The sequence below is a fragment of the Populus trichocarpa genome, chromosome 16 (assembly GCF_000002775.5).
Source record: "Populus trichocarpa isolate Nisqually-1 chromosome 16, P.trichocarpa_v4.1, whole genome shotgun sequence".
NCBI classification, from domain to species: Eukaryota; Viridiplantae; Streptophyta; class Magnoliopsida; order Malpighiales; family Salicaceae; genus Populus; species Populus trichocarpa.
In genome coordinates, this window is record NC_037300.2 from 4,242,840 (window position 1) to 4,469,030 (window position 226,191).

Consider the following 226,191-nt stretch of genomic DNA (forward strand, 5'->3'; position numbering starts at 1 on the left):
TAACCCGTCAAACTCGGGATCCGTATAATGAAAGTCTAATAACTAAATAAAAAAAATTTACCATTAACAAACTAAATTAAACAAAATAATTCATTAAAAGAAAAAAGCAAAAAAAAAACCCATAAAGGTATAAAAAACAAAAATAAATAAATAAATAAAAACAGAAAAAAAACGAAAAAAAGAAGAAAACGAAAAAAATATATATATTATAATATAATACTATAATTATAATAATAATTATTATTATATATAAGTATAATTAAAAGGCGTGGGGAAGCTACAGTGCTTTCCCCACGCCTTTTAGTATATTGTTAATTCTATGGTCTTCAATTCTCACCGTCTTCACTAACTTCAATGTGCCATATTGAAAAATTATTCATAAAAATTCCACAATTTTGGCTGTCAATTCAAAAGTTATATGCCAAGTAATTAAATTCAACCGTTTATTGGATGGCCCTTTTTTTTTTCATGTATAGTTATTTTATATAAGATACAAATATTATTAAATCTGACCTAAACATAATTTAAAATATAAATAATATATAAATATATGCACATGACATTTTTTCAATCCAAAATTGTGTATGTACACTTCATTATATATATATGTCATGTACGAATAAGATATAAATATAAATAAACTTAAGTACTGGTGGATAAGCATTATGATTCCTATTCAATGACAAAGAAAACGAAAGGGGAGTAAACTGAGTTGAAGAACATCATAGATGAAGGTGGCAGTGGCAATTCTGTAAACATCATATGTCTAGTTGCAAGTTATCTTGGAGCAACTTGCAAGAGGGGAAATCATGATCTCACAAGGCGGAGTAAAACAAAGTCTACTTTATTAATTAATCAACAAGCCAATGAGGATGAATAAACAAGATGATGTTGAGCAATAACCTTAAATTAGCGAACAAGAGGGGCAAAATCAAAGACAAAGAACAGAAGACGCGGGTAAACGGAGAAAAACGTGGAAGGAAAGCATGACTGTGAAAGACAGCAATTGGGCCAATATTTTAGCTGCTCAAGAAGCGGATCATACGTCTATAAAGAAATAGAAAATGGTCTTGCAAGGTGACTCTCTGAGGCAGGTATCGTCGGCGGAGAAGGGACGCAGAGGGCAGAGCTCCGGTGATGAAACAATCAGATAGCGTTTTGAAACTACCTCTTACTATTATTGGAAAAACACATCTGCAATGATTACTCTTTTTATGTTCAGTTTTTTTATCCCATCATCAGCGAAACGCGAGCTAAATAAATAATGATTGCTGAACTCGCTTTACCTTTCCAAAGAATCCACTAAACTAAACGCTGATGGGTTGAGAATTGGGTTAGCTGTCAGTAAAGCTCTGTGGTGGATTATCAGAAAAACAAAATTGACTCAAGGAATACTGATAAAAGGAAATTCAAGTAAATAATCTTGCGAGAGAAAAAAATAGAAGAGTTTATTCTCAAAGAACAAATATAAATACCAGCAATAGGAAAGCTGGCAAATCCTTATTCTGTATAGAATTTAAGCTACTATATTAAAAGATTTTTTGTTTTCGTGATTCAACCTTGTTTTTTACAAATTTTGAAATATTTTTTTTGTTTTAAATTAAATAGTTTTAGATTTTTTAAATTTTTTTATATATTGATATTAAAAATAAATTTTAAAATATAAATATAAATATTATTTTAATATATTTCTAAATAATACTTGAATCTAAAAGGCATGACTTAAGAGAAGAAGGGGGACTCACCGAGCCTCTAATTGACAATCTTGACTTTATTTTAGCCGGAAAAGATTCGCAATAGGTCCACGAGCTGGTATTTGGATTAGTGTTACCAACTCATAAGGCCTATATCTATTTTTTTTTATTAATGTAAGTGTCCGAGCTATATCTACTTTAATATCCTGTACAATCAATACGAAGCTAATCCAGCAATAATATATATATATATATATATAATGTTTTACTATAGAGTGAATTATTATGGATCATGAATGTTTTTACTATGGATTGCACTATTTGGTACTGTAGCGTGAGTTACTGAAAACTGTGAGTGATTTCATTGTGGATTGCACTGTTTAAGTTTGCTATTTGCTAAAAGCACTGTGAATTGAAGCGGTGCAATGACAAAGTTGTCCTTGCCATATAGAGTTGCAAAGATTACAAGGGGGTGGGGTTATCTTTTTGGTTATGGAGAAAATGGTCAGTTCGGGTTTAGGTGGGGCTAAAAGCCTCAGGCTGCAGATACCTGGCGTTGGGCTGCCCAGCCTGGGCGCTAGGGCCAGACCCGTTGCCTAGGGTCTGCAGAATCGCGTATTGGATCCTATGTCAGGACTCAATTCTCTTGGGCCCAGTATCAGAACTCAAGGTTCTTGAGTCTTAGTTTTTTCACATTATCGGTGCAACTTGGGTCAAAATTAACAAAATAAAATAAAATTATCTAAACCGTAGAAGATTTTTTAATATTGTCATTAAACTAAATACAATGGTTTTAATCTTGAAAACATATTACCTGACTTTTTACTTAGCCTAGATTTTAAATTAAATTATGTGAGAGTTTTGTTGATGTGACTTTATTGACTAAGCAAATTCAAAAAAAAAATCAAAAGAGAAAAAAAGAAACAGTCAAGTTAACCCAACTCAACCCATAATTCAGGTTATGTATTTCATTGGATTGAATTATTTTAAAATATTTTTTATTATATGATAAAAAATATAAAAATTGATTTATTATCAATTCAATATTGACTGATAAAATTCAATAAAATTTTTATCTAAAATATTGAATTGGAAAAAAATCCAAAAAACAAAAGAGCCAATGATAAACAGTAGCAATTATCCGTTTCAATTTCATTTTCAAACCAAATTTATTTATAGCTCGCCAAACATACACGTCCCCGAAAGTACCCATTTTCTGAAAATACTATTCAGACCAAACTAAATGCCCTTTCCCCAATCAAATTCAACACCCACAGGCCCATGAATTTAACACTGAAATTTCAGCATTATTAGGCCCAACAAAACAAACAAAACCCAGAAGCCAGAAGCCGCAACCACAAACCTAGTCCAAAACCACCTATAAAATTCCCATCTAGGGTTTTAACCCCTTCTGAGCACTCTTCCCCTCTATCTCAGAGCCACCGCGCATCCTCACACTAACTCAAACACAAAATGCCGGCTGGTCACGGTCTCCGGTCTCGCACTAGAGATCTCTTCGCTCGTCCCTTTAGAAAGAAGGGTTACATTCCATTGACAACCTACCTCAGAACCTATAAGATTGGAGACCATGTAGACGTTAAGGTTAACGGCGCCGTCCACAAGGGTATGCCTCACAAGTTTTACCATGGACGTACTGGCAGAGTCTGGAATGTCACCAAACGTGCCATCGGCGTAGAGGTCAACAAGCAGGTATATTTATCTACTTATTTCATTACCTGTTTTTGGTAATTATTTTTAGTGTGCTTGATGTTTTGTCTGTTTGGAAATGATAGGCTTTTTTTACATATAGTTTTGATCGACATAGATAGCTGCTTTATGGTTGATATGTTTTTTTTCCTCTTGTATCTTAAAGAAGCCAGTTAGTGCGAGAGTATCAATTTACGATGTTGTTGACTTACTGATGAACTTGAGGGTCTATTTATTTAGGTTTTTGGCTGTTTTTCTTATTGATTTTGTTGCTTTTTTTTTTTCTTTCTTAAAGTGCTATTTTCGTTATGGTTTTCGTTGCTTATTTGAGCATATGACTGTGCCAGTGAAAGGTAGAATCCCCCCCCCAAAAAAAAATGCTAGTTATCTGGCATTTGACTGAAGCTGAAATAACATGATGTGAGGAAAGGTTTTTGTTTTTCTTATTTTTTCGTTGACAATCTTTGTTTGTTGTTAGCTTCTGAATGGTTTAATTTTGCTTTTTGCATGAGATTGAGCCAACACTTTGTTTGTTGTTAGACTTCTTGATTCCTGTTGCACCATCGAAGGTGTTCTCTTTTTAGCTTCAATTGTAGATAACCTTAACTGATGATTCATGGGAAACAAGCTAGAAAATCATGTGTATGTTTTAATTGGGTATTTCTGAGCTGCTATCTGACATTATTTCTCCATTGCTCAACATGGCCTAATATTTTGTGCTTTGCATATCATTGTAATGGATTGACCTGCCTGTTTGTTTCCATGATGGTTGTTTGTTCTGCATTAGTGATTGTTGCTGTTTGCTGTATTTTATATTTTTTGTGGGTTGGAGGACTGCCATGTAATCCATTTTCTTGATCACAGGTGGGTAACAGGATCATCAGGAAGAGGATCCATGTCAGAGTGGAACATTTGCTACCCTCAAGGTGCACTGAGGAATTCCGTCTCAGGAAGAAGAAGAATGATCAACTAAAGGCAGAGGCTAAGGCCAGAGGTGAGGTTATCTGCACAAAGAGGCAGCCAGAGGGTCCTAAACCTGGTTTCATGGTGGAAGGTGCTACATTGGAAACTGTTACTCCCATTCCATATGATGTTGTTAACGATCTCAAGGGAGGTTATTAGGTTTCCTCCCAGCGTTTTGTTATGCAGTTTGTTTTATCGTTCTGCAGTCTTTGTGGACTGGTGCAAATCCATAGGATTTTCAATTTCAGTTTTAATTTCTGTCAGTGATTAAAGACATTCTCCTAAGCAAGATCATAACATATTTGAGGGAATTTGGAATTCATTTTATCCAGTTTTCAAATTAAATGTTTGCCCTCCAGTTTTGCATTTCATTTTACAGCACTCACTAGTGGGTAAATTTTGAAGATGCAGTATAGCTGCGTTCTTCAAACCATTCCCGCTAATTCAAGCATTGAATGTTAACTAGTAGATAAGTTATCCTCGTGTTTTTTTTGGCTGTCGGCATCAACTTGATAATTTACTGTTAGCTCCAATTTACTTGTGGAGTTGGAGCGAGCATGCAAGTTCTAGGCGTTGTGGAAAGAAACGAAGTATAAGTTTTGTCGGGCAGCATATTCGTGAACGAATTAGAATTGTAGTTTCTCAGGATTCCTTTCCACTTCTGTCGGGGTGTTTGATTGTGGTCTCCAACCATTTTCAGCCATGCATCAGCATTCGGCACTCCCTTTGTATTCTTTATTTCTGCTCTTCACCTTGTGTTGGAGAGGCAACTATGGTTGTGATTTGTAAATGTTTTTTTTTTATTTAGAAATGTATTAAAATAATATTTTTTTAGAATAGTGTGGAGAGTCAAAAGTTGGTCTAAATATATATAAAAAAAGATTAAATAGCAAAAAGAAAAAAAGAAATTATGTAATGTCATGGAAAACATTTTTTTTCTATCTTTTCGTTGTTTTTTTGTTTTCCTGACGACGTTTGCCTCGCATTTTCGTTTTTAAGATGGTTAGATATTCAATGGGAAGTAAATTATCCATTTAAAAATCAAATTGGATGCACTAGTTAATATTATTATTAAAAACTACTCAAAAAAATAGAAATTACGTATGCACAAAATTGTTAGTACATATATAAGCAGCGGTCAGCAAGCTAGTTGATAATTTGACAGATCTCTGTAGTCGTGGTATGCTCTCCCTGATGTCATCTTAACGAAGCATGGAAAAGGTTGAAAAAGATGGTCTCTTCAAAGAAAAGAATATATGCTTTACAGCAAGCTTGTCACAAGGACTACAGAAGTGACTTGGGGATCTAAGATACAAATTATTCTTTCGAAGAAAATATTCAGTAGCCAGTGATTTGATATGATTTGAACCCTTTATTTACGTTGAAAGAATCTTAGCTACTATATAATCAAGGCATTATCATCGAGGCCCCTCTCTTTCAACCAAGAGGAAGCTGAGCTGCAAGACCAGGCTGAAGCTGAAGCTGGAATATGAGGATATCCTACGCGCTCTTCTCTCTTCTACTCCTGCTAGTCTCAGGTTATTCTCTTTGAACCCTACAGATAATGAACCAGTTGCATATGTTCTATCATTACATTGTGTGTGTGGCAGAATTAATACATATTAAACCTGAAATAATCCTTAAAATTAACGAATCATATTAACATGTCGTAAACTGGACGGGAAGTATGATACTTAGTAGGTTAGGAAATTACATGCTTCATGGTTTCCCTCAATCTTTTCTTCCATATTGGCAGCCAAGTTTAGCCAACCCCGGGCAATCATCCACGAGGTCAATGCGGTGAGGATTCCAGAGCACACATGCCACAAGCTGCTAGACATGAACAGCTGTGATTCGCAGAAATGTAACCAAGAATGTTCCAAGGAACCTCTAGGAGTGGGAGAGTGTAGGAATACCTTTTGTTCTTGCACATATTATTGCAAGCAACCTCCAATGTAATGCATTTCCATCCTGCTTTGTCATAGAACAGGAGTCCGTATTCTGGCATGTACAAAATGCATATTTAGGTCTAGAGCATCATCAATGTGGGCATAAGAGATGAGTCTTGACTATTGTATACGGATACAGTATTTTAGTACAAAATCAGTGAATGCTATTTGATTTTTCTCTTCCTATCATCCATTGCCATCCATAGGTGTTGTCTTACACAGAGCAAGAGTACTAATTGACTCGGAAGGCAGTGTGCAGAAGGACTTGGGATAAGATCAAGTCATCACTTCCATGCGTTTTGTCTCTTTCGGTTCAATCATCTATCCTCATTTCTTTCTCTTATCGTTCAAGATGTTAGCAGACTGATGAAGAAACAAGGAAAAAAAAGCATCTGTTTTTGCACTTTTAAAAGATAACACACATTTTTGACCGTAAAGACAACACTCAGTGAACCTTGTAGGCTACGTTTTCCATCCAACCATAGAGAGAGATGAAAAACAAGACTTCATTCAAAATCTATTTTTGAATTCTTCGTTTATTCATGATGATAAAGTGCATCATATATATTATTGAAGGGGATTAAATAAATTGAAAGTACGTAGTGCTGAGTGAAAAGTGCTAGAGGTACAGAAGGGCAATAAGAAGAGCAAACACAAAGAAGATTAGGACCCATGTATGCTCATTGCCCATGGCCATTGTTGGGATCCGACTTGATTTCACATATTTTACCTTAAGCTTCTGCTCGTAGTTATAATACGTTAAGATGGCCCCGCCAAAAAAATTCTTGAAAGATAAATTACGCGAATCTTTTATCATCAGAAATTCCAAAACTGCTTTAAGCCGACTCAATACGAATTGAACATTGTTATTTCGATCAAAATCAAGCTTGTTAAGCTCTGAGCAAATCTGTCAAGCCCAATGTATGATCGCTTTCAGCAAATTAATCTTGCTTGGAATACATAAAACACATTCATAAGTAAAAAAAGGGTTCTTGAATAAACCTGATAAAATGAGGACAAGGACGAAGAAATTATTGTAATGAAGCTGACGCTTAGCCATCTAAACTACACTACAATTTAAAGCTGTTGGCGCCTTTAGTGGAAAGCCATGTTTTTGCTGGCCATCTAGCAGCTTCAGTATGTCAATTCTGTAAAGGGGTTAAGCAATTCCTATGTATATATAGCTGAAAACTATATACAACGCAATTTGTAACATGATCAGCTCCAGAATTTATTTGGGATTTAACCAGTTCCAGAATTAATTTGTGTCTCTTTTCAATATTTTATTATAAAAGAAGTAATATACACATTGCTTCCTTGGGGGAAAGGAAAAGTGGTTTTATATTCGTTAGAAAGAAAAAAAAGGACCAAGCTATGTTCCAAGGAGGTTGGGGCCTGGGTTGCAAGGGTACAAATTAATTCTAGCATACTACAGTACCTTGTATTCCAAAAGAAAAACAGAGAATTAGGCTATAAAGATATAAAGATAAAGTTTGGTTATTGTACCAGTACGTGCAAAAGAGACATAAGCAACGAAGATAACAGGAAAAAAATAGAGAAAAAATTATATTCGGTACGTAGCAATGTATAATATAAAATGATAGTTTTTATATCTTCTTTGTTTAGATAAACAAAACAGAATAAAATACGAAAAAATCTATTTTATTCTTAATATATATTGTTATTAAATTTATATATTTAAAAAATAATTAAATATATTTGTTTTATTTTAATTTATATTGAGTGTTGAAATTAATAATATTATAACTTTAATTATAAAACCAAGACTGACTTGATGAGTTAACTCAAGACCTAGACCAGTTCGAGTTTAAGAAAAAAAAAATAGAGGAATGATTGATTCAATTTACTTCGATCAAAAACTCCAGTCAACTCAAGTAAAAAGAAAATGAATTTTTAAAAGAAAAAAAATTGATCAAATAAGGTTGCTTTTATTATTACTATTATTATTTTAAAAAAATTTGGTTCAGGTGACCTGAACTTTGCCCCGGGTTGACTCCTGAGTTGGGTTTTAAAACTATGATAATAATCATCTTTACCCATACATTAACACGGTTCAACTCGTGTTGACCCTCCCAAACCGTGATCTGGGCCTTGCCTTAGTTGACCTGCAAGTAGGGTTTTAAAACTATGATAATAACAATTTTTATCATTATATTAACCTGGGTTAAAGTAAGTTGACCCTCTTGATTCGTGACTTAGGCCTTACCCCCTAGGTTGACTCCCGAATCAAGTTTTAAAACTATAATAATAACTATTTTTATTTTATATTGACCAAGGTCAACCCGAGTTTACCCTCCTGACACGTGATCCTGGCTTTATCCCGGATCGATCTTTTAGTCAAGTTTTAAAACTATGATAATAACTAATGTTGACTCGGGTCAATGATCAACCTCACACATGATTTGAATCTTGTCCCGGATTGACCCTCGAATCATCTTTTAAAACTATAACAATGACCATATTTATTTTTACGCTAACTCAAGTCAATCCCTATAACCAACTCAATTTCCATTTAAATAGTAAATGTTCCTTAATCTATAATCACCTCAATTTCCACTTAACCTTAATTTTTAAGGAAAAAAACTATTTAAATTTTTTAAAAACAAATCCATAAGAGTGTGGTTTTGGGTGAAAGGAAAAGGTAGGTTCTTGAATTCATGGATTCCCTCACTAAAATTATTTTAAATCTCTATTAAATAGTAAATGTCCTTCCATCTATAACCAACTCAATTTCCATTTAACTTTAATTTTTAAGTTCATTAAGAGACACGTGTCACATTCCAACTTAAAAAAATTGATTAAAAAAATGTAAAAAGAAATATAAAATCATAAGAGTGTGGTTTTGGGTGGATGGAAAAGGTGGGTTCTTAAATTCATGGATTCCTTAACTGAATTTCTTTTGAATTGGTGTTATTGGAAAGTGTAGGAAGGCTTCTCTTAAATCAATTTCAATGTTTGTTGTGTATGTGATTTTCCCTAATTGTTAGGTTATTAGAAATTTGAGAATTTGTTGGGAAAATGTTGGTTTGATTTAATTTTTAGAATCTTGTGTTTAAAATGGTGTAATTAGTAGAAAAATGAAATGAATTTGAAGCCAACCATGGATTTTTAAACCATGGGTGGCCAGCCATGAATGTTTATGTATAGGAAGTTTCTGATTTTGAACATGACTTTGTGTTAATGGTGTGTTTGAATTATTTTATTTATGATGTGATGATAAGTACATGTTTGAATTAATTATGTTGTTCTTGAAGCATTTTATAATGATTAGAAATTTGAGAATTTAATTACTAAAAAAATATTGGTTTGATTCAAGATCCAATATTTAAGATTTTATATTTGGAATGGTGTAATTAGTAGATAAATGAATGAAATTGAGGCCAACCATATGGATTTTTAAATCATGAGGATTGAATGATAATAAAATTTAGCAATTAAAAGAATGAGGATTGAATGATAATAAAATGATGGGACAACTCTAAAATTTGGAATGGTCAACGCGAATTTCATGGAGAATAGAGCGAACATAGGGAAAGAAGAAACAAAAGGTGGTTGGCAACTCATCACCATAAATCACCCTACACACGTCATCCTATATGGAAAAGAACATCGTGACACATCTAGCGCCATCCTAGAAGGCTAGGTGTGGTCATCAGAGGAGACCATATAAGTCGTCAGAGCTCTACAGCCTCCCTACTACTTCTAGCACGTGCATTGCATTTACCAACCTTTTTTAACCCTTCCTGCTAACATTAGTCACCCATATTTGTTTCATAATTCAATTTGGTTCATGAGAACCTAATTGCTCTAAATCAACATAATTTAAATATATTTTGACAAACCAAGCATATGAATATCCCATCGACAATACAAGACTTGTATATCTAGGTAAAAAGAAACTATCAATTCAATTCAAGAAAAAAAAATTAGAATGACCAAATTAAAAAAAAAACAACTTAAATAAAAAAAATAATACATAAACATTTTTCCTATCCAAGCAAACCAGGTCCCAATGGAACAAAATCAAAGCTGCCCAAATTTTTTCAAAGCCTCAAATTTAGTCCCCTAAGCTTTAATTGTTCTAAAAAAAAAATTAAATTAAATTTTATTAAAACTGAGTATCAATCAAGTAACAAAGAATTTCCTTGACACCTCGAGATCTGTATTTGTAAGCATGTAAAACAACATGCGAAGTCCGAACCTAATCTATTGCAATGTTAAAAGATCAAAAAACAATTTAACGGATCAAACAGTAAATTTATGAAGAAACAAAAAAAAATTATGAATTACTATTATAATCCACGATAATTTATTTTTTAATAAAGAATAGGTTTTTCATTTTTGTTTTTTTAATATGTGAACCCAACATGCCTTTTAATGCTGGCCAAATCCTTCAACTTGTTGCTAAGACTGAAAGACATGCAAAATATTTTCTTTTTTCGAAAATGACAAAACAAATAAAAAATGCTAAGATATGCAAAATATTATTTTGTAGTTATTCCTTTTCCTTTTAAAAAGGGGTTTTTCGGTATGATGCAAACATATGCTAAAATGATTTCTTTAAAAGGAATTGGCTATGAAAAATAATAAAAGAAGATTTAAATTTATATAAAAAATTGTTCTATCCTTTTTCGTTTTTTTAATTAGTTGTTTTTTTCTTTTGTATTATTCTCTTCCGAATTAACTGATGCAACCCCAAAAAAGCAATGAACAAGGCCTCAGCCCAAGCAGACAAGGAGAAGAAAAGAGAGCCTATTACATAAAATAACAACCCAAACCTAACATCATGGCCCATGAACACGTAAAAAAATTGACCCAGCCCGAGGGTCCATTCCAAATAAGGCCTCGAAAACCCATGTTTACACAATAGCCTATTATGGTATCAGCCCAGGAAACCGTGAATAAAAAAAAACCCAAAATTCTATCTCCAGATGTTAAGGGTGTTTTTGAGAACATGGTGCAAACTATGTTTTTAAAATTTTAATTTTTTTTTTTAAATAATTTTTTTTATATTTTTATATCGTTTTGATGTGTTGATATCAAAAATAATTTTTTAAAAATAAAAAACACTTTATTTTGATATATGTCTAAACAAAAAATATTTTTAAACTGTTACTGCTACCACAATTCCTCGTGCACCAAAAAAAAAAACACAAGAAAAGGCTATGGCTTTTGACATCTATTCCCTAGCTGTGAACGAAAACTTGTAAAAAGAACAGAACTTCACATGACATCAAAACAGAAGAGGAGGAGGTCGCATGCCCCTACTATATCAAAACTACAGAGAGCCATCTTGCCCTGCCCCTAGTGCTATGTTATGCTACCATATAAAGCAAAGCCAACAGGTGCTTTCCTTCTCTCGACAGTAACAAAATAGATTTTGAAGGGAAAAGAAATACACCTAAGGTCCCTTGATTCCTTAGCTCCTGATTTGATGATGCTATGCCACTCCAAGGATCGTCTTTGAAGCTTGAAGGATGTATTCTCGAAGGTGACTTCCCAAAGCTAGCGGCTTTAATAATGGTGATGCCCAGGGAACTTCTTGCTCTAAGAAAAGACTTGATCTCTCCCCTATGAAAGTTAGTAGCTCAGAAAAGAGAGTGGCTTTGCTAGACTTGCTGCTTTGAAGCCACAAGCAAGAGTAGAGATAGAAGTAGACCTGTGTTTATGTTCCTGGTATCCTATGTGATTGGGACTGATGTACATGAGAGAGTGGTTGGAGTTCGACGTGTTTTCAAGGAAAACATCAAGGGTTTTTCGGTGAAATCAAAGACTATTACATCTTGAATCTTATTTCTTGACTATTAAATCTTTATAAAATTTTAAATTAATTTTCTATATATAATTAAATTCAGAAAATATGATTTTTGAAACAACCACACGCCTGAGGTCAACAAACCAACACGCTGGCTCTGCAGACCAACACCCCTGGAGTCTGCAGTCACTTAGATCCTCCTCCAAACCAATTCTCTTGGGTCAGTCGTTCGGACTCAATTCTCTTGAGTCCGGCCAAGAGTCCAAGTCTTATGGGTCCGAATGAGGACCCAACTCTTTTGGGTCATGCGTCTGAACTCACTTCTATTGGGTCCTAACACGGGCCCTGCTAAGAACAAATTTGGAAAAATATATAATAATAGTTGTTATTATTATTATTATTATTATCGTTAATGATTATTTTAAAAAACTTATTACTGTAAAAACTTTGGACTAACAAGATTAATATTATTATTAATATGATAAATATTATTATTTGTATTCTAAATATTATTATCTTTATTAAAATTAAAAGTATTAGTATCAAGAATATTACTATTGTGATATAAATATTATGATTTTTCTTATTATTAATATTAACAATGCCACTATTTTTATTATAAATATTATAATTTTGATTATAATTAATATTATTCATATAATAAATAAATAATTTGTAGAAAATATTATAGATATTGATTTGAAGAGTGAAATTAAGAATTAATATTACTATTATTGTTGTTATTATCATTAGTAAATTTTTAAAAATAATTATTAAAAAAAAAGGTTGTTCAGCCATACCAAGGATATTAATTATATTTTAATTATTAATATTATGATTTCTCTTATAAATAATTTTATTTTTATTCATATTAATAATGTTAAAAATATTATTATTTGTCTTAGAAATATTTTTATTTTTAAAATATTATTAAACATATTATTAATATTGGGTTTTGTAGGTCGTCTCACCTAACTCTCTTGGGTCATGCGTCGGACCCACTTCTGTTAGATTATGAGTCCAGACCCAACTCTCTTGAGTCCGAACGAGGAACCAACTCTTTTGGGTCATATGTTTGGACCCAACACTCTTGGGTCCGGAGGAGGACTCAAGTTTCTTGGGTCCGGACAAGGACCCAAGTCTCTTGGGTCCTGCGTCCGTACCCACCACTCTTGGGTCATGCGTCCGGAACCAATTCTCTTGGGTTAGTCGTCCGAACCCAACTCTCTTGGGTCGTGCGTCCAGACCCAAGTCTTTTAGGTCCGGACACAAACCCAATTCCCACGAACCCAATTCTCTTGAGTTTAGACCTAAATCCCACGAACCCATTAGCTGAGTGGGTCATGCGTCCGAACCTAAGTTTCTTGGGTCGTGCGTCCGGACCCAACTCTCTTGGGTCTGGACGAGGACCCCAGTGTCTTGGGTTCGGACGAGGACCCAACTCTCTTAGGTGGGTCATGCGTCCTGACCCAAATCTCTTGGGTCAGGCGTCCGGACCCAACAATCTTGGGTCCTGCGTCCAGACCCCACGGAGTTGGGTTCAGCGCCTTGACCCGACAAACTTGGGTCATGATGCAGGACCCAAGAGAAATTAAAGGGTGAAGATAAGAACATTTGGTCTATAAACCTGCGGCAGTGCGCGAGCATACCACCTCGTATAATCTAGACAAGCTCATACCCATGAACTACTAACCATCCCTAAAAGCCTAATGCCCATCTTTTCTCAAAATGGGGGTTAGGCCGTTTTCATGTCTAAATTCAAAACCACCATTTTAGCTTGAGTTTAAAATAAAACATGTCTATTTAGGTAATCCCAGTCACAATAAACACATTTTTTAAAAAAAACAAACAATAATACATCTTATCTAAGATATGATGCATGAGTGATTATTATCTTTCCTATTACTTAACTAGCCCATTACATATAAATTCTGAAAACTAGTTAGGGTTTTCTAGTTATAATAAAACTAGATGGAGACTTATTTTTTTTTTACTTTTACCCTTCTTACATATAGCTCACTTTGATGTCTCATGCCATACTTGACATGATATTTAAAAACAGATTAAAATTATTAGGTGACCAATTTCGAGAAAAATGAGTCAAAATTATTAAGCCAACATCATCGACATGAGAATTTAAAAATGATCAAAATTCTTAGATGACCAACCTTGACATCAAATTTTAAAGGGGTCAAAATTATAAGGTGACTAACATTGACATGAGAATTTAAAAATGGGTCACTTGATCAATTGCATGAACTTCTCAGCATCATCTTAGACTCTTGCCTCAATTCATTTCAAGATAGTAGGCTCACTTGTTTGCTTGAGTTCAACTTTCGAGTAAATGATCTAGTTCTGAACCTAAACACAAGGCTTTAATAATGGTGATGCCCAGGGAACTTCTTGCTCAAAGAAAAGACTTGATCTCTCCCCCATGAAAGTTATTGCTCAGAAAAGAGAGTGGCTTTGCTTGACTTACTATTTTGAAGCCACAAGCAAGAGTAGAGATAGAAGTAGACCTGTGTTTAGGTTCCTGGAATCCTATGTGATTGTGACTGATATTTATGAAACTGGTTGGAGTTTGACGTGTTTTCAAGGCGAACATTAAGGGTTTTTAAGTGAAAGGAAGGTCATTAGATCTTCAATCTTATTTTTTGACCGTTAAATCTTCATAAAATTATAGATTCTTTTTCTATATATAATTAAATTCAAAAGACATGATTTTTGAAACAATCATTATTCTCAATAATAGTTGTGTTCAACAACTATTTCCAATAACGGTTGTGTTCAACTGCTCTTCTTAATAACGGTTGTGTTCAAACTATATTATTTTCCTAATATTTTTTTAACTTGTGTTACTTTTCCAAAACTTTTATCAAATTGTATTAAAATTCTAAAATACCCCAATGTCTCTCTCTCTCTCTCTCTCTCTCTCTCTCTCTCTCTCTCTCTGCTACCCTCTCTCCTTAGTCTGCTTTTATAAAGGGCTAGGAAGATTTCAGACCTTTATTTTCTAGCCGCTGATATCAATCTTTTGTTTTATCATTTCTTATGTGTTTTTTGTTTAATATAATTGTGTATCAACTATATTTTATTCGAGAACCCAACCTAGGATTAGAGGACTGTCATCAGCTTCTATCCTTGTATGTTGACTATCAAGTAATAGAATTAGTGAATATATGTTTGCATTTGTCATGTTGATGTTTCATGTTTGTTTTTGTTTGATATAAATGTGTATCAATTGTCTTTTATTCAAGAACTTAACTCAGGATTATTTTCTCCTATCATTAGGTGGTGGCTATTGAGTAATATAATTAGCAATATATGTTTATATCTTTTATGTTGGTATTGCATGATTTTTTGTTTGACGTAAATGCATATCAAATGTCTTTTATACAAGAACTCAATACAAGATTGGAGAACCCATTGTCGGATCCTATCTTTGAATGTTGACTATCTGAGAAAGGAGAACAACACAAAAAGGACTGGTGAAGCTAGCCATCACATAGAAAAAATGAAATTCTAACAACTCTTTGATCAATGAATTTGCCTGTACTGGAAAGGAGTCCGATTAATGTCTAAGGATGGTACAAGGAACTGACTGGAAAAAGACAGGCCTTATGGAACAAGAATTTTGTATCCTCTTTGCCTTTCAATTCTTATCAACAATAGAATTCTGAAAACAAGTTTTGTTTCAAGGCTGAGAATTTGCGAATTACGCCAAGGCTTTATGGACTTTGTATGAAAAGCAGGATTCCTATATTCTAACTGTAAAGAAAAAGTAAAGTACTGATGATATATAGGTTAATCAAGAAGAAAGGAATCGGTTTAACAGGAAACACAAAGAAAAGAACAAAACCACAGAAAGATAGTTGTAGAGACATTGCTTCTTCTTTTTTGGGTACATTTTAAAGGTTGATTGTCAATATTGTCAAAAACAACAAGTTCTAATGAACATTTTTTAGCTTGCAAGTTAATGAGCCTAAATTAGTAATTAACTAATATAAATCCAATAATAAAATAAACTTCTAAATAATATCTAATGTGTCATAATAAACCCAAAGTAAAAAAAAAATTTATTCAACATTAAATAAATAAATAAAATATGATAATAAAAACAAAGTTTTCATGCCAAAATTCCTCCATATATCTTGAATCTCTAATTTTGGCATATTCTTGGTAGATTTTTGTCCTATTTCAAACACGTATTTCTCTCTCATTTGGATGCATTACCGGGCCTATCATATATAATTTGAAAGCTTTAGATGTCTAGTTTTCAAAACAACTTGAATTGCATCAAAATTCCACCTATAGTTTCAGATATGTTCCAAACAGTACATGAAGATTTAGTTTGACAAATTTCTTAAGATTTGTCTAGTAACTTCTATCATCTGAAATAATATATTCCTGAATTCTATATGACCTAAAAATTTACCACAATATAGTTTCATGTGTCCAGTACTTCCCTATAAAATTTCAGCTTGACCTGATGTACGATTTGAGAGATATGTCTAATCTCGCAAAACTGGTTAACAAATATTTTAAGTCTAAATTCGAACCTAACTTAGTTCATATCACAAATTTAGTAGACTCGTAAAATCGAGCTGATTTTACTGATTTTTAATTTTTTTTTATCTAATTATATACATTAAATATATGTTAATTTGTAAAATCATACGATTTATAAATTAACTCATGATTTTAACAACAATAATAATTGTTTATAAATTTTAACAAATGATGCACAAATATCTTATATATCTTGGATTCGAGTAGTCTTCATGGTTGGACGGAGGGTCGATGTTAAATATTGAAGTTTAAAGGGTGTTTGGGATTATATTTCAAGTGGTTTTTTTTTAAATTTAAATTTTTTTTATTTAATTTTATTTAATATTTTTAGATCTTTTGCTTATATCAAAAATAATTTTTGATTTTTATACCATCACTGCGGCGAGTAGGTTCACGAGCCGCCGTAAGAAAGTCCAAGAAACAGGGGACCTAAAACGGCTCCCTCCCCTCTTCACTTTCCTGCCGACGGTGAGGATCCCCGTTACCTGTAAAAGGAGAAAAATACACAAGCCAGTTGATTTTAATTTTTCTTTCTTTTTCAGATCTGTTTTGGTCTTCTCCTTTTTAGATCTGTTTCACTGCAGATCTATTTTTTCCTTCTTCTTCTTCTCTATTCCAGGTAGCCGGCAGCAAGGAGGAGGAACGAACGAGAGAGGGGTGTCACTGCTGGAAGAGTGGGGAGTCACGACCTGGTGACTCGTACAGTCGAAACCCGCTAGAACGGATAGATCATTGACCCCTCCTTCTTCTTTGGTCGGCGGTAAGGCAAGCAGAGGTATAAGGAGAGGGAACAGGCCACATTAAGCGTCAGCTTCCTTCTCCTCTATTTCTTTTTGGACCGGCGGTGAGGCAAGCAGAGGACTGCTGTTGAGAGGGAAATGAGGACTCCTCTACCTGTTTTTTTCAATCTTGGCGAGCTGGCCGAAGATAGGGACGGAAGATGAACAGCTGAGATAGGAGAATGAAAGGGGGGTTGTATTTGGGGTTGGCACCTTGCAGGGAAGATGGAGGATGATGGGGACAACTAAGAGAGGGAAGATCTATTGGCTGAGGGGGAAAATGGGGGGTTGGGTTATAGAAAGGCTGAGAAATGAGAGGACGATGGAGAGGCTGGGAGAGTGGAGCTGAGGGAAGAGGGAGACTTGTCCGACTGAAGGGAGAAGAAGCCGAAAATTCAAAAGCCCAAAGCAGGGTTTCTCTGGTTTTCACTCAAGGGAGGGGGCAACGGCTTGTCTGTAGATGAGTTTAGGTATAGGTTTCTTTGTGTTTTTTATTTTTGTAAAATTGCCCCTTTTCTTTGTGTGTCGTGTAAACTGTTATTTATAGGAGAAGTGTGGCATGGCCACAAACACATTGTTCTCTCAATTTTTATTTTTTTTATTATTTTTTGAATTTAAATTTTTTTTTAAAAAAACCGATCAATATCAATGTTTACTCAATAAAAAAAATTAATAATTTTAAAAATGACACGTTAAAAATCAAACGCGTTCAAAAAACTTTTAAAAAATTAAATTTTTTTTAAGACGACACTGAAAATACTAAAAATAATACAAATATATCAAGAACATATATTTTTTGAGTTTTTGTTACTTTTTGCTGTTTTTAAATTTTTAAAAAACTTATAAAAGATATGGGTTAAAAATTGGATAACCACGTAAAAATTACATTTTGAAGAACACCTTAAATAAAACTTAGTTTTAATTGACACGCAATCTAATCTAAAAATACACATTATTGTATAAAAAAATAGTAATTTGTTTATGCAAAGCCCAAAACAAAAACCGTTGAATTGGACAAGAAATGGAGACAAACATAATCAAGCACCCATTTTTATCTCTCGTAAAAAACAAAATCCCATATAAAGTAAATGTTTTAAGTATTTGGGCCAGAATTTGACACAAATAAACGAGGATATAACCTAAACAAACTATATGGATAGTTTTAAAAAAAAAGTACAGATTAATAGGTTATGTTTAAGCTTAGAAGAAGATCAAATCACGCTAAATTAAGTAGTTGGCATTTTAAAACTGAGTTAACAAGAGATTTGATCATTAGATCAAGTTTATATTTATCTAGGTAATTTTACACACAATTTTTCTATGGATACTCCTCCATCACTATTTAAATCGTTGGATCTCCAGGAATTAGACTCAAAAGTTTTTGTTTGGGCAAATTTTGTTATTTTTCGTTGATATTTTTGGATTTATTATTTGTTTTTGAATTCTATTTTAATTCGGTTAAATCTTGTTAGAGAATAATATAAATTATATTTTAAGATATCATCTAACAGTTTAAGCTTTTGGGTTGAGATGATTTTTTAACATGGTATCAAAACCTTGATAATTAAAGCTTCGAACAAATCGATCACATATGAAGAATGTAAGCTATAGAAAACAGGTTTGTATTTCTGTAGAATAAACTTTAGCAATAATAGTGCCTTCGATGATAGAATCCAAACCGATGCCAACAATGTGTTTAGGGAGAACTTGGAAGTTCCAGACCGTCTTACATGAAAATAGATGCACGTTTAAGCATAAAAGAAGAAACAAGAGAAAAACCAAGCGTCCAACCCTACTTATCAACCCTGTCTTGATCACACAACTTCAGAATTTGGTGAGAGAGCATTCACTTTGGAACCTGAAAGGATAGTAACAACGTCGGACATGCTAGGCCTGAGAGTAGGGGACAGTTTGATGCAATCCATGGCCAAATGCAGAAGAGTGAGAGCCTGCTTATTATCAAATCTGGATCCTAACTTCTTATCAACCAAATCCCGAATCCTTCCAGCTTGGTGTAAACGACCAGCCTGAAATTGCAAAACGTGATTAACTTACAGCTTTAGAACAAGAATTGTCACTAGGGAGTATATAATCCTGCCAAAATTCACTTACAGTATCTAAAAGGAAGTCAGCTTCCTGGTTTGGAATATATTCAGTATTACTTCTCCCACTGACTATTTCAAGTACTACAACCCCATAACTGTACACATCTGCTTTAACTGTTATGGCTTTCCCCAAAGCATGCTCAGGTGCCATATATACTCTGAAATAGTTTGAGAGATTAATTAATAGTTAGAGCTGAGGAGAACGATAAATAAGACTAAAACTTTTGAGGATGTAATTTGATGCCTACCGCGATCCCCTTGCTTTGATGGCTGTAAATGGATCTTCCTCGTTGTAAATTGTTGCCAATCCGAAGTCTGATAACTTTGCGGTATGAGTGTTATCAAGCAAAATGTTCTTGGCATTTATATTCCCATGAACAATCTTGATCTTGATCCTTTTTTCTTCTTCTTCGTGTAGATACTTCAAACCTTTTGCTATTCCTAGGCAAATATCATATCTAGCTCTCCAAGGAAGTTCTGTTGCAGAGTTTGTGATTTTTTGTTCTATAAATTCAAGGAATTTGTAGCTGTTAATTTTCCTGCTTAAAAAAATTATGTAATTGACAAACATTATTTCATTCTCACTAGTCTATGTCAAAGAATCATCTCAATCCAATAACTTAAGCTATTAAATAAGGCCCCAAGATATGATTTATATTATTCTCTAACACACCCTCTCAAGTGAAAGCCCATTGAAACTTGCACAGACCCATAATACCTTGTGTTTAATTTTTTTATCAAATAAATTAGGATGGTAAGATTCAAACTCGTGACTGCTTGGTCATTAAAGCTTTAATACCATGTCAAAAAACTATCTCAATCCAATAACTTAAGTTGTTAGGTAAAGTTTCAAGATATGATTTATATTATTCATGATAGTGAAAATATTACCAAACAAGGCTTGATGAAGGGAGCCAGATTCCATGTATTCATAAATTAGCAGATGCAGTTCTTTATTGGAATAGCCACCCAACAATTGAAGAAGATTCTCATGACTCAAGGACATCAGGTTGCCGATTTCACTTTTTATTTCATCTTTGCCTTGCTGTTTTGATTGGGGAGAAATCTTCTTCACGGCTAGTTTAATCTGATAGGGCAATTCAGCCTGCAAATTGATACTCAAAATATAAGATACATATATTTGTTTCATGGCAACTTCAAAAACAAACTGATTAGCAATAAACTTAACCTTGTATACTACGCCGAAACGTCCTCTACCAATCTCCGTTTTGGAGCTGAAATTTTTTGTACCATCTATTATCTGTTGTATGGTGAAAGATCTTTTCTGGACTTCTATTCGTTTTTCTATTTGCAATGAAAAAACCATCAAAGAATTGAATTAACAGACACACTACCCAGTAAGAATCTTTCAAGCAATAAAACGCAAAATGGATTTAGATTGGCATATAGTCTCACCACGCAACTCTCTATTCCCGAGAAATCCCATTTTCCATATGAAAAGAAATAGAAGTAACGGGAGAAATGCACAACCTATGGTGATCCCGGCTATTTGAGAAGCAGACAGTTTCCCATCATGAACATCGAAGTCTGTATATAGAAGACATCAAGATGTGATTTTTTGGCAGATGTGAAGGGATAAAATATATTTGAGCTGAAACAAAATTAAGAAAAAAGTGTTTTTTCTTTTTACTTGGAGTTACAGAAATGGCAGATACAAGAGGTCCATTCAGAGCAGGTGGGTTATATAGAGATCCTTTGCCAGCCCAGAAAAAATGAATTTCCAATGGATGGTCATCCACAATTACAGGGAACTTTTCTATCCACGCTTCATTTGTACTGTTGGCCTTCTGTTTTATGTTGAAATCCTTCAGTTTCCTCTCACCCTGTAAAGAGAATGAGTACCTTACATGATGGAAATTGCTAGCACAATGAAGCTGTTGCGCAGAATACTTACCTGAATATATACATCGAAAATACGAGTCCCTAAGCTGCTATAGTCTTCATCCTGCGTATAAACAGTTTCAGCAAAGTGAAGTTCCACCGTGTAATTTCCTTTATGCAGACAGAACCCGTAATATATCAGAGAGACAGGGCAAAGCCGAGCTGTTTTATATAATGATTCTTCTGAAATAGAAACTCCACAGGTCATCTTCTTTACGTAATCGCTTGAATTGCTGGTTGTTGAGATGAAGTCTCCAGAACAAGAATAAGCCCACTTTCCTGGAATGCTGTAAAAATTTGTTGTTGCATTATCTTCATCGTATTGATTCCCTTCAGCAAGAGTTTGTGGGCCACCGCAATTTATAAACAAGGAATGATCTGCAAGAAACATTATTGCAAGTGGCTTTAATGTAAGTTAGAAAACGTAACTGAATCTGAATGGCTCGGATTCTATAAAAATAATCTTAATGTAAACTCTATATGTAGACTTGGATTGAGATGAGACCGTCTATGATAGGATAAATCCAAAATCGAAGATCCATGTTGATTTGAATTCTTTCCAACTGCTATGTGCAGTTAACAAGATATATAATAAACTGACATAGATATGTACTTAGACTAAAAAGAGAAACATAAAGCATAGAAATCTCTCTATTTAAAAGTTCTAGCATTTAAGTGGTGGAAACTAAGTTATTTCCACTGTGATTTAATGGTTGACTCGTTGTTACATGTGTTTCTACTTGATCCGGATAAAAGCTTCCACCATTAACGAGGTAACTCGAACTTACCTTATATTTTTTTCCGTCACTATGGAGTCATAAAAGGAGGAGACTGAAAAGCAATAAAAAGAAGATGCTTTTCTTTTTTGATAAAATTTTTTTTTTTGTGAATTCAGGGTTCTCGCTCATTAAATTATCCATGCTTTCTGTGTTTCTTTTCGCTATTAACTTCCACCCGCATTTATTAGGATTCCTAAACTAAATAAATTCTTGTAAATGTTAACAATTAAATAAATATTATAAAAAAAATATGCCATAAAATAAAAAATGCGTCAAATAGACTTACTGAACTTACGTTTTGATTTACATTGGTTGCTCAACGCAAGTATAGAGCCCCTAGAAAGAAGAACTGATTTGTTAGAAATACCTAATTTATGTATAATTCCATTAATAGAGTACAGAACATATCGGCATACCTATTTGGTTCAGTCCTGGTTGAGCAGCAGCATGCAAACAAGTGTACAGAAAATTAATATGAAGATATACAAATCCACAAGAAGTTGATATTGAAATTAATGCAATGAAATACCCTGAGGGAACAAAAAATAAACTCCTTACATGTTTAGTTTTTGTCGGTTCTTGTTTTTTGTTGAATTCTGTGGATTTGTGAAGTTATAATTATACGACAAATCCCTGCAACATAATATTTTATTTGAGAAGAGGCGTTTTTCATTTATTTTATTGGACAAAAGAAATTGAATAGCTTCCTCTATATAAAATTATATTACAGAGTAACAGGAAACTTACACCTTATATATGTCACGAATCCAGGAAGGAATTGGCCCGTTAAGCATATTGCTTGCGAGACCCCTGTTCATAATATCCACAAATTGTAAATATATCGACGACATTTTAATGGATTCCCAACAAAAAAATAATTATGATGAGCTCGATTTGCTTGAGTTGAAGAAATTCTTCACTTACAATCTATTAAGATATAGTTTTTTCATAGAACGTGGGATCCCACCAGTTAAGTTGTTAAAGCTCAAGTCTCTGCAACAAAACCATCAAAGTATTTTAGTTTTTCAAAAAAAGAAAATAAAAAACTAAAAAAATGCATTTATTTATTGAAGATAAAATTTGTTTTTTTTTCTTTCAAACACGTATTTTCTATTTCTCAACTTTTTTAGAAAAATAAAAAAATCAAAATAATTGTTTTTCAAATTCTCATGGGTTTAATTTGTTTGTTTCACCAAATATTTTGAAGTCATTTCTTTTATAACTTTCAATCTAAAGTCAAACAAGCTCCTTGTTTTCTATTTTGAAAATTGTATATTTAATAAATATTTTTTAAATTTTTATTAAAAAGATATTTTAGAATAAATAAGAAAACTATATATATATATATATATATATATATATATATATATATAATTACTTTCTAAAAGTATACGCAACCTAATTATCTAGAAATTTGATCTATGTACATTAAATACATTTGAAATCGAATACAAGAGAAATCTCAATAGGTTGGCCCGGTAGTTTAGGAAGTACACTTTCTTGGCATTCTGAGTTCAAATCCTTAGACCATTAAACAATACTTTTCTTTTTAGAAAGTAGTTTTTATGAACTAGAAAGTAAATTATATTTTTATATTTAGCAGTTTTATAAAAAATAATTTGGAAAATACTTTTTGGTATTTAGCTATATCATGAATAATTTTTTAATTTTTTTTTAAATTTATTAAAAAAATAAGAATCAAATCTAACAAATGAAAAAGTTGAAGGATAATGAAATTAAAAAATAAATTTTAATTTTATAAATTATTTCAAATAAAACAATAGCAATCTAATGAATGACGGTCAAATGTGACAGATAAAAAAGTTTAAAGATGATGAAATTGAAAAAAAAAATCATTTTCATAAATTATTTCAAATAAAAAAAATATATAGCAATAAAAAAAATAAGGTTCAAAGTTGATATAAAAATCAAATAAAATCAAATTCTAAAGAATAAAATTGAAAGAACATAAAAAATGATTCAAAACAAAATATATTATCACCAAAATATTATGAATCCAATTTGATATAATCTATGAATAACATGATATTTTTTATTTTTTTATAACTTTTAGAAAGTATATTTCGTTCAAAATAAAACTCTTTATATAAACCAGGTTGAATTTTCCATTTACTTGAAAGTATTTTTTGCTTATTAGCTTTTTAATTTTAATAGTAAACAAACATAAAAAATTTTAAAAAATAATTTTTAATAAACTATTTTTCATAAAATTTGTAAGCATTCTTACCTTCAGTTCCTTTAATTTATTTACCATCTAGTGTAAAACATTATAAAAAGCAAAATAACCAACTAGACATGATAACCAAGTCAACTCACCATTCAAGCTAGTTAACTCTTGGAATTAATTAAGAACCTCAAAGAGTGGCCTAACCCATGGAGTCCAAAGAAAATAAAAGGACCAGAAACAAGAGCTTAGAAGAAGATGGGATTAATCCAAATAAAAGTTAAAGAGTCGAGCCCAACAAGAAACTCCCTAAACCTAACTTATCTTAAAAGACACCTTCAGGGATCGAGGATTGCCCATGAGTTTGTAAGTAACTTGGTATTGTTTGTAATTATTCTATGTGGGTTCTAACAAACTATATATAAGATATACATTAAAAAAAAAAATTTCCTTAAATGGTAGGATTAGAGTGGTAAGGCTCACATCTTTGTATCATTTCTTGTAATTGTAGGATTATTACGATTGCACAACCCTATTGGTCGGATCGTCTGGTGAAGCATGGACTGAATTATTGGGTGAACAAGTTAGAAATATGATGAGATTTTATGGGTGTTCTAAACTTAGATTTTAGAAAGGCAAGGGACTCAGATAAAAACATGTTTAAAAATTAAGAGATTAAAAGTGATTTTTTGTAAAACTAAATTGGGGGACTATGTTCCTTGACTCCTATCTGGGACACTGACTTTACTGATTCTACTAAATTAGAAAGACTAACTCTGAGGGGTGTAGTTTAGCTGATCAGGACTTAAATTTGCTCTTTAAAGATCACTAGTTCGAGTTCCACAAATCTCAGAGTCACTAGAAGCTTACATGATCGTTAACTTTAGGGTCCATAGGAATAGTCGAGGCATACGCAATCTGACCCGGACACCCAAATTAATCAAAAAAAATAATTGGAAAGACTAACCGCCGGTATTGAGCTACAAAGAAAAAGAAAGAAACTTACAGGTACATTAATGATGTCCAATTATCGCCAATGTATTTGGGGATTTGACCGCGAAGTGAGCAATTCCTCATAATCCTGTGGAAACCATTGCATAAGTTGGAAATTGAATTTATCTAGTACTGTGCATGTGAAAATATTATGTGTAGAGTGTAATAGTCATGCCAAGAAGGTATTTTTATAAAGTTTCAACCCTTGATTATACAGCCATTATCATCAGCATAAAACAGATCACTTACAGGTAATTTATGTTTGTCATATTTGCAAACTTTGGGAATGAGAAACCAGTGTTGTTAAGATCACTTATCCACCTGGAGGGGTAAAAGAAAAAAACACTTTGTTAGGGACAATTTTGGGAAAGAAAAGAATGCTTGCTTCTTTCATTGATGTGAATTTGAAAGTTGGAATCTTCAACAAAACTATTTTTTTTATGAATTTATCAGCCTGAATGTGAGAAATATTCACAATATTCTACCACATAAGGTTTGTCTCAGTACACAAAAGCAAAGTCAAAAGAGACGTAAATGTGTTTGGTTAAAAATATAAAAATAAATATATTTTAAAATTAAAAATAAATAAATAAATGTCACATTTATTTTTATTTTTTTTATTTTTTTATCCCAAGATATAGTAACCCTAACTGAAAGCTACCAAAAAGTATTCTTTATCTCTGTGAGACAAAAAACAACATCGAAGGACGTAAAAGAGATAGGAGCACTTACAAAGATTGAAGACCGGGCATATTAAAAATCTCAGGAGGAAGCTCCCCTTCAAAATCATTTCCCATGAGGTACCTGTCATTAGTAAACTCCATTTGCTGACTTATCTGAAGCACTAAACTCAAAACATGTCTGCTTTCGATGCTTGCAAACTTCACGACTTAAGAAAGCCCAAAACCACAAAGAAAGGTTTCTACAAATTCCCTTTTCCAGATGAACATTGAATTTTAATGAAGCACCAATACTCTTACAGGTCAGTGAGGTTGGTCCATTTTGCAATGAATGGTGGTATCCTACCACTCAACTTGTTCCCAGCAACTCTACTGCGAAGACCAGTTAAGTTTCCATTAACAACAAACAACGCACCATGGATACAGATTGAGCCTTCAAAACATGGATTATGAATAGTTTCACTTACAATAAAACCAGAGATCTAAGATTGGCAAAACTTCCTGGCAACCCTCCGCTCAAACTGTTGGAGTTCAAATAACTGCAACAACGAAATGACTCCTGATTTTCTTTAAATGTTTTCAATTTTAAACATTGGATGTATTAATGGAAAAAAAGCAAACAAGTATTCTTTTAAAGTACCCATTAAACATTATTTAAATGTATTTATTAGACTTCATTTATATATTATTTTAATTGCATTGAGAAAATGAAACTCAAATATTAAAATAAAAATAATTGTTATTTTATATAATAATGTTTTTAATGGTGGAAAATTTGTTTAAAACATGTTAGTGTATACATTTGAAGAAAAAAATTAGAAGTAGAGTTTACTTCATTTTGCAGTTAAAACATTGTAAGAATTTAATCTTTAATATAAGCTGATCTTTAACATTTTTACTTTAATATAGTTTAAATAAATTGTAGGTGAATAAAAATCTAATCTCTAAGAATCTTTAGGTGGCATGTTTTGAAAAAACTCAAAACTTTTACAAAAAAAACTTTTAAAATTACTTACAGTTCTTCAAGCTTGCTCAATTTTCCAAGTTCTGGTGGGAGATAACCAGAAAGTTGATTATCTTCCAATCTCCTAATTAAATCAAGGAAATGATGGGATTAATACAGAGCAGAAATGAAATAATAATACAAGATGAATTAAAGGGAATCGGGCAGACTGAGTTAAGAATATTTACAGTGAAGTGAGATTTAAGAGGGTGCCCAATTCCTTAGGAATTTGACCTGATAACATATTATTACTCAAAGACCTGCAAAAAACAAAAAAAACAAAAAAAAAAGAGCCCCGGAATTGCAAGATCATGAAAATATATTCCAACAACTAAAACCATCTTTGGGTCGTAAGTAACTGAAGAAACAATGATGGCGGTTTTACTTACAGGGTAGCAAGGTTCATCAAATTCCCTAAAGATGGAGGTATGGCTCCATTCAGGAAGTTCTTTTGCAGATCACTATTGTCAGTAAACAGGAAAGTTATAATTAAGCATCCCTATTGAGCCTGAACAAGTAAATTAAAAGAAGAGTAGACAAATTATAATAAGATCGCTTACAGCATTTCCAGAGCTTTCAGCTTCCCCAAGGTAGGTGGAATTGGCCCAGATAGGTGATTTTGTCCAAGTATTCTGATCATATTTTGTAGTTTGTTTTTTACTATCACAAAAATGAGGGCAAAAAAAACAAAACAAATGGAGGCTGACAGCTAAAAGTACAATGCTTGAGGACTTACAAACTCGTTAGCCGAGTTAAGTTCACCAGGTTTGGAATGCTACCACGAAGCTGATTCTGGGAAAGATCACTGTTGGGGTAATTATGTTTTCATTTCAGCCAATTTCACGTGAATTAGACTCGATTCAATTCAGTAATAGAGCACAAAAGCTAATGCCAAAAGAATACATAGATAGATATGTCGTTATCTATTATTTAGCGACGTTTTGCAAATAGTTGGGGAAATAATTAATTGTGGTATTTTTATCTTGAATATTTGTCAGGTGTTGAAGAAAATAATTTGTGCATGGACCTTTTAGATCAATACCAAGAGACTTACATTTCCTTCAGGTAAATGAGTTTCGATAGCCACTCATGGACGTGTCCACTTACGCTTATGCCGTACGTAGCTCTGCCAGCCAAAAATTAACTAAGTTAAAAGCTTAAATTGGAAATGATTACCTAATATAATGTGTGATGCGTGCCCTATGTTATGTATTAAGTTTGGGAAATATTTACATAGTGGTGATGTGACAAATGGTAGTGGTATTATCGCAGTCGCAGGTGGTGGAAATGCTGTTGTAATAGAAGCTCTTCTCCGAGCAGTAAGAACGAGAAATTTGTGGCACTGGCAACCCCAACGCTGATATGACTGCTCTCAGAGCATACACTGCAAATATTTAATAAGTGAAAAATTGTTATTTTTTAATAAGATTAACAACCCCAATGCAAGAGTACTGTGTACGTTTGTGTTTTTCAATGAAAATATATTGAATTTTTTTAATTTTAATATTAGTATTTTAAACTCATTTAAAAACATATTAAAACATATTAAAGTAATGTTTTTTAAGAAAAAAGATAAAAAAAAATTGAAAATCAATTTGTAATGAAAAAACAAGCACTCATTATACATCTATATATGTACAAAATCCATGTATATTAAGTAAATCAAGTAACAATACAAAATAAAGCAAAATAAAAAAGCCAGTCAAGTCCTTAACCAAGTATAGTACTAGCTACTAATAGAACAAATTACTTGAATGTTGTGAGTTGTCCCACAAGCTTCATGTGTTTAACAAAATCAACCAATCAACTTGCGAAAAAAAAAAAAACCTCCTTATTTTCTGATTAAGTTTTCGAAAATTAAAAAATAAATAACACGGCTTACTTTTTATTTGCTATAATGAAAAAAAAAGGGTGTAACTAAATTATTATCACCTTCATCACAAGGCAAACCTCCATCTGCACTACAATTGAAATTTTGATCTGCACAAGCATAATAGGTTGCTCCTCGTCTAGAACAAGGAACATTGTTCCTTTGGAGCGCCCCGTAACTTACATATCGAGAATCAGCACTGAATACAGAACCATGTTGACAAAGAAGAAGAAGAAGAAGAAGAAGAAGAAAGGGGAGAGCAGGAGGAATATGCATTTTATTTTTGCTACTGTTAGTTTTCCATTCACTTGATTTTGCTAGGCAGATATATAGGAGTAATATACAAGTTGAGATATGTTGTCGTTAAAAAAAAATATATTCCAACTTTTTAAAAGTAGTGCCCTCTAGCTGTCTTTACTTTTTCCATGGAAAAAAGAATATCATTATTTTATTTAAATTTACCTGATTTGGTTTAATTAATTTAACTAAATTGCTAGAAATTTAGATGAATGAATCAAGTTTTATGAAGTGAATACTTTTTTCAATTCAACATAAATCTCAACTCAGATTGGATTTTAAATTACAAGTTTTTCAATATCAATCTAATAATCTACCCGAGGTTTCATAATTATATTATAAGATTTAATCTTTGTCTATTTAGTATGTTGTTTTTTTTATTAAATTAAAATATTATAAAAAATGTACTTTGGAAAAAAAAGAGTTTTGGAAAAGTATTGAAAAGATTTTTTTAATATCTTAAAAGATTTTCTAAAGACTTTGAAGAAAATGCGGATAAAAAGTAATGTTAGAGAAAGTGAGAGACTAATAAAAAAACTCGGCTTTTTCTTAAAAGTGAACTCATGCGATTTCAAAATAATTGGGTAATCTATTAACAAAATATTATTTTAATATATTTTAATATAAAAAATACTTTAAAAAATTACCCTTATCTACATCTCAAACATATTTTTAGTATGGAATTTGTACATTTTAAATAAAATTATCTTGACTTATCAAAAAGTCATGGCAACAAGCAACCCACGTAACTCATAGGTGTGATTTGTACATTTTAAATAAAATTATCTTGACTTATCAAAAAGTCATGGCAACAAGCAACCCACGTAACTCATAGGTGTGATTTGTACATTTTAAATAGGTGTGATTGAACTTGCCAGGTAGTATCCGGAACGAAAGTAATGTTTGTAAATATAGTAGTTATTTTGTTTTAAAGTACATTATTTTTAAATATATGATAATCATTATTTTTTCTCGGGTGTTTTTTTTAAGTTGTCTAAGTTTTTTTAGCTGTTTTTTATGCTTTTTGGGATTTTTTTGCTTCTTTGTTTGTTTTTTTAATTAATTTTTTTTGTTTAGTTTAGTTTGTTAATGTTAAATTTTTTTTTTAGTTATTAGACTTTCATGACACATATCCCGAGTTTCACGGGTTAACCTGGTTTCATGGGTGAACCCAGTTAATTCTTGGTTGACCTGTCAATTTTTATACAGTCTACAGTAAAACACTGATTCCTTAGGCGGTTTTCTTTTTTTTAAGTTGTCTAAGTTTTTTTAGCTATTTTCTTTATACTTTTTGGGATTTTTTTTGCTTCTTTCTTTATTTTTTTAATTAATTTTTTTTCGTTTAGTTTAGTTTGTTAATGTTAAATTTCTTTCTATTTAGTTATTAGACTTTCATGACACATATCCCGAGTTTCACGGGTGAACCCAGTTAATTCCGGGTTGACCCGTTAATTTTTTATTATTATTATTTTCATAAATATTTTTGTTTAATTTAGTTTGTTAATGTTAATTTTTTTTTATTTAGTTATCAGACTTTCATGACACAAATACTGAGTTTAACATGTTAACATGGTTTGACGAGTTAATCCGGATTTTTTTTTCTTTTTAAATAATTTTTTTTGTTTAGTTCAGTTTGTTAATGTTCACTTTTTTTTATTTAGTTACCAGGCATTCATGACACGGATCTCGGGTTTAACGGGTTAACTTGATTTAATGAGTTAACCTAAATTTTATTTTATTTTTTGCTTTTTTTTCTTTTTAATTATTTGTTTCGTTTAGTTTAGTTTGTTAATGTTAAATTTCTTTCTATTTAGTTTTTTTTCTTCTTATAGGTTTTTTTTTATTTTTTCTTTTCAATTTTATTTATTTAATTAATTTAGTTTATTAATATTAAATTTTTTTCTAAGTAGTTTTCGGCTGATGCCTTTAATTTTTTTTTATGCCTTTGACTGTGAACTGCACACAGTGCAGTCCACAGTAAAAAGGCTGATGTCTTTTGTTTTTTTCTTTTTAATCAATTTTTTTCGTTTAATTTAAATTGTTAATGTTAAATTTTTTTCTATTTAGTTATCAAACTTTCATTACACGAATTCCGGGTTTAACAGGTTAACCTGGTTTGACGAGTTAGCCTAGTTAATTCTGGGTTAACCCATTAATTTGTTTTTTTCTTTTTAATTATCAAACTTTCATGATGCGAATTCAAGGTATGACGGGTTAACCTGGTTTGAAGGGTTAACCCAATTAATTCATATTTTTTTCTTTTTTTTCATTAGTTTTTTTCTTCATGTTGGTTTTTTTTTCTTTTTAACTAATCTATTTAATTATCATATTTTTATGACACAACCTTGCAGTCAAACTCACCTCCAATGCTATTGGGTCTGGTATTGCAGTCCAGACACTTTTATGCTAAGGGTTAACCCAAGTTTAATGTTATTATTAATATTATAAATATTACTCTTGGATCGGGTATTGCAATTAAACTTGAGACTCTTGAATATAACTTTATAAAAAAACTTAATATTTTTAAATTTTAGTTACTTTTAAAATATAAAAAATAATTACCCAACAGCATTGGACGAGGCATTACTAGTAAATTCTAAAGATGCTATCACTTCTCATGTTCAGATTCCACGATGTATCAAATGATTTAGCAGAGCCATTAGCTGGGCATAGAAAAAACAAAAAAACATGTCAAGTCTTTAATCTAATAAGTCCCAAGGTGCAGATGCCGTGGGTCCAATGTAAATTAAATAAGATAAAAGGTTTTAGTGGCGGGCAGAGACAATTCGTGGACGGATACACGCCCTTATAATTTAAGTCAAGTTGTCAATTCTATTTCAATAAATGTTTTGTTTTTTTAATTAAAATAAAATATTTTTGTTTTAGAATCTTTTAGTATATCATTTTAAAATGGTACTGTTCGTGTGTGTATGTGTGTGTATATATATACAATTAATAAATATAATTCTATAAATTATACAATACAAATATAATTTTAAATTTTAAAATATTTCTAAATAGTCAAAATTAAATAAATCAATAAATATAATTCTATAAATTATACAATACAAATATAATACCAAACAAATATAATTTTAAAATTTAAAATATTTCTAAATAGTCAAGATTAAATAAATCTTTAACTTAAAGTAATTCAATTTAAACAAAATATCAAAGTATTATGAAAATAAAATGTTTTAACACAAATATTTTAAATATAAAGTTAGATCAATGTTATTAAAGCTAATAAGATCTAAAACACCCATTGTTTTGCTCAAATTCCTACAAAGCATAAATATGAAAAAAACAACATAAATATAAATTATATATATTAGTGATAAATCTAATTTTTAAAATTAATATCATTGTTATTGAAAATAGTAGTGAAAAAAAGTTTTTTATACTTGGGTGGTTTAATTAATTAAATTGAACCAGGTTCAATTTGATTCAATGACTTTTCAAGACCAGAACGGAACATATGGAATGAAACAGGAACATTCCGGTTGAAATTTGACCAAAAAAATCAGAACAGACCGAGATTTAAAATGAGATGAAAATTGTTCCGTTTTGTTTTGTTTTTTAAATTGGTATGAAATGTTTCGGCCATTCCGGACGAAATGAAACGGAATTGACAACCTTGCTTTAAACCCTATTTATTTTTGTATTTAATAAGTATTTTAAAAAAAAATTATATATATTTTTTATTTTAAATTAATATGTTTTTTTTTTATTTTTAAATTATTTTAATGTGCTGATATCAATAATAATTTTTAAAAAATAAAAAAATATATTTTAATATATTTATAAATAAAAAACACTTTAAAAAATAATATTAAAATAAAATTTTAGTATTTTTAAAAAATTATTTTTAACATCAGCATATCAAAACAATATAAAAATATAAAAAAATAATTTAAAACAAAAATAATTTTTAAAATTTAATGGGACGCGGTTTAAAATTGAAAAATATAAAAATTAAAAAAAAAGAAAGTATTTTTAACATTCTTGTGTTGATTTTGGTCTTTTAGTAGTTTTAACATTTGCTAATCGTTTGCAAATTGATGAATTTTCAAAATAAAGCAATTTCGAAAAATCAAAGAAAATCTAAAAACCAAATCTAAAGAGCATGATGATAATTGAAAGAGGAGTAAAGAAGCAAAGACTAAAGTTGATAAATAAATAAATAAATAGAATAAAGTGATAAGATGGAAAATGTGTAGAAGGTTCGAGAAGGGAATGAGATAAGAGAGAATAAGAAATACAATAGAGAATATAGGAGAAGAATAAAATAATTTTGGAGTGAATAGCGAGTGCGAGAGAGCAAGAGAACAAAAATTTTAAGTTGATTTTGTTTAAAAATGTGTATAGAAAAATAGAAAGAAAGAAAGAGAGGAAAATTAAGAGTGAAAATTTGGCTAGGAGAGAAAAACTTGAGAAGGAAAAAAAATCAAATTAAGAGAAAGAAAGAGAAAAAAAAGAGAGACTGGAATAGTAAAAAAAAAAAAGAAAAAAAAAATCCTCTCACTCATCACTCCACAATCAACGTCATCTCTAACATCCCCGATAACAATATCGACCAGCCACGGGCACCGTGGATAGTAGCAAGGCCACCGTATAAAATAACAAACAATAATAGCCATGATGGAGGATGGAAGAAGATAGACAAGAACAGCCAAAAGTCATTTTTTATATAAATTTCAATGTATTGCTCATTTCCTTGCATATTATTATGCAAAATCTTATGAATATTTAAAATGATGGACTCACATCTTTCTGCTGCAACCCCAAGATTATGATGCCATTAAATATTTTTTTAAAATGGAATAAGATTGTAGTCGATATCCTGTAATGGGATTAGATGGATTGGGTTGCAATAAGTTATCCAAGATGTAACCGCCGTCAATTGATTAATGATAAATTTTTTTTTGATTATTTTAGAGTTATTATTTAGTAATTAAAAAAAACTAGACATCCTCAAATTAACATTGATTTATTCAGAGATCAGATATCAGATTAATTATGCTAAAAAAAGATAGACATCATTCTTACTTTATCCTTTTAGATGAAAGATTACAATTGTTTTTTTTTTTCTTAAATTTTCTATTTTTTAACTTATTTATGATTTTAAAACCTAATATCAATTTTTAAAATATAAGACTCGTTAAAAAATAACATTAATCCTTAAAATTAGAGTTATTTTAAAAAAACTTTGACATCAAGTCCAACATATAGGAAATTTCATCGGTGAAGGAGTTTTTTGTATATATTAAAATCATGACATTAACTAATATACTAAAACGTGTGGGGGATTTACTGTTACCCCACACACAAATCACTGTGGATTACAACAGTAATCCACAGTGATTCTTCTCCCTCTTTTTTTTTTTTTTTTTCAATTTTCTTATTTTTTCTTTTTTTTCATTCATTTTTTTTTCAAAATTATTTTTGTTGGTTTTACCTTTTAAATATTGACCTGGTTAAAATTTTTGCTTAGTCATTTTTTTCTTTAAAATACTGTGAATTGCTGTGATGTTTTCTCTCTATTTTATTTCTTTATTTTTTAAAATTATATTTATCGATTTTTTTTTAATATTGAGCTGATTGAGAATTTGGTTTTGTAATTTTTTTTCTTTAAAACATTGTTGATTGCTACAGTGTTTCTCCGCATGGTTTTTTTTCTCCAAAATTATCTTTTTTTTATTTTATTTTTTAATATTGAGCTGGTTAAAAATTATAGTTATAATATGTGAGGAAAGCACTGTAATTTTTTTAAAAAATTATTGTTCATTCCCACATGGTTTTTTTTTTAATTTTTTTCAAATTATCCTTTTCAATTTTATTTTTTTAATATTAAATTGTTTGTGAATTACAATTACAAGTCATTACAAATAAGGCTAAATCATGTGGGGAAGCACTGTAGCTTTCATCACAAAACACTGTGAATTGCTACAGTGTTTCCAACATGATTTTTTTTTCCATTTTTTGGTGTTCGTTTTTTTTTTCTAAAATTGTCTCTGTCGATTTTTTTTTAATATTGAGCTGATTAAGAATTTAGCTTTATAATTTTTCTCTTTAAAACACTGTGAATTGTTGCAGTGTTTTTCCAAAATTATCTTTGTCGATTTTTTTTTAATATTGAGTTGGTTAAGAATTATAATTACAGTAAAACTAAATCATATAAGGAAAGCGTTATAGTTTTTCTCACAAAACACTGTGGATTGCTACAACATTTTTTCTCATGGGTTTTTTTCCTTCCAAAATTATCTTTGTTGGATTTTTTTTTTAATATTAAGTTGGTAGAGAATTTAGCTTTGTAATTTTTTTTTCTTTTTATTAACTGAAAAGCTAAATCATGTGGCGAAAGCACTGTATCTTTCCTCACAAAACACTGTAAATTACTACAAATCATTTTATTCAGTCTCTAAGTTTTGGATCACCTACACAACTTTTTTTTTCGTCATGAAATATTTGCTCCATCATACCTTTAATTTCTATTACTTATCTAGCGCTGGTTCATAATTATAACACTATCAAATACATTTGTTTTATAAGCCCGCGGCAACGCGCGGGCATGTTATCTCGTAAATATGTATTTGTAGGATATTTTTTCACAGATAAAATGCTATCATTTTTTTGTTTTTTTTATTAGTTTTAATATGTCAACCCAACATGCCTTTTAATGCTGGCCAAAACCTTATATGCAAAATATTTTCTTTTATCGAAAATGACAAAACAAATAAAAAATGCTAAGATATGCAAAATATTATTTTGTAGTTTTTCCTTTTCCTTTTATTTTCCTTTTAAAAAGGGGTTTTCCGGTATGATGCAAAAATATGCTAAAATGATTTTTTAAAAAGGAATTGGCTATGAAAAATAATAAAAGAACATTTAAATTTGTATAAAAATTTTGTTCTATCCTTTTTCTTTTTCTTTTTCTTTTTCTTTTTAATTAGTTGTTTTTTTCTTTTGTATTATTCTCTTCCGAATTAACTGATGCAACCCCAAAAATGCAATGAACAAGGCCTCAGCCCAAGCAGACAAGGAGAGGAAAAGAGAGCCTATTACATAAAATAACAACCCAGGCCTAACATCATGGCCCATTAACACGTAAAAAAAGTGACCCAGCCCGAGGGCCCGTTCCAAATAAGGCCTCGAAAACCCATGTTTACACAGTAGCCCATTATGGTAGCAGCCCAGGAAACCGTGGATAAAAAAAAAAAACCAGAGTCTATCTCTAAAAAAAAAAACATATGAAAATAGTTTTGAGAGATTAGATTTTAAATTTATTCTTCAGAGATCATCAGTTCAAGTATTATAAACTTCAAGATTATTAGAGATTTATTTTATCGTTAATTTTTAGACATTGAGAAATAAGTTAAGGTACGCGTAAACTAATACAAACATTCATGTTTTAAAAAAAATAAAAAATAAAAACACAAGAAAATGATATTAAAATTCATGCTAAAGTCTTTCAAAGCCACAGACAATACATGACATCAAAACAGAAGAGGAGGAGGTCACATGCCCCAACTATATATCAAAACTACAGAGAGCAATCTGGTCCTGCCCCTAGTGCTATGTTATGCTACCATATAAAGCAAAGGCAACAGGTGCTTTCCTTCTCTCGACAGAAACAATATAGATTTTGAAGGGAAAAGAAATATACCTAAGGTCCCTCGATTCCTTTGCTACTGATTTGATGATGCCATGCAACTCCAAGGATCGTCTTTGAAGCTTGAAGGATGTATTCTCGAAGGTGACTTCCCAAAGCTAGCGGCTTTAATAATGGTGATGCCCAGGGAACTTCTTGCTCAAAGAAAAGACTTGATCTCTCTCCCCTATGAAAGTTAGTAGCTCATAAAAGAGAGTGGCTTTGCTAGACTTCCTGCTTTGAAGCCACATGCAAGAGTAGAGATAGAAGTAGACCTGTGTTTAGGTTCCTGGTATCCTATGTGATTGGGACTGGTGTATATGAGAGTGGTTGGAGTTTGACGTGTTTTCCAGGCAAACATTAAGGGTTTTTTACTTCATTCCTTTTCATTCATCAAGTTTATGTAATCAATATCAATATTGTTCATGCAGTGAACTATGATTGTAAAGTGGGAAATCAAGGTAGTTGGGAATACGATTGGGAAACAAGGTAGTAGTTGCGCTGACAATCATGATAAAAATAAATACTTTGAATAAAATTTGGCCAAATTTGAACTTCTTAATGCATTGGAAGAAACAAGTATAACTTTAAGCATGATATTTTTTCACAACATCTGAATTTACATGCTTCGACAATTCTAGTCTATTGATTATGGCTTGGATAAACTAAGAACATTCCCAGTTGCAAATGCAATTGAATCGATTTGTAAAAGTTTGAGTGCATGCTCCTGTTCCCTGGTTTAAGCTGGAGCACTGCATCTGGCATGTTGAGGCATCACAATTCCCATTTCCAGGAATTAGATTGTGGCACATTTCTTGTGCAGCGGCATGATGCACCATCAAGGCTGCAGCATATGTGAACCGGAAAAAAAAAAGGGCGGAAGGAATTAGTTAATCCTATCAAGAATATATTAAAAATAATTGTAATTTGTACATAAAAGTCATTGCTTCTATGCATATTAAAAGCAGTTCTAAGCTAGAAAATCAAGGTCATAATGCAAGGACTTGCAAATTAGCAAAGGATTTCGTAGTTCTTTTAATTAGATGATGGGTGCTGTTCTGACTGATGAAAAAAAATAGCTAACAGATCATTATCGGTACCCAATCAGCAAAGGAAAGTTGCCACAGAAATTTTACAAGGCAAGCAAACAAACAAACCTGAGAAAACTAGGAAAACAGCACAGAAAAGACTGGTGAAGCTAGCCATCACATAGAAAAATGAAATTCTAACAACTCTTTGATCAATGAATTTGCCTGTACTGGAAGGGAGTCCGATTAATGTTTAAGGATGGTACAAGGAACTGACTGCAAAAAAACAGCCCCTATGGAACAAGAATTTATTATCCTCTTTGCCCCCCAATTCTTATCAACAATAGAATTCTGAAAACAAGTTTTGTTTCAAGGCTGAGAATCTGCGAATTACGCCAAGGCTTTATGGACTTTGTATGAAAAGCAGGATTCCTATATTCTAACTGTAAAGAAAAAGTAAAGTACTGATGATATATAGGTTAATCAACAAGAAAGGAATTGGTTTAACAGAAAACACAAAGAAAAGAACAAAACCACAGACATTGCTTCTTCTTTTTTTGTCAATATTGTCAAAAACACTTTTTTTTTATATGATACGAAAAACATAATATAAACTTGAATTATAAAATTATAAATAAAGTATTTTTAACTAGTTATATATATTGAGAATTTCAGCCAAAAAATTATATTACATTAAAATATGATAAAGAGAGTCAATAATATTATAATTAATAAGTAATTTAAATAAAATAAGATAGATAAATAATATGAATAAAAAAATTAATGGCATGAATAAGTAAAATGTCTGAGAACAAAACTTCTCAATATAAAAGGAATCGCTTAATAGTAGGAAGTACACAAGAATCTAATAACAACTTGATTGTTCCCATCACAACAAGTTCTAATGAACTCTTTTTGTCTTGCAAGCTAATAAACCTAAACTAGTAATTAACTAACACAAATCCAATAATAAAATAAACTCATAAATAATGTCTAATGTGTCATAATAAACCCAAAGTGAAAAAAATTATTCAACATTAAATAAATAAATAAAATAGGATAATAAAAACAAAGTCTTCATGCTAAAATTCCTCCATATAGATTGAATCTCTAATTTTCGTATATTCTTGATAGATTTTAGTCCTGATTTCAAACACGTATTTCTCTCTCATTTGGATGTATTACCGGGCCTATCATATATGATTTGAAAGCTTGAGATGTCTAGTTTTCAAAATAACTTGAATTGCATCAAAATTCCACCTATAGTTTCAGATATGTTCCAAACAGTACATGAAGATCTAGTTTGACAAATTTGATAAAATTCGTCTAGTAACTTCTATCCTCTGAAATAATATATTTCTGAATTCTATATGACCTGAAAATTTACCACAATATAGTTTTATGTGTCCAGTACTTCCCTATAAAATTTCAGCTTGACCTGATGTACGGTTTGAGAGATATATCTGATCTCGCAAAACTGGTTAACAAATATTTTAAGGCTAAATTCGAACCTAACTTAGTTCATATAACAAATTTAGTAAACTTGTAAAATCGAGCTGATTTTACCGATTTTTCACGAGTTAATCCTGATTTTATTGATTTTAAATTTTTTTAGTTTGATTATGTACATTAAATATGTGTTGACTCGTAAAATCATATGATTTACAAGTCCACTCATGATTTTGACAACAATGATTATTGTCTAGAAATTTAAACAAATGATGCACAAATATCTTATATATCTTGGATTCGAGTAGTCTCCATAGTTGGATGGAGGGTCGACGTTAAATATTGAAGTTTAAGGGGCGTTTAGGATTGTGTTTCAAGGGGCATTGTTTAAAAATTTAAATTTGTTTTGCTTAATTTTTTTAATATTTTTGGATCTTTTGATGTGCTGATGTCAAAAATAATTTTTTAAAAATAAAAAAATTAATAAAAAATACTTTGAAAAACAATCGCTATCATACTTCCAAACACCTCTAAGGGAAGGTTTGGGAACGCAGCTGCGGCTGCGTTCCCAAAAAATTTAATTTTTTTTTTTACTAAAATTTAATATGGTTTGTACGTTTTGAATCGTTTTGATGTGCTGATATCAAAAATGATTTTTAAAAAATAAAAAAACATCGTTGGCATGCATTTTGACACGAAAAGTTATTTGAAAAGCACCCGCAACCACACTGCCAAACACGCTCTAAGTAAACAAGATCCAAATTAAGAAAATATATATCGATAAGGGACTGCTTCATGAAAATTTTGAAAATACAGGATATGCAGTTTTAATTTTTTATGTATTGGCTTGCACAGCTAAAGGAAGTCATTCCTCCCCCTCCACTAATCTCGAAATTGCTTAGTTAAGGTCTCTATCTTTCCACGATGTCAATTATTCAGGAAATATAAAGAACTTAAAGACATTAAAAGTCAGCAGGTCCAAAAGCAAAAGCAAGCATATTCGGATATTGGCCCGTTGGGAACGCATTTGCCAAATTGGTCACCTATTTTTGCATGCAACCGACTCCTTGGATGATTTTCTCAATTCAGTATGTATCCGATTCGATCCGATCGAAGTTTTTTTTTTTTTAAATGAATTTTTAAAAAATAAAACTTAATCTTATAAAACAAATTATATCTCTAATCAATAAAATATAGTCTAAACTTCATATTCATGCATAAGACTATAAAATTCCTCTATGAATTTTAAGATAAATATCCATACAAAACCATAAAAAAATAAAATTGCAACTCTACAAAATAAAAAAAAGGAATTAAAAGACCAGGTTGTGGTGGATCGAACTTTCCCTATGTTCAATTTAATCCTAATCAAACCCAATAAAATGAAATACAATTTTCTAGAAAAAATTCAATCACAGCCATCTTTAAGTCTTTATGCTCATGATCAACAGTGTATGGAAACAAATGGTGAAGAAGAAGGGATATATAGAGTTCGGATGAGGATTGTATTAATACAAAATCCAAAACAAAAAATGGGTGATGTTAATTATTTTTTTCTGCAACTGGGAACCCAATTTTCGAAAAACACTTCAATATCCAAGTATGCATCGTTTTTGGATTGACAAGTAATTTTATGGAAACCCATTTCTCTAAAAATACCATAATTTCCAAAGTATGCACCGTTTCTTGATTGACCTTCCATTAATAATAGGTAGTCTTATGGATGTGTTCAGTAATAGAAAACAGTTTTCTTTTATTATTTTTATTTTTTTTCTTTTTCCAATTTAAGACAAATTTTTTTCATCGAAAGAAATAAGAAATACATCAAGATATTTGACGGTCACATTGGAAAATATATTAAAAATTCATATTGGAAAAGTATCAATTTTAAAATACAAATAACAGAGTATTTTTAAAATAACAAACTAAAAATTTGTATCATGATATTTTTTAAATTAAGAAAAATACTAAATCTAAAAAAGTTATTGCAGCTTCTCTCACAGATTAATGTGGAACAGATTTCTTTTTATTCTGTTTTGTCCTTCAGTCTTTTACATTTTGGTCATTCTATTTCTCTTTTTTTTTTTTCTGTCTCTCTCATATTGCAACTATATTGGTATGGGCTTTGCAGGTTATTTTGTCTGACCTCGAGGAGGTGATTTAGCAATTAAAGTTTTGAGGATTGAATTTGAGACAATGGCGAACATTGCATATCATCTAAATAAGATAATTGAGAAATATGGTGAAAATTTGATAAAAAAAAAAAAGTTGATAAGAAAAATATTAAATAAGATGTCAGGATACCTTAAAAGTTAACCCAAGGATATGAACAGTGTGAGCATTAAATTGTAAACCCCCGGTTTAAACTCGATAAATCCATACTTGAGAGGGTAAGTATTAATTGAAAAAGAAAATTGTTGGTGAATCGGAATGAACATTCTCGGATGGATGAAACAAACAGCTGAAAACTTGAGAATTTTATTCCTTTCAGCAACCAGAGTAAAAGAAAGAATTGTGAACAAAGAGGGGACCACCATTAAACCCAAAAAAAACTAAGGGGCAATACGCAATAGCATGCCACTAACCACTTGCTTTGCAGGGAACTTAAGAGTACAGGATGATGGCAGACTAAGCCGCACGGCATTCTATTAGCAAAGAAAAAAGCGATTGAATAAGGCATAACTTTTCTATGAGACAAAGGTGAAATGATACAAAGCAGATCATACCAAGGATCCCCACTGGGAGACATCTGGAATAGAACATATTGACCATGATCTACCATTCTTACAATGACATAAACCCATCCATATCTCCAGGTCGGTCATTCATTGCCTTGGGATCTCTAATCCTGCCCACATCATCAGCAACTCGCATTAACTAATCGATCCTTTAACCATCATTCAGAGCAACAGCCACATACATGCACACACAAGAGAACGTGCATTTCAATTCTCACTAAAAATATGAGATTGTTAGCTACCTGTTATCAATTCTCACTAAAAATATGAGATTGTTAGCTACCTGTTATCAATTCTCACTAAAAATATGAGATTGTTAGCTACCTGTAGTGTTAACGTCTTGGTCTAGGCTTGCAGCGAAATTCAGCGAGAAGTGCTATATGATCAGAGGACCACTCTGGAGATGGAAGGGCTGTGTCTTTCCTCAAGCTTTCCTCATCCAGGAGTTCCAACAATGACTCCACCGTTAAAGAGTCCGCTGAAAGCATTCAAAAATATTCACTAAACTTTGCATCAAAGAAGGATCAAAATTCAAATAGCATGACCAAATTAGAACAGATGACAACATCATGGCAAAAGATGTGGAGAATAGCATGTTGCAAAGAAGTTAACCTGTGTAAAATATGTAATCTAGGGTGCCAATGAAGTCTCGAGTGCAGTTTGTAAATAAGGGTTCATTTGTTGTGGCATCCATTCTCCTCCTCTGCTGATCCGAACCAAGACCAACACCCACTCTTGCAAACGATGAGTATGCACTGACCTGCAATACTAATTGTATCACTACCAACACAACCCACAACAAGCACCAAAAACAAGAGACAAGCTTTCCTTTCAGCTTTCATTTTCATTTATTAAAGATTAACCAAAAGTTAAAAGTATTTTGGTTTCCCTAAAACCACTGAGACACATTACCAGTGGCAGCTGATGTGTAAGCTTGCTGTGAGGCCGTAAGATTCCAAGAGGATCTACTACCAAATCCGGATGCAACTGATCCACCTTACCCATGGCTAGAAGAGAATGAGGAGCACTGCAACCAAGTTCAACAGTAACCTTAGTTATAGAATATACCAAACATGCACGAGGTAAATGTTAAAAATATTTCATAACAGCAGACCAACCTTCCAGGAACTGAATTGAAATCTCCACACACCAACATAGGAATGTCAGCACTAGCAGCTATTTTCTCCAATCCTTTCAAGAGAGTAAGGACCTAGTTCACAAACCACAAATCAATCATCAGTTTACAAACACAAGCCAAATCAGATTTGCATATAAAATGGAAAAATAAATATGAACCTGCCAAAGCTTGACATCCTTTAAATCCTGGTGGACATTTATATGCGTATTTGCCTGTATTGCAAGAGAAACAGAATACAAAAGCAATTACAAACAGAATGACATCCATCCTTAACAAATTGGAGCCATGACCTTACCTATTGCACTAAGTTTGAGGTAATTTAAAACATGAAAAAAATCAGCAAACAGACACCTAATAAGAGATAAAGGTATCACACATCCACACCATCAGCTTCATCAATTAGGGACCTCATAAACAAATTATGACAGACACCACACAATTTAGCATGAAGAACTGTGATTTTTTTTTTTATGAGAAAAGCAAGGCACTACTGCAGAAACAAGTTTATACAAGGACGAAAATGGCATAACTATTTGGAGAATATTAGGCACAAGATCACTTACAACACAAAGTAGCTGCCGCTTTCCAGGATTATCAGCTCCTTGATTACTAAATTTTGCTTCCAGAACAACTATTAATGCAACATTATCCTATTGAGTAGAAAAGAATTTAGATGAGAAAACCAGGTTAACATAAAAAGAAAAAGTTCCTCATGCACCAGCAAAACTTCAACAAAATCAACTGCAATAAACTAACCTTAACTAATCGATTTAGAGCAGTTTTTCTTTGAGCACTTGGAACCAATGCATCAGTCAAAGACTGAGCAGCCTTATTAAATTCAACCTGCAAACGAGTAAACCCTTTAACGCATGGAAAAAGAAGAACAATACAAAAGCATAGCCCCACATCCAGAACACTTCCAAACCTCATATTTTTTAACATGCGAAAATCTATCTCTGCGAAAAAATGTTGCACAACCATCAATTGTATGAGTATTTATATTGTAAACCTGCGAATAATAACAAGACCTAGTATTAAGTAATAATATTGTAATTGACACATAAATAGTTATGACAATGAGGAGAGGTAGTTTTAAGAACCTCATTGGTTTTTCTCTTATACAGGGCTTGATAGCCATGCTTGTCCAGCTCAGGGGCGAAAAATTCCTCATAATGATCACTTTGTACCTGAGAGCATGGAAAAAAGCATTGTATGAGTTGCCCTGAAAAGGAAGAAGACAATCCCCTTGTCCAATGATGAGGATAACCCATCAACAAAGAATTAGCTTTCTGAAGAGCTAGATAAATCTTGTTATGTTCATAATATATAATTGTGAGAATATCATGTATTTTTATTTAAGGTCTTCTAAGAAAGCTAATTGCCATTTTCATCTATAACATTGCTAGAATAAATGATCCAGTAAGAGTCTCACTATTTAACCCAACCAAACCTAAAGAAACAAAGCAATAACATGGCCGCCAAAAAGAAAATGAAAAATCTCCAATCATCTTTCCCCATCATGTCTTTCATTTTCACTTGCATTTTCTGATGAGATTAAGAACTTCAAGGAAAAAATGAAAATAAAAATTCCCACTTGCTATCCTGATTGATAGATAAAATTGATATCCATTTCTTGTCTTACCTCCTGAAGGCAAACAATGTCTGCACGATAGCCAACTATTTCCCGTAGTAAGTTCTGTCGGCGATACGGCCAAGAAAGGGCCCATGAAGGACAATAACTGTATGTGTCATTTGTAGCATACACATCAGATAAAATGTTGTATGAGAGCACAGTAAAAGTTCCTGATGATGAGATACGACCATCTGAATCTAAAGGTGCCATTGCATCAAGTCCACTAACTGAGATCAAACGACGAGGAGTTGGAGAGGGGGCTGGGATGACACGGGAAGTTAGTAGTGTGTTTGAATGTCCTACAGGGAGTTTAGTTTCTGCATCTACCACAACGCATTCAAACTTGAGAACGTGGCCAATATCATCAGCTGATGGTGTATATGTTTTAGAACGCCCAACTTCAAACCAAGTTTCACCACCACTCCTTTGTGTCACCGCCGCCGGATACAACGGTGTGGAACCATTTGTCAAGCTAGCACTAGATGCGGAACCAGATAAACTAGTATTCATAACTCCAGATCCTGAGCTATTGAAACGCCCAAACAACTCTTCTTCTTCGTTTCCATTTTCATTTATAGCACTTGCAGCACGGTCATGTAGAACTCGATGATGCTGCCATGCATCAGAGAAGCACTTGGGGGAGCAATGGTAACTTTTGGCAACAGGTAATTTGGCCTTAACACAGCCTAGACACTGCAGTGTGGCTTGCTCAGATGGATGTACACTACATATAGCAACTTTTCTATCACTTTGTATCCGATACCTGCAAACAAGCCCAAAAACAGGGCGATGCATATCAAACTGAGTCAACACTAAATTATATGTTCCAATGCAATGATGCCCAGTCAGAGGATGCAACATGAGTTCAACTGAATCACAAGCATGCAACAGCGCGCTTTCATATAAGACTAAATTATATGTTTCAAACTGTCCTGCAACTAAGTTACAGGTGCAATGATGACCTGTCAGAGGATGCAACATAAGTTCAACTGAATCACAAGCATGCAACAGCACTTCTATCAGAAAGCTAAATTTTAAAACATATGTAAACAACTAAACATACTGAATTAAAATACTGATGCTCGATTGGTTTTGTTAGGCTTAATTTTGCTCAAATCAAATAGGATTCAGTTTGATCCATTCATAAATTATGTGTAAATGGCAACCACATTAACTTTAATTATGACATTCCTATGACTATTCCAAACTGCAACTCCCATCTTTTTAAGTTTCCTTGTTTCTCCTTTACCATTCGACAACAGGGTAATCTTCAAATGTCCTCTGCACCGAGCACACCAGAACCATAAAGTCATCATGTTAATCTAAAAAAGGGTATATATTTCCAAACAGCTAGCAGTAAAATATACAACAAGGTCCACCTGGCTAAGCATACTTACGAGGACAGCTGACAATAATCTTACACAAATGTGTCACCAGAAGTCAATAAAGCTAACAATACAGGTCACACGCCTTTTCTTCAAACACACAACTCCTAGAAGGGAAAAAAGGTGGAAAAAGTTCCTGATCAAAGAATCCTGACCCTTATTATGTTCTAGGAAAAGTAAGAAAATACACATTTAAGTTGATGACAAAAATCTTGATGCTTTTCCATTGACCCAGTTCATGCAAACATTTATGAGAACTAATATCATGCCATGTTGGGAAATACCCCAATGATACCAAGGTTTTATTCCAAATCATATGCCAGCTACAGAAGAAAATAGAAAAACATGTGTTGAGAATACCTGTGCATAAAAAACATGTGTTGAGCATACCCGTGTATTATCACTCAATCTATCATTGCATACACTACTGCCAAATAGAAGCCACACAGCAGTAGAACTGAGATCTGGCAGTACCCAAAACAGGTACAGGGCACAGGCATGGATCCTCACCAGATGCAAAGGAATGAGAACATGGTGCTGCAATTGTCTATGTCTGGGCCCATGCCAATGATCAAGGCCAAGTCATGAGGCACATAAATTAAGGAAGATAAACAAGTGAACCTAACACCTCCAGGATATTAATTTCCCTAATTGATGAAGTAGAGGGAAAAAAGGGAATACTATATTCCTTCGAACTTTTTTACTTTGCCCCATACTGGATGAGGCACTTTAAATTGTAAATCCAATTGGACCATTAAACCAGGGACATTAAATTCTGACTTTTTAAGTGGTACAGTAGAAAGTTTATACACATTGGTGAGCACAATCCCACCACACATAACCATAATACTAAGTTGAATTACCAAAATTGAAATATAACAATCAATAATACCGCTTTTTAGGGCTTCAAGTCTAGAGGCCTTGCAGCTCAATCTGTTTTAAGCATTAAGTATGGCAGTATAGCAGTTCTATCCAATTTGTGCTATCAGTCTCATAAAATATGTTTATTCCTATTAAATCATCAATATGTTCAGCAAATGACTCTGAATCAAATAATCCAATAATAACTGACCAAGTTAAATAATTGATAAGACACATTAGGATCTATTCAATTAACCACCCTACAGAAAATTGCAAAAAATGCATGACCAGAGGACAAGCATGACTCAAAAGCCAAGACACATGGTCCAACTACCAATTATGTTGAATACATAATGATGCAATGAAATTATGATGCTTCAGCCCTAAATTACTGCTTTGTATTAAAAAAAAAGGATTCCCAATGTTTGAGATGTATGATGACCTCATGAAGCTATAAATGCCAGTCAAGTGTTACAGCTCACAGCCAACATAATTTTATGGTGGCAACACATATAATATTTCAAGATAATTACTAGTCACTCACCAAATTAAATTTATAAATACATAATGAAAAAGCTTCAATCACTAATCAGCAATTCAATACCTAACTTTCTAGTATAGCCCTTCACCATGTGGTGGTACAATGTACCTAACATCCAGGAAGGAAAAAAAAGAAAAAATAAAAGCTAGAAAGATTTCAGTTTACCATAATATGCGTTACGAGTTTTTGTCGTATAATAACACAAGTCACCACAAGCCGCAACAACATACTGTGCTCATGGAGTCTAGTTCGCCAAGCAATTTGATTTATTTTAATGTATTGATAGAAGTTTCAAGCCTTCAACGCTTTAAAACGAAAACAACAAACATTAGAATGACACAGATTAAAGCAGGCACTAAACACCAAAACAAGGAACAATTTAAAACACAAAGAATATCATTTAAAAAAGCACCAAATTGCACAAGAAATAATCAAACAAATCCAAATATTCCAAGAACCCAACATTAGCAAGAACATAAAAAGAAAAAGGAAAAAGGAAAGGAAAAGGAAAAGGAAAAGGAAAAAGAAAAAGAAAAGGAAAAAGAAAAAAGAAAAAATCACTTACCACTTGTATCTCAAGAAATGACCGTCAAGAGGGGCAGACTCGGGCACGTCATCGGTAGTAGCATTCGTATCCGGTCGCCGTAAAAGAACATACGGCGTTAACTCACAACCAACAATAGGAATATCCGATGGAAGATGCACACGTATCACGCTCAGCATGCTTTTATTTTCTTCTTCAAAGTCTTGGTTACACTTCACTTTCCTCGCCACACTGTAGCCCTATCAATAATAAAATCAGTCGGCGGATCCGCCATTCACCTGACCCAATGAACCGCCAGCCTTAATCAATCGATCAATCAATCAAAAACCCTCGATTTCTCAATTAAAACAAAAGTAAACAACAGATCTTGAGAAATTAACAGTGGAATTCAAGTTTGGGTTTGGAGAGTAACTGAAGTAACGGATCGATTTGGGAAATGATCGGAAAGATTCTAGAGAGGGAGAGAGTTTTTGAAATTTTTTTAGAGAGAGAAAGGAGAGAATTCGACAATTAGGGTTTTACAGAGAAAAGGGAAGAGTGAATATTAATTTATATAATAATAATAATAATGAGAAATGAAAAGACGACGCGCGTGGGTGTGTGGGGGTGGTGAAGGAGGTATAGATGGTGGCGGTCTGCGATGTCTAAATTAGCTACAAAGTTTTCCCCTCGGAAATTGGAGGTATTATTTATTGACCAGAGAAAATGGTTATATAGTGCCTGCTTTCATTTATAATTATAACATCTGCATATTATAATTTATATGATTATTTAATTTTAATATTTAGTTTATAGTCATGTTATGTACTATGGCATCAACCATGGAACAATATTATTTTGATTTTATAAAATATAATGAGATTGATTTGAATTAAAATTAAAAAAACTCAAATAGAATCATATCAATTCTTAAATTAATTTAAAATAAAATTTAATTTGAGTCATTTAGCAGGTTATTAAATTCATCAAACTAAACTAAATTTAATAATTATACTAATAATATGAGGTTCTTTTTAATGTCAAATAAAATGAAAATTAAATAAACTAAATTTAAAATAAAATGAGTCAGGTTTTTTTTATTAATTCATTTTCCTTTTTTGTTTCCTTTCAAATTTGGTTATATCTTTGTGCTTAATAAATTTAATGCTGAAAAGAAAAAAAGATAAATCTCCTTCAACTAATTAAAGAAAAAATGATTTATTTGAATGTATCTAAAATTAAAACTATATATTATTAAACATACTTGTATAATAATTAAAAATATAAGCATGCCTTTTTGTTTATTGGATGAAAAGAAATTTCCATTAATTCACTCTGAAATTTGAGAAAAAGAGAAGAATCACGTTGAAAAGGAAACACATATTTAGATAAGGAAAATAAAATAAAATAATCATGATAAATGATATAAAATAAGAGCAATTTTATGTAACGTTAAAAGAATATTGTTCATGACAAGATAGAACCATTAACTGATATAACATGTCATCAAATCTAAAGAAATCACTCCATGTCATCAAATCTAAAGAATTCATTAATCATGTCTAACTTTTTTAAATAGATAAATTAATGTAATTATTGCTTTTTAATAAGGATTAACATTGATGTTGATTTTAAATGAATTTTTCAATTAATCTGATTATTTTTTCAATGTAAGTTACAAACCTAAAATAAGATTAATCTAACTTATGGAGAAGGTAAATTAAAATTGATTTATTTGAAATTAAAACAAGAAGTTAGCAATAATATAAGTAGTAGATGATATGTTTATTCTATGATTATTTAATTATAAAGAATAGCATATATGTTTACATAATTCAATAATATAAAATAAAAAAAATTTGATATGAAAAAAATAATTTTAAGGTCATGAAAAAAAAACCTTATAATAAAACTCAAAATCTCTCTTTTCAGTTTATTATTTCCACGACTCAAAAAGTTTCTTCTAATCTTCTCATGTTAATAATGCATTAACCATTAAATAAATATGATAACGTGTCCGAATAAAGTTATAAATGACTTCAAAAGGCAACCCGCAGCAATTATATTAATTTGACTATTTAAAAAAGTGATTGTTTACATTTAATTTATTAACATAATTGATTTTTTTTATTTGTTGACATGGGATGATTACAAATTATAGCTTGAGTTTCATAAAATTTCTCGAGTATCAACACTTAGTTGATTGTGTACCTAGAAAAGCTTCCATGATCGACCTTTGTCGCTCCAGAGCTTTAGTTTTTTTTTTTTTTCTTGATAATCATGCCCGGCTGTTTTAATCTTGTATGGGACAGTAAAGTAATAATAAAAATAAAAATAATAACAACAACAATAATAATATTATTATAGTTTTTCACAGTGCAAGACTTCACTGTTCATCATCTCACACATTACTATAGATAGGTTACGTAAAACTTTACTTCTTTTCAATTTGGTACCCAAACTTTTTTTTAGCGATTTAGTCTTAATTGAAAATCAATTGATTTTGATTTTTTATGAAAAGTTGGGATTGAAAGAAGAAAAATTGAAATGAAAAAGGTGTCAAAGATGGGTGGCATGTTGTAAGTTTTGCAAAAGATACACTTTAGTCCTTAAACTTTAAAAATCACATAAATTATAAAATTTCAGTACCTCGATATTTTTTCAATTCAATTTTGGTAAAAAAAATCATTATAGTGTTTGGTTGAGAGATAAGAGAGAGAGAGAAAAGTCAACGAATTCCAGCGGCATAGAAAGAAAAGTATCGTTGACATCGATTAAAGCCACCAAAACGGATGATATGCGTGTCAAATGGTTCCATTTGATTATGGAAGTTCATATTATGTGTTTTTTTACCTTTAAAGATTGTAAAAAAACAAACCTGAGTTTGAGTTGATTTTAGTTTTTTAGGCGGTTTTTTGAAGCTGTAAATAAGTTTATCATGGTTTTTACAGTGTTTTATATGTGTTTTAGGTTAGAACATTGGTTGAAAAACAGGTTTTTTGGTAAAAAAAAACCTAAGCCCCGATATATAAAAATAAAAACTTAAACTAGGGCAGGCCTGCGCGTGGTCACTAACATTGGTCAAGCGGGCTACCCTGGCTAGCCAGGCTCAACAACGCCTAGCCTTTACTTTTTTATATAATTTTTTTCTAATTATTTTTTTTGAAATTAATGATTTTTTATGGTTTTTTTCTCTAAATTTTTTTAATTTATATTTAAATCAGTATCCCATCTATTTTTCATTTTATTTAGAGAGCTTCTACTATATAACGATTATTTTTTTAGTTATATATTTAAATTTGAAGAGTTTTTCTAATTCATCTATAATTGTTTTATCTTTTGTATGGATGAAGTTTATTTTTGAAAATAGAAAAATTATTTTAAGATAATATTTTAAATATGTGCAGCCTTACATGATGTTTTTTTTCCTTTTATTTTATTTGATCAATTTAATTTCTGTCTCCATTTCTATTATTGTTTGCTTAAATAAAAAAATTATTATAATAAACAAATTTATCAAACACAACCGGGTAAATGTCTTGTCTTTCAAAATTAAATATCTTGTCTCTTAATTTTTCAAATTTTATTTTTAGGTATCATTAATGATTATTTATTTATTTATTCATGCACATAGTTCTTGATTTATTTTATTACATGCATGTATAAATTTTTTGAATTGAACTTAGATTTTTTAAACGATAGAAATACATTGAAAAAACATGCATATACAATTTTCTTATAGAAAATAAAAGTATTTGACCCGTGGTGAAACGCGAGTCACATAACTAGTTATAAACTAAAACAGAAGAGCATTTCACTATATATACATTGTTGATCCTCTTACATTCTTATATTCACTAGACTGTTAATAGCCAATTTGTTTTTTCATTCTAGATCATCGCTTTTTTTGTTGTTTTATACTTGGATTACTCAATTTTTCTAATTTTCAATTTAGTCCTCTGAAATTATATTACCGTGATTTTATATGTTGACATCTATTTTGGTTTGGTTTCTTTCACTTATGTGATGCATTTTTAAATATCTCGACATTAAATAAATGATTAATTTTACAAAATAGATTTTTTAGCTTATTATAAAAAAACCCTAAAAGATGAGGCATAAAAATTAAGATAAAGGAAGAAACAAAGTCCTTTTCCATAAAATGAGTGAAAAAATTTCATTTGATCCCCCAAGTTCTCTTAGATTACTATGTTTTGGTCTGTTTCGTTTCTCTCTTGATGTGTTGTTAAATATTTCGTTTCTCTCTTGATGTGTTGTTAAAATGAGTGAAAAGTCAATTTGATGAAACAAAGTTGTAGCTTATTATTAAAAAAACAAAAACAAATTGAGAGATAAGGAACCAAAATTAACACAAAAGAAGAAATAGAGCTATTTTTCCATAAAAAGCACACAAAATTTTCATTTGGTCCCTCAAATTTTAATTTCTTTATTAATTGATCATGTTAGTTTAGATTATTATGGTTTGATCCTACACTTTATTTTTTTCACGTTTCAATTCAATTCTTAGAGATTGCGAGAGGAGCGAGAAAATTGTCCAAAAAGTGCAAAAGAGAAAAAGTTCCAAGATGGTCGAATTTCAACCAACAATAGCTCCTATTTTGGTGTCTATTGATTCATCTTTAAGAGAAAAATTCAATGAATATAGTTTTGAATTTTAATTATGCTAAATTAAAACATAGATTAGGCATGAAATTATTCTTAATTTGGTGTTTTCATGCAATTACTATGTGTTTTGTGGTCGATAATAGGGTTTTATTGGTCCATATAATGTTTTCGGGAGGGAAAAAAGGCTTGAAATATGGGTTTTAGAAGTAAAAAAAACTTAAATCCTAATTTTTCAATCATCAAAACTATTTTTAGTGACTGAAAATGATTAAAAATAAATGACATGTCGTCTATTATCTATAAAAAAGAATTGGTCTAGGCTCAAGTTGAGAAGTGCCTAAGTTTGATTTTCTAGGCCTTTATTTTTTTAATTTTTTTTTAAGTAAAAAAACAGTCGTTCTTGTAAATTAGAATATATACAAGGAATACCTAGAAATAAATGAATACTCGGCACATTTATGGATATCCATCAACTAAATAAATAGTCTGAACAATTAGTCTTCTCATCTTCTTGAATAATTTATCAAAGAAAAAAATATTTGGTTGTAAAGATAAAAATCTATTAGGTTTTTATTCTTTTTTAAAATGGGTAATAAAAGCAAAGCGACCAGAATTAATTATAGTAATTTTTTATTATTTTTTGTTCTAAAAATCAGTATAAATAAGCGTTAAAGAGAACATATTTTGCACACCTTTACAATAGCTCTCTGGCCTTCTCCCTTGGCTCCTTTTGCTCTGTTACCCGTTTTCTTCTTTAATTTAGTGCTTAAGTACTTGATATATAGTTGATACCATCCACGTTAATAAAATGTGTAATGCTTATCTTAGCAAATACATAGTGTAATTATATCACTCTTTCAGATTTGCAAGTGATCTAAGTTACAGGCTCTGAACTTTTTCTTAGCAATACATGTAAGAATCTACAACTTCAGTGTCCAATGTGTCCTGAAAGCATTCAAAATTGTTCATTTGAGCGTCTCCTGACCTGAAAAATTAGGGAAATGGATAAGGTCCAAGCAAGACTAGTAAACACATGAAAGTAGTAGTGAACTGACAAATGCATGATTCAATGTCAACGGAGATTTATAATTGTTGTTTATCAATACGCATATGCTAACCCTAATCCTATTAATCTTCGTCACTAGCAAACTTCGTTAAAGTAAATAAAATGGCTTACAATGTGGGAAAAACAACTTGATGGGAAGAGGTAATAGTAAGCAAATATCCACTCAACTATGTCAGCTGTGCACTTTAAAACACCTCAAATTAGCATGTCAAATTTGTGACTTGGTTGTGATATTGGGATAACCTCGTCAAAAGAAAACTGAATAAAACTATAAAACTCAATTATCAAACAACCCCATGTTGAAGAGTGGAACTAAAAAAAATTTAATTAAAAAAACAATGAAAAAAAAGATCAAAGTCAACCCGTCCCTGTTAATTTCGCGACCATGGAAAAAAATTGAGATAACCCCATAGAAAAGAGATTGAAAAAAAAAAGAGTATGAAGACCACCTCTGAAGGATGAAATTGAAAAAAAAATTAAAAAAGACCTAAAAAAAGTCCAAAGTCAACCTATGTTAACCTTCAAAACCCTTGATCCTAGTTATGAGTAGAGACTAACCCCACAAAAGACAAACCCTAAAAAATAATAAAGCAAAATTCCAAATCATTAAAATACTAAGGGATGAAATTGAAAAAAAAAATGCAATAAAAAAAGTTCCAAAACAAAAGAAATAACAATTAAAAGAATAGGGATTAAATTTGATATAAAAGTAATTTGAAATCAAATGCTTAGGGATGAAATTGAAAGAAAAATTCAATTAGAAAAAGGATTAAAAATAAACAAATAAAAAAAATAAGAATCAAATTTGATATAAAACTTATATGAAACTAAATGATGAGGGGCTAAATTAAAGAAAAACATCATTAAAAAAATATTAAAAAAACAAAACAAAACAAATGACAATCAAAAGAATAAGGACCAAATTGAAAAACAAAAACAAATTAAATGACACTTTTATATTTTGGCAAAGGGAAGAGAGAGAAAAGAGGGAGAAGAAGAAAAAATCATTGGAGCCCAACCGTCACAGTATCGCCATGAACATGCATAGTATCAATGAAAAGAGGATGGCGAAGTGCTTCCAACGCTACCCCATAAGGCGGCATTTGGTGGTGAGGCGATATGCTGCCTAAAAGGCACAAGAGTCGCCCATTATTGTGCCTTTGTTTTGCTTATGCAATAGCATCGTTGAGGCACAAGCTCATTGATAATTCTTCAACTTTTATCTTATAAATACACAAAATCCAAAAGACATAAGACATTTGCAATAACAAACAATAAAATACCTTTTATGTCGATACATCCATTTATATTGAGACACTTATTCGTCTCACCAACTATTTCAAAATTAGAAGACTATAGCATGAGAAGATGTAACAAATACAAGGCCTTGATTTTATTGTAATTCTATCACTTAGACAACTATGAATGGATCATCTTAACCCAAAAATTTAAGTTGTTATGTGAAACACTAAGAATAGTTCTATATTAGTCTTTAACATACCCCTTAAATGAAAACTCTTTGAACTTAAAACTTTTACAAGCCCACCATTAACTTCTATTTAATTTTTATAATTGTACTTAGTCATTAAAACTCTTATATCATGTTAAAGAACATCTTTACCAAAATATTTAAGTTATTAAACATAAGAATGATTTTATATTATTTTCTAACATTTGTTGTGGCGACCATAAAAAGAAAAGAAAGAACATATATCTGACTTCATGTTCTTTAAGGAAAAATGTTTTATTTATAGAGTCGTCACTTAATGTTATGGTACTAGAAACCTTAACTGATCAATAAAGATTACATGGTACGGGACTGGTTACACTAAAGAAAAGATATTATCACCCATAAAACATCCTACCTAAGATAGGTTGTATTGTTGTTTTTCCCTGAAATTGCTAAAGGTCTGTTGTGTTATGCTATCAATGGTCTTCCTATAATATTTCTAATTCTAGCGTCAGTAGATATTCAATTGAAAGTACTTTCGACTCAAGCACTGGTAAGTACTGCATGTATGAGATATAATATTCATGAATTTGATATCAGTAAATGTTTTGGCTAAAAATATTTTCAATTCTGGAATTAGTGAATATTGCATCGAAAATATATTCATAACTCCAGAATCAGTGAATATTACAAAAAAATATTCTCAATTCTCGCATTGAAGAATATCAAAAAATTGATATTCCCGACTCTAGCATCAATGAATATTAAAGATTAGTATTCTTGACTCTAGCGTTATTCAATATTAAATATAGCAACTTGATATAAGTACATTTACCTCAAATAATTTTTTAATGAAATTTTAAAAGTGAGCTTTGGCTCACAAGAATGGTAAAAAAGGCCCTTGGCCCTTTTATTAAAGAAAACATGTCATTTACCAATTAAAAATTATTCTTATTGTTTATTGAAAAAAAAAAGTTTTTAGTTTTTTTAGATTTAATTTAAGTCATTTTATTTCAATCAAGTTTTTAATGAATTTAATAAACTTGTTATGAAGTTTAAAAATACATGCAACAAATATTTCAAAAATATACCAAAAATATTTTTTTATTTTTTATTTTTTTAATGCTAAACATGGTGTAAATTATGCAAAGAGATATTTTTTTCTTTTTTTTAAATGGTTGGTCATGATGCAAATTAAAACATTTGCTTTGTTTTTTTTGCTTTTTTATCCATTTATCTTTTATTTCCGACCACGATGCAAATTTGTAGGAAAACAAATTAAAACATTTTTCTCTTTTGTTTTTTTTTTTACCGATTTATCTAACACTTGTGAAAAAAAAATGCATCACAAACACATCCCTTCATGATTCAACTTACACAATCATCCCATAATCAACCATATTTTCACAATAACATCAAGATAAATTAAGGAATCATTCCAAGCTCCAAAATCCACCTTTAATGGAGTGGCTGAGTCAGGTGAATCCGTCATAATCGAGTCAATGGACTACTGAAACAATGGTGGCGCCTCACAGCGGCACGTGGAGGTGACGTTCTTGCGACCTGGAGTACGCGTGATGGTCAGGATCGTGTAGCTTTCCTTCTCCTCATCACTCTTACACCAACAGTGTCAAAAACGGCGACCTAAAAAGGGAGAAACAAACGCCAGATGTTTTGGGTTCTCTCTCTCTCTCAGTCTCTCTCGATTTTGTCTATCTCTCTTCTGTTAGATCGTTGCTACTATGAATGAGGGAGAAGATGAAGTGGTTGTCCATTGTGACTGCTTTGGCCGGTGTGGAGGAGCTTGGTGATGATGGCTATGACAGTGGCTGACGGGTCTGTGGTGTTTGGTTTTGACTAAGAGAGAGGCTGGCGGTTAAAGATGGTGGTTGGTAGAGGAGGGACGACGCAGCTGCTGTAAGTGCATGCAAGGTCATCGATCGGTGGTAAGCGGCGGGGTGCTGCTCGTACTGGTAATAGAGCGTGGCCAAAAGAAAAATGGAGAGCTTTTTTTTTCTTTTTAATACGCAGAGGCATTTTATTTAAAGAATGAATATGGTAAAAAATAATATATATTATATTTTAAAATTTTATTTAATAATTTAAATTATTAAATTAAAATAATTATTTTATAAGCTATCTCAATTACGTTTGTCCCTTCCCAGTAGTTATGCTCTCTCTTTTTGTCTTCTCTTCGTTCTTTTCCTTCATTATTTCATTGTGCCTTCAATTACTTATGACCCTTAAAAAACACTTAAGAACATGTTTCTTTCTTTTTTTTTTATCCTTTGAAAAGGGTTTTGACAAAAGACAAGTAAAAAAAATGACATAAATGAATGATAACACATCTTTTTAGACTTTTTTTTTTATTTTTTTTATCTATTTTGAAAAATAATTTTGACTATTTTTCCATTCACAAGCTCATTTGATGATTTCTCCACTATTTTTTTCCTAGCTTATTTAAAGGAACAGTCACACTTATGGATTTGCCCACAAGTTTGGCCTTTTTAATATATATTTTTCTTTGCAAAAAGAGCAAATAGCATGTTGTTTATCTTCTTTTTTTTTTAATATAGATGACATGTTATCTTTTTGTTTAATTTCCAACCATATAAGGGGTGGTCGAAAAATCAAGTTGAGTTTTTCGCATCCAAAAATTTTTTAATCTATTTTTATCTAAAGACACCTAATAAACATTCTTATAATATCAATAAACCAATCTCTTAACTCAAAACATTATTAAATTGGTTCAAAAACACAAAATCAAACCCAAAAAAAATATCAACCTTGATCTACTTTTTTCATACAACATGAAGCGTAAAAAAATACCTCAAAGAAACTTTTCTTGTCTAATGGAACCTTTTAACATTAAGAACAATTTTTTTTTGTTGCTAAAATATGATCAATCGATGACTATCTCTTTTTTGTTATTTTTTAGAAAAAAAATTTCTTCTCCCTCAAACCGAGAAACTGTCAAAATAAATAAAATGAATTTTTAGGATAAAATTTAAAATTTCTCAAACTGTAGGGATATTAAAAGGAAGAAAAAAGAAATAGGTTATCATAATTCACCAAATGTTTTAGTATAGTTTGTAATGTACATAATAATATAATTTGAGAAAAAGAGAGAGGAGAGGAGAGGTTATCATAATTCATACATCCATGAAATAGATTTCAAAGCTATCTGCCAATGTGGAAACTTTAAAGCAGCTATTGTGCTAGATGGTTTGAACTCCAACTTTATATCCTTACCAAACATACATAATTATAGCCATGCATGACAAGCTAGATGAAGCCTCAAACAGCCAAGCTAGATTAAGCCTCAAACAGCCAAGCTTCTTTACACAAGCAGTCACTTTAGTTTGTCTTTGGTTCTCATTCAAAGCCACAAGGATAAGTTCTAGCATATATGCAGGCACGCAGCTTCTTCTGCCAGAAAACATAATGTAGGGCTTTGATTTCCACGTAGCATCAATGATAAGAAATGATATTCAGAAACTAACCTGCACACAACAATAAGAAATGATATTCGAAAACTACCGAAGCTTTGTTAACAACTCATGCAAAAGAAGAAAATGAAGGAGAGGGAGAGAGAGAGAGAGACTTCACTAAGATCCAATAAAACTCAATTAATTAGCCCATAATGCTAACATTAACTACAAGATTAATTCGAAAGAAAAACTACATCCCATGGTCATAAAAATCCTAAACAAAAAGAAGAAGACGAAGAGGAAGAAACTAGAAAAGGAAAGCTTAAACTAAAGAAGGAGAGGGAGGGAGGGAGAACATCGAAAATCCTTATGCCTGGTCTCGTCCTGCATGCCACAAGGATAATTGTCATTGCAAGCTTAAACTCTCTCCATGCCTTGCATCTTTCTGCAATTGTTCAATTTATAGAACTTAAACTTAATTGTTCTATGACACTTTGACATGATGTTTCATAGCTAGGGCTGACCTCATATAGTACAAAAAAAAAAGAGTACTGACCAAACCAAAACCCTTTTTCGTGAGTGGAATAAAAATAGTACTATATAATTAACTGTGTCTTTTTCATTGTACTGATAACTTTTTAGGAGTTTCTTTTTTAAAAAATAATTAGCATTTAAAATAATAATAAAATAATATACATTCAAAACAAATAGGTGAAATAACATAATTTATACATATAACACAAGATTTAGAGTTGTCACTACTTTGAAACGCAACATTTCAAAAAATAAAAAAATTTAAATGAATCGACAAAAATTACAATGTAAAGAAAGGAGAGAGAGAAAAAATAAAAAGACTCTAGGGGTAATTGAAACTCCATTTACAATATCATCGAAAAAATTTTAATAAGATGAATCTAACGACACCAAGAAAAGTCACTAACAATGACAAGAGTGGGTCACACTGTTTTTTCAAAAACAAACAAGCAATTATAATGAAGAGAGATGAGGGAAAAAAAAGAAAATAAAGAAAAAATCTTGAAGGCACACTGAAGTTTCGATTACAATACTACCAGTACTATAAAAAAAATCTTGACGAGACAAATCCAACAACTTCAAAAAATATCATCAAAGTTGACTGGAGTGGGCTACACTTGCCATCAAAAGCAAGTGAGTACCCACTGGACGATAAATGTAGCCTACTTTATTCACCATTAATATTTTTTCTTGATGTTGAATTTGTTTCGTCGAGATATTTTCAATAATACTAGCTAGTAGTGTAATAATCAGAACTTTGATGTAATTTCAAAATCTTTTCTTTTTCTTTTCTTTTTCTTTATCATAATTTTTCACAATATCTTTAAAATGTTATGTCTTTAAAACTGTACTATTTTGTTAATTTTTTTTTAATAAAAAAAACCGTACTAATAAGCGGAAAAAACCCTTGTTAAGAAGGCATAGGTTCACTTGTGATGCTATATGGATGGAAACACAGGATTTGGATACTGTTAGGGCTAGCAGATTTGGCGCAACAGTAATAATGATTACAGCTCTGTATTTTCTCACACAGAGGTTCTGTGGATTCGTAGCCAAGTGCATTCAACATTTGCTCAGCAGAACCAAGTTGCAGGAATAGTCACCCTCAAGCGCAAGCTTGGATCGAGTATGATTTTGTTAGATACTGAGCTCCTTCTATCTCACACAGTCGCAACTACAAAACTACAGTGATTTTATCAGATACAAAGGTCCCAGTTGCGCTATTATATTAAGAGACTGTTTTAGTGCGCAGTAGCTTTTGTTTCGTTGTTAAATAGTTTTTTCTGCTTTTTGTATTAGATGTAAAATGTAATTATATTTTAAATCTTGATTTTATAAAAATTAAAATTTGATTGTAGTACGGATCAAGATTCACTAGCACTTGTATGTGGTTTATGTTCAGTTTGCCGTTGCTCTTGCTCTTCTTCTTTGGTCTCTTGGGGACCCTCCTCCACCACCGGAGCTGCCGCCGGAATATCTGTGCGTCGGATCAGAGGCTGGGCAACATGGCCATCGAGACAAGAGGAGCTATTTTCTTTCTACCCAACCCTCAAAATCATATTGCCCATGACCCAAGATCCGACGACCTGAACAGAGGCTGCCAATCATTGACTCCCAATATTGTGATCACTGCAAGAACTTTCAAATTTGAAAATTAGTAATGGTCACAGGCTATTAAATGAAGAACAGAACAGTCACAGGCTATTAGTTATGCTCACCTCAATTTCAGTGCCAACAGATCATATGGGGTACTCGTACTACATAAGAGGACAGGGCTGTAATGCATCCATGTGAGGGTCTGGTCAACAGAGCACTAAAATTGGAGAAATTTTGAATTCAGGGTTAAATTTTTGTTCGGGTTAAAAACCTCTTGGAAAAAAAAAAACAGTTAAATTATAGTTGAATATATTTGGCTGGAAATATTTTGGAAATCGAAACACTTTAGTTGTGACAAATGCACTTTAAGGAATTAAATTACATGAAATTAAATTAAATATTTGATTTTTTTTTCTTTTTAACATTTTTTAAAGAACAACACTAATAAATTATATAAAACAACACTAATAACCTATATAAACCAAAAATAAGAACTAGGCATTTATAATCAAATTAGCTCTACTCTTGTTAACATGACCAAGCTCATGTTAAAAGTTAGATGATAGATTAAATAGATTAACTCAAGTTGAATTATATTAATTTAAAATAATATTATTTTAAAATATAAAAAAAATAAAACAAGGTTGTTTCAAGATTTACTATATATAATTGGGCCAATTTTTTTATGATTTAATTTAAAATTTAATTCAAATTAGACTAGATAAGTGAGTTACTCGGTTTACCGAGAAGTTAATTTAAAACTCATAATTCTTTTATTATATTAAAAACCTTATTACAATTTAAAAAAATTAAAAAAACCTCAAACAACAAACTTTACTACTTTTTCTCCAAAATGGGTTCATGGTAAAGGCTAGGCTTGAAAGGGTGAAAAAAACGATCTGTAGAGCATGTAATTACGCAAGCTCCACCAACAGCTACCTATAGAGTCAAAAAAGTACCCGTGTTACACAGGGGGCTTGTAGCTCAGTGGCATTGGCAGGCTTTGCACTTCCTGAGTGTCCTGGTTTGAGCCCTCATATGTACCCAGCACTTGAGGGTCACTTCCTGAGTGTCCTGGTTTGAGCCCTCATATGTACCCAGCACTTGAGGGTTTAACTGCTGTGGTCCATCGTGGACTTGTTCCTCCCCCCCTCCCGGGTTCGACCCTCTATGTGCACGCCTGTCACCTCCGCGGTGCCTTACCTGCTCCTGGGCTTGCAGGATGTCCAGTGGGCCGTGGGGAATAGTCGTGGTGCGCGTAAGCTGGCCCGGACACCCCACGTGAATCAAAAAAAAAAAAAAAAAGTACCCGTGTTGATACAGAGACTGATCTTAAAGCAGCTTGTCTTTTATACAAAGGTCTCCAACTGGATTTCTCCCTGCAAAGTCTGTCTCTGTATGGCAAAAACTTCATGGCCTGCTGTGCCTGTTTTACGTTTCATGAGCAGGTATTGCCCTTTTTGTGGTTTTTCCTTGTTCTAGTGGTTATTTGACAGTGTAGTTTGTTGGGTTATAGAAATGGATTTGTGAATTACAAGTTTGAATCTTTGGTCTGTTTCTTAAGTACCCATATGGTAATTTCATATGGGGCTTTGTTGATGACAGACTCTGTGAGAAATGGATTTTGAGTAAATCAAATCACTTCCATGGATTTACAAACACCTGCTGCATGAACTTCCTTGTGTTCAATTACTTCAATGGCTTATTTGAACGATAATATTGATGATTATAGGAACGGTATTTTTTACAATTCAATCCGTCAATGTGCAAATTTGCCTTGTTTTCTGTGAATGGACACTGCGCTCTTGCAAGATTCACAAGAACAAACTATCCATCAAAATTATGAGAGTGATACCGTGGAAAGGCTTTTTAGAGTGCTTATGATAACGAAAGGTAGAACGGTGCCTCTCCAATCATTCTATCCCTTGAAATCAGATCTAGATCTGGGTTTGCCTAATAATTCGGAGAAGATATTGACAAAAAAAAAACCTAAAGGAGAAGGAGAGGGAGAAGGAGAAGGTAATGTGGCTATAAGAACAAAATCAATATTCATTTATATAATGCTCAAAAACCGTTTCAACTATGTATTGGTTGCAAGTGATTTTTTCATCATGATACCATTACTGTTTACAAATTAAATAGAATTAGATTAGTTATTTTTATTTTTCTTACAGAAAAATTAATAATTTAATTCTAGAATATAAAAAATACAATGCCTTTCACTCATGGGCTTTTTGACCTTTTTAATTTTTTAAAAATAATATAAATACATTATTGTCCTTTAAAATAACATCAAATAAACTCTATTAAAAAGGTTTTATGGTTTTTATATTTTGTTATTATCATGTTAATTTAGAGGCATTGTTGTATTTTAATAAATATTAAATATTAAAAAAATTTCTTGGAACATGTTAGGCCGTTTGGCCACCAAAAAACCACATTTACTGACGATGTTGAAATCCACACAGCGCCCCCTACACGATGGGCGGCGTGTATTCCAAGATTCTCATCGGTAGTGATTCCCACTTTCTTCTCTCTTTGAAAATTCTAGAACAACACTTTAATTTGCTTTTTTTTTTTCTTTTTGCCTTGGCAAGTTTTTAAAGATTTGGTCAGGTTTAGAGTGTTTATCAGAGTTTGCTTGGTTTTTCATTTTCCTTTTTCTAAGTTATTTTCTTCTTGTTTCATCTTTCAGTCTTTATTTAATTGGAGAATAAGTTTTATTTTTTTAACTTGCTTTTTATGACTCAGTTATCTCAAGTCTTTTTATTTATTGTTTTTTGTTGGGTTTTTTTTTTGTTAATTTTTTAAATTGATTTTTTTTATTTCATCCTTCAATATTTGAAATGATTTTTTAAAATAATTTATAAGAATTGAATATTTTTTTTCTATTTCATTCCTCTTTATTTTTGTTATTTTATTTTAGTTCACATTCTTATAATTGCTCTTTGTTTTATTTAAGATAATTGTTTTTTATTTATTTGTTTTCTCTATGAATTTTCACTAATTTTAAAAATGACCTGGTTTTCTCGGGTCTTTTTATTTGTTCTTCTAGGTATTTATCGGTTGGGTCTATGCCCCGAGTCATATTTTTAAAACACGCTTGCATCATAAAAGTACAAATCTTATTCAATTTCAACCCTTTTCATTTTTATCTTTCAAATTTTATTTTTATTTTTTTTATTGTTGTTTGTTTTATTTGAGATCATTGTTTAGAATTTCATTTTTTTTCTATCAAATTTAATCCTAATTCTTTTTACTAATATCTTTTTTTCTTTGGAAAATTTTTAAATTTTTTTTTTCACGATTTCATCTTTCAAAATTAAATTAATTTGAAATTAAGCTTCTTGATTCAACCTAAATCTAGGATTTCACATGTTGCAAGTTTTAGAGATTAAATCAAATTTAGGAGTTACCCGGGTTTGCTTATTTTTTTCTCCTTTTTTAAGTTGATGTTTTTTTTTACCAATTTTTTCTAGAGTTTTGCTTTGTATATTTTACTATTTGCCTTCTATGGGGTTAGTTTCGGGCTCATGAATAGAGTCACCAATTTCAAAAGTTAATGAGGGTTGACTTTTGTTTTTTTTCTTTTTTTAAACTGATTTATTTTAATTTTATCATTCAATATTTGATGTATTGAAAATTAGTCTTCGTGCTTTTTCTCTCTTTCTTGTCTATTGTGTAATCTCGATCTTGTGCCCATAATCGTCAGGATAACATGTTAACTCAAGTTGATTCAAATTTTTTTGAATTTTTGAATTTTTATCCTTTAACATTGGGTTGCTAGATGATTGAAATTCATGATTTTATTTAGTTTGTTTTCAAACGTGGTCATCCTAGTATCACCACTAGATCAGAGAGTTTACATCTTGACTCGAGTGAACTCAGATCAATTTTTTTTTAGATTCTTCTTTAATTATATTTTTTTTTCTTAGTTTTTTCCTTCAACATTTTATTTGCTACAAATTGAGTTTCAACTTTTTCTTTTTATTTTGCTTTTATGAAGTTATCATGTTTTCATTTTGATTTGTTAGGAATTGTCTTTCAAAAACAATTTCTTGCTTTCTTTTCTATGAGATTATTTCAATCTTATATTTATAGTCACGAAGTTTGCAAATTAAGCTGGTTTAACTGGGGCTTTTTTGTTGCTTTTTTTTAAGTATTTTTTTTTAATTTCACCCTTTAACATTAGATTATTTAGTAATCCGGATGGGCTCGGGTCGGTTTCTTTTTAGCTTTTTTTGTTGTCAATTTTTTTATGAGTTTATATATTGTTATTGTATTTTTTTTATTTATATTATTTAAATTACCAATTGAACCATTAACTTAAGTCTCAGATGTTTTTTTCCTTAGTCTTTTTTATGTCAAAAAAAAAAATTTAGCCGCCACAAAACATGAGATACAAATCTAGTTAAAACTAACACTACAAACTACAAAAAAACATTGCATTGTTCATCATCTTATATTATCTTGTTTCCTTAACTATATATATTCTATCAAGGTCCTTGAATCTTTCTTCTATTTGGTAATTGAACTTTTTTTTTTTGTAATTTCATCCTTACAAGTTATATTGACATTATTATATGTATTATAATTTGTTTTGCTTTGCATGCTCTCATATATACGAAGTGTCCGAGAATATCCTAATATTAAACTAAAGATCGAAATTATGAAATATAATTCTAGGTTATAATTAAAAAAAAAATTGATTGAGCAAGTACCAAAATTAAAATGAAAAGAGACCCTTTTCGTTTCAATTGTTAATAAAGGCATGGAAAGCTTTGATTTGGTCCTTGAAGTTTCAACTTATTCATTATTTGGTCCTCAATGTTTAAGAATTTTATATATGTATCCTAAACTTTATTTTATCATGTCTTAGGGAAATGTTGAGGGGGTAGAAAGAAGACCTTGAAAAATAGAGGAGATGAGAGAAAGGATCAATTGGCTATATTCTGATTATAAAAAAAAAAAATTAATCTTGATATCAATGAATTCATCTTAGAGGGAGAAGTTCAAAAAACGATAGTTATACAATTTCAACATGTTAGAAAAGGTATATTGGGGGTAAAGTTTTTTTCTTCGATTTGGTTTTAGGTTTTTACATTGATTAGAGATTTTTTTGGTGTTAAAAATGTATTTATTTGGATTTCTAGGATATTTTTAGGTGTTTTTGGAGAAAATAAGTTGAAATTTGAGTTTTTGAAAACCAAAAACTTAGATCTCAATTTTTCATTAACTAGAGATGATTGGAAAATTTACTCGCGAACATGTCGTCTACTCAAACAAATGATTTGTCATTCATTTTGTTAAAAACAAATATTGAACACAACGCTTGACTTTTTAAAAAAAAAAAAAAGATTATATTTTTAATTTATTTTTCATTAATAATTTCTCTTTTATTTTTTAAATTGTTTGGTTAACTTTTTTATAAATAATTATTATTATTTTTTATTGTTTCTATAATTTCATAATAGCTCAAAGTAATTATTATAATTTTTTCTATCAAATTTTAGATTGATTAGTTGTATCTACATGATGCATTCATAACATTAAAAATTTATGTATTTAGTAATTAGATTGAACCACCAGGAAAACAAAAGAAAACGTTTATCTTTTATTTCTTATTAGAAATATAATTTTATGTTTATCTTTTATTTCTTATTAGAAATATAATTTTATGTTTATCTTTTATTTCTTATTAGAAATATAATTTTATGTTTTATTTTTTAATTAGCATTAACAAACGTGGAAAATTAGTAAATCCACATCCTCATTTAAACTTACCCGACCCGACTATTTACAATTGCTATCACCAGGGATGTTTTCCCTCTCGTTGAAGTGTAAGACAGCAACTGTTGCTCTAAGAGAAGGTTACAAATTAACGTGGAAAATTAGTAAATCCACATCCTCTCTCTGGTCTAAGAGATAAGTTCTATCATGTGATGAGCACAGAGCTTCTTTACCGCAATAAAGGTGTGAACATGATTCCTCTGGAATCCTTTTTTTTTTTTTAATTAATGTAGATGTCCGAACCAGCTTACACGTACCTCGACTAATCTCACGGATCTTAAAGTTTATACTATATAAACTTTTAATGATCCTGAAATTTATGTGACTCAAACTGATAATCTCTAGAAAGTAAAATTTGACAAGTGATGTGGAGGATGAAACCGGACAAGAAGAGTCTGAGGAGGAAGAGGTTGAAACAGGTGATGACTGCTCTGAAGAAACCTCTGAAATTAATGGAAGTGCTGCATTTAGTTAAGTTTGTGTTTGTGTTTGTGTTTGTGCTCGTTCGCATGCGTGTGTTTTGTCTTCAAGATGACAAGGTGGAAAAAGACAATTTAAGACAAGTAGGTTCACCATTTGAGTAATGTCTTACCTGATCAAATCAAGTAGGTTCACCATTTTGAGAAGGCCAGGGATTAACCCCACAGCAACTTCTGCATAAAAGACAATTTAAGGCTACTGGAGGATAAAAAAAATTGATCCTTGAATTGTGAAAAGAACGTTATATACGCATGAGATCTGAATCCAGAAAATGGTATGATACTAATCCCAAGCACTGGCCACGGCTGGATTGTACCCCCCACCATAACCAGCAGGAACCCCATATCCACTGTTACTGTTCCCTCCATAATATTCTGTACCCTTGTTAATAGAACCCTCTCTTCTGAAATCACGACCACCAAAACGGGCTCCCGCAGAGCGCCGATTCTTGCCACCACTATGCAAAACCCGTGAAGCATAACGAGTGAGCCACGCAGGTACTACTTGATTTGCTTCTTGCATTAGATCAGCTAAAGGTCTTGCTAATGACATACTATTTTCGTTAAAGAAGGCAGTAGCCATCCCTGTATTTCCAGCTCGTCCTGTTCGTCCTATCCTGTGAACATAATCATCAATGTCATTTGGAAGATCAAAATTCACCACATGAGCCACATGGGGTATATCAAGACCCCGTGCTGCCACATCTGTCGCTACTAGAATTGGCGTCTTCCCACTCTTGAATGATCTAAGTGCCATTTCTCTTTCCTGTACACCAACATAAAGGAAGTCATATTGAAGACATAACTGGTAATAGCATAGTGCAAGCAAACAACAACAAAAAAAAGACAATTAAACGCTTTGGAGCAAGTCTCTACTACCTTCAGAATTTTTGTTTTCTATCCAGAATGAAGAAAGCCATCTGATCTTTATCCTAAACTGTAATATCACTTTCTCAGTTTACCAAAGAAAGGAATCTAAACTAACTACCTTATGCCATTGAATCATCGTTATAAAAATAAAAAATAAAAACAACATTAAGCTCATCAATGCTGTACAATATTGCATAAATAGCAATCCATAGAAACAAAGTAAAGAATACATGCCCAAATCTGACAACTTACCTGTTGTGTTCTATCACCATGAATTGATGTAGCAGGAAATCCATTGACATGTAACAAATGTTCCAGTGAGTCGGCTCCCTTCTTTGTCTCCACAAAAACTAATGTCAGAGAATGCTGCGAATTTAACAAAAATCTGTTGTCATTGCAGTGCTAAGTATTAACGTACACTTTTAGAAAAGGTTTTTCTTTTGGTGGCTGCCAATCATTCCTCTCTTCTCTCTCATTCACATATTTTCCCTCTCCTGATAAGACCTGTCTCACCTTTTCCTCAATTTACTCCTTTTAAAAAGTTTTAATCTTTTTTTATGAGCCTGTTTGCATCCTTCACTTCCTCACCTCTCTCTTAACACACTCGTTTCCTCTTCTGGTAAGGCAGGTCATCATCCTTTTTCCTCAATTTTATCCTTTTAGAATATGAATTGTTACGCTTTACCCTTCTTGTCATTGGATAAATCAAATAGTGTAAGTTTTTAATGAGGTTGGAAGAGACAAACTCCTTTCCCTTGATCAATATGAATAAATCAAATCACCAGTAATTTTGCTAGAGAACAGATTAGGTCATATAAAATTGCAAGTCGGTAAGTTGTTCACTGTACCTTGCTATTAACTTCAGTTTCTCTTTGAGCATGAAGAAGGTCCATGAGATGACTTCTCTTATCAATCTCTTGAACATATTCAACTCTTTGAACAATTAAATCAGTACTTGATCCAACCCTTCCAACAGCCAAAAATATGTAATTTGAAAGAAAATCAGATGCAAGTCTCTGCATGTCAACCAAATTGCAAATATCAGTCAGATGCAATTGAAATTGCAGTTTTCAATGGAAATCAACAAGCAACCATCACCATGTGAATGGTTATCACCCAAAAAGACTGCAATAACTACGAGATAGCAAATAGTGTTTGCCTATCTGAGTAGGCAATTATCCAGACAGAACCAAAGGTGCATCAAGGAACAGAACAATTAACTTTAGCGGTCAAGATACTTTATACCATAATTTAGCAACAAAATAGATAAATACATATGCACACTCACTGAAAAAAATTACTTCCAACACTATGATAACCAACATAGAATATCCAGACATATTAGTATATCAATCTCCGAGCTTCACAAGGATAAGAGAGGAAACTAACACGAACACCAAAAGCAACTAAAGCAAACCTGTATTTCTTTAGGAAAGGTGGCACTGAACAGCATTGTCTGCCTCATGCCGCATGGGGGCATGTCCATTTGTTCCACTATCTTTCTAATCTGAGGCTCAAACCCCATATCCAGCATCCTGTCTGCCTCATCAAGAGCCAAATATCTAATCATCTGCAATGATACTCTGGCCCTCTCAAGCAAATCCACTAACCGTCCAGGAGTGGCCACAAGAATATCAACCCCTCTCTCAAGTTCTCGGAGCTGACCAAGCAAAACAGAGCTAGTGAACAATTAAACTAGAAGACAAGTACTCCTTTGAAACACTACAAAGGCAAAATAATGCTAAAGGGTGGTCACAAAAGGAAAAAATAAAATGAAGAAAATCATACATCCTGTATTCTAAGCAATGCAATTGACGTTGATGCTGTAAAAGCTTGTATAACCATTTCCCTTGCAATTCCCCAAATCAAGTAAGTAGCTTCGTAGTAAAATTTTATGAAAGTTTTATGATGGTCTCTTAAATATTGCCCTACCTACCTACCAGCTCCCTTGTACCATAATGTTCATGCTAAGGTTGAATTTGGTATGGAGATAAAATGTTACAAGAATAAATTTTAAGGGTATTTGGCTGTGTTATTGGCAAGATAGAGGTACGATGGTATTGCTGGTGGTGCTATAGCAGTTGAGGTGGTCATAGTGTGGGGTGGTAGTAGGTGGCAGCGGCATGGTTATAGCAGTTTGAATCAACTTTAACCTTGACCTCTTTATTGTGGCCATATCATCTATTTTAACAACCTCCAGAAATCACTAACACTGAGGCACTTGCAAATCATAGTTTCCCCACAAAGATAAAAACGATCCAAAAGTCGAATGAGCATATTGGACCCCTATGACACTAACTTCCTCACATCAACCAATTACAAAGAGACATCTAATTCTAGGAAAAGTATACATCAATAAATGAATGAATGAATATCTGCAATGCAACAGCAAAATGGAGCATGCAGGATACTAAAAACAATGATAGGTATGAAGAGAGTATCACCAAAACAAGTGAGATAATAGTCAAAATATTTCAATGAGAAGCACCCCCAGTAAGCTAGCATGTACAATAACAAAGCTGTAAGTGTGCTTAGAAATATGATGCAAACAAGGCCATAAGGACTAATGTTTCAATTGTATGAGACATTTATTATCACCCATAAAATTTGTGACAAAAAAACGAAGCACATAATGACAGACCTATATGAAGATTCCAAACATTAGTGCAAGCCTGCATGCATGTTCGCATTTTTGAAATAAATCATTTAAAGAAATTGTCAAATCAATGCAAGTCATGTGAGAATCATTAGAAGAATGAGCAATTTATCTTAGTCATTTTGAGCATGGTTTAGACTGGAAATTTGGGGGATGTGTCAGTTCTAGTACATCCAGAAATGAATCCAAGCTACTGGTCCGAAAAAACAACTGTGCTGCTAAGGAGAATGTTTCTTCATTTTTCTAATATTAGTGCCACAGCATGTTCCCAAATTTACTAGTAATCCAAACAATTTCCAGTAAAGGAGATAACATTCAAAATGATAACGCAGAAACAAGCCATAGCTATCACCAAAAAGAGAGGGAAACCCATCCAAGCGTTTCCTTATTATGCCCCATGTTGCCACATAGGAGGGACAAGGGGCACAAGTGGACTCTGGTCACATCTATCTCCCTCTATCATAGGATAGATGCAGGAGATAAAAGAAAAGCATCGATGATAGAATAATTTTAAATGAACAAAAACATTTTAAAGCTAATGGATGCAAGAAGAAGAAAACCATACAAAAGATATTCTGTAGTGATAGAAAAAATGAATTCCACATGATTTAAACCTGTTGGTTGATTGGTGCGCCTCCATAAACAACCACCACCTTGACACCAGTTTGATAGGAAAACTTTTTGGCTTCATCATGTATCTACAGTCATATTGCAAGTAATAGGATAATAAGAAAAACAAGTCATGTAAAGACATTGCATGTTCCAGAATGCACATAACTAGCCTGAAACAGAATAACACCTGACTCGAAAGCTCCCTAGTAGGAGAAAGAATAAGAGCCAGAGGGTACATTGTCCTCCCTCCATGCGGTCTCTGTACATACTGCTCCCGCATAATTCCAGCAATAATTGGAAAGCAAAAGGCAGCTGTCTTCCCTGAACCCGTCTGAGCACAAGCCATCAAGTCTCTCCCAGCAAGCAATATTGGGATAGCATTACGCTGAACTGGAGTCGGTTTCACATACTTACACCTCCGAATATTCTGATTCACTGCCTCACCCAAGTCTATATCCGCAAATGTATTCACAGGCGGTGGCACATTGTGCCCACTCGTCGCCACCGGAATATCCTCATACGCGTCAAAGTTAATTCCCGTATTCTCTTGTTCACCAAAAGCCGGCTCTACATCACCATCATCACCAAACGGATTCACCTCACGCTCCCTCCCGCGGTCCCGCCCACCACTTCTATTATTCCAACCACCACCTCCTCTACCACCAGAACCATAACCGGAACGCCCATGATCCGGTCTCGAACCACCACCACCACCCCATCGAGAGCCACCCACAGGCCCACTATAACCTACACGATCATTTCCTAGTGAGGGAGCAGCAGGTGGTGGAGCCAGAGAATCAGAAGATGGCGGCTGGTTACGAAGGTGTGGAGGAATGTAAGTAGCACGGGTAGGACGCGGACCAGACGAACCAGAAGCTGCTGCATTCTCGGATGCAGAGTTGGCCACAGAATCTGACCATGAAGTTCTCATAATTGCTTGCAAATCACAACGAAATTACAGCTGAAAAAAATATCCAATTCCAAATTCCCTAAAATGAACATCAGAAACTTGATCAATCCCAATTGCAAAAAAAATTAACCCTCAAATAAAAATAAAACACAGATGATAAAAATTAGAGTACCAAAGGTGGAAAAGAAAACTAAATGGAAGGCAAGAGAGAAATACCTGAAGAGGTGTTGTGTTAATTGAGTTTAAAATTCAAATTAAGAAACCCTAGTCTGCTCTTTCTTTTACTTTTAATTTTTTTTTCCAATTATAATAATATCGGACACGGAGCTAAAATATCGCTACGGATGTTTTCCTATTTTATAGTTGATTCTAGATTGAAGGCTTGCGCTTCGCTGCGTTTTGGTTTTTTTTTTTTTCCAGTGTAAAAAATGATGTCAAAATGTAATTATTGAATTTAAAAAAACATAAAAAAAAATTCATGATTGTACCATTGAAAGAGAGCTAAGAAATAATAATTGCCAATCCCCTAAAATAAAAAAAATTAATGAAAAAAAAATATTAAAAAACAAAGCACCAACAAAACCAAGTGAGGTTGTCAAAACCTGCGAGCAAAACATTATCATTGATAGGAGGCTCGCGCAACACCGCGGACCTATTACTTTTTTATCATAGAAAAGATATTGAGATTATGCATGTTTTTTTTTAAATCCAAGATTATGATCATTCACTCGAGATCCAAAAATATTAAAAAGCAATGAAAAAATGATTGAGCCAAACCTGTGAACCTGTGGAACCCATGACTCGAGACATGATACTTGAATAACTAAATAAAAAAAATAAACATAGAATACTGATTTAAAAAAACAAATTCTTCAAGTATTGCCTTAAATTAAATTCCAAAGACGCAATCAATAAATTTAATAAAAAAATCAAAATACAACAAACCATATTTTTTATCAGAGAAAAAATATCAAAACGATGCAAACCTTGTAAACCCGGGTTAAACTCTCAATCTCGTAGTCCATTAAATTCTTGACCCGGCCTCAACCCAGTTGCTCAACACCTAAAAAATTAAATGTTGGATGATAAAATCAATTAATTTAATTCAATTCAAAAAAACAATTCCTTTAGAAAATCTAAATTTAACAAAGCCAAGAAAACTAAAGGCAAGGCTACTCATGTTATTTTTAAATTGGCCACAAAACTCTCATAGAAAGCGACTAAAAAAATTAACAGAATGATAAAGGATGGAAAAATTAGATTACAAAAAAAACAAAAAAAACCACGAAAACCAACTAAAAAAAGCAAATTAAATTAAATGCAGAGAGGGATGAAATTGAAAAAAATAAACTTCAAGAAGCATTAACATCAAAGCAAATAGAAATCAAAAGAATGAGGACCAAACCCAAAACAAGAAAAAAATAGAGAACATAACTAAATTTTTCAAGGCCTGGCACGAAAATCAAGACTCAAGAGAGAGAAATGAATGGCAGGAGAAAAAACCCCATTGTCGCTGAACCGCCGCTTGCCTTGACGCAATTGCCACTCCAGCAGCTGCGTCATATCCTTGCGCATCGGATGAGATGGTGATCGATTTTTTTGCCATCGTAATTGGTCACACGCGCCTCTGAAATAGCGCAAAAGACTCAGACGCACTGACGCATGCGTTAGCATATTTTACCAATTTATTCATATTTTAATAAGGCAAATTACAAAAAAAAAAAAAAAAAAAAAAAAAAAAAAACCATGGTGCAAAGACCAAAACACCCTTGGAAGCTATTTTTAAATCCAGAAAGTTAAAGGTCAACAACATAATTTTACTGTACAAAAATAATGCAAAGACAAAAAAAATCTTCCTGCAATGCCATTTTTTTTAGCACCCAAAGGTATAAACGTTATTTTACTATGCAAATGAAAAGAAAACGACAAAAAAAACCCCTAGCAGAAGACCATATTTTATCAAATTTTAAGGGCAAAAGAGTATTTTCATTATGCATTATAAATTTGAATGACAGCTTTGCCCTTGATCAATTCTCAAATGACATTTGGATCCCATGAAAAATACGATTTTGCCCCCAGTGCTAAGGCAATTGTTAAGACCAACGAAGGGCAAACATGTAATTACACTTCTTGAATCCACAGTAAATGATTCATTGAGACCTTTTAGTTTTTTGTTAAATAGTCAGGTGACCCGCGTTACGTCGTGGGCCTGTCCAAATTTTCTCGATGCAAAAAAATAATATTTAAACGACGATAACCTGAGACAAATCAGGTTAAATTTACCACAACGCGACTCACAATATAAGACCGAAATAACCCGCATAAAGAAAAGCGAAAAGAAATACTAGAGTTCAAGACCTAATAACATAATGTCAAAGATGAAAAAAAAATCTAAAAATATAATGTCGAAAAAGCAAACATGAGTCAACTCGACCTAACTTGATAAACTCACAGCCTGCAATATGAGATGAGGATAAAAAGAAGAAATTCAAAAGAAGCACCTAGCTAACAAAACAAAGTTAAAAAAAAAAACTTCAAAAAAACACTAAGCTAACCCAGGTTAACTTTACCAACCTATCATCGTAATAACCGAACAAAAAGAAAACCGAAAAAATAACAAAGTTCAAGGGAAACTTATTTCATGCAAAATGATGAAATTAAAAAAAAAAACCATAAAAAATCGAGAAAAAAAACCAAACCTCGAAAATAAGCACTTGACAAAAAAATACCAAAATTAAATAAAAAAACTTAGTAAGCAAATACAAGTTAACTTGGGTTAACTTTATCGCCTCGCACTTGGGATAACTCATCATGTGTGCATTTGTTTTAAATGATATTTAATAAAAGACACTCAAGGTTCAATAATTCAATGGCAAATTATAAAAACAAAAAACAAAAATTAAAGAAAAAACAAATCAACCCAAGTTAATTCAACTAACTTTCGATCTGAGATATGGGGCAGTGATAACTCAACAAAAAAAAAAAACAGAACAAATCAAGAAGCTCAAGGCCCAACAATTCAATGTTAAATGATGCAAACGAAAAATTAAATTAAAAGACCCTGAAAATGATCGAGCTTAAACCGGGTTCGTCGTCAAAAATGGTGAACTAGGTTATGAAACTAAGATTACCCTGTAAAAGATAGATATGAAAAAACCACAAAGAGAAATTTCAAACAATAAAAAAAATTAATAAAATAACTAAAATTAAAACAATGAGGACTAAACAATACACAAAAATAATTGAAAGAAATTAATTAGGGACTAAATTGAAAAACAAAATAAATGAAGAAAATGATAAAAAAAAAAGAGCAATAAAAAAAATTAGGGCCAAAATTGGAAACCAAACAAAATTAAATCAAACTCCCAGGGACATAATAAAAAAATAATAATGAAAAGGATAAAAAAAATAGCAACCAAAAGAATAAGGACTATATTGGATAAAAAAATCTAATTAGATTAAATAATGAGGGGCGAAATTAAAAACAAAACAAACTTAAAAAAGCATTAAATCTAACAAAAATAGAAATCAAAAGAATGAGGATTAAACCCAAAACAAATATAAACTGGAGGACACAATTGAATTTGTCAAAGCTCTGCACATATACCAAGGCATGAGAGAGAGAGAAAAGGAGGAGGAAAAGGACCAATCGTCGTCGAACCACCGCTCAGATGACAACATGTGACACCCTAAAAGATTTCCTACCACCTTTCGCGTCAGGTGAGTAAGCCATCGACCTTTTTTACCATCGTATGTGCCCCCACGCACTGCCCGAATAGGGTGGGGGTGACGATACGCCTACATATGCGTGGCATGCCTAGGCCAACTGTATCGATTTATTAATATTATAATAATGCAAATTACTAAAACGGTTTTAAGGACATACGAATATTATAAAAAAAACCATGATGCAAATATGAAAACACCCTCCTAAACAACCTTTAATTTTCCGAAGTCAAATGGCAAAAATGAAATTTTACTGTACATAAAATGTGCAAGACATAACAACCCTTCACTCAAAGGTCAGTATTTCTCAGACTTGATGGGCACAAATGTTATTTCACTGTACAATCCACAATGAATCTCTTTGCATACCACAGTAAAACACTAAGTCTTTTTAGTTTTTTGTTAATTAACATTTTTTTATATAAAAAAATTGTGCCTCGAGACGTTTATACGATACACATATGCATTGTATTCTCTCACGGTGATTAGAACGATTCTTAATTGAGCATGGCTTACGATTTCACGAGTTGCGAGTTTTATATATTAACCCAAGTTTAGAAGATTTACCCGAGTTTGCTTGATTTTTTTATTTTTTTTTTGAAGATCATGTTTTTCAGCTTCAGGCTTTGACATTTATTCAATTAGAAATTGAGCTCTGTTGTTTTTTTTTATATGCTTTCTATATAATTTTTCACTATTTTTTAAAATGACTTGGGTTAGCTTGATTCATTTTATTTGTCGTTCTTTATTGAATTTACTTTGACAAGTTTCTTAAATTAATATTTTTTTATTTTTTCCTTCAATATTAAATTGATTGAAAATTAATTTTCCTTTTCCGTTCCATCCTTCAAGGTTTGAGTTTTTTGACATGGGGCTTCTTCTTCAATTTCCTTTCTATTCGTTTATCCAAATCCCATCAATTAGACCACATGTTAATAATTTAGCCCGGGTTGACTTGGGTATTTTCTTAAGATTATTTTTTTTAAATTTAATATTTGTTACTTGCATCTTTTAGCATTGGGTTATTTTGGAATTAAACTTCATAATCTTTTCTAGTTTGCCTTCATAATCATGTACCCCATTAGGTTTTTTTTTAAAAAAAATAGATACCCTCATGTATGGGTCCCTTCCAAATAGGCCACGTTTGCTGACCTGACTTGACTGACCCAACAATGTTTGATCTATTTTGTTTTCTTCTATTTTTTTAAATTGATGCTTTTTCTAAATATGTATTTTTTAAATGACTTTTAATTTATATTTAAAATAGTACCATTTCTCTTAATTTTTTATTTATCCTTTTTAAATAACAATTGTTTTTTTAATTATTCATATGTATTTAATTTTTGACGATATTATTCTAATTCATCAATAAGTTTTTTATTTATATGAATGAAATTTAATTTTAAAAACAAATATATTTATATTTGGATAATGCTTTTAATAAATGTAACCTTGTATAATAAATGTTTTCTTTGGTTTTGCTCAATCAATTTCATGCATGTGCATATTTCTACTCTTATTTAATTAAATAAAAAATTAATTTAAATCAATAAAGTTCCTAAACACAACCAAGTAAATAGTTCGTGTTGCAAGATCAAATATTTTAATCTATATCTGTCTCTCAATTTTTCTAGTTACATCTTTAGTTATCATCAATGACTCTCTTTTTTTATTGATACAAATGGTTCTTAATTTATTTAATTACATGTGTGAATAATTTTTTTGTTTTACACTTAATTTTTTATGGAAAAAAAGCATCAAAAAAGCCTATATGTTCAAATTTTTTTGTTGGAAAAAACATATCCAGCCCACAGCAGGGTATGAGTCAAAGAGCTAGTTAACAAAAACTATAAAACACATAGGAAAATCACTGTACACCCAGATTTAATTAACTATTCATTATAATAATGAAATTACTTTTTGCCATTGGAAGAAAAAAAAGATGCCATGGTGTTGGGGGTAAATTGGTCTTTTCATATAGTTCATTGGTCATTAAAAGATTTTTTAGAGATATATGTGTCTTTTCTAAATTTTTAAAACAATAAAATGGCTAAATTACCCCCTTAGTCAACAAAATCTAAAGTTGTTGATTAATGATATTTCTGTCTTTTTTCTTTTTAAAATACAATAAAAAGATATTTTTACCTTTAAATCCAATAAAAAATAAGCCATGCATCTAGGGGCATTTTTATCCTTTCACGTAAGTTTTTTTTTGTTAATTATAGAATCATTATAGGCAATTTGGTCATTTTCACTTGATTAGTTAATATTTAAATTCAAAATATTGTTGTTGTGTGCTGTTCAAATGCCAACATGGGGGAGGTGCCTGCGCCATTTGGATAGTGCGTCCTAGTGGCCAAACTTGCCCTTCTACCATGTTGTTGGAAGTGTTGTCGCGTCCTTTTTCTCTTGGTGTTGTGCGTGTCAGCGACGATGGGGTGATTTTTCACCAGTGGGTCTCTCTTTTTTCTTTTCTACTTCTTTTCTCTCTTCTCTCCTAAGAATTATAGGTTGACCCTTTTTGTTTTTGATACTTCAAGTTTATTCCTTAGTCTTTTGATTTTTGTTCTTGTTCTTTTTATATATAAAAAAATTATTTATTTTCAACTTAGTCATTTGATTCCAATTTATCATATATATATATATATTTGGTCTTTATTCTTTTCATTTTACTTTGTTCATTGATCTTTTTGTAAAAGTTTTACTGGTTATCAATTTCATTCTTCAATCCAAGTTCTTGTGTATTTTTTTTCTTCTGACTTGGTCCTCATTCATTTGATTTGTTTTCTTTTATTAAATCTATTTTTCTTTTCAATTTAATCCTCCAATCAAAGATTTTTGTTGCCCTCTAATTTATCTTTTGTTTGGATTTTCATCTCATCCTTTTAATTACCATTTTTTATTTCATATATTTTGTGTAATTGATTTTTTCTTTGATTTCATACTTTAAATTTGATTTTATAGGGATCGGCTCTGTGGTTTTTTCCATGTATGATACTTCTGAGTTAATGACCTAGGTCACGAGTTTGAAAAGTTAATGAGGGTTTACATCTTTTTTTTTTGCTTTTTTTTATCTCATCGTTTGATATTAAGTTTTTTATTTAACAAAATATTGGCTTTATGATTTTCTTCAAAAAAACATTTACCTAGTTATTCTAATTTTATAACTTGGGTCATGAGTTTTGCCAGTTAAAACAGGTTAGCTCGCCCCTTATTATTCATGTTATGTATCTATGACGTTATCTCAAGTTGACTTAGGATTTTTTTTTAAATCTAGTTTTGGACTTCCAAATAATTTTTTTGAAAAAATTATCCATTTACTATCATTGCAAAATTTTTTATCTAATTAAAATATAATTAATTTATTAAAATTGATAAGGGCTATAATCTACATTGTTTATTTTTCTTATTTATTTATTTTATTTAAAATTTTTATATTACGAGATCAAATATCTTAATCTATATTTATTTTTTAATTTTTTTAATTTTATTTTTAGTTATCATTAATAATTATTTATTTATTTATTTAAATAGCTCTTAATTTATTTAATTAGATAGTTGCATTAGTTTTTTTTTAAATATATAAATGAGCTATCTACCTCATTTCAAGTTTTCTATGCAAGGTTTTATGTATTATGACACGACTTTTTGAATACGAAACACTATTTTCAATTAATACCGAGAGACCATTATCATGGTATTCTCTTAACAGAGAACTAATATTCACGTAAATTCATTTCAAAAATTATGTTTTAGATTTTCATAATTTTTTATTTTATTGTATTGAACGGCTTTTTTAATACTAAGAGCCTCTTATTATAACTTTTAACAATATTACTCTAAATCTCATAAATACAATTTTCAAAAAAAAAAAGAAAAAGGGAAGGGAAATTATTTTTCTTTTCAGCCTCTTAACCAAAGTATCAGACTGTGCTGTCTCGTTCACTACCCTTCCCGAAAGAAAAACTGCGAAAAAGAAAGACACGAGGGAGTAAAATTTGCTTGATTCAATCCAGGGTTAGGGTTACCCCTCATCGGGATATCGGCAAACCCGATTCGGTGCTAAAGATCGATCAAGATGGGGACGAATTCGTTATCTTTTGAATCAATCACCGATCTTGATCAACAGATCGAGCAACTCATGCAGTGCAAGCCTCTCTCTGAACCTCAGGTTCTGCTCAATTCTATTTCTATTTGATTTATGAAAAAATCGAATCGAATTGCCTAATTTAACATTTGATTAGCGTTTTTAATTGTTTTTTTAGTAGTTGGATTCAACTGGATTGAATTGTTTCTCTGTTTTTTTTTTGGTAGAGAAAGAAAAGAAAATATTGTGGTTAAAATATAAATGATCTCCAAAATAAATACTGTTTGCTTTTACTGATGCGGTCGCACAACGCGGGAAAGATTTAGGGTTTTATTTATTTATTTATTTAGACGCGTTCTTTTCTTGTTATTTATGTTAAAGAATGGCGCGAGTTAATCTTTTTTGTTGATTTGTTTCGGTGTAGGTTAGGGCATTATGCGAGAAAGCTAAGGAGATACTAATGCAAGAAAGCAATGTTCAGGTTTAACTTATAGTCCCTTTTTTTTTTTTGGTTTATGAATTCAACTGGTCTGTTAGTATGCGCTGGGATTAAAAGATGTTGAGTTTGTTGAATTGTTTTTGGATGACAGCCTGTGAAAAGCCCTGTGACAATATGTGGCGATATTCATGGGCAGTTTCATGATCTTGCAGAACTTTTTCGGATAGGAGGGAAGGTATCAGTTCTGACTATGACACCACTTTGTAGTTTTTCAACTCTTCTGTTTCAGATGAGGGCTTTGTCTTAAATAGTTTACTGAGACCCGTGCCAAATGCTTTTGAAGATTCCAGTTATTCTGAGGTATAGTCAAGTAGATTGTCATTGGTCAGGAAACTGCTTGTTTTTGTTCACTGTGCTGTGGATTCTTTAATTCATGTCATTTAAAGTACTAACTACTGGTTTTCACCTTATGTTTCGAGTGTGGTCTTTTGGGTACATTTAAAGTGGTAACCATTCTTTTAACAATTTGGATAAAGTTATCTTTTGATTAGTCTTTTGGGTTCATTATGAATGTATTGACGGTCTTTTTTTTTTTTTTTTGCATTCATTTGTTGCTTTTGTGCCCCATATTTTGTTTCTATCTAATTCCCACATGAGACTTGTGAGTTGTGACTGTTTTTAAATTTATTGACAGTGTCCTGATACCAATTACTTGTTTATGGGGGATTACGTGGACCGTGGCTATTATTCTGTTGAAACTGTGACGGTATGTACACAATCCATCCTGTCATTTGCTTTTTGTTGCTTCATTAATTGATTAATATTTTAAAGGGTGTAGAACATGTCACTCCTTGCTTACATATAATGACAGAAAGAAGATCTTATGTCCATGATAGACTAGCAGCCCTGATTCCATTACCTAACAGTTTTTTTTTTTTAAATAAATCTGTTAGGTAATGTAATCAAGGCTGCTAGTCTATCATGAACATAAGGACCTTTGTTGCCGAGGCTTGTTCTTCTTCCCGCAATATCATGATAGTGGTTGAAGCAGCCAGAGAAAAAAATTAAAAATAGTTTACTGGCACATTAAATGATATTAATGTGTTGCAATTTCAAGTGTTGGGAATCATTTTTGAAAGATGGTCCGTGAATTTCAGATTTGGTCTCCTATGATGTTTGGTTCAGCTAATATAAACTTAGATTGCATGCTGACATTCTTTGCCTTCTGTTTGACTTAATTTTAACAAAAACTTCCTTTCTCAACTCAATCTGAGGATATAAATGGTCTGACATTTGGAAGGTCTTAATTCATGACACTTTTTAATAATTTTTCCAGCTCTTGGTGGCATTGAAAGTGCGCTATCACCAGAGGATTACCATTCTTAGAGGAAACCATGAAAGTCGTCAGGTACTTCATTTTGTCTGTCATGCTTTCATTATGAGTTTTTATGTATTACCAACCACTACGGTAATGCTTGGATCCTGAAGATTGTGTGGGTGATGATATTTCTATTTCTTTTACAAACGCTACTGTGTGAACTTGTAAGTTTGATGTATAATTTTAAATAGTTTAGTGTATGATTGACATCTCATCAACTATATTTATGACCAAATTTCAGAGAGGTTGATGTTCAATGTAGACTTATTTAAGATGTGAGACTTAGTTTTATTTGGACAGTTGAAGTTAAATTTTAAGTTGCACTAATTGTGTTTACTTCACATTGTGGGCCATGTGCTGCATATGGAAACACTGATTGCTTTCATTATTTTTCCCCTTGCAGATTACTCAGGTTTATGGGTTTTATGATGAATGTCTACGAAAGTGAGTTTTCTGTTTGCAACCTTTTTTTGTTGGTTATAGGTTTTCATAGTTCCAATATTTTCTAATATTGGCACATTTGAACATGCAATCTTTATAATGCACATGGAGTATATGCTGACTTTCACTAGAATATTCTTTTTTCTCCTTTAGTTTTTCAAAATTTTTTTGATGATTTTATCCGTTGAAATTTATCAGCATCAAAGTTTGTAAGGTTGCATTGAAGTTTATTTTTTCTTGTTCCAGTGATGACTTTTTGATAGCTGCTTAGGTGTTAATAATAGTAGTGTTGAAGTATTATATTCAAGTTATGGCATTCTACCCCCCTATTTGGATTAGCATGCAGCTCTAGCTTGTTTATCTCTATTCTTCTTCTTTTTTTTTTTCTTCCATGTATCAAGCTCGTTTGACTACTTGCTCAAAGTATATAGTAACTTATTAATGTGCGTCACCTTTACTTTAACTGATCATGTTTTGCTGTAGTTGGACTTGTCTTAATCCAAATTAAACGCTCCTTTCGGAATTCTGTTGCCGGTTTCTTACATCTTCATTGCTTGTGAAGTTTCTTGATTATCTGGTCGAAGTTAGGTGAACTTTTTCATTACTGTTTATTCTTGTGCATTCCATTCTGCTTCTGTATGCTAATACAGAACACTTCTATCTGTTCATACATTTGACATGAATTTATTTTTTACTACAGATAACTTCACTTCTTAAAATATGGAATTTAATTGGTAGCACTTTGGTATAATTTAACATGCACTAATTTAGTGATGGAAAGAGTTAATTAATTTATGAAGTATTGTTAATAAGTAGTATTAAAGTGGGGGACTAGTTTTAATGTCTGAGCTGCTGGTGGTATACCCTTCTAGATTCTCTTCAATGATTTGACATGCTTAACACACTATCATGCAGAACTTTTGTAAATTTTTCTAGTTTCTTGCAAATATCTGATATTGCTCTTTTCTCATGACATATTACAGGTATGGTAACGCTAATGTTTGGAAGATCTTCACGGACCTTTTTGACTATTTTCCATTGACTGCTTTGGTTAGTAAGACTTGCTATATCTGGGGCGTACTGTTGATTTTCCTGTAAAAAACCCTGGGTGTGGGGGAAAAATAAATAGGGAGACATTAACCAGCCTACTCTAATCCCTAGCTAGATATAGAAGAGATGCTTTGTAGCTGATTCATGTCCTTTTTTATTCCACCTTTGAGTTTCACCATTATTACTGCTATTCTCACTTTGATAATGTTTTTGTTAAATTAGCTTTTTGAGCTTGTATCATTTAGTAAATCATGACTGTGTTTGCATTTCCTAGTATTCTGGTCTTTGGAAGCTCCACCTCACATTTCTCCATGTTCAAAATGTTCCCTCTAAAACAGTCTTAATGGCTATTTACTAACATGGTTATAACTTAATTTTGCATTTCTCACTGAATATATCACAGAAATTGTTTCATATTATATTGAGGAATCCCTTGGGCGAGTTTTTCGGCTTTTTATGGTGTTGTAGAAAGCTAGATCAACAACAGTGTTGGGACAAGCCAGTGCAGTAAAAACTAATGGTTTGATGGAAGTTGAAATGAATCATTGTTTATTGGCTATGTTTAGTAATTCCTGAAGTCCCTTTTTTCCATATTTTTTTTTGTAGGTTGAGTCTGAAATATTTTGTTTACATGGTGGATTGTCCCCAACCATAGAGACCCTTGATAACATAAGGAACTTTGATCGTGTTCAAGAAGTTCCTCATGAAGGAGCCATGTGTGATCTGTTGTGGTCTGATCCAGATGACAGATGTGGTTGGGGTATATCACCTCGTGGTGCTGGATATACCTTTGGTCAGGTAACTTAAGCTCCATGTTTTCCACCTCTATTTGTACAAAGAATGTCATTTTTATCCAAGTTACCATGGTGATCTCATTTCTCCTGAATTCTCTGGATCTACTTATGTTATTTTATGCAGGATATATCTGAGCAATTTAATCATACAAACAGCTTGAAGTTGATTGCTAGAGCACACCAGCTTGTCATGGACGGATTTAATTGGGCCCATGTAATTATCAATCTTAAAATTCATGGATGTTATCTGCACTTTCATGTGTGGACGAAATCTCAGGTTTGGGGATGACATTGTTTCTTTGGCACAGGAACAAAAGGTGGTTACCATATTTAGCGCACCTAATTATTGTTACCGCTGTGGAAACATGGCCTCCATATTGGAAGTTGATGACTGCAACGGGCACACATTCATCCAGGTATATTTCCCCAGCTTATATTCCTCACATGATCATACATAATTTTAGCGCGTGCTTCTCATTATGGATTTCTGGTGCATTACAGTTTGAGCCAGCTCCCAGGAGGGGAGAACCTGACGTCACCCGTAGAACACCTGACTACTTTCTGTAAGCAGCCTTTCGTAATACCACTTCCACTTCCTCATCCGCAGCTCTCCTCATGCTCTCACATACAAGTTTTATTATGGAAGTTTTATTATGCCCAGCTGAAGGTTATGAGACGAGAAAAGCTTGTATTATAATAGGCAAGTTGAATGCCTCTTCTTTCTTGTCTTGTACTTGAAACCACGCCGGATTCTTTGTGGGAATCGGCTAAGCTGATGCAGACAGCGGTCTAACATTTGAATGTAAGATTCCTGTTTAATTTCCAACTTTCTTGATGCTTTACGCTGGAGTTTTTTTGAATGGTGCCTTATCTCTGTGCTGTGATTGTGCATGTGGATGCTTTGTTGAAAATCTTGCTGGCAGGATCAGTTGCCAAGCAAGAGATATAATCATCGATGACAAAAATTATACCATCATATACAAGAACAAGATATGTTACATTCTCGTTAGAACACGTTTTCGACCATATGCCTATAATGACACGCACAACAATGATAAGGATCATTACAAATTTACAACCTCAGATACGAGAAGAGAGAGGGAACAAGATCCACCACGGACCAAGCGAGGCCCGAGTATTGGAGGAATCTAATACCTGTGTCCACGTCAAATGTGTCCTGAGATGAGAAGAAGAAAAGCTTCATAGCATAACCTGTTGGCTTATTCTTTTCCGATTTCTTCCCAGTAACCGATCCATTTAGCTTGGGGATGTAGCTGGTTGATTTTATAGGGATGCCCAAGGTGTTTGAGACGACAGGAAGGATCCATTTAGCCAGGGCCTTGCTGCAGTACTTCACTACGAGTATTGTTGGCAAGCCCACGAGCACTCTTCCAAAAAAAGCTGGGATGGTGAGTTGCGGTGTAAATATGTGCGGCACTGCTTCATGGTGGAACTGGTGGTAGGTTTGCTGGACGCCAGCCACCTGACAAATATTACAAAAGTTTGCTCACGAAAGTTATTTACGTAGCTTGTTCCATAACAACAATGAAAAGCTACTTCAGACTTAACAAGTGAAGTTTAACAAAAACCTCAACGACATGTGCAACTTGAAAAAAAAAAAAAATATCAACGACATCCATGTTCTGCTTCTTGAAGTTCAAATTGACATGAATCTTCCAGCAGGCCCAAAGCATAAAATGCAAGACTATTCTTTGATTAACCTTTATTTATGGAAAAACCATAGCATATGGGGGATCACACTACCACGCTGATAAGTGGCATGCCCATGCGATCCCAAACTCCACCTATGCTCATCAAGAGGCAGATTAAATCAGAAAATTTCATTTCAAAGGATAAGACAGTGCAGTCTGCATGCAGTTTCAGTGTGCCAGCAACCTCTATCTACTAGCGGGGAAGATTTCATTAAGAAAGAACGATAATGCATGAGAAGATTTCATCATGGCGATACAGGAGAGATGCACTATAAACAATTTTAGGAAGTTGATACTTCATATTTGGTGCTTCATTGTTGAACAGCAGGACTAGCCATATTCTATTCCCTACACATTCTACTTGCTGTCTCTTTGATCTTGGAATTCAAATGCCTCAAGCTTTTTCCTCTATTTTCTTCCCACCACATGCAACCAGACATGTTCTCACTCTTGTCCATATCCTAAATGACTCTTTGCTTGCCTTTAAAGAATTTACTTGGAGACGTGCATGGCACTAATTCCCAGCTTATCCTTGGCACTATGTGATTGCCGATATGCATTAACAATCTTTTATATTGTCATCATGGATGTGGGAGCAACGTAGATTATCCACTTACCTTATAATTTGTCCATTTTTGTGAGACCATTTTACCCCCTTTTCCATGCTTGGGCAATTAAGTTCAGACCACCTCAACCCCCCAGCTCTCTTTTCCTGTTCCTCCTCTCTTCACTATCCTATTCTCGCCTTTTTGTTCTATGCCATGATAAGTAATGGTCTAAAACCTTTTGCCTTCCCTTCTACAAATAACGAGCAGAAAGATTATGGTAGAGCTAATTAGCTTCCTTCGCTAAATGTATTTTCTTCTATACATGGAACATGGGTTCACCAATGAGATTTATTTTTCCAATATTTATCAAGGTTAATCAAAATGCCTCCAAGTTTCCATTATTTCTCCTTTCAGATGTTCTCTCGAGTCTCAACAATGTAGGCTTTCATTTCTCCCTATTTCAAAGAAAGATGAGAATGAAACATATAAAAGGGCAAAAACATCCCAGTGCACATGATCTTTGATATATTTTGGTGACAGAAAAAGGCATACAAGCTAATACTATAATCCAAAGTTAATTGGGTGAGTGATTGCTTACTATTCCAAATGCAACACCAGTGAAGGCTGCATGGAACTCAAAGCTTGGAGTTGGAAGTTCTGGAGTCGGATAAGCAAACAGCAATAAAAAACTTAGGACCACCCAGAAGGTCATAACTGCAAGTGAAATAATATATACAGAATGAGAATACAATTCTTGTGAATTTATCTAGATTAAAAGTTTCGATGCTAGATATCCATAATCTCAACCAGATCCCACCTTATGTTAAACAATACTGCTAGTATTTGAACAGGGATCATGTGTTCATAATATACCTCCTTTGAGCAAGGCGAGGTTAAAGTGAACACAAAATTCATAATTCAAGCACTAAGGAATCATCCCCTGTAACCTAAACAATCCCAATCAATTATTAACAATATCCTGAGTCATGATTCAGTAAAAAGATGTGTGTCCTAGAGGGTAGATAATTAGAACTCTCAAACAGCCTTCCTATGTCAAAAACTTAATGTCCTGCTCACCAACTTCAGATCTGATGTGCTATTAGGAAATTTCGACTGGCATTCAAAGCCTCACAAGAGTTGATCCCATGGAAATAGGAATCTGTTCAATTGTGAAAAGACCAGAAGAGGGAAAAGGACTTCAGAATTTTGAAAACATGGAAAGGATGGAAAAGCCTCCTGTGAAGGCTTCGCTTAATCGCACTCGCCAAACACACATTTCTTCCATGAATTTGTGACACTTGATTGGTCAGGAAACAATTTAATATTTATAAAAGTAGCTTCTGCAATTAACTCTTAAAAAATTTGAAAACCATGAATGCTAGTACCATGAGATTACATACCATTTTGTCCTGAGACTATGAAACTGTCGACATAATCATGGACAGATAGCCAAAATGCAAGGATTGCAAAACCAATGGCAAGACCAGCTATGATATCGATTACACTGTGCATTCCGAGGTAAATTCTTCCTGCCAAGGAATGAAACAAATTTCATTTTGGAAATAAAAACAAGGAAAAACAGATAATATGTCAACAACTTATGAAAGACAAAAACACTTACCCAAACCAGTGAGGCAGACAATCAAGCAAAAGATGGAAAATCCCGCAAATTTCAAGGAGGCATCTTGATTTGGGGTATAGGATAGGACATAGTGCAATAGGTATCTGGCAAATTATTTGAAGAGGGTATATTTAGGACAATAAGAAACATGCTGCAGATTGTTCAGGTGAAAATTCAAAACAATATAATAACCTCATTGGAGTTTTTGAGGAGACAACAACCAACTAATTAATATTATACTCATACAGCTAGAACCTTGACAAAATTCAAAATACGAGAGAGAAAAATAAATCAGCTTTTTACCAATAAGCAAGAATCAGGAGCTTATCCACGGAAGCATACTCACTATTCTTGACTAGGGAAAGAAACAACTTCACTACTTTCTCGGAATATGCAAAAAGTCTAAAAAATTAGCTGCAACTATTCTTCAATTACTAGCATAACAGTAACCGGTATGATGAGTAAATCCTATGACACAGTTCAAAAACCACATAGCAAAGATGATCACAAAAGGAGGAAGATGAATACCCAGATAAACAAATTGTGTTAAGAGTGTGGGAAGAAGGCAATCCATATTCCAAAGCATTCTCCTCCTCATCTTTCGTGGCAGTCATTCTCTTAACAGGAGGACAACTTGGTCTAGGAGCTGATACCACATCCTATAACAAATAAAACATCAACAGCGAACCAATAGAATTTATTAAAAAAAAGAAAGAGCCTGTAGCCTTATAGTTCATCTTCAAAATCAAAGAACACAACAGCAGGGGAAATGGCATGGATCAGGTCTGAAAGAAAGCAAATAAGTACCTTAATGCAGTTTCCTGAATAATCACAGAACGCCATTAATAGGGTCATTTGCCTAGCCAATTTGCCATGTCCACTCTACATGGTAAACCACCCAATTACCACCAAAACTACCATACAAATCCAAAATAACCACTAGACAAAAAGAAATAAAGCATACCCAGAAGAGCAAAGGAAGAAAAGCAGTGTAGAAAGGCACAGAAACAACACAGGACAATCCAGAGAATAAAGCATCCAAAAATCCATGCTGGTATTTCTGCAAACAAAAGCAAAAAGAGAGAGAGGGAGGGGGGGGGGAAACAACGAAAATGAGAAAAAAAAAGTGAGAATAAAAAGAACACCTCACACACAGAATTCAAAACAAAAAAAGGGTTCTTTTTATGACGATGAAAATTGATAGAAACCTGGATCTGGAGAATGATAGGAGTTCCAGTGATGACATGGTGAGAAACCCAAGGCTGGACCAAATTTCTAAGTTTTTGAGTGACATTAAGACATGACGATATAAAAATCCATGAAACAATCCCACAAAGTGTCAAACCTTGCCATAATGCTATGCTCTCCATTAATTAATCCCTCTCTTAAATTCCCTCAAAACGAGGGATCAGAGAAAGCAAACAGAAAGGAAAGAAAACAACGGTAGCAGCGGCAACAAAGACCTTGGACTTAGGAGGTCTCAATGTTTACTTTTCTTTGCTTAATTATTTATTGAAAATAATGCATTTGGGGTTTGTGAATTTTTCCGCGCAAGTAGCCGACAGGGCATTGTTGGATTTGGGTGGCAAAAGTACGAACGGCAAACACGGAAAAGGAACATTCCACGGAAGCCAAAGTCCAAACGAAAAAAGTTCGATAAAAAGAAAGAAATTAGCAACACTAATAGCAATTTATTGGGTATTACTCCGTGTTTGCTTAAAATCTCAGTTATGGGTTTTAATCAGGTTATTTGGGTTAATTTTAATTTTTTTTATAAATTAAAATAATATTATTTTAATAAAAATAAAAAAATAATCAACAAATTACAACTAAATTTTTACCCGAATTTTATAGGTAGCCGGGTCAACCCACTATATTTTTAACTATCTTTATTTTTCTATAAACTCAATCCAATTACAGCCAATCAATCAGTCCCAGGTCGACGCCAGGACAGATTTTAAAGCTGTGGTGATATGACTTTGAGAGTGTTTAAGAGAACGTGGCTTGTACAGTTTCTCCCGAACACCTTCTTATTAATGTTTGGTTAAAAATTAAACCGTGGTTTTACTCGCAGACTCCATTGTTATCAAATTCATTTTGTGGTACTAAGTACTAAATTTTTTTATTTTTTTTTAGTTTAATGTGGGTGTCCGGACCAGCTTGCGCGTAACTCGACAAATCTTTTGGGTCCTGAAGTTAACGATCATGTAAACCTCCAGTGGCCATCATATGAGCAACCACATGGCTCGAACCTGAAACCACAGAGAAAGCAAACATTTTAATCTCAAGTTTTTATTACTGGACCACCACTTGGGTCACTACTTAAATGGTTTATTTATTATTTTTTTAATCATATGTGTAATAGCTCATCGCACACTATTGCAAAGAAGCCGAACTAATCTGTTTTATTAGTTTAGCTAATTAGGTACTATTTGGTGCTTTGCTTTTTGCATAATTATCAAGACTTATTAATTCTATTTCTATAATTTTTATTATTATTATTTTGTAAAAAATTGACTTAAATTCATTGTATAGATGATCTAAATAAATAATTTGACACGATGTCGTTATTATGGAATTATGTGAGATTGTGATGTAAATGATAATAAGAAAATTATGAATAAATAAATTGGGGTATACTTGAGACTATCATGTGTTGATAATGAAAAAAAAAAGGATTTAAATTTTATATATATTATTAAGTATTGAAGAACTGAAATGTCAAAAATTAATTGGAAACTGTATTAAAATCTTATTAAAGTATAAGAATTCAATGGGTCCTTTGAAAAATAAAATTGTGGAAAATGAGATAAATAGTTTAAGATTTATATATAAAAAATGGCCTTATTTCTTGTATATAAATGTTTGGATAAAACTTCATTGCAAATAGTGGGATGTTACAAAATAAATCATGGAAGAGTAAAGGATGAAATAAGTGAAAAGGAGAAACAAAGAAAACAAGGTCAAAAGTTTCTTTGTGTCCGTATATTCTTGATTTTATATGGGTTGTCATTCTATTTTTATATGGACTAATATCAACTTTTTTAATTTCAAATTTGACTTTGTTTAGCCCATATATTTTTTTTTTTAGTTTAGCCCATATTTGATTAGAAGCTCGGTTGCTCTTAAATTATCAAGTTACATCATACTATATCATGATATGTGTCAAATAAAAATAGATTTGGAACATGTTTCATGATATGATTCGATTTTGGTTAAGGGTAATCTGATTAACGTGTTTGGCCAGACTGTGGTTGCGGTTACTTTTCAAAGTATTTTTCACTCAGAAATATATCAAAATAATGTTTATTTATTTTTTAAAAATTATTTTTGATATCAGCACATCAAAATGATCTAAAAACACTAAAAAAATATATTAATTTGAAGCCAAGAAAAAAATAAAAAATTTTCAACTTTTTTCAAAAACGCTTTTGAAACGCAAAAACAAACAAGTTAAAATCGAAAAAGAACTAACTATAAAAAATACTTGTAAAAGATGAATCGTTAGGTTTGATATGAAAATACAAAAAAAAATGAAAAGGAAAAAAGTGAAGCTCAATCTCTAGCAAATAAAATATTGAAAGATGAAAATTAAGGAAAAAATATAATTTAAAAAAGTAAAAAAAACTCAATCCAAGCTCACCCGAGTCAAGATGCAAAATCTCTGACCCAGTCGTAAGGATGCAAAATCTCTAGCAAAATCTCTGACACAATCGCATTACCAGGGTGAACGCGTTCGAAAGCAAGTTGAATAATATCATGAAGCTCAATTGTAAAAACAAAACTTAATGTTAAAGGATAAAAATAAAAGAAAAGATGTAAAAAGCTCAATTGCATCCTTACGACCCAGTCGTAAGGATGCAAAATCTCTTACTTAGTCATGATACCAAAGTGAACACGTTCAAAAGCAAGTCGAATAATATTATGAAGCTCAATTGTTAAAAAAACTTAATGTTAAAGGATAAAAAAAAAGAGAAATTTAATTTAAAAAAAGCAGTGGAAAAAAATGAGTCAACCCACAAACTTCGCGACCATAGAAATCGTGAAATCCTTGAACCAAGTTCATTAAAGAAGTTTAATTCTTAACCAATTTAATTTTGAAGGATGAAATCATGAAAAAATATCAATTTAAAAAACTTGACAAATAAAAAAAGATAACAATAAAAAGAATGAGGATCAAATTTGATAGGAAAAAAACTTATGAAGGATGAAATTATTAAAAACAAACGATCGGGATAACCCAATTAAAAGAAAATTAAAAAAATATAATAACCAATTTCCAATAAATCAAATATTAAAGGATGGAATTGAAATAATTCAATTTTAAAAAAGGTCTCAAAATACAAAGTCAATTTGTGTTAACTTTTGAAATCAGTGATCTTGGTCCTGAACCCAGGACTAAGCCCACAACTACAACAAAAAAACTCAGTTAACTTGAGTTAATCCACAGACCTCGTGATCATGGGAAAAAGATCGGGATAACTCAATAGAAAGGAAAGAAAGAAAAAGGTAGGAAGATCGATTTTAAATAAATTAAATGTTGAATGACGAAGTAAAAATAAACAATTTAAAAAGGACCTAAAAAAACAAAAATCAACTCATGTTAGCCTTCGAAGCTGGTAACTTTGGTCATGAACCCAAGACTAATCCTATAGAATTAAAACCGTTAAAAATAATAAAACAAATCTTAAAAAAAAGATAAAAAAAACATTAGCTTTTTGAAAGAGGAAAAAAAACCAGGCCACCCCGAATAAACTTCCTAAACTTGTCTAATCTTTAAAATTTACAACTTGTGAAATCATTAAACTGGATTCATTCAAGAAGATTAATTCCCAATCAAATTAATTTTGAAGTTGCCAAAGGAAAAAAAATATAGCAATAAAAAGAACGGGGGATCAAATTTGAAAGAAAAAAACTCACGGAGGATGGATTTTTAATGTTAAAAAAAAACAACCTAAAAAAGGATTCCAAACAAAATAAATAACAATAAAAAGAATAGTGACTAAATTTAAAAAATAAAAAAAGGGCTGAAATTAGAATTTTTTTTTTGTAATTTTATAGCTTATTAAAAAAATAGTAATCAAAAGAATATAAATCAAATCTAAAAAATTAAAAATGAAATGACAGGTGAGATTGAAAAAAAATTAAAATTTGATAGCTTATAAAATATAAAAAAAATAATAATAAAAAGGACACTACCTTAAAAAGCAGTGTTTGATAGTCAGATAATCTTTCACACCCCGACCGAACAGCATGGTGGTCATTCACATGTAAGTGTTATAACAATACGCATGTATTTTTTGAGAATTTACAATGAAACCAATGTAAAATATCAAAAAAAAATTGATGTGTAAACGTTTTGTTCAATTTGTCTTTAATTGTATTAAAATAACTGTACTATTTAAAAAAAAACTTAAACTGCAAAAATATTCCTGATTACGTTAGATTATTTTATTCTAGAAGTTGAAAAGGTAACAAAGCATGTAAGGACAAGTTATAATCAGGCAGAATACCATAAGATTATTAATATATATGAGACTTGACTGACTATCAATAATAGAAGAAGGAAGTTAGTTTATTAAATAAATAAATGACTGTTTAAGACAGCTTTCCCTCGAAAAAATTCAATTAAAGAAGCTGAGAACAGATGTAATGCCCTTACGATATGTAACATACTATAATACAAATGTGATCTAAGTAAGGGTTGAATTGGTCCAAAGTAAACAAAATATTAATTAGAATACATAATTTTGATGAATTTTGTAATGAATAGTTGAAATATAAAAGCTTACTTTTTTGGTCCAGTTAATTAAATGAATTTTACGGAATAAAAAACAAATTCTTATAAAACAAAATATAAGAAAAAAGATGGAGTAAACTTGGATCAAATGTACTAAATAAATAAGGTTATTGAGAAAAAATTGAACATTCACATCAATTATGTAACAAAATCAATTTAATTGAACACAATTTCAAGATCCTCTATAAAGTGAAATAAACTAATCCAAACCCTTTTAGTTCAATGAATCATCTCAGTCCAATAGCTTAAGCTATTAGGTGATGTTTCAAGATATAATTTATATTATTTTCCAACATACCCCCTCAAGTGAAAGCCCTTTGAGCTTGAAACTTGCATAGGCCCACATTACCTTGTACTTAATTTTTATCAAATAAATGGGGATGATGAGATTTGAACTCGTGACCGTTTGGTCATTAAGGCTCTGATACCATGACAAAAAATCATCCAAACCCAATAGCTTAAACTGTCAGGTGAGATTCTAAGATATGATTTATATTATTCTCCAACATTATAATACTGTTAAATATTAATTAAAAAATAATTAAATATTATTTTCTAAATCGTGGAATATAAAATTATAAGGAATAATATTTTATGATTAATAATTAAAATTAAAATTTAGTAAGTTTAGATTAAAAATAATTATAAAGAATAACACACACACACACACACACACACACACACACACACACACACACACACATATATATATATATATATATATATATATATATATATATATATATATATATATATCTTTCTGTGTATAGAAAACAAAAATAAAAAAAATAATTGGATTTCTAAGTGGCTTTCATGTACAAGTTTATCAAATTTGTTTTGTAGTTATCCTCATTTGATTACAATTTTTTATGGAAATCATTGACTATTTTGTAATGATAGATGTAGAAAAATGTTCTTTATGGAAATAATTGAATATTTTATGATAATCAATATTTTCTCTGTCAGAAGGTCAAATGAGGGCTATAGTACTTGTCAATGCTAGTATGATGAGGTCTTTTTCTTTTTCTTGTTTTTTTATTGGGAGCGGGCTGGGACGAGGGGCGGAGGAGACGACGGTATTTAAGAGTTTGATCTACTAGTTTCATGCCAGCCCCCCGTAACGCAACAATATTATTAACTATGGTGGTTGGCTCTTAGGATAGGGTGGTTTTTGCCAATTCTTTTTTCATTTTCAAGCAAAAAGCAGTCAATTTTATCTGGTAAAAGAGAAGATAATTGTGAGATCTGTGAGAATCTCATGTAAAAAATTCAAAAGATCATTATTCAGGGCCGTTTCAATTTTTCACTTTTTAAAACATAGTACATTTAAAATCAAAATTTCTTTAACTAGCATCTAATAGCTTTTTCGTGTTTTTATCATGTTTATTTTTTGTTATAATCAAGTTAGACGAGGAAAAAATTAATATTTTAATTAATATAAATATTATTTAAATAAAAAAAGAATTAACGCGTTCAATGCATACTCCAACGTGGGAGAAGTTTACGTACCATTTGACCAGCACTTAAGGAGTTGTTTGATGGCCAAACAATGACTTTTATGGTGGCATTAGAATCATCTTGGCAACCCCTCCATCCTTGGACAACATGTGTGACCGATGGACCTCTGATCTAGCGCCGACAATCTTTTCTTTTCTCGATTCTCCTCGATTTTCATGTTTGACCCTATAATATTTTCACAACAACCCTTCATATTTTTTTTCTTCAGATTTTGCCAATGTTCTTTTGATTACTATTGGGCTCCTTTTTTAATTTGCTTTCTATAGTATTTTTCACTAATTTTGAAAATAACATTGGTTATCTCATATTTTTTTAATTATCATTCTTTGATAAATTTAATTTTTAAAAATTAAATTAATTTATTAAATATAAACATGATATGTTCATTTCATGATATTTTACTAGGTTTGCTTTCTAGATCGTTGATTTAAAGTCGCGTGCGATCTTTTTTAGTGTTGTCGTGCAGCCTTTTATATTTGTGTTAGAATCGTCTTAATGAGTTTTCTTGGATAGTAGGTGATGTTCATGATAAGGTAACAATGAGTCTTCAATGAACTTCTCTTCATTCTCCTCCTGAGTGTGATATTAATAACTTATTTTTATAATTAATTATTGTTGATTTTTTTATTTGTTTTATTTATTATTAATATTTTTAAAAATTATACTATGAAATTAATTAAACTTATTGAAATCATTGAAATGAGTTACCTATGTCTCGGATCTTTTCCAATAGCAAAGTAAAGAGTGCTACGATACTCATTATATATATCATCATTTTGCTAGAATAGCTAGCCAAGTAAAAAAGCAACAATACTCTACTTTTTCTCACTCACGCTAGCTAACTATAGCCAAGTGTTGGGTTTGGCTGACACGTGTATGGATGCTCTTATAGCCAGGCTTAAAAAATTCCAACTTTGACTTGTCTTGATATGTTTGACGTCATTTTTTTCAATAAAAGAATAAATTAATATTAAGAAGAGAAAAACAAAAAACCTCCAAATCTCTCTCTCTCCAATGGTTTTCTCTCCCTTTTTTCCAATGAAATCCCCCACTTCCTCCCTCCTCCTCTCCCTTCTCTATATAAGAAATCCACTTGCTTGAAAATCCCGATGGGCTTGGAGTTCATGTAGCTTAGACTGGGCACATAATTCAACTGTAATCTAAATGGAAATCCAAATATTGTTATAAGCCTTTATAACCGCGAGTCATGACGTGGGCCCACTGGTACCTTACTAGCCCAATGATCCTCTGTTGGGCCTTGGGGAGACTTGGGTCTCCCGATACTTCCAAAGGTGTGCTATATGCGCGAATAATACTTTCTGAAAATTATGAAAAATTTAGAAATATCATATTATTTACTGATTATATGAAATTTGGTCCTCAAACTTTTGATTGCTATATATATATATTTTGTTTTGAATATTTATTTTTCAATTTCATCCCTTATAATTTAATTTTTATATTAATTTTGGTTTTTATTTTTATAATTGTTATTTGTTTTTCCCTTATTATTTTTTAATTGAAATTTTTTATCTATCAAATTTGGTCCTCATTCTTTTGATTATTACTTATTTTATTTGAAATACTTTATGAAATGTTAATTATTATTATTTTAATTTCTTCATCTTTCAATTTTTTTTATTTTTTAGATTTGATCTCTATTATTTTGATTATTATTTATTTTATTTGAGATAATTTATGAAATTATATTTTTTTTTCAATTTCATTCTCATTCAACTTTTTAATTTGTAAGATCTGTTCCTCATTATTTTAATAAACTTGAAAAAAATAAAACATTAATAAGTTATTTTCCAGCTCATTTTCCAAGACATAACCAAATACTGGAAAATATTTTCCAACTTATTTTTCATTACACTACCAAACATCGAAAAATAATTCACTTTTTCAAAATTCATTTTTAAAAAAAAAACTACTTTCTAGCAAATAAACAGGGCATAAATCCACTCATGATTTTTTTTTTAATTGAACATATGATGTGTCGTGCACTGGAGACAGATTTTAAGATAGATTTTTAGTACATGTGTTTTTGTTGGTTCAAATTTCCATCATTTTCTGTGATCAAAATCAAGATTCCGATTTTAAATTTTTTAAAATTTAATTTTCAACTTGTTTTAACTCAAAAACATAATAGAAACCTTAATAATTCTATTTTCATATCTAAAACACCCTTTAATTAGACTAGATACCTAAAATCAAACCAAATAAAATAAAATAAAAATTTAGATTATGATCTATTTTTTCTAATAAAATTAAAGGTTAAAATCACTTATATCGAATTCCCTTCTCCAAGACAAACTTATCAATGCCAAAATCAATTTTTTATTATGGTCAGAAGCTTTTTATCTCCTCTCCCTTTCCTACGGGTCCTCTGTAAATTCACAATGATCAAAACGTGAGGAAATTAAAATTTAGTACGAAAACACAAACACCAAGAACTACATGAATCAAATATGAAAGTTCTAACAAATTGAGGGATCAAAACATTTTTTTTTTCTCGTAAAACATAGGCGCTGCAATGAATGACATTTTATTGTAATATTAATTGGAGTTATTATAATTGAATCTAACATGCAAAATTATTATAAAAAAAATTTATCATGAGTATTCAATGAAAATAAAATATATTTTTTATTATAAATAAGTTTTTACATAATTTTCTTATATTAATTGTTTTTTCTACAATCGCATAAAACTTATTAAGGCATTAACTTTTTTTTTTATTGAAACTTGTTTTTCAAATCCTAATAAGTTTTTAATTAAAAAATAATATTTCTGATTAAAAAAAAAAGTGATGCACGAATAAGTAAAGGGAGTTTGGATTAAAGAGATACATTTTTTCACTTCTTAATTGAAATTATTAAAAAAAACTTCTGAATATTTATTTTAATTACTTTTAGTTTTTATTAAAAAAACAAGTTGCTAATAAGTAAAAAATATTTTCTTCAACAAAAAAAATACATGAATAAAAAAATAACATTTTTCTAACAAAATATATTTTCTCAGAATTTAAATTATTATTTTTCTTATAAATATCTATTTTAGTTACTATAAAATTCAATAAAATTAGATTTCGAAAACTGACTCGCACATCTATTTTAAACTTGAAGGGAAAGTCTATAGTGCTGAGTGGTTCCCTTCGCTACGATGTGGTACATGCTAAGTACTTTCTCTGCTTGCATTTATGGATGCTGGCTGCATGTTTGCCCATGGAGCAGCACTCCCGAGTGATCTAGCCACTGTTCTTATATTATGATAGTAAAATTAAAATAACCTGATAAAAAAAATATAAAACATTATAAAATTTTATAAAAATTATGATAGTTTTTCAAATTTATGATTCGGGTTATTAAATTCAAAACACTCAATCTGAACAAAATATAAAATTTAATTTTTAATCAATCAAGTATTGAATGATGAAATTGAAAAAACATTAATTATACAAAAGGATTAAAAGAAATATCAATTAAAAGAATAAGGATCAAAATTAAAATATAAAATATATTTTATAATTAATTGAAGAGTAAAATTGAAAAAAAAATCAATTTAGTAAAAGGACCCAAAAAAATCAAAAGAATGAGAGTCAAAATTGACATAATAAATACAAACAATGTTTTGATTGAATGATGAAATTAAAAAGATTAATAAATTCTACAAAATGACCAAGAGAAAAATCAGAAATCAAAATAATAAGGATCAAATTGAAAAATATAATGTCATCAATTTGAATTGAAGAATGAAATTAAAAAATAATAAAACTTTTACAAAAAGATCAAAGCGAGAAATTAAAAATACAAAGAATGAAGACCAAATTAGAGAATATATTATTCTGTAAATTGGGATTGAACGATGAAATTAAAAACAAATAAAACTTCTACAAAAGAGCCAAGATAAAAAACAAAAAAAAAAAACAATAAGGACTAAAGTTAAAATATCAACAATCAAGAGGGTCAAGCTGTAATTTTTAAGGAATAAGAGAGAAAAGAATGGAAAAAAAAAGCTATTGGCAACAAACTGGACCCCTCCTGGAGACACGCAGTGCATCAACAAAAAAGAACATAATGGTGCTTCCAACAACACGGTGAAAGAGCATTTTTGAACGCTGGGAGACGTCGTACGCACCGCTAAAAGGGTGTGGCACCTTCCACATGCTTGTTCATTTTTGTTTTGTTCTTTTTATTTATTTAGTCAAATATCAAAGTGTCCTTGAGCTAACTTTATAATTGAAAAAAAAAATTCTGAAAAGACCAAGAAGCTCCTTGACTTCAAGTTTAAAATATTTGCTTTTAAGGGTATTTTTATTGTTTCAATGTACATTTTAATTGTTTATTGTTTTTTTATATTTGTTCAAATATCAAATTTACCTTTATAATAATGAAAAAACCATTATGAAAAATACTAAAATATCATTTGATGTCAGGTTTAAATTTTTTTTTTTTAAGGATATCTTGGTTGTTTTACTATATAACTAAGGAAAAGACTCATTTTTCCTAGTGAATTTTGTAATGATTAATTGGTCATGTAAAAAAAATTTAATTTTCTAGAAAATTAGTATTAAATTTTTTTTAATGGAGAAGCAAAATGATAGTTATACTAGAAAGGGAACAAAGCAAATAAGTTCAAAGCTAAGTAATTTTTCAAGGCCAATCAGATTTCGTTAATAATGGATAATGTGGATATTGGAAAGGATACAGCAAATTTCAATATGCTGTTTGGTTTACAGTGATGATCTTACATGTAAAAAGGAACAGTTACCTCCCTTTCATGATACTCTCCGTTTCATAAGAAAAAAGAAAAGAAAAAGGAATGCTAAGAAGCTTATTATTACAATTAGTTGCAGTGAGTGCTTGACAAGGTTTTGACAAAGTTACATGGTATTCAGCCACACATTCCTCTCCCCTTCATGACATGCCTCCTCAAGCCTGGGATATGAACATTTGTAATATAATCTCTCCAGTCAATACTTCCCACGTCGAATCCGAATATCCCCTTCTCGTTTTCTGACATTCTCTCCATCAGTTTCTGAGTATTGCTATTATCAAACCTGCATTTATACATTTGTTTTCTGTTTTCAAATTGATAAATCTTTAAGGTAGAGAGTTTCTGTAATGTCTATGAGGGTAAAGCAAAGTGAGTGGCTCATATATATCCTTACCTTCCACCATAGAAAGTGTATGGCTCATATATACTGGCCAGGTACTTGGCTTGTTCCACTGATTTTCTGCATATGTTTTCATGTTTTTGTGACAACTTCCTGTCCGATGTGGCCATTCCCGCTAGCCGACTTCGCTGAGTGACATATCTCCATAGATGAGCAGAGAACTCTTCCATGGAGCTGAAGAGCTTCATTGAGGGAACATGGATTGGTCGGCCATTTGAGTCCATGTATGGAGAGGAATTGTAGTGTTCATGGAGCAACGTAGCCAGGTCCTGGAAAACAAGTGGATTTACAACAGATGAAGCGATTTGGTAGACATTGATGTCCGGTTTTTGCTCCATTCCATGCCAAGCCATTGCTGCCAATGTTGCATTAACCACCATATCTGCTGGAACCTTCAACCGACAATTTTGACAAAGCAGCAACTCTCCGTGAGTACTTTCAATAACCCATCACAAAAACAGGAAAAAAAAACAAAAAAAAAACCCTAATGTCTAGCTACCTTTGATTTCATTTACCAAATAGGCAAGTCATTTGTAAAACTTAAAATAACCTTAATCATTTTGAGTTTCTGAATTGTTTGCCATGATCACATGAACTAAACTGTCGACCCAGGCCGATAAGAGAAACAGAGGATTAATTGTGAGATTGAGTGCTAATTACCACATCAAGGACCCCATTTGGGTCTACTAAAAAACCTGTGAGCTGCCCTTTCCCGTAGTACAAAACAATAGGATCCATCATCCTGAGACGAAATGTCGAAGAGAATGAATGAGACAATTAGCTCAGAATTTTAAATATTGAAGCATTCAAATTGATGTGGTGCTAATGGGTTGAATAAAGGCTACCTATTCCCTTCCATCCATCCAGGGAATGGCTCTTTGCAAGTGCTTTCAATAACACTAGGTCGAATGATGACAACTGGTATGTCTCCTCTCATGTTATCAACCACCATTTCCCCCATAGCCTTGGTGAATACGTAAGTGTCTTGCCACCCATATTTTCTTGCCCTGTTTTGGTGTCAACTATCATACTTCAAGTCGCAATTTATTCATTTCAACTTACCATTTATCCAATGATTAGATGGCCGATGGAGTTTATATTCTCCTTTCAAAAATTGAAGAGAAAAAAAAAACAAGAAGATGGAATCGTTCACCTTTCTAAACCCAACTCTTTCATCTTTTGAGCCACTTCATTTTCTTGAAAAGCTTCCTTGGAATCCAAGGCCAGATTCATTTCATGCTCGATATCCAATGCGGGTGCAAATCTTGGCGTGCTCTCAGAGATGATTAAGTTTTCCCTTGCTATACAGTCTCCAAAAAGGAATGGCTTCTCCATAATTCTTCCTTGTCTTTGTCCATTAACATAAGCTGTAACAAAAAGAAAACCGAAATGGAACAAATTCTGGAAATTAGAAGCTCAGCATATTACTTGTCAAACACAAAATGAAAGGCTATGCAAGAAATTTAGATTCTTTAGGCAGGCAAGGCCATTAAGGATTGTCCAATTCATAATTAGAAATCCCTTCTGAAAAACAAATTTAGTACTTGACCTGTTGATACTTGTAAGAAAAGCTTGAGTTTCGGGCACTTCTTCGCAAAGCTCATGAGGTGGCAAGTTCCTCGTGTGTTGACATCAATAGCAACATCATACCTGCATTTCCACAGCGTCACAATGCAATAGCGGAATATATACATATATATCTTGAAAGCATATGGTAGTATTAGACAAGATTATCTTTGTAGAAATGGAAGGAGGCCATAACCTTTCGTCAAAAGTTGTATTAGCTGCTGAATTGACGATTATGTCAACTTCATTAGCGATCTTGTCAGCTAAATCTTCTTCTAACCCGAGATTGGATTCGCAGACATTTCCTACCACGGGGACTAGTTTGTTCAACATGAAAGATTGGTAGGATTTTCCATGGGTTTGTCTGAGACACTTGAATAGCTCTGCGTTTATTATCTAATTACAAACCATAAATTAAATTCTGATTCACCATTTGGAAAAGAGCCTCTGCAATTTGATGAAAAAGTTGGTGACCATTAGGAGGCATTTCCTGATCAAGAGGAACATACCTCGTTTTTCAATCTTGTAATTGCAGCTTCCTTGCTTTCTGCCTTAATCAGAACATATATCTTGCCCACATCAGGCATGGTCCTTAAAATCTTCTCAATAAGAACTGCAAGTTTTAGCATAAGCTACATTTTGATTATCATCAAAAGAAGAAAAAATTGAGGGCAAAGAATAATTTAATTATAACACTATACCTTTGGCTAGAAAGCCAGTTGCACCACTAATGAAGAGCCCTTTCCCTCTAAGAAATTTGACAATGCCAATACCATCTTGCATCTCCAACAAAGAAGAGCTAGTTGGTCCACCATAAGGCACAAAGTCCTCAACAGCAATTTCAGGTTGCCCTTTTTCATTTGGAGACAAAACCAAGCTTCCTGCATCCCTAACAGAAGCAATATGCTCCTGATCACTAACCACTGCTGATCTTTCTGTTAAAACAGAAGGAAACCCACTAGACCTTATCGCCTTTCCTCCACCACCTTGGCAATATACAACAACGTTCCTCTTCCTCCACCTCAAAAAGCACCAGTCGCACTTACTGGACACTCTTATCAGTTTATTGGATGCGGGTAAAGGAGAATTGAGGAACATGGACCCCATTTTTTCTGATCAAGTAACAAGAGAATTTGAGGTGGACAAGTAAAGGTGACAAACTAAAGATGTTTTGCAGTTAAAGAAATGGTTGGCTTGAAACCTTAGCTAATATCTATCAAAGCAAGAACAGAAAGAAAAACTAGTAAACTAACTAAGCTCTATAACATAAAGATGGCATACGTTTTGGCTTGGTTTGGTTCAAGGGAAAAGGAGAAGAGGGTTAGGTATATATATTTCAATAACAGTGTTTTTATAGGAGAAATTTTCCACGAGAGCTCTCTTTTTGCCACCCCTTCACATCTACCACCATTGGACTAACATGGCGGGAGTTCTCTTTGATCCCTCATTTAATTAGTAATTCTTGTTCAGAAAATGTAGTTTTGCATTAATGTTGTTTTGGTTAAAGTTGGTCATAATTAAGTTCTTTATGAAAGAAAATAAAGAGAGGAAAGGGTGTGTATATGGGCAGTGAACAAGTGCTAGGCTTAGATTAGACCCACCATTGAAATTTTTGAGTTTTTTTTCTTCATTATACCTTCTAATCCAAGTCCTTGATGGTTAAATTAATGGTTGAATACGAAAATCTCAATATTATGGAAATTGTATTGAGCATATATAGGTCCACTACATTTGATATATTTGTTTAGTTCTATAGACCATAAACAACGGGCAAAGGCTAGACCGCTGGATTGTTCAGAATTCCATGCCTTCATTGCAGCATAGCTATTTGGACGCAGAAACTGAAGGTAGCTTTTCTGAACCCACATTGCCATTCAATCATTTCTTCCAAGCAATAGAAACAGGGGACATTTCAAAAAATATTTGCCTCCATATAGCAGATCCGAACCTCTTCATCTGCAAAATACCAACAGAAGTTTGTCGATGATTTTAATGCTGCATGACTAGTTTGCCAGATTTTCCTATGAACAGTCAAGCCAAACCCATAAAACTCCAGTCGTATAACTGAATTTCAGGCATGATCTATGGAAAAGGTGTTATTATTAAAAAAAAATCCTCGTGAGTTCAGTAGGGTGGACATAGTATTATTTATTCCTTGTCAAGGATAAATATGATTTTCCAATCAGTGACTAAGATTTCTAGATTTGAGAAAAATAATCAATAATATCAATGAAGAAAATACTGCGTAAAATAAACTGCAGGCTTGCAAACCATAAATTGACTATGAATAGTCAAGCTTCCACAAAAACTCTAGTTACCAACAAAATCCATTAAAAGTGAATTAATCATCATCATTTTATAAATTAACAAAGTTTTCCTTTATAATCCAGCCTAGCATATGCCAAGAAAAGGGATAACTTGCCACAATCATGATTGTACATGGAAGGAAGCATGTACACAGCATTTCCAGCAGCAGCAGCAGCTTCAGTTTCTATACAGGCAGCAGCTGATGACAGAAGATCATCAGATGATCCTACTGCCAACTCAATACAAAATGCATATATATGAATGCGTGCCAGTACACTGTTGTACCATTGCTTGGTTAGAACTTATAATGTCAAAGACAACTTCTCAATCAAAAGCTTCAAGAACACGGCCACTTAAATTAAAAGATAGCGATAAACTATCCAGGATACAAGCCATCTGTTCAACTGAAATATTGGCCTTCGCAAAGTCATTCCTCAGCAAAGCAATGCCCTCTTCCATCTAACAATCTTCACACAACTGAATTGTAGTTATATCATCAACAAAGGGAACAGAGTAAAATATACCAAGTTATTATGAATCAGAAATCATATTTGAAATCAAAATCATTGTAGTTATAAATTAATATTTGATTTTTTTTTTAATTTCATCATTCAATATCGGGTATTTTTGGAGATTAGACTTCATAATTTTTCTATTTACTTTCTATAGAGTTATTATAGTCTCATAACCCAGCATGCGGATTGATAGGTTAATCGAGATTAACCCAAATCGATCCAATATATTATTGTCTTAATATTTATAAAATAAATGTTATTTTCAATATTTATTTTGAGTCAAACTATGTTTTTACTAGTCATCCGAGTTGTTTTTGGACCGGTCAAATAGGCTTTGTCACATGGGATCAATCCGCACATGGTTTGAAAATATTTTTAATTAAAAAAAACATTAACAATGCCTACATTTTTTTAATGTTAAAAAAGCTTTTGATGTAAGCAGCAACATAGAATAAGCTAATAAATATTATTTATTAAAATAATGATATGATAAATTTGCTCCTAGCCCTAAAAAACAATGAGCTAGGATTTGGAGGCACGATAGCCTTTTTACCATGATCAATATTATTTTTAAATTGTTTGGGGGTAAATTGGTTTTTTTAAATTTTTTTAGAATAATTAAATTACCTAAATATCTCGGGAAGAAAAAACATGGTGGCTTAAGCCCAGGATCTTTTATGTCTTTTTTATTTTTTATTAAAGTTAAATTACTTAATTATTCTTGGATTCAAAATTAACAAAATCATCCTCCATGGATGTTTTGTTATTTTCATCATGGTTTCTTTGTTAATATCAAGTTAACTCAATCGTTTTTTAATATCAATAAATATTTAATATTTTTTTAAAAAAATTATTGACACGTGCGAGATCGTTTCAGTCATCAAATGTCGCCTTTCGTGGAGGCATTTAAAATTTTTTGTCATCCCCTCCACGATAAGGCAACGCGTGCACGAAATGTACCTCCAGTTTAATGTTTGTGATCATTTTTTTCTTTGCCGCCTTCTCTCTCTCCATATTGAATTTCAAATCGACCCCTTTAAAATCTTAGACAAACCCCATCAATTTTTCTTCCTTAACATTTAGTCATTATCCTTTTGATTACTATTTTTTTTATTTTAAATAATCTATAAATTCAAATTCTTTTTCTATTTCACCCCTTTTCTTTTCTTTATCTTTCAAATTTGATTATTATTCTTTTAATTACTATTTGTTTTGTTTGCGATAATTTTTTATTTTTATTTTTACAATTTCATCCTCTATGAAGTTTTTTCCTAACAAATTTGATCTTCATTCTTTTAATTGTTTTTTTTTCTTTGGAAATTTTTTTAAATTGATTTTTTTTTCATGATTTCATCATTCAAAATTAAATTAGTTGGGAATTAAGCTTATTGATTCAAACCAAGTCAAAATTAAATGGTTTTTTATTTTCTTTTGTTTAAGCTTTTTTTTTTCAATCTCATCCTTCAACATTTATTCAATTGGAGTCTAGGTTCTGTTTTATTTATTTATTTGTTTTCTGTAAAAAATTTTATTGGTCTTGAAAACGACCCTGGTTATCTCAAGTTTTCTTATTTATCATTCTTCTGGATTTTTTAACTAATTCTTTAAATAGGTGTTTTTTTTTAATCTAATTCCATCCTTAAATCTTTGGAATAATTTTTTAAAACAATTTTTAAAATTAAAATTCTTTTGCAACTCTATCCCCCTTTAATTTTTTAATTTTTCAAATTTAGTCCTCATTTTTTATTGTTATTTGTTTTATATGAGATAAATTTTTAATTGTTTTTAATTTCATCCTCTTTAAGTTTTTTTTCCTGTCAAATTTGATCCTCGTTTTTTTATTACTATTTTTTGTTTTGGCATATTTTTTGAATTAATATTTTTTTTCTAATTCTATCATTTGATATTATATTGGTTGTGAATTGAACTTCTTGTCTCAACCTAGATCTACAATGTCACGAGCTTTAGGTTTTAAAAATTAATTTAAGTTTGGAAGGTTCACCTAAGTTTGCTTAGATATTTCTTTTCTTTTTTTTAAGTTCATGTTTTTAAGTTTCATCTTTCAATATTTATTCAATTGAAGATCAGGCTCTATTATTTTTATTTATTTTCTTTTTATAATATTTTTCACTGATTTTGAAAATGATCTGGATTTTCTTGGGTTTTATTTATTTGTTGTTCTTTGTTGGATATAATTTGGTTAATTAATATAAAACTGATTGGGAATTGAGCTTCTTGATTAAGCTCGGGTCTAGGGTTTAATGGGTTGTGAATTTGAGACCTTAACCCAGGTTTAGAAGGTTTGTCCGGGCTTGTTTGGTTTTTTTTTTAAGCTAATATTTATTTTTTAATTTCATCATTTATCATTCATCATTTATATCATTCGCAATTAGCCTCTGTTTTTTCTTTATCTGCCTTCTATATATGTTTTGTGAATTTTTAAAATAACTCAGGTTATCTTAAATCTTTTTATTTGTTATTTTTTGTTGGATTTACTTTTGCAAGTTTTCTAAATTGATATATTTTTTTGATTTTATTCTTTAACATTGTATCTATTGGGAAATCTTTCTTTTTTTGTTACATTCCTCAAGGTTGAGGGTTTTTTATATTAGGCTTCGTGATTTTCTCCGATTTTCTTTCTATTCATCTATCTCAATAACATCTTTTAGACCACGGGTTTTGCGGGTTGACCTAGGTTGACTTGATTTTTTTTAGGGTCACTCTTTTTAAATTTAATATTTTTGTGCTTCGTCCTTTGATATTAGGTTGTTTTGGAATTGAGTTGTGTGTTGTTTTCTAGTTGCCTTCTATTCAATTGTCCATTTCGCATGATTTGGAATTTGGATCACAGGGTTTGGTATTTTTTTTTTTGCTTAATTGATTTTTTTTATTTCATTCTTTAATTTTTTTTTGAATTTTTTTATTTTATTTGTTTATTCTAGTTTCATAATCTGACTTGCATATTTTGCATACTTAATAAAGTCTTATTTTTTAATGTTTTTTAAGACATACTTGTGTTGTTCAAGCATATTTTTTCTAATAAAAAAATATTTTAACTCATGACACAACACAAGCCAGCAAATCTAGCATGTACCACCAACAAAAGGAGAGAGATCACGAATAAATGCAAACTATTTGGTCTCCAGAGACTTCATTAGTGTGTGTGTGTATTTGAAAGATGAGGTTAAATATAGGAATGAATACTAGCGAATTAAGTTTTATTTAACGCGTAAAAAATTTAGATAATTATATCATACAACTAGGATTAAATTACACCTCCAAAAGAGTCCAGTTTATAAAAAGAAAAAAAAAAAGTCTTAGAAATATAACGAGTTATTAGTAAGAGTTGAAGTTTTCGAAAGTCATTTATTGAAATTAATGACATGTTAAAAACTAAAAAATTCAATTATAGTTTTGCCTAGGAAATTAATTAATTAAATACGACCAAATGAACATTAAATTGGATTTCCTTTTCTCCTATATATTTTCAAGCACTTTACCTTCTACTGTAATTACAAAATCGCCACTTTTTGTTAAAAAAATCTTTAAAATTAATAAAATAACTCTTTCCTAATCTAAAACTCAAAATATATAGCATTGTATTTATTAAATCCATTCTTGCTTTTTCCCGTAAAATATATCATGTTATCCATTTGATCTCCATTTTAGTGACATAAGGTAAAAAAACTCAACAATTAATTTGATTCAAAATTGTTTTTTCCATAGAATATAATTTATTATTTATTTTATTACATGTCATATTAATTTGTGCTAATTACATGGGTTTGATTTTTTTTTCTCTTGTGATATTAAGATGAATTACTACTGTGGATTGGGTTTATAATTGATAGCCTAATGTTCTATATTGATTATCTATTATAGATGAGGGTTTCTAAGCCACCCTGCTGAAAATAATTCCACCTGCGCCACTATATATATATATATATATATATATATATATATATATATATATATTCCTTAGAGGATTTCATCAGGGATATATATAAGAGCTCAAGCACAAATAAAAGAAAAGAAGAAAAAAAGACATCGAGGACTCTCCGTCGAGCAAATATGTATACAATTGTTGGTGTGACTTACAGTCTGCGTGACAAGAACATTCATTACCGGTGGACCTGGATATCGAGTTCTCCTTCAAGGAAACAAAACGTGTGCTTAAAAGTACGTTACACATTATGTATTTACGCACATATTAAAAATCATCTCTGCTATGCTAGTCGGAGTTAAAGAGTGTATATATATAAACCACACTTGCAGAAGTACTTGGCTCTGCCATGGCGTAAAAGATGATGATCATCATTGTAATGGCGATCTCCAATCAAGATTCTCCTCCGGATAATCCTTCTGAACTTCTTTAGGAGGAATGAAACAGTCCATGGAGAGTCCAGGTACATCAAATGCAAGATCATCGATTGTCCATGTCTCCTCCATCCGTGTGGTCGAAAGACCTTCCTTTAAGTTATCCCCAAACCTTGAGATCATTACACTTGATTGACCACCATGTGCTATCATCACACCCTCCACTGCCCGATAGTCTTCTATTTTTGTTGCCATTGTGGTTTCCCAGTATGTGGGGTAGGTTCCTGGAGACTGAATTCTGGTTAAGTACGAGTCTTCTAGATACACCAGGAGGCCATTTTTTTGGCTAAAGTAGCCAAATATTACGTGCTTGATCATCTCTGCTGTGCTATCGCTTCGGTCAGCAAGGTCTGCTTGATCAGCAGACAATTTCAGTACAAAACAATCCATGCCTGAGATACACTTCTCTCCCATGTATTGTGATGGAGAGAATACAGCTGATATTGCCATAGGATCTAGTCCCTGCATGAGTTTTTCCATCTTGAACGTCAACAAGTTGGGAATTTTATGGCGCTTTATATATATATATATTAGTATATATGGTGTTTTAATTACCAATACAAGTAATGCATTAACTTTTAATCTAGAGAATTGAAAGCTAAGAATATATACTTTCAAACGGTAACAGTCAACAATATGAATCTCATGAACGGTTCGAACCATTTAACTATATCTGCTCCAAGTTACACTCAAAACTTCAAGTAAGAGGCCATCAGCTCTTAAATGACTGTCTTAGGAGGAAGAATTTTGAATACAACCCTAGCCTTCATGCATTTACTTAGCTATGTTAATACTAGAACATGAACTACGTTTCTTTTTAGATTCCAAGAAAAAAAAATATGATGAAGAAAATGGGTACTTGTACTGTTTCCATGATGATCTCAAATGAATCACGTGCAGGGTGTTCGTTGGTGCCTGCAGCTTGAGCATCATTGTCAAAACCTACCGGTGTCTATATATCGTCAATAAACAGCTAGCATTGGTTTCGTTTCTGACAAAATATGATTTAACCGACTCCATTATTTGACAAAGGGGAACCAAGATCCGGCATCTTGGGGTGGTTGGATCTTGGTTCTGGTAAAATTAGCAATGATATTGAACAGAGGCCATCTATAATCATCTAGTCGCATATATGCTGCACATGAATAGGGACGCTCTCTGTCTGATAACATCCACATGATGTTATAAAGAAAATCACATAAAATAATAAACTGAAGTAATTAACACAGGATTATTGTACTCTTTTTCATCAAGCAATTCAATGTGTTCACACTGGTTTTTTTATATTTTTTTAAATTGTAATTTTAAGATATTAAACGTGAATGAAAATATTTAAACCTGGGATAAAATAAAGTGAAAATTAATTTCAAAAATCATACATGAAATTTAATGTCACCACTCATATTTATATGGTTACCGTATGATATCTACATAAACAAAGACAATATTATAGATAGGATCGAACTGGTCTTCCTAAAGATATATAGTCACGAGCCAAGATTCAAAGTTAGGTCACAATTTATTAATAAATAGCCAAAAGGGCATCGATAATTATTACTCTTATTTACTACCGGTTGGCTAGACATGCAAAGCAAAAATGAAATAACTCTTGATTGGTACCACTTGCCTGAAGCGCTCGGCGTAGAGGCCGAACTCCACCTTTCGCAGCATGAGAGCCAAGCCAAGGAGTGTGGCGCCAGGCCACATTGCCATCACTACCAGCTACAACTTTATGGCCATCAACGACCAGCTCAATTAGCCACTTGTTAGGGGCCATTTGCCACATTACAAAGCACCCTTTTTGTGCAGCTGTAGTGACTCCAGCCATAGCTGAGCCACCAAGCTCATCAACCATGGCCATTGTAACCTTTCCTGTAGCAAAAATATTTTTCACTTTGCCTTGTAGTTTTCGGCAACCGGTTGCTGCAGTGAAGTGTTGTATAATGTATTGAGCTGAGGAGGATACCTGTTGATTAAGGACATTAATTTGTTATGGTTGTCGCTACTTAGTTTAAATTAATAATTATCAAGTTTATTTAAACTAGCACCAAATATGCACTTGTATATTAAATGTTTCCTTTTATTTCTTGATTTTCTTTTTCAATATAGCATATCTCAAAAAAAAAATCTTCAAAATTTTGGAGTGACGTAGTATTTAAAAAAAAAAACTTGTTTTTTCATGAAAAAAATTGATTTATAATTTTAATTGGAAAAAACTCTCATACTCGAGAAATACTCAGGATTTTATACTTTATTTATTTAAAATAAATCATATGCATTGATGGATAGGCGCCATAGTAAAAATACATGATATATATATTTTGAAAAAATAGAAATAATATAGTAAAATGAAAATAGAAAATAGATTTTTAATTAGTTCACGTGGCTAAATTAGTGGAGTGTTTCCATTTTATATAGACGTAGACGAAGACCAGCTTATTAATATAAAATAAATCCTAATCCTTATTTAGGTTGCTGGGTAGACTAAAACCACATCAATAATGGCTGTGCATGTAATTAAACCACTATAAATTAATTATTAACCCACTTTTCTGTTTTCTTTTTTTTTATTATTCTCTAAACTTTTTTCTTGTGCCTTGAGAGGAAAATGACTCAATACTTTCTTTTGGACCCTCTTTTAACTAGTTTACAGCCCTTCTGACTTTAATGTAAAAGACTGAGACCCACTTTTAAATCATTAATTCTCACAAAAAGTCATCCAAACCTAATTAAATAATTAATTATCGGCTTAAACCCTAATACTTTTCCACATGTACTTGATAGCTATATTCATTACTTGACCCAGAAAATGCTGGGCGTAGTGTCCTTTCTAAGTTATTGTTGAGATGGCAGTGGTCCCACGAACACTGGGCCTGAACTTTTCTTTTTCTTTTTTTTTCTTTCTGATTCTTCTTCCATTGGCCTAGTGCTTGGTGGGGACTTTGAGGAATCTCAGTGGAGAGCCAGTGAGGGCATTGATCATCCACAAACCAAATCACCATTCATTGGTTACTTTCCATAGGCCCAGTGATTCCAACTTTGGTTACTTAGGCTTGGAACTCCTAAACAGCAAGAACAAAGCGAAAGGACCAAGAACAAATCTAGAAAACCGATTACAAATTCTTTGAGAATATATAGAGCAAAAAATCTAGAGAAACCAGATTTTACTACACGTTCCTTGAAAAAGTGCACCAAGAGATCAAAATGGGCTAGATTTACTTCCTTATATGCCAAAGAAATCTAAAAAGACATAGTTTTACACATTCGCATGCATGACATACCTCATTGACGGGCGATTTAGAATGGATGGAGACAGGAAAGAGAGGGCACCCAAGAACACTCAAGAGGACTTTAAGGTCAGATCTTTTGTTGAAAACAAGATGGAAATGAGTCTTCAGCCAGTTTCTCCACGAGTGAACTTTCTTCTTTGAACAGTTTGTGCTGTACTCTTCATCTTCGTTTATGGGTTCTTCCGATAATGGTGCAAGACGACTCATTTGCTCTCCTTCTTCTCGTTTCTTTACGGGGGAGAGAGAGAGAGAGATGTGAGAGCGGTGGTTATTATGGAAGGAGAATTGGAAAGACGAGAGGAAGTTTACTTAAAGGCAGTCTTTCTTGAAGTATCACCTTTATGCACACGCTGTTTTGGTGCGTGTTGCTCAATTCTTTTAATTTTGGGATAAAATAAAGAATTAAGGATGAAAAATGAGGCCCCCGGAGAAGAATAATTAAAATGAAGAGAAACACGTGGGATATTAACAGGAAATTAAAATGCAGTGGGTTTTTTAAAGTGTTTTTTATTTAAAAATATATTAAAATAATATTTATTTTATTTTTTAAAATTTATTTTTGATATTAATATATTAAAATGACTTGATAATATATAAAAAAAAAAGGGTCATCATGAACTGGTTGAATTTGCATACGCTATATATAAAAAAACAATTAAGGTAGCTTCTTATCTTGGTTATATTAGCTACATTAATTAATATTTAATGTAAGTTTTTCTGTCAACACTCGCTGACGTTGGTTAAGTCAAGATGGAAATCGGATTTTCGATTTGGATAATAAAGCCACCTAATTATGTCTGAACTACTTTTGTTTTTAATCGATTGCATTGCTTCATATGCAACTAACTCATTAACTAGATCACTTGCTTACAAAAGGAGATTGTGAAAAGGAACGACATTCGCTCCTGTAGTTCTAGGATACTCAATTTGAATTATTATCTATTAAGGATTTCTACTTGTGTGTCATTACGTTCAATCATGTTTTTTAAAATTAAAATTTTTTTTAATGTTTTTCATTATTTTTATATTCTAATATCAAAAACTAAAAGGAAAAATTAGAAAAATATTATTCTAATATATTTTTTTATTATTTTGATGTGCTGATATTAAAAACTAAAATTTAAAAATAAAAAAAAATATTATTTTAATACATCTAAAATAAAAAAAATATTATTTCGATGAATCATTTCTTTGAACAGAAAAAAATTATATAAACACTTACTTGAAATCTCACTTATCAAATTTTATTGTGTTTTTTAAAAAAATTTCTGAAGAATTTGCCATAATATATCTTACCCATGCATAATATTATGAAAAATGGACATAAATTTTTATATAAAAAAAATTATTATGATAGTTTTGATAGAAAATTCAGTTTGAAACACGTAAATGATTACCACTTCGAAGAAAAAGCAAAGACGTGGATGGTGCATTGCTCTTTGTTGTTTTCCCTGAGGGTACCTGAATTAAAGATATGTCCTTTGAATTGTCATCATCATATATTGTTTGGTGTCCATTTCCCCCCATTGACTAGATATTTACAACTTCTTTTATGGGATTTCAAGCAGTGCTGAAGCTAGGGGTTAGGGAAGAGAGACAATCTCCCCCTCCTAAATTTTCATGCTTCCCACTTTAGTCCTTATACTTTTGATCATACATTTTCAAACAAAAAAAACACTTTAATCGCCTCCCGTAATTGTTTTATTTCTAATCTATTGAAAACATGTTGCTTATGTGCTCAAGAATATGAAACTCTCTTTTTTTTTCCACCGAGTTTCATAATGGTGGAGGGGGCAAGCTCTGTGTCACAAGATTAAATCCATAGTTTTAAGACCCGGTCCGGTGACCAGCTCAGTCTAAATTTCGGGTTCTGGATTTTGACCGAGTCAGTTTTTTTTTAAAATCAAAACGACGTTACTTTAGAAAAAAACAAAAGTCAACCGGGTCACACCGGGTTTTTTCTTCCCCTGTTTTTTCTTCAACCCGGCCCGGTTCCAGCCCCGGATCGACCCGCCGGGCCGGGTTTCAAAACTATGATTAAACCATCATTCTAAGGATTCTTCTAGCTGATGAGGCGTTCATTGGGTCTTCTTCTTTTTGTTCTGTTTTCATATTTTATAAATGACTATTAAAAATTAAATTTTACTCAACTTGGAATTTAATTTTGAGTGAAAAGATTAATTCTTATTTCTAGTTTGTTATACATTAATTGGTGTTTTGATAAATAAATAAAAAGATATTTATCATCAATTTAGGGAAACGAAGGATTGAACACAAAAATAGTCGAACAGTTGTGCTCGAGAGACAATGGAATGAGTATAATTAGAAGATGGATAATGATTTTGTGCTAGGAGTTTAATTGAATTGAATATCAAACGTTCGACTAAAATTAATTTCCATCAATGTACTTGTAATTCATTGGTAATCTTGTAAAATACTAGGAGTTAGGATTCAATTTAGGAATGATAATTTTATTCGAATATGTTGTATATTGATCCAAACTAACTAGAATTGTTGAGTTTTGTAGATAATTATCTTATTTGATATGCAATAAATATTGTATAAATATTGTCAAACCCAATCCAAACATAACCTATTATATATATATTATTTTATGTTAAATAATAAATATTACAAAGATAATAAATGCCTATATGAACACTTGAAATCTGACGGGTAGGGTATAATTATCTAAATTATTTAACATTTGAATAATAAGTATAATATAAATATTTTACTAGTTATTTGACATGTGTTTCGTTACAGGTTAAATAATTTTTTTTCTCAATACAACAACATTTTCTAAGTGTTTTCTAATATAAAAAAAACTTCAATTGCAAATCGAGAAATTTATGTAAATATTTTAATTAATATATAGAAAACTATTTATGCAACCAAAAAAAATTATAAAATTGAATTTCTAACCAACCAAAATTAATCAACTAAACTCGTGACCTGAATCATAAACTCAATTGAGTTAAACAATTTTTTTAACAAAATCTATCTAAAATAGACACTTATATATTGAGATTTTACCAATTATCAGGGCAATTGAAAAAAAAAATATCTAACCGAAATAAATTACGTTGTCCGATTAATAATTAATAAAATATTAAACGATGAAATTATGACTAAACATACACTTTAGTCCTCCAACTTTTCATATTATAAGTTTTCGGTCCCTAACAATTTATAAATTTAATTTTGGTCCCAAACTTCAATTTTCTTATTATTTTGGTCCCTAGTTTGAGAGAGGAGAGAGAGTGGTCAGAATCCAATGGTAGAGAGAGAGAATCTCAGTTGAGACCGATTTCAGCTACAGAAACGGGTGATTTTGTTTTTAATGAGTTTCTTTTAATGAGTAAAGTTTAAACAAAGTGTTGTGTTTCTCTTGAACTTGCCTACAATGATGGATTTGAACCCAAAAAGAATCTTTGTTTTGGGTTGATCATGGGTTTTCAAGATAATTTATGGGTTGTTAGAGGCTATCAATATGTTTTACAAGATGTTTAGGGTGTTTTTATGATTTTCACGGGTCAAAATATTATTAAAATATGTTTTTATTGGTCTGAAACATATTAGCCCGGATTTTTTAGTAGAGGCGACATTTTGTTTGCCTTAGCTAGATTGGTGACATGTCGCCTCTATTTTTTTTTTCCAATCACTTTGATATCTTGATTGTTCTTAATTTTATAAATATCTATTTTAGATTAAAAAATTATATATAAAAAAATTATTGAACCAGGTCATAGATTTAACTAGTATACTTTGATTGAATAAGGATTGGGCTTGATAATTTTATTTGATTAAATGTGTGCATAAACTTTTTAAATTTTAGTTGGGATTCTTTTATATAAAAAATATATCATAAAAGTCTGCATATATATTTTTTTATAAAAAAAACACCCTCTTCATTTATTGTTTTAGCTGTCTTGTTTTGAGTGATACAGCATAAGATGGTCCTTCCTCATCTTTAAATCTCCACCTTACCTCTCATGACTTTCGAATATGAGCCTCTCATTTAGAAATCCCAATTTTAATCTAAAAAATTACGTAGAAATGACCTATGTTTTAACGAAATTTAAGCACATAAAGTAGAGTAAAAAACAATTCCAGTTTATAATATTGTCTAAAAAGTAGAGGGAATCGAAAATTAATTCCCAAGGTACTACCAAATTATCAATCAAGTCCCATAACAAACAATTTCATCAATCACATCCCAAATATCTTAGAGATTTCTCAATTGGGTCCTTTTGTCCATTGTTGCTAATATTTCTATCAAATTCTTATTAAGATTACACTTTTTGTGGCATAAAATAGGAATTTTGGATGGAAAATAACCCGACTACAAAATCCTTGAAATTTCTGGAACTTAATGGATGAAATGCATTGTTTTGTGACTCATTTGAGAATATGTAAAGTACAAAATGTAAATATATACATGTAAAGCGTTATTTGTAAGACTATGGGCGCGTGGACATTGTAATGTAGTTAGTAGCAAGGTAGACTTGGGGTCAGGAGAAGGAGCTTTAAAGGAAGGCAAGGCGGGCGACGTGTCTACGTCTGTTTCCTATATGCAATTATAGATTTTCTTGCAAGTTTGGTGCAAATTTAGGCACTCTATTGCTCTCTCTAGAGTCTAGAGTATTACTACTGCATATTGCTTTTCAACTTTCAAGTTCTACCAATTTTACATACAACTATTAGTAAACTACATGTCATGTCTTTGTTCTTTACAATGAAGTTATTTTTTGGTTGTTTTTCTTATGGAATTTCACAACTTATTTAACCACATGTGCCTTGAGGGTCATCAACGAGGTGCTTGCTCTCCTTCAAGAATCAAGTTTAAAATTTTTCTTAAGATTGTTGAATTTAAATTACAAAGAAAAATAAAAATAAACAAACAAACAAACAAACTAGCATGCCATGAAAAAGATACTAAAGAATCAAAATACGAACAAATTATATCACACTTACTTGTTAAAACGCATAGAAAACAATATTACAGAAGGAGATGATCATTGCAAGAGTTGTACAAGAAAATGAATTTTGCTTGCCAATTGGTGGAGGCAGTAGATGTAAAATATCTCTCAGGACTTAACAATTGCACTACTTAGTATTGATGCAATTCAACACTAACCTTCAGCAAACTTATAAAAAAAAAAATGGGCTTACTTCTCTCTACATAAAAAATGAAATAATTATAGAAGATAAAAGTAAAGAAAAATAACTGAATTGGATTCTCTTATGATTGTGTGTTTTAAGTTGATAAATTAGGCTGTTCAGATTCTGAGATGATTTTTCAATCATTATGTACTTGATATGCCAAAATAATTGCTTGTAAATATTCAATAAAAATAAAGTTTCCTCGTGTGTTTTTTTTAACTTGCTGAGATCATGATAAATTTGTATTTAAAAATAATGCTAATAGTTAAAAACATGTTTTTATTAAAACAATATGATTTTACTAGATTGAAAATGATAATTTTCTCCTTACAATTCTATTTATTATTTTTCAAGCAAATTCATGAAAAATATTTGTTTTTACAACTATTTAATTAAGCAAAGCAAGGTTATTTAACAAAGCTAAGTCATTGATTGGGTGGATTAGATAATTTGACTCACCTAAATCAATCTAGAAAGTCCTTTATTCAGTACATTTTTTACAAAAACAAATAATTAAATTGACATAGTATTTATTTTTATTTTTAATAAAACTGAATTTCAACTTCACAAGTGTATCAGCAAGATAAGCTAAGTCAGACTAGGAGCATGTTTGGGAACGCAGCTGCGGCTGCGTTCCCAAAAAATTTGAAATTTTTTTTTTCGCTAAAATTTAATATGGTTTGTATGTTTTGGATCGTTTTGATGTACTGATGTCAAAAATAATTTTTAAAAAATAAAAAAATATCATTGGCATGTATTTTGGCTCGAAAAGTTATTTGAAAAGCACCCGCAACCACACTGCCAAACACGCTCTAGGTAACTTACCAAGTTTACTTTGGAACTCAGACCCGGCCTAGAAGTTGGGTTAAGTTCTCATTTAAAATTACAGCCCAAACAAAGATTAACTAAAATTAAAAAAAAAAATTCATTATTTTATATTTTCAGATTACTTTTTTAAAAAAATATTTTTTTAATATATATATATATATATATATATATATATATATATATATATAAAACACTTTACAAAATCAACTGCCGCCGCTATTCTAAACACCCTATAAATAACATTACCAAAAATTCCCAGCAGCTGCAGGCCAAAAAGCCCCCCTAAAACTGGAGGATATTTCTGTACATAGAACCATTTAACTTTCGTCTAGTGTAGTTTATGCGAAACTGTGTATTGATCTACAAACTTGTGAATAGCAAAATGTGTAGAGCATTGGCATACCACATCTATAGATATCCCTTCACAAACCATTAGAGAATAAGGGTTAAAAGGCATATAATCAGCAGTTATCATTGCTTAAACTGAGTTTATACGATACATCTGATAAAACATTATTCTATCTAGTTGCCAACTCTACAAACTCCACAATCAGATCATACTGACACATCACTAACCTCCACTAGTAACTCGCGAGAGGTCATACTCGCTGCCAATGTTGCTTATCACCTAGAGTACTCCAGGCTCCGGCTACGGTTCCTAATTGGGCTCCTGCTATAGCTCCTTGAACCATAAGGAGACCTTGAGTAGGATTGGTCTCTATACCTTCTATCTCTAGGAGAAACAGGTCTGTATGGATTACCAAAATATATTATATTGGTAAAAACTGCTTTTCCAAATCCATCACACATTGCAGGAAAAAAGGTCCAACTTCATTAAACTAAATTGATAAAGAGAAGTGGGAGCTGACCTTGAATAATGTCTTCGCCTGGAGGAAGGAGAATAATACACAGGACTACGAGAATAACTCCGTCCATAGCGTGGTGATGGAGAGCGCCTGGGATCATTGTACCGGCCACCAATTGTGCACAAATTAACAACTCAAGACCTAGCTTTGCAGTCATCAAAACTGGCAGCAACACTAACTACCTTAACTGTCATCTCTTTTTTCTTAAAAAAAATTTGAATTGGCACTTTATACGCCCACAAAAATGGGCAACCTAAAATTCATGGTGTTCGGTGTTTCAACAACAGCAACCATATAAAGTATAATAATAATAATAATCATCTCTTGTATCAGTCTGCGTGAAAAGAAGGCTCAAATCCAAATTTCCATACAATGCATCAATATTCAATGAATGCGGACTCAGCTAAATAACCACAGTTACCTCACACGATCTCTTGCCCTCATTTCTGCAGGCTTCTTCCTATTTTCCTCAGCAAAAACAACTGTCAGTTCCCGTCCAAAAAGAATTTCACCATCCATATGATGCTTAGCATCTGCAGCATCAGCTGGTTCTAAATATTGGACAAATCCAAAGCCACGAGGTTCCCTACAACCAAATACATAAAGACGACACAACAAAGTGAATTCAGACAGATGAACATAAACAGGTGTCCTGACTGCCCAAAGACAGGATCCAGACTCCAGGCTTGATGTGGAAGATCATGATAAGCACTTGCTGACACTCATGTCATGGAAATAAAATGATCATATGGCTGCTAACCTTGTAGAAGCCAAATTTTAAATTGAGTTGATATTCTTCATCACTTGAACTTCTTCAGAACGTATTCAAACCCACCTTCCCCACAACCTTGATGTACATTAACATGCACAGTACTCTCATTACTTGAATATGTCTTCAAAACACTCTCATTACTTCCTTCTTGCCATCACTCTTACTACTTCATTCTTGTCTTCACTCTACTTACTTCATTTGTATCTTCACCACTTTCAATAAAAACAACCAAATTCCCATAAACCAATAGCACATAATAAGAAAAAATCCCAGACTAAATAGTTTTGAGATTCATGAAGATCAATGACACGCAGACCAAAATTGAACACAGAAATTGACAAAATTAAAGACATGATTACTGGATTCGCTATATCTTATAGGCAAACTATTTAGTTCTTCTTTAGAACTGCCATGGCCCGGAGTGAAAACGAGTTCATCTTACCCGGTATAATAATCTCGGGGCAAGTAAACGTCCTTCAGAGGGCCAAACCGACCAAACGGTCCACGCAAATCTTCAGGCCTGCAAAGAAAACGAGAAAAAGAAACCGCTCACACATTTTGTTGACATAAACTGATGAATAGCCCCACTTTCTCTTCATTTTGACCAGCACAAATACAGCTGTAGATAAAAAAAGGTAGCTTTGGCTACAATAATTTGAAGGCAGTGTACATGTTATACACATCTCATCCTAAGTGAGGCCACTATTACAATAATAACGTGGATATAATTGACAACATTTACAGCGAGAAAAATTGAAGCAGAACCAAATTTGCGCAACCCATGAAGCAACAGATGACTACATGAACATCAAGAACGTGAATTCAAACAGCAGGAAATCAATGAGAAAAGCCAAACCTGCAATCAAGACGAAGATTGCGAACCAGAAGACTAGTAGGAAGATCCCTACCACGACCTCCATGCCGACCCCTAGGGCTAGGACTCCTATGTTTCCTCCCATAACCCCTTGGGGGTGAGGGACTGTAACTGTAGCTTCTTCCCCTCATTTTCAACAAATATCACTGCCTGCAACAAGCAAAGAAAAACCTTATTTTACAACCACTAAGATTAAATACAAAAACCAATAGTTTTCAATATTCATAAATCTCCAATTCCTTAAAAAAAAAAAAATATTAAGCTAAAACAATTAAAAAAAATAGTTCAAGCTTTTCCTTGGCCTCTCCTCTCATAATTTATAATAAAATTAGACTATAAAAACACAAAATGAAAGATTATTTGAAGAATTGAGAGATAAAGATCGGAGAAAATATCAAAGATCAAGAGAAGTAGAAGCAGAGAATGAGAAAAGTACCTGAAACGATGCCGGTTTTGCTTCTCCTTCCAGAGGTTTCCACAAGAAAGAATGTAACACGGGAAAGCAAGCTCGATGAAGGACGATGGACCCTTTAAAAAATCGAGATTCGAGAACCTTCTTTTCCATAGCCTATGTTAACATGCATCGCAGTGTTGTAAGTCCGCAACCGGTCTTCCAAAATCTAGCCGTCAATAGACGGTGTTGCTTCTCTCTTACTGTTTGGATTACTTTAGACATCGTGAAAGACAAGGTTTCATTAGGGCCAGTCCATAGCTCATTAATTTAAATCGTTCAAAAGTAAAATCTCTTAGGCTCAGCCCATTAAAGAACACCCTGGGTTCATTCAGACGAGACTTCAAGGGTATGTTCGTCGCAGCAATTAAACTACTATTTTATTAATTTTTTAAAAAACAATTATCTAAATTAATTTTTTATGAGTTTTTTATTATTATAATGTATTAATATTAAAAATAAAATTAAAAAAATTATTTTAATACATTTTTAAATAAAAAACAATTTAAAAAAACCATGGTACAAAACACCCCAAAATTTACCACTTATCTGTTGATAGATATCAAGACTCCCTGCTTTTTTATACACACATGGAGTGAAATTCATGCTACTCAATCTCTTAATGTTAGATTGATTGAGATTTTAACTAAATGAATGATAAGACTTAATTAAACTACCAGAGCATCTTTTTTTTATTTTCATTTCGAAAATATTTTTAAAAAAATTATTTTTTTATTTTTTATTTTAAATTAATATTTTTTTATGTTTTTACATGTGATAATGTTAAAAATAATTTTTAAAAAATAAATAAATATTATTTTAATATATTTCCAAGCGAAAAACACTTTGAAAAACAACAATTACCACATTTCCAAACACCCATAATGAGAGTGTGAACATAGCGATTATTTTTCAAAATATTTTTTACTCGGAAATACATTAAAATAATATATATTTTTATTTTTTAAGATATAATTATTTTTTATATCATGGTATTAAAATGATATAAAAATATTAAAAAAAATAATTTGAAATAAAAATATTAATTTTTTAAAAAATATCTTTGAAATACAAAAACAAATAAATTTTAAGAATTAACCGTAATAATTTAGACCGATGGTTTATTTTGGAAAGGAAGGAAATGTTTTCCTCCGATATATATTCTCAAGGACTCAGGAACCTATACACCATCGTCCTTCTGGTTGTCGGGAGAGTTGAATTCAACAAGTGACCATATTGTTTTATTTCTTTCGACCGCTTATTATTCTGCAACCGAACACAAAAATAGCCAAGATTTTAGAAGCTATAAAGCAATCGATCGGATCATCGATGCAACCATATGGAGATGGGTCATGTTTTATATTTTCCATGCAATTTAGTTATGGAAACTTACAAATTCTTTTTAAAATTATTCATCCTTCATGAAAAGATGAATTGTTCTACATTAGCACCTAATCATTTCAAGCACGTCCAAAAAAAATGATATGGCTAGGCGATGATGGGTTTAGAGAGCTAGGCTTAGCGCGTGGCCAACCCATAAAGAGCACACGCACGGGAGATTTTATTTTTTTTCCGGTTAATGTCGTCCAACCCAATTGTCTACAAAAAAAAACAAATGGCAACGTGTCCTCTATAAATGCCTAGAATTCGGTCACTAGTATAACAAAAAAAAAAGGTTTTTTTTTATCTAAAAACTCATTTCCAACTTATTATTTACCAAAAACACCTAAGAAATACTATAAGAAGCTTGTTAGATCAATCAATAGCCTCCCAAAACCCAAAACCAACACAAAACAAAAAATCTTCCAAAACTTAAATATGTTTTTTCTAAGTGTTTTTAATGTAAAAAATATATAATTTTAACTCTCCTCATCATATAAAATCATTAAACACAAAAATAGACCGTTTTGTGCCCAAAATCTTCCTTAATAGCAACCCCTTCTCTCTAAGCCAAAGTCCGACAAGATCCTCTCTCTCCTCCACCAAAAAAAAAAACTAAAAATAAAGGACAATAAAGTTTGTACTAAAATGTAATGTTTAACAATTATAAGGACCGAATATTTAATAGCTTAAAAAGATAGGGACTAAAATAAATTTTGTAAACAATTGTAGAGATGCCACTTATTTTATTTATGCTTTTCACTTAAGTTTTTTATCTTCTAATTCAACCCTTTAAAAACAAAAACACACAATTAGACTTTAATTTTGACTCAAAATATCTTAATTGTGCAAAGAAAATTTAAGGATCAAATTTAATTTTTTTAAAAAAATTTGCCAAGCAAGAGCAAAAAATAGTTTCATTGTGCAATCTACATTGAAACACTAAACTCTTTTAATTTTATATAGAATATAATAATATTAAACAAATTATATATATATATATATATATATATATATATGGATTCCTAATTAAATTTCATCTTCTTGATCTCTTTCAATAATTTTTAATTTTGATTGATTCTTCAATTTATTTATTTCTTCATTTGTATATTCTTCTGCTTTATTTATTAGTCTATAATCACTTTATTCATTTTTCTCTCTTTCTCCTCGGTCCACTCCTTTTCTTTTCTTTTTTATATTATCACAATTGAATTAAATACCAAAAATTAAATTAAATTGAAAATATAATTTTTAAAAACACATAGAAAAGACTTAAATTCATATATTATTATTCGTGAAAACACGAGCTTTAGTTAAAGCTATAAATCATTGTTCTATAAAATAAAATAAAATAACTTAAAAATTGGGTAAAAGTAATGGAAGAATTCATTAAGAAACCAAATTTAGGTGTCCTATTCGTATGAATAGTTTTTTTATATATTTATTTCAATCATTGAATTTTTATTCTTTGTAATTTTAATTTACATCAGCATAGTTTTATATGTTTAGTTTTCTTTCAATTTATATGCTCTTGTATATACAAAATGTTGATGAATATTATGATGATGAATTAAATATCAGTTTTACAAAATAAAACTTTAGGTTAAAGTTAAAAAATAAATTAAAAAAAATGACGATTAAATTTAACAACAACAAAAAAACCATTTAGATTTTGGCACACAAAGCTTCACTTTGATGCATGAAGTTTTAATTTATATATTATTTGACCCCATTATTTCATAAAATTATATTTTAATTTTAAACTTTATTTTTTTTATATTTTAGTTGCTAGATATTGAGTCAGGGGGTCGTTGAAAAAATATTCGGGAGAAAAAAAATGCTTAATAAAATGAAAAATCAATAAAACTTTAATAAAATGGTAAAAGAAAAAAAAATCCAAAATCCAAAGAATAAAGATGAAATTGAAGAATCTAATATTTGATAATTTGAGTATGAAAGATAAAATTAAAAATAAATAAAACTTATACGAAAAAGCCAAGACAACAAATTAAAAATAAAAAGCATACCAACAACTAGAAGGGTCAAGCTAAAAATTTTTTAGAAAAAGAGAAAAGAAAGGGAGAAAAAAAAAGACACAACGATACTTATAAACCGGACCACTACTGGAGACACAAGTTACACTAACATAAAGAGGATATGACAGTGCTTCTAGTAACATGGTAGAAAAGCATTTTTGGATGTCAGGAGGCGCCTCCCACGTGCTCCTATCCTTTTGTTTTTTTTGCTAATTACTAAATTGCCCTTGGTTTGATATGTTAATATAAAAAAAAACTATTGTGAAATGACAGAAAAGCCCCTTAAGGCCATGTTTATTTTTTTGACTTCCAATAGCAATTTGATCATTTCACTATGTTTTTTATTTTCTTATTATTTTTTTTATTATAATGCAATTATAAAATTATCCTTTGCCTTAAATGATAATCATGGAAAAACCAATTTAAAAATACCAAAACTCCCCTAAACATTGAATTTTTTGCTTTTAAGGGCTTTTTGGTCTTTTTAGTACGCTTTCAAAATGGAAAGAGACACATGAATTTAAAAATATTTTAAAAAATAACCTCTACCATACTCACAAATAGTTCAATAATTGCCACTAATTAATTTAAAAATAACTGTGAAAAGATATTAATACTACTAATAGATAGTTATAAGTTTTTTGATGCTAGGGTAAAGAATGTATCCAGTAAACAATGCCAATGAATTTATATCTGTAGGAATTTCACAACCAGTTTTTAGCTTTTGTTAATGATTAATGATACGAAGCTACCCGACTCGAATTATAAAATGAAAATGGGATGGAATAAAGCCCACTAACTTAAAGTCGACCAACTAACATCCCACGGCCCATTAAAAACCACGCCATGCCGACCCGACCCGACCCGTAGGCAATTTGCTAGGGCTTAGTAATAACTAGCATCGTCACTTCGAAATCCAAAAACCCTTTCAAAACCCTGATTCTCTTATCAGTCACCGTCTCCATTCCAACTCAATTTCGAAAAACCAAAAGGAAAAGCGCTGCTGATTATTTTCACGCAAGTAACGGAAAATGACAGCTCCTTCGAAGAAAAAACAACAGAATCCAAAACAAAACGACGGTCCAAAATTCAACAAAGCATCACAGAAGCAGTTCAAAGCGAAGCAGACGAAAAATAAGAAGAGTTTTTCAAACGACGCCGTCGTAAAAGATGCGTCTATTGCTTTGCAACTTGAAGATGACGTCCCTGACTTCCCTCGAGGTTTTTCAACAAAGTCTCTCAATCTCCTAAAATTTTCTGCTTGGTTCCCGAGAAAAATTGAACGTGTATTTCGAAAGGAGATTATTGAATAATTAATTAAGCTTTGAATTGATTTTTTTTGGATAAATTGTTAAGGAAAGAAAACTATTTCTGTTTTACTGATTTTTGACCTCTTGCCTTTTAAGGTGGTAAGAGTTCGTTGAGTCAGAGAGAAAGAGAGGAAATTAGAGCACAAGTTGATGAAGAATTCGAGGGGGAGGAGAGGCGTTTGAATAAGAAGAATAAGAAGGGGAAGAAGTTTCAAAACAAGAGTAGTCAATTATCTGGAGATGATTTAGGTTCCCTTTTTGGCGATGTTTTAACCGGAAAACTGCCTCGTTTTGCTAATAAGATCACAATGAAGGTATGGACCGAAAATTTAATCACTGTGAAAGTGGAAAAAAGTTATTTGTTCATATTATAGGTGGTGTTTAAGTTTTTCATGTTTAATTTGTGCACAGAACATTTCTCCTGGAATGAAGCTTTGGGGAGTTGTTACTGAAGTAAACGAGAAGGACCTTGTAATTAGTCTTCCTGGAGGATTGCGTGGATTAGTACGTTCTGTGGATGCAGTTGATCCTGTTTTGACTGATCAAATCGAGGTATTATAAGCTTGTATGAATTCACAATTATTTTCTTTTTTTCTGTTTTCTGTTTTCTTTTTCTTTTTTAAATCTTAGTTCTGGTATTATTATGCTTTTATTCAATAATTTGCTGTCATTGTTATTCTCTTCTTTACTAGGATGGTGAAGGTAGCCTTCCAAGAGTATTCCATGTAGGGCAGCTGGTTTCATGCATTGTGTTGAAGTTGGATGATGATAAGAACGATAACAAGAAAAGAAAGATTTGGCTTTCTCTGCGCCTTTCGTTATTGCACAATGGCTTCTCATTAGATGCTGTTAAGGAAGGGATGGTAAGACAACTCAATGATTAGCATGGACCATGATAACCTTTCATTGCTAGATATTAATATCATTTTTTTAAATGAGAGTGCTTTCTAACTTAAACTGGATTTGAAGCAGGTTCATTTAGGATATGAATTTACTTAAAAATATGTAAAGAATAATCATTGATATATTTGTTTAGTGGATTACATGTTATAGATGTCTCACTAAGATTTATCTGCTCTCTTGATGCCGGGTGGGCCTCTAAATATTTGTTCTCATACCTGGGACGGTACTGTTACTATCTCAACAATCTAATCTGGCTAACTGAATCAGCAGCGGCAAAGGCCTGGCTGCCTGGTTTAGTCCAGATTTAATTTAATTTATGTGTTGACGAGGGTGGATACTGGGGCCTAATTACCTAGTCTCATATAACTAGCATAACTGATATAAGCTTAGAGTGACTTGGATAGCCCTACGATGTTTCTCTAAGATGATGTCCTGCCACAACTATGCAACAATTACAGTGATACCCAGTCAAACATTCCATTCAATGAGCTCTATTATCACCCTGCAGCTGTTCTGATTAACTTGGTGTTTCTTTTTTCCTTAACTTGAAATTACTAGTGTCTGAAAATGGAGTGGTAAAACTAGGATTTACATCAAATTGATATATTTCTTGTGAAAAACTTATGTTTGCTAACTATTGTCCATTACAAGTGATCCCCCTTTTAGTTGGGTCTGTGTAGGGAACAAAGATCTTGAGCAACAATGTGTAATCGGAAAGATGGAAAAGATATCGTTATCTTTTGTGTTCATCCCAATTGGGGCCAAAATTTGTACTGATAATTTATGTACATGTAATTAGATATATATGATCTATGGTTCAATTACCTGGTACATTTTCTTCAACTAGAAACTATTTATTGGGAAAAGATCCCAGGACTCAGAATCAGTCTTTTGGGTACTATCCACTCAGGATTATCATATTGTTGGATCAATAACCAATCATTTTGGCATAGGGCTTTGTAGCGTGGAGTGTCTGCAGTTCATGGACTCCTTAGTAAAATCTGCTTGAGTAGACATCATGTCATTATTTTTGGTGCTACTCAAGCCAAAAAGAAAAAGAAAAGAAAAGAAAATGATAGCTTGAACTACATTATAATATTCTACGAAGATATTCCTGAACCAAAATTTTGTCTTTGAACAAAGTGATCACTGGCATCTATCTCTACTCGTAGGTTATCACGGTATGCATCTTTCAAAGGTATCAAGGATGTAATGAAACAGTGTTAACTTGTTTGCTTGTAAGTCTTCTGTAGATTGGTAATCCCATCTGCCCACCATTTTATGATTATAGGTCCTCACCGCATATGTCAAAAGCATTGAAGATCATGGTTTCATCCTGCATTTTGGTTTGTCATCGTTTATGGGATTTTTGCCAAAGAACAGCCAAGCTGGTAAGTACCAGTCAAGTTATTCTGCAGCATGTTACATGGTTGCAAGTCATTTGCCTCATGCTTCTCTATTTCCCATAAAATGCATACTTTACTGTTTTAATAATCTTTACTGCGACATCTTATTCTTCTTTTCTTCTTGGTTGTAGAGAGCAGGGATTCTGAAGTGAAAACTGGGCAATTTTTACAGGGGATTGTTACAAAGATTGATAAAACTCGGAAAGTTGTTTATCTGAGCTCTGACCCAGATACAGTGTCTAAATGTGTGGTATGCTAAAGTTATCCCATCACCTTCAGGTTCTATTATCTCTTTTTTTCCAATGGATTTAGTGCTGTTTTAACATTTATTTGTTGCACTCTTATGCAGACTAAGGATCTTAAGGGCATTTCAATTGATCTTCTCATTCCAGGCATGATGGTTGATGCCCGTGTACAGTCGACCCTTGAAAATGGGATAATGTTATCATTCCTTACATACTTTACTGGAACTGTAAGTTTGCTGCTGTCTATTCGTAAAGGTTATTATAACAGATGGATAGGACAAGGACTAGCCATGGCTACTATATTTTTATATTTTTATCCACTTGGTTATGCATTAATTCTGACTATACATCCTATATTTTTATATTTCATTTTCGTTTTACAGGTTGATATGTTTCATTTACAAAATACTTTCCCTACTTCAAATTGGAAGGACGATTATGCCAAGAATAAAAAGGTGCGTATTCGAAGTCTTCCTTCAACTGATCTGGACACCTTTAGCTCTGTTGATTTTCACAGTATTGACTTCTCACTCAATCCGTCAGTGCTTTTGTTCAGTACCCAAGTTCAGTATTAATCTCCTTTTGCACTGCCTTCATGCTTTGAGTCATCCAATGGACAGACCAACATAGTAAAGAGTACATATTACCATAGTGTATTGATTTGTTGCTTTGCATGAAGAGTATTGTGGTTTCTGTCAAGTTGCACTTTTTTTTTTGCTACTTGTATTTCAACATAATGTGCATGGTATTGCAGCTCTAATTTGTATCTTCATGTAAGCCAAAAATGTTTCTGCCACACCACCATCGTTTCTTTTTTCTGTTTGTTTTTGTTAATATACAGTGCTATTATTTTGGTTTAGGTCAGTGCTCGTATATTATTTATCGATCCCTCAACTAGAGCTGTTGGTTTGACTCTCAATCAACATCTTGTTCACAACAATTCACCGCCATCTGTAAGTCTCTTTGGACGTATGATTATTATTTTTGCACTCACAACTTTGGAATTTGAGTTTTTTTATTAGAGACTTTTACTATATGTTCAAACTCTTTGTTTATTGTTTGTTGCATTCTTCAACCTTTTCTGGGACTGAGTGAGCTGGGATGTCCAGAAATAGGGGTCCGCTTATAGGCATGTGAACCAAATGTAATAGATCTTAGCACTGCTTCATATCTGGGCTTTGCAATGCTAGAGGTTTTACAAGTTATATTATAGGCTTGCCTTGTGTGCGTTTTGTCTGCGGCATCAACATTTACCTTCCTGGTTCCATTGATAAAGCAATAAAGTTGAATATCACTGACTTGAAGGCTGGGCATGATAATGCATTTTTTGTACTTATATCATCTTGATTTCATAGTGGAGCTTCTCTTGATAATGGTGGCACATGCAATTATGCTCGACTTGCTCTACTTGGTATTATAATGCTCATCTTCTGATTGCTGCCTTTCTCCCTCTAGATCTAATTTTTGGTTTAAATGCAGAGTGTTAAAGTTGGAGATATTTATGACATTGCAAAAGTAGTCAGGGTAGATAAAGGCATGGGACTTCTACTTGAAATCCCATCTACTCCGCTGCCAACTCCAGCATTTGTTAATGTATGTTCTTTGTGCATTTATTCACATATTCAATGCCCTTTTCTTTCATGATAAATATATTTATATTGTTTACTTATCATTAAGTTCTTCATGGTGGTAAATGCATTAAAATTATGTTGATACAGGTATCTGATGTGGCTGAAGATGAGGTACGGAAGCTTGAAAAGAAGTTTAAGGAAGGAAGTAATGTTCGTGTTCGAATCCTTGGGTATAGGCATTTGGAAGGGCTTGCCACGGGGATTTTGAAGGTTGCTTTTCTATTTCATAAAGTTATCTATGTTTTTTCAAATGAAATGAATGTATATTGCCTGACTTGCACTGCTGTAATATATTTTTCTTGGGAGCAAACTGGGTTGCTTTCTATTTGCATTGAAGTTATTTGTAGTTATTTATTAACGAAGTGCATTTGTGATATTGCATAGAAAGGCGTCTAGCTTTCTTCTTATCTTCTATATGACTATATCTGTTACAGCTCAAAATAAGGTTGCCTTAAGTGACATGAGAACATTTGTCATATTGTTTTTGTATATGCAGGCTAGTGCTTTTGAAGGATCTGTATTCACCCACTCTGATGTCAAGCCAGGCATGGCAACAAGGGCTAAAATCATAGCTGTTGACAGCTTTGGGGCTATTGTGCAATTTCCTGGTGGAGTGAAGGCACTTTGTCCGCTTCGACATATGTCTGAATTTGAAATTGTGAAACCTCGGAAAAAATTCAAGGTCACACTCTAACCAGATTTGCTTTTTAAGGTGTTTTTGCGAATTGGATCTTAGATTAGACATGAACCATCTTGTCCATTGTTTGTTGGTTCATGGTAATAACTTATAGTTGACCTGTGTTATTATGCAGGTTGGAGCTGAGCTGTTTTTCCGTGTGCTGGGTTGCAAGTCCAAGAGAATAACTGTGACACACAAGAAAACTCTTGTATGTTATATGACTTGAAACTTATTTTTCATCAATGTGCAGCACTTTCAGGAGTGCTCAAATGTATTGTCATAGGTTGTCTCTTTCACTGCAGTGGTCTTTGTGACTGTCAGTTTACATATACATACCACGTGCTGTCTTTGCTACCATGTTTGACGTTTCACATGCTTCCTTGCAATCTGTTGTTAATAGTTGCTTTTTCATTTTTTTCAATGATTTATGTAGTTAATTCTCTGATGGACATTGTTGGCTTATGGTTTGACAGGTTAAATCTAAACTTCCAATTCTTAGTTCATATTCTGATGCAACTGATGGACTAATAACACATGGTTGGATAACAAAGATTGAAAAGCCTGGATGCTTTGTCCATTTTTACAATGGAGTCCAGGGATTTGCCCCCAGGCTAGTCTTAAAAACTCAAGATTGCATTTTTTTATTATCTTCTTGATCTTGCCAACATGAGAACAGCACTTTCTGTTGAATTGTTATCTATATAGTCCGTTGTTTTTTTCATTTCCTCAATATCCTGTATTCACTGGTGTTTTTCATCACAACTTATTCAATCAACCCGGGAAGGATAATTTAAGAATCTAGATGTTTTAGGCTCAATAAAGATAGAATTTAGTGTTGTAAAACAAATAGGATTAGCAGCAAGGATGTCCAAGAAACAACTGGGATTACAGGTTTGAATCTTGAATATGTTTCTTGCAGAAAAGGTTTGGAGACATTTCACTTTGAATTGAATACTTAACGAGATGATAACTTATACAATATTTTGTGAAGGGTTTGACAAATAAGGAACATATAGAAATGGTAGTTCAGCCAAAATGAGGATTAGGATAGAGACAATATGAGGGAATATAGAATAATGAATTAATGTCTCTTGAGATGGTACATTTATTCTTTCCTGACTTCTAAATCTTAGATATAGACCATACAACATTGAGAATATTATTGGCGTCCCTGACTTTCTTATGCGGTTTATCAGCTCATGCATGTTTGTTGTGCATTGAAGTCAAATTCTGCTCTGTGAGTGCAAGCCCTCATCCATCTTCTGACTAATATAACTTTCCTCTATGTTTTGGCCTTAGATTTTGGATGTTGACTATGGCTGTAGTTGTTCTTACTCTGCTTTGTGATATATTTTCACTGATACTCTGCTTCAGTGATGTATCAATGTTTATTAACGATGGCTCTATTGGGCTTGAGGATCAGGGTGAGAGCTAAAAGAATATGCTAATTTGGAATTGGATGGCCACTGCTTAGCTTTTGCTTGTCTTTTTTAATTAATCCATTGCAAATGCTGTATACTCTTTTCTTGTGTTCTTAAGTCCTGTTTGATCATTTTTGGGATATCTTTTGCCCTTCTTATTTTCTTGGATCTCTTCTGTGGGAGCATTCTGCTTTTAATATAGTGAATGGCCTTGTTGGTCTATTTGAACTATATGGCTAGGATTGCTTTCTTTTTTGGTTTGATTGTAGAGGATGCTGATTGTTTGCTCTTCATTTTAAAGCAGATCTGAGCTTGGATTGGAACCAGGAAGTGATGCAATTTCAACTTATCAAGTTGGGCAGGTTGTCAAATGCAGAGTAATAAGTTCTATTGCTGCTTCACGCAGGATCAATCTTAGTTTCATAATGAAGCCTCTAAGGTTTGCTAGTTGATTCATCTTTTCTATTATCCTGTGTCAAAATTAAAGCCATCATGAAGTAACTTCTTCATTATTTTACCTGCAGTATTGTGCCTCAAGTTGACTGTTAAATGGGTCTTTAGGGGAGCTCTAGGGTTAACTGCAAATTTGCTGTTTCATATTTGTCTGATAGGAAGCAGTATCCAAGTCCAATATTGTGTGCTTTTTTGAAGCTGTTTTCTCTTCACCCTGCAAGAACAACTTATGAATTGAGTTTCATTTCATAAAGCAATGAAAAAGGCTATTGAATTAATTTTCTATCATTATCCCATCCCCCATGATCCTTGGGTAAAAAGATAGGAGTAAATTGGCAATGGAAGATATCATATCAATTTCAATGGCAGTTGGAGTCTCATTAACAAAGAAAATACTAGTCTTTCTGCGAAATTATTCAAGTATTTGCGATTTCAAAATTACAGGTTTTCTGAAGAAGATGGCATCAAGATGGGTAGTGTGGTTACTGGAGTTATTGATAAAGTTACCGCCTCTTCAGTAATAGTTTATGTTAATGCAAAAGACTACTTGAAGGGGACAATTGCTACCGAGCATTTGTCAGATCACCATGGTATTGATCTTTGCTTTGTATACATGGCAAAAATAGCATTTCATGTTTTTCAATTATACCCTTGTTTGTCTTCAATTATGCAGAACATGCTGCCTTGATGAAGTCAGTCTTGAAGCCTGGATATGAGTTTGATCAACTACTGGTCCTAGGTATTTTTTTAGCTGTTCCATTTGAATGCTTTACCAGATCTCTAAAACTTTCTTTTTCCTGATTATTTTATTTTATGTAGTCTAAAAGGGAAAGGTTCATTTAAGATGTTCTCTGACTGCACATGCTTTTTCAGTAAAAACCAGAGGTTTTTTGGAAGACATTTTCTGATTATTTTATAGTCTAAAAGGAAAATATTTATTTAAGATATTCTCAAATTGCACATGCTTCTTGAGTAATAAAAAGAGGCTCGTTAGAAGATAAGTTATGCAAAGCTAATACCCTAGCAAAATAAGCGAGTTACTGCATAACGTGAAGCTATGTAACTTGAAAAGGGTCAGACTGAAAATTTGTAGCTTTGCCACCCTTTTGGACAAATCTTCCCAGTCTACTGCATCTTGTCACATTTTTGGGGCTTTGGGTGCTCTGACATAATTAGAGTCTGGCCGATCATATATTTTGTCAATGCAGTATGCAAATTTGTTAACATTAATTATGAACTAGCAATTGATTACCTTGAATTTGTGTTGCTGTAGATATTGAGAGCAACAATTTGGCTCTCTCTGCAAAATATTCTCTTATCAAGTCTGCTTCTCAGCTTCCTTCGGATCTAAGCCAGATTCGTCCTCAGTCAATAGTCCATGTAAGCATGTCTTGCATCCTACTTGCATGACCAGTTTTATAAATATTTTTTTTGGGAGAGCTCTTGCAGTTGTGATGTGGTTTGAATTTTGACATGATCTTCGGAAAGTGTAGTTGTTTCTGCTTTTTCATGCATCTGAACTTGTTTTTGCAAATCAGGGGTACATCTGTAACATGATTGAAACTGGCTGCTTTGTTCGCTTTCTTGGGAATTTGACGGCTTTCTCCCCTAGAAGCAAGGTAAACTCTTAATATCTGGCTTTTAAGATTGTTGTCTAAGGATGCTTTTAGAGTGGTTTTGGAAGAGCAAGTACTGCCAGAACCTCTAGAACCATATTTTATTTGCATTTTAGCGGGTTACCTGGAAGGAACAGAAGTCCACTTCTTTTTTTTCATCTTTTACTGGAACTTTTATGGTATAGAATGTTCTTTAAGCTTCTCTCTCATCTCCAGTTCATGGGGCCTACAAAGGAGTCTCTTTGTCTGATACCCAAAGAGACTGGAAAGCCCCATTGTGTTTTACTTGTTAGAAAGTCGAATCTCTTCCTTTTTTGTGCTTCTGGCATTTTTCTTCTTTATTAATTCTCTTATACTTGATGTCAGGCAATGGATGACCAAAGATCTCAGCTTTCAGAAGCCTTTTACATTGGACAATCTGTTCGTAGTAATATACTCGATGTTGGTGAACTATCCGAGACTAAAATTTCTCAGATTGTTGTCATTGGACTATTTATTTATTATTTATTTATGGCTGTTTCCAGGTTAACAATGAAACAAGCAGAATAACAGTGTCTTTGAAGCAGTCATGCTGCTCATCTACAGATGCATGCTTTCTTCAAGAATACTTTCTCTCAGAGAACAAGGTAAAATTAAATGTGCTATATTTAATTTATTGTTTTCTGTTCCCTTCAGTTTCAAAGACAAAATATTATTTTGTTGTAGGATCCCGTTAACATCTGATTGCCATGCAAATACATAGTATTTCTCACATTCTGCTTGATTGTCTAATCCCCCCCCCCCCCAGATTGCTGATCTGCAATCTTCAGATTCTAAAGGTCGTGACTTGAAGTGGGTTGAAGGATTTCATATTGGCAGCACTATTGAGGGAAAAATTCAGGAGTCAAAGGAATTCGGTGTTGTTGTCAGTTTTGAGAAACATAATGATGTTTTTGGTTTTGTTTCTCATCACCAGTGTAAGTTATTTATTTCTTTTCATTACCATGTGAATGCTTTTCTTGATGTGTGTTGCTTTATTAATATATACGAACTACTAATCCTTTCATTATAATCACTTCAGTAGGTGGAGCAATGGTGAAAGCAGGTGCAAATGTTCGAGCTGCTGTTCTTGATGTTGCCAAGACAGAACGCCTTGTTGATTTATCTCTAAAGCTTGAGTTTTTGGATAAATCAAGAGACAAGAGTTCTAACAGCCTAACTCACAAGAAGGTTGAGTCCTGCTTCAAATTTCTTTCTGGTTCCGTTTCTTTGCACACCCAAATATGTACTAAAGAAGTTTAAAGAATAAGCTTTCATGTCATCTCCTTTGCATTTCCATTTGTGGTTGGTTAAGGCCTGTATATGTGTTTCTTTCCTTGCTTATTTTTTGTTTTTGTCATGTTTGGGACTAATACACAATATTCCTGATTTTAGAAACGAAAAGGAGAGATGTCTAAGGACTTGGAGGTGCACCAAACAGTAAATGCAGTTGTTGAGATTGTGAAAGAAAATTACCTGGCAAGTACTGTTAAATCTGATGATATATTGTGGTCAATAATATTTTTATTTTTACTTATTGCATTCCCACTGATTGCAGGTTCTGTCAATTCCTGAGCATAACTATGCCATAGGTTATGCGTCGGTATCAGACTATAATACACAAAAGATATCTCAGAAACAATTTCTGAATGGACAAAGGCAAGTATGATTTTGGCGATTAATCCTTACAGTATATATTGGCCTGTCATCATTTTTCTTTTTCTTAGAAGTTTGGGCATTTGAATGGGTGGAAGCTCTTAATAAAACTTTGTAAAGCTTGACAAGTGTATAAAATTTTATTAAACTTTTTAGCTGGAAAATAGTCTTCGAAACTTGGCCGTTGCCTGTAAGATTCAACATTTGCATTTATTTTCTAGTTTATACTCTACAGAAGTATTATGATTGCTTTGTTTAAACTTCATGATCTGTCATGGCTTATGTGATGCAGCGTTAGTGCCACAGTTATGGCTCTTCCAACCCCTTCTACTGCCGGGAGGTTGCTTTTGCTTCTGAAATCTATTAGTGAGGTGACTGAGACATCCAGTTCAAAGAAGGCCAAGAGAAAGTCTAGCTGTAATGTTGGATCCCTGGTTCAGGCAGAGGTACTTCAACAATAAGACTGACCCACACATGATTCTATCGTTTATGGTGGTGGTTTTTTTCAAATGCACTGTTTATATTCAACCCTGTTCTGATTGTGTAGGCTTAAATATATGTTTTACTTATTTGATATTGTTTTTTAGATTACTGAAATCAAGCCTCTTGAAATGAGATTGAAATTCGGTATTGGTTTTCGTGGAAGGATTCATATAACAGAGGTGAATGCTCTGAATAATTTGATTTCAACATTTTTTTTTTCATTTATTTGGGCAACCTTCACATGCAGCTTGTTTTGGTTGTTCTCTAATTAGTGGGCGAATTTTAATTTGCTTTTCTTTTTTCTCAATCTCATGCACAGGTCAACGATACTTGTCTTTTGGAGAATCCATTTAGTAACTTCAGAGTTGGCCAAACAGTGTCTGCGAGGATTATTGCTAAGGCTGGTCAATCTGATAATAAAAAAAGTCAGCTGTGGGATTTGTCTATCAAACCAAAAATGCTTGAAGGTAGAATGATTTCTGGAATTTTTTTTCTTAAGCGTGTCTCCTTTGAGCCTGCCACTGGCTTGCACTAAAATGAAGCTGTGATGGGAAAAGGAGGGGTTCGTGTAATCTAATAATGACCTTTTAAGTAAAATCTTGATTTTGAATAAGCTTAAGGCACATTGGATTCTCACTGCTTGGCATTTCTAATGTCAAGGCCAACTTTCTATGGTATCATGTGCATTGCATTGTTCCTTGTATTGAAATTTCTTAAAGGTCACAATATGCTTGGTTTTTGTCTGATTTTTTTTGGAGAGGCTCGAATCCAAGACCTCTTACTGGGGCAGGGGTCATGGATGCCACTTGAGCTACAAGCTCATTGGTATTGTTTTCTTGACAGATTCTTTTTTGCTAATCAAATTGTCTAAATTTGATCATATCAGCTACAGCATTACAAGGACACATTTCTCAATCTTGCAGCTCTGTGTACCAAAGCATTCCGTACCATGTGTCAAACTTTAAACAAATTACTTTAGGCATGGGTGCGTGCGTGTGTTGTTTTAGCACACCATTCCAGTTATCATGTGAAAATACGCGTTAAAGCAATTAATAGCCATAGTGCCTTCAGATCACATCCTTTTTCTCAATCTTATCACGAATCCCTTAACTACTGCTTCCTTCTGCTCTGTTTCATTGAATGACAATACCTTGTGGCTTCAATCCAAACATCAACACTATGGTGCTGATTATTCTTGAATAGAGTATTTGTGAGGCTGCCTAGCAACATTTCATTGTTAGATGGAATTTTCTATTTTTATTCTTTGTAGATGCTTTGATACCCATGGAATTTTCGGGGACTTCAATCAGTTTCAATGACTGTTTTACAACCACTTTGTTTGCACAAATGTCACTGTTCTAACTCCACTTCCTTCCTTTCCTTTTAATTCCTTTTTTTTTTTCATCACATCTTTTTTCTTGGTCTTGCTACTCTCTGAAGCTTGAAACTTTGGTTGGGTGAGTGATTTGTTTATATCTATTGATTAGAATTGTCTGCTTAACTGGCTAAGACTGCTTCTTTTTTTTTTAGCAGTAGTGCTTTGGAGAAATATCTGTAGCATTAGCTGTACTTTTTAACTTTGTTTTATTGCTCTGTTTGTAATCAAACCTACTCACCTCTCATGGATCTGAAATCCAATTGCATTGCAGATTCATGCATGATAGAGGATAAACTTGTGCCCAAGGAATATGAGTTTTCATCTGGGCAACACGTCTCTGGTTATGTATATAAAGTGGACGGTGAATGGGCCTGGTTAACAATATCTCGACATTTGAAGGCAAAGCTTTTTGTTCTCGACAGTGCTTGTGAACCTAGTGAACTTCAAGAATTCCAAAAAAGATTCTATGTTGGGAAGGCCGTGACTGGTCATGTTTTGAACTATAACAAGGAGAAAGCATCACTACGGTTGGCACTCCATCCATTTGCTGCCTCTCAAACTCTTGTTGATGGGGGAGCTCCAATTATGGATGACCTACAGGGTAATGCTCCCTGGGACAATGTTACTGCTCATATTCGCGAAGGAGATATTGTAGGTGGTAGAATTTCCAAGATACTGCCAGGTGTTGGTGGATTGCTGGTGCAACTTGGTCCTCATATACATGGCAGGGTTCATTTTACCGAACTTCAAGACTCGTGGGTTCCTGATCCATTGTCTGCATACAAAGAAGGTCAATTTGTCAAATCCAAGGTCCTAGAGATAAGCCATCCAGTCAAGGGTACCATTCACATCGATCTGTCATTACGTTTATCTTTGAATGGCATGCTTGGTCAAAATTCAGCAGAGTTCTCGAATAATCAGTAAGTCTTGGAGCTTTATGAATTCCTAATATTGCTCTCATCTTGTTAGTATTAGTGTTGAACAACTTATTAGGAGGGGGCTGCTAAACTATTTTGTAATTTTTTCTGGCTTGTCTAGGTGTTGAGGTGCCTTTCACTTAATGAAAATGAAATGATGAACTCGGTACTTTTATTCCTTGCAAAATAGGAACTCGCTTTGGCTTGACTGCTGTATCCAATCTCTGCGTGTTAGTCTATTTAGAAACAGTGGGTCCATGTTTGCATGCATCTGTAGGAAACTAGGAATAATATCTTCAGCTAGGTTCTATATTTGATAGGGACCACTTTGGTTGATTTTAACACAGAAAAATACTATGTAATGATATTGTCTTTGATTGAAGCTGAAAAGCTTTGTGATGCTGCTACAATTAATATAAGAGTACACACATAATTCTATAATTCTTATTCTATCCTCGTCGTTTCCTTTTGTTTAAAGTTGAACCTAGTGCATACCTCAACCCTGCTCAGCTAGTAGCCTACATTTAAGTTCAGCCATTTCTCATGCTCATAAATTTCAACACTCAACGCCCTAGCTGCTGAAATTTCGGTGACTGGAACCTAGGACAAATGTCAGCATGACAAACCACAAAAGCTTCTGATTCTGTAACACCGCCAAACAAAAGTTTCTGTTTAAATTCACTTATGTGACTAAACATGCAGGGGGACTAGGCCTTTGTGATTTTAGATTTCTTAATAAGCTCCTATTCTGGTCTTCTCTGCAATCTCCTGTTTTTAATACTACATTACATGTTTGACAGGGATGCTCCCAGCAAACATGTGGATAAGATTGAGGATCTACAACCTGACATGGTTGTGCAGGTAAGAGATAGGTTCCACTTCTTAATATGCTCTTGTATTATGTTCTTTTTCTTTTTCGGTCTCTTGATTCTTTTCATTGATTTGTCCAGAGAGTTCATCTTGGGCATATTGCTTGGTATCATGTTTGTTTAATCCATTTTCTAAATCTGGCAGGGTTATGTTAAGAATGTTTCATCAAAAGGATGTTTCATTTCACTTTCAAGGAAACTTGATGCAAAAATTCTCCTCTCAAATCTGTCTGAGGGATATATTGATGATCCTGAAAAAGAATTCCCAATCGGGAAACTTTTAACTGGCCGGTAAGTTTTTCTCCTTTCTTCCTATTTTGTTGGCTGAAAAAATGTGATGTTTTATGATGGATTGTATGCGAGGAAATGTACTAAGAAGCTTGATTGCAGGGTACTATCTGTGGAGCATCTATCAAAGCGAATTGAAGTTACCTTGAAGAAATCGGGCGTAAGCAACGCGTCAAAATCTGAAAACAGTGATCTGAGTCGCCTACATGTTGGGGAAATAATTTCTGGCAGGATTAAACGGGTGGAATCATATGGGTTGTTTATCGCACTTGACCACACAAATTTGGTAATTACTAGCCCATTTCAAAATTTCTTTTATGGTGGCCCAATAAATGGATTTAAATTGTCCCTATTTGAGGGGTATCTTCAACTATATCTTGCGTGTGTTTGCTGGTTCTTATTTTGTTTTTAAGAAAAAAACAAGTTTCTTTTTAAGCCAGCTATGATGCTTTCATCTCTGTGTATGATCTCTGACCTCATATGCTTATGGTTTTAATTTTATCCTATTCGTTTGCATAGGTTGGATTGTGTCATGTGTCACAGCTTTTGGATCATATTGGTAACATTGAATCGAAATATAAAGCTGGGGAGAAGGTTACAGCAAAGATTTTGAAGGTAGATTTCCCTTTTCTTGTAATAGAAATTGTTGATAAATATTTGGGTTTTTGTTAATTATATTCTAGTTAGACCGGTAATTACTGGATCAGTATTAATATCATTTCACAGATTCATATGACTGATATAAAAAGTTTCCTTTCCAGTTAGATCATGCAACTTTGCTACGCACTTCCAACAAGCTCTTTTAATAAATTATTTTAGTGTAACAAAAAAGAATTGTCTTATTAAGCAAATCCCACTGTATTTTTGTTTGGAATGGAATTTTCTCGGTTGACATTCTACTGTCCATATACTGCTTTCCTCAGGTGGATGAGGAAAGGCGCCGAATCTCTCTTGGAATGAAGAACTTAGATGTTCGGGATGATATGAACTCTTCAAAAGAAGAATCTGATGAAGAAAAGAGTGAAAATGAATCTATGGATGACAGCAATGCTCAAATAAAAATAATTCCGGAGAGCAGTTTGCTTGGTATCCATAACATTGATGTTGAATGCCAGAATGAACGTTCAATTCTTGCCCAAGCAGAATCCAGGGCCTCAATTCCTCCGCTTGAGGTCGCACTTGATGACACGGAGCACTCTCATCCAGATGATGTCCTTCTTCAAAACCAAGGGCATATTGACGAGGCAGACACTATGGTTAAGAAGAATAAACAAGAAAAGAAGAAACCAAAGAAATTGAGGTCCATTTAAATGACACACTAGTTCATTTCCCTTCCATAATAAAAGGCTAGTTGGCTGGATGTTTATCATTTTCTTCTGCTCAAATTTGTCTTTATTCTTGAAAACCATCTGTGCAGTGAGCAAGAAATTAGTGCTGCTGAAGAGAGACGGCTAGAGGAAGATGAACCAAGGACTGCTGATGAATTTGAGATGGTGATTCGAAGCTCTCCCAATAACAGTTTTCTTTGGATAGCATACATGCGCTTCATGCTCTCTTTGGCTGATATCGAGAAGGCTCGCTCTATTGCTGAAAGGTATTACTGAAAAGCAGATGCTGACTTCCCTTCTGTGCATTTATTTGATTATAAATTTCTTTTCTCTTTTAATGAATAGGGAAAGGTTTCTAGAAGCTTATAGGCAGTGAGAAACTGGAGATTAATAGAAAACAAAATTTTAGTGAAAATGATCATTGTTCTCATATGAAATGGTATTTTTAACTTTTGTGATGCCTTCTTGCTTTTTGAAGGGCTTTGAATACAATTAATATTCGAGAAGAGGATGAGAAGCTAAACATTTGGGTGGCGTACTTCAACTTGGAAAATGAATATGGAAATCCTCCTGAGGTATTCAAGAGAGTTTAATTTTTTCTTGCTAATTTTATTATATATAATCTTTAAGTTTGACAATTTGGAGTTTCTCTTCAGGATGCTGTTAAGAAAGTTTTTCAGAGAGCATTGCAATATTGTGATCCAAAGAAGGTCCATCTGGCACTCTTGAAAATGTATAAGAAGACTAATCAGAATAAATTAGCTGAGGAGCTTCTTGACAAAATGATCAAGAAGTTCAAGCATTCATGCAAGGTATATTTTATGCTTTTATGAATCTTACCTTTATTTTTTTATTTTTTTTGAGATTCTATCCTGGCTCTTTATTGAACATTTAAGCTATGGAAATTCTAGTTTTGGTTGAAACGGGTAAAGTGGCTTCTCAAGCAAAAGCAAGATGGGGTTCAGTCTGTTGTGCAACGTGCTCTTTTATGCCTTCCTCGCCATAAGCACATCAAGTTCATCTCGCAGACAGCTATCCGTGAGTTCAAATGCGGGGTCGCTGATAGAGGGAGAACCCTGTTTGAAGAAATTTTGAGAGAATACCCAAAGAGAACAGACTTATGGAGTGTTTATCTTGATCAGGTAAGATTCTTTAGTTATTTCCAAATATAAGAATGGATTTTTAGTCATTAGGTAAAGGCCAAAGATAAGACTTCTACTACATCTTTAGCACATCTTTCTAGTGATAAAATGCTGGACTGGATACATATATTGGGCAGTTGCCAACCACTACCATGTTTTTCAAATTAATTCGCAAGTAACCAGGGTATCCAGGGTTTGAATTCTGATTGCTTCGTCAAATAGGCTTCCTTATCATTTTGATTTTTATATCTTAATTAACAATATTATTTCACTGTACACACCTTACATCCTGGTGTCAAATTGACAGGAAATTAAACTTGGAGACGCGGATGTGATTCGTTCACTTTTTGAGAGGGCAATTAGTCTGAGTCTTCCACCTAAAAAGATGAAAGTATGTGTTATTTGCAATTGATGGACTCCATTTTGCATAAATGTCCTGGTTTTTCCTTTCATGTCGGTCCTCATTCATGTATGCTTCCTTATCTGGATTTGCAGTTTTTATTCAAGAAATATCTGGAGTATGAGAAGTCTTATGGTGATGAAAAACAGATCGAGTCTGTGAAACAGAAGGCCATGGAATATGTTCAGAATACCCTGGCCTGATGATACTGACTCTTGTTTCCAGCCTCAGTTTCAATTTCAACCTAACATGCACTGGGTTCAGTTCATAGGTCTAGGTGTATTCCAAAGATGCTACCGAATACGTGGTCTGGTTTTGCTGCTATTTTGATGGGGGAAAAAGGGCACAGGTTATATGCAGCTAATTGGATCTAACTCGGGGCAATGATGTCGGTGAGGTCATGCTAACACAATTTATCATAGCGCCATTTTTCCACTGCACAATAGAGTTGCAGGTGGCAGTGCAGATGGGCATTGATGTCCAGATTGGTTATTAATGAAGGGTGTTTCGTTATAGTGATTGAAATTATTTCGGCTGCAACAGTACACTTATTCGGGATCTAGCCCTTTTTGCACGGGCTACTTTTCTGTTAAGAGGAGTTGCATTAAGTAATGTAAAACTGATGGGGAAAAAGCTGTCCTATTATTAGCATAGATTTTCTTGATTTTCCTTTTTTTTGTTTAATTTTATCATTTTTTGTTTATCGGGAAGTTCGCACCCGAAAAATATAGGCCTTGTGGCAAGCAGCTTCGATTAATGGAGGTAAAATCGAAAAGAGAGCCAAAAAGAACTATTTTGGCTACCATCAGAAAGTTTTTAAATGGGGAATACTCACTGTAAATTCCTATCAACAAACCGCAGAAATCTCTGGAATTATTTCTAGCAAATGTTTTCAGAAAAAAAATAATCGAAAGCTGTTTTTTATTCCCTACAAAACCAGAGATTTCAGCTAGTCGTTCACAAGAAATCTTTTCAGAACTTTCAATAGCAAATTGTAAGCTGTAAGCTGAGGAAAATGGCCTCCAGTGTCCAGAATTTTAACCCTGGCATGCCCGTTAAGATTTCTCTTCATGTAATAGGCCACGGAGTTTGGAACTATAGGATCTCTTTTGGACTGGATTATAGTGCAAGGCACCAAAACTTCTGGAAGAATGCTTCTCCAATCACTTAAAAACACTGTTTTAGCCACACTGAGCGCAATCCTGGGTTTCATTCTCCTCAGGCTGTTTTTGAACTCTGTTGTTGCTCGAGTGTTGTTCATACCAATAGCTGTTGGAGCAAAAGCTTGAACCCAGCTCGTGTAATTCTGATGCATGTGCTTAAAGATAGCGTTGATCTCTGATCTCGTAAAGCCCCCATTGTATCCTTTTTCATCAAGGTACCTGCAAATCGACAACATCACAGTTCAGGCTACGAAGAACAAAAGATTGTGGTTGAAGGAAGAACATATAGCTCTAGAGAAAAGAGAAGACACCTCGGAGAGCCACCGAGTAAAACAAGGTGCCGGAAGAGTTCAGGACGCTTAATTGAAGCAATGCATCCGATCATGGCAGACATGGAATGGCCTACGAAGATTGTCTCGTTCACTCTCAGTTCATCAAGAAGGTTCACCATGTCACTTGCATACCCTTTGAAACTCGAGTATTTCTTTGGATTATAAAGGCCTGGGCTAACATTTGCAGAGAAAACCAAGTCAAAAACCACCACCTTGAAGTAACAAGCAAGATAAGGTATCAGGTGGTACCACACGCTCTGGTCTGCACCATAACCATGAGCCAGGACCAGGGTTTCAGTGCCATTGCCGTAGATCCTACCATTTAGGGCTTCAAAAGTACCTCCTCCATAACCATGCTCATGATATAGCACATCCATTTCTGTGTTTTTGGATGAAACAGCGAAGCAATGCCTAAAGACTAGAAAGATTTGTCGAGGTGTTTTGTCTTCAATTTCCTCTCCAGTATAAATACTAAAATATGAAGTAGGCCTTGCCAATTACTTCGAATATTGCGTGCGAGTTATTATTTATTTACCCTTTGACAAGCCTGCTTTGTTGTTAGTGTGGGATGAGAAAGCTGAACTTGATACCCTTCATAACATAGGATTCACCATGTATCAAATTTATTTTTCCCTGCAAAAATAATTGTACATGCACGCTTTTCTGATATTTTTTTGTACATGCAAAATTCTAAGGATTCATCGAAAAAATCATATAGAGAATCACGTGTTAATAAATAAATAAAAATTATTAATGATAATTAAAAAATAAAACTGAAAAAATCAATAAACAAGTATAAATCAAGATATTTAATCTCGTAAGACGGGATATTTATTTAATTGTGTTTACTGAATTTTTTATTTATTAAAATCATTTTTTTATTCAATCAAATGATACTAGAAATAGATACACATATTAAATTGATTGAATATAATAAAAAGAGAAAAAATATTATACAACACTACATATATTAAAAATATTATCTTAAAATAAATATTTTTTATTTTCTAAAATAAAGTTTATCTATATAAATTTATATAAAAAAATAAAAAAACAATTATAAAAGAATCATAATAATCTTTTCAGAAATTAAATTAAAACTAACACTGTGTTAAAAAGTTTTTATCTAATAACTCTCTTATCCATATATTTCTTTTCTTTAATATAAGACTAGGTTCTTCATCCATAATTTAACACTTTCTATATAGCATAAGTAGGATTTTAGGAATGCAGTGATAAAATGGAATTTAATAAGATACATTGAAAATAACATCAACTGATAATGGATAAATAAAAAAAGTTAATTTTTCAGGGTGTGAGGCGTAAATATTCTCTGACAAGAGTATTAAATTCAAGGGTATATTTAAAATGTTTTGAAAGTTTGACTAGCATGTTTAACAGTCAAATTTTGGGAAGTGGGAGACCCAGGGCGCTGGCCACAGCGTGAATCCGCCACCAGACGCACCATGCATCCACACTCGGAATGCCCTGTCTCTGTAGATATTTCTTTCCTTGCATTTAACCTTCGAATCTATTCCAGTCCAACGAGAAATAATAACATAAATCAAAAGGTGTAAATCTAATTTGTTTATAATGATAATAACCATTGGTATGGAAGATTCAAGCTTTCAAAAATTCTTATCGTCTAGGGTTCAACTCCCCACTCTCGATGGGAATTAAGCCTTGCTCATGCGAGGTGTGAGTAATGGCGTGTGAGCTTCAGGGGATGCTAAGATCCTATATCATGCCCTATAATCCTCACAAAGTCATCAAGTTTTTTCATACATATGGGATGAAATTCAGGCTACTCGATCTCCCAAGATTAGATTGGTCGAAATGTTGACTAAAGGAATGATACGAATTAATGCAGCGATCCCAGATGATTATGGACTAGCTAATTAGTTTTGGTGAACTTTTGTCCAACAGCTACTCCATTTCTTGCTTTAATTTGATGTTATGGCAGTTTCATTTTCCCTGCAACTGCATGCACCACCCAAGAAGACAATGTTCATACAGTGATGTATACTTTTCTCATGCACAGGAGATACCTTCGTCATCTCTTATTCCACAGTACCAGGACAGAAACATAGAGTCACGACACAGCAATTAAAGAGCAAAGGAGTTCGCCAAATTTATTGGGCTAAGAAGTTCCATCTGCCCAGAAATATGACTGTTGAAACTCAAAATGCAAATGAAAATAACTTATGGATGCTTTATGCAGCATATCAGTTGCAAAGGCATTATGATCCACCAGAAAGAAATGGAGTTTTTCTTCTGGGTTGTTTCCTTTCCCCATTTACTATATATCCAGCTTATCTGCACCAAACAACAATTGAGCTGTGAAAAGTTTTCTTCTGAGTTTTTCTTCTGAACTGAAAACCATGCCTTAACGAAATGATGATAAGGACGTGTGTGGACTGATTAAAATTGCGAGTGAGTGACACAAGCAATGCTGTCAGCAATAAGCAGTAGTTGTGCTTTTATGGGCATAAGAAGAACACCATAAATACAACTCAACGAACTTGCCGCCCCAGGATTTACTGCTGGCTGTTGTAAGAGCTTTTTGAATTGAATGACGCTGCTAGTAAAGGGCCGCTTTCTGCTACTACTGTACCATCCTCATTCAATATCTTGGGTATACAAGATCTTTACATTTATTTCTTGGTGGCTACGTGCAACAACCAAGACAAATTGGGCAACTAGTATTCAAAATGAAAAGAAATGGAGAGTTAATACTGCAGCAATAACATACTTTTAGATTTTATGTTTCTCAACAGTGATATTTAATTTATTTAATTAATGTTGATGTTGATATTAATTAAAATTTTACTAGTGAGGCTATTATTTCTCATAGTAATAATTAAATTTCATGACATGTCGCGTTTATAAAGCACGATATATTAATTAGATTATAAAGTACGACAACTATTTTGTCGTGTTTAGAAATAACGATATTAATAAATATTGTATTTTAGAAGTATTAAGGTAGAAAATATGTTATTTTACCGAATCTTTTTCAAATAATATTATATATTCATGCAAAACTTTTAATCTAATTAAAAAAAAACCCAACAACCAACCTTAACACTATTTCTTTCTTTTTGGAAATGATCATCAATAATAAATAAGATTTGCTTCAATGTTAATGTCAAATTTGTTAGCGGTTTGGCGTTGTCAGTTATCTTGATGGAAGGAGAAAGCAACTTGAAAGAAGCCACTCGAAGCTGTATCTAGGTAGGAAGATTGGTCTCACCTGTATCCATATATACAGGTCTCCAAGACTCCAACTGTCTTTTATGGCATTAAAGTGTTTGATGTTTTAAAAATATTTCTGAAAAAAATTAATTTTTTTTAATATTTTCAGGTTATTTTGAGATGCTTATGTTAAAAATAATTTTTAAAAAATAAAAATATATTATTTTAATGTATTTTAGATTGAAAAGTAATTTGAAAAGCAATCATTATCACACTGTGAAGCACCATTTTATATATATATATATATATATATATATATATAAAAATTAGATGACACAAAATAATTTTGTACAATTTTTAATTTTTCAATTTTTATGTTTATTTGTAGATGTTTTTTTAAAATATTATATATTTTTTATTCATTCTGGTTATCATAATTCAATTTTGATCTCCTATCAAAAACAAATAAAAGGAAAAAAATTTCTTGTCTGAAGAAGGAACAAAAATTGCTAAAAAAAATGTTTTTTTTTTAAATCACGCTTAAACTTTGATTTCGGTAATTTTTCTAAATTTTTATTATTTGGAGTGTTATTATAACTTTTGCATGTTCTTATTCTTACATAAGCAAGCATTAATTAAAAAAAACCAATAACAAGAAAAAAGAATCTGAAAAAGAAGAAGCACCAAAACAACACCGTTTTAAACTGAAAAACCAACAAGCTTGGAGGAACAACTTTTTTTAAAAGAAACTTCCTCCTGTAAGAGAAATGACGGTGTTTTAAAAAAGAAGAAGCACCAAAACGACACCGTTTTAGTGCATGTCCAGCTCATCGTCTTCCTTTTTCTCTACTGCACCCGTTCCCAAATGATGGAATTTTATCCTTCCGCCCACACTCCCTAACATGGCCAAAAAAAAAAAAACAGCCATTCCCTTCCCTGGCATCCCCTCCTCCCTCGTCAGCCGTCACCACTCTTTTCCATGCTGAAATGATGAGTGAAACCATTGCAAAATGAGGCTAAAAATGGCTGGCCGGTCATACTTTTTTCAATGGGACAAGTTACATTAAGGGCTGGGATTCTTCCTCATAGACCAAGGGTCCTAATCAAGCCACCTAGAAGAGTTTCTAGAAGACTTTCCCTATATATAAATAGTGAAAGAAGAGACAAAAGAAGGGGGCCTGAGATTGAGAGAGGGAAAAAAGAGAGTTTTGAGCTTGAGATTTTGAAGTTTGTTTGAAAAAGAGCTAAGAGAGGGGAAACAAAATAATTCACATTATACTATGCACGAATAGTTACTATTCATTAATGTATTTTTGTTTCATTTTTATAGGTTTCGTATTTACATTAGCTTCCTTTTTATAAAATTTAGTTTCTTTTCTTTTCACGTAGTGTAAAAATTTATTTTTAAAACAAGTTATTATTTAATAATGAAAATAATGTACATTATTCTGTTCATTCATGATTACTATTTCTTTTGACTTCACATTCATATATTCTCGTTTGTTTGCTAGAAAGTAGTTTTCTTTCAGAAAGTGAATTCTGAAAAAGTGAATTATTTTCTGATGTTTGGTAGTGTAATGAAAAATAAATTGGAAAATATTTTCCAGTGTTTGGTTATGTCATGGAAAATGAGCTGGAAAATAACTTATTAATGTTTTATTTTTCTCAAGTTTATTAAAATAACGAGGAAGAAATCTTACAAATTAAAAAGTTGAATGAGAATGAAATTGAAAAAAAATATAATTTCATAAATTATCTGAAATAAAATAAATAATAATCAAAATAATAGAGATCAAATCTAAAAAATAAAAAAAAATGAAAGATGAAGAAATTATAATAATAACAATTAACATTTCATAAATTATTTCAAATAAAATAAGTAACAATCAAAAGAATGAATACCAAATTTGATACATAAAAAATTTCAATAAAAAAATAATAAGGGAAAAGCAAATAACAATTATAAAAATGAGGACCAAAGTTAATATAAAAATTAAATTTTAAGAGATGAAATTGAAAAATAAATATTCAAAACAAAATATATATAGCAATCAAAAGTTTGAGGACCAAATTTGATATAATCAGCAAATAATATGACATTTCTAATTTTTTCACAAATTCCGAAAAGTGTTTTCCGCCTAAATTTTTCAGGAAAACACTTTCCTGAAAACCAAGCCAAATTTTCCTTTGACTGGAAAGTGTTTTTCGTTGACCAACTTTCCTAATGACAAACAAACACAGGAAAGTTTGGAAAATGATTTCTCGGAAAGTGAATTCTGGGAAACAAACATAGTCTTCATTTGGTAAAATTGTGCTTTAATTTTTTTATGTGCATGTACATGTAAAAAATTATTTTATGAAATAGGTTAATATTCACCTATGCATTTTTTTTTTATTGTTTTTGTGTCAATGTTAGTTTTAGTTCATCTTTTTATAAATGACTATGTGTGTAAATATTTATTAAAAAACAAATAAACCTATAATATACGAGTTTTCATAATGTTAATGTTATGTTTTCATCGAGCTTGGGTTTTATCATTTAGGTTAATGTGTTTTATAGTTTTTAGGGACTGATATAGATGTTTTTAACCTCAAAACGAGTTCAGAAATGAATTTATGAGTTTTCATAACGTCATTTTTTAATTAAATTTAGATTTTAATAGTTAGAATAAAAAGACTCAACCGCGGAGACCGCTCATGAAACTTAGACGTGTTTGGAAACACAATCTAAATGATATTTTATAAAAAAATTATTAAAAAAAAATTAAAAAAACAATCATTTCCATAATTCTAAATAATTTATATAAAATACTCAACCGCGGAGACCGCTCATGGAACTTACCATTCCACGGGACAACAGCAATATCTTTGATTGTGCCGAATAAAGGTTTCTCCTACGTTGCCTGTACAATCCCATCTTCCCCTATTATCGCCAACTCCATTGACGTCTCCAGCAACAAAAATATTAATATAGATAAATAAATAATCCAAACCCACAGCAGCAGAAATTTAATTCTATCTTCATGATTAAATAATAATAAAAGAATACAAAAATTAGCAAATTTAGTTCATTTTCCTTGCACTAATAAGCTAAAAAACAACTCAAAATTCAAGTGACCTAAAAGAAAAGGTCTAAATAATGTGAAATTAGTGTCTATTTAGCATTTAATTACGAGGCAGTCACACAGTTAATTAACTAAATAGAGTAAAGGAGAAGCAGGTAAAACCTGAAAATTTTATCAGGAAAACACAAAAAAACTAAATTTAAGTATGGTTAAAGTTGATCAAATGACTACTTAATTATTTTGTATACTATAAGAATTAGGTTATAATCCACATGAAAATGTCAAAATAATTTCTGAAAAAGAACAATTACTCTACTTCCTTCTTCAAAATATCATCAAAATTTAATTTAAAGTGATCGAGAGGGTGTGCGTGTGTTAAAAAATGTCTAACTTTTTTAATGTTTCAATCGAGTCCAAATTGAAACGAACATTAAGGTTTTGTTCGGTATCATTAGTTAACTATTGGCTCTTCATAACTGGGTTTAGAGAATCTAAGATTTGATGAAATGTTTGATTGTTGACATCAATGTCAATGCCTTACTGCAGAAGAATTAAACGCTTCTCGAGTCAGTGAAGGCAATCTTTTACTTGTTAAAGCAGCTTTCTTTAGTTGTTAAACTACAATTTCACACGTAGTGCAGAAACTAATCTGTTTGCGAAATGGAAAATGAAAAAATAAATGGTTGTCATTTGAAGAGAGCCTCTTGAGATGCCAGTTGAATCTGCAATCTACGAGCCTTTTGGAAAACTTCCACGAGCAGGGCGACCCAACTAACAGGGTGGGCAGCACATGAACCCTAAAATCCATGCTCTACTGCCCAGCTAGGGTTCCGAGAGCCTCCTTGAGGAGTTTCTGCGCCTCTTCTCTCTGCCTAGACAAGTGAAGGAAGAAGCGGTAAGGAGATGTTTCAGCATATTTACAATTTAAATATCACTAACGTGAATAGAAAGATCCTTGTTGGTCAATAACAAACAATATCATAATAGGAAAATAACCAAGCATGGATAATACCAGCCTAGATAAAGATAATCCACCAAAGGTAAAAAACACAACCAATTTAGATCTAGTGATTTATGCAATCTTGCTTTTGGAAGAGGGCATTGTTGCAGAGTGACGCTATAGTTCAGACTTCGATACAGGTCATCAAAGGAGGAAACCAATATGCCTAATACAATGTGGAAACATTTTTCCACCTTGATAAATGTTTCCTTGCATATGAGATAGAAACCTTCCAGCCACGGTAAAAATTGCTCAAATATTTTTCCAATACTGCCTGCCAGATCCAGATCACTTTTCAAGAAACTATACCAGCATGTTGCTTCCCCAGTCTCTCATGTTCCTCAGTCTCAAAAGGATATAAGGTGGTTATGTTATTCAGGGTTAACCATGAACTAAAGATGTTAAAAGAATGAAAGAAACTCATTCAAGATGCTTTGGCAATTAATTAAAAAAAAGGACTATTATTTGCAAGAAGCTCCAAACATTAAATAAGATATTCAAGAAGATACCTCTTTATATCCTCCACAGCTTGTTTACGACGTTGTATCTGAAGCTCTAGAATATGTATCAATGTGGCCCTAGCCTGTGGGGAAACCATTCACACAGTGAATGTAATTCTCAGACAGAATCAGAACAAAGTATGCAAGATACCTCAAAAGCACTTCACCTGATGGGGACGCAAAGAATTGAGAAGGTGATGCAAATTCTTGAAGATAAGGGAAATGTCTTCCACTCTCCTAGCATATTGTGAAGGTCTCTCAACAAGAACATCGGCAAGCTCCAAAATGTGAAGCTGCAATTCTCTATTAAGTGACCTCAGTTCTTTCTTGAAATCTACAGTAAACAAGAACATCAATCAGCCTGCAGCTTTGCATATCAAGAGACCAAAATCATTAAAAAGAAAGAAAGAACGAAAGAAACAAAGAGAAGAAACAATAACATCCATTTATGGGGAAACAACTGGATAAGGAGCGGTTTTACATCCATTTCTTACCAAGAATGTCTTTTGCTGTCCCTTTGCAGAACATTAAGCAAATCCTAGACCATATAAGGAGCTCGATATGAAAAGGATAATAGCAGGCACAATACATCCCCATACATTTTATTTTTTTTGGTGAGTCTAAGTAGAATTTTTTCATTTGGATTGTCCCTGTTGTATTATCAGGAACTAGAGTACACAATATAGAATGGTTATGCGCTATGCAGTGGATTTCTAGGTGTAAGTTTTTAGCATCAAAACTCCATAGAAATCACTCAAACAGCCATGAAAAGATTCCGTCGCGCAACGATCAAACTAATGGCCTAACATTCACCTAGTGGCCTTACAAGCTTTCAACCTTCAATAGAGAAATCTTTTTAATTAAAAACGAAAACAAACAATATTTCGCAAATACAGCAGGCATTAAAATTCCTCAATTGTATCATTATTATTGTGTACTTTCATAAAAAAAAATACAATCAAGCAGCAATGAAGTAGATGCAAAACATACCAACATTTGGTCCTTTTGGGTACAGTTGTCGCACTCCCTGCTCTTCTAAGCTTGGAAGCACATCATCAGTCTAAAATAAAACAACAAAATAAAACCACCAATGAGAAACCCTAATTCCCAAAAGTACAGAAACAAGGAAATCCTCTAGGCACACACACAATGTGCAAAACCGGAACCCCAACATCTCCATAAACACTAAAATCACCTTCTTTTTCGTTCCCTTTCGAAGCAATTCCAAAACTGGAGCAAAAAATTCGAGAAAAATGAGAGGGAAAGAGAGATTACAGTGTAACTGCTAGCAAAACACACATAAGTGCCTTCAATAGGAGGAGGAGGTTCTGGAGCTGATTTAGGGTTTTCAATATAATCTTTGTACAGTCTGTAAAACGGTGGCGGTGGTGGAAATGTAGCTGTTGCCATTGCAGAACTCTACTCTTTTCAACCAAAAAGCACCACAAAAAAAAATTATTCTTCGAAAAAGTTTCTCTGAAAAACCCCAATTCCTGTTTGGTTGCCGAGAAAAATTCTAGTAAAAATGTTACGGAGAAAATTCACCTTAATTTTAATTTATTCAATTTCAATCTGGACCGGCCACATGCATGGTCCCGTGATAGGAAATGTCCCTAATGCCTTTCTTTTTATGGAAAGCAACCTCAGAGGCTTGCCCTTTACAGCTTAAACGTGAGGGGTATAATAGTCAATTAGAAAATACGTGGTCAGCAACTAAAGGATCGTTTATAAACAGTTGACAACGTATATAACAAAAGAGAAAAGGAGGGAGAGGGAGAGGGCTAAAAACTCTGCCACATACGGTGCTAAAAATAGACAGATGGAGAAAATAATCCTAAAATTTTAAGATCCCATTTGGTGATTTTCTCTGTTCAGATCTCTAAAGCATCATATTTGGAAAATAAATCCAGGTAAATGCAAATTCTAGTGTTTTTTATTCTTTGAAGTATCTTACTGTGTATGTGGTAAAACTCTTGATGTTTTTTCTTCTTAACTCATCACGAAAAGTACATTAAGGATTTATGCATAGATTTTAAAGAAAGAAGAGGTGATTTGACAAGAGTGTGAAGGTTTTTTAATGGGATTTTTTTTGTTTTTCAAGTGGTAAAGTTTGTATCTTTCTCAAATGCCAACAATTTTACAAGGAGATTTGCAGAAATTCACATTTGATTGCTTGAAATTAAACATGATATTGATTCTAGCATTTTAACATTCGTTTGGTACTGATTGGTGGGTGGGTATGATAGTTTATTGGCTTTAATTCATGGTTTGTGGAATGAACTTTAATGTAGGTGAAATCATAAGCATGGATCTTCCTACAAATGATGTGGAGCTTGTGCGAGAAGATGAGAAAGAGAGAGGACTCACATTTCATTGTGAGCTCTATGACACAGAAATAGTTCGCAAGATAGCTCAAGCTTTTCTCCCTGGATTATCCTCGGCTTGTGTTGATAACACAACTGGGGATATGTTTAGGAACCCTGGTTCTGTGGCTGCTGATATTAGGAAAGAAATGGTTGATTATCTGACCCAGAGAAGTGAAAGTTTTGTTGCGGAATCAGTTGTACTAGAAGGTGATCTAGATGGGGAGGTGTCCGACCATCCATATGATATCATTTCTAACATGGTTGATGACTTTGCGAGTTTGAAAAGGAATTTGTTTAGTCGGGTTTCAGGATGGTTACTGAGTGAAAAGAGAGAAGATAAAATAGATGATTTCGTGCAAGAGATGGAAATAAATGGGTTTTGGTTGTTGGACAGGAGAGAAGCGGTTGCACAGATTTTGGTTAAGAATGTTGACTTCAAGAACATTTTTCATTGTGACAAGAAGTTCAACACTGCTGAAGAGCTTGTTGAGCATGTTGTCAACTGTGGATTTAGGACCATGAACTGCACAAATGAGGGGTGCTCAACAGTATTTTGTGCAAGCCATTTGGAGAAGCATGATTCAGCTTGTCCATTCAAAATAATCCCTTGTGAGCAGCAGTGCTCAGAAAACATCATGAGACGTGAAATGGATCGGCACTGCATAACTGTCTGTCCTATGAAGATTGTGAGCTGTCCTTTCTATGCAGTGGGTTGTCAGTCCACTATGCCTCATTCTATAATTCAGCAACATCGTTCCGACAATCTCCATTCACACTTGCTATATACTCTTAAAAGTATTCACAAGGGAGGATCAGAGGAGGATCTGAAAAAACGTGTTGACCAAATAGTGGAGGTGAGTCTTAGTTGATTATATGATGTTTTGCTTATACAATTTTTGAACATCCATGGTGCTTTGCGGTAGCTTCCCATGTTTTTGTTTCCTTATTAACTCAAAAGGCATGATCAAGAACCTTTGTCATTCCTCTTTTTCACTATGACAAATCTTGAGTGGCTGTATACACCAACTTGTACTGCCACTAGTTGCTATTTTAGTTTTTGAACGCATGTCTTTAAGCAAAGCCTTGCCCATTCTGGTCTTGTGAATGGACTTGAGGACATGAATCGAGGTGTGCATTCCCACACTCATACATAATTTTTAACATTTGTTGGATCAATGCTTAAAGCTTTTGAGAATTGGTTGTTTTTGTTGTTTAGAGCTTTTCCACATTGGGTAGGGTCGTGTGGCAGATGCTGTTATTTTCCAAGCTACTTTGGTATATGGGTTTTTTGCTTGTTGTTCATCAGTGGGTTTGATTTGTTACGAGGGAACTGCATGATGAAATTTATTTTGATCATGGAACACCTACTGCAATGCAGTACACAATTTGTTTTCTTTTATTGTATTTGTCAAATGTGGCATGTAAAATTCCTGGCAATACTTAACCGGCAGCAACATTTTTCATGTTTTATGACAGTCATCCCCTGGTCGACTAGCAGATGCTAGGGATGCGAGATCTCTAATCCTCAAAGTCAAGGATGTTGAAGCAAAGCTTGGGCCTTTGGAAGTTAAAGCTGCTGAAAAGGTTAGTGAAGAACCCAACAAGGCTGGAGAGAACAGTAGTGAAGAACCCATTGAAGCTTTCAACAAGGGTGGTGATGAATCGACTGAGGTAGACAAAATTGGCAGTGAAAAGTCCAATGAGACCATAAATAAGGTTGGTGAAGAACTGTCGAGCATTCAAATTTAAGGGCTTGCATGAAAGGAAGCTGGGATGCAAGTTGACACCTAATACACTTCTGCCATGCTGAAAAATTGTTTTTGCATTCATTAAATCCTAAGCACTGTGGAACCATCCTAGTTCTGTTGAACATCAAAAGCTGATTCACAGGAAATCGTGCTCCTCATTGCCGCTTGCTTCATCCGCTTTGCACATCATTATTATAGGTAAAAAAAATCTGCTCATCATTCTTTAGCAGTTCACTCTGGCTGATTTCCAGAGGCAAAACAATTTTCTGTGATTTAATCCTCACGAAGAATCATTAATGTATGATGGTTCTCTCCTGTCTAATAACTCCCAAATAGAAGGTCGACTTGCAGTTTCGTCCGAGCTACCAAAATTTTGCTTTAATAGGAAAAAAAAATGGTATAATTTCCAAGCGTTTTGTTCAGATTGTCAAATATGCTTCCCACGATTAATATATAAAGCTACATGTTAAACAATCGTATTACCTTGCATCCACTACAAAACCAAATTCTGTTTCAAATTCAGGAAAGAAGAGCTGAGCACCTCCTCCGAGAGGTGTTACCCTCATAATCACAACTTCTTTTTGTATGATCTGTGACTAAGAAAGAACACAAGTTTATACAAACTAGTTACATTCCATATGAGTAACAGCCTTGCGCAGTCAACAAAGCAATCAATCACTAGATTTCCAGTGAAAGTTAAAATACAACCCGAAAAAAGGCAAATATATTTCAAGGGTGTGTGGTGTAATTCACCCACCATAAGCACCTATTATTAAAAAAAAATATCAATACAGGTAGAGAGAGAGAGAGAGCGCTTCTGTGCCATCATGTGGATGTAGGGTTAAACCCACAGCATGATAGCTAAAGCTCGGCTGTTCAAATGGGCCTAAGGGTTGATGGAGAAGCCGAAGCCTAGTTTCTTATCGTTGCTCTGTCCTCCACATCATGAGCTGAAGGCTGCTGGAGAAATGGACAGATAGCAATAAAATATAGATGGGGTAAGAATGAAGTTCTGAGCGCACTATAACGTCCAATCTAGAAGCAGGGACTGTATTTCTTGAGAGTTCCAGGCAGAATCCTTTAAGATTTTGACAAAATCTCTGCCTTTGAACAGATTCAATCCTTCATTATTTTAGCTCTTCCACTTTCTCAATTATCAAATCAAACACATAGAAACTGAAAATTCAAGGAAATTACAGAGTCCTTGTGGAAGAATATTTAATCTCTGATGGAAGGAAAAGTATCTAGCCCGTGACCAAGTCCTTGTGGGAAATCCAGGGTTCATATTGCCTGAAGACCGAATTAAATTTGTTGTGTAAATATTCCACAATCCACGTTAAAAGTTAAAACCCACTTCTTATAAAAAGAAAAACTGATTTGACTGCAAACAATATCAAATGTTCGATTCAAAAGCAGTCAAGAACGTTTGATGCTACATTTTAATATTAAAAATAGTTTTAAATCGAGTAAAAGTGAACTAAGCTATTAATTAAGTTAACTAGCTTATATTTATTTTAAATAAATAATAATTAATTACTTGAATATATGCCCACCTATAAATAGACAAATGTGCTAAGATTATTAAACATGTGAACTAAGAAGATTTTGTCCACTCCATCCTCGTGAATCAGATAATGCAACTCCTAATGAGTTTTTTTTTTTTAAAAATATGAAAATCTTTATTTAAAATTAACTCTTAATGACATGTATACTTGAGATTCTAAATATTAATATTAAAAGCTTGTTTTGGATTTTTGGGAAAGCAGTTGGCCTCACGTTTTTAAAATTTTTGGTTTTTTAAAAAAAATTATTTTTTATATTTTTGGATTGTTTTGATATATTGATATCAAGAATATATTTTAAAAAAATAAAAAAATATATTATTTAGATGTATTTTAGAGGAAAAAGTATTTTGAAAAACAACCGTTATCATGTATTTTTAAAAAAATATATATATTAAAAAACAATTGTTATCATGTATATCTAAAAACGATGGTTAAAAAAATATTTAAAAAAATTATATTTTAATTTGAAAGATATCATGAATTATCATTTGACGTTAAAAATGTAAAGTTATGTCTCACACTTATTTTATATATAGACTAAATAAAAACAAATTACATTGATCATCAATGACTTGGCCACCGCATCAATTCAAAACCCATAAGAACACGTGTTTAGTTATTATCAATTTAAATCAATATTTATCACTTATATTATAAAGATTAGATAGAATTCAAAGACTTTCCTCTTGAGATTTGATGGGCATTGAAAAATGTAATTTACCTAATGATAAACTGATGAGTGATTTGATACACCACCTACCACTTCCATGCAACAGCAGTTGGGAGTACGAGTATTTTTTATATGAAAATATATTAAAAATATAGTTTTTTAATTTTAAAATAATTACTTTTAATATTAAAATTATCTAAATATATTTAAAAAATTAATTTTAAAAACAATATTCAAATTTCCACACAGGTGCTTCGAGAGACTGAGAAGGGATGTCGGTGCTTGCTTTCTGATAGAATCTCTGATTGCCTACGTTCTGTCAAGATGAGTGGCAGCATATAAAGCTGTGAATGTTACCTAAAATCCAACGCTCTCGTACGCTGCATGCTCTATTTGGACTTGATCATGTCGTTTTATCACTTTTCAATGTCCTCGCCTTTCTATCATGCTTTCCAGCTGCACTTTGTTTGGAGTTTTATTTATTTATTTTGGAATTTGATGGTTTTCCAATATCAATATAAATGTATTGACATACGTCCTATCCATCATGATATATAATGTTTCAAGATTTGCCTTATCTTTGCATTTAGTGAGCTTCTTGATTCTTAACTCTGAGAACTGTAAATTAATTTTTACAACTTTTCATTTTAAAACAAATCTTAAAATTCATATAAAAAATATTGTGATGCTGTATCTCAAGATTTTTGATATATAATTTAACAAAAAATAACATAAATTAACAAGTCACATACGATATTTATGACTTGTGAATCGCATGCCTCATATCTGAGTCATGAGTCGTACGAGACTCAAAACGAATTAAAACCACACACTTCTTTTCTTCGTTATTTCCCCTCTCCTCCTCTGCTCCCAGCTACCACCACAACTCGTGGAAAACCTCTACCCACACCATTCTCCCTCTCTTTCCATCGTAAAACATCTTTATTACCACAATGACACCACCCATCTCTCCCTTTCTCTCTCTCCAACGTGACGTGCAAGTTCCCCCCCCCCCCGCAGGCTATCCTTGCAATCTTGGCCACAACCGCCCAGAGTATATTACACACTTCTCCTCTATCAATTTAATAGAATTTAGGCTAATTTGTGCTAATTGTTGATTTTAATTATTTTAAGGTTAGAATTAGGGTTTTTTTAAAAAAAATAGGTTTTTTATGAATTAGGTTTAAATTATGTTAATTAGCTATAAAACACATTAATTTGAGTTGTTAATTTTGTTATTTGTGATGAAAATAAATGATTTTGGGTTGTTGTTGATTGTGAATTAGAGTTAGGGTTTTTTAGGTTAAATTAAGGATTTATTGAAATTGATTTTAAAAAATATGTTGATTATTTGTGAAATATATCAATTAGGTTGATAATTTCATTATTTATTGAGAAAATTACTGAATTTGAGTTTTTACCGATTATGTCATTCATGGTTAGAGTTTTTCTGAATAATTTTTTATCGAAATTATGTGCCTCGATTAATTTGTTATATTGCTAAATTAAGCTTGGATTTCGTTGTATTGTTTAACATAATGTCTTGTGATATTGGGATACTATGCTTTTATGGTGGTAGCTTTTTCTATACCAACAATGATATTACTTATAATGGAGAAAGCAATAAGTTCCTAATTGATGCATTAGATATGTCTCTTACCAAGCTATCTAAATTGTTATTATAGATGATGGATGATAATTATTTTTTTAATGTATTTATTAGATGCTTCACTTATTACGGAGGCCTAGAGAGTAGCAATTGTTGTCCATGAAGGAGTTGATGATATTGAACGTGCCAGTTGATGAGATTGGACGTGCCCTGACCAACAATACACTTAATTTTGTGTTATGGTGGAAAGGGATGACAATTTAATCCAAATATGATGGATATCGACCTAACCCGAATAAGTAGGTTTTTTTAATAGTTATCTTATCCAATGGGTAATAGATAGGATATGGATATTGTCAAATCCGACTTGACTCAACACAAACCTAACACAATATATATGTGTGTGTGTGTGTGTAGAACATTTATAATTTTTTGAATCCAATATAATATTTACATATCTCAATAATGACATAATACACACATATAAGTACACACACACACACACACACATATATATATATATATATACTAATTTATTTTTTATTGAATATTAAATAATAGTCAAATAATAGATACCCATGTGGCTTTGAAATCCGATAAATATGGCATGAATATCTAAATTTATTATCTAATGTGTCATTCTTATTAGTGGACTTAAGGAGTTTGAGGAGGTTGAGCGTCTCAAAGTAACCTTAGCGGAAGATAAGATTGCTTATGTGACGGGGACATGTAGTTAGGGAGGCAAGTTTGTCCATGAGTGATCCAGGCTCGTCCACAAAGCTTTTCAGACCTGTCTACAAGCTGAGGTGATTTTGGTGTTGCAAGCTTGTCCTTGAGTTGGACGGGTTAGGGTTGTGCATGCCTACACACGAACGCTCCACTCACCCACTAGTGTTTCGGGCTCGCTTACAAACTAAGATAATTTTTAGATGTAATTTGATTATATACTTTAATGTTATAAAAATTATTAATTACTAATTATTAATTTTGATGAATTATGAAATTTATTAATTTTTTAATTGTGTTGAGAAGATGGAAGTGTTTATAAATTATAAATTGTTGGGTTGGTTATTTATGAAAATGAACTGAGAAGCTAAAAAAATTGCATTGGGTATTTTTTTTATTTTTTTTTTGGTCGCAGATATAACATTTAAATAGTCAAATTATATTATTTTTCTAAATATTTTTATCCTTGTTATTTTCTTTTTTAACTTGCTAAATTTTTTTTTTAAAAAAAAAAAACGTGTCTCTGAATTGAGTGTCCGTAAATAACAAGTACCACAGCTGTTGCATGGATCCCGAGAAGCAACAGTAGGCTAGCTGTATATCATCACATGTCTACGTTGTTTGACTTTCAAAAATAATAGCTCCCACGCTACCCAGTATCGCGTGCATACACTCTCACACGGAGCAACTTGCAAGTTCTCGGAGCGTGGCAGTTACCTCAACGGAATGCGAGAAGGGCAAGAGACAGCACTGATCGTGGCAATCTAGGTTTCGATGAAAAATGTAATTTAGGGTACCATTAATCAGCGTACTGTGACGGTGGAGGTAAAACTTTCCGACACCATTTTTTTTTTTTTTTTGCTAATTTTTATTAGTATTAATTTGCTTTCTTTCTGCTCACAGATGGGAGCAGCTATTTCTTTCTTTCTTTCTTTAAATCCTTATGGTTGGCCTTAGAACTTTTGAATTTCAAATGTTCTTTACCCGGAATAAGAATTCGAGGAGCTTGCAAGGAAAAATGCCCTACAAACTAGTGGTATAAATAATGTGTGGATAATTAAGAAAATGTGTTGGAGAGTATGACAGTGAATACCTTTTCAAATTGTTTTTTATTTGGAAATGTATTAAAATAATTTATTTTATTTTTTTAAATTATTTTTAATATCAACACTTCAAAACGATAAAAAAATATATAAAAAATTAATTTCAAAATATAAATTTCAAAATTTAATTGAAAGGCAATTCTAAACTACCATATCATTCTCGGAGAAAAAAGACACTAAACATGGTCGGTAGGCTTCTCTTAACTCCACGTGAGTCACATCAACCTTTGTGATGTGAAAATTACCACAAACAATGACTTGGTGTGTGAGAATTACTATAAACAATGACTTGGCTTGGAATTTGGAATACAAATTTGGTGCTTCTAGCACTAAAATAAGGAAGGCAATCGACTTTACAATTAAAAATGGTAGGTAATTGACTTGATTGATTTAGGGTTGACCAATCCCTTGAGCACATTTTTTAGAAACGTTACAATTAATTAAGAACATATTTCTATCAATTTCCTTTCACAATGCACTTAATTCAAGCAGGTTATTGGCTTTACAATTAAAAATGGTAGGTAATTAGCGTGATTAATTTAGCGGGCCAGTTCCTTGAACCCAATTTTGAGAAACGTAACAATTAAAAAATATATTTATATCAATCTCCTTTCACAACAATAATGTCTTGATATTCAACTCTGAAGAGTAGCTCAACTAGTTAGATCTTGAATTTGTTCTCCAATGATCACCCGTTCGAGTCTTCTCAACGCCACTGAAGACTTATATGGTCGTTAACTTCAGGACCCGTGGAATTAATCAAGGCGCGCACAAGCTGGCTCGGACACCCACATTAATTAAAAAAAATAATGCCCCACATTCTGATTTTTCAAATAGAATTATGAATTAAATTAGTTCCTGAAATCATTTTTAGACTAATATATTGGTATTATGATATGCATGCAATATCATATCATGTCATTCGTTCAGTGTCTCTTTTTATGACTAAAATAAAAATACTAAAGCTAAAATTTCAAAGAAGAAAAAAATCCCTTTTGGTCCAAAATTAGAAATATTAAAGAGAATGAATGAATAAAAAATTCAATTAAAATTGACTCAAGATCTAGAGTTGACAATTTACTAGACCCACATTACTTTAGATTCAGCTAATAATTAAACACAAGTGTATTAGATCTAACATATTGTTTTATCTTGAGTTCAATTAACAGCTAAATCTAATTGTATTGGGCTATTCTAAGCTCTTTTAAACCATAAAAATATTAAGTTAAAAATATTGAACCATGCCATTGATTCCTAACTTTAACCCAATCTAATCACATCCCCTCTTACGAGTTAAATTAAAACACCGAAGCTAAAATTTCAAAAAAAAATTCCCATTAGTCCAAAATTGGAAATACGAAAGAGAAGGAATGAATAAAAAATTACTCAAAAGAGAGAGTAAAATATAAGTTGTTATAAAAAAAAAAGTGGTTGAAGTCAGCACACATGGTTGGAATATGTCTGCCTGTGCTGTGACACGGCCATAGCTCTCCATCTCTTTTCCTGTTTTTTTTTCTCTATATATATAAAATTCACTGATTTGCATTGCAAGAATAGCACAGGAAGCCAACCTATTAATTTGGCTAGCATTGAAAGAACAAACACAACAAATTCCTTTGACAAAGCAAGAGAAAGAGCCATTCTGTAAACAGTCCTTGGAACCTGCTTAAATCATTAACAAACCCACATTGTTCGCTCCCTCTCACGTTTCTTACCAAATCCCCCATCTTTTATTATCCCTCCTTCTCTTTAACATTCTTTGGTTCTCCCCGTCTAGCAAAACATTTTTTTGTTACTCTGTCCTGCCTCAGATTGAGGTAACCCTGCAACGTTCCCTTCATTTCGTTCTTATGCTGTTGTCTTTGTACTTTGATTCATTGTTTCTTTAAGACTGTTGTTTTTGTTTGTTAAGGTTAGGAAATGGGACATTATGGACGTTTTCTTTGTATGAAACTTGCCCTGATATTTTTTTATTATGGATTTTTCCTGTTTATGTTGTTTTATTGATAATGGGGGGCCATGGAACGTAGCTGAATGTTTTTTTCCTTGCCAGTGTACTGGGCTAAAGCTTTGTTCTTTGTCTGTTTACTCTGAAAGCTTCCACTTCTTTTCGCCTCCAACCTTGGAATTTGTTATATTTTGGTCACTGCTGCCTCTGTCAATAGCTGTCTAGTGTCTAGAGAAGAAGTAGAAAAAATGGTGTTTATGAACTCTCTCTCTGTGTTTTTTTTTTCTTAATTGAAGGCGTGGGTGAACATTTGAGAACGCAAAAAAAATGGGTCTTGATATCTCTAACATACCATGCCTTTAGTCCCATGTATTTTTATTTTGAATCATTTCTCCTTGGTTTGCTTATTTTCTAACAGTTATTGAGACCCATAGCTCTTGTTTGTTTGGAGTTTGAGAAAGAAACCTGTGTTTCCTTTCCTAAAATGGGAATGGCCTTTTCATGTGCCCTTGCTGTATTCGATGGATTGGATAGTCCTTTCGACACTGTTCTTATTAGATCAATTAGTTTTGGGACTGCTTCGCAATCTGTCGGTTTTTGTCTGTGATTCAGAATCTCATTCCATGAGATCATATGTTACAGGAAAGATGATACTTGAAGAATGCCTTAGCTTTAAGGAGAGGGAATCCAGTACCACATTCTCCTTCAAAAGTACCGCCTCGGATATGGATGTGCTCGCTAGATCAATCATTAGTCCTCAAGTTGGAGAAAAGGGTAATCAGTTGACAAGGACAGATAGCTTGCCTGACAAAAAACTTAACTTGTCATTGCTTGAGTCAGGGAACCAAAGACACCAGGCCGCGGTGACATTGCAGAAAGTGTATAAAAGCTTCAGAACCAGGAGGCAGCTGGCTGATTGTGCTGTTGTTGTCGAGCAGAGATGGTTGGTATTAGTCTAAAGTTGCAATTCCTTTTGTATCTATTTCATGAACACAAATCTTTCTTTCGCTTTCCTCTCTGTGTAAACACACACACACACACATATTTCAAAAGGTTTCTCTCTGAATTTCTTGTTGTAGGATTCTCCTTTTTGAAGATTAATGTTCTTGTTATATGTTTTGTAGGTGGAAGTTGTTGGAATTTGCAGAACTCAAGAGAAGCTCCATATCTTTTTTTGATATTGAGAAACCTGAGACTGCAATTTCACGTTGGTCCAGAGCAAGAATGAGAGCTGCTAAGGTTCGTTCTAAAGAAATTGATGTGTGTGTGTGTGTGTTATCAAATTTATTGTACAGAATTTCTGAGTACCAGAATTTTTATCCTTTGCAGGTAGGAAAAGGCTTGTCGAAGGATGCAAAGGCTCGGAAGCTAGCTTTACTGCATTGGCTAGAGGCAGTAAGATACAGTCTTGAAATAAAACTTTGGAACGGAGTTACTGGTTTACTTTACCTCATATTGATCTTATTCTTTCTCTCTAATAGATTGATCCACGGCATCGTTATGGACACAACCTTCAATTTTATTATGTCAATTGGCTTCATTGCCAGAGCACACAGCCTTTCTTCTATTGGTAAATTTTCTTGAAATTGAAGACTTGCATACGACAATGTCATCTTTGCTCCAGGAAAGACATTATTCACAGTTGATCTCAAACTCTTAAACTTGCAGGCTCGATATTGGAGCTGGGAAAGAAGTGAACCTTGATAGATGTGCTAGATCCAAGCTTCAACAACAATGCATCAAATATCTTGGTCCTGTAAGTATCATCACTTATTATCAATCTTTTATTCCAATAGTCATGAGAGGACTTGCAAAATCTGGTGGTTGGTATAGTTACAGCAGTTTTCTGCTTCAATTTGAAATCTATTCCAAAGCCAGAAACTTTAAATGGAACGTCAATATTTTTATATATTCGGCCTTCTTTTTTGGCTTACCCAGCTATTAAAATCTGCTTACAAGTACTGTGTCCATCTTTCAGGCTGAAAGAGAAGCTTTTGAAGTAGCAGTGCAGAATGGGAGATTATTATATAAACAAAGTGGGAAACTTCTCCATACAACAGAAGGACCGAAGGATGCCAAATGGATTTTTGTTCTCAGTACATCAAAGACCTTGTATGTTGGTCTGAAGATCAAGGGAACGTTTCAACATTCAAGTTTCTTGGCTGGTGGAGCCACTCTATCTGCTGGAAGATTAGTCGTGGAAGATGGTGTTCTCAAGGTAGCATAGAAACTGTCTTTGGTAGCTTCACGAATTTCCTCCTTTCTGCCTAATTTTACTTTCTCTATATATTTACAAGGTTCTTTCGATTTGACAGGCAGTTTGGCCTCACAGCGGCCATTATCTCCCAACAGATGAAAACTTCCAGGCATTCATGTCATTCCTCAGGGAACAGAGCGTAGATCTAACCGATGTAAAGGTAAGAAACTATTAAGTTTGCTCTCAGTAACATCAATGAAGTTAGCATCTGCTATAAACCCCGTGAAACAAAGATTTTTCAACAGTACACTATCAGCTGACAGCATCCAAATTAGTACCATTTTCCATGAATTAGGGTTGTTCTGAATATGGTGGTCTCTACAATTGACATTGGTAACAGTTTCACCTCTGTAGGAAGCCAAAGGCTCATGCCTTTCTTTTATGTGGAAACTTTGTGCTCCAGGGTTCATAGCAGATCAGTTATTATTTTTCAAGCTGTCATTTATGCATTTTCGGAACTATAGTGGCGAATCATTGATGCACTTCTCTTCTTCTCTTATATATTCAGGAAAGCCCAACTGATGAAGAAGATGAATCTGTTATAAAGAAGGACATTCGTGGTAGCCTCCGAGACCAACCTGATGCAGATTTACTTGAAGACACCAAAGCAACAAATGTTGAAGTCTTGGCTCTAGAGAACACAGTTTCAAGGAAACAAGATTGTAACGTGGCAGAAAATGCTAATCTGCACACATCAAAGTTGTCACGTGGATTACAATTTAAAATTACTGAACTTGAAATACCAACAAGAGGAGATGTGCTTGACACTTTCAAAACAGAACAACTTGGACCAAGCTGCCAGGCTGAAGATCCTGATTCTTCTGGAGAAGATGGCTATGAAACGGCAGAAGATTCATTTTTGACGGAGGAAGATTTCATGATTACTAAACTCAACTTGTTTGACGAAGATAACGAAGAAGAAAATGAGGAGCCCGTCCCCAAAGAAAAAATCCTCCAAAGGATAGATTCTCATAAAGGAATGAAGTCATATCAATTGGCGAAGCAATTACCATCATCTAAATGGACTACTGGTGCAGGGCCACGGATAGGATGCATGAGTGATTATCCATCAGAGCTTCGATTCCGGGTTTTAGAGAATGCAAATTTGTCGCCAAGAACAAGAAGTGATAACTCATCACCACGGACCGCACCTCGGCTTAGCCCGAAGGTTTCATCACCAATGGTTTTGACACAAGCTTCATTATTGAAAGAAACATCATGCAGAAGTCCCCTTGCTCCAGACCAAGTGTTATTTTCACGAACAGCAAACCTTTAGACTCTGTTGGATCAAGAATTTTTCTTTTGCTTATTTACTGGGATAGAATAGAAATGATATAGGGCATTCTTTGTATACGCCATTATCAATACCTCTCTTCTGTAGACACACAAAAATGAAATGAAAAGGAAAGGGTTAAGCAGGCACTTAGCTGTCCCAATATTTGAGACAAAGGGTTTCTATATCATTCTTAAAGTTTCTTGAAGTCATCTGCAACATCTAAAATACCATTAGCCAGGGAGGACGAGGGACATCTCGTCTTGCGAGGGAGAATGTGAAGTCAGTCCTAGCCTTCCAGCTTTATCAGGAGAAATATTTTCTTTCAGAACTCAAAACATGTACCTGGTGATCGCAAACCTAAAAACTGAACCTGGGAATCCTGAGATCAGCCCTTTCAAGCAAAAGAGCTGCAGAAAATCACCGTGTCACCAGGTTCCACGAGTTCCGATATACTTTTTATAGTTTGGTTAAATGCAAAACCGTCATCTTTATTGAACTCTTTTTTTTAAATGAATTTATTAACATCATAATCAATATTTTTTAATGAATAAAACATGATTGGCTGGATAAATTCTCCCTTCTCATTCTTTTATGATGACTTTCTATCTCACTTAATTTTCAGGAACTGAAAATTAATAAAAATAAAGTTCACATTTATACTTCACAGATATTGTACCTTTAAAAAAAACCACCACGGTTGCTCCCCAATTCTAGGTAATTGCCCTTTTTTTTCTTCTCAGTTTCTTCAATTGTAATTTGTCATTTATTTTGCTTGCCCAAAAACTTATTTTTTGCTCTAGCTTCATCTGCTCCTAAGACACCTGTTGTTTTCCTTTTTCTTTCGTTGTCACCTTAGTGGCATGTTTCAACAGGATTATTACATTGGATTTACTTCGATTTCCGGATCTCTTCCCTTCTGTCTGTGGCTCGCTGGGCATCTACAAATATAGCTTTTTGATTTTCATGGTATTCAACTCCTCTCTGAAAATAAGTTCTTTTAAATTTTCTATTGCCACTTGCTTAGATAGAAGTTAACTAGTTTATTGGACAGCTTTATATTTATGGTTGGATAAAATTAATTTCAAAAAATAATGTTTAGGCTTCAGAAATTATTTAATATTGTAATTAAACACGATGTAATTATTTAATATTATGAGAGTTATCATGATATGATTCAGTTGACTTTATGAATTTAAAAACAAACCAAATGAAAGTGTGGCATGGTTTTAAAAAATTTTAAAATTATGCTTTTTAATAATAAGATAATGACATATTAGATTGACATTACCTTTGCGACTTAACCTACTAAATCCGCAACTCGGATCATAAACTCCACTAGGTTTAATAAAAAAAAATTAAAAAAACTATTATTTTACTTATGATATGATAATAAAATTAGACGCTCGTAAAATTGAGCACCAACCAAATAACATGATGTTTGTTTAAAATTATGATAACTTCGTAGAAAGCAAACCGAAACAAATTATGAAGATCAATTAAAAACCAACCAAAATATTGAAGAATGAAACTGATAAATAAATTAACCTGCATAGTTATTAAACCAGACCGAACAAATAAACTTTGAAATCTCTTAATCTGATTCTTTACCTAGCTCAGATTTAAAATTAACTTGCATAGTTATTAAACCAGACCCAACCAAAATTAGACGCATTGTTATTAAACCAAACCAAACAAATAAGTTTTGAAATCTTTTGATTTGATTGTTTACCTAGCTCACATTTAAAATTAACTTACATAAGAGTTTACTCTACATGATCCAGTTGATTTGGCATGTCCAAATGCAACCTGAAAAACCAGTAAAAGCATTGTTTGACTTTTAAAAAATCTCAAGGTGATATTTTTTTTAATATCGAGACAGTAATATATTGAATTGACCCGGACTTTCCAGCTTAACTCGCAAAACCCGCAATCCGAATCATGGACTCCATTAGGTTTAAGAATTTTATTTTTTAAAAATATATTTTATTTAATGATATGATAACAAAAATAAACGCTTGCAAAAAATATATATATCAACCAAACGTTGAGATATTTGTTTGAGACTGTGATAATCTCATAAAAAACCGAAGCAAATTATAACAATCAATTAAAAACCAAAAAAATATTGAAAGAAAAAAAATAGAAAAAGTAAAATTGAAAAAAAATAGAAAAAGGGAAAAAAATTTGAAAAATTTAAAACAAAATTGAGATGGTTAATTGTTCATATAAACAGTTATAATGTTTTTCATTTTTGTAATGGATCTAATTCCACATCTTTTAAATCATTATATATATATAAAGCAAGTTTCTCGACTTATAAATATTGTAAGCAATTTGGATTGGGTCTGTAAATTAATTAATGATACTTAACTCTCAGTAACTTTTCATTTTACCTTCACTTTGAGCTAAATTATCATCAACAATATTGCATTTATCTAATATGCTTTTGTTGGTTTAGAACTACCATGCTTAAATAAATTATTTTTATACAAGATTACATAATGATCACAATAAGAAAAAGATTTAACATCTGAATCAATAAAGAGAGTTTATAACGAAAAACAAATTATGGTGCTTCAATTGTAACTAGGAAAAAGAGAAAATCACATTTTATCCTCTAAAAAAGTGACAATAATTCCCTTTCTATAACATAGGTCTTCTTTTAATATACTTTTAATAAATAAAATTATTTTTAAAAAATATCAATCTATCATAATATTATATACAAATTTAATCCGTAACAAACTCAATATTCCTATAGCATAGGTCTATTGTCCATTACCCCTTTTCGTTTTGTGAATTGGTATTTTTGAACAATTTATTAAACCTAAATTCCTAATTACATAAATACCCCAAACTAAGCCTACTCTTCTTAACACAACCCTAACTCTAGGCATTCGTATTTTCTGCCTTCCACTTTGCAAGAACCAGAAAACCAGCTACAGGCGGCAGCTGCGTTCCTCTCAGGTTCTCTTATCCGCGGTTCCTTACATTATTTCTTGTATTTTTTAGCCATTAAATCTTTGTTGATGACTGGTTTGATCACAGTAGATCCCTTGAAGTATCTACGTCAATCGATCTCTTGTTCATGTATTTACGATTTAGTGAATTAATCTTGTTATTCACTTCTCTCTTTTGCTTTTGAAGTATCGTATGTTTTACTGGGAAAATACATATAAAGCAGGTAGGTATGTTTGGTTTCTGGGAAATTCTGTAGGAAAAAATCTCAAGGTGCTTTATATGAATTGAGTTTTCATTTTTTTTGTTGTTGTTACTGTTTGTTCTTGTGCGGGGCAAAGAGTAATGCCATGCATAATGTATTAGATAGATTATATGCTTTATATTTACAAAAGAAATTTAGGTTGTGGTTCTAGCTTGATAGTTAGACATATCTTTCGTAACATCAGATGGCCGATGTTACATGGCATATGCTGGATTTGGGTTATTTTGTGTTGGCTGATGATTTGATTGCTTCCCTTTTAGTTATTTTATCAATGGGAATTTGTTGTTGCTCTTTATTAACTCATTGCTTTACTGTTGTTCTATCTGGTGGATGTAATCCGGTAATGAACATTGAGCTGGATTCTTGCCTTGTACAAGTTTGGTCCTCTTAGCCTAACTCCTGGTTTCTTGCAGGATGGATTCTCAGATTAAGCATGCGGTTGTGATGAAAATTATGGGTAGGACTGGATCGAGGGGGCAGGTGACTCAGGTTAGAGTCAAGTTTCTTGATGATCCAAATCGGTTCATCATGAGGAATGTGAAGGGACCTGTGAGAGAAGGGGATGTCCTCACTTTGCTTGAGTCTGAAAGAGAGGCAAGGAGACTCCGCTGATCTGCCAATGGTGTCATGAGCTTTCTTTTAATTGAAATATAGAAGTATTTTCTGTGTGGTTGATGTCAAAAGACTTGAAAGTTTGGTTCTTGAGTTGCTCCCTGATGTTTTTTTTCTTGCTTCAGAGTCTTTTCTGTTTATTGTTTTCAACGCACCGCCCTTGCTGAGGAATTTTGCCTTGTTGTGGGATATATGGGTCCAATGTGCCTTTGTCGCGCTACTCTGCTTGCTTGATGCAGTAAAAATTATTGTTGCAATTTATTCTCCATTCAACCTCATTCCATGTTCCTTGAAAGCCATTTTTGAGGTTGAACATTTTGTTTAAGATGCACATGATCCTGTTGTAGAGAGATTGATTTAGGCGGTTTATTTATTATAATTATTATAACACATACTAAAACGCCAATGACAATCACTGTAAAATGTTTTTTTTTTCAAAATTTTTTTTTCAGTTTCATTCTTCTAAACTAAATTGATTTTCATTTTGTCAAATATTATTAAAAAAGGATATATTAAAAGATAAGGGACCAAAATATTAAAGTCAGAAAAATAATGGCCAGCCTATTCTGAAGCAAATTTCAGTTTGGTTTAATATTTTATTTTTCTTATTTCTCATTCCTTGGTAGGAGAGAAGAGAGAAATTCTTTGAATTTTAGCGAAAAGATGAAATCATCAGCTAATAACGATCCAGCCATGAAAAAGATTGCTATTGATTTCAATTGATTTCTCTTAGGAGTTGGATTGGGGTGTTATTTGATGTATCTATTAAAAAAAATCTTTTTCTGGAAAAGTTTTTGGGATAGAGTTGAGTTTTGTTTTTTATAACAGTTTTTTGGGTTTTTTTTTTTTGGCTATAAATGAGAGTATTAGGGTAAGATGTTTTGTGTGTTTTTGGATAAAATGGTTTTAAAAAAATGGGTTTTAGGGTTTGAAAGTTTTATTTTCTTCTTTCACAGGTGACTGGGTTTTAGAGTTGCCTGCCTTTTTTAAAAATAAATAAATAAATTATTTGCTTATATAAGAAAACTAGGCGTAAAAGAACAATAAGTGGCCAAGTGCTTAAGGAGCTGGATGATTCTTCCTTGGTTTATTATTATATATAAAGTTAAAATATTTAGTGTTTTTACTGCTCAAAAAAATATTGTTTTTTCTAATATATTATTTTATTGTGGATTATAATAGTACAATATTTAAAAAAATTCAATTTAATTCTTTTTTTTTGGACACAATTGAGCCCTTTTGAGATCAAATTAGAGTTCACTTGTATTTTTTTTTTAAATAAGGGTTAGATTGAAAGAAAAGAAAATAAAGTGAAAAAAGCAGGTAATATAGGTGGCAAATTAAAAGTTTTGGTCAAAAATTCATTTGAGTCCCCTATTTTTTAACTACTAAATGACTAGTCCCTTGTATTTTACAAAATTCAATTTTGATACCGAACTTCATTTTACTTATTTTTCAATCTTTTTTTAGCTTGGAGAGGGAAAGTATCCGTTGCTGAGAAATCCAGCCACCAAAATGATTTTTTTATGTCAAATGGTTCTATTTTAGGGTGGTTTTTTATTTTTTTTCCGTAGCCATGGATTGATTTAATATGGTCTCTAGAGTGTTTCCTAGGTGCTTTAAGCCAAAAATAGGTTGAAAACGAGTTTTTCAGTAAAAAACAAAAGACCCTGTTTTTTTTTTTTGCCATTGTTTTGGGATGAACAGATAACGCGTCGTCTACTGATGCAGGCGACGCGTCCTTTTTTTTTCTTGATGCACGTGTCGTCCACCCATTAAACTTAAAAAGAATATAGGCCCACGTGATTGGGTCTAGCCTTGCAGGCCCACGCGCAGGCTGTTGCTTGATTGGGTTATACGCTAGGCCTGGCTTACCAGGCCTAGCAACGCTTGGTCTGATTTTTTTATTATTATTATTATTTAAAAAAAATAGTGCATTAGTTGATTTTTTTTACAAATAAAATTTGGGTTTATGTTTTAATTAGTTTGTGATGATTTTTTTAATGATATTGAGTGTATTTAATTTTTAAAGATACAAGTAGGATTCATGAATTATTTTTTCTTAATTTTTTATACAGATTAAATTTGTGTTTTTTTAATATTGATTTTTATATAAAATTTTTAATGTGTGCAGCCTTGCATTTTTATTTTTATTTAATAAATTTTATGTGTGTGACAATATCTATTACAAATTTTATTTTGATAGAGAAATTCATTAAACACTACAAAGTAAATTACTCATATAGCAATGTTAAATATCTTGATTATCATTTGTCACTTAATTTTTTATATCATCTTAGTATTAAGTTGGTATTTTATTTTACGATGGTGTGTGTATATATATATATATATTATCATGTAGTTAAATAGAAAAACAAATAGTCGTGAAAAAAAATTATAATCCTACTCGAATCTATAACCCGGTTCACAAGTTTGACGTGCTAGTCCTAGTTACCCGGTTTATATGTTTAACGAGCTCACCCACTAGCTGGATATGTTTTTTTGGTTTTTGGTTTGTTAATTGTTTTTAATAGTTTTTTCTCGATTTTATCTTTTAATACTGGATTGGTTAAGAAATAAACTGCATGATTTTTTTTTTCTTTCTTTAGGATTATCACTATCTCAAGTAAGTTTTTATTTTTAGGTTGGTGTTTAATTTTTTTACCATGTATTTTTATCATATAATTAAAAAAATATTTTATAAAAAACAAATTATTAAATTCAATGGAGTCCATAACACGATTTGCTTAGGACTAAGATCAATGTAATTTGTCATAATCTCAATAGTTTTTTGTGAAAAAAATTATTATCTTTAATTAAACCATGTTTTTACTAGTTATCAAGATTGTATTTTGATCAATGAAATCAATCAATTTAATTCGGATCAACTTACGCATGATACAGTTTGAAACTCGAGTTAAGTAAAGAGTTAGGTTGTGAGATTTCAAGATTGACTTATTATGTCAGGTTTATACAATCAAAAAATTATTCGCGCTCTTAATTTTTTTAACTTCTTAAAAAATTTAGTTAACATGGAGCGAAGCACGAGCCAATAAACCAATAAATAATATTTGTTTTAAGTGAACAACAATTCCACATGGCTGGGGAGATGGGTGATTTTTATGTTGAAAGTTCAATTCTTAATGTAGGTGTTTTTCCATTTTACCCGGGTGATTTAAAGGATAACATTGGAACATTATGTAGACTTTTGTTTACAGAGAGTTCGAATCCCTCTCTTTTCGCGCCTTCACCTAATTTATCAATATTACTTAAATGTTATCTTTCTTTGATATTAATTACTAAGGTTGCGTTTGTTTCTCGAAACGTGGTTTTCAGAAAATCACTTTTCAAACTTTCATGTGTTTATTTGTCATTAGAAAAGTTGATCAACGGAAAACACTTTTCAGTCAAAGAAAAACTTGGCTTGGTTTTCAGGAAAGTGTTTTCCTTTTATTTTGGACGGAAAACACTTTCCGAAAGTTGTGAAAAATTTAAAAATGTCATATTATTTGCTGCTTATATCAAATTTGGTCCTCAAACTTTTGATTTCTATATATATTTTATTTTGAATATTTGTTTTTCATTTCATCCCTTAGAATTTAATTTTTATATTAACTTTGATTTTTATTTTTATAATTGTTATTTGCTTTTCCCTTATCATTTTTTAATTGAAATTTTTTATCTATCAAATTTGGTCCTTATTTTTTTTATTACTATTTATTTTATTTGAAATAATTTATGAAATGTTAATTATTATTATTTTAATTTCTTCATCTTTCACTTTTTTTATTTTTTAGATTTGATCTCTATTATTTTTATTATTATTTATTTTATTTGAGATAATTTATGAAATTATATTTTTATTTCAATTTCATTATCATTCAACTTTTTAATTTGTAAGATTTGTTCCTTATTATTTTAATAAATTTTAAAAAAATAAAACATTAATAAGTTATTTTTCAGCTCATTTTCCATGACATAACCAAATACTGGAAAGTATTTTCCAATTTATTTTTTATTACAATAACAAATATCAAAAAATAATTTACTTTCTCAAAATTTATTTTTTAAAAAATTATTTTTTAGCAATAAGGTTAAATAACTAAACCAGTTAATTAAATAAAAAGAAGAAGCCCAACAAGCTAGGGCCCAAGATACCTCAACCCACACCCGCTTTCACGTCTGACCAAAACCCTAATTCCATTTCGAAGCCGCTATATATAGCTAAAAGCCTTGGTCGTTCTAGCTTTTCTTTAATCCCCAGCACCGAGAGCTCAGTGCCGCTTGCCTCTCTATCTCTTCGATTTCCAGGTCTGCAACTCACAGTCTCTTTCTCTATCTCTTAAAGTATAACAAACAGTGTTTCCTCTATGAACGTATTTGTTTGTGCAGGTAACCAGCAAAGATGGCAGAAGCTGTGGTGGCTCCACCAAACCCAGAAGCTAACCAGGCTATCTACGATGTCAAGCTCTTCAATCGCTGGTCTTTCGATGATATTAATGTATTTTTCCTTCCTTTTTCCCTAACAGGCTCACCATTAACTGATCTGTAATTCGATTCGTGGTTGATTTATTAAGTAATTATATTTGACCTATCTTTTCTAGGATTTGAATGTTTGGTCGTGTTGGGCTTACTGCCTAGTGAATGTGATCTCTTAAGTAGTAAAATTTGAAGAGATTTGTGATTGTTTTCTATTGTTTTTGCTTTTGTTTTCTTGTGTATTGGATTAATAGAAGAATCCTTGGTAGACTGATGAGATTAAATAAAAAAATTGTACTAAAAGTTTTCATAGTTGGGGAATCATGTAACGTTTTTGTGGTTTTTATGGTGTGTAGAGCGGCAGGTGAAGTTGGTTGACTTTTAGTTAGTGATGATGGTTCCTGTGGGTTAGTTGTTTTTGTAGCTAATTGGATCTGAAGTGTACATATTTTCATAGTCTTTAAAATCTTAGCTTGTCTATTTCATGGCTTTGTTTGTTGAGTAGTTAGTCTCGGTCATTCTGATCAGTATTTGCGTCTTAAGTTGATGGCTAATTCATTCATGATATTTGGAACTGATGGGTGCCATTGGGATCTCTGAAATTGATAGATTAAACATCTTAGAAATTGCCTTATAAATTATTGGGCTGTATAATGCTACTCCTTAAATTTGGATTTGGTTTGATGTTATTTTGGTGGTCAGGTAAATGACATTTCTCTTGCTGACTATGTTGGAGTCCAAGTTAAGCACGCAACATATGTCCCCCATACAGCTGGAAGATACTCTGTCAAGCGTTTCAGGAAGGCCCAGTGCCCAATTGTTGAGAGGCTCACAAACTCTCTTCAGATGCACGGCAGAAACAATGGGAAAAAATTGAAGGCTGTGACCATTGTCAAACATGCCATGGAGATCATTCATCTTTTGACTGATCAGAACCCAATCCAAGTTATTGTTGATGCTGTGGTCAACAGGTCTGTGATCAAGTACATAGTTTTGTTTCTTATAGATTGGTCACTGTTAGTTATCAGCGGAAGATTAGTATTTATTGTGTTCTTATCTTGACATGGTATTTTTCCGTTATTGCTCCCTTTCTGTTAATCTCACAACTTTTTTGTTGGTTTATAACAGTGGGCCTCGTGAAGATGCCACTCGTATTGGCTCAGCTGGTGTTGTCAGACGTCAGGCTGTTGATATTTCACCTCTTAGGCGTGTAAACCAGGCCTTGTATCTCCTTACCACTGGTGCTCGTGAGGCAGCTTTCAGGAACATCAAGACCATAGCTGAATGCTTGGCTGATGAACTTATCAATGCAGCCAAGGGTTCCTCAAACAGGTGGTTTTCCTTTCTCCTTGATTGTTTTTTCTTTGATAATTGCTTTTCTGTATTTTTACCGAGTAGTTTTTTTCCCTTCAGCTATGCCATTATTGAGTAGTTTTTTTTTTTTTTTTTTATCTTCAGCTATGCCATTAAGAAGAAAGATGAGATTGAAAGAGTTGCTAAGGCCAACCGTTGAGGAATTCTTTCAGAATGGTGGAAGGGAGTTTTGTTATTTTCGGACAATTTTTGTCTTTTGTTTGTTTTAAATCTTCAGCCAAGACATGATACTTATGTTTTGTTTGTTGTACGACGGCAGGAGTAACTCTTTTTATGTATGGAGTTCCATTATAATGTTAAGAATGTAGTAACTTCAGTTCCATTACTCTTTACTCGCTGGGTTTTTGGTTTTATTCGATGGCTGGTTGTTTATCTCTAATCTTCTTTCAGCTAAACGGGTCTGGTTATCTTAGGATACTGCCTTGTTAATGTGTCTCCCGAGTGTAGGCCTTTGTTTTACACCCTTTGAATTCCAAACCCTTCCTTTCTTAGTTCAACTGCTGATTTGAAAATCCGGCGTTTTACTTTACTTATGATAACATTGCCAAGCTCGGCTGTAGCCTGTAGGACTTTAACTCTGGATACCGCCAACAATGCTAGGGTGTTTACCTATAAATATTATTTTGTTGAACTATTTGGTCAAGGATTTCATACTTAACACACTTTAGCAAGGACCAGCAATGGCCTCTCTTCTCTCCCTTTTGGAGGACAAGGGATGTTTCTGGATGGAGGACAGATGAGTGGCTTCAATGACTTTTAAGGGTAGAAGAATTGGAGAAGTTTGGAAAGTCTCTACCCTGGTTAATCTCGCTGCTCTGTCATTACGTTTATGGTGTCAGAATTTGCCGTTCTTAATTGACTGTAATTTGCCGAAGGATCATGCCAATTGATATTATTAGAGGCATTCGATCTGATGGAAGTTGGTAAATGGAGCATGAGATTATAATTGTGAAAAGGTACGATGCTGCTTGATTATCAGAATTCTACTGTACTGCGAGGTTATTTTTCACATCCCATGGACCTTCGTTGAATGATTCTAAATTATAGCCCACATTGTCCTCTCCAGACGGTTATTTTTTCGGGGCACTGGATCTCAATCGGCAAGCGATTATGGAAAATGTGTTGTGCTAGTATTTTTATAAAGGTTAAATTTGATGACTCCTGGCAAGTTTTGATTTTCAGATGAGTCCTGTTAACAAGTATTTAGAACTCTTTCATCTAACTATAGTATTTATTTTTAATTTTTAATTATTTTTATGATGAAATCTTCATTGTCATAATTAATATACAAAGTCTCCAAGATTTACTAATGATAATGCTACATTTCTAGTTTATAACTAGATTGGTAGTAAAAAAAGATATTCAAGTGATGGTAGGGTTTTAAAGAAGCAAAAAAAATCTAAAACTTATATCAAGTCAATTTGATTAATTTAATAATATAATAAAAAATAGAGGATGATATAAGATAAATTGAAAAAATTGCAATAATAAACTATCAATTTCATGGAAATATATTCTCCAATATTCTTAAAAGAATTTCATTACTAATAAAATAAAAATTAAATGAGAATAAGATAAAATTTCCTAACAAAACATTAATTCAAGTCCCTGATTAACAAAATCACCATTAACAAAATGTTATTTTCATTGCCAGGCTTGTTTTTCTAATTAATGTAATTTGTTTTATTTTGAAAATAAAATATATTTTTTGTTAGCATCTTGGTTCATAGATAAAAAAAAAAAACAACAATTAGAAAATGCTTTTGCAAAAATATAATTATTTTCACTAAAAAAGAAAAGAAAAACTATATTTTTAATTAAAAACTCAATATTCTTATTTTTTTTATTTCTTTTCTATTTTGATAAAAAAAATACGATAAAAATTACTTTTAAAAAAAACTTATTGTAATTGTGAAAGCAAATTTTAATTAAAAAATTAAAAAAATTGTTAATGGATCATTTCTACAAAGAAATCTAAGAAAAATAAATGTGAAAAAAATATATAAAAATAAAAAATAAATATTTTATTCTCACTAAATACTAATGAGCTAATATTTTAAAAATTATACCTGGACCAATATATAATTTATTCATAAAGTAATCGATAATATTATTATTAAAAAAAACCCTAATTTTTTTAAAATAATCATAACAAGATAATTGCTTAAATGCAACTCAAATATGTATATATAGACAATCGAGGCGTGGGCCTTGCTTTTCAACCAATGCACGCATGGCAGGCACTTAGAAGGCCAAGTTCATACACCTGGTTGGTTTGGTTTTTTTTCTTTAAACGGGTATAAAACACATCATCTATTCATTTTTTATATCAAAACACTCGTTGCCCAACCCTTCTATAAACTCATTTATAAATTTCAAAACACACTTAAACGTGTTGAAAAACAAAAGATTAAACCAAACCAATCAAGAATTCTTAATTCCATATATATATATATATATATATATATATATATATATTGGGATATCATCAATAAATCTGCTTTTGTCAAAAGTAACATTAAAATTAGCTTTTTTAGAGGTTGAAATATAGTTCATCGATTAATTTCTCTCTCCTTCTTATTTTCAATGACCCTCTTTTTTCTATTAAATTTCAAGGACTAGAAGATAAACCAAATCTAACTAGTCTTTTTGAAAATTAAATATTATAATTTCAAGTCCCTCCATAAACCCATTTTTTTTAAGTATTATAATTTTATTTGGAAATTAAATCAAAATTAAATGATATTTTATTAAAAAACAACACAATTTTTTTATTAATTAATTTCAATTTATTTAAATTAAAATTTAATACTCGTCAATCGGGCAAGCCGCAAAAATATTTAACTAATCTATTTTAATTAATCTAAATTTAAACAAAAAAAAAGATAAAAGTTAAAAAAAAAGGACTAGGCGCTTGAGCCTAGGTAGCCCGACAAACCTAACTTCACTAAACAAAAAAGCAGCATGTGGGTCTGCAAGGCCAGACCCGCGTGCCCAACATTTTATTTTTTTAATTTCTGAAAAGAATAAAAAACTTGTCTTGTGTCTCAATTTTATTTTTAAATAAAAATAAATAACGCATCTGCTTGCCTATCAAGTTTCCAACCACCACAAAAATGGTTGAAAAATTAAACTTGGTATTTTTTATTTAAAAATTTAATTTTTTAAAAGAATATACTTTCACTTAAAAACACTTGGAAAACATTATTATAACCTCAACAAACCAATCCTATAATAAAAAATAAAACTCATATAAGCAGAATAACACAATGAAAAAAAAACTTTGATCTATTTTTATTATAATATAAAACCTTGAAAACACCTTAATTTCATCGCTTTTATTAAGGGGAATATTTTGATATTAAATTTAATTAATTTTATAAATGAAATTTGACCAATCAACTTTATTTTTTTTGTTTGCACCGGTTTTGATAATTTTGTTTTTTGAACTTAGAAATAAACAAAATGAAGGTCTGGATTTCTTTAAAAAAAAATGCTATTTATCTTTTATCCTTTTTAATTTTAGTTCCCTAACTCTCGATCTGTTCTAAATAATAATGTTGATTTATTTTGTAAAACGAACACCAATGACACTTTTTAAAGAACATGATAACCTATTAAAATTAAATCAGAACAAATAAGGAAATTCAAACACTAATAAATACAATATCTAATAACTAAATAAAAAAAATTGATAAAAAAATTAAAAGAAAAAAAAGGTCACTGTACGAATTCACAAAGACTTGTGAGGGGATGAATAGTAAAATCAAGAGCCCTCGTAGATTTCTTCTTGATCTTAACGATGGCAGACACCTTTAACACCTCACTCACCTCAAAAATAATGAATAATTCATTAAAAACCAGGCTCACTCTCTCCCTCTCTTCCTCTAGCTAGCCATGTCCATGTCAGTCTTCAAGACGATGAAACTTGTTCCATTAACCGTAAAAACACTGCACCACAGGATCATCAGAAACACTGTAATGGGTCCTCGAAGACAGCCACTTATCATTAATCGTTCGTACTCGACAACCCCAACTGGAAGAACAAAAAAGCCATGGACAGATGCAATGAACGTGCTGTACAACAGAATATCGTCACTTGCAGATCAAAGGATCACCATTTCACTATTTCTCAATCACTGGGTCCTTGAAGGACAACCCGTCAACAAAAATCAGCTCCGTGAATTCATCAAGGAGCTCCGGTTCCACAAACGATATGCTCATGCTCTTGAGGTATATATATATGTTTGTGTGTGTGTGTGTGTGTGTGTGATGCGTGCATACTGAAATTGGTTTTGATTGAACCCAGTGGGTTCTTGAGAACAACCAATTTGATTGCTTAATGAGTGTTTGCTATTTTTTATATAGCTTTCTGTTTTTGTATTTGGGGTACCGAGAAGAGGACAATGAAGGACAGAAACATATTGTCTGAAGTTTTTGATTTGGCCCCAAATGTCTAATTATTGATTTATTTGAAAAACAAGTCTTATAATCTCAATTTTGAGTTTTTTTTTTTTTTTTTTTTTGGGGGGGGGGGGGGGGGGGGAGGTTGTTCGTCTTGTGTTGGTTTTAAGGTATCTCTGGGTAATGTCACGTTGTGTTATTGTGTTCAATCAACTCCAAGTATGTTCATCCCACAAGCAACACATTTGGAACTCACTACCGTTGCCTATTAGGTAGAGCAACTACTGCTTTCCTACAAGTTTTGGTGGTGGTGGTGGTGCTGATAGTTAATTTTAGGCCGAGTCGAATCGAAAATGTGATAGCATCAGCTTGCTGTCAATGGCCCATTCTTGGTATGATGTGGTCCTGCTAGACTTGTTGATTATGGCTGATTTATAACAGCAAAACTCTTATCACGGAGAGCTTATGCTTCTTGGTTGATGAAGTGGGGGTGGGCGGCGTCCATGAACTGATATTTGGACACATTTTCAGTCCTGACCAATATGGCTTGATATTGCATGTTAAATTATGCTGCTGATGTGCGACTACAAAAGGCAGATTGATAGAGCACAGGATATCATTATGGAAGTAATGTGTAATCGTAATATTAATTCAAGAAAACAATCAAGATATTCTGCTTGAAATTTTATTTGCAATTTATGCTGGATTAATTCCACGTTATTTCCTGTTGTTGTGCCTTTCATGGCAATTGACGCATAAAAGCTCAACTATGGTAGCATTCTAGCTTCTATGGCCGTGGGGAATAAGTTCATTATACTTAACTTGATGGATAAACTTTTAGCTGATTCTTTCTTTCATTTCTCAAAAAAAATATTTTTATTATTTCACAATCTCATTTCCTGACAAGCATGTCTGATTAAAATTCTCCCAGATTTCAACGTGGATGACTGACAGTGGGTACTTTGAACTTGCATCACAAGATGTAGCCGTTCAGCTGGACTTGATCTCAAAGGTTCATGGGATAGAACAAGCACAGAAGCTCTTCAATAACACTCCACAACACTTAAAAGTTCTAAAGGTTTATAGTGCACTCCTCAACTGCTATGCCAAAGCAAAATTGGTGGAAAAAGCAGAGTCTGTCGTGCAGGAGATGAAGAGCCTAGGTTTTGCCAACACATTGTTGGTTTACAATGTCATCCTTAATTTTTATTATCAGACTGGAAACCCTGATAAAATCAACAGTCTGATGCAAGAAATGGAACAAAATGGTATTGGCTGCGACAAATTTGCACATTCCATACAACTGAGTGCATACGCATCTGTTTCTGACATTGTAGGCATTGAGAAGACTCTGGCAAAAATGGAATCTGATCCCAACGTTTTCTTGGACTGGACCTCGTACACTGCTGCTGCAAAAGGATATATAAAAGTTGGACTTGTTGACAAGGCTCTGGAAATGCTGGAGAAATCTGAGAGACTAGTTACAGGTAAAAGAAGGGGAACAGCATATGATTCTCTAATCACCCTATATGCTGCAACTGGGAAGACAAATGAAGTCTTAAGAATTTGGGAACTTTACAAGAAAAACGAGAAGGTTTACAAAGAGGCATATATTAGTATCATAACCTCTCTATTGAAGTTAGATGACTTTGAAAATGCAGAAAAGATTTTCGAGGAGTGGGAGTTCCAGAATCATTCTTGTTATGATATCCATATTCCAAACTTCCTTATTGATGCCTATTCGAGAAAAGGTCTCGTGGAGAAGGCTGAAACATTAATTGATAGGGCAATATCAAAAGGAGGGGAACCTAATGCAAAAACATGGTACCATTTGGCAACAGGGTATCTTCAGAATGGCCAAACTCTGAAGGCCGTGGAAGCAATGAAGAAAGCAGTAGTGGTTTCTGGACGAATGTGGAAGCCAAGCAATGAAATTTTAGCTAACTGTTTGGGGTACTTGAAAGTGGAGGGAGATTTGGGGAAACTGACGAATTTCATGGACTTACTTAGGGATAATGATATTATTTCCTTGGATATTCAAGAAAGATTGTTGAATCACATTAAGAATGCGAAGTCAAGCTCAGATGTGCTGGGTGCTTTGAATAACAATTAACTTGAATTCTAAGATCAGAGGGGGTTGGCAATTATTGCAAATCAGGTAGAGAAAAAAAAGGCACACAGAAATCTGAAAAATTGGGGGATGATGTTTCTTCTGGGTCTTTTAGTTAGCAGTGATTTGCTCCATGATCAAGCAACTTCTTGCAGATTTGCTGGGTAAACTCCTGAGTGAACTTAACTCCCATTATCCTGCAAAAATGATTTCTTTTACCTGGTCTTTTAGAAATGGAAATCCTTATCAACAAGGCAAATGTCAAATACATGGAAAACTGAAGCATGTTCGTGGTCTTATTCAGCAATAAGGTTTCTTCAATAGCGATCGGAAATGACCAAAAAGCAACCCTGGTTTCTAGGCACAGCTGGACCCCAGGTAATGACAGTGTGTAGGCCTGTCTGAAAAACTTGGAAGAGGAGATCAGGAGGAAGCTGTTGAATTTGTTAACCGGGATACAAGGATATCATCTTTTTCAATGTTCAGGATAATTGAATTATAATACACATTTGATAACAATCTCAGATGCACCATGTTCTTCGAATTTGGATTGTGATTCTTCAGTGCTATTGAAGCGAAACTAAAGCCAGAGATTGTGACAGCCATTGCAGATCAAATAGAACCGCAACGAGGAAGACATCAGATAGAATTCCAGGGAACTTTATGAAGTGAAAGCTCCAACTAGCACGAGGACCATGGATTTAGTTGGGGAAGTCCATTTACTGTAGCCCAAGTTATAATGCAAATCAAGCTACTTGTTCTGTGCTGTATAGATGGTTTGTTTCAGAATTAGCTCGCAAGCAAATGCATTTCATGGTTTGCTGGGGGTCAAATGAAATGTATCAGATGTCCATAAGTGTGAACTGGGGGCAGATACCATAATCCCAATCAATATCATGGTTTAAACTCATCCCATCAAGGATTATATCATCTAGGAGAACATTAAGGTAGACAGAAGGTGTTACTTTCAATTTATATGCATATAACAGTAATTTTATTCCTTCTTTAGATATTCAAGACAGATCTTTGACCTGTATTGGGACTCATATTTAGATGTATACCGGGCTCTGAAAGGCTTTTCTCTGGATGCAAACACCACCACCCTGGAGTCCTCAAGTCCAGAGGAGGATAGCAGTGATGACTGATGTGCATACCAAGCTGATCGATTTCCCCTCTTTTTTTCCCCTTACTCAATTGAATATTGACAATTAAATTGGAGTGGCATATCCAGTATCTTTGTTTGAAAAACAGAAGCATTCCTTAATCTTACTTGGACCCACATTAGTTAGAGAATCAAATGCTGTGCAGTATAAAGATGCAAAACGGAAAAGGGTATGGCAACTTGTATGCCATGCTACAGCAGTGATGTACGACACTTGGGCAATCAACATCACAGCTGCTTGCCTATATACTTTGATTTTAATTTGTTTTTTTATTTATTTATCCTCATTCTTATAATTACAATTCATTTTATTTGAAATTCTCTACTTAATTAATTATTGTTTTACAATTTCATTCTTTATTATTAAATTTTATTAAATTTTCATATCACATTTAGTGCTTATTTTCTTTTATCATGTTTTTAAAACTCGACTTAAGAGTTGATTTCTTATCATGTCTCGGATCACAGGTTGGGTTGAATAATCAGGGTCACTGGGATTCGATTTTTTATTGTGCAGGAAGTAAAAATGAAATTATTTTGATAAAAAAATAATGGAAAAAAAAATCAACGGGTATTGACATGATTTTTCCTTATCTAATTGCTTGATTTTTTATTCAGCTAAAAAGTAAAAATTATATTATTTTGATAAAAGATAATGGAGAAAAAAATTCAATTATATCCTCTTTTTTATTGATTCTTCTTTGTTTTGGATTTTTTTTAGATTGTTTTTTTCTTTTTAGTTTCATCTTTTTCCATTTAATTTTGTTTTATTTTTATATTAAATATAATATTCATTCTCTTAATTGTTGCTTTTTTATTCTTTCCTTGTTTTTTTTCTTTTAATTTTACCCCTCAACGTTTTATTTATTTATTTTTTTCAAGATTTAGTTCTTATAGTTTTAATTGTTTTTTTTAATCCTTTTTTTAATTTGTTTTATCTTTCAATTTTGTTTCTCAATATTTTATTTCATTTGTTTTTTTATTCAATTTTGGTTTTCATTGTTTCAATTTCTCTTTGTCAATTTTTTTTATTTTTTATTCTATTTTTTTTATTAAATCCCTCATTTTTTTAATTAGTTTTTATAATAGATTTGGTTCTCATTGTTTTGATTAATTTTTTTTTTTAGTTTTTTGATGGTTAAGAACTTAAGAATTTTATTTAAAAATTGTTTTTGGTTTTCTATATAGTCATTTTGGTCTCATAATCAGAATTGTTTATTTTAAAAATTAGTTTGATTTAACTTTTATTTTTTTTAATTTTATCCTTTAATATTAGACTATTGAACCTTGAATTTTTTTTTTAAATTATCCTGTATAACAAGTTAGTTAAATTAACCCAACTTCACTCCGTTATCACTATTTAAATATATTTTTATGTTAAAAAAAAAAATTAACTCTGGGCTGTTAGCATGTTGACTAGGCTGAATAGACATGATATTTGATATGTTGGCTTGTTAATCGTTTTAATATATATATATATATATATATATATATATCAGGCTCTCAAAAATTGAGGTAGGAAAATGACCGAGGCGTGCCGGTTTGTATGATTTGATTTTTTTTTTTATTATCATTTCGTAGAAATACAAGATATCCCTATTAAATTGTGTTTTTTAAAAAAATTAATTTTTTTAAATTTAAATTAATTTTTTATATATATATTTAGATTATTTTGATATTTTAATAATAAAAATAATTTTTTTTAATATATTTTTTTTAAAAAAGAATACTTAAATTGTTTTTAATTATAATCTCAAGTAGACCCATATTCATTTGTAACTATAGCATTCATGTTGGGCCAAAATCACCAGCCCACTATCTTCTTTAAAACCCTCCTTGAACCCTTCTCTCTCAAATTCACAGTTGCTATTGCTATTCTATGCAGCAAATGAATCTCCTTCGATTAGCCTATATATCCTCTACGATCAGTCGCTTGAATCCCAAAAACGTAGTGGGCATTCGATTTTTTTACTCAAAAATACAAAACCCAAGATCTAGAGAGCCACCGTGGAAAGGCCCCTTCAACCGACTGTCACGTCGTCTTTCAAGAATCAGAGACCACAATGTCTCAGTGATTCCAGTTCTCGACAAATGGATTCAAGAAGGAGAAACTATTTGGGAAGATTTAATCCATGCCCTAATCAAGGAGTTACGCCAGTACAGGCGTTATCATCATGCTCTTGAGGTATTTAATCCCATAAATTTTTTTGAACTTTTCTTTTTATAAAGTTGGAACCTTTGAAGTGTAAAGAAATGAATTTGATTGAGAACTTTTTTTTGGGTTCACATAATTTTTTATGATATGAAAAGGGTTTGCTTTTGTTTGTTGAGATACCATTGTGGGTCTCCTGAATTAAGCAACTATTAAAAATGATTTTTTTAGTGTTTTTTCTTTTATAGAGTAGTGATGACTGTTTTGCTTTTAAGATGCTTATGTTGTTTCATGTTTGCGAAGTAAATTGGATTTTGTTTTTATGAATCTTGACTCCATTTAGGTCTCAAAAATTAAAGTTACTCGCATACTAGTTACTCCAAGTTTTTTACTCAAATTAATGGGTAGCCAGAAGTTAAGAAATCCAATATATATATATATATATATAAAAGAAGTGACGAAATCCCAAATTTTGATTTTCTCAAATATTATCAGGAAGTGAATTATGAGTTAGATAATTTGTTTATAGTATTGTCGTTTTTTTTTTCAAATGTTTTCAACAACAGATGATGACTTAGAAAACTTCTTTATAGCATTGTCATGAAGCCCATTTCTACACTTCTATTAAATGGTTTTACACAAATAAATAGTAGGTTTCTACTGGAGCTTTTAGTGTCATCACTTTATCTGATTTTCAGAGAAGCAATTCTGTGTTTACTTTTATTTTAGTATCCCATAAGAGAAAAATGCTATTACAAATTCTTCCTTTTACTAATATCTTCATCTTCTTCTTCTTTTCAAAAGAAGTATTGTTCTCATTATGATCAAAATTACATCTAAGTTGCACCACATAAGTTCTTCGGGTAAACAGGAATCAGCTTATCATGATGTATTGTTATAAACTCCTTAACATAAATTTCTAATTATTTTTTGTCCAATTAAGTTTGGACTAGTGTATGTTATTTATGGTAGGAATGTCTCTTACCATATGATCTTTCTCTTATTTTTACATTCTTGTGATTTGAGAGCGTGACCTTTTAAAATTTAGAAATGAAATTAGTATATTCCCCTTGATTTTATGTTTGAATTCAGTTGTATGTTCAGGTAAAACTCTGCCATAAATGAGCTTTCAGCCAGCATGCTAATGGTCATTGAATAACATTATTGTGCCAATTCACACAAGTAGTACAAGGCTTTGAAGTTAATGTACTTAATAATTAATTGCATTGTCATGCTCGACATTCTATATGCATGTGATGCTGTGGGATTCTGACATTGCTTCTTTGATGTCCTTCATCTCTGCTTCTCTTACGTAACAATATATTCAAGTTGGTGATTCTAATGTATGTTAGATAAATGATGATATTTTGGATGTTATCTTTATTTTTAATGATATTATGATTTTATAATGCGGGTTACTAATTTGTGGATCTTACTATTTTTTCCCAGATTTCGATGTGGATGACTGACAAAAGATATCTTGCTCTGACATCACGTGCTGTTGCAGTGCGGCTGGACTTGATCTCGAAAGTTCATGGGATAGAACAAGTAGAAAACTATTTCAATAACATTCCAACAAAATTAAAAGGACTTGAGAGTTATGGTGCACTTCTCAACTGCTATGCCTATGTAAAATCTGTAGAAAAAGCAGAGGCTGTGATGCAGAGAATGAGGGAATTGGGTTTTGCCAGAAAACCCTTAGTTTTCACAGTCATGCTTAACCTTTATTACAAGACCGGGAACACCGAGAAACTTGACCCTCTGATGCGAGAAATGGAGGAAAATGGCATTTCTTTTGATAAATTTGCGTATTGCATACGTCTAAGTTCATATGCAGCTGCTTCTGACAGTGAGGGACTGGAGAAGACTCTAAAAAGGATAGAATCTGATCCCAATGTTGTTTTGGACTGGGCCACTTATGCTACTGTGGCAAATGGCTATTCAAAAGTTGGGCTTTTGGACAAAGCTCTGGAAATGCTAAAGAGATGCGAGAGACTGATTACTGGAGAAAGACGAAGTACACCATATGATTACCTTATGACACAATATGCCACAACTGGGACAAAAGAAGATGTCTTGAGGGTTTGGGAACTTCACAAGAGGTATGTTGGGAATCGGAAAAATATTAGTGTCATTACCTCTCTGTTGAAGTTTGATGACCTTGAAAGCGCAGAGAAGATTTTTGAGGAGTGGGAATCCCAAAAGTTATGTGATGACATCATCATTCCAAACTTCCTTGTCGATGCTTATTCTAGGAAAGGTCTTTTGGAGAAGGCTGAAATGCTTCTGCAGAGGACAATGTCAAATGGTACAAAACCTAATGCAAATACATGGTATTTATTGGCAAAAGGGTATCTTCAGCATAATCAAACTCCAAAGGCGGTGGAAGCAATGAAGGAAATGATAGTCTTATCTGGACCAAGGAGCAGACCCAGCACTGTAAGTTGGGTTGCCTGTTTGCAGCACCTGAAAGACTCCGGTGACATGGATAATGCAGAGGGCTTCATAAATCTACTCAGGGAAAAAGATATTATTTCTTTAGATATTCAAGACAAATTATTGAGTTATATTAAAGACAGGGACTCGAGGTTAGATGCACTTAGTGCACTCAAAGGTAGTTCTTTACATGGAATCAGCGTCACGCATGAGATTCCAAGACCAGATCAGGCACAGAAGGATAGTAGTGATTCAGTGTCAGGTTGAGGAAAGCACCGAGGCTTTAAGGGAGGGCTCATATTTCTGCCCATAACCCTTGTCAGTTACGAACATTCAGACCAGAAACGCTTCAAAATCCGTCCTGTTCCTATCTAATCCATCTATAACAGATACTAGTGTGTTCGTATTGTTAGTTCTATGCCAATTTCTGTCAGAAGTTGGGACAGCAGGTAATATGAATTGAGAAGACAATCAATGTACTATGAAGAAGACAAATATTATCACCATAAAAAAATTAATGAATCTCAAAATAATAGATTAAACAACTTTTTCTAACCAAATTTAAGGATATAATTTTCATTATAACGTGTATCAACTTTTATTTAGGGATTCATAGTTTTATCTTTTCTGGTTTAGTTGGACCACATTACTTGAATTGATTTTTTTTAAAAGTATTTTTTATTTAAAATATATATTTATTTTTTAAAATTTATTTTTGATATTAATATGTTAAAATATCTGAAAATATTAAAAAAAAATAAAAATAAAAAAAATAAATTTTATTTAAAATATTTTTAAAACACAAAAACAAAAATAATTTAGCACAGGTAATTTAGTTTGTACTTCACTAAATCCATTTCTTCTTTTAATGTTTTCGCATTTGAGATTTGATACTTTAAAATATGATTAAGGAAGTGCTTTTTACTTTATTTTCGTTTAATACCCTTCTACAGAACATAAAATAACGAGGAGTTTTGATTTTTTTTAATCAGTAACTATAGTGTTTTGAAGTTTTTTTTTTTAAAATATATTTTTTAAACATAAAATAACTTTCTGATCCGTCGCCTTGTTTCCTAACCACTTTTTCAATTCGAAATCCTCACTAGCTTCCTTCCTCAACTCTCCTTTTACATTTCTTAAGAAATTTTAGGGATCAAAATATGCTTGAATAAAAATCTCACGGTGCGAGTATGTGACACGTGTTAATTTTTTACTATTCTAGTAATATTAATCGACAGAAGGTGCAATGAAAATAAAAATGTCACGCACAGGAGTGGTAATAACAACATAGAGGTGTATTTTTTTTGTTGGTACAGTGGAATGAAAAAAAGAAAGAAAACTAGCCTCCCTTGAGATAACTAACAAGTAAACAAGAAATCTATGGGGAAGGAGAATTCCAAATAAAAAACTCAATCATCTGTTCAGCTCCCATCTATGGCTAAGAAATAAGCACAGGAGTTGGCTTCATTTAACTTATGATAGATAGAAACCTCCAAATCTGTGGCTAAAATATTTCTGATATCCATGATAACTGCCCGAGGCGATGGAACTGAGTATGATTATCATGCACTAGGTGTAATGCTTCCAAGCAATCTAAATTACAAACAATTTTACTGTAACCTTGATTCCAAGCAACCAGCTAGCCATGTTTAAGGGCCAATAGTTCTGGAAGAAGGTTTGTACTGACTGTAACCTGCAAAACCTGAGAAACCCACTAGCCATTTATCATCCCCATTCTTGACGAGACCACCAAAACCAATTCGTCCTGGGTTTCAAAGAGAGCTTCCGTCCGCATCCAACTTAACTGCATCTGACTCTGGACGTTGCCAAAAATCGGAGCAGTAACATTACAACTATTATCAGTAGTTTCCCAGGCTGCATGACAATCAACTACAAGGTAGCTACTCTGGTGCAAAAGCCAGACATCCCCGCTGTAGTTATCATTATAGGTTAGAATAATTATGCCTCCATATAAACCACAATCCTGCAAGGAAAGTAACAGAGAGATGTGTGAACTGCGAGGCATTAACCCTTTTAATTTATTTATTTATTCTAAATAGCACTTACGTGGAATGAGTACATGTCACATGACATGCATGGTATATTATTTGATAACTGGAAATCAATACTGCTGGTGAAAGTGAAAAATACCAGAGGGTTAGCATACAGCACGGATTATTCTTTCACCATTTAATTCCTCTACTTCATTTCTTCTCAGTAAACAGACAGACAGTCATAACTAAGTGCAAGCAAAAGCAGCTAGAAACAGGATGACTGTGATGGAGTTCATTATTTTGATCGAGATTTCAACAAAGAAGAGTTCTGATAATGAAGAGTGTTTGACAAGAAATGGAAACAACAAAACAAGCTTCCTAGTTTACTACTCGATTCCAAATAAGGTTCCTATCAATATCAAGAGCAATTAGAAAAGCAGAAAATTGGTTGTTGTAATCTCTTTCCAGTGGTTTCTAGCAAAATTTCTTCAAGCACGAGCTCCCCTTTGGAGATTAACCATGCGAGATGAACCATCCTGATACCTTGAGCCTCCAGAATATCCACCTCCTGCTCGTAAATGACCAGCCCCCCTCGAATGGCCACCCCCAACAACTTGGCCTAGGTCCTGGGATCTTCCACCACCACTATATCCAGAACGGCTATAACCTGGCCTTCCCTGAATGAAAGATGACTTTTCTTGCCACTTGCCGCCTGAGGCAGCCGCATTAGCGAAATCCTGGCCTTCTCTCCGCCTCTGAGGTAAATCCAGACCACCACCACCAATCCTAGTCTCTATTGCTCTTTCATTACTTTCAACAAGGATTGACAGCTTCTCTGTCAGCTGGAATGCCAGAGCCTGCAACCGTGTGCGCTCAATGTCATAGAAGACAATGCACTGTGTTGGCTGGTCCCAACTTGCATGGAGCTCCTCATTGATCATCATTTTGCTTACAATGATCTGAGTCTGGATTGGTGAAAGGTCAAACATTTTGCTCAGCAGGTCCAAGCCCACTGAATCATAGGAGGAAGAGTAGGAAAAGAGGTGGGTCCTCAGAGCTTCTTCCTTTATCTTGGCTTTGAGCATTTCAAGAACACCATCTCTATCTCTGAGGAGCTTCCAGACATCAAGAGAGTTGATAACATCAAAGGCCTTCTGGAAGTCTCCTTTGGTAAGGGCCCGTGTAGCAGCCATTACATGATCCCTGACATTTTCAGGAGGACCAGTGAAAGTTTGCCTCTCAGTTACCTCGAGCAACCGCCTAAATGTCTTGCTAATGACTTTGCGCTTAGCATCATAAATGTTGGCTGCCATGTTCGGGACCTCCAGCAGCATTGCACAAATTAGATGAACAGACTCTAGAAGCTCAAGATTTATGTGCATATGATATGGCATCTGACGTCTCCTTTCCAGTCTTTCCTGTTTAAATCAATTAGTTGCGCCAGTGAGTAGGTGTCCTTTGACAAATGATCAAATATGACGGATATAAATCTAAGAGCAGCATTTACCCAAGAAAAAAGCTGTTTAAAAAATGATATATCCAAGACTTTAAGTTTATTCACTGAAGCTAACAACCTCAAACAAATGTAGAGCAACATATTCATGCTCAACAGCAATTCATAGGTCTTATTTTTTCATAATCCATGAGCTTTTAAAATTTTACTCAAGATGAGATATGAAAGGTGGAATATTTACTGGATTGCGATAAAAGACCAAATGCTTGCTCTAGTTACATACACTAATAAGGGCATTGATAGCACTGAATTTATACTCATACACGCATCTAAAATCAACTGAATATATATGCATATACATGCATCTAAGATCAACTGCAACTGAATATATAGATAGGACCACTCCTCACAAAAAATGAAGTTACAAAGTCCAGTGGTATTTTCTCCATCATAATTATCACCATAATTATTTTGAAGAAACATTCACAATGATTGACCTAGGACAGTTTATTTGTGAAAATGTATGTATGACAAAAAATGGACCACATCTTCAAGAATTACATACTGAACATCACAAGAAATAAACACTTATACTTGCAAAGAAATGGATGGGTGATAAATCAAATCACAATACACAACATTTGCACATCATTGTCAGCAAATAATAAGAGTCTGAATAAACATGATCGATGCAACTAATCTAGAACCTGTTTTAACTAGGATACAAAATATAAGAGCAAAAAAATTAAAAAAAAAACATCATGAACACATAAAAATCAAAACTTAGCATATAAAGCTGAAGTACATGACAAGTGATTAAATCTGGTGCCTAGACTGTAAGCATAGCCCTCAGCATTCAACTCAAAACAATGAGCTAAATGTCCAGAAACAAAATCAGCCCTAGCAGCTATTGTTGACTGCTTATCCAAGCAAAATCATGAGCTTCTTGAGACAAGTAAACTGTCCTTCACCCAGCTTGAATTATGAGACAAACTACAACTTAGCTTTACAGTTGATAACAAAAGCTACTCCTTAAGCACGGCAAGTATGACCAAAAATAATCATTAGAAAATAAGAAGAAGAGCAGCACCTGTTCTTGAGTCTTCTCATGGTATCGACTTTGTGAAACACCTTGTGCAAGCAACTCTTTCACCCTCCCACCAGAATATAACTCAAAAAGGCAGCCATGTGCTTCAGTGATCATCCCAACACGGAATGCACATAAACCAAGCTGTGCCATAGCCCTGTTAAAAAGTATCTGGCTTGAAATGTCCATGTGCTGAATATTATCTTGCAGGTGACTCATCAATAACAGGTCACGGGAGGTTGAGAGCTCATCCAGGAGAGCATGATGGTAGATATCACAGAGCATAGCACGAGCCTTGGTCCGCTCATCTCCAGACTTGTAAATGAGGGAGACTAAAGCATCCATCATCGCTCTGCTATTCTCAGGAAAGGTAGGCTTTCGAGGCACAAGCTCAGAAGTAACAACAAATGCAGAGGAACCCCTACTTCCCTCAACCTTAGGCTCCTCACCATTGCCTCCATCTTCTGTTTGTTCAACCAACTTTCTCATGGCATCATAAACCTCTTGCGGTTTGTAATAGATCAGCTCAACTCGTTTCAAAGCAACCTTTGCTGCAGCTTTAAGGTCTCCAACATGCTCTAAATATTCTTGGGCATTCTGAGCAAGAACTAAAAACATTGGTTCATCCTGCAGTCTCTCAACGTACTCATGCGTATGTGGATCAATGCACTGCAAACTCTTGAAGAACTCAGAATCGATCCTCTCAAGAAAAGCCACTAAGTTTCCCCAAATCCGAATTGGACCATTATGGTCTCCTCCTTTTTGGGTTTCATTCTCATCAGGCTCAACTGTGTCATCCACTACAATACTAGGATACTGTTCCAGAATGTCAAGAATAATAAGCATGTTCTGAACACAATTTTTCCAGACATTGATTGGCATGTGCCCGCTGAGACCTGGACTCACATCAAACTGGGCAGAGACCACACTAAATAGAATCTCCAACTTCTGTGCAGGGGTCTTAGCAACCTTTGTCAGGAAAGTTAGCTGCTCAACCTGCTCAAACCTTCCAGTTCCCCTCCTTCCCCGGGCAGCAACAATTTCTTTAAACTTCTTGTTTACAATATCCCAGGTGATTTCACTAGGATCTTTTGCAAACTGCTTATCCATGAGCTTATCTTTCTTACTCATCATCTTCTCCCAGCCCCCGTCCTTTTCAGTTTGGTCATCCACATTATCCTCATCCTCCTCATTGGACATTGCGATCTTAGAAGGGTCCTCCTCAAACTCCAAATCTGACTCATCCTCCTCTTCAGCCTCTGGTTCTTCCTCACTTTCAGGGTGTTCTCTATATTTATTAATTTGGTCTTCATATTGTTTATTGTTTTTCTTCAATTTTTGCTTCATTGCATTCAACGCCTTGGCATTGCTGCTGCTCATTTTCTTTTTTGCTTCCTTATTCGCCAAAGCTTGATTCAAGAAATCTTCGAGCATTACTAGAGCTTTGATGTAAAGAGCAGGGGCCTTCTCTGATTCCATCACCCGCATGACTTTCTCAAGTTGCTTATTAATCTTATCAAAGCTCTCTTGCAAGCTGACCCAGTCATTAATCTTCATTGCATTCTTCATTTGATCAACAGTGGCTGACAGCTCTTCAAAACGTTTGTCTTTGGCTGACCTGACCACACGTTTTTTATCATCAGAGTCATCACTATCACTAGCAGTTTCTCTAAGATATCTGTTTTGAGCAGATTGGGCAGTAGACTCCCCAGCTTCTTCCTTCTCAACCTCATCTTCATCATTTTCACTCTCCTCCTCGTCAGAGTCACTCCCACCCTATAACAAAATCAGAAAGTAAATAAGAACACCCAGAACAACAAAACTAAAAATACCATAAATAGCATCGTGCCCTTCTCCTTGAGTATGAAATAACAAAATTAAAATTAGCAAACTTCACCAACCTGTGTCCAGAAACGCGACGACATTTTGTCTACTCTGCATGGAAAAAACACACAGCAACGAACAAAAAAAAACACAGAATTACACCCCCCGGAAACTAATAAGCAGAGAACTAACTCAACACTAAAGCAGGCAACTAAACCAAGTTTTAATCTTTAAAACTCACTAGCTCTTAATTGCTCAGTTTACTGTTAACTAGCAGATTAATTTTGTCCAATTCAAAATTGACATTATATATTTTTTATCAAAAAAATTCAAAAAGTGAGAGAAAGAGGGAGGGAGGGAGTACCTGGACCGAGATGCTTGATTGTTGGATTTGCGAAAAGCTGTTGATGGTGAGGCTGGATTCAGTGAAAGGGTCCTTTCCTTTTGATACGCGGCCGTGGATAAAAGAAGTGAGGCTCATAGTGAGGGTGTATTTGTAATATTGTTCAATATTTAAGATAGTTTTGGCGGTTAATAATTTGTGGTCACAGACGACCCTTAGTCCAAGTTGAATGACACGTCAGTCACCAAGGAATGAATAGTAATTGACCCTGCGTTCTATGGTGGTTTCTCTTGTAATTTTATAAAAAAAAACAATTAAATCAGAAGTCAAATTTACTGTATTCATACACATTTTTATATTCACCGCTGGCTAAAGTAAAATAATGCCTTTTTCCTTTCCGAGGAAAACCATAAGTAGGGGTATTTTAGATTTTTTTACACAGTTTATTAATCATTTAAAGATTGTACAGGTATATATATATATATATTTCTTCCATAATTTTTAAACAATTAAATAATATAATCATCCTTAATTTCATAAAAAAAAAAAGTTTTATACCTTCTGTTTGCATTAGAACAATAAAACTTTTCCCTTGTAGCAAAGGAAAAAATGGCAGTGGATTCAGGAGTTTTTATCTTTTCAAATAGGTTTTATGGTAAATCTCTACATGAAAGGTAATTTAGTATTTTTCTCCTAAAATATTAATTTTTTAATCAATAAAATTGCTAGTGTTATCTTTTGAACGGTGTGTATAGTGACTTCTGGTTATTGAACAAGTTCTTCCACTATATCATTAAATACGTCGCTATATTCTTTTTCACCTGGTGCAGTACACATCATCGATAATATGGCAGATTGTTACCGGTTGATTTTTTTTTCTTTTTGATTTCTCTCTCCTTGTAATAAATGCAAGTTTTTTCTTTTTTTTTATTATTTTAATTTTAGTCTCTATTTTTTTTAATTTTTCTTTGATAATTTTATAAAAGTTTTATTTGTTTTCAATTTAGTCCTTCAATTCTAATTTTAGGTATTTTATTTTTTCCAGTTTGGTCCTTAATGTTTTAATTTTTAATTTTTTTTCTTAGTCCTTTTGTAAAACCTTTTTTTATTTTCAATTTAGTCATCAATTCTAATTTGTTATTTTAATTTTAGTCTTTATTTTTTTTAATTTTTCTTTGATAATTTTATAGAAGTTTTATTTGTTTTCAATTTAGTCCTTCAATTCTAATTTTAGGTATTTTATTTTTTTCCAGTTTAGTCCTTAATGTTTTAATTTTTTATTTTTTTTTCTTAGTCCTTTTGTAAAACCTTTTTTATTTTCAATTTAGTCATCAATTCTAATTTTTCACATATAATATTTTTTAATTTGGTACTTGTTCTTTTAATTTCTAATTTTTCCTTGGTCTTTTTGTCAAAATTTTGGTGGTTTTTAATTTCATCATTCAATCCAAGTTTGTTGTGGTTTTTTTTCTCTAATTTGGTCCTTATACTTTTATTTTTTTGTCTTTTTTTTAATTTAACCCTCCAATCAAAGATTTTTTCTTGCCCTATAATTTATTTTTTATTTTTATTTTCACCCTCATTATTTTAATTACTAATTTTTATTTTAAATTATTTCATGCTATTGTTTTTTTTTCTAATTGTATTATTCAACATTTAATTTGTTAAGGAATGGACTTCTCGGTTTTCTCATGTATGGTGATTCCGATGTAATAACTCATGTCACGGGTTTTAAAAGTTATCTATGACATAACTTTTAAACTCAACCTAGAGGTCGATTCAGGGCAAGTCCGAGGTCACATGTCTAATGAGTTAACCTGGATAACAGGTCAAATGGGTTGACCCGTGTAAGGTTGGTTGACCCATGTCAACCCATTTTTTTTTTATATAAACATATAGAAATGACATTATTTTGAAAAACAAAATAGAGAAAAAAAGGTCAAAGGTTTTTGAATAAGTTTTTTCATGGCTTATTGGGTTGCAAGTCAACCCTATTTTTTAATTGGATGATATCGGGTTAATCCTCTTTCTATTTTTGTTGGAACCCGGCTCAACAGAGGCCTTGGATCACCTGGTTCACGATTTAAATTGTCGAGTCGAGATTGTAATTTTTTATTTTAAATTATTTAATTTTATTGATTTTTTTCTCAATTACATTATTTAACATTTGATTTGTTGAATATTAGACTTCTATGTTTTTCCATGTATGGTGCTTCACTTCTAATAACATGTGTCTCAGGTTTTAAAATTCATCTATCACATACTTTCCAAACCAAATCCAGGGATGAACCCGAAGCAAGTCCCTAGTCACGAGTCAGGTTAATTGACTTGAATTAACTCGGGTCAAGTGGATTGATCCAGGTCAACCCTCTTTTTTATTTTATAAATATGTAAAATGACAGTGTTCCTCTTTAAAAAAAGAAAAAGGTCAGCAAGTTTTGACCAGATTTTTCCAAGGCTAATTGGTTGGTCGGGGTTATGATTCAGGTTATTAGATTTTTCTTTTTTTTTTCTTTTTTAAAACACACTTGTGGTGCCTGAATATTTTATGAAAAATTAGGACGGACTAGCAGCGTAGCTTGAGCCCTCGTCTAGTTAGACTACTACACAAGCAATGTAGCCCCTCGCTGTAAACATTGTAGACTCAAAACTATTTATTTATACATTGTGTTTTTTTCTTTCTTGAATTTTATTTTTTATATTAATAGTTTTTATTTATTAAGGATTTTGTTTTCACTTTACATCCTCCCGTATATGTGAACTGTCGAAGAAAATTCTGATGTTAAATTAAAGATCATGTTGCGAAATAGAATTTTGGGTTATAGTTAAAAGAAATCAAAGAACAATAATCAAAATAAACAAAAAATTGAATACATTGTTCAAAAGACACCAAACTATTCTGTTTGGTCCTTAAAGTTTCAATTTATGTATTATTTGGTCCTTAAAGTTTTAGGATTTTACATCTTGATCCTAAACTTTATTTTTTACGTTTCAGTCATTGAGTGTTAAAGAGAGAGAGTCATAAAAAATAAAAGTTGAGAGAAAAGGTCGATCAAGCATATTTATGCTACAAAAATAACTTATCTCAGTGTCAATATTTTTATCTTGTAGAGAAGGGTTTCATGAAGGTTGTTTATATTATTTGGTCTTTAAGGTTTTAGATTTTTATGTTTTTGCCCTAAATTTTAATTTTTCATGTTTTAATAATTGAGTGTTGAGAGATGACAAAGAAAATCATTTAAAAATGAGAGGAGAGAGAAAATGATGATCAGGCACATTCAAGCTACAAGAAAGATTAATTTTAATGTCAATATTTTTATCTTGTAGAGAGGAGTTTCATGGAGGCCATTGAAATTTTTCATCATGTCAAAAAAATAAATTAGGCCTTTGGAACATTTTTTTTATTTAATCTATTTTTGAGGTTTTTGAGTGATTGGAAAGTGCTTTTAGATTAAAATGGTTTAATAAGTCCCAAAATATTGTTTAGGTGTTTAGAAAAGAAAACAAGTTGAAAAATAGATTTTTGGATTTAAAAACTATGACTTTGACTTTCAAGCCACTAGAGATGGCTGAAATATGAACCATAAAACAATGCATTGTTTGTCTATTGAAAAAAAATAGAGCACGTGAGCCTGATCTTTTAGGTCAAGCGTGCAAACTCAAGCGTGCTTGTCCTGTTTATTAAAAAAATATTTAATCTTATTTTTTATTTAAATTTTAAAATAAAATTAACTTTAAATAAATTTATTAAAACTATCCAATTATATCACATTTTTTAAGAAAATTAAATTTATTAACAATTACTTTATAAATAATTATATATCACTTAATATGCAAAAGAAATTTAAAACATTTCTCATTAATACTTACATCTATTTTGTTAATTTTTTGTTTCAAAATTTTTATATAATGTTTTATTTATTTATTATTTTTAGATTGATTCACACAAGTCGGTAGAAATGATTAATTCATTGAATTGTTTTTGTATAAAACTTGTCTTCAGGATCATAATAAGTTTTTTTTTTTTAAAAAAAGAAACAATGCTTCTAATAAAAGTTATCATCAAAACAACTAAAGAAATATGTACATGAATAAAAAAAAGGAAGTTTTTTTATTATTATTAAGAAGACATGTTTTTTACCTATTTAATTTAAGTCATTATAATTTTAATGAATATCTTTTTTTAATTGCCATTAATTTTTATTCCATAAATCATGTTGCTAATAAAAGGACATATTATTACTAAACCTAAAACAAAAAACTACATAGATTAGAAATGGCAGTTTTGACTAAAAAAAATATATTTTTTCATGAATTTAAATGTTTTCTTTCTTACAAATATTTATTTTAATTTTTGTATAATTAAATAAAAATAGATTTTAAAAAATATCACATAACAAGCTCTATTCTGGCCCTCTTTCTAAAACATTTTGTATTGTATGTTTCCATTTTCAAAGGAAACACACAATTTTGTGTTGCTACCCTTAAATAATTTGGTCTCATCTTTCATCTATCTTTCAATGTTGAGATGTCATCAAATCGTTAAAAGTTTCATATTTGCAGTAACATGGAATACAATTCATAGAGAAGGGTTCGTGTATTTAATAATATAGTGCAATGTATTTTTCAATTAAAAATAATATATTTTTACATATTAAACCATAAAAAACCATCTAAAAAATTAATTTAATACTCTTTTATATGAAAAACAATTTAAAATACACTTTGAAAAATAAAAACTATAACAATAATAGCCACTGTGGACTAATCTGCTAATGGACAAGTGGGCTACAAGACATGAGCCTCTATCCCTGTAGAGGATGCTATTACCGATGCTACAGTAGTTTAGTATAACATGCAGAAATTTAAACCTTACTCAATAAAGTTTAAATTTCAGCTCGGAAGAGAAAAACTGTAACACCCTAAAATTTGCATTGATTATAATTTATGATTTAGATTAGAGTAAATTAAGAGACAAAACCAAAGAACTAAAGAAAAGAAGGGTCGAAATGCAATTACCAACTTAACGAGTTGAAGTAGGATAAATTTTGCATGAAGTTTTGGCACGTCATGCTCATGAGGTGTCCAAAGAAAGGTAGAGAGGTGCTTTCCTTTAAGATTTTCAGAACTAACCACATCTTTTTCTTCCATTTCTTGAACCTAAAAGAGAGCTAAACACCATCATACAAATTAACACCACCAAACCATATATTCCAAGAACAAATTGTGACGTATTAGGGATTAGATCAATAGAATTGTTAGAAAGAAAATCGAAGATAGTTTGTGAGGTTATAAGAGAAAGGAAAGAAAAGAAAGAGAGCTAAAGCTTAAAATGAGTGACTAAATTGATAAGTATGCATAATTCCTATAGTTTTAGATGCTTTTATGTATGAAGAAGCTCTTTAAATGTTTGCTGGATTTTCATAATATATATGTATAACCTTAGTTTTCAGTAGAAACTCCATATGATAGTTGCTAAATAAGAGTATGATTGTGAAAGATTGAATTATGATGTGTTCTTCTAAAGTAAAAGATAAGTTTTAGCCCAAATATTGTGTTGATATAAGTGCACATGATATGTGAAAAGAGTAAAGCATGCTTTAAAAGAAATTATGGCCACCTATATATTACATATGCTACCAATGTGGTGGGTATATGGATATGAGATATTGATGTTGGGCATATATGTTGGAAACTTATGAAGTTTCCCATGCTTATTTCTTTAATCGTTCACTAGGTTATCTCATTAGCAGTTGATAAATTATTTTCAAAGAATCAAAGTGACCAACCACAGTTTCTTTGGAATCCTAGCTTGAAACTTAAGTGGTGCTATTGTATCTTTTATAGGTTAGTTTTTTAGTATGGGTCATTACACATGTAAATGCATATGTAAACATATATCATGCAAGAACTCTTTTAGTGTGTGATAGATCAATATGACAACTGTGTAAAGATGTAAATTATACGTGAATGATCAAGACAAGACAACAAGATGTCATATAAGTTCCCAAGTTATGTATATTTATACATGTTTTAACTGATTAGGTAACAATAAGGAATTAGAGAGGTTGGTTTACTTAGCTAGCACTACTCTATAGTGAATATATCAAAGATACCAAGTAATTAGGAGAGGGATGTGACAAAAACTGGTTGATTGAAGTACAACCTGTGAGTTTTACTTGGCTAGTGCGAGAGCACATCTGAAAGCGGTTCTGATTTAAAATCTCAAAAATTCTCTCTAGACAGTTTGCATTGGACTAATTCACACATCCAAAATTACAAACTAAAATTTCCAAGAAATCAAATATTAAAATAAGCAGAAGATATCCTGGGGTTCAGGAGGAAGCTGAAAATTTTGCACCATACACCCACGTCAATAGTGTAGGCATTCTTAAATGCATCGATCTACCTCGACTTTTCGATTTATCGTTAAAGGAAAGGCTCCCGTTATAATCATTCTCTGCATCGAATCAATGGTCCAAAGTCTGCCCACATACGATGAACTAAGCCAGAGTTAAACTTTGAGCTTGGACAATGTATATAGTTCACATATTCTGCTAAGTTTTTAGGCAATGTGAAATGCCATTCGGTCCTCTACTAAAAAGTACATACTTGAAAGTTTTCAACAATATTAACTCACCAGATCCATGGAGAGAGAAAAGATCTATTTCTCCAGCTCCCACCCTCCTAGTCTCATTCCAGGGTCATAGTTTGTGAATAGCCTAAATTCATTCCCAAGTTTGCTAGAATGTTGAGGCCTAAAACCACATGAATGCAATCCTAAGAGCTCAGCTGCCTTATCCTTCTGCACGTCTCCTACAAGTCAAGAATATATAATGCATCAGATTCACCAGAAAGCTGGAAAGAAAATACAATGCAACTTCGTTGGGAGTGCTAGCAACACTCACTCTAACACTTGCTTTTCAATACTCTCACGTCTAGAACATCCACATCACATCTCTTCATTTTAATCAAACTAATTAATTGCAAGAGGAAAAGGATACTAAGAGCTAGTGACAAAAAAATTCCATCATTACAAGCAGTCCAAGACCAAGCAAGAAAGAGATTACACATTAAAACAAGAACAAATACCAGTAGATTACTGTCTCCTAAATTAAATATATTGCAAGAATCTTCTCTAAACCCTCAATTTCCATCAACAAAGAACAAGATAATTTCTCTTTATTGTTTCTTCTTGTTCTGATCAATTATACCAAAGTGATCTATAAACCCGCTAATAATCCACTTAATGGTAGTTCAATCAACATATTTGAGCAACAAGAACGAGACTAGCATCTCCAGTGAAAACCCAAGTGTATTTTATCCCAGATTCAAGAGATCCCTTGTATTATTTGAGATCAGGTCCAAAACTCACATATTCTCTACCAAATAAGACTAAAAATCCCACAAATTTCTTGCAAAAGGTCCAAAACCAATTGTCAGCCAAGGTAATATCACATAAGTAAGTTTTGGTGCAATAGAAGGGATTCTAAAAGAGAGGAAAATGGCATAAAAATAAAGAGACAGGGAAAGCGAATCAAAACTAGGCAACAGAAAATTTAGGGGAAGGCAAACATAATAATCTGGAACCCTATAGGCACTTTGTCATTCCAAATAGAGTAAAGAGATGTAAAGTGGATGTTGTAAACAAGCAAGTGCTGGAGGAAGTGCTGCTAGCTTTGCCCTAGCTCTAGATATCTAATTCTATAGAAAATCTCAGGTCTCAACAAATTTACAGATTGCTGAGATTGGACTAGTAGCATTATATAGCAGACTCACCAGAGCTTGCAAATGAGAAAGAGTAGGACGGAGAATGATCAATGTTTACCTGTGAGCAGAAGCAAATATGATTTTCCTGGTATTGCAAGAAAAGAAATTGCTTGAGCAACCTTTTCTAAGCACTCCTGACTCTGCCATCATAAGCATCAGTTAAATGAGACCATGGCCTTTTCACATGACTATTGAACAGTTTGCAGTCTATCAACTAAACGGAAACAAAAAAAAAAGAAAAAAAAGAAGAGGGAAAGATCCAGGGCACAATGACAAGAAACAAGCTTCCTTGTATAAATATCCACCAGGGACTACAAGACACAGTTGAACAAAATTGAAAACCTGTAGCTTACTAAACATGTACAAGGAATTACCGATCAAGTAGAAATTATAGCACAACAAAATCTGTAATAAAAAAAGAAGAAGCAAATATTAGAGATCTTCTAAGTAGGTCATTATGCCTGAACAAAGGATATCTAATTATTCAACCAATAATCCAACAGTTCAAAACCAAATATGGCACAGACAGGTACCACAAAATCTTCTCCTTGGCAACCTTAACATAAAACAAGTAAAACAGACATCCTCAATCTTTCGGTCAAAACAAAAAAAAGATACCCCATTAAATAACATAAGCACTAGTAATACTAGATACTAATTACATGGCAAAAACAACATGAATTAACACAAATTTAAGTTGAAAGAAAGGCAAACTTTATAACTAACCAAATAAGGAGGATCTGCAACAACAACTTGAAAAGCATGCTTAAGTTGACCAGGCAAATCTTCTGGTTTATTATAATCATAAAATGTGAAATCACTCCCATATTGCTCAAATCTCTTGTCATACTCCAGTAATTGCACATTCACACTCGGATCAATTTTCTGCCAACAAAAAAAAGAACCCACTCACCCAAAAACCAAGAAAATTGACAGCAACCCATAAAAAAAAGAAGCAAAACCCAGTTCAAAAGTTTCAATTTTGTGTACTACCTTGATGTAAGCATAAAGGGTTGGACAAGCGATACAAACTGCGAGTGAACTGGGATTGGTTAATAAAGCAAGAACCTCGTTTGCTACAGTCTCTGCGGTTAACGGGTCGTACCAAAACTGGCTAAGCCTCCAGTCCTCTGCTACTAAGGCTACTTTCTCTCCGGTTTCAGAACCTTCTCCGTCGGTTTGTGAAGTTTGGTCAGTGATGGGTTGTTGTTGTTGGAGGAACTCTTTCAAAGCAGCCAGAGCGTGTGAACTTAACGTTGGAGGGTCGTCGTCGTCGTCTTCAGTGAAAGCGGTATCGTTTTGAGGTTTCACTTGCTCTTCTTCCATTTTGTAGCCCTGCAAAATGAAATTGAGGGGACACGGTGCCGCTTTTGTTATTTTATGGCATTGATGAACCACTGAAGTAGGAAAACGAGCTTCAGGGAAACAGTTACTCCTTGTATTATACAAGGGAAACAAGAATTGGGCCTAAGCTAAATTAAAAGGGCCCATGATGAGTAATTATCCAAAAAAAAAAAAAAAACACTCATTGCACTGTCCTTCGTAACAACAATCAAATGGCCTATCTTTAGAGGCAAAATGATATTATTCATTTGTCAAACAAGAAATGCTTTTGAGTCGTTTCTTAGAAAATAAAATAAAATGGCAACATTATTTTAAAAATTAAAAAAAATTAAAAAGGGCCTCTAGAGATATTTTAATATTTTCTTCATAATTATTTCATAATAATATATTTCAATTAGAGGCAAATGATTCTTTTAACAAATAAAAAATAAAAATAAAAATAAAAATAAAAAGTAGTTGACTCATGTAACACATGAGCCAGTGCGCGTGCGGTGTGGCTTCCGACAACAAAAAATACCCAACCACAATATCAGTTGAAATGTCCAATAGTGAGCTTTTTCCCCCCTCATCTCCCTTTTTTCTCTTTATCTTCTATAAATTCACATTGGGTCAACCAAAATTCAGAGTTGTCCTTTTATTTTTTTTAATTGTGGTCTTTATTTTTTTGATTGGTCATTATTGGTTTTGATTTTTTATTTAATTTCATCCATTGTCATTTAATTTGATTTGATTTTATATCAAATATGTCCCCATTCTTTTTATTGTTGTTTTTTTTTCTTGATTTAGTTTTTAAATTTTTTCCTTCAACATTTTACTTTATTTATTTTTTTGTCAAATTTTAATCCTTATTATTTTGATTACTATTTTTAATTATTTTTTAATTTAATTTATTTTTTAATTTGGTCCCTCATTATTTCTTTTATTAGTTTTTAATATCAGATTTTGTCATCATTATTTTGATTGTTATTTTTTTTCTTTTTTAATTTTTGATGATTGAGAATTTTGCTTCGTTATGTTTTTTGTTTTTGCCTTCTATGAAATCATATCAATCTCATGACCTGAGTCACTGATTTTGACAATTAGCCCGATTTAACTTTGATCTTTTTGGGTCTTTTTTATTTTTTTTTAATTTCATCATTTTACATTAGGTTATTAAGCCTTGAGCTTTCTGTTTTTTTTTTTTTTTATGTTTTTCCTTTTTGTGGGATTATCTTGGGTCACGAGTTAGTCAAGTTAACTCAAATACTTAGTTTTTTTTTCAATATTTTTTTATTTAACTTTGATAATTTTTTCTAGGTTTTTTTTTAAGAATTTAAATTTTTATTCCAATCTCATATTGCAGGTGGCTGGTTAGTAGAGAGAGCTTGAGTTGACTCAAGTTTTTTCCTTTGACATTTTTTTTAAATAGATTTTTTTTTCAATTGTATCATTTAACATTATATTATTAGACTTTGAGCTTTGTTATTTTTTTGTTTTGTTTTATACGAGGGTATCTTAATCTCATATCCTGAGTCACGTGTTAGTCAAGTTAACTTATGTTGATTCAGGTTATCATCGACATCTTTTTTGTTGTTGGGAGAGGTTTGACCTAACCCGCGATATAATACATGCAAAAAAATCTAATTTGATTTATTCTTTGATGAATGGAGAAATTGGATCGAGCAAGAGAAATCAAGGTGGTTAAAGAAACTCCTTAAAAAAAAAACCATGATTAGATTTTTTTATCAAGTAACATGTCAAAAATATGTTCATTAATTACTGATAACATCATTATTTAAAAAATAAAACTAAATTAATAATATTTAAATTAAAATCCCAACCAATGAAAATTTATCATCAAATTATAAAAAATGAAAATTTAGTTACAAATACTAAAAATATTATACATAAAAGAATTAAATTAAAGAGAAATAATGCAATAACCAAATTAAAAACAAAGAAGAAAAAATAAATAAACTAACAAACAATATTATTTATAGAAAATATTAAAACATATATTTTTTATTTTTCTATAAAGCCAAATTATCTCAAACACACAATTAACCATAAAGGGCTAAATTTCTCATTTATAATTTTATTGGTAACAAATTCTTCATTAGACGTTAATATTTCTTATTGGTATTTCCTAAAATAATATTAAGTATTTGATAAAGCAGAATATTTATAACTAAATTCTTGATTTTTATTTTATTTTATAATGATCATATCGATCAATGCACTTATTTTTGACACCTAAAGGAACTAGACAAAAGAGAAAAAAAAAAAAAAACTCAATGAAAAACATACCAGAAGAGAGAATCTAGATAAAACAAATTATATAAGGGTGAATTTTTTTAATATAATATAATAACTACACACGACATAAAACATATATATATATATATATATATATATATATATATATATATATCATTTTATCGTTTAATATACTTATACATACTAAAATTTTAACTATTTTGTTTTTTTATTAATTAATAAATAATAATAAAGTACGGATGACGAATAACTAGTCTCTTCTTCGAAGATGAGCTTTCAGTACTCATCAATGGCTGAATTCGTTACTCCCATGAGATACGATTGAAGATACAGATTTTGCCGACACAGAAGCAGTAGGGCTAGTAACATCTCGTTCCACATTTCCAAAATTTGCTTTCCCAGTCAACATTTTAATAGCTATTTGAGCAACTTCGGCAAACCAGTCATCCTCCGGCAACGTACTGGCAAGACAGTTTTTATCATGGTACACATTTCTCTGAGGTTGATTTGTCGATAATGTTTGTAAAGTAAATTGAAAGGATCTTTTTTTATTTGGAAAAAAAGGCATATCAGCCGTAACATACAAAATAGTATTATGTTTACTGCGAACAAGATGTACCTGTAAGGATCTACTCCAGTAGCAGCTACAGCATCGATCGCTCTTGCTATGATGTTCTTAATAACTTGATGTAGATTTCTAGACAAGTAACGTCCTTGAGACGAGAAGAGCAACACAAATTCCATATCCAAATATAACTGCATAGAAATAATTAATTATGGCAGAGCTGCATAATCTACCGCGAAAAATCTACATCAAATATTGGCAAACGATCATCCTCTTGAATATACATACCTGTTGAAGGCCAAGAGGACCCAGAGGTTTTGGTCCCTCCTCTATCTCTTCCCAAAAGGTTTGATCATCAGAAAGCCAAAGGATCACTGTCTCTGTGAGCCTCATTAATAGAACGGTCGCAAATCTTTCCCGGCCTATGAACATATCGGTTGCTATGCTTGCCATCCGGGTCAATTTCATGAAAAGTTCCTGGAAGAAATTGCAGTCAAGTAAATCTGCATATCTTGATGCATTCATTTCTAAGAAAAGCATTTCCACATGAAGTTAATAAAATAAACCAGAAATAATCATCAAATATGTATTCAGGTTACGATTACTTGTATTCTCTATATGTGTGTTGAGACACGAGGACTAAACCAAGTGTCTTTGATGGATAGAGCACAACCTATAATCACTCCAAAACAGACCTGCAACTCAGTCTAACTACCTGGAAAATTAGAGACGGGAACCATTCAGGCTCCTCTACGTTGTCATCCAGACTTGTGTAAATGTATGCATTGAGATGAGTGTCACCATCTTCTGTGAAGATGAGATCAAGAGCATGCTGTCTGCAGAAGCTATCTCGCAAGCGATCAACTGAACGTTGAAGCTTCTTCTTCCACTCCCTTTGTTCCGGAAGACGGGATTGCCTTTCTGAAGATCTTTTAGGTTGCTCGTCTATTCTAGGAGGCAATGGCAAGAGCTTCATGGCAGCATATGGGAGCAGTTCATCTGCTAACAATGATGCATTAGCTAGTAAAGCTAGTTGCTGGGATTCAGTTTCTGCTACCCTGACAATTTTACTTCCTGAACCTTCCAAGCTCTCTTCAGTCTCTGCTGAACTCGGTAATGCACGCATTAACAAATTGACATAGGAGTTGAACACTTGAAGAACGCCTCCCAGTGCAGAACCATCCAGCTGAAGGCTCTCAAGGGGTCCCGCATCCTCAAGAAAGTCCTGAATTGACAATACATGATTGGTGAAGTGAAAACTTCTTGAGTAATACACGAAGGAAAGGGCAAATTAAAGCCAATTTTAATAGCGAATATGACAACAATCATCAGGATTATGGAGAAGAAAAAAAGAAGAAGCCAAGAAAGATTCTAAAAGCTTTCCATTTGTGAAGGAAAAGATCTTATAGAGGAAAGCACTATTAGTCACCTGAATCATGGAATTGAACCTATTAGCACTGCTTGAAAGCTTTGGCTGTGATGCCATTGCACTACCAAGAGATGCACTTGAAGAGAAAGGACGTCCGCCTGCTGGTGGATAAGTGAGCAACCAGTCATCTGCAGCAGCAAGTGCAGCACTGATATCTTCAATTTTCTTTAAATTGGCATTCAATGCCTGCTCAATAATAGGCTTAAAAAGTCTCAATAAGACGGTAGCAAGGGACAATCCACGAGCTTCCAACAAAGAACAATGACCCAAGCATATATGAATGCACTCAGCAGCAACCCGTAGACCTCCTGAAGCAGCTGATGAAGCTAGGACATGCCTCTTTAGAAGAAAAGCAAAAGCCTCAGTCTCTTTGACAGCCCAAGTTACAAGTTCAGATGTATATGCAGGTTCCTCCCCGTAAACTGCCAAAGAATCACTTGCTGCTTGTGCAATGGTGGAAAAGACAACTTGTGAAAGTGCAACAGTATATGCTCGTCCACATGAATTGTTGGATGAGCGAAGACTCGGCAAACTAGACTTCAACTTCTGGTGGTGAGAATTGAGCAACAATGTATGGGCACGGGGAGCATCTCCGAGATTTTTTAGAGCTAAAACAGCTGAACGAAGCTCTTGTCCACGAGTCGAAGGTTGGCTAATGGTATCTGCAAGCTGATAAGCTAGTTTCTGTCGCTGATCTCTAATAGCTGTCTCCAAAGTAATGAGTGCAGTTGGGCTCAAAGAGTGCTTCTTCGTGGATTCGTTAGCTAATCCTTCTCCTTTCTCAAGGGCTTGCATAGCTTCGTCCACTCTCCTTTCTGCCAATAGAACTTCAAAGGTGTCCAAGAACTCAATCAACCAATCTTCTGACTCAGAAAGCTCCCCATCGTCGAAATTGGACAAATCATCTGCTATAGAGTCTTCAGAAGCAGCCCACAAAGAATCAATGCGAGCATGTTCGCTCAAACCGTGAACTAGAGCTGCTTGAGTCGACAGGAAATTTCTCATAGAAATAAGCTGCCCCTCAAGATCTGAAATCTCCCTTGATGTCCTACGTAAAGGAAATGAAAAACAACAAATGACAGCAATAACGTTGTTTTTTTCCGATGTAAAAACGCAAGCAGAAGAAGATATATATATAGACAGGGTGGTCTAACCAACCGTATAAAGGCTGCATAGTTAGCATAAACACTCTTTCTCATTTCCTCAGCAGAAGCCCTTTTCAGGTCCACGAGGTATGAACACAGGTGCCTTATTTCCTACATATTTAACCAACAATGCAATCATCAAAATCCTTCACATTCTATTTCCCATGTGATGACATAGCCTGTAAATACATATATAAAAACATAAAACATGAAGAATAAGAGGAGACCTTCTCATTCATAGTCTGGCATTTGGAGGTGACAAAGGCATTGGGATCAAAATGAGAGTTCTTGAAGACCTTTAAGCGATCACTTAGCGTTAGATTTCCTTCCAGCTCCGCTGAGTCTCCTATGCTCGACGTTCTCGACATTATTCTTAATTTTTTTCTTGATCACAATCATCTTATTTCGCTGGTTTTTATTGCGGGCATATTGTGCCCTTGTTTCCGCCTTCAATGAACACGCATGACTCGCTCTCTCTTCATTTTAGCTGGAAGGTCAAATAACCAGTCACTTCTCTCTTTATTCATTAATCCTTAACAAAGTCTCCAAGTTACAAGTTTCCTCAATTGGGTCCCTTATATGTTGATGATTAAAGATGTTTACTCTCTCCATTAATTTCTTATGTTTGAGCTTTAGAGCCAGGAGAGTTTATATTCCTAAATGCAACACATTGACATGAAGATGCGCTTTTAAGATTATATATATATATAAAATCTCTTATCATCGTATAAAAGGCAATTAAAAAATATCTTTTATCATCGTATAATAATAATAAAAGATTTACATTAATGGTTAATAGTATTTTCTATCTCCATTATGTAAATTGTGTAATAAGATAAAATGATGTCGGGGAAAACTGTACGTTTTTTTTCTTAAATGAGTAAAGTATTTTAGACCGAAGATCCAGACCCTATTTGTTTGTTGGGAAATAATTTCTTTTTAGAAAGTGATTTTCATGAAAAGTGAATTCCTGAAAAGTAAATTATTTTTCAAGGTTTGGTAATGTAATGAAAAATGAGTTGGAAAACACTTTCTTTTGTTTAGTTATATCATGAAAAATAAGCTCAAAAATAACTTTTTAATTAGCAATCAAAAGAATGAAGACCGAATCTAACAAATAAAAAAGTTAAAAAATGATGAAATTAAAAAAAAATCAATTAGAATAAATAGCAATAAAAAAATATGGACCAAATATGATAGATAAAGAATTTCAATTAAGAAAAGGATAAGAGAAAAAAATAACAATCAAAAGAATAATGATCAAAGATGAAATTGAAGACAAAAGAATAAAAAAGAATTCAAAAGAAAATATATAGCAATCAAAAGATCGAGAACTAATTTGATATAATCAACATAACAAAATATTTTAGAATTTTCATAATTTTAAAATATTTTCCATCCAAAATAAAAAGAAAATAATTTCATGAAAATCAAGTTAAATTTTTTTTTGATCGAAAAGTATTTTTCAATAACTAATTTTTATAATGATAAAGAATCACATAAAAGTTTAGAAATAAATTTTAGGAAATGACTTTCAATGCCCTAATCAAAGAAAGTGACATTTGGAAACCCAATTGGAAAAAAGTTTAGGTTAAGGGATGAGTTCAAACTTGTAAGACTAATTTGAGGTTCGCCCTAATTATGATAATAAACTGCCAAACCAGCTAGCCAACAAATCACAGCTGACCACACAATCTTTTTTTTTTTCTGTAAAGAGAAAATCTCTCATTCTAATTAAAAGGGTGAAAAAGAAAAGTAGGCACAATCCTAGTACTTTAACTGACATAACCTGTACATTAACTACCGACAAAACCACCTCCTTGTTTGTCTCCTCTCACCTTTTTCCAAAAAGCTTGAGGAAATGAAGAAGAGAGGGAAGTGACAGAGCTAGAAAGAAATGGAGAATACTGTAAGAAATGTGGGATGTGAATGGCTTAGATCCAAACAAGAAGAGCATAGAATTATAGCTGATTTGACTGGCTTTGATAACTTGAAAGCCATGTTGGGGGCAGAGGATAACATAAGGAGAAGGAAAGGAACACTGAAGACAAAGAAGAGGAAGAGCTACGGTTATTTTCAGTTTCAAGCTCAAGAGGATATGCCTGTATGTGCCACCTCTCTCCCTCTCTTTTATTATTTCTGAATTATTTACTAATGAAATCTTGATTTTCCTAGTTAGATTTTATTTCAACTGTTCTTCACAACTTTGAATTCGAATCTTTGATTATCTTTTTTTAAATAATCAGCTTCTTTTTGTGCAATAAATGGAGTAGAGTAGTTGCAATCATATCTGGCACCTCTGTTGTATATGGTATTGTTGCCTCTGCTGATGAAGTCTTAGGTTGTAATGATTCTGTATAGCACAAACACCTACTTCTTCTCTATTTATGAGTCTTGTACTCCTAGAGAATCTGACTATCAGTTGTAAAGTTACAGTATATATTAACATTAATAATATACTGTTTAAGAATTAAAAAGGCAAAACACTTTCTTTATTACCTTTTATTTATCTTTCAATATCGAGCTAGGTTGGAGGCATAGATTAGTGTTACCAATGATGCCAAAAGTTGCTGGAAATTGATTAGCTTGTGCATTTGATGGTTCTCTGTTCTTTTTGGAAAGTGAGCACTGCCATTTGCAATTAGTTTAGAAAATAAATCTTGTCTGTGATGAATCCATGAAAGGATTCTTGACTTGTTATATTAAAATCTGTTACCTGAAGTTATATCAGTTTCCTTTCCTACTTGGCTTTATGTTAATGCTGTAAAAGAAAAGGAATAAGGAGCGACCATAGTGGAAATGACTAAAACATTAACAGCTGTTGATGGATTAAAACATGGTGAAGTGATCGATTTTTTTTTGCCATTGTTAGAAGGTGATTGGGTGATTTCAAATATGAATTCTTGCAGCAGTGCGGCAGAAATGTTACCAGCAGATAGTTTTATAGGGAAGGAAACGGAGTTGAAGTTGATAAGAGATAGAAAATGTAATTAGGTATTTGACTTGGCTCTTATATTCGTTCACCCCTTAAACCTTTGCTCGGGTTTTAGATTGAAAATGTTAATTTCTCATATTTATGCTTTTGCCTTTTGGAAACTGCTCTGCTTTTCTGAAAACACGTTGCGAGTATTCCCTTTGAGCTTCCTAGATACAGTTTAAATGGCTATTATTAATCGCATTGAGCTGGATTGGAAGCATAAAACGGGTAGTAGTTGCATCTAGATGAAAGAAGTTGAAGAAGTGATTGGGTTCCATATCTACTTGTGAATCGTGATCTCTCCTAGTAGTCTTACTTATTAATCAAATATAAACACTTTACTTGATGGTTTTCTGTTCTTTAGGTAAACAGATGAATTACAGCAATCCCAACTCCTAGAAATGGTTCTTCCTGTATTGAAGGCTATTGCCCTAAAATCATCTCCCTTTTTTCTGGATTTTAGGTTAATGTTGCAAAAGCAAAGGGACGAGAAGCTACAATGGTGGAAGGGGAAAAGGCATTAACAGTTGATTGTACAGTCAACTCTGCTGGGTTAGCGATTTCTTGCAGCGGTACAGCAGAAATGGTGTAGGTGGAGTGCTCTGCAACAAAGGAAACAGAGCAGAAGAGGATAGAGAAAGAAAATGTAATTATAGTTCTAGCTAGGTTTTGTACTCATTCACTCCTTAAACCTTTGCTTGTATCTTAGACTGGATAATTTCCACTTTCTCATGGTTATTGATTTTTCACACTCTTACCAGCACTATGATATTGCATCTAAGATTGTTTCAAGTACAAGACAGAGATTGAGTGGATACCAGTATTATGCCTTTTTACTTGTCTAGTGACATTGCATCCAAGATTCTTTCCCATACTAGAACTCTTATATCCAATGACCTTTTTTTTCGGGACATAAACAGGTGGATACAATGGTGGAAATGACACAAGCATTAGCAACTACAAATGGGGTCAACTCCTCCATTGCGATTGGTGTCTCTTTGTCTTCTTTGGAAGGTAATATTAGTTTTTGTAGGGGTGTTGCTGAAACAGTACCAGCAGAGACATTCATAGTGAATGCGATGAAGCAGAAGAGGAAGGTAAATGTAATTTGATTTCACCTCCTTTTCAATATATGTACCCTTATGACTTATACCATTGTCCTAGTCTTAGATGGGTAGTGACGCTTAGTTTGCCGCAGTCCAGACTTCTAAGTCTTACCAAAGCCTATAAGAACTATAATCCAAATAGCCTCATGTAGAGTATGCTTGATCAAATAGTTCTTGTTCCCTCATGCATTATCATGTGGTTTCTGCTTGCAATGGGAGTTTTCCAGGTAATATCCTCTTCGCCAGTGTTATAACTGGAAGTGGAAATGGGGGTCGTTGAGTTTCTTATGTCATAGTCCATTCCTCTAGATTTACATCTTGCATCATTTCTTACTTTGAATAGTTGATACTTCTAAGTTGTTACCCACCTTTTATTTGGACAGGGAAGTAATTGTAAGTTTTAGTGTTTTTTTAGAAAGATAGAGATGAGATTTCTCTTCTATAGGTTGATAGGGCAAGCAAAGAAATGCAGGAAGATACAGCAAAAGGCATGGAAAGAGAACAAGTTGAGTTTACAGACAATATTGTGCTTCGTCAGCTTCTTGTGAGTTGAAATTTCTGTTCTCTGATTAAAATTTTGAAATGTTCGATCTTATTATAAGCTCATCCCCCCTCCTTTAGCGGAGAACAAGGTACTTTGATGGTCCTTCATACAATAGTTGGGAGATGTGCTCCAATTGTGGCCAAGAAGGTCATATGGTATGCCAATGCAAGATGCGGAAGCGGAAAAAGAAGAAACTATGCTTCCTTTGTGAGAGTTTGGATCACATTGGGAGGCGCTGTAGAAAGGTAGAGTACAGATGTATTCTAGAGATTATAATTTATGCACTCTCATCATTGTACTGGAAAAGTAATCCAAAAGTAACTACCTTATAAAAAGTGCCAGGCGATAGTAGCTGTGTTTTTTTCTGGGTAATTTGCAACGTCTCTAATCTAGATGAAAGTCTCAGTGGCAATTTCTTTCAGAAATTTGGGGGAAAATGCAATGAAGGTCTGTCATGTTTGTTTACTGTTTTAGCACGCTTCATCGGTTTCTTTTCAAAACTTCTCCACTGAACTATAAATTGCCAATAATACGTTAGTTTGTGCAAAGTTTATGCAAATCCTTGTCGACATGATTTATCACACAGTTTATATACTCTGTGATATCCTATCACAGAATCGATACTGCTCTGTTTGCAAAGGAAGAGGCCACAAAGCCAGATACTGTCCAGAAAGGGACCAAGAAAGATCAAGTCATGGTATTTGCTTACAATGCGGAAATTCAGGGCATGATATGTTTTCATGTACAGCTGACTATTTGCCCAGTGATCTCAAGGTCTGTGTACAATCCTGATGCTTGTTCGTGCCTTTAATGTCCATTTACCTTTCTTTTTTATCAAGATAAAAATGGTTTTGGCATCCTGCTCAGTGCAAGTGTTATTTTCTTGTAATGCAGGAAATTCAGTGTTATGTTTGCAGAAGCTTTGGTCATCTCTGCTGTGCTGACTTTCCAGATACAGATCCAAGAGAGGTTTATTGTTATAACTGTGGAAATTGAGATCATACGAGTATAATAATTGGTTTTCTGTAATGAGAAAAATGACTAATCAAATGGATGTTTTTCTACATTTGATGCACAAAGTCATGTGGAGCAACTGGCAGCACAAAAGCCTATACTACATGCTACAAATGTGGAGAGGAAGACCATTTTGCACGAAATTGCAGTAAGCAAGGGAAGGTTAGTTTCTTGCCTCTAGTTGCTTGCTTTTGTCTAAGAAAATCTCTCTCTGTCATGCACATACAACACACATATAGCACGCATTATTTTTATGATTTAGCTGTCACGCAAACCTTCATTTGCTTGTATGCTTCAGGGTGGACAGGGAAGAGAACAGGCGAGCAATTAGCTTCTGTTTCAAGGACTTGACAGAAAATGAGAAAGTTCATGGAATCTTTTAACGAGGACATGATAATCTTCATAGACACCAAAAAACAGAAAATGAATTGCAAGGAAAGGGTAATTATGACTACGGATAAATCAAGGTTGAGCCGTTGAGGGTAACTTGATCATCGCTACAGTCAAGAACTTGTTCAATAGCGAAGCGAGGAAGAATAATTGGATGCCACCTCCAAAATCAATCATAAAGGCCTTCTCCGAAGCCTCAGCATTCTCGTGAACAATTGAAAATCTCGGAACTTCAATCACAAAGATTGTCTTAGAAGATGTTTAGGCCTGAGTTACCATTATGTATCATACATTGGCAAATAATTCCTTCTTGTTCATTGAAATATAAAGGTACCCTCTTCGATTTAACCAAGTTTATCTTGCCCTTCATGGCACAAGATATCATCCACTATATATTATCTTTAAACTAAAAAAACAAACTCTATATACCTAAGGTGCCTAGGTCCTAATAACATCAATTCTTATTTGACAATTGGAATAGTAGTGAATGAACTTGGTTGAGTTTGTACAAATTTAGAGTAGGGGAAGCAAGCTTTCGAACATGTTTGGGAACGCAGTGCAAATCGTATTCTCAAAAAATTTTAATTTTTTTTTTGCTAAAACTTAATATGGTTTGTACGTTTTGGATCGTTTTGATTTGCTGATGTCAAAAATAATTTTTTAAAAATAAAAAAAATCATTGGCATGCATTTCGGCACAAAAAGTTATTTGCAAAGCAACCGCTACCACACTGCCAAGCACCATTTCATCCAAGAAGAGATAAGAGAAGGTTGTGATCCACATTTCATCCAAGAAGAGATAAGAGAAGATTGTGATCCAAGATGCTATCAAACAACCCAATACTTGCGCCCAACAAGGCTTATAAAGCATCCATGACAACTTTACTTGAGTCACTACCCACAGTATCTGGCACACCCCTGAACAATCCAAAGATTTAACATACACCCCCATAAATTGAGATCCTACTACTAACACTTAACCTGAATAATGGGTTCTTGGTAGAGTTAAAACCCTGCACAAAATTGTTATCAGCAAAGGAGGGAGAAGAAGATTTCTGATTTGAATTCAAATTAATTACTTTCCATTACGCACCGTTTTACTTAATTTGTTATGGTGCCAGTATTAAGAACACGCCACACGCCTGTAGGCAGGGGCAGAACCAGGGGGAGGCGGGCAGGGGCCCAGGTCCCTGCAAAATATTTTAAATTTTTATATTTTTAGTGTTTAAATATAAAATAATATAATATATTTTTATTTTAAATAGATATTTTTTCTAATAATAAATTATATCTTGAGTTTTGGCCCTTCTTATTATATAATTTCAGTTCCGCCCCTGCCTGTAGGTGTGGGATGGTAGAGTTTTTCATTCAGTTATAAAGAGTGTAACAGAATGCCTGGATTACACATGCAAATAAAATGAAAAACGAATGATATTCCTTTAAGTCAGGAACTCTACCCTCCCTTCATCCTTTGTGAATTATCCCTCACAACCACCATGGCTAAACACTGAAGCACACAACCCCAGTCTATACCCTCCACCGGCCATTCATTCCCCTCCTCCACTTGGCCCCATACAGGTAGGCACCAAATTTATATTCTTTCATACCAACATCCAAAAACAAACACAACCTGAAGTTTTTCATGTAAAAATGAAAGCTATAATATTCTATATGTAGGATCGAATTGCATGCTATTATTAGCGAATTGTATATGATGCAAAAATAAAATAGTATGATCGGATTGTGTACTGTTATTAGCCATGATATCTGATGAAGGAGTCACTATAAAAAAAAATATTATTGCTCCCTTCTTGTCTCAAACACTATTCTTTTAGTGATGGAAAGTGTATATGAATTTTCTTATTATTAGTCTTAATTATGATTTAATTGGTGCTCTTTTATAGAGAAGAGAAGTAGGTTAAGAAAATAATCACTAGGGATGATCATCTATTATGATCCCTTAAATTCCTCTATGTGGTTATTTTAAACATATTAATTAGTTTAGGTCATCAATGTGAGTCACAATAATTACATAATAAATACATTATATTTCCTTTCATGTATTACAACATTAACAACCATCACTAATACAATTTATTATAGTTTAATTTATCCTGTAATTTATCTTATTAGGATATTTCTTGTTCATCAAACACCTATAATATGTACCTGCATACAATAAAAAAAATAGAAAAGATAAAAACATATAATATAATTGCGTATAAGTGTTAATTCTATAATTACTTAAACATAAAAAAAGTATCACAATCATATAATACCTAAAAGATCCATCCTAATAACATGTTCTTTGTAAGCCTTAGGAGGCAATCTCTTGGTCAATGGGTCAACAATCATATAAGTGATACTGATATTTTCAATTGATATTTTTTGTTTCTAGACTCAAAGAAAATTGTTGTTTTATTATCACAATTGATTCAGCAACATCCTGTAGGACTGTTTGAAAATATAGTTTTAGTTGTTTTTTAAAATGTTTTTTACTCGAAAATACATCAAATAATATTTTTTTTATTTTTAAAAAATTATTTTTAATATTAACACAAAGCATGACTCGTTGCCTCAAAACTTGTTATAAATTAAGTCTCCATCGTAAGTAAAGTAAAAATTAATTATTTAGCACTCTCCCATGAAATTACCCCATCAGCCAACATAAATACATAACCTAATATGGATTTCGTAGTACCCATGCAGCTAGCAAGGTCTGCATCTAAGTATTCATTCACTTGAAGTTGATTAAATTTTCTATTTGTGAGCATATAATCAAAACAGTAGAGTTTTTATATCTTTGAGATATTTTTAATAATATTTCTTGTGGTTTATCTATTATAGGTTCATTAATAATATCTTTAGTGTAGGGTGTAAAATCACTTATTTGTTGTTTTTAGTAATTGTTAAACTGATAAAGAAATTAAGGAATTTCAAGTTCGCAAATATTAAAATCTTAATTTGAAAATAAAATGGGTTAAATTAAACTGAGAAATTTTCACTTTAATAATAAAATGGATAAGAAATTTAAAAGATGTTGAGGGTAAAGAAACTTATATTCGAACTTCTTGGATTTTCACATTACATAGTGTTTCACTCCCATTAACTTTATCATTTACAATGAACCTAGCATTTCTAGTTTCAATAATTCTTGTGCGTTAGGATATACCTTTAGATTCTTATGGATGACTAATGAAGAAATCATTGGTTATTCGTGAATCTAGTTTTTTTTATATGGATTATAAATTCTCACTTTTATCTAACAATCCTAAATATACAAGTGCTTTAAACTAGGTTTGTTTTACCAGCCTATAATTTATAAGTTAGTTTTTTGGAACTACTTTACCAAGAACCTTGTTTAAAAAATACATGATAGTTTTAAATGCATATATCCAGTGGCGGAGCCATGTAGGTACAAAAAGGGGGCAATTGCCCCCTTAATTTTTTTAAAATATATTTTTAATATTAGGATATTAATATAATAGGTTGATGACAGTTTGATCCACGGAAAAACGAAAAGAGTGGAAAGTTATTGTTGAATTATATTTTAATATAATATATATGTACAGCTCATTGACTCAAAATTTTTATGTACAGCTCATTAACTCAAATTTTTTTTTCTTTCACTAATTAACATAGAGCTTCTTTTCATTTTGATCCGTTATTAAATGCCTCTCTCACTCTCATGCAAATTTCTCTTTTTTTGCTTTATAAGGTAAATTTCTTTCATTTTTTTTAAATTTATTTCATTATCTAATTTTAGTTATATTCTTTTATAATTAGTCATTAAAAACATTAGGGTTTATGATAATTTAGAGGTTTTGATATGAATGTATTTAAAATAAATATTTGAATTTACTAATTTAATCAATTAAATATTTATTTTTTTATTATAAATGAATAAATTAACGTTCATACAAAGCCACTATTCTTGGCATCTCGTGTATTGACAAAATATATTATTAAAGTTATTTAACCGAGATCTCTTAATTCACTATAATCATGGATTAATTATTAATTGAGGTTTCTTAATTTACAAAGTACATATATTGATTGTCATTTTATATCACAGATTTGTTTGTAATTAATTGTTAATGAGATGCTTGGAGTTAGGAGAGGCATGGGTTTAAATTCTATAAGCTATAATTTTTCTCTCTCGCTATTTTCTCTTATTCGAAACTAGAATATAGTATTAAAACTTGTTTCATATATTTGACATGGTGAGTTCATACAACTTTTGTGTGTGTGTTTAGAAATAATTTAAATGTCTAGAAATGATTAAGTATAATTTAATCAACATACTTATTATATGCATATAGATATGAATAAAATGAGTTTTGATGAATTGATGTGTATTTTGATATGAATTTCATATGAAAGATTTAGAATTATTGTATAACTCAACTGACTATTGTTTAACAACGAATTATTGTTTAGTTGTGTTAATTATTATGTACACACTAATAATAATAAAAAAACCAGCAGGTTCATAAATAAAATTAACATATCACTAGACAAGTATTTCAAGCGTAAATATTTACCTTAAGGATGAAAAGTCATTTAAAGTTTCAAGTTATGTAACTCAATCAACTTCGAAGATAAGTTATATTAAAAAGTCATATAATATTTGTTATTAATTTGCCCCCTCGTCTTAAAAACTCTGGCTCCGCCACTGCATACATCTATAATAATATTGGTATTAATGAATGATTTAACATGTTTCTAACCATATCTAATAAAGGACGATTATGTTTTTCTGCTACACCATTTCGTTATAGTGTACCTAGTATTGTGTATTTAGTACATATACCATATTTCTCAAGGAATTTAACAAATAGACTTGGATATTATTCAGTTTCATTATATTTTTCATAATATCCACAATCTCTTACTTGACAACTTTCAACTTTTGATTTATTTATTTTTTAACCTCGGATATTTATATCTTGAGATTTTTCATACATTAAACATATATTTATAATGTGAATAATTATCAATAAGGTGATAAAATATTTTTCTTTACTAAAAAAAAACATCAAAAGGCCCACATATATCGAAACGCTTTTACGTTTTACTCACATCACATATATATAAATACATTATATTTCCTTTCATGTATTACAATACTAACAACCATCACTAATACAATTTATTATAATTTAATTATCCTGTAATTTATCTTATTAGGATATTTCTTGTTCATCAAATACGTATAATATGTACCTGCATACAATAAAAAATAGAAAAGATAAAAACAGATAATATAAATAAGTATAAGTGTTAATTCTATAATTACTTAAACATAAGAAAATCATCACAATCATATATTACCTAAAAGACCCATCCTAATAACTTGTTCTTTGTAAGCCTTAGGAGGCAATCTCTTGGTCAATGGGTCAACAATCATACAAGTGATATTAATATTTTCAATTGATATTTTTTGTTTCTAGACTCGAAGAAAATTGTTGCTTTATTATCACAATATATCTTTAATGATTTGGCAATTGATTCAGCTTATCACAATATATCTCTTGGTCAATGGGTCAACATCCTGTGGGACTGTTTGAGAATGTGGTTGTAGTTGCTTTTTAAAGTGATTTTTACTCGAAAATACATCAAAATAATATTTTTTTTAAAATTATTTTTGACATTAGCACAAAGCATCGCTCGTTGCCTCAAAACTTTTTATAAATTAAGTCTCCATAGTAAGTGAAGCAAAAATTAATTATTTAGCACTCTCCCATGAAATTATCCTATCAGCCAACATAAATACATAACCTAATGTGGATTTCGTAGTATCCATGCAGCTAGCAAGGTCTGCATCTAAGTATTCATTCACTTGAAATTGATTAAATTTTCTATATGTTAGCATATAATCAAAACAGTAGAGTTTTTATATCTTTAAGATATTTTTTAATAATATTTCTTGTGATTTATCTATATTATAGGTTCATTAATAATATCTTTAGTGTAGGGTGTAAAATCACTTATTTGTTGTTCTTAGTAATTATTAAACTGATAAAGAAATTAAGGAATTTGAAGTTCATAAATATTAAAATCTTGATTTGAAAATAAAATAGGTTAAATTAAACTGAGGGATTTTCACTTAATAATAAAATGGATAAGAAATTTAAAAGATGTTGAAGGTAAAGAAACTTATACTCTAACTTCTTGAATTTTCATATTATATAGTGCTTCACTCCCTTTAACTTTATCATTTACAATGAACCTAGCATTTCTAGTTTCAATAATTCTTGTGTTATGATTAGGATAATAAAATGTATACCTTTAGATTCTTATGGATGACTAATAAAGAAATTATTGATTGTTTGTGAATCTAGTTTTTTTTTTATGTGGATTATAAATTTTCACTTTTATCTAGTAATTCTAAATATATAATATACAAGTGCTTTAAACTAGGTTTGTTTTACCGTCCTATAATTTATTTTGGAACTACTTTGCCAAGAACTTTCTTTAACAAATACATGATAGTCTTAAATACATACATCCACAATAATATTGGTATTGATTAATAACTTAACATGTCTCTAACTATATCTGATAAAGTATGATTATGTTTTTCTGCTACACTATTTTGTTATCGTGTATATATTATTGTGTATTTAGCATATATACCACATTTCTCAAGGAATTTAACAAATAGACCTGAATATTATTCATTATATTTTTCATAATATCCACAATCTCTTACTTGGCAACTTTCAACTTTTGATTTATTTATTTTTCAACCTCAGATATTTATTTCTTGAGATTTTTCATACATTAAATGTATATTTATAATGTAATAATTATCAATAAGGTCATAAAATATTTTTCTTTACTGAAAAAAACATCAAAAGGCCCACGTATATCGAAACGCTTTCACGTTTTACTCACATCACATATATATATATATAGACTACTTCAAGTTGTAATCAAAGAAGCACCGACACTTACAAATAATTGCATTTTCAAAAGGCTTGAACGAACATGTATATCAAATAAATTGAGATTTTTTTTTTGAAAACTAAAACAATTTCAAAAAAATTAAGAGGAAATGACACTTTTAAAAAAATTCAGGGAAATAACATAGTTTCTAAATAACCGTTATTTTAAATCACGATTATTAAAAAGCCACTATTTAAAATAACGATTTAAATAAAGATACAGTGGCTGTAGAACAATTTTCACCTTCATGGGTTCCTTGTTCTGGGACACTCAGACAGGTTCCTTCTCCATCTAAAAGTTCATGTATGCGTGTTCCTCTAGAAACCTGAGAAACATCGCCAGAGTTTCCCTCTGAAATAAAATTTTGTATCTCTTCAGCAGCTTCGGTGAGCAGGAACACACTACATCATGGTGAGTTTTTTTTTTTTTTTCCTTTGAGAGGACATTTGAGGAATGTGCTCTAATATCTGCGTAAGCTATTGCTTTTCTGTCTAAAGAAAAATTACACTGAAAATGTACAAATATTAACAGTCGTGTCACTGAAAGCTGCACTGATGCTTATTTTAACAAACCTGAAAACTTTCTTTCAATTGTTAATGTTTCAAATGAGAAAGCAACGGCAAAGAGTAATTCAAGTTGCAGGGATGGAAAGCACGTTCTGGAGGAAAAGGGAGCTGCTTCAGATGCTTCTTCGCCCTAAAGGAATTGCAAGATAAAAGGGAGGACATATAATATTGCAACAACAAGAGAAACTGAAGTCACCTTGCACAGTGACAGTGACATAGTATATTTCAACTGGAGTGAATGCTTCACCGATGCTTTCTGAGGAGCTCAGTGGCTACAATGAGGTGATTGCAAAAATAAACCGCAGCATTGATGCGCCTATTAGCAAGCTCCATGAAACTGTTCTGGTTATGAACAGTGGCCGCAGCTTGGATGGAGAGTCGGATGTTGAATCAGATGTTTAATAAAACGCTAATTTACAACCGTTATTACCATTATTAGTGTTAATAAAATTAACCTTGTTTTTAATAATAATTAAGTTAAAATTATGTTATTTTTCAAATACCGGCGTTATTTTCCAAAAACTTTTATTAAACTACACTGATCCGATAAAAGACGCGTAAATCGAAGAGACCAGTCATTCTCTTACAGACAATGATGAATGTTTTGAAATTGCATGACTGTTACATCATATTCATGAAGTTCTCTGCCGTGTAGGAAGATCACATGCATATGCCCCTAATTTAAATTCAATAATCATGCCAAAAAATAATTAATTTTCAGGGGTGTAACTTAATTGGTCAGGTCTTAAGTTTATTCTTTAAAAATTAGTAGTTCGAGTCTCATAAATCTCAGAATCATTAAAAACTTACATGATTATTAATTTTAGAATCCGTAAAGCTAGTTAAAATGCACATCTGACTCGGACATCACATTGATCTATATAAAAAAAGAATCATTCAAAATCAATGATGCATTCTGTCCTTCAAATATGTTCCGGACAGTGGTGGGTGCAACAATGTCACCGTGAAAGAAATGTGACTTAAAAGAAATAATCGTGCATGGAAAAACACCATGATTTACAGGTACACGCATGGGAGAATTTTCTGCAGGTCTTGCTAGCTAACACCATGATTTACAAGCACATGTGATCCCCACTGGATTCATTAGTAAATTGTTCTTATTCTATCATCAATAACGAGAGTATGACCAATAATATTCTCCAAGAAACATTTATATAGAAGAATTTGACGAATTTGATTAATAAAATAAAATCCCTCATTAAAATTTTAATCTAGGGCTCTTAAAAAATTAGAACAAAGAATAATCTTTGATTGGAAAAACACAAGTTCTTAATTAAAAGTATGTTTGTTAGCGTGGTAGCAATTGCTTTTCAAATAATTTTTCGTGCTGAAATGCATGTAAATGATGTTTTTTTATTTTTAAAAAATTATTTTTGATATCAGCATTTCAAAACGATCTAAAACATACAAACCATATTAAATTTTAGTGATGGAAAGTGTATATGAGTTTTCTTATCATTAGTCTTCTATTATGATTTAATTGGTGTCTTTTATAGAGGAGAGAAGTGGATCAAGAAGATAATTACTAGGATTGATCATCCATTATGATTCTTTTTAGTGTTTATTTTCAACATATTAATCATTAAATATAATTATTAATTTATTTTTTAATTGTAAGTCCAAGTTAAACATAATCGCTAAAACAATGTTAGTGGGCCACTTCAATAGAAAAACAACTTAGATTTCAAAGTAACAATGTAAAGTTAATAACTAGATCATTGATATACATTATGCTATATGAGTTTGAGTAATTAAGAAAAAAATATAAAAAAAATCTAGACATTACTAATATTTTTCAAGTAGAAATAAAATTTTAAATTGTATAGAGATTGATGGGATATGACTCGATCAACTTG

At 32.4% G+C, this 226,191-nt stretch overlaps 20 protein-coding genes, 1 long non-coding RNA gene and 1 pseudogene across 39 annotated transcripts; 10 read left to right on the forward strand and 12 right to left on the reverse strand.

Moving 5' to 3' along the window:
- The first annotated feature begins 3,067 nt into the window (after positions 1-3,067).
- Positions 3,068-4,709, forward strand: LOC7469902 (60S ribosomal protein L21-1). The gene is made up of 2 exons (XM_002322705.4): positions 3,068-3,404; positions 4,266-4,709. The coding sequence occupies exons 1-2, from the start codon at positions 3,168-3,170 to the stop codon at positions 4,521-4,523; spliced, it is 495 nt and encodes a 164-aa protein (XP_002322741.1). The 5' UTR covers positions 3,068-3,167; the 3' UTR covers positions 4,524-4,709.
- Positions 4,710-5,321: 612 nt separating this feature from the next.
- Positions 5,322-6,500, forward strand: LOC18106172 (uncharacterized). Its single transcript, XR_002978287.2, has 2 exons — positions 5,322-5,902; positions 6,121-6,500. It is a non-coding gene; the product is annotated as an uncharacterized LOC18106172 (long non-coding RNA).
- Positions 6,501-19,043: 12,543 nt separating this feature from the next.
- LOC7469905 (probable LRR receptor-like serine/threonine-protein kinase At1g53440) lies at positions 19,044-29,267 on the reverse strand. Of its 2 annotated transcripts, XM_024588063.2 has the most exons (26): positions 29,017-29,267; positions 28,318-28,468; positions 28,139-28,210; positions 27,821-27,889; positions 27,645-27,716; positions 27,474-27,545; positions 27,273-27,344; positions 27,098-27,169; positions 26,549-26,620; positions 26,382-26,453; positions 26,134-26,205; positions 25,651-25,722; positions 25,415-25,489; positions 23,148-23,216; positions 22,971-23,033; positions 22,782-22,856; positions 22,640-22,654; positions 22,519-22,559; positions 21,458-21,822; positions 21,194-21,386; positions 20,959-21,090; positions 20,732-20,847; positions 20,434-20,647; positions 19,791-20,046; positions 19,550-19,700; positions 19,044-19,464 (listed from the first exon to the last, which is right to left on the reverse strand). In XM_024588063.2, exons 1-26 carry the CDS (start codon positions 29,228-29,230, stop codon positions 19,252-19,254), a joined length of 3,060 nt encoding a protein of 1,019 aa, XP_024443831.2. In that variant the 5' UTR covers positions 29,231-29,267; the 3' UTR covers positions 19,044-19,251. The 2 variants fall into 2 exon arrangements, with proteins under 2 accessions (XP_024443831.2, XP_024443832.2); XM_024588064.2 differs by lacking the exons at positions 26,382-26,453; positions 26,549-26,620.
- Positions 29,268-41,841: 12,574 nt separating this feature from the next.
- LOC7469907 (carbon catabolite repressor protein 4 homolog 1) lies at positions 41,842-48,894 on the reverse strand. 4 transcript variants are annotated; one of them, XM_052447982.1, is made up of 12 exons: positions 48,241-48,894; positions 44,898-45,651; positions 44,356-44,442; positions 44,181-44,264; positions 44,012-44,098; positions 43,819-43,905; positions 43,414-43,467; positions 43,236-43,327; positions 43,030-43,144; positions 42,730-42,877; positions 42,401-42,595; positions 41,842-42,359 (listed from the first exon to the last, which is right to left on the reverse strand). In XM_052447982.1, the coding sequence occupies exons 1-11, from the start codon at positions 48,396-48,398 to the stop codon at positions 42,450-42,452; spliced, it is 1,812 nt and encodes a 603-aa protein (XP_052303942.1). In that variant the 5' UTR covers positions 48,399-48,894; the 3' UTR covers positions 41,842-42,359; positions 42,401-42,449. The 4 variants fall into 4 exon arrangements, with proteins under 4 accessions (XP_052303942.1, XP_052303941.1, XP_052303940.1 ...); XM_052447981.1 differs by having other exon boundaries at positions 41,842-42,227; positions 42,442-42,595; positions 48,241-48,893; XM_052447980.1 differs by having other exon boundaries at positions 41,842-42,266; positions 42,442-42,595; positions 48,241-48,893.
- Positions 48,895-67,244: 18,350 nt separating this feature from the next.
- On the reverse strand, positions 67,245-72,541 carry LOC7488045 (DEAD-box ATP-dependent RNA helicase 37). The gene is made up of 7 exons (XM_002323310.4): positions 72,435-72,541; positions 71,496-72,297; positions 71,311-71,394; positions 69,458-69,700; positions 68,889-69,056; positions 68,293-68,406; positions 67,245-67,936 (listed from the first exon to the last, which is right to left on the reverse strand). The coding sequence occupies exons 2-7, from the start codon at positions 72,237-72,239 to the stop codon at positions 67,454-67,456; spliced, it is 1,836 nt and encodes a 611-aa protein (XP_002323346.2). The 5' UTR covers positions 72,240-72,297; positions 72,435-72,541; the 3' UTR covers positions 67,245-67,453.
- A 7,267-nt stretch (positions 72,542-79,808) lies between these two features.
- On the forward strand, positions 79,809-84,993 carry LOC7469909 (serine/threonine-protein phosphatase PP2A-4 catalytic subunit). The gene is made up of 11 exons (XM_002322707.4): positions 79,809-80,115; positions 80,456-80,512; positions 80,622-80,705; positions 81,165-81,236; positions 81,807-81,878; positions 82,252-82,292; positions 83,273-83,339; positions 83,946-84,137; positions 84,258-84,347; positions 84,442-84,549; positions 84,635-84,993. Exons 1-11 carry the CDS (start codon positions 80,023-80,025, stop codon positions 84,698-84,700), a joined length of 942 nt encoding a protein of 313 aa, XP_002322743.1. The 5' UTR covers positions 79,809-80,022; the 3' UTR covers positions 84,701-84,993.
- Positions 84,994-85,089: 96 nt separating this feature from the next.
- Positions 85,090-89,656, reverse strand: LOC7488046 (lipid phosphate phosphatase delta). The gene is made up of 8 exons (XM_002323311.4): positions 89,223-89,656; positions 88,979-89,074; positions 88,822-88,896; positions 88,543-88,673; positions 88,015-88,118; positions 87,794-87,922; positions 86,992-87,107; positions 85,090-85,616 (listed from the first exon to the last, which is right to left on the reverse strand). The coding sequence occupies exons 1-8, from the start codon at positions 89,382-89,384 to the stop codon at positions 85,206-85,208; spliced, it is 1,224 nt and encodes a 407-aa protein (XP_002323347.3). The 5' UTR covers positions 89,385-89,656; the 3' UTR covers positions 85,090-85,205.
- A 10,343-nt stretch (positions 89,657-99,999) lies between these two features.
- On the reverse strand, positions 100,000-103,412 carry LOC7469910 (fatty acyl-CoA reductase 2, chloroplastic). Its single transcript, XM_002323312.4, has 9 exons — positions 102,779-103,412; positions 102,587-102,690; positions 102,274-102,473; positions 102,061-102,161; positions 101,665-101,878; positions 101,357-101,518; positions 101,172-101,253; positions 100,506-100,903; positions 100,000-100,394 (listed from the first exon to the last, which is right to left on the reverse strand). Exons 1-9 carry the CDS (start codon positions 103,182-103,184, stop codon positions 100,229-100,231), a joined length of 1,833 nt encoding a protein of 610 aa, XP_002323348.3. The 5' UTR covers positions 103,185-103,412; the 3' UTR covers positions 100,000-100,228.
- A 5,534-nt stretch (positions 103,413-108,946) lies between these two features.
- On the reverse strand, positions 108,947-112,857 carry LOC7469911 (uncharacterized). Its single transcript, XM_002323313.4, has 3 exons — positions 112,558-112,857; positions 110,904-111,242; positions 108,947-109,738 (listed from the first exon to the last, which is right to left on the reverse strand). Exons 1-3 carry the CDS (start codon positions 112,771-112,773, stop codon positions 109,214-109,216), a joined length of 1,080 nt encoding a protein of 359 aa, XP_002323349.3. The 5' UTR covers positions 112,774-112,857; the 3' UTR covers positions 108,947-109,213.
- Positions 112,858-119,006: 6,149 nt separating this feature from the next.
- On the reverse strand, positions 119,007-121,687 carry LOC18106174 (serine/arginine-rich SC35-like splicing factor SCL33). 3 transcript variants are annotated; one of them, XM_024587245.2, is made up of 6 exons: positions 121,509-121,687; positions 121,055-121,218; positions 120,641-120,718; positions 119,847-120,012; positions 119,430-119,539; positions 119,007-119,308 (listed from the first exon to the last, which is right to left on the reverse strand). In XM_024587245.2, exons 2-6 carry the CDS (start codon positions 121,201-121,203, stop codon positions 119,185-119,187), a joined length of 627 nt encoding a protein of 208 aa, XP_024443013.1. In that variant the 5' UTR covers positions 121,204-121,218; positions 121,509-121,687; the 3' UTR covers positions 119,007-119,184. The 3 variants fall into 3 exon arrangements, with proteins under 3 accessions (XP_024443013.1, XP_006373800.1, XP_024443012.1); XM_006373738.3 differs by having other exon boundaries at positions 119,430-119,516; positions 119,848-120,012; positions 121,055-121,222; positions 121,509-121,685; XM_024587244.2 differs by having other exon boundaries at positions 121,055-121,222; positions 121,509-121,681.
- Positions 121,688-125,849: 4,162 nt separating this feature from the next.
- On the forward strand, positions 125,850-143,752 carry LOC7488047 (rRNA biogenesis protein RRP5). Its single transcript, XM_024587520.2, has 40 exons — positions 125,850-126,160; positions 126,346-126,563; positions 126,661-126,801; positions 126,942-127,112; positions 128,444-128,543; positions 128,690-128,808; positions 128,908-129,030; positions 129,187-129,258; positions 129,664-129,756; positions 130,283-130,396; positions 130,522-130,644; positions 130,931-131,116; positions 131,247-131,321; positions 131,587-131,723; positions 132,839-132,973; positions 133,432-133,577; positions 133,661-133,726; positions 134,261-134,367; positions 134,526-134,606; positions 134,970-135,044; positions 135,128-135,229; positions 135,391-135,559; positions 135,664-135,812; positions 136,017-136,100; positions 136,180-136,280; positions 136,570-136,723; positions 136,865-136,939; positions 137,080-137,227; positions 138,410-139,058; positions 139,856-139,916; positions 140,070-140,215; positions 140,315-140,498; positions 140,732-140,827; positions 141,136-141,512; positions 141,630-141,806; positions 142,019-142,115; positions 142,197-142,352; positions 142,452-142,682; positions 142,990-143,073; positions 143,178-143,752. Exons 1-40 carry the CDS (start codon positions 125,971-125,973, stop codon positions 143,283-143,285), a joined length of 5,820 nt encoding a protein of 1,939 aa, XP_024443288.2. The 5' UTR covers positions 125,850-125,970; the 3' UTR covers positions 143,286-143,752.
- A 182-nt stretch (positions 143,753-143,934) lies between these two features.
- Positions 143,935-145,037, reverse strand: LOC7488048 (strigolactone esterase D14). The gene is made up of 2 exons (XM_002323315.3): positions 144,557-145,037; positions 143,935-144,464 (listed from the first exon to the last, which is right to left on the reverse strand). The coding sequence occupies exons 1-2, from the start codon at positions 144,952-144,954 to the stop codon at positions 144,032-144,034; spliced, it is 831 nt and encodes a 276-aa protein (XP_002323351.1). The 5' UTR covers positions 144,955-145,037; the 3' UTR covers positions 143,935-144,031.
- A 6,367-nt stretch (positions 145,038-151,404) lies between these two features.
- On the reverse strand, positions 151,405-153,880 carry LOC7469914 (mediator of RNA polymerase II transcription subunit 7a). Its single transcript, XM_002323316.4, has 5 exons — positions 153,613-153,880; positions 153,328-153,397; positions 152,505-152,671; positions 152,347-152,420; positions 151,405-151,709 (listed from the first exon to the last, which is right to left on the reverse strand). The coding sequence occupies exons 1-5, from the start codon at positions 153,745-153,747 to the stop codon at positions 151,649-151,651; spliced, it is 507 nt and encodes a 168-aa protein (XP_002323352.1). The 5' UTR covers positions 153,748-153,880; the 3' UTR covers positions 151,405-151,648.
- A 202-nt stretch (positions 153,881-154,082) lies between these two features.
- LOC7469915 (uncharacterized) lies at positions 154,083-156,805 on the forward strand. Its single transcript, XM_002322709.4, has 3 exons — positions 154,083-154,247; positions 154,629-155,557; positions 156,180-156,805. Exons 2-3 carry the CDS (start codon positions 154,643-154,645, stop codon positions 156,450-156,452), a joined length of 1,188 nt encoding a protein of 395 aa, XP_002322745.1. The 5' UTR covers positions 154,083-154,247; positions 154,629-154,642; the 3' UTR covers positions 156,453-156,805.
- A 7,225-nt stretch (positions 156,806-164,030) lies between these two features.
- LOC7488049 (IQ domain-containing protein IQM6-like) lies at positions 164,031-167,810 on the forward strand (annotated as a pseudogene).
- Positions 167,811-170,405: 2,595 nt separating this feature from the next.
- Positions 170,406-171,718, forward strand: LOC7488050 (40S ribosomal protein S28-2). The gene is made up of 2 exons (XM_002322711.4): positions 170,406-170,572; positions 171,242-171,718. The coding sequence occupies exon 2, from the start codon at positions 171,243-171,245 to the stop codon at positions 171,438-171,440; it is 198 nt and encodes a 65-aa protein (XP_002322747.1). The 5' UTR covers positions 170,406-170,572; position 171,242; the 3' UTR covers positions 171,441-171,718.
- A 3,867-nt stretch (positions 171,719-175,585) lies between these two features.
- LOC7488051 (40S ribosomal protein S5) lies at positions 175,586-177,625 on the forward strand. The gene is made up of 5 exons (XM_002322712.4): positions 175,586-175,751; positions 175,833-175,941; positions 176,622-176,890; positions 177,048-177,251; positions 177,378-177,625. Exons 2-5 carry the CDS (start codon positions 175,846-175,848, stop codon positions 177,430-177,432), a joined length of 624 nt encoding a protein of 207 aa, XP_002322748.2. The 5' UTR covers positions 175,586-175,751; positions 175,833-175,845; the 3' UTR covers positions 177,433-177,625.
- A 3,427-nt stretch (positions 177,626-181,052) lies between these two features.
- LOC7488053 (uncharacterized) lies at positions 181,053-190,136 on the forward strand. The gene is made up of 6 exons (XM_002322714.4): positions 181,053-181,526; positions 182,629-183,807; positions 183,923-184,029; positions 184,112-184,185; positions 186,808-187,154; positions 188,571-190,136. Exons 1-6 carry the CDS (start codon positions 181,191-181,193, stop codon positions 189,822-189,824), a joined length of 3,297 nt encoding a protein of 1,098 aa, XP_002322750.2. The 5' UTR covers positions 181,053-181,190; the 3' UTR covers positions 189,825-190,136.
- A 1,678-nt stretch (positions 190,137-191,814) lies between these two features.
- Positions 191,815-196,406, reverse strand: LOC7488054 (eukaryotic translation initiation factor 3 subunit C). 2 transcript variants are annotated; one of them, XM_024587295.2, is made up of 4 exons: positions 196,280-196,406; positions 195,993-196,026; positions 194,095-195,867; positions 191,815-192,969 (listed from the first exon to the last, which is right to left on the reverse strand). In XM_024587295.2, exons 2-4 carry the CDS (start codon positions 196,014-196,016, stop codon positions 192,040-192,042), a joined length of 2,727 nt encoding a protein of 908 aa, XP_024443063.2. In that variant the 5' UTR covers positions 196,017-196,026; positions 196,280-196,406; the 3' UTR covers positions 191,815-192,039. The 2 variants fall into 2 exon arrangements, with proteins under 2 accessions (XP_024443063.2, XP_024443064.2); XM_024587296.2 differs by having other exon boundaries at positions 195,993-196,021; positions 196,280-196,386.
- Positions 196,407-201,173: 4,767 nt separating this feature from the next.
- LOC112323227 (uncharacterized) lies at positions 201,174-205,463 on the reverse strand. Of its 5 annotated transcripts, XR_008057612.1 has the most exons (6): positions 205,022-205,463; positions 204,755-204,913; positions 204,403-204,433; positions 204,087-204,168; positions 202,899-203,074; positions 202,396-202,743 (listed from the first exon to the last, which is right to left on the reverse strand). XR_008057612.1 is itself a non-coding variant. In XM_052447997.1 (5 exons), exons 1-4 carry the CDS (start codon positions 205,352-205,354, stop codon positions 202,923-202,925), a joined length of 726 nt encoding a protein of 241 aa, XP_052303957.1. In that variant the 5' UTR covers positions 205,355-205,462; the 3' UTR covers positions 201,174-201,418; positions 202,899-202,922. The 5 variants fall into 5 exon arrangements, 4 of the variants coding, with proteins under 4 accessions (XP_052303957.1, XP_024443150.2, XP_024443148.2 ...); XM_052447997.1 differs by lacking the exons at positions 202,396-202,743; positions 204,403-204,433 and adding an exon at positions 201,174-201,418 and having other exon boundaries at positions 205,022-205,462; XM_024587382.2 differs by lacking the exons at positions 202,396-202,743; positions 204,403-204,433 and adding an exon at positions 201,174-201,429 and having other exon boundaries at positions 205,022-205,462.
- A 2,349-nt stretch (positions 205,464-207,812) lies between these two features.
- Positions 207,813-211,212, reverse strand: LOC7469917 (exocyst complex component EXO84A). The gene is made up of 7 exons (XM_002323319.4): positions 210,995-211,212; positions 210,781-210,878; positions 209,623-210,670; positions 208,909-209,418; positions 208,482-208,670; positions 208,248-208,384; positions 207,813-208,089 (listed from the first exon to the last, which is right to left on the reverse strand). Exons 1-7 carry the CDS (start codon positions 211,133-211,135, stop codon positions 207,915-207,917), a joined length of 2,298 nt encoding a protein of 765 aa, XP_002323355.3. The 5' UTR covers positions 211,136-211,212; the 3' UTR covers positions 207,813-207,914.
- Positions 211,213-212,484: 1,272 nt separating this feature from the next.
- On the forward strand, positions 212,485-217,146 carry LOC7469918 (cellular nucleic acid-binding protein homolog). Of its 8 annotated transcripts, none has more exons than XM_052447999.1 (10): positions 212,485-212,875; positions 213,640-213,761; positions 214,208-214,390; positions 214,665-214,841; positions 215,296-215,394; positions 215,472-215,639; positions 216,010-216,168; positions 216,289-216,363; positions 216,475-216,570; positions 216,707-217,146. In XM_052447999.1, the coding sequence occupies exons 4-10, from the start codon at positions 214,674-214,676 to the stop codon at positions 216,737-216,739; spliced, it is 798 nt and encodes a 265-aa protein (XP_052303959.1). In that variant the 5' UTR covers positions 212,485-212,875; positions 213,640-213,761; positions 214,208-214,390; positions 214,665-214,673; the 3' UTR covers positions 216,740-217,146. The 8 variants fall into 8 exon arrangements, with proteins under 8 accessions (XP_052303959.1, XP_052303958.1, XP_024443106.1 ...); XM_052447998.1 differs by having other exon boundaries at positions 212,485-212,871; positions 213,538-213,761; XM_024587338.2 differs by having other exon boundaries at positions 212,485-212,871.
- The last annotated feature ends 9,045 nt before the right edge of the window (positions 217,147-226,191 follow it).

Coding starts and splice junctions, on each gene's coding strand:
- LOC7469902 (XM_002322705.4), top strand. CDS start 3,168: ATGCCGGCTGGTCACGGTCTCCGGTCTCGCACTAGAGATCTCTTCGCT. Junction 3,405..4,265: donor GCGTAGAGGTCAACAAGCAG/GTATATTTATCT, acceptor TCTTGATCACAG/GTGGGTAACAGGATCATCAG.
- LOC7469905 (XM_024588063.2), bottom strand. CDS start 29,230: ATGCATATTCCTCCTGCTCTCCCCTTTCTTCTTCTTCTTCTTCTTCTT. Junction 27,345..27,473: donor TTGATGAACCTTGCTACCCT/GTAAGTAAAACC, acceptor TGTTTTTTGCAG/GTCTTTGAGTAATAATATGT. Junction 26,454..26,548: donor CTTAGATCTCTGGTTTTATT/GTAAGTGAAACT, acceptor TGGTCTTCGCAG/TAGAGTTGCTGGGAACAAGT.
- LOC7469907 (XM_052447982.1), bottom strand. CDS start 48,398: ATGCTGAGCGTGATACGTGTGCATCTTCCATCGGATATTCCTATTGTT. Junction 43,328..43,413: donor AGGATGTCAAGCTTTGGCAG/GTTCATATTTAT, acceptor TTTGTGAACTAG/GTCCTTACTCTCTTGAAAGG. Junction 43,145..43,235: donor TTCAATTCAGTTCCTGGAAG/GTTGGTCTGCTG, acceptor ACTTGGTTGCAG/TGCTCCTCATTCTCTTCTAG.
- LOC7488045 (XM_002323310.4), bottom strand. CDS start 72,239: ATGAGAACTTCATGGTCAGATTCTGTGGCCAACTCTGCATCCGAGAAT. Junction 69,701..71,310: donor GCGCACCAATCAACCAACAG/GTTTAAATCATG, acceptor TTGCTTGGTCAG/CTCCGAGAACTTGAGAGAGG. Junction 69,057..69,457: donor CCTTTCCTAAAGAAATACAG/GTTTGCTTTAGT, acceptor GTTGACATGCAG/AGACTTGCATCTGATTTTCT.
- LOC7469909 (XM_002322707.4), top strand. CDS start 80,023: ATGGGGACGAATTCGTTATCTTTTGAATCAATCACCGATCTTGATCAA. Junction 81,879..82,251: donor GAAACCATGAAAGTCGTCAG/GTACTTCATTTT, acceptor TTCCCCTTGCAG/ATTACTCAGGTTTATGGGTT. Junction 84,550..84,634: donor ACGGGCACACATTCATCCAG/GTATATTTCCCC, acceptor GGTGCATTACAG/TTTGAGCCAGCTCCCAGGAG.
- LOC7488046 (XM_002323311.4), bottom strand. CDS start 89,384: ATGGAGAGCATAGCATTATGGCAAGGTTTGACACTTTGTGGGATTGTT. Junction 89,075..89,222: donor CTATCATTCTCCAGATCCAG/GTTTCTATCAAT, acceptor TTTTGTTTGCAG/AAATACCAGCATGGATTTTT. Junction 85,617..86,991: donor CTGGTGTTGCATTTGGAATA/GTAAGCAATCAC, acceptor AATATTTGTCAG/GTGGCTGGCGTCCAGCAAAC.
- LOC7469910 (XM_002323312.4), bottom strand. CDS start 103,184: ATGGGGTCCATGTTCCTCAATTCTCCTTTACCCGCATCCAATAAACTG. Junction 102,474..102,586: donor TTACAAGATTGAAAAACGAG/GTATGTTCCTCT, acceptor GTTTGTAATTAG/ATAATAAACGCAGAGCTATT. Junction 101,519..101,664: donor AAAGAGTTGGGTTTAGAAAG/GTGAACGATTCC, acceptor ACACCAAAACAG/GGCAAGAAAATATGGGTGGC.
- LOC7469911 (XM_002323313.4), bottom strand. CDS start 112,773: ATGAGTCGTCTTGCACCATTATCGGAAGAACCCATAAACGAAGATGAA. Junction 111,243..112,557: donor CTAAATCGCCCGTCAATGAG/GTATGTCATGCA, acceptor CTTAATCAACAG/GTATCCTCCTCAGCTCAATA. Junction 109,739..110,903: donor CTCTACGCCGAGCGCTTCAG/GCAAGTGGTACC, acceptor AAACTCATGCAG/GGACTAGATCCTATGGCAAT.
- LOC18106174 (XM_024587245.2), bottom strand. CDS start 121,203: ATGAGGGGAAGAAGCTACAGTTACAGTCCCTCACCCCCAAGGGGTTAT. Junction 120,013..120,640: donor CCCCGAGATTATTATACCGG/GTAAGATGAACT, acceptor ATTTGGTTGTAG/GGAACCTCGTGGCTTTGGAT. Junction 119,540..119,846: donor GGGCAAGAGATCGTGTGAGG/TAACTGTGGTTA, acceptor TTGTGCACAATT/GGTGGCCGGTACAATGATCC.
- LOC7488047 (XM_024587520.2), top strand. CDS start 125,971: ATGACAGCTCCTTCGAAGAAAAAACAACAGAATCCAAAACAAAACGAC. Junction 135,560..135,663: donor TTTTGTTTCTCATCACCAGT/GTAAGTTATTTA, acceptor TAATCACTTCAG/TAGGTGGAGCAATGGTGAAA. Junction 142,353..142,451: donor AGTTCAAGCATTCATGCAAG/GTATATTTTATG, acceptor TGGAAATTCTAG/TTTTGGTTGAAACGGGTAAA.
- LOC7488048 (XM_002323315.3), bottom strand. CDS start 144,954: ATGGATGTGCTATATCATGAGCATGGTTATGGAGGAGGTACTTTTGAA. Junction 144,465..144,556: donor TTACTCGGTGGCTCTCCGAG/GTGTCTTCTCTT, acceptor GTCGATTTGCAG/GTACCTTGATGAAAAAGGAT.
- LOC7469914 (XM_002323316.4), bottom strand. CDS start 153,747: ATGGCAACAGCTACATTTCCACCACCGCCACCGTTTTACAGACTGTAC. Junction 152,672..153,327: donor CCCAAAAGGACCAAATGTTG/GTATGTTTTGCA, acceptor TGTTTACTGTAG/ATTTCAAGAAAGAACTGAGG. Junction 152,421..152,504: donor ATTCTTTGCGTCCCCATCAG/GTGAAGTGCTTT, acceptor GTTTCCCCACAG/GCTAGGGCCACATTGATACA.
- LOC7469915 (XM_002322709.4), top strand. CDS start 154,643: ATGGATCTTCCTACAAATGATGTGGAGCTTGTGCGAGAAGATGAGAAA. Junction 155,558..156,179: donor GTGTTGACCAAATAGTGGAG/GTGAGTCTTAGT, acceptor GTTTTATGACAG/TCATCCCCTGGTCGACTAGC.
- LOC7488050 (XM_002322711.4), top strand. CDS start 171,243: ATGGATTCTCAGATTAAGCATGCGGTTGTGATGAAAATTATGGGTAGG.
- LOC7488051 (XM_002322712.4), top strand. CDS start 175,846: ATGGCAGAAGCTGTGGTGGCTCCACCAAACCCAGAAGCTAACCAGGCT. Junction 176,891..177,047: donor GTTGATGCTGTGGTCAACAG/GTCTGTGATCAA, acceptor GGTTTATAACAG/TGGGCCTCGTGAAGATGCCA. Junction 177,252..177,377: donor GCCAAGGGTTCCTCAAACAG/GTGGTTTTCCTT, acceptor TTTTATCTTCAG/CTATGCCATTAAGAAGAAAG.
- LOC7488053 (XM_002322714.4), top strand. CDS start 181,191: ATGTCCATGTCAGTCTTCAAGACGATGAAACTTGTTCCATTAACCGTA. Junction 181,527..182,628: donor GATATGCTCATGCTCTTGAG/GTATATATATAT, acceptor AAATTCTCCCAG/ATTTCAACGTGGATGACTGA. Junction 184,186..186,807: donor TAGGCACAGCTGGACCCCAG/GTAATGACAGTG, acceptor AAAACCCTCCTT/GAACCCTTCTCTCTCAAATT.
- LOC7488054 (XM_024587295.2), bottom strand. CDS start 196,016: ATGTCGTCGCGTTTCTGGACACAG. Junction 195,868..195,992: donor CGTCGCGTTTCTGGACACAG/GTTGGTGAAGTT, acceptor ATTTTGTTATAG/GGTGGGAGTGACTCTGACGA. Junction 192,970..194,094: donor ATGAGAAGACTCAAGAACAG/GTGCTGCTCTTC, acceptor TGATTTAAACAG/GAAAGACTGGAAAGGAGACG.
- LOC112323227 (XM_052447997.1), bottom strand. CDS start 205,354: ATGGAAGAAGAGCAAGTGAAACCTCAAAACGATACCGCTTTCACTGAA. Junction 204,914..205,021: donor CCCTTTATGCTTACATCAAG/GTAGTACACAAA, acceptor TTTTGTTGGCAG/AAAATTGATCCGAGTGTGAA. Junction 203,075..204,086: donor ATATTTGCTTCTGCTCACAG/GTAAACATTGAT, acceptor CTTGACTTGTAG/GAGACGTGCAGAAGGATAAG.
- LOC7469917 (XM_002323319.4), bottom strand. CDS start 211,135: ATGTCGAGAACGTCGAGCATAGGAGACTCAGCGGAGCTGGAAGGAAAT. Junction 210,671..210,780: donor AACTATGCAGCCTTTATACG/GTTGGTTAGACC, acceptor TCCTTTACGTAG/GACATCAAGGGAGATTTCAG. Junction 208,671..208,908: donor TCCCGTCTCTAATTTTCCAG/GTAGTTAGACTG, acceptor AATTTCTTCCAG/GAACTTTTCATGAAATTGAC.
- LOC7469918 (XM_052447999.1), top strand. CDS start 214,674: ATGGTGGAAATGACACAAGCATTAGCAACTACAAATGGGGTCAACTCC. Junction 214,842..215,295: donor CGATGAAGCAGAAGAGGAAG/GTAAATGTAATT, acceptor TCTCTTCTATAG/GTTGATAGGGCAAGCAAAGA. Junction 215,395..215,471: donor TTGTGCTTCGTCAGCTTCTT/GTGAGTTGAAAT, acceptor CCCCTCCTTTAG/CGGAGAACAAGGTACTTTGA.